At 40.6% G+C, this 288,358-nt stretch overlaps 2 protein-coding genes across 14 annotated transcripts; one reads left to right on the top strand and one right to left on the bottom strand.

The window, feature by feature from the left end:
• The first annotated feature begins 49,575 nt into the window (after positions 1-49,575).
• On the top strand, positions 49,576-261,278 carry CALD1 (caldesmon 1). Of its 12 annotated transcripts, XM_071551402.1 has the most exons (17): positions 49,576-49,860; positions 73,009-73,132; positions 92,678-92,762; positions 165,285-165,396; positions 226,849-226,995; positions 228,699-229,686; positions 230,332-230,415; positions 235,299-235,438; positions 239,357-239,612; positions 242,283-242,423; positions 249,611-249,654; positions 249,748-249,826; positions 252,085-252,222; positions 253,913-254,008; positions 256,571-256,651; positions 257,529-257,562; positions 259,622-261,278. In XM_071551402.1, exons 4-17 carry the CDS (start codon positions 165,326-165,328, stop codon positions 259,651-259,653), a joined length of 2,331 nt encoding a protein of 776 aa, XP_071407503.1. In that variant the 5' UTR covers positions 49,576-49,860; positions 73,009-73,132; positions 92,678-92,762; positions 165,285-165,325; the 3' UTR covers positions 259,654-261,278. The 12 variants fall into 12 exon arrangements, with proteins under 12 accessions (XP_071407503.1, XP_071407502.1, XP_071407505.1 ...); XM_071551401.1 differs by lacking the exon at positions 73,009-73,132; XM_071551404.1 differs by lacking the exon at positions 92,678-92,762.
• A 1,531-nt stretch (positions 261,279-262,809) lies between these two features.
• On the bottom strand, positions 262,810-271,561 carry LOC139670128 (aldo-keto reductase family 1 member B1-like). 2 transcript variants are annotated; one of them, XM_071551397.1, is made up of 10 exons: positions 271,363-271,561; positions 270,468-270,635; positions 269,364-269,480; positions 268,574-268,651; positions 267,995-268,117; positions 265,932-266,038; positions 265,657-265,738; positions 264,584-264,667; positions 263,692-263,774; positions 262,810-263,344 (listed from the first exon to the last, which is right to left on the bottom strand). In XM_071551397.1, exons 1-10 carry the CDS (start codon positions 271,429-271,431, stop codon positions 263,302-263,304), a joined length of 954 nt encoding a protein of 317 aa, XP_071407498.1. In that variant the 5' UTR covers positions 271,432-271,561; the 3' UTR covers positions 262,810-263,301. The 2 variants fall into 2 exon arrangements, with proteins under 2 accessions (XP_071407498.1, XP_071407499.1); XM_071551398.1 differs by lacking the exon at positions 271,363-271,561 and adding an exon at positions 270,751-271,021.
• Between the last annotated feature and the right edge of the window lie 16,797 nt (positions 271,562-288,358).

The raw sequence follows: 288,358 nt of genomic DNA, 5'->3' as shown, positions 1-288,358 counted from the left end.
TTCTGGAAAATACAGGAGCTGAGCCCCATGTAGCTGGAAAAACTGACTAGGGAAAGGAAAGTTGAAGACTGTATATAGCGCCAGGGGCATGGAGAATTGTTTAAATAATTGCAAGTGTTGTGAAATAGCAGAGCACTTTAAGAACCTAGAGACCTTACTCTTTTTGGGAGGAGTTACATTATTTGAGGATGCCCTTTCTAAACAAATCCTTGATTTAAGAACACTTTGCACGGGAAGACCAGCCCTACCTGGGGGAATTGCTAACTGTTCTGGGTGTGTCCTTCCCTTAGTCTAACTATAAAGATTTGTTAAGCTTCCTTGAAAAGTGTTCTTGTGTATTTTTTAGCATTCCCTTTCATTCATTTACCAGTCACTTAAAATGATGATAAGAGATGAGAAAACAAACTCAGATTTTATATAAGGCAGTGGCTAGGGAACTTGGATGTAATCACTGCTGCACAGCATCCTGTACAGTTTGGTGTACAGTGTGTGCACTATGGGGCACTTAGTGCATGGAGGGTTGGGGGGAAGGGAAAATGTTTCCTGCCTGCCTACAGAGCCGAGGGAGTGCTGAGAAAGAGATGTCTTCAGTCTGGAGGACAAAAGGCGAAAGACCCTTATTGTGAAATATATGAGGCTTTTATGAGGTCCTGGGGGGGTGGAGGTGCTAAAGCTGGGACTAGACTGGGTAAGAACTCCAGACGGAGATGTTTTGAGGAATAAAAACCCCTGTAATCCAGTGAGGTTATAGAGAGGTATGTTTATTCCAGGCCTGGGAGCATGGGGGAAGCTCCTTCAAAACATGCGCACCTGGTTGAGCTAACAAAGGGGTTTTATGCAAGTAAGTTATACATATTTATTTTTCTTTCATGCATAAACATTATTTTCTCAGAGAAGGCAGGGTTATTATAATGAGTCTCAGGAACTGATTTCCATTTTCTCCGCCCTGTGCTGCTCCTTGCGCTTGCGCTGTTCTGGGTAATTCAGGGCAAGGGTCTTTTGGTGGTCTTTGAGGATGAAGTAAGGCGTCTTCCTCCTGTGAACTTTTTACCTTTTGCTCAAAACTGGTTTAAACCAGTCTTGTTGGCAACTGTAGCTGGTCTAATTGGACTTATCTTGTTCTTTTGACATGTTTTCTGGTTCATCGTGGGGTATCCTGGCTGTTTTAATTGGTCCAAGAAGCTCTAGGCCTCTTGGTATGGCCCTTTCAAGGACACTGTGTGAGTTTTGCTGCATGTTATGCTACTAAGCAAATTCTATGATACATGTAAAAGCATAAGTAAAACAAGAAAATAAGCATTATCGTAAGTCCTAGGTAAATAAGCATAAACAAAATGAGCATAAGTAGAATAAACATAAAATAAGCATCATAAGCCCTAAGTAAAATAAACATAGGCCCCCCCTGTGAGAAAAATTCTCTATTTATTAAATTGTTACGATGATAACAGAGTTCGTGGAACAAAAAAATAGACAATCAGAAAGGTTTACTTACAAAACATGTTGTGGTGCCCTGGCTAAAATCCAATCCCCAAAGCACACCCCAAAATTCAATTTCCCCCCTCTTAAAGGCTACCAAATCCCACCCTGTCCACATCACCGAAAGGGTGTTCCCTCGCCTCTGATTGGTTATGTTATGTCAATAGGTGGGGTTTAGATTAAAATGGAAACTTCTATGGCTGCCACGTGGTGGGGGGGGTTTGCTTCATTTACATTTTTTTGCAATACCTTGTTCCCGTTCGCATGTTTCCCTGGTACCTGCCCCGACATGTACAGGAACCTTACAACTTCATGGTACGCTTACAGATTAGTAAATAAAAAGAGGAAAACCTTTAAAAATGCATGCATTTCCTTGTTTTTGTTAGTAACTTTTGATTAATTCTTCTGCTTGGAAAAAAACCTGTTTATTTATTTCTTACACCCCCTTCCCCTCTCCCCCATCAGAAAAATGTCTTAGGTGCTCAGCTAGCCAATAGGAAAACAGAAGTGCTAAAACCCAATAGATATCCATGGTCCGGACGGGGTGGTAGCCAATAGGCTTAGGACAGGGGCAGAAGGTGGCAGCAGCCATAGCCATGCCGCCTCGGTTCCACGAGGCAGAGGCAGAGGCATTCGAGCACAGAGCTCGGACTGGCAGGGGCTGCTCCAGTTTGTCCTGGAGCTGCGGGGTCGGCTTCCTGCAAATGCTGGTTGCTGCCACCACTCCACAAGTGCAGGGGGGTGGGCTGGGGGCTCTCCTCAGGCGGGGCTGCGGAGAAACAACAGCTGCCCCGGACCGGCGGAGGAAGCCCAGCCATGTTCTCGCAGCTCCTGCCGTGGCAGCGCAGGGGGGACGCTGGGACCATCCCAGTCCCAGGGGTCTCCTGAGGGAAGGCTCAACGATGCTGTGCTTAACGATCTCCTGGTGATCACTCACTTGGAGAGCAAAATTGTTATGGGTGATTCGACCAAATTATTGAGTTGAAGTCGTTTTTGAGTTAATTTTAAAACTGATTTATTAACAGGCAGCTTAAGCAAAAGGCAGCGCTGGGCACAGCCAAGAGAAACTACCCTTTTCTCTCCGACTGGCAAAGATTAACAGCTTACAGTCTCAAGTTATGGTCCTTTTACTTCCTCTTCCCAGCTGGGGTCTTTTTCCATAATCGATGATTTCTTCACAACATCTGCTTTGTGACTGGGGTCTTCTTTTCCTCTTCGGAAGATCGTATAGTGGTCTTATGATGGTTTTAGACACCAAAATTGAATGGAAAGCCTGGACTGCACATGGTTTTAGGACATGTGGGGTCCACGCTATTCACCCAACCCCGATAAATGTTGTTTTATATTTAAATCTTAAACTCTTTAAGGAAATCACAAGGTATATTACAAAATACATTTGAGGAAGTTCCTAAACAACCTACAATCTCATAATATACATGAAGCAAAAATACATTTCAATTCTATTTTTGCGATTAAGGCTTAGTTCCTCAAAATCAGCCAAGTGTTGTAGATTTTACTTTATTAGGTAGCCAGAAAGCCAGAAATCTTTATTATTATTCCTTTTAATTGGTTTCGATGAGCAAATTTACTTCAGGTGTTCATTACAAGAAGTGTCTGGGAAACACAGGGGAGAACAGGGGGTGGGTGGATACAATACAGGGTGGGAACTGGCAATCCAGTAGGAAAGTGATAATGACCAGGGAGAGAGGATACAGAAACTTTGTAACTAAATACCCAGTACAGGTGAAAACACATAATTTAAAAACTTCAACAAGTCTCTCATATGTATGCAGCTTGTCAGATTCAGGGTGCTTTTCCAGTGCTGTTCTCCTTGAGGGCCATTTTAGCACTTTCCTACAAGTGCACAAGATCTTATTTGAGCTTGTAAACCAAGACGGCCTGTTCATACAGGACAGCCTGGGAATCCAGATGCCATCAGTGCAAATTAAGGGTCTGTGGCTGAGCTCAAGGTATATGAGACCAAATGAACTTTAATCAGAAATTTTACTTGGCCCTGTTATCACTGATGACTTGGTAAGTAGGTTTTGTCTGCAGCCTTGTGTGTTTGCTCTGTGATTTGCAGGATAGCTCTCATGTACCAGAATTGTAACTTTTAGTGAGAAGTCTTGTGAGTTCCAGTTTTAGTTACTGTATATATGAGTTTTCATAGACATGTCTCTGACATCCTTCTTTTATTCTCTGCCATCTCAAAAAACTTTATGTAATCTCAGAGTTTTCTATAACTGGCCAGAGTTGCTGATCAGTGCTGCCCTCAGCCTGCTCTATATTTGGAAGTTGCGGACACTGCCATAGCACAAAACCAGGCTGCACAACTTCTGTGCAATGTCAGCTGCTCTGGAAGTATTGAGAGCTGTTGGCTATGTTGAAAACAGCTGCTGTATGAGTGCAATAAGCCTGTTGCACCTCAAAAGCCTTAGGCTCATCCCAAACCCACTTGTGGTAGGTCCAAGGTTTTTACAAGGCTGCATGTTCTTCCTGCCAAGTTAATGAGGACACAATTGGGGCATCTCGTGTGATGATGTGATCTGGAAAAATCTTTCCCAAGTCTTGCTGTTATCTGAGAGACCTGTACCACTTTCTCCTGATATAACTTTTCTCTGGCTTTCTGTCCTAGTCTCAGGTGAAGGGTGGGGAGACCCGAGAAGACTTTCTCCAAGACCTGTTTTAATTGGTGATAAGGGAAACAATGCAATAACCTATTAGAATATGACATCAGATCCAGTTTCAGTCTTTATGTTGCCACTCCTGTGTGTCCATAGTGGACTCTCTCACACATGACAAACTGAAAATTCCCAAAACCCCATCTGACTCTACTTCAACTAATCAAATAGTTTATCCAAACCTCCACTCACTTCGTCTGTGCTTCAGGTATTCATTATGCAAAAGGGTTTCTTTGGAGACTTTAGAAGAATATTGTGAGGTCTTGTGAGCCTTACTCATAGTATTTTTTCCTTGTACTCCATTTCTATGTACTTATTTTGTGGGGAATCCATGCTTATACTGAAGTGCTTTCTGTCATGCCACAGGAAGGACAAGGTTCTCCGGGACTTCTGGGAACAAGTCTTGCTGGAAACACTGCTTGGAAGTTGCATAGAAAATAATAAAACTTTCATGTGTTCTGGTCAAAATAGATTATTATTCAATAGTATATCTCGTTGGATATGGTGGAGATGTGTACGTATGTGTGCTCTGTTTGACTGTGCTCAGTGTGTATATTACTTAACACAGACTGTGTGCTTGGCAGTGTCTTCTTACTATTGAAGATGTTTCCTGCTTTGAGGAGTTTACAGCCTAGATGGACACTTCAGGAAAGAAGAAAATCCAACAGCAGCTCAAGATGAAATAGTTCATTTTAGGAAGTTTATTTCACAATGGTGCTGACATAATTTTTACTTGGAGGAGTAAGATTTATGCTGATGTACCTTCATCTTTTATGACAATCTTCTTATGTGTTACACTAGATCAGGCCTGCTGCAAAGGTTTGAAATCTCAGCTAGATTAAGGTATCTGGTCTCTGCTTCCCAAATATTCCACTGTGTTGTCAAGTGAAAGCAAAAAGCTCATGGAAGACACTGAAGTGTGCAAAATATCTGATGTATTTCACCAGGATTTGCTCTGACATCTGTATGTAGCTGGCTGATTTTTTTCTTTTTTATTCTTTTGACCCAAATAGCAATATAACTTCATAAGTTCAGCAGTCAGCAGCATACATTCTTTAATGCATCTAGGGAATTCAAATTATTGTTTTATAGGTGAAATGATAACCATTCAATTAGGATTTCTATCTGTGCAATCCTTTATTTTGGTATGTTGACAAACATGTAGCATGAAATATGCTTATTGCAGCTGTGGGATGAGAGCTAAGGGTGAACTGTTTGCAGTTTTGCTGTAGAATTTTACTTCTTTAGAAACTTTCAGATGTTGACAAAACTTCCATACAGCTGCTTCCTGAAGCTGTGCCTTGTCTTTAATCAAAACCAAATGATTAGTTGGTCCAGTAGTTCAGCAACTCCCTATTAGCATGAAAACCATGCTCCAGTTAACTCTGGATTTGTGGAGTCCTCTTACTGAAAAGCCCTTGCCAAGTCTTGTTGTAGTCCAGTCTTTTGCAGCATAGATCATAGATGTTTTCAAGCAAACCTGAGCCTTGTTTTGCATGAATTGAAGTTTAGTTTGGATACAGTTAAAGCCTCTATGCAGCTGTACATTTGGGCTGTAAGGGATATACAGTTTTGTATTTATTTGAGAAACTTGTACAAAATGTAGGGGTTTTTGACTGAATGCTGGTTTGCGGTCAGAAGCCATGTTGTGCTGTGTGTCTTCCATGTTGGAGATGTGTCATTACACAGTAAATAGATTCCATGTTCCAAAAGGCATTTCCTTTCTTACTCTATCTCCTTAACTTTGCATCTTGTACAGGCTGCAATAGTTTCCAAGCTCGCTGTTCAAGATCCCATGCATCTAGAGAGCTCATGATGATTATTGTTTTATTCTGCTGAGTGCTTTAAAAGTTGTAATGAGACTGCATGGTAAAGTTAATAGAGCCTCCTGGTTATTTTCACAGTACTTGTAAAAGATTGCTTAGTGTCATGACTTAATATCCAGATGACCATATAAAATTAAGAATACTCTTAAAGCTTGTTCTCCAAGATATATATTTTTTAATATATTGGTGCCATGAAAATGGCAATCATTTTATCAGGGACATAATCCAGAATGTTCAAAATGCTGATAAATAGCATGCCAAGTGTTTTCAATGTTCAGTAATAAAGTTCAAGGCATAACACACCGCACACATGGGAAAAGTTCCCTTTGGTTGCAGATGATTGATGCACCAAGCTTTCCTTCTGCTTCCGGCACACTTTGAGATGTGTATTTTTTTAAAGAAAAATGCTTCAGGTCTTTTAAAATTTTTTTTTACTTACACTATTTAGAATCTCAGTGTTTTATACATTAAGGTGAATGAAAATTAAGTTTTGTGTTGTTTCTTGCAGTATACCTTTTAGAGCCTTGTGGAATAAATCCTTCTGTTCATAAAATGCCACCTACCTAAACATTACCACCTTCTGGTCTGTAATAATTACAGTTGTATACAAGCAGCTTTCCATTGTATTTTTTATTAATCAAGTGAGGGAAGGAAATGAAATGCTAGCATGGTTTTCATCAAAAATAGGTCTTTGTTTTTACAGATGTTTACTGCTTATGGAAGTTAATACCATTATATCTACAGTCTTGCCAGCCCATTTCAGGTAACTTGTTAAGGTTAAAAACTGTGATGGGCAAGGCATTCACATTTCTTTGTGAACCACAGTGCTGGAGTGTGCACCCAGAGCAAATGATCCCTTTCTTTATAATCTCTCATACAAGGCCTCTCTAGCTCTTCCTTCCCCATCAGCCTTCATCCTTTTTTTCTGCCTGAGAAACAAAAAAGGAAAAAAGGTGTTGAATGACTTACTGTACTGAAATGATCATGCTGCAAAGGTCAGCCTTTACCTCCAGTTGGCTTAATATTTGCACAGTAAGGATAACATAGTCTGTCCTTAAAGAACAACTGAGATACCCTTCTGTGCCTACAGGGGAAGAGATGACTCTGGTGACTAATCTCTGGGAGGTCTGCATGTAACCCTTTAGATACATGGCTTCTCTGGAGCCTGACAATCATTTGTTGGGTACTGGGAAAACACTTCCTTTTTTACTATGTCACACATGAACTCCTTTGACAAATGAGAAGACTGATTCATTCTTGCAAGTGCGTGAGTGATGCTGGTGAGGCATGTGGCCCAAAATCCAGGTATCACATGTCTTAGAATGCTAAATGCAGTGCTTTGGCAATGTTTACTGGTGAGGGTTTGGGGTTGGGTACTTCGTGTAGGTAAGGTTCCCGGAAATGAGGGTGCTTTATCAGATAGACTTACTGGACCTGGTATTCTGTTTCCAATTCTATTGGTGGAATCAAAGCAAGTATAATACACAAAATTATACATGTGTGTATCATATGTAATCATAAGCAAGTATAGTCCATACTCTGAGTAATATGCTGCTCTAGTTTAGCTCAGTTGTAAGAGGCTACTGAAATTGATGGGATTTTTTTTGCAAATTTGGGGTTCTTCCCAGGGTGACTGTTGTTGTGGCATTACTAGAGGCCTCACAGAATGTTTGCCATCTTTAGAAATAATGTCCTTGTGTTTATTCTTCATGAAAGGTACATGTCTACAGACAATAGGTGCAACATGGGTTCCTTACCAACTGACAGATCCTTAGTCAGTGCCTGGTGAGAATTTGGTTGCCAGCATCATCAAATGCAGTCATAATGGGATTGTGTCCATCAACAGACTTACTAGGGGATGAATTTTGTCACATGCCAGTGAGTCAACCAGAGCATGCACAGCCATCTTTTGCCTGGACACTTAATAGATCACTAGTCAGCATGAGAACAACAGTTTATCTCTCACAAAGTAGAGAGACACTAATAACTATTAGTTCTGACTTGGGTTTACTGTGAACAGGAAAAACTAGTGAGGTTTATGGATGCAAATTCCTGTTCCTTAAGGATGCTTTATACTTGCTTGTGTCCCTTCATGGCTGGGTTGCCATACTGGCCAAGAGGAAACTGGTATGATCTTGGCTGTCTCTGGGCAGCATTAGCTGCTTCAGGGAGAGGTGGTACATGCTCTGGCCATAATAGCAGCACCTTGACTGTCTAGACTGTCTAGACTGTCTAGAGGGGCCTGGATGTTTTGGGCTTTTTTTATCCCTAGAGAAATAACTTTACAGTAAATGCGATAAGCCTGTTTCCACAATTTATTAATTTATTAATTGTTAAATGAATAAGATCTTAAGAAAAACCCCTAAATTTTTAGATGTTAGCAACATATGATCATGTAACTTAATGATAAATAGTTTTGCAAAAGGTCATAAGAGTGCCCTCTTAAAAGCTAGTAGTCATATTTCACTATAATCTTTGGTTGATATTAGTGGTGCTGATGCTGTAAAAGTCTGTAAAAAAGACTCTGAGCCAAATTTTTAGTAGGAGATAAGATAAAGGGTAGTTATTTTAATGAACACCTAGGCTTGCCCAGAAATACATTGATGTGCGCCTCCACAAGGTTTAATTTCCATAGCTTTTATAATATGATCCATCCAATCATCACTTTTCACATTTCCAGTTCCACCTCTGTCCCGCCCCAGTCCCATCCCCCTAGGAATTGGGTCTGGGGTCGATAAGACCCCCTCTTCATCAGCCTCCTCTTCTTCAGCACACAAAGGGCTCTTGGGGGGTTTCCAGTGTTCTGGATCACTCTGCCCCGTGTTTGCCTTCTTTCGATACCCTTCAATCTTGTACCTTGAAGCAGAATAAACATCTAAAGAATTTTAGCTCCCTGTTCTGGGACAGGGGGGTAGTTATAGAAAGACATTAAACTTAAGCTGCTAGAAATATTAACCCACCAAAAATCTACTTTGCTACATCTTCTGTGTTCCTAAAATCTATAAAATGTGAAAATCAAAAAAATCAAAAATCCTTCCTGCATCAGTGCCAAAGAATTACTGAGAAAAATAAATGTCTGAAAAAGAAAAGGCAAAGAATACAAATGGCTTCTATAAATGTCTATTTCTTCTTTATCAGAAAATCCAGACAGAGTACTCAATCAAATGTTCTTGTCTAATGTAGCTTCTGGCTCATCTTTCAGGCAAGGGAGAGAGCTGTTTTGTAGGTTAAAGTTTCCACTAATTGTTACTTTGGTAGCTGGTGATGATTATCAACAGCATGAGAAAAGTGGCAAGGTGCTATCTTCCACCTACACAACTGCCTAGACTCAAGAAGTATTCTGAAGCTGCTCTCTTAAAATACCTCCTTTTATTATTATTTTCAGTCTAAATTCACCCATCTAAGGTATGCTAGAGCTGCAGAGTCTTTTACTACTGATATGATGTGCCTGTGAGCTGTATTCTGTGCCAAATTAACCCAAGCCTACCATTTTGCCTTGGGGATTTAAGTCAGCTGATCGTAGTGTTGGAGGGAAAATGCATTCCATAACTGAGGCTGAGACCTGATGTCCCCCACAATATTTCAGTATTCAAAGTTTTGGGAGAAGTCCGCTTCTAATATTCACACTAATTTATCATTTTAACTCACATATTTGGATTCCAGGTTAAACAAAAAGAAAACAGGATATTAAATGATCCAATGGGTCCCATCCAAGTTTTGTGTGAGTCACTCTTTACTGGCTTCAATGGAATGTGGCCCACTCTGTAGAAATAGTTCTTGAATTCTTTTCATTGAGGAACACTCACAAAAATTAATATGTCCATAAAGTGGAACAACTTGGGAAACAAAAGAAAACTCAGCTCTTGGAATTGTCCAAGCCAGAGGAAGTGCAGAAGCTAAACAAATGCAATGAGAATATAAAAGAAGATTTATACTTTTGGTTTTAATACTAAAAGTATGAAGAAAAAAGTTCAGGTAACAGCCTACTAATTAGAATAGCACTGGAAACATATTCAGAATGGAAACTTTAAATCTTCAGAGCCTTACTGCAATTGAGACAGTGAATTTTTGAAAAAATATTTTGAGGATGGTGCTGCAATGGACTAGGTTGTATTTGGACCACAGTACTGGAGTGTGTCTGGTTGCAGCAGTTTGCCTCTAGAAGTTGGCTTTTTCAGGGCTGTGGAGAGTTCTGAGGGCGCGACCACGAGGAGCAGAAATAAGGCTTTTAAGGACGGAGTTCCAGCACAAAAATCTGGTGGGATATGCCTTCAGTGAGGTAGTCATCTTTAAATGCATGTAGCTATTCCTAAGGGACTTTTAGAGGCACCTCTTTAAATATGTTTGCTAGCTGGTTTGGTAACTTATCGCACTTCAACAAGAGTGCCACGTTCTAGAATGGACGACAAGTAAATTGTGGGTTTACTGAGGTGTATCTCTTATTGGCATAACAGCCCTGAATAAATTGAAGCGTGAAAAATTAAATATAAAGTTGTTTTTTGAAAGCTCAACACGTCCACCTTTTTTGGAAAGAATGTCTTCATGAACGACAATTTCCTTTGCTATTTTAATTTCTGTGAAATTGTTTCCTCTAGGAGAGTAGAAAGTGATGTGGTTTTTTTAAAGTGATGTTGCTTGCTTTGCAGTGTCATGCAAGTGGCAATTGTCAGGATATAAAAATGGGATCCTGGAAGTCATCCTGAAAAACATAATGAAAAATATTTTGTGTCTTTGCTTTTACTGCATTTATTCAATTGATGTTGAATTCCTGCTTGCGGGATGATTTTTTCCTCCTTCTTTATTGTCTTCATTTTAGAGTTGAAGTTATTCTTGATACAGTGCTATTGTAGGAAATCCCTGCTCTTGAAGGTGAGAGTAGTTTTGCTGCTGACTTAAATCGGGCCAGTCAGTTTAGCTTTAAATGCAATGGGCTTAATCCTGCAGGAGGGCAGTGCTCTGTGTGAAACAGGACATCAAAATTCCATTTTTCTATGGAAAAAAGTGCTGGTGAGCTATGAGGTAAGTATTGAAAGAAGTATAGAAAAAATGTATTTATCTATTTGGGGAGCAAAGCAGCTTCCAGAAACCTGGTCAGAATGCAACAATGGGCATTTACACAGACTTCTTTCTTTTTTGTGTGATGGGTGTTTTGTTTTTTTTTGGGGGGAGGGGGTGGGGGATGTGTGTTTCATTTGTTTTTTAACTTGAATTTTGGTGTCTGGTTTCTACTTTTCAGCAGAGAAGGCCTGAAAATGTGTTTGCTCTGAATTCTCTCCAGCTGTGATTTGCAGCATAAGGTGTAAAGTCCAGAACTTTACTTGGGACAGGTGGAGGCCCTATGTACACGCTTAACCCTGGTAACTAACAAGCAGCACTCAGACCTCACAGTACAACTGAAATTGTGCTGTAAATAGTTTCTGGACAAACACCAAAATCCTAAGGGTTTAAGTCAAGGAAAATCCCTCTTGCACTGCAAATTACTTGCAGGAATAAAAGTAAAATGAAGTCTTCATTAGATCATTCTTATTGCAATACACTGTGGTTAGGAAGAGGAGCATGTGATGTACTCCTTCACTGTATACATCCCAGAAAAATGTATTTGTTGAGTTTATTTATAAGCACTTCTGTAGAGCTCGCCATTGCAGTATCATGTCATTGCTCTCAAGGCATTCATGCCTTTAATGGAAAAGAACAAATGTTTTTCCTCATTAGAATTTTGCAAGTGAAGGCACATCAATTTGGGCCTGAGATGAATTTCATTGTTAGTCGAACTAAATAAGGTTTTATTCTAAAAATGCCACTGTTTTGAAGCAGTTCTGGCTAGTTTCTTAAGGGAAAGAAAATAATGAATGTACTCTTCATGTTTCTTTAAATGCATTGAGTATGAAATGTGAAATTAAATTGAAAAGATTCTGCTATGCACAGTTTTCCTGACTTGCAGTAGTGTTTGTTTACATAGACTTTTGTTTATTCTGATAAAGGGCACTCCAGTACAGCTGATTGGAAAATATTAGACCCCTGAGTGGCCTGCTTCTCTCTCAGTCCCTTAAATTCTGATGACAATGAAAAGAATATCACTCGTAAGAAGAACGTCGTATTGAAAGTTTAATTCAGGGGAAAAAAAACCCCAACAACTTAACCATAGTTTTTCCAAGTGAAATAATAAAAACCTTGTGTCAGGTAAAGTTCTCACTTAGATTTTGACTACTGCCCTCTGCCCTTACAGCCCCTCACAATCCCAGGGTGTAGTTCAGACTTTTTGTTAACTGGGTCACCTTGAAGGGCACTGTGAGAAGGCTGAGTCAGCTGAAAATACTGGCCTCAAAAGAGTGATGTTTTAAGGCATTTGTCCTAGAAATACTGAGAGGCTATGCCTTAGCATTTCTGAAGGTTTTTTTCAGGTCAGACTGTAAGTCTGTTTTGGTTTTGAGATTGTTTTGGTTCAAAAAGTTAGCATTTCTCAAAGGGAAACATGATTTTTATGGGGAGAATAAAGGTTTGGCTTAATACCTAGTATTTTATATCAGATTTTCTGACTGGAATTTTTAGTTATACCAAAAAGAAAATTACACAACCTGAAATCTTAATCTAGTTCTGCTACTGTTTTGAATGCTTAAATCAATTAATTGTCTTTTATTTTTAGATATCACTATTGAGCTACTGACTGGAGAAAAAAGTAGTGTAAAGATTTAATTCTCGATAGGCCTTTGAATATTTGAAACATTGTACATAATTTTTAATTTTCTCTGCTAATAATTTAGTCCAAGGTTGTCTTTGCAATATGATCCAAAATGAGAACAGAAAGATAATTTAGAAAAAAAGAACTGCAACTGTCAAGTCCTTCATCTACATAATTTGTACACCATGTGTGGTTTTTATGAAAACTAAAAGCAAGCTGAAAGCTTTGACTCTCATAATTCATATGTGTAATGAGTATATCTTCTGATATGTTTTTAAAGTTTTTGCCAGTCTTGAAAATGTTGAAACTTGCAAACGAGCTTGATGTTAGAAAGTGTGCTAATTAGAGAACAGAATGAAAATTCAGAGGAATAGAAGCAATCTAATCCTGGAGAGTTTTTTTATAATCCAGAAACCCAGAGGAGGAAGAGTGTATGACTACTAAAAGCCATAGTTGTTGGAAAAAAACTTTTCAAAGTGAAATTCTACTGAGCAAAAAAACCAGGAAGAGAACTGTTATAAGGGAGGAGAATGAATTTTTTGGTCCAAGTTATGAGGAACAAAGCTGGTTATGCTGAGATGTTGTGGGGACACTGTCTATGACCAAGGTAGTCAAAAATTTCAGGGGTAAGTTGTTCTCCAAGAGCAAAGGTGGGAGAAGAATGGATTGCCTTGTTGAATGGTAGCTGAGATGAAACTGCAAAGGATAAACTTTCTTTATAAGTTTGTTCTCTAAGCAGATGTTTTTCATATCCTTTTGTTGTTGTGTTTCCAGTTAAATCTTGATTTGTGAGAATTAACCTTGCATATCTTATCCTTCTGTTGCTATGAGAGATGTCAGGGGAACCTGGCTGGTCATGAGGACTCTCTTGTGGGCAGTCAGACTTTGGAGTCTTGAGAACCCAGAGAAAGGAAGTGTGAGGAAAAATCTTCCTTGACCCATGTGGGCATGTGCTCTTTTGGCTATCAGGATGCAGTGAGAAGATTGCTTGTGATGGTCAAGTAGTCCCTCACCATGGTTTGTCCCTATTGAAAATCTTCCTCCTCCTTGTGCTCTTTGTACCCTGTTGTTAGGTGTTTTAGTAACCAATTCCTTTATTTCGCTCTGTGTTGTACACATTTCAGTGGTGACTGATGCTATTCAGTCTGTCAAACACCTTGAAACTCACTACAGTGAGAGGTAATGTGTGATGCATGTTGTGTTTAGATGTGCTTATGTGTACTTCCAGTTCAACAGGTAACTTCTCCCTCATTGCAAAAACTTGGTCAGTTCAAACTCCTACTGTTCAGGTTTGACCAGCTGGTTTTGTTCTTTACCCGCAAAATGCCCATTACAGACATTAGAGTTCCATATCAGTGATTATTTCTTTTTGGAGTATTTGCAGTGACTTCAAAGAAGAAAGTCAACTGTAAGATGGACATGTGCCTAGGAGTTTCACCGAGACCGCCAACTCATTTTTCATAGGTCATGAAATGGCTTTCCAAGCATGTCCTGCCTTGGTTTTTGAACCATTGACTTAGAGTGGAAATATTTAATATCCATTACTAATGGTTTGAGCCAACTGGCCTTCCACCTCTGTGGCTATAATTTTTAATGAGAATCAATTAAGTACAGAAATTTATTTTTGTGCTATTTCACTTAGGCCTCCAGCATTCTGTGCTGTGTCAGGAAACCTTTATGAAGTCTGGGAAAATGTAAAATAATCAGGAGACTACAAAAGAGTTGCTTTTCTTTCTAAATGGTAACAAAAAAAATACACTTATCTAGCAAAAATGTCACATAACTGTCCTAGTTCAGCAGGTGGGACCAGTTTATCACTGTGTGTGTGTGACCAAAGCTGTGTATTCTACACCCTCTATTCATTTCCCATGAACTGTTAACAATGGACCATTTGCAGCAGCTGCCCAGAGCACACCCGACCCCTCAGGCTGTAAGCTGGGGGTTAAAGAAGCCTGTGAGATAAGAGCTGTTATAACTCGCCTCCAGGGAGTCATTGGCACCTCCACACCCAGCCTGAGGGGTCTTGTCTGCTAATGGGCCATCAATGATTCTGAATACCCCATGACTCACAGAGTCAGATCACCCATTGTGGAATTCCCCACCCTGGGGGGTCCCACCTTGACCTGTGCATATATAATCTTGGGATTTGGGGACTTGGGGACCGTTCATCGGATCCAGAGGAGGACCAGAACCTCAACAGAACTGCAAATACCACTCTTGATCAGACTGTGACTGTCATCTGCACTGACAGGTTTATCACTTCTTTTTACTTTGCACTAAGGGGGAACCACACGGGTCTCAGCACAGGGGCTAACAAACACGATTGTGTTTGTGCCCCAGGGTGCTGAGTTATACTTCTGAGGTTTGTGGGTTAAAACCAATTTCTCTTTGTATCACTGCATTTATTGTAATTTTTTTAAATTAAATTGTAAGTCTGACTTATAACCTCTTTTGTTTTGGGTTCGTTTCTCCTGCTGGTTTACCTTTAAACTAGCACAATAACATTGCATAATAATTACAACTTTCTCAGCACTGCTTGAATTCTGGTACTCCTCTCCAGACTAGCTGAGCTATTTCATTTCAAGGGGTTTCCTGGTTTTGTTTTTTAATTTCTGTCAAAGTATAGAAAGAATTCAACTCTGCAGCTGAGCGTTGTGTATAAAGCAAGATATTAGATCCCTTTGAATCTCATAGGGAGCTTTTTCATCTGATGAGTCAGAAGAGCAATAAGAACTTTCCAGAGGATGAGGATGTCTAATTATTTCAAAGTGTAGACCTCAGTAAGAGGTTGATAGTTGATGGCCGTTGACTGAGGGAAAAGTGAGAACAAAGAGATTTCCAGGACACTCTGCCTGCAAAGGCATCAAAAGCCCTTTATTAAAAGAAACTCAAATTTATAAAGGGTTCTGGGGAGAAGGTTCTGGAACTTGGACGGGATTGGTTAAAATCAGAGGTGAAGAGTACGTTACTAGGGAAACCAGATAGCCAGTGGAACAATGGTCACCAAAAGCCAATGGGAAAACAGAGTCTTGGGCAAAGGCAGGAAAGCTAACCAATGGTATTCTAGGGATCAGGGCAAAGGTGGAAAGAGGCTATAGGGGGAAGAAGACAATATGGAGGACAAACTGGAATAAGGCTGATGCCTAAGGATTTTAGTGTGTAGATTTTTAGAATCATTTAAGTTGCATAGATTCTTCTAGGTTGCTCACATCCTTAAGTCGGTTACTAAAGCTCTTCCTCACAAATTGTAAGCTTTCTCATGCCCTGCCAAGGCCATAGTGTTTGTGAGAAGCCACCTGTAGATAGCAAGAAGACAAAACAGAAGAAGAAGGGCTAGAGGTCTTGGAAGATCTCTGAGGGGCAGTTCTGAGGAGCCCTGTGGGTGGGCACAGAGGGAAATGAAGATCATGTTGGTTATAAATATCTCATATGTAAATTATTAGAGAATTTATAAAAATTGTAACATTCCTGGTCATGGGGTGCAGACCTTCTGGTGTGCGTCTTAGAAGCTTCTAATAAAGGTAACCTATGTATCTTTCTCTGTTAAAACTGTTTTTGAGTGTTTTCACAGGAATAGGCAACAAGGCCATGAGGGAAAAATGATGGGGCGGGGGGGGGACACCGAAGTTTTATAACTAAAAACCGTACAATAATAAACGTAATGAACTTGAACCAAACTTTGGTTGTAACAGTCTTAACAGTCTCTCAGGTTGTTTCATGTCCTCCAATTGTCATCTGATGTGCGTTCTCCCACAGATAGTCAGGGTATTCTTGAGGAAAATAAAATTGCTGAAGAATGATTTAATAATTGCAAATAAGATTCCTAGTGCTGACAATTGTTGCTATGTTCAGTAGTACAGCGTGTTGATAAAATTCTTCAGCCTGCAATGTTACACGTACTTGCAGAAATGCCAGTTGTCATTTAACTCTAGAAGATTATTTATTTGTGATAGTTGCCATCTTTCCAGAGACGAGCAGATCTGATAAACAATGTTTACATGTGTATCTTGAATCTCTCTGGCTGCTAATTCTGCATTTTATTCCCAACAAAAATTCTGAAACTGGCACTTCAAGTTACAGTATTTCAGGAAGCTACGTCCTTTAATGTGAAGGTAGAGAAGGAACTCCAAAAGTGCGCAGAACAAAATTATGAGAACTTGACATATGGTCCGGAAAATGTCTGAAAAGCTGTGGGTTTCCTTTTTACTCATACGCCTCTAAGCAGATTTGCTTTATTGTAATGCTAATATATTATTTGAGTCATTTATTAGAGGCCTTGTGATCCAGTCCCTCAGGCTAGTGGTTTTTTGGTTATTATGATAGAAATTTCCTTGTTTTTCTTCTGGTAGTTCTATGATGCAGCATGAGTAGCTTTTTTTTGTCTTAATTGCATGGACATCTCATGCCTTATCAATGCTATTTGTAACCTCTGCTGATTAGAGCACCCATAAGAGTTACCATCTGTAAAGAATGAGATGAATAGTCTCATTGCTGTGGTACATAAGTTAGGAAAGTTGGCAGCTTGTTTCCAGTTCTACTAAAAACTTCAGGAGTAGTCTTTAAGCTCTTTCATTATCTGAAGCAGTTTATTTGCAAAATGGTTGTAGAATCTTTACTTTCTAAAAAGTTTAGAAAACTTTTCAGCAGAGAGGTTAGGAAACCCTTCAAGAATGTTTGCTCTTGAGAGCATCTTTTGGAAATTACTCTATCATTGCAGAGTACAAGGTATTTTTCAAAACTGATATTTCTATATATTTGTTGTTTGACTGTATTTTTTGCCTTTTCCCCCCACTTGGTAATTTTTTTAGGATCAAGTGATAACAGTATCATCCCCAGGCCCAGTTTTGTTTGATAGTTCTGTTTAGTAACAGTTCAAAAACAATGTTTTCCTGCCACCATCCTTTAGTAGTGAATAAGTGGTAGTGGTGTTCTAATTGTTTCTTCCCCTCACCTTAGGCATCAGCTGTGCTCATATCTAAAACAGGATCTTTCACCATCAAACAAATGGCCTAACTTGTTAGGACAGATTTTATATTTCTATTCAAACTGCAGAGTCACCACTTCCTCCTCTGTCTTCACATACGCAGAGCCATGCATGTGGTTCTCATTTGTGTGTCTATATATGTCACATTAGTTTCTACTATATTGGTCATAATTGTTGTCTGAAAATAATGGGATAACCTGTTCTGGGATGCTGAGGAAAGAGGCACTTCATTAGCATTTTTGAATGAGAGAAAATGCATAAAAATCTTGTGACAATAAAAATATGCTAGAATTCCCTGTGGCTCTAGCTATGTCTAAATATTGCTTCAAAGCCTAAGCAAGATTTGTGGTGGCTAATTAAAGACAGTATAGTGGAAAGTGCTGAAAAAATGCTAGTCCTAAGGGAAAGAAAGTTATCTCAGAGCTTGCAGAGTTCTTTGGTGCTCCTGCTTATCCAGTAACTCTTAATTACTGCAATTAGAGAACTGGTTGAATTCTGAAGACTTACTTTTGGGCCTGACATCTCAGTGAAGTTTGTGTAAGTATATGGATTCTGCTACTTCATATGGCCTCCTAAAGTCCAAAGGCTTAGTGAAAACAGCGTAACTAGTTTGTTGCTAGTTCAACAGTTCTGTTAGTTGAGCAAATTCTGAAAAGCCATTGCTGTGCTACCCTGATGGAAAAGCTGTTTGGTATTCATTACTGCCTGTGGTGTAATGGTGAACATTCCGGACTCTGGATCACAAGATCGTGAGTTCGAGTCACAGTGGGGACCGTACCCGGCACTTAAATGCCTCCCTGCCATCCGATCCTGTCAGATCTCGGACGCTCAGCAGGGTCAGCCCCAGTTAGTACCGGGTGCTGTAGACACTTCACAGGACTTCACTGTCACTGTCCAAGCTTGCTTGGCCGTGGCAGATGGACCTCAGGACTGAAACGGTGGGGCCAGTTCTGCACACGCTGAGCCTCACCTTAAAAAATCCACTGCGCAGGCTTGAAGGGCACGTGGGGAGAGGCCTTCCCAAATCTTCGTTCGCAAAGTTTGGCCATACATACATACATACTGCCATACAGACTCTTCTTTTGTCTATTTTACCTTTTAGATGAGGTACAAATATGTTCTTTTCCTTTCAGTAAAGTCCTGTTGGGAATATTTTTCTTCTTTAAGTTTGTTTAATTCTCTTTGAGTTTTAGCTAAGCACAAGAGCAGCTGAAGTGTGATCACATCTCTGACTTGGTAAATTTGGGGTGTTGTAGTGCATCTGGGTTTGAAGAGAAGGGTGTGAATGCAGCTGTGATCCCACAGAGTCTGTTCCAAAGTGATGCGGACGAGGTTTTTGATTTTTCATTTTTATAGATTTTAGAAGTAATTGTAGCTGTAGCAAATGAAAATTTAATGTGCTAGTATTTTAGCAGCCTAAGTTTATTGTTTCTATCACTACCCCTGTCCCAGAACAGGGAGCTCAAATTCCTTTAGTTATTTAATCTTGTTTAGACTCTCTTAAAGGTAGAATGCTGATGTCTATCAAAAAGGCCTACAGAACGAAACATAAACACAAGTCAAAGTGACCCAGAAGCCAGAACTGGAAGAACTCCAGGAGCCCGAGGAAGAGGAGCCGATGAAGACAGAGGGTCTCACTGACCCCCAGACCCAGCTCCTGGGGGTGGAACCAGGGGCAGGACCAGGGCTGGACTGAGAAATGTGTAAAGTAATGATTGGAAGGATCATATTATAAAAGCCATGGAAACTAGAAGTGGAGAGCACATGCATGTCATCATGTATTCCTGTGGGCCATAGGCCTGATAGTAAAGGACTTTACTTTTTATCTTATCCTACACTAAAGTGGCTCAGAGTCCTGCTTTGTAGGGGTCACTCACGGCATCAAAAGCTCAGTGAAGACAAAGATTTTTAATTTCATCGGCTTCAGTTGAGATTGGTGAGAAAAAAATTAAACCAACCCTCTGTAAGAGCAAGCCTTCTTTTTGTAAAGACTGTATTTCTAAGTTTTTTCTGACTTTCATGGTCAAATGCAGTAAGACACCCTTAGGGTACTTGCTATTTTTTTCAATTTATTTTGGGTAACTACCAAAATACCTGAGGAGATAACCATTCTCCACTCAGGGCAATATGTAAATAAGAGAAAAAATTATGTAGGAAGGAGAGATGATATATCTATATACCGCACCCTTGGTCTCCACATTTCATTTCCATGGAAAAACCACAGTGTCTTCTACCCTTTGCACAGTTTCACCTTTTTCTCACATGCGATCAGAGTAAGACTGACTCCCTTCCAGCTCTCTCTGCTGCAAAAAGGCACTTGGAAAAACTCCAGCCTGGCTTTAAGAAAGCACACTGTAGATATTCAGTTGTCAGAAGCTTCCTTTCCTTTGATGTTCTACCCCCTCACTTATAAAACCCCTTTCCTGAATATGCGATAGTGTCTGTGCTCCCAAGAAAATGCAAATGTTGTCAGAATCCCTGGAAGGGAGATGCTGCCCTTATGGGCTTTTGGGATAAATGGAAGAAGTTCCTCTGAAGTCACTGAGGCTTTGCTGATTTACATGCAAATAATTAGTTGACATATTTTTATAGACTACTTCCATGTTGTGTCTTGAAATAAGAATGATTTATGTTTGTCTGGTAATTCCTGCTGCTACTTGTTGATTCTTCTCTTCTAGTTATGCTAATCTTTTCCCTGCTAAACCAAGCCATTGTAACAATTTCTCTTTCCTCTTCATTTTTCTGAGTTAAAATGATCACTCAAAATAAGGATTTTTTTTTTAGTCCTGACAAGTGTTTTATCCCTAGTGTTTTCTCTTTCTTCTGGAAGCTGCTGCTTTGTCCTTTCTCACCCTCTTCCCCTTTTGGTTTATGCCTGCAAAATCCCACTTTGCATCACTGCCATGGAACTGCAGAAGTTGTGCCTGTTCCTCCTTCAAAATCACCAGTGTCATCCTGTTTTATTGTATCTTCCAGAATACTTTAACAAAAAGTGGAACTTTTTTCATTGATGTTGATAGCATAGGGTCCATCACTTACTCTGACGTTCATCTTGCTCAATTTCACGGCCCACATAAGTACCTAGACTGACTTTCCTGTTCCAACATTCCTCTACAGTCAGTAATCTTTCTGGAGGAAGTCTTTATCACAAAGTAGGATTAATAATCCTCAGGAGACGTCTTAAAAGTAAAATCTAGGACACCTCTGATCCTCTGGGAGCAGGGAGAGAAGGACCCATGTCTGGGACTTCACAGGGTAGGAAAATCTGGTGAGAGCTGTTGCCATAAGAAGTGAGTGAAATGTCATAGAGTGGATCAGGATGCATGGACTTGTTTCTCAGCCACTTTCCAGTATCAAGGTACTAAGTTGAAGCACTTCATTGTTTTGGGAAAGGTGCTTTCCTTAAATATGGGATGTTTATATTGCTCTGTATGAAGGCTTCTATATAATAAAGATGTGTGTGTGTGTGTGTGTGGCTCGGTTTCCCGAAAGAAGATTTGGGAAGGGCTCTCCCCACGTGGGTGGACCCTTCCAGCCTGCGCAGTGGATTTTAGGTGAGGCTCAGCATGCACAGACAGAACTGGCCCCACCGTTTAAGTCCTGAGGTTCATCTGCCATGGCCGAGCAAGCTTGGACAGTGCCAGTGAAGTTCCTCAGGACTAGAACCTACAGCACCCGGCATTTCCCAGGAGGTCTCCCATCCAAGTACTAATCCGGGTCTGACCCTGCTTAGCTTCCGAGATCTGACGGGATCGGATGTCAGGGAGGCATTTAACTGCCCTTAATAAAGATAATGCAGGGAGAAATCACTGATCATATACTCTGGATTTATGGCATGCTGTGAGCGCTGAGCACTTGGGTGTCTTTGGTTTCTTCTGTGTGAGACAATGGCATTATTACCTCTCATAGCTAAAGGGTGCTACTGGGTTTGAGCAGAGCATGCAGTGTGAATAATAGTGGGAAATTAGGAACAAAGAGCATTTGAACTTCTGATAAGCAGTATAGCTATGCACTGAAATGTAAACATTTGGCAAAACTGTCTGGCACACGTTTCGTATTTCAAAAGTTGAGTTGAAAATTTCTAAAAGCTTAAGGGCTTTGATGTTCTCTGGTTGCTTCACAAAGAATTCCTCCTAAATGAATCTCTTCTACTTGTGAAATGTTTTGGAATTTTTACTTTTGTCTTTACAAAATGAAATGTGTGAAATGAAAAAAAGAGAAATATAGAGCCAGAATCCAGGTTAAGATTTACTAAAAGTTCTTGGCTGAAGATAGCTTCTATACAAACAAAAATAAATTAAAAATTAAAAAGAGAATATTAAGTCTCCAGAATCACTGTCCTTATTCAAGTAAAACCACATGTGGGCAACAATTTTGTTGAATAAGCTATATATGCATCAAGTCCTTGTTGTCCTACACTGAAGGAACTGGAGAAAGGTCTACCCAATGTTAATGAGAAAAAACAATCACAATAATACTTCATATCAGTTATTTTCTCCATGGAGAAGCACTTTAAGACTAAAACAGAACAAAAATGCCTGACTAGTGCTAAGCAATTTGGAAAGACCTTGTGTCAAGGAGAGATGTGGCATGTAGAAGTGCTGCTGGAAGCTTCTGCTCTGCAAGCACAAGAAATCTGCCATTTTCTATGGAAAAGTCAAACTCAGGAACTTCAGGCTTGGCTCCATTCTCTGCCTTTCAACTCGAACCTTAAGGTAGAGCCCTGAGAAGGAACTTGTCAGTATAGTCTGCTAGTGCTGATTCTTCCCTTCAATGGATTTCCAAATTATAAGGAAAATTACTTTGACCTTTGACCTTGGGCCTGAGATACTGACTGCTGAAATTTTAATATAGACAGAAAAGTCTATATGTGGACAGTACTTTCCTCATATCCTTTGGTGAGGGCAATGAAATTAAAGGAGACTCTATCAATATAATACAATAATAGGCAGCAAAAATACATTGCATCCTTATATTTTACCACCAATCTGCAGATAACATGCTATCAGACAAAAGCTCAGAGGGCTTCAGTATAGGCAAACTGATAGACTGAGCTGTAAAAGAATAGGCATGCTTGAAATTTGCATACCAGCTAAGATGTGAGTCTTGGCATAAACCACTAAGATCCTCTTGATTCTAGAGATTCTCTGCTACAGACTTTTTTACCTATTCTAGTGTTTTTAATCACTAGTTGTAAGTAAATAACTGACAAAAAACATTCAGGATATCTCTGTAGCTTGGAAATGATACTAGTTCTGTGTACAATGATAGTACACGGTTCAGGATTTCCATGGAGAGGAGCCACAAGAGAGTGAATGTACAGAATATTGTTGAGGACAGACCAGCAGAGATGCTCTCCCTTTTATCTTGAGAAATGTCAGAGGTCATTCAAACTTCACAAGGACACCAAACCAACATCATGTGGTGAGAATTGTGGTTCAGGATCAAAATAGCTTTTTAACTTGTACTGGTGCTGAAGTCTATGAAGAATCCTCCTGGAGTAAATGAGATAGGGAACAGAATATCCATAAATAATTCCAGGTGTTAAAAATTCTTTTTTCATAATAAGCATGGTTGGGGTTTTTTTGCCATAGGCTCTTTTATTTGTAGGGGAAACTCGGAAGAACAGTGAAGAGCTGCTCTTGTACAGCTTGTTATGTACAAAAATTAAAAAAAAAGAGATCCTGTCCTCTAATTTAAATGGCACTTTTGCATGGAAAGTAACTGTTTTTAAGCAGAACATCTAATATTTAGTCAGACTCAACTCATCAGCTCCATAGCAGTGTCCTCTGACTGCAACCCAGTCCTGCTTTGCAGGCCTGGCTACAGAAGCAGATTCCAGAAAATTAGTTTAGCATGTCAGTCCAGCATGCATCTTCAGGCTTTGTGGGGAGGAATGAATGGAGGCACAGTTCTTGTGCAGACCACATGGATTCAAGACTGCCTTCTAATTTACACACATGCTGAGCTCAGGGGAGCTGCACAGGTGTATGTAGAAGCAGAAACAGGCATGGTTTTATTTGTTTTTTTAAAAGCAATGCAGATCTATACCACTCAAGAACATAATTTATGTCCATCCAGTAGCTAACTTCATATCTGAGGCTAGAATGTTAGTTCAAAGTCACTTTGTACTGTTGCCAGCCAAGGAACCAGGCTCATTGTTTATTCTCCAAATCAAAAATAGGTTGTAAAAAATGACATAACACAGAATTAGGGTTCCATTAAACAGTCAGCAGAACCAAGATGAAAGATTTCTGCATCTGCATTAGCCCTAAGCCAGGCTATTTGTATTACTATTTTTCTAGCTAGACATGCAGCTTACTACCTGTGCTTGGTCTTGATGAACTCAGCAGTGACATTTTTGTGTCATGGGAGGCAAATGGAGCCTTGAAGTGGGCTGGTATGAAGTGGTGCCAACTTGTGACTGTAAACCTCACCAGTGCATCATCTGGTTTAGATTGTATCTTGATCTGACCTAAAACCATTTCACAGAATGAGTAGTGTCTTGCGATGATGTTTACTCTGTATGGCTGAACACAGAGGCCATGGATTGATTTCCTTAGGAAGATAATGCTTGTAATGTCTGACTGAGCCTAAAGCACGTGTGCAGGTCTGCTGGAAGCTGCAGAAACATTTCCCCCTGTTTAAATAGGTACAATCTTGAGATACTGAAACACATTAAGTATGACTCCTTGGTAACAACAGCTGCATCTTGATCCTACCCATCCTCTTGTTTTTATCAGCTAGATAGCTGAGCTGACTCTGGAAACAAGTTTGATTTGAGTCTAGCAAAAGCCAGGCTAGCTGGAAGCATTAAAAACTGACTGATCTGCTTGGTCATGCCCAAGGAAGATCAAAACTGAACTTCAGGGTCTTCAGTGAATTGAATTGCCCTTATATATGTTAACAAAACTTGTGACAGAGTTCTGAACTATTTCAGGTTTTTATCAGTGAATATATGGCTTTACCTAGGAGCTATTTAACATGCTTCTGGGACACGTATCCTGCAAATTGGTTTAAGAAGCATGATCCTCAGATCCTCAGATTGTAGATCTCTCTCACCAGCCCCAGTAAGCACTGGTTGATGCATGCAATCCTGTAGATTCATAGCTCTGTAGTTGCAGCTGAAATGGTCTTGAAAGCTGGTCAAGAAGAGTAAGAGCATATGCCTGCATCTGACAAACACAGCCAAAGGTTCCACACTATTATTTAAAGATCTTATTCCAGGTTCAATGGGTTTGACAAACTCATAATTTAAGACTCCTGATTAATAGTCCAAGAAATAAAGCTTGTGGTTTTTTCTCTTCCTGTTCTGTTCCATGCTGCTTAATTTTCATTTGGAGCAGGTCTTTTTCTCTTGAGAGTGGGAGAAAAAAAATCCCTGGAAGAGTGATGGCTGCTGAAGCTTGCACAGTAGCTCATGGGCAGGTACTGACGCTATAGGCTCTGATGTTGGCAATGTAAATCCCTTTAGAAAGCCAGTAGGCATGTGTTAGGCTGTGCTGCTGCCCAGAGCAGCCTATGATAGGAGAGAAGCAGCTTCAACATTGTGAAATCTCTGGAAATAAAATTTACTAAAAGATAGCAAATGAAGAGAATCCTTTTGATTCTCAGCCTGAGAAGATGGACCTTGAGGACAATTATTGGGGTAGAAGGTATTACTGTTAATCATAGATTAAACATATTAGTCTAAGAGCAGTAGACTTTCTGTACTGATTTCCTTCACTCATCTCTTTCACTGAGGCAATTGGAAGATAATGTGGTGTGTAGTCGGATTTTTGTTAGCACCAGACTGATAATCTACCTCTTGCTTACAAGACTTTGAGTGAACTAAATTGGACTGATTTCCCACGTGGATGGGAAAAGCCCTGATGTGGAGTCTGTCTTTCTATCAAATCTGAAACTGTGGTGCTCTGAAGCCTGAAATGTCTCTGTGAAAAACAGCTACAAGAACATTTTTCATGTGGTCCAACATTTTACTTCAATTTTTTTTTTACACCTGCAAAAACAACCCCAACCAAAAACCTCCTTCAAACTGTCATCAAGTACCATGACACAAGTACATAGCATGGAAACTTCTATTCATACATTTAATACTGAGCAAAGTTATAAGCTACTGCAAAAGGAGTGTCCTGTAATGGAAAATGTTATGCAGGATGAGCTGTTATGTAGAACTGTGAAGCTATACGTGATTTATTTTTCATCTGCCTTTCCACCTAAGTTGTACAAGCAGCATCTGCCACTCAGGTTATTTTTGCATTAAATTTCAAACTAAAAGTAGAATTTACAAGCTAGTGCTCAATAGGGTGTTTGGTTTTTTTAAATTATAAATATACATGCTTTCAAGTGGGATCTTTCAAATTTAATGCCAAGGGAATAATTCATACTCAGATTCTGAAAATGAATCTTTTTTTTTCTGAAACAGTATGCAAAATGTCACCTCTGATTCCTTGACTTTGCTTAATCACTGGAATTACTCTCAAAGGGTGGTCTTATCTTTTTTACCTCCAGAAAGATGATGAGAGAGAGATAGACTTTAATTCACTTGTTTTTCTAGGACAGTAGTCTGCAGTTTCAACCTCTTTATCTCTTTACTGTGAATCCAGAGTGATGCCTTGAGACACCACAGAAAACAGGACTCTGAGTCAACTTAGTGTGGGATAAGATAAAAAGGGAAAGTCCTTTAATTTCCAGGCCTAGGACCCACAGGAATACATATTGACGTGCACGCTCAAACCCTGATGTCCATGTTTTTTATGATAATGTCCATCCAATCCCCTGTTCACCCATCCTCTCAGTCCATCTCTGTCCTGCCCCCAGCACACCCCACCAGAAATTGAGTCTGAGGGAGAGTGGGATCCTCTCTTCATCATCCTTCTCTTCCTCATAGTACGTAGGGATCTTGGAGGCCTTCCAGTGTTCTGGGCTTCGACATCAGTGTGCCCATGTTTATGTTTCATGGCACAGGCCTTAAGATATTATTCAGACTTCTGCCTTGAAAACAAGACTGAATATATAATGGCTTGGTATGGGATAAGGGTTAGTATTCATAACACTGAACTTAAGCTGTTAGAAGTACTCACACACCAAAATCTACATTTTACTACAATTACTTCTAAAATCTACAAAAATTCAAAAAATCAAAAATCAAAAAACCCCTGAGACATCAAGAGAAACTAAACTGTCTAGGACTTAGCAACCCCTTCATCCTTTCTGTCTTTCCCTCAGCAGCTGTAAAATCTGTCTAGGGAGAAGGTGGTGGAGAAACAGTTGTTAAGGGAAAGGAAGTCCTGGGGTAAAGTGGAAGGGCTATTTTATTTGCCAGAGAATACAAACAGGCTCTCAATGGCCCTTCTCAGGTCTTTCTATCCCCTCTTCACCACAGAAGATGACATAATTTCTCTATGAAATGCCACAGTCGCCATTTTTCCATCATGGTTCCTTCTGGGAATTTTTAGACCTAGTCTGAAGACTTAGAAAGGTTCCATTACTCTTCTAATTAGAAAAATAAAAAAGGCTCATTATTTTATAAGAGGCAAAAAACTTAAGCCTTTTAAGCAATTATTTCCATGGTGAAGTACTGCCCATAATTGTGAAATGAAAACTGAAGCCAAAGAGATTAAAATCCCAGCAATTGGTTTGACATGAAATAGAAATGGGAAAAGACTGTAAGACTTATGACAGCCTCTTTTGTAATAGTCCTTCTTGCCAGAATGCAAAAATTCGCCTAAATCTGGAAGAATTAGGTTAGCAAGAGTGAATGCAAGAATTTAGGTGCACATGAAAGATTACAACAACAAGCAGAAGATGACTTATAGAAACAATGCGCAAAATCCTCTGTCAATATGAACTGGGAAGGAGAGGACTAAGGAAACAATGACCAGTTTTACCAAAACATTCAAATTTTAGGTGTTGAGGAGTACAGATATTGCTTAATATCCAAGCTTTCCCAGTTTATGTTTACCACTGCACTCTGTAAGTCTGGCTTTATTCTGCTGCATCTGAGCATAATGAGTTACTTGTGCAGAAATGCAATGACTCTTCCTCATTTGAAGGGCACAGGAAAATGTAAGAAGGGCTACAAAATCTGTAGGATGTCTCCAAGCCTATATGTAACTTGCCTCTTGATTGGTTTCCTGTAAAAAAAAAATTTGTACAACTTCTAGTTAAAATATGAACGGATTTAAAATTTGCATAATAAACTCATTCATCATTGATTCAGGAACCATTCTGCCTGGTTTACTGTGTGTAGTGGTTTGGATGACCACCGGGGATCTAGAACTCCAATGTCCTTCCTCTTTTATTTCCTCTGCCCTCTCCAATAATGAAGTGACAATACAAGGAAAGACAAGTAAAAATAACAATTTAAAAAAGCAAATAGCTGTAACTTCAGAGATACAGAGGAAAATGGTTTAAACCGACAAAGGAAAAAAAATGTTACCTGGTCCTCTCCACCCCTAGGACAATGACAAAATGACTCCCATCCTGCACTTTGTGTGCCATGCGATCTGCCTGGAGTCAAAGACAAAATGGTGGAGAAGCTTCCCACTCCTCCTTGGACCACTAGGTCAGGAAAAAACAAAATAAAACAAGGCAGCAAACATTTTCTGTGGGAGGGCAGCAAACTGTAGCAGACTTCAGGCTCTCTTTCTTTCTCTCTATGGGCGTGAGCAAGTGACAACAGTCTGCACAAAGCAGTTAGTGAAAAAAAAGAAAAACAAAAAAAAAACCCCAACCCTGGAGCAGCTTGCAGTGGGGTGGCCCCTTTTCTCTCCATAGATTCTCTCTTGGTGGGTGAGAGTGGTCACTACAGTAACAGCAGAAATAGCAGCTATCTCAAGGGTAGCAATGCCAGCATGGGATCTCCTGGCAGCAGCCGGCTTTCTTCCTCCAGAAATGGCAGTGGCGATGGGATTTGTGGAGCAGCTCCAACCTGCAGCAGGGTGGCTGTGACCTGTGGTGTGGCTTGCAAAGCAGTGACATGCTTTTTTGGGTTCAGGATGGTCCCCTTTTGGCTGGGACTTATGAAGTGACCCCAGCCTGCAGCGAAGAGGCTGTCCCTGCTCCTCCAGGGAGATGGTAATGGTGATGCTTCTGCTTCTGCCCTGTGGCTTTTAAAGGGGGGCCCCGTCCATTCTCTTCTGCAACTCAGGCAAGGACAGGCAGTTCTCCCTTCCATGCTTAAAGAGACAGTTCATAAAAAATTATGAAATGGGGTAGAATGCATAATTGGTTACAGCCAATTAATGCTAACCCTGCCTCTTTTTCCTAGATCTAGGACACTATGTAATAAAGATGAGTTCGGGGGTGAAAAAGGTTTTTCTGGTCAACCACTTCACAGTGCAAGCTGCACAATAAAAGCTGTACATCTACTGAAGAGAACATGGTCCAGTTGTACAGAGACTGCTGCCCACCAAAATCTGTAGCTCTTTCATTATGAAGACTCGCATTTGTCACTCTTGAGTTCAGCTGATCCTCTGAGTTCAGTAGAGCTCAAAATCGCTTTGGGCATTTCACATCCCTATTAGTATGACTCTGCTCTTTTAGATGGCTGTTCTTTTCAATACTGTATGTTCAATAGGTGATTCTGTTGTTCAGAGGATAAGTGTGAAAAGCTAACACTGGGTATTGAACAAAAGAAAAAACATACAATTTTATTAACATGAAATGTTTACAGTAATTAGAATTTGTCCAGACTCTGGAAGCTTTAGTGGAAGTTGTTCCATTTATCTCAAGGTATAAATACCTGCTCTTATCTCCTGTTTAAAGAGAGGCTTGCTGAGTCTAGACTATAAGGCCTGAATGATAGCCTGAAGAAATTTAAATTCATGGTGATGTCCTAACTCTGTGAGGGGTGACTCTAGTCCCCTCCATGCACAGTAGAGACTCCTGTTGGGGTCTGCACTGAAGATAAAAAGATTTGGACATGACAGAGAAGGAGCAAGTGCAGTGAAGGATGAGAAATGGTGGATAGGACACAATCAAGTTGAAGGTGTTTAGAGAGTTGATCTTTGCCTGGGCAGGATGCACCTTTTATTAAAAGCCAAATGAAGTTTTGGTGTGGCTAATGTCAGGATGGAAGATCACCTGAATAGTTCTATAAATGACAGCTCCTCATTAGGGTGAGTTTCAAAATATACCAGTGTGAGAGTCTGGATTTGCTGTTGATTTAACAGGAAAAGGACACTGTGTGTAGAGAATTAGAATCAGTATTCTCAGCATTTGTCATGTTTGTGTGGGTGTTTTATAAAAAGGGAGTTAAATCTGAAAATATTCACGGGAGACACTCAGGCACAGTTTGTAGGGGAAGATAAAAATTTAACTTTCAGTTTGCTTTGGAATATGCTACATCTTCAGGAGAGGGAATATAAGTTTCTTAAAACCACAACGAAAAGAGTTCAGCCAGTTTGTCAGAGTTTTAAAAAATCTTTCATCACTCACTACTGTCCCACTTGATTTACACTGCCCAAGGTGAGCCAGCCACACTTGAGCACTACAATAGCTAAATACATAATAATAAAAAGCTAAAATGTCTTAAAAGTTTTACACAGAGGATGTGACCAACATAAACAGGTCACAACATGTGTGTGCTGGTTTAAAGGTAAACTGGCAGAAGAAATAAACGCAACATGAAAGAGATCATAAATCAGAGTTACAATTTAATAAAAATACTACATTAAATACAACGATACAAAGAGAAATTGGTTTTAACCAACAAAACCCAGATATACAGCCCAGTACCCCAGGGTACAAACAGAATGAGGTTCGTTAGTCCCTGTGCTGAGACCCATGTGGTTTCCCTGAGCCCAAGGAAGGGAGAAAGCTTGTTGGTGCAGATGACGGTTGCAGTCTGGTTGAGAGTGGTGGTCGTAGTCTGGTCGAGAATGGTGGTCGCAGTTCTGTTGAGGTTCTGGTCCTCCTCTGGATCCAATGACTAGTACCAGAAGTCCCCAAACCCCAAGATTATATGCCCTCTGGTTCAGGTGGGAATGCCCAGTACCTCCCCCAGGGCGGGGAGTTCCACAATGGGTGATCTAACTCCGTGAATCATGGGATGTTTTTGGAATCATTGATGGCCCATTAGCAGACATGACCCCTCAGGCTGGGTGTGAAGGTGCTAACGACTCCCCAGAAGGGCGTTATCACAGCTTCTGTCTCACAGGCTTCTTTAACACCCAGCTTGCATCCTGGGGGATCAGGTGTGCCCTGGGCAGCTGCTGCAAATGGTCCATTATTAACAGTTCATGAGAAATGAGATAGAGGGTGTAGAATACACAGCTTTGGACACACCCACAAAGTTATAAACTGTTTCTGGCTGTTGAACTAGGACAATGTGTCTAATGAATAGCAAAGGTATCTGTGGAGCAAGAAAACAGCCATTGTTTAAAAATAAAAAGTCATACTAGACAGTCTAAATGCACAATAGTTCTGATCCTGGTGCCTTCCTCTGGTTATGTACTGGGATCTAGCAGCACAAAACAATTTTGTACCAAAATTTTGGAACATTTCCATTTTGGCAAAGTGCTGTTTGGAGGAGACAAAGTGGGTTGCTGAGGTACGAGGAAGTGGGAGAGACTGGTTCAACTCTCTGCTTTCTTCCTTCAGGCCCCAGATTTGCTTCCAAGATTTCTCCTAATTTAGGCAGGGAGACTGAACCCCACTTGTCCACACTGCAGGTAAGTTTAGTGGTTTAATTCTGCTATAGCACAGAGGAAAGTTAGGAACATTAATGGGAAATAAAAAATTAAGCTTCAATGAGTGAAGTGATAATTCATCTGAGAATTGCCCTTTTTTGCTCATTTCTACAGAAATTTATAACACTAGGAACCCTTCAGTCTTTCCCTTCAGCACCTCTTGTTGTAGATGAACTTACTGTTTGTATGTTTGGGGACCACAAAAGCTTTTATGGGGGAATGAAATTCACTCTCCAGTGTTATCTGTTTACTCATCTGTGCAAAGCCTGCTGGCTTGTAGGATCTGCTGTTGTTCTCTAGAGGATATTCACTTGGTAGACTTTGTTTTTAAGCAAGTTGACTTTGCTTAGGTGTGAAGTCTGGAGTACCTGACGCATCATTAAGGACTGCAGTGATCTCAGGCACAGTGTTTTCTGTGTGTTTTCATTACCTTGCTGTATATAGAATGTCCTTACTCTGGTCTGAGCTACAAAGATCTCTCAGATGTCTGTTGTGTCCAGCAAAGCCTGTGACACAGAAGAAGCACAGAAAACTTAGACCTGTGGACACATGGACACAGCTATAGTAATATAATAATAGCCCTATAATAACAGAAGAATCAATATAACAAGACAATAAAAATAATGATAATTAATAATTCAAAGATGGGTTGATGTCTGAACTATTCAAATACTCGGAGTAGCTAAGCAAATTATTTTCTGTATTTGCACATTCCTTATCTGATCTTTATACCTCGGATAAAAACAGGAAAAAACCTGGAGAGAGATCTTGTGAGGTTAGGATTGTTTTGGAGGGGTTTTTGAGACTTTCCATAGAATTGACATAAATTTGCTTATAGAAAATGTAAGGAAATCATGATTTTTGGTAAAAGTAGAGTCAATGCAAAAAATTTTTGAAAAGGTAGGAATTTAAAAAGTATCTGAGATTTTCAAAATGAAAATGTTTCTATATGAGTAAAGGCCTCTGATGTCATTGCCTTGTACTCAGTGAAGCATAACCATTGGGTTATTTTCATTTTGTTTGTCTGTCAAACTAGTCTCATGTGATACTTTCTGAAAGCTGCCAAATCCTCTCATATCTTGGGTGGCCTGGGTCTGAAACAAAAAGTGGTCCAGTTTCCCATACTTTTGCAGTATGTAGCCACCAATGTATTTTTATTCCTGATTGAAAAGGGATGGAGTTTATAAAAATACTCTCTTCCTTTGAAAAAAATTAATCAAAATACATTTTACTAATCCTTTTGAGCATATGAAGCCGATGTTCATAAGCTGGAATTTGCACTGCATTATTCTTTTAATCAGTTACAACCAATCTGGAAGATAAGCTGAAAAAGCAATAGGGAAATTGGTCACTGTATGAAAAAGATTAAGCTAAATGCTTTTCTGGATATTTACCTGTACTTTTTCACATATCCTTGATGGCTTCCAAAAGAGATCATAATAGTAAACCATGAAGGAATAATATTATTTCAGGAGCTAAAATTTCTTCTATTGGAGTCTTTATTTACAGATTTTCTGAATATATATCACTGGAATGTATTTCATTAGAGTTTTTTTATCCCTTTTTTGTTAAATATTATTGAAGGACTTTGGAGAGCAGTTGGTGCACATTATCTGAGCAACCATCTCTATTTCTGATACTTTATTATAAAGTTCAGTGGAGAGTTAGAAAGGACATTGCCAAGTGGAGGTATATATGAAACTTAATTGGAAGTATTTTTCTTCCTTCTAATTAAATAATGAACTCAAGGTTATATCTGAAATGTCAGAATTTCCCATAAGACAGGCATTTGGGAATTTGACCATACCAGTGAAGTGTTTGAATCGAATTTTGCCTGTTCATAACATTATGAAAATATTATTTAACACTCAGTGTGCCTTTGGCACAGGTAGAGGATGGAACAGTTCACATCCACTGCAAGGGAGAGGGTGGCTTCTTTGCATGATTTGGATTTCACAGCAGCTCTTCATGGCTTCAGGTGGATGCTGAGCCCGATGAGTGCCAGAGGGATTCTGCAACTGAGCACAGTGCCAACTGAGGAGTAATCTCCACTTATGTGGGCTGAGGAGAATGAGCAAATCCTCTCACTGTGATTTTAGGAGTTCCTGACATACACTGGAGGCAGGATGATGCTAGTTTGAAATGTAGAGCTATACATTCTGGTGTGTGTACTTACCCTACTGGCTAGTTGTGCAGTCAGAAGCTTAATGGTTTTCTAGTCTGGCTCAGCGTCTCTCAGAAATGGGTCTGATATCTCACGGAAGGATGGTGAATTTACTCATAATCTAATCAGAAACGGTAAGTGTTGCCAGGGACTTAGGCAAACTTTGTTTCTTTGACATTTGATTTGCACATATCTGTGCATGGAAACCCTTTATTATTTTGAAGAAGCATTCAATTGTAGATAACTGCTCAAAGCCACAATAAATAAGCCAAGTGTCAATCTTTTCAAACAGATATGGAATATTTGAGACTTGCTTTGTATACTAAAATTTGGCCACCAAATGCAGGAGCATGCTTCTGACCCATGATCTATTTAAAGCCTTTTTAAATACTAAGGCCACTTTTCAGAAAACCTATCATCTAAGAATTTTTTTTCTTTTGCTGTTATTTTGTGCTAGATTCTGGAAAAAGTCAAACATTATATTTCTTCTAATGAACCCAAACCATAGCTATTAGGAACTCAGCATGCATTCTGACACTCAAGGCATATGTATGTTTATCTTGATGGTTATATCACCATATGTGGTAGATGCTGGCAAGGCCATCCCTTTCCTTTATCCTAAAGCATTTAGCAGAGGTGAAAAGACTTTTATGAAAGCAGGCATAATTCTTTCCATATTTGTGCTTTTAGGAAGGGCCCAATTTTGTGTTTATAGATATTGTTTTTGTGGCTGAAAATATTAAAAATATTAAGCATGAGCCACTGGTTTACATCATCTTTACACCTAAACTTGCAGTACTGGGAATTGCTATTAATGACTTGTGAGACTGAGTACTAGAAATGAGATGAATGTGGTAATGGTGCTGCCTGAATAAAGGATAGCATATGATAATCTACAATGTTTTGTGCAAGAATAAGTTATTTTCTTTGTAGGAAAATATAATGAATCCTCAACCAAATGCTCTTAAAGATGTTATTTTCAATCTCGTAATAGGAAAACCTGCAACCTTTCAAAGATTTTTTTTTTTGGCTTTGTATCCTGAGACTCTTATCAAGCCAACTGCAAGATCTGTTTTGAGATGCATACTCTGAACATGTATCACAGACATCCCATGCTAATTTTTTGGTGGGAAAACATAAATCAGGAATACAACACCAATGATGGCAAAGAACATGCTTTGCACCCATAGAAAACTGTGATCTGCTTGCATTACTAGGTTCCCACTGATGTTGCTAAAGGAAATAAGCAGTGCTTCCTTTCAGCCATCATTCAAGGCATCTGGAAGCTTTAAATTTCACCTTCTGACTAAAGGGCAGGCCAAAGTAGATTTGATATAATGTACAGAATGTCACATTCTACACAAACCTCAATTTGCCATAAGCTGTGGCTATACCACTTGTACAGCAAAGCACAGGGATTTAATCTCTTGGAAGCAAAGTATTTGGAAGTGCAAAGGAACTGGAGGCTGGAACTGCGAGAAACATATGAGCTGTTACTCCTCTTTTTTGTTATACTTCTGTAGTTACCTCATCATGTGTTATGCCAGTGATGTAGCTTATATAAACAAATAGCATAGCTGTCTACTGTTCAAAATCTCAGCTGCCCCCTTGAGAAATCCTGTAATGCTACTTTGTCAATACAAATGATTGAGATGTTCTAGGAATATTGGAGGATAGGAAGCATAGAATGAAATGTAATTAAAAACATATAGCATGGAGGCTTCTGTACTGGTCCTATTTTTTTAATTAATACTTAATTTCTTTTATTTAGGTGAAGATACTGCAGGAAATTGTATGTCAGAGGACATAATCCAAAGCACTTCACAGAAAGCTGGATGTGTCTAGATTTGGAAAGCAGCATATGTCATGCTGAATAGTTAGCAAAAACCCACTATCCCCCTCTTTCCATATGAGAAGGGACAGGGAAAGTCATTCCGCTATGTCCACTATTGCACTAAAAGCTGCATCCTTTACAGAAAGTCCTTCTGGAGTTTGTACTTTCCTAGGATTGCTGGCATGGAGACCTGCCTGTACACAAAGGATTTGGTACATGGAGATCCCACCAGAGCAAGTGCCTTCCACATCTTGCTGCTGTGGTATGAGCAGAAGAACCATCTCATAGGAACTTGAATCTTGACTGAGACGACTAGGTGATGTTGCAATAGGAATAATTGTTACAACCTGCTTAGGTACAGAGAGGTGAATTGTGCCTCTAGCTGTAAAAGTGTGAAGGGATTTTAGGTTTGAATATATCTGAAAGTGAGATTAAGACACAAACGAGATCAAGTGGTGAGATCCAAAACAATACCTCAACTTTATTAACTGTAGGACAGCCAGAAAAGGAAAGAAGGAAAAATAGAGAAAAGTGAGAAAAACTAAGAATAATTATTAGAAGCACAGGAAAGTGTGTTACTACCACCATGAACGCTGGATCTCGTCCTGGGGGATGTGGGTGGAAATCATTGTCAGGTCGTTTTCCGGTCTTTTGTACGACCAGCATGAGTGGAGTCTCGTAGCGTGTATCAGTCCCGCAGCGTCTTGTGGGTCCGGCCGGGCTGGTCGCGGTGCTGCGCGGGCAGTGCTGGGACGCAGCTCGTGTGCGGGCAGCGGTGTGTGTGTGTGTGTGCCCGCGGCTTGTGCTGGGCAGTGTGTGTGAGTGAATGCGTGTGCCCCCAGGACGTGCCGACCGTGCGTGTGTGGGAAGGGTTTTGCGCCTTAGGTAGGGCGGCGCAGCCCCAGCTCGCCGGAATGTGGAGGAATCCCCGCAGTCTCTCTGCAGCTGTGCAGCTGCCTTGTACGTGTGGGGTCAGCATCTCCCTGCGGCTCGTGTAGGGAGGGGGCAGGGTTTCCGCCTTTGATCGTCCGCGCGGCTTGCCCGATCCCGCGGCATGTCTGCGATTTCTGCCCTCGGGCACGTCTTAGGCAGGTGGAAACAAGGTAGCAAGGACACGTTTAACGTGCCCTGCCTGCAGGTGCTGTTGTCACAGTCAAAACAGTTAACTTCTCGCAGTTCGAACAAAGACGAGCAGAAGGCAATGACGAAGCATGCTCTTGCTCTGCTTCTATCAGCTCTTCACAGGGACTTCTCAGCTTTGGGACAGCATACACTAATACTTGCTAGAAGAATGTTAGGGACTTGGCGCATTCCGATATCCAGTTCTCATATTTGGTCTGTGGTATTACAGAAGCCCTGTTGCTAATGTTTCTTCATTTGCTTCCTCTCCTGCTTCTAATTATTTAATTTCTTTTAAGGCAGATGTTGCAGTTCCCCATCCCTCCATTGAGCATTGTGCTCAGTTCTGGGTCCCTCAGTTCAGGAAAGATACTGAGGTACTGGAGTGGGTCCAGAGAAGAGCAACGAGGCTGGTGAAGGGACTTGAGCACAAGTCCTATGAGGAAAGGCTGAGGGCCCTGGGTTGTTTAGCCTGGAGAAGAGGAGGCTCAGGGGAGACCTTATCACTCTCTACAACTACCTGAAAGGACGTTGTAGCCAGGTGGGGGTTGGTCTCTTCTCTCAATCAACCAACAGTAGGACAGGAGGGCAAGTGCTTAAGCTCTGCCAGGGGAGGTTTAGGTGGATATCAGGAAGAAGTTCTTTACAGAGAGAGTGGTCAGGCATTGGAATGGCCTGCCCAGGGAGGTGGTGGATTCTCTGACCCTGGAAGGTTTTAAGGTGAGATTGGACGTGGCACTGAGTGCCATGATCTAGCAATCAAAGTGGGGTTGGATCAAGGGTTGGACTTGATGATCTCAGAGGTCTCTTCCAACCCAATGATTATATGATTCTATGGATAAACTCAAGGTCAGACAGAGGTTTTGGATTAGCAAAATGCCTGGGACTGGTATTAAGACTTTGTCTGCTGTGCCTGCTACTCTAAAAATTCCTTGTCAGTGGTGATGATGGAAATTGGGCATTTTCAAGGAAGTGGCAAAGGCTTGTTCTGTCCAGAGGAGACTGCATGGTGGGAAGATTAAGGGAGGGATGTACGCTGATGTGTTGCTGTTTTCACAGACCCACTGTGTGACTTTGGCACAGTCTGACAGGGTGTGATGCAGGGCCCTGCAGATCTCATTCTAGAAATTTTGTTCACTAGCACTAGTAGCACTTGCACAGCACATGTGTGCTCAGTTTGTGGCACAAAGCTGTAACTGGTTCATTTGTTCTGATTTAAAGAAAATCTAGATATTGATAGTAAAGCACAATTTTAATACGGCCTGGCCATGGCCAGGGTCACGCAGGGGGCCCATGCCTCCAAGTACGTGTCCACTGGGTATACAAAAAATCAGTCCTTTTATGCAGTTAGCTCTAAATATTAATCTATTACAGGCACTCTGTAGATTTATGTAATGGAATTATACATTCTGTTGTTTATGTCTTACATTGTTTACTATCCCCCTCCCATTCCCCTGTTCAGGTTCTGCTCCCCTCCCCCCTGCTGTGTTGGAAAGCAATTCTCATGTACTTCCAGCTGCTTCTCCATTCAAGCAAGTCCTCTTATCTTGGTTGGACATACTCAAATTCTCTAGTTCTCTTTTTATCTTGACTGCCCACTGCTTGGGCTGGCCCTACTTGGAAACAATTACATTACATTACATTTTGCAAAGTCTCAGCAAATTCAAAAGCTAGGAACAACACAGTCAGACCTCAAGCCATATTATTTTGTCTTTGTTTCATTTCCCAGCTAGGACAATGTAGCTCTGCCCTCTGTGTGTGACAGCAGTAGGACTGTGAAAGCAGAGCCTTTTCACTGTCCTGCTCTTCCTATTGGTGTCTTTGCTCAGGTATCTAACAAGTCTTCTTTTCCAGTCTTTTGCCATGGACTTTGCTGCCTACTTTCTCTGTCTCCTGCATTGTTGTAGCTTCTTCCTGCCTTGCCCTCTTTCAGCTCTCTAATCTGCTACAGTCTCTTGCAACGAATGAAGCTACATGCTGGTAGCCCACATGCTACATGCTGGTGTGAGCTGCTCAGCACAGCTGGTTAGCTGGTCCCTTCTTGATAGGGATCAGGCTAAAATGCAGAACTCTGGGTTCCTTTCTTGACTCTGTCAGATGCTGCCTGTGGGATGTTACACAAGTCACTGAAAGCCAGGACTACACGGGACAGAAATCTTAAATGATGGGAGCCTTAATAACAGTGTCAGTATGAGCTGAATGTCTGAATGCCTGTGTGGATCTACATGGATCATACCAGTACCTTGTTTTCATCTTTAAAAAGTGAGAAATACTTCTTGCTTTCTATCATTCTTGTTTTTTATTTGTGTGGCACTGAAACTCATTGCTGTACAGAAACAGAGTTTGGATTCTCTCTGTAGGAATGATGTGTGGCCCGAACTAGTTAGAAGTTCTTGAATTTGGAGGAGATGTAAGAAAATCTGTGACAATAAAATACAGCATGAACAGGCTGGAAAGTGGTGACTGCGTTCATGCTCTTCCCTTTATGCATGTGCTGCATGGATAAAACATGGATAGGAATAAATTCACTGCTTGAAGCTAATTCCAGAAGAATCAACTATTCTTGCCAGCAACCTACAAACTACCTCTACTTGATTTTGCTGAGTAAGCACAGACTGAGGTGCCTTTCTCTTTCCATTGCTTGCCATCCATAGGGATATGGCCATGGAGAAGACGTGGCAAGTGTTGAATTCTGTTACAGTAGACAAAGCTGTACAGGAGACCTAAATGAAGATCACAAATCTTGTTTGCAAACATGCGCATTAATGGGACTTCTTAAATGGGCTTACCCCATGAAACTTTTATTTTTCATTTGAGTCCAAGTTAATGACTGAGCTGTAACCTCTGTTCATTGCCTTAACCAAGCTCCTGAAGCTGAATAGTGCATTAGGATCACAGCACAAAGGGGTCTGGTTCTCACATTGCTGTAACAATAGGATATGTCAGAGAATATTGATATGATTAGGCTGATACTTGATTTAGCCTGGTCCAAGTGAGAGCAGAATCAAGGCCAGGAAATATGCCTCACCCTCAAAATGCTTGTACTAGCAGCTGTGTAATCTGTAACCCAGCTGCAAAAGTAGATGATGACACCATCTTTTCTGTCTGGAAAACAATGCTCAAAGCCAACTTCACAAAGGAGAAGTGCACACAGTGCAATTGTTTTGGGCAAATGTACTGATTTCTCTCAAAACAAGGTAAATTGAGAAAGTGTGCAAATTTCTGAGCACTGCTACTTTCATTGCATGTAAATTTTCATGACTGATGATGGAAAATGGAGATGTTTGGAAAACTATATACATCTGCTGTTCATAGTTTGCACTCTGTGTGAGAAGTGGGTATGCCTCTTAGGAAAAGGGATCCCTGAGAGCAGAGTTCCCTTTACATATGTTTGCCCGCAGAAAATGTGTAGAAAATTCTCACTTTCCAAAGCAATATGGAGGAGCTCTTTTTTTAACTTTCTACTAGTGAGTGAAGGTGCTATGAAATCTCTGTTCTTTGGGGGGCACTGTGTACTAATAGCTAGGCTCAGTTTTGTAGTGGAAAAGTGCAGGTGTTCTATTTTCTTTGGAATATGGGCCACTATATTGTTTGTTTTCCTTTCACTGTGTTCATTATTAGTTCTTTCTTGTTGTGTATGAAATATCTTTTTTCAGCAGGTTTTTGGATGCCATTTTAGTTTTGATTTTTCTTTTTAATATATAAATGTACTTTGCATATATTTAACTGTCTAAACCCAGAGAAATGAAATACTTCACCTAGCAGAAATGGGCAGATAAGTCATATCAAAACGGATGGCAACAAAGCATAATTATAAGCCTACTTTCTAATTTTTCTAATCCAAGGTGAGGGAGGGCTGCTCATGGAAACTCTTGACTAAACCCTACTATGTGCTAGGTAACTCTCTCTTCGTCATAGCACAGTGGGCTTTTCTTTCCCAATACCCAAGGTGAAAATTTCTGCCCGGAGTTACTTGCTTGGTTTTCATGGATTAATGCATGGCATGCTTTTTGATTCCTGCACCTTAAACAGGATCCATTGTTTTTTTATTTATTGCTTTGCTAGCACCCAGAAGAATCACAGTACCTTTCAGGTAGAAAGAAAACATAGTCCTTGCCATTCTTGGGGGATTTGGGGCACTTCAAGTGAGATGCTTGGTGCCCAGGGTGTAGCTCTTCTGGATGTGCTGAAAATTCATGATGTGAAAAGCTCTGTCTCTTCCATTGGATATACACGAGTCCTAGGGAGACTGAGGCAAGCCTCTGTGTTAAGAAAGATATGCATTCTTCTTGGTATTTACATTCTAGTCCTTGTCATTGTGTCTAAGCAGCACTCGTTTTTTGATTTTCAGCTGACTGACATTGTACTGCACACAGACTTGCATTTGAAGAGATGCTTGTATTTCTCTACTGTCCTTTGTGGTAGCTTTTACACTCCCTTTGAGTGCACTGGTCGTTTTGAAGTCCTATGGACTGTACTGTTTCAGGCCAAAAAGTATTGCCCGAAGCGGCATATGTAAAATTTTCCTAAAGAGATACCTCTACCTGTCTAACATACCTGGGCAGCTTTTCTGTGCCCAGGAGGTAATCATAAGGATGATCAAACCTCATAGTGCGTGGGCCTTAGAAGCAATCCCCCAGACAGACCTGCCAGCTGGGTGACTCAGGAATCTAAGCTTACTCACCTTCATGTCAGATGGCCACAGCTGTGGAGCACCACCATCTCTGTATATAAGATGAGGCTGATTTCAGATGAGCCTAGCCCCATAGCATTATTTAGAAATCATCTGCTGGGGTGGGGAAAACCCATACAGTGCTTTCTTTATGTTGTGAGGAGGTATAAGAAAATGTGCAGAGCCAAACCATGCTCTTCTGCTCGGGCTGGAGCAAGAAGAGAGGTACAAGCCAGTCCAGAGTGCACGGCACATTTCCTGCCCTCTGCACTGGGAAGAAAAATAAAGTTTTCTGGAAGGGTTGCCACTACCTGTGTTTGACAGAGAACAGGCAGCTTAAGTTGCACTGGTGTCCCATCTCCTCAACGGTTCCTAGTGCTAACTTTTCTCTGAGTATGCTTCTCATCCAACCCAGTTCTAGGGTAATTGTGTCCTTTTTGGGTTAGTGGAGGTTTACTCCTTCCTTCTGTCCAAGTCATCATGGCTATGCTTCGCGAACAAAGATCTGGGAAGGGCACTAACCACGCTTGCTGTAAGTGTGCTGGTGGCTAAAAAGGCCAATATGGGATAGGCAGGTCCGGTCACAAAAGGCACAGCAGAATGTCTCCCTAGATGATATTGGCAAGGAACGGTTCTTTCTGCGTTGTCTTTTCTCCTCAAGACTGCCTCTCCGTGCATTCTCAAAGGAAGCAGCAGTGTCATGAATGGTGTATCTCCATGAATCCCAATTGGAGACCAGAGTGGACCACTGATGGCAGTCAATATGGCCAAGGCTGAGGTGTTGTTTCAGAGAATCCTTGTATCTCTTCTTCGGGGCTCCTCTCTTGCGGCAGCCAGTGGCAAGTTCACCATAGAGCACAATCTTCGGGAGGTGGTCGGTGATCCTCCATCCTGGAGACGTGCCCTGCCCAGCGCAGCTGTGTTCTCATCAGCATGGCCTCGATACTGGTGACCCCTGCCTGTTCAAAAACAGATTCAGACCCATATAAAAGAGTAGACAGTACAATGGCTCTGTAGACACAGATCTTTGTACTTTTCTTCAGGTGTTTATTGAACCAGACTCTTTTATGGAGTTTTCGGAAGGCTCTGTATGCCTTTGCTAGCCTGTTGTCTATCTCTTTGTCGATCTTACCGTCTGAGGAAATGATACTTCCCAGAAAGGTGAACTGCTGGACTGGCTTAAGCTCCAAATTGCTTATTGTGATGTGGCGATGATGGAAGACTTCTTGAGGTGCAGGTTGGTAAAGAACTTCTGTCTTCTTCAAGCTGACTTCCAGCCCCAAAAGCTCAGCAGCCTCTGCAAAGCAGGATGTTAAGCACTGCAGAGCTGCTTCTGTGTGAGCAATGAGGGCGGCATCGTCAGCAAAAAGCAGCTCATGGACAAGGTGATTCAGGGTCTTGGTGTGGGCCTTCAGTTGCCTTAGGTTGAATAGGCTTCCATCGGTGTGATATTGGATGTAGATACTGTTTTCTTCATCGAGGTCTGCTGTGGCCCTTTGGAGCATCATGCTGAAGAAGACTGTGAATAGAGTTGGTGCAAGAACGCAACCTTGTTCCACACCATTGGTTATTGGAACGGACTCACAGAGTGCATTGCCATATCTGAATTGTCTGCACTGATCCTCATGTAGCAGGATGATCATTCTGAGGAACTTGGGGGGACATTCTAAACATTCCAAGATCTGCCACAGGCCTTTTCGGCTCACAGTGTCGAAAGCTTTGCTGAGGTCAATGAAGGTTACATAGAGCCCTTTGTTCTGTTCCCTACACTTCTCTTGCAGTTGTCTGAGAACAAACACCATGTCTGTGGTGTTCCTATTGGCTCTGAAACCACACTGGCTTTCAGGTAGAAGTTCTTCTGCAATAGTGGGTACTAAGCTGTTCAGAAGTATTCTTGCAAGGATTTTACCAGCAATGGAGAGCAAAGTAATACCTTGGTAGTTTGAGCATTGTGATTTTTCTCCTTTCTTCTTGTACAGCGTGATGATGACTGCATCACGGAGATCTGATGGTAGTTCGCCTTGTTCTCAGCAACGCACAACAAGCTCGTGGAATTTGGCATGAAGTGCTTGACCTCCATGCTTCCAGATTTCGGGTGGAATGCCATCAACCCCAGCTGCCTTGCCAGTTTTCACCTGTTGTATGGCCTTGAGTATCTCGCCCATAGTAGGGGCTGCATCCAATTAATTTTTCACTGGTTGTTGTGTAATGTGCTGAATTGCTGAGCCTTGGACTACACGACTGGCACTGAAGAGAGTCTGAAAATGCTCAGACCATCAGTTCAGGATGAAGGTTTTATCTGTGACAAGCATTTGACTATCTGCACTGAGTAGGGGGCTTTGAACCTGGTGAGTGGGTCCGTACACTGCTTTCAGGGCCTCATAGAATCCTCTTTGGTCACCCAAATCTGCGCATAGTTGAGTCTTTTCTGCTAGGTCGAGCCACCATTTGTTCTGAATGTCTCAAAGTTTCTGTTGGAGCCTACTGTATGCAAGATAAAAGGCAGCGTTTCTTACATGGCAAGATGGCTGAGCAAGGTGTGCTTGGTGAGCAGTTATCTTCTTCTTCAACAATTCCTGAATCTCTTGATTGTTTTCATCAAACCAGTCTTTGCTTTTCTTGGAGGAGAACCCCAAGGACTCTTCAGAGGACTGCAGGATGCAATTTTTAATATGTTGCCAAAGTGCTCCAGGAGAGGGATCTATGGGATTATCTTTAAGTTTAGTTTGAAGGTTTACCTGAAAGCTGTCTCTCACTGTAGCTGTTTGAAGATTGTTAACTTGGAGCCTCCTCCTTGGAATGCCGCCTCTCTTAGGTTTGGGCTTGAAGTGGAGGTTAAGTTTGCAATGCACAAGGCGATGGTCTGTTTGACATTCTGCACTTGGCATCACTTGGGTATGACAGACATCACAGACATTTCTCTGTTGCACTAAGATGCAACAATGAGGTGCCAGTGTTTGGATCGAGGATGAATCCAGGTTGTCTTCAGGCTGTCTTTCTCTTGTAAGATGATGTTGGTGATGGTGAGCTGCCGTTCTGCACAAAACTCTAGCAGGAGGCATCCGTTGTCGTTGCAGTTTCCAACGCCATGCTTGCCCAGGACTCCTTTCCAGGCTTCAGAATTCTTACCTACTCAGGCGTTGAAGTCACCAAGGATTATGATCTTACCATCTGCAGGAACATTTTGGGTGAGGCGGTGCAGGTCAGTGTAGAATGTGTCTTTTTCCGCTGGGTCAGCTTGGAGAGTTGGGGCATACACGCTAAGAAGAACATGTTGCTTATTGTGTAGTGGGAGGTGTAAGGACATAACGCAATCAGAATGACCTGTTGGCAAATTTTCAAGTTTGGAGGCAATGGAGTTTTTAATCATGAAGCCATCTCCTGAAAGGTGTCTTTCGGTTTTGGGTTTGCCTGACCAGTAAAGTGTGTAGCCAGCACCATGTTCTTTAAGGCTGCCTTCCTCGTGAAGACAAAATTCACCGAGAGCAGCAATGTCAATGTTGAGCCGTGACAGTTCATGGGCAATTAGAGCAGAATGACGCTCAGGGCGTCCACTATCCACAGTATCAAGCATGGTTCTGATGTTCCAACATACGAGTGTTAGTTTGAGCACACCTTTGCAGGCAGGTGTATGCCTTTGAAATCTCTTTGTTTTTGTTTGACTGCATGGGAGATGCCGTTTGGCCGCGGTTATCCAGCCGGGTGTGGAGATGAGCTTTGTTTAGGCCACCTTTTCCAGACCCCTCTCCATGTGGAGCAAGCAGTGCTCTCCTTAGAAAAGGCTGCTTGGTCATTCAGGATGCTGCCTCAAGAGACTGTCATCTCCGGGGTCAAGTCTCTAATGACCCATATCCTGAACCACCTGCATGCAGGGTTGGGTCTGCGGCTTCCAGCTGCTTCCTATCACCTGCCGTTTTCGACCCTCACCTGTCGCTACAGGGCTTTGCAATGTGGGTGAACCCTTCAAGCCTGCGCAATGGATTTTTTAGGTGAGGCACAGCGTGAGCAGAACTGGCCCCACCCTTTACTCCTAAGGTTCATCTGCCACGGCCTAGCGAGCTTGGACGGTGACAGCGAATACCTCAGGACGTAGGTTTGGTTAGAGTATCCTTCTCTTAGATGGATGGCCTTACAGGGCTAAGCGAGCTCCATCTGCCCAGGTTTGGGGTTGGAGTTGTCCTTCTCCTAGGATGGCTGCCAGATGGCTAGCGAGCCCATCCTACCTGTGGACACACTTTGTCTGACCCTTCAGGTGAGACCTGTCTGGCATGGGAGACCCTACCGGTGGCACAAACCACCGCCAGCATAGCTCTCAACCTCATGAGGGCACGCAAGCTTCTCCCCCGCGACAAGGGGGTGTCCCTGGAGAAGTCTGTCCAAGTATGCAACACATATATCACCTACCCTGGTATATTCAGCAGGACTTCCTGCAAGAACCAGTTAACCTGGACATCTTATGTAATCTCACAACAGTTCCACTTGGCATTTACACACTGGAGAGACTAAAAGTGAAGAATAATGCAGTTGTGCCTGGTATTTCAGAGGTGATTGGAGATATTCAACACTGTATTGAATACTTCAATATGCAGTGAGGAGCAGGAAAATTTTCACAGAATCATGGAATCGATTGGGTTGGAAAAGACCTCCAAGATCATCAAGTCCAGCCCTTGGTCCAACTCCAGTACATTTACTAGATCATGGCACTCAGTGCCACTTCCAATCTCAGTTTAAAAACTTCCAGGGATGGTGAACCATCACCTCTTTGGGCAGGCCATTCCAATGCCTGATTACTCTCTCTGGAAAGAATTTTTTTCTGATCTCCAACTTAAGTTTCCCCTGGCAGAGATTAAGCCCGTGCCCCCTCGTCCTATTGCTGAGTGCCTGGGAGAAGAGACTCACCCCCGTCTGGCTAGAACTTCCCTTCAGGTAGTTCTAGACAGTGTTGAGGTCACCTCTGAGCCTCCTCTTCTCCAGGCTAAACAGCCCCAGCTCCCTCAGTCTCTCCCCACAGCACTTGTGCTCCAGTCCCTTCCCCAGCCTTGTTGCTCTTCTCCGGAGCTGCTCCAGCCCCTCAATATCCTTCCTGAACTGAGGGGCCCAGAACTGAACACAATATTCAAGGTGTGGCCTCAGCAGTGCTGAGTACAGGGGAAGGATCACTGCCCTGGGCCTGCTGGCCACGCTATTTTTGCTACAGGCCAGGATCCCATTGGCCTTCTTGGCCACCTGGGCACACTGTTGGCTCATGTTGAGCTTCCTGTCAATCAGTCCCTCTGGGTCCCTTTCTGCCTGGCTGCTCTCCAGCCACTCTGTGCCCAGCCTGTAGCGCTTGCAGGAGGTTGTTGTGGCCAAAGTGCAGGACCCGGCACTTGGCCTTATTGAACTTCATCCCATTGGAATCAGCCCATCTCTCAGGTCTATCCAGATCCCTCTGCAGAGCCCTCCTGCCTTCCAGCAGATCGACACTTCCTCCCAACTTGGTGTCATCAGCAAATTTGCCTAATTTTTTTAATATTGCCAGGGAAGGGAGTCCTATCTCCCTTCTCAAGGTCTTTTGGTACCTCATTTAGCTCCCTACAGGGTTTACAGGGTAGGACCAAGGCTCTGCCCCCAGCCATGGGACCCTCCAGAGATATATTTTGTCATTAGAAGTGTTAAAATCCCTTCCATCCTTGTCCTGCTCAAAGACAAAGAATGGCAGACTTTCATTTAAAATACACTGTTGCACCGCATAGGTGTGAAGAGGCCTGTGAAGGGAATTCAAACCTGCTGGAAAGTGCTGCTGTGCTGGTTTAAAGGTAAACCAGCAGGAGAAACAAACTCACACAAAAGAGATTATAAGTCAGAGCTACAATTTAATAAAAAATTGTTGGGTTTTTTTTTGCATAATTTGGAAAATTGACTTGGAACACAGAGCTTGGGATGCTTTGACAAGGAAGTATCAAACTCATGGTAAGTGTTTTTAAAGAGAAAAAGGAAAAGTCAGAAAATCACAACAACCCCCAGTTGCTTTTGGCTTTAAATAGTGTATTCTTCCTAGCTCCCTGTTGCAGTAGACACTGAGACTGCAGGGGTTGATGTCCGTGCTGGAATTGAGAACACGAGGATACTTCTTACATTCAATTTTCTGTTCTAACAGTCTGCATCCTTTAATTGGCCTTTTTCCTTAGCCTGAATTCTTCAGTGTTTTACATCCTGAAAATCTACATGATGGTAAGATCCAGTAGAGATTTAGGAGATTTCTTCCTAAATTATGTCACTACCTTTTTTTATTTGGTCATGGATACATATAGGAGGATAATAATAATAATAATAATAACAATAACAATAATAATAATAATAATTTCTGTAGTTAGTGAAATTACCTAGAATAAGGATTTTTTCCCCCCTTGTTTAGTAAATCCTTGTCCTAGTTCAGCAGGTGGGACCAGTTATCACCGTGTAGGGGTGATCAAAGCTGTGTATTCTACCCCCTCTATTCATTTCCCAAGAACAATGGACCATTAGCAGCAGCTGCCCAGGGAGTCATTAGCACCTTCACACCCAGCCTAAGGAGGCGTGGCTGCTAATTGGCCATCAACAGTTCAGGGATACCCCATGACTCCAGAGTTAATCACCCATTGTGTGAGTCCCCGCCCTGGGGGAGGGACTGGGTGCCCCCGCAGGGTACCTCAGTGGTGGGTAAGAAGACCTTGGGAACCACTTGTTGGATCCAGAGGAGCAGCAGGACCTTGACAGGAGGAGACCACCACTCTTGACCAGACTACAGTCATCATCTGCACCAACAGGTTTCTCTACTTCCTTTTGCTTTGGACTTGGGGGGACCACACAGGTCTCAGCACAAGGGCTATCAAACCCCTTTGGGTTTGTGCCCCAGGACACTGGGTTATACTGCTGGGTTTTGTGAGTTGAAAGCACTTTCTCTTTGTGTCAGTGTACTTATGGTAATATCTTTCATCAAATTGTAACTCTGATTTATAATCTCTCTTGTAGGGGGTCCATTTCTCCTGCCGGTTTATCTTTAAACCAGCACAATCCTACAAAACAAAGTTACATATATATGCTGTAGGTATTACTTCTAATATTTTAAACCGTCATGGCCACATCATGGGAGCTGTCTGGTATTACAAGGACTTTCCACGGGTTGTTAAAATGAAGAAAAAAGTGCCTTCCAAATACAAACCCCACTTTAAACAAACCCACATCACCTAATAAAGCTGTGAAATTTAAAATGACACTAGAATAATTATGAATTCTTTCTGTAAATCTCCATAGATTCGTCTCTCATTTTTTTTCAGACTATAAAGATTAGTTTACTGTTTGTGGGCTGAATCCCTGCATTACTCATATGACTAAATCCATGGGGCCCAGTGGCCATAAAGACTCAGAAAGGTATTAAAATGCTTTAGCCCACTCAGCTTACACACACTTTGCCCCTAACTGGTTTTGTGTATGTTATTGTCAAATATGAATCTGCAGAATATCTTCTGGTCTGGAATCTTGCCCCCTTAGAGAGGTCAGCTGTTCTCCTGCAGCCTTGCTGACTGGCTAGTACATGCATGCATTAGGATCTGTGTACTGTGCTGTTTTCCTAGGCAATAATTTTCATATTTATTTTCACCTTTAATTTGTTTATGTACTTCATCTGTTTCCAGAATCAGTCTTCATCTGTTAATTCATTTTTTTTAAGCTAGCTACATAATTTCCAAAGTTATCAATAGTGTGCAATTACTAAAGGAAAACAAAGATCTAAGCTTACTGTATGAATAATATTTAAAGACAATTAAAAGTACTGGTCAGATTATGCAGGTGTAGGGTTATTTTCATAGTAAATGAACAAGTTTAAATGTCTAGATAAACAGTTGTATATCTATAAACTAAACCTATGTATCCAACCAGTCCAGCTTGCCAAGGATCACCATCGAAGTTTTTAATATCTTTAAAAGTTATAGTTCAGAACACAGCTATTCTATCTGTAACTTCTGTTGTACTATTAGAAGTGTAAAGGGGCTGGGAAGCCTGCCAACTCATCTTTCATGTGCCTTTCCCACTGGTGTTTCTTTCTGCAGAATCAAGCTTGCACAGCAGAATGTTTCTGTTCCCTTTAACATGTGGCCCTTGTTAAAAAAATGCAATGAAGTTTAGCTGTGATAAAATTATTTATTTGATTTTTTTAAAACTGGTGCTAAAAGTAAATTTGTTTACTGTGTCTCTTTCCATTCAGTGTATTTCCTTTTTTAAGCTCTGTTTGTGTTCAACAAGACAGCCTCTTTCTTCAAGATTAACATTTCTTATGATTGTTCCTGACAGAGGATTTACTTTCAGAGGCCCTGCTAAGGATAACCAAAAAAGGGCATGTAGCAAGACAGTTTTGGCAGCTTGCATGAATTTTCGAAGCTTTTTAGGTCTTGGTTTTCTGATGAGTGGCTTCCTGAGCATGCCTAGGGAATGACAGGCATCTCTGCAGGCAAGCTGAACCCACCTTGGCTTGTGCAGTCATTGGCTGCCTATTAGAATAAATTGAGGACAATGCATACCACTGCCTGCCAATTGTAAACATAAGGGATATGTATTCACTTAGCATTGACTTTTGGGAGGGGCCAAGGAAAAGCTGTACTTTTATTGAATAGGGCTGTGTGTGAGGCTGCTGGTGTGCCTTTCTTGCTGCGCTCCTGCCCAAACAGCCAGTTATTCATTTCCTTCCTGCTAGTTGAAAACTTTTCAGCCAGAGGTAAGGACTTAAAATATGTATTTATTTGAGAGTGATCCGGTCTGATGCATTTGCGTTACAGTTACAGATTAAGCAGCATGCGAAACCTAATGACCTGTGGAAATACTGCAAAAGTGTCGGAGACTGTTTTTGCACTCCTCCTCTCTTTGTGCCTCACCCCCACCCCCTTTCCAGATGTTCGTGGTGAACTGAAGGAGATTTCTGTGTGGGGCGGGTGGAGGAGATGCCTGCTTGCCCACCTCAGCAGACCTGAATGCGGAGGTGCAGGGCAGGATCTATGCTAGTCCCACCACTTCATTTTTGATTCTTCAATGGGCTTGTTAGTGGAGCAATAGCTTATCTATCCTATCTTGTTCCCAGTCCCCACTTTTTAAAAAAGGAATTGCAATAACAATTTTTAGTGCTTTAAAGTCTGCTGAATTGCTTTTAATTTTGCATCCTAATACCTGGGCTTTCAGAGCAGCCTGACTGTAAGGGCAGACTCCAGGCATAAGTGGTACAGATACAATAAAACTCCGGTTAATGTAAGTGATCTGATACTTGCTGAAGCAGATGTCCCTCGTGGCAGCCTTTTACAGACGTATTGTTGACAATAGATGGCATTTGTTTTTGTTTTCAGGCTTCAACATGTGCAACAGCACGTTGCCAGAATGTTTTTTGTGAAGTTGTCTTTCCTGTTAAAAGGGGGAGAAAAAACGCACTTGGGTGCGACTGAAGCTCTTATAACTCTGGGTCTGTATTTGTGTCACAGCAGTCCTGGGGAGAGTCAGTGAGCAGGCTCCCCTTCCCAGCTCCTTTTACATGCTCAGACAGTTGGAAAGCATTGTGCAAGGTTGTCTGCTGATAGCGTGACATTTTGCATAGCAGGAAATTTCTCAAAGAAAGAGCTGAGAAAAGGAAGGGAGGGAGGAAGTTAGCTGCAGATGAATACTTGGTAGCAGCAGACAACCAAACTGGTAATCTCTGGCCAGAACTGCTGTAATAGAATAGATTTTTCTCATATGTTATATGGAGTTTGGAAGAATGAAAACATAACTCTCTTAAAATGGATTTTTAGCAGTATTGGTTTTTAAAGGAGTATTTTTTTTTCAGAATATGCAACATTTGTGCAATTTTACCTGAGAAGGCTTCTCTTGCTATAAGGTGGGCAGGAGAATAATTTGGGAAAATAACACATTTTCTCTTTGGCAGCAGCTCAGAGAAAATAAGCAGGCAGAGTATTGTTGGTTTGCTTTATTTGTTTGGTTGGTTTTGTTTGTTTATTTTTCGTGTTTGTTTGTTTTATTTTAGTAGGGTTTTTTTGGTGACAACTCTGTGTTTATTATAATTTGTCTATTTTAGATACCATACTGTAGAAAATTGTGCTTGTGTGATTTGCCATCAAAGAATCCTGGGACCTTGCCTCCATTCTTTCTCTGTCTCATTAAATGTAGCAGTAGTTTCTCAGTAAGCATATACATCTGCAGCATGTCTTGTATCTTGTTCTTCTGCCATTGAGACAGAACAGGATCCTAAAATGACACACACCAAAACCAATGAAATGGGCTCTTTTAACATAAATTACAAATGGAAAGAAACTTCAGGTAGTTCATTTACTTAATTAAATTGCCTTTAAGGTAAGGCAGGGCTGAACTTTTCTTAGTATATTTGAAGAAAGTATAGGTCTGCCTTTTTTAGGGAAACCTTTTTGATAAGTGAGTCAAAACCCCCTGCATATGTTAATGTAGTATCTAAATCATAATGGCAGGGAAGAAATATCAGGTAAGATGTCTGTAAACAAAGACTCAATTGAAATAATTTGTATTTTCTGAAAACTCTTCTTTATTACCACTTGCAATGACAAGAGAATCAATTCCAAATGCTTCATTCACAAAGTTAGTCCTGGTGAAATCAATACCGTCATTAATGGATTCAGGGTCTGATGCAAGAGGAGTTCTGTGTACTCTGAGTATACTTTGACAGTGAGTGGTGTAAGTAATGAATTAAGAGAAAAAGGGATTTTCCACAATTGCTACTTCATATGCTCACAGCTTTATTCTGACATGGAGCAGCCTGAGAAAGGGGTAATTTCCCTTGTGCTTTTATTTCTTGTCCAACATTGATACATGATGCAATAGTGACATTGATAGCTACGTGATTTGAAATGAAAGGGGGGCATGTAAATTTCTCTGGCTGGCAATAAAGGGAAAATTGAAGTTCATTAAGATGTGAAGGTTTCTTATTCTTCAGCCTCATTCATGGACCCTCATGTGGTATGGAAATGCCCATCAGCATCTCAGTCCCATACAGGTTTATGATGCAGTGCTACTTGTATTAGATGGTGACATTGTCTTGGGTTGAGCTGGCAAACTGCCAACTGCCCAAGACAGATATCAGAGCTTCTCTCCTCTCGCCGAGGAAAGGGAGAAGGAAAAAACCTAGAAACTTGTTTAAACTTCAAACCAGTTTATGCTTAAGCTAACTATATGTATTTATACAGAAAAGAGAAAAATTAAACTGCCACACACACTTACAAAGTTAGAAATAACAAGAAACAACTTCCCACTCCCCATTGAAAAGAGATTCTGTCACCCTAGACCTATAAGCACCCTAAAAGATACCCAGCAAGAAACAGAAAGTATAACAACAAAATGTTTCTACTTTCCTGAATTCAAACAAAATGCAAGTAGCAGCAACAGGAGCAGGACCCAGCACAACAGAACAGCTGGAGCACGTCCTGTCTCTACTTCAGCCATGATGGAACTGAGTGAACACCTCCTACCTCCCTACTCATATCTCAGGTTTGCGTCATCTGGTATGAAGTATTTCTTTGGTTACTTAAGTCAGGTGATACCTGTCTCTCCTAATGTACGTAGATTCTCTAAGCCTGCTAATTTGAGGCCTAGCTAAAACTAAAGCCCAAACTACCACAGACTAGAAAGACAGGACAAGGCCTGTGTGATGTCCTTCCTGCAGGACAAATAGATCTTGAATGTCCTGGATCTGTTTAAAATGCTCTGATTTCACAGTACTTGCTTATGTGAGACATATTCTGTGGACTGCCTGAATTTTAATTTGTATTAAAAATCCATGAAGTTGTTAACCCCTCTCTGCCAAGGGTACAACTTCAAACATTTCATCACTGTGTGTGAATAAAGAGGGACAGGAAACCATGTATGTCTGAGAGGGCCAAGAGAGCAGCATTAACTGTTCATCTGCAGGGCTTCTCTGGACTCTCCTGGGTAAAAGGAAAGCACCAAAAAAGGCAACAGGGCAGAATGGGAAGTGCAGTTCTGTGAACCTTTCGTTGCCTTTGAGAGGAGCTTCTTTGGGAGTTTGCAGGATTGGGTTCCAGGTGTACAAAGCCTGAGGCAGGCAGGCCTGTGACTTGCAAAGAATGAGAGTCTGCCTTCAAAGCAAGATTTCAGTTTTTTAAGATTGCCTCCTCATAGTAACTACTGCCTGGCAGCTTCTAACAAGAAAGCTGCTGACTTACTAGAGCCTTCAGAAATATGCATGTGCTGGTTTTATTTATAGCTCCTGAGTGGTTAAGTGGATGAAAACAGATTTGAGGGCCAACTGTACTGGAACCAAGACATCTACCTATGTGTAGGCACGTCCTCTTGGAGTACTGACTTTTTTTTGGAAGACATAGGTGTTCCATGCTTCCAAACTGCTTGTCAAGGATTTAGCTGAGGCTGAAATTTGACTTAGAGACATTTGAAGATCAGATTAGATCTGACCTTTCTGGATGAAACATTGAGGTTGCAGGACAGGTGAACTGTGTAACTTTCTTCCCCCCCTTTCCCCAGGTGGCTTTGTACATTTGCACTAGTCCAGCAGGGAAGGATGCTCAGCACTCTGTAATTTGGGATCCCTCCCAGTTCTGGGGGAGCTTGCTCCTACCTTTCTTGAAACCAATTTTATCAACCAAAAAGGTTAGAGAACGAAACACTGTCATATAGCTGCTAGCCCTGCTGTGTTGGTGTATGTTTTACATCCTGCATTAAGAAAGTGCTGTTTTTCATATGTTTTCCTTTAGAACTGTGCTTAGTGCTTACAAATGGTGTGCGGTTCACAGACAGACTGCTCAGCAGGTACCAGCATTAGTAGTGTGGTCCCTACTCTGTCCCTCTCTCTGAGCATCTTTAGTTGCCCTTGCAAGGAATGCTGCCTTCCAGTCTTGCTCACTTGCAAACATCTTGGCTATTGCTTTGTCTTGCAGAAACTGTTGAGCATCCAGTGACAGTAGTGCCCAGGCTTGCTGGGCTCCCTGGCAGTGAGACAGGTAGGCTCTGAGCTGGGTCACCCACCTGTGATCTGGAACCACCACTGCAAATTTATGCCTTTATTTCCCTTCCTGCCCCTTGTGTCTGTCCATTAAGATGGAAAAACTCTGTCCCTGACCCCTGATTAGAAAATCTTGTCTATGTTTATGGGTTGAAGCCAGGAAGAAGTTCTTGTAGACACTGCCCTGTTGGCTTGCAGTGAGAGCAGGACCAAACAACAGAGGAAGCAGGAGAAAGAGAGAAAGGGAAAAAGCAGCTGTATCTTAAGGCACTAGAGTAATTTTTCCTTTGATTTTTTTTCTGTGGTCATAAATACCTGGTGAGTCACTTCATCTCCAATTGTCTATATTCAACTAAAGGATAATCTGTACCTTTCTGTATTTAGCCCATTGGGCAGTTGGGGCCTAGTTCACTAGTGTTTATAAAGAATTTTTAATACCAAAATGCTTAGTTTAAGCACTGGCTAAAACCTTATTTTTGACTGATTTCCCAGAAAGAACTTAGCCTTTTTTTTTCGGGGCGGGGGGGGGGGGAGGGGGGAGGTAGGGGGAAGGGGGGGGTTGGGGGTATTGTTCACACAGGTATATATTCTACTAGAAAGTAACTTCTAGATTAAGGATATAAAACTGCTGAAGCCCAGTGAATAAGATGGAAGATGTGGACCAGACTGAGCAGTGACAGTGTGCTGATGTGTGTGGAGGAAATTTCTTGGATGACGGCAGACTGAACTGTGCTTGCTGCATCTGTAACAATCTTACTGTGAAGTCGTTATGCATATTCCAAAACTGTGTAAAGGCTGTAAGCTTTTGCTTACAGATCCACCACTGAGTCCACCATAGAGTCATAAGCTTGGAAGTGAAACTATTAAGCAAGCTGTTAGGTTTCATGTCTGTTGAAAGTATTTAAAATTGTAAGCCCTCGGGCCAGGCCAGGCTGCAGTGGGGAAAAATACTAGGGAAAGATTTCAGGGAATGGAAACAACATTACATGTTTCCACACCCTCTTGTATACAGAATACAAATAAAGAGCATTTCCCTTGAGACTTGCTGCGGAGGGTGTGAAACAAAGTGGAACCCAACAGCTTGTACACTTTCTGGTTTATATCCTTAAATGGCAAAAAAAATCTTTGGAATTTAGCTCACAGAGGGTTATAAATACATTTGTAGAGATAAAGTTTTGCTGTAAATGCATTGGTTTGGGATGTATTCAGAAGGCCAACTCTGTAGGCCAACAAATATGAAAGGGTGTGTGTGTTCTGCCAAATGCAGGAAGACAATGTCATTACACATGGATGTGCATGTGACCTTTCCAATCTTCCTTCAAGCTTGTGAAAATCTAAGAATCATGGAAATCACTGTGTTACTTCTAAAAGTAAAATAACTAGGAGTGAGGGAGAACTAGCATTCATGATTCATTAAATAGCTAAGGGAGCCTGGACCTATGACAACTATGTTGTCATAGTTGTCCAGAGATAAAGGTCCAGAGATTTTGGCAGCTTTTTTTATGTCATTGCCTGAATAACTGATTTTAGCTAGAAGTGGCACAGGGCTGGATGAACCCTCATCAAGTGAGTGCAGGAGCAACAGTTCCTGTGCTCCTTCAGAAGTCAAGATTCGAGGATCATGCCCCTCGGATTCCAGTCATTTTCAAAGGGATCTCTGCCCAAGTGAAGGAGTCAGTGATCAGGCCATTGTTTGTTTCTTATTTGCCTGTCTTTGATATGCCATGCTGTCTTTCTGATTGCCACAGGGCATGTTACTACCCTTTTCCAACTTCACTCTTTTCTTTGACAGTGAGATCTCTAATGGTGAAATGGAACTCTTAGATTTTTTTTTCCCTAGCCACAGGGTTCACTCTGGTAAAATCATTCATCCTAGAAGTAAAGGTATGACCTTTTATAATTCCTCACCATTTAAGAGGACCTAGCAGTGCTAGTTTGATAGCCCAGATTATCGCTAACACAAGCTGTTGTACTGAGAACAATTTCTGCTCAGTCTTCTGGGATCAGTAGACAGATAGAGTAGGCTAAGGACTTTGTGCCTCCATCTTCCTAATGACTGCAAGATAACCAGCTTTCTCAGCAATTTCAAAAGTCATTGAGCCAGAGAGAATTTGGCTTTGCTCCGGCCTAGTTAAAAATCATGGGTTCGGAAAAGAAATTCTTAGATCTTGACTACAAGGTGTGGAAATTGGGAGTGGCTTGGGTTCCCTCTGAGATCTGGAGAAGCATTTGGTCAGCTCTCATTTACCTGCATAGCTTAACCTTCTGGTGCTGTAGGTTGCCTCTAGTCAGCATCATTCATGAGCAGCTTTGGGGTGCTGCACCCCTGAGTAGGTAGAGAGGACAGAGTTTGCTGCTTTGGCTTTGGGAACAGCATATCCCCACGTGCAGAGCTACACCCCTGCTATGAAAATGAGGAGTTTCATTTGGATGTCTGATAAACCGCAGCTGCTGCTTTGCCACTTCAAAGAGAACTTGGATTATAAAGACTGAAGTGCAGCATTTTAATTGCTGTAAATATGAGCAAGAGAGTTTAGGCAATCCAGATACTATGAAGCCAAACATTTATGTGGCTAGTGTATATTACCCTGGCAAAAGCAGGCCAGCTGAGAATTTCCCTACCACTATCCCAGTAATTTAAATCACTAATTGTCTCTTTTCTGGTACAGTGGTGAAAATGAGAGAGAAGATTGGACCTGGGCATCAGTTGGCCTGAATTTGAACTTGATTTCAGTAGCAGTACAGTGATGTAAATGGGTTTTATTTGATATAGATGGATCTAATCTCAGTTACCTCAGTGTAAATCTGTTTGATTTCCTTCTGTTACTCCAAATTCGTTGTAAGCTGCTTGCTATCAAGAGGCTGGCTCTCTTTGTTTGGCTTTCTACACATGCCCTAAAGGACAATGACAGCAGGAAATTGGGTCAAAATCCCAGCAGCAAACATTCACTGGAAAATAGTATTTCATACAAGAGAGGGCACTGCAAACCCAGAGAGCCAGTAAAATTCCACTGCTCATTTGCTCCCTGGTGATTAAAAGGCCCTGCCATATATGGGAAAGGTCTGAGCTTCATTCACTCCAAAGACAATAGTAAATGGCTCACTCACTGAACACAGTATTCAATTAAGGAGCAATGCATTGTAACAGTAAAAGACAATGCATTTTTGCAGTTTTCTCTGCTGTCTGTTATTACAAGCTCTGTGACTAGTTTCTTTCTTATTCCTTTATTTAGATCTCCATAAACTACAGCCAGTTTGGTTTGCCACTACTCCTTAAAACCAGACATACCACCCTGTTTCCTTCCCCCATCAACCCAAACAAGTGAAAAAAGTTTCTCTACCGGTATCATAAATTTAGTTCCTTGGTCTTCAGTGCATCTAGTGTGCATTTATATGACTGAAGGTTGGGATTAGTGGACAAAACCTTATTCTCACTAGTTACAAAGCACTAACTTTAACAAAAGTAATGACTAAATGCTAATGTTTCAGAGTCAGGGATGGAACTATAGGAGTGAAGCAAGGAAGCAGCATGTTTGTATAAATAGGGATGGGTTTGGGGGGAAGGAAGGGAACAGTGTGCCTTGGATGGGACTTGCAGAAGGGATCGCCAGTGCTCCATGCAGTTCTCAGATTTTCTCTCTACCGCATCAGTGAAACCCTATAGAGATGACACAGGGACACAAAGTCATTGAAGCACAGTTGTGTTTATGTTTTTGCTTTTCAGTATATTTTGTTTAGGGATCAGTACTCTCTCTACCATCAAAGTGTGGGAATAAAGTACTTGGTCTAGTTGCATTTTATCTCACAAGGAGAGAGACAGTTAAGTGCAATAATGGAGTTACATAAGGTTCTCTGGTTTCTGGAGATTTTCTGGAGTTTTTATTGTTTGCGTTACATTAAATACCTTAGAAATATGATGATTGTGTCACATTGGTAAATTTAGAGATTGTCTGGGATCCCCTACGTAATTTTGTCGAAACCCCACATCTTTGTGGCCACAAGGGCTGACTGATCAGTTGGATCTCCCAGACTGCATGCCTCATTCTACACTATGCTCATGTTTTGAGGCCACGTTTAAAATGGGTATTATAGTCAGCCACAGGACAGGTTGGCTGGATGTGAACTGAGTCTTTTGCTCCTCCAAATACTTCTCATCTCTAGCTGGCAGTACTTCTGAGGCGATGTCATTTGACCATTATCATGAAGTCATGCTACAACATGCCCACTGAGGAACCCTAATGTGGCCAAAAGAAGCGCTGTCAGCTTGTGACTCTTGGGTCATGCAACAGTAACACGTTTGATTCCATTTTCCACCCCTTAGAAGAATCAGGGATATCCAATTTGGAGACAAAAATAACTACTTATCTAATCTTACTCATGTTTTTTCATTCAGGATTTGGATTGTGAGAAATTCTGTGTTGTATCAGCTTTTAAATGGCATCTTGAGTCCCTGAAAAAAGTTCTTGAATGATAAGCACCTTGAATGCAATATGCATTATTGCATGTTCAAAAATGCCTTTTATTTCTTCTGTTTTTACTATCTTCATGAGTCCAAATGGAAGATAGTAGACTGTTGTGTTTTTCTTTTACCTCTTAAAAGATGAAAGTGTGAATGATACATGTTATGGGGTAATTTTTCCTCTGCATTTTGCCTCCTCTGAGCGATTTGTGACCAAGCTCAGTGTTTGTGCAATCTTGTTTTGGCTACTTGTGGAGAAGCTTTGCAGGAGTTTGTTGTGTTCAGCTCTGCTGCTCTGCACTGTCCTCAGGTGGGAGTTCTCCTTCCCTTTGTTGGGGTCCTTCAGTAAAGGCTGTCAAAGTCATCAACCCCCTTCCCTATTGTGCTTGGGAACTGCCTTAAAGCTTCCAGTCCATTGTCCAAGAAAGGACTTCCATGGTCACTAAAGATGTTTATTGCTTCATCTGTCAAACCAAAAAACTAGTTTGTCACTCTTGGGCCGTCTATTGTAACAACCCAACTGGTTTTCCAAAACAGGCAGTTTGTCGTTTTGGTTTTTTTGTTTGTTTGTTTTGTTTTATTTTGTTTTTTTTTTTTTCCTGTTCACTACTGTCTCTAAATAGATGTGACCTGCTTTCTTGGATTTAATATATAGTAGACTTAGCAAGAGGGAAGAAAGTAATGATGTGTTTGCCTTCTGTGTCAGAGTATCTGATAAAGATCAGCTCATCTCAGTCAAAAATGAAAGGAATTTACTGTACATGTAGGAAATACGTTTCATTATAAATGAATGGATTGAAGCAGTGACAGACTACGAATTTGACTTGTATGACAAACTAGAGTTATACAGTTCTGAGGGCCTGGATCCTGGTGTGATGAACTGGAAATAACCTTATAATCTGAGAATATTATTTCTATCTCTCCTGTGACTCTTCCAGGCAATAGAGAGTCACACGTGGAAAGGCTGTTGACATTAGCCGGCAAAGAACTCTTTTCAATGCCTACAGATCACCAAGGCTGAATTTAAGTATTTACATTCAAGATTTTTGCCCAATTTAGAATTAAGTACCAGGAACTGTAGGCATAAAAAACCCCCATACCTAACACTAACCTCCCCTGACAAAACCAAAAATTAAAACCTGGGAAGATGTATTTAAATCATCTTGTCTTTATCCTCTAGGCAGTAGAGTGTGGCAGAGGACCTACAGAATCAAAGATGGAAAAAATCTTGTAAGAAATGGGCTTGTGAATATTATAAAGATGCAAGCCCAAATGCCCTAAAACCAGAAGTTTTTATGGTTGTGTAAAAATGTGTTACAAAATGGATTCTCTGTCCCTATTGCCCTGAGTCACTGCTCTTCTTCCCAAAATCCTTTTAGGAACCCTTTCCCCATCAACTGGGACAGCCCAGGCTGACCTCGAAATGTTTGTATAAGTTTTTCTTATTGGTCCCTGTTTCACCCTCACCTATTTGTTGTAATCCCCGGTTCCTTATTGTTTTATAAAAGTTGTAACTTGAATCCCCCCAAAACCTTTAAATACCTTTACCCACTGTAATAAAGCACCCTCCCTCGTTCCTCCCTGGTGGTCTCTGTTCAGTGCTGTGCAGTGTCTCAGGGGCCACATGGGGGACGACAAAGGGGGAGCACATCCCCTCCAGGAAATGGGTTTATCCCCAGGACCTGTGTGTCCTCAACTATCACAGATTCCCAAAAGTGTATTCACAAATATTTTGTCCATAAACAACTCTGTTTATTAAGAAAATACAACAGACTCTAGTTTTACAGTGCGGATTGAGACTGCACTTTCTAGTTTTTAGCAAGGGAAAAAATAGCTATTATTCTAAAATGTAATTCTTGGCCCATGGATATTGCTCATGTGAATTCAAATGAAGAACAGCCTTAATGAATGGAAGCTTGTAGAAGGGTTAACAGTATCTGGTTTTATGATGGACCATGGCTCTGACATAATCTCACACAAATTTAAGACAATTTTACCTCGCTGTCTTCCGTGGACCTGCAAGGGAGTAAATTGAAGGGGAGGCTAAAATCAGGCAGAGACCTGGGGAGACTCTTTGGGAGAGGGTTTTAGTCTGGGAAACGTGCTTTACATAATATAAAATATAACATACTACAAATTGCAGTAACTCTGTCAGACCACCTGAGTGAAAGGGCCAAATTCTGCTTTGAGTAGCACCCTGTGTAAATCCAAAATGAACTGTAGGGATAATGTGCCAGGGAGGACCAAAGAAATACCTAATTTTCTTTCTGAGTGCAAGAGTGAATTCTTTCTTATTGGATTTCTCATGTGTCCTTGATGGTTAGGAAATATGGCAAAATAGGACTGTTGTGCAGGGAGCTTCATGTTTTTTGTTCCGTAATTTCAACCATATCAAAAGAGAAGTTATGGTGATTATTTTAAAGCCAGTTTAGACAGAAGCACCACAAGTGCAGTTATTCTGCCTTGAAATTATCAAAAGAAGTAGTGAAATAAGAACTGTGTATTTCTCAGGTCAAACCTCTCAGAATTGTGTAAAATTACCTCTTCCATTAAGCTCAACCTTCAGCTCAGCTAAATCTTGCAAAGTTGGAGGAAGGTGGCTGTGCTCTATTGAAAGTGTAGCTTTGGTCTCAGAAAGGCAGAGGAGCTTTAAAACTTCTTGAAGAAGTTTCAGTACAAGTTTTAGTTAAGGATTTTTGGGTAGTACAACAGCCTGCAGCTGTGACGTGGGTTTTGCTGTTTTTCTGGATATGAGGAAATGCAGTTGAAGATATGACATGTACTGATTAAGAGTACATAAAGACCATAGAGAGAGGGTTTTGTTGTCTTAGTTTTTTGATCCTTACATTTTATAGTCCTGCTTGCTGCTCTCCTGTTCAGCAGCACCTGAGGTACAGGCACATTTGGAAATGGAGCCTGCAGCCTCTTAAGTGTGAGCTTTGAAATGTTGTGTTTTAGACTTAGAGTTTAGCACAGTTCCCTTGACTTTAGCAGGCATTCCTACCAGTGGAACCACTGTTTTCAGGTGCTTTTTGCTTTAATCAGTCTTAGAAACAGTGATGTTTACAGGTGTGTTGTGTAAAGTTTCATTGTACTGTGGTTTGCAGCATGATGCTGTGCACTCCCAGTGGTGGAGGGAAACTGTCTGAAGACTGTGGAGTTCTGTAGTGTTAACTGTAGTTTTTATTTTCCTTGAGGACTTGGAGGAAAGCAGAATGATGGTAATTAAGCTTGATCTGTGGGCCAAAATTGAGAGGGAGAAGGTAATAAATTATGGGGAATGTTTTAAATGGCCCTATCTCCTTATTTAAAGTGAGCTCTTAGAGAGTGGGGTTACAAGTCTCTTCTCAGCCTATTACAGGTTTCTCACTGTTCACTGTCTGAGACTAAGCTACTTATATTGTCCACAGAAAAAAGCAAAGCAGAAGCTAATGTCTCTGTAGGTCACAGAGCTTCTAATTATTCCCAATGGTGTTGCAGAAATGCGTTCTTACATAACTGGTCTGAGATCACCAACTTGTTTGACGTAGCGTATTGTTCTGCTGTCACATAGAAATGACTTCTGTCAGCTGCAATGCTTTGCCAGATTCCCAGTGGTGAGCATGAGGTACAGAGTTGGACTCAAGGATCCTTGTGGGTCCCTTCCAATTCAGAATAGTCTGTGATTCTGTGATTCTAAGTCTGTTGCTCAGAAGATTTGAGATGAGATTTTTAGTCCTCTCTGGATCTTCCTCCTAAGGAAATGAAATGCTGCCAAGAGAGAGAAACTCCAGTGGGAGAGCTTTTGTTTGAATACACAACAGAAAAGTTATACTTCTGCTTGCTTCCAGCATGCTTCGTGTCCTAAAAGACACCCCACATTTCTATCTTAGTACTGTCTTCAGCTGAACAGTGCTTGCCAATTCAACCTGACTTGTATATGCTAAATAACATTGTGCATGTTATAGGTCACTTTACTGAGACAAAAATGGCCAAGTTCATGTGGAAAATAAGTGGGAGAGGCAGGAACAGAGATCGGGACTTCTGTCTTCTACAGCAAGACACACAGGTCTAAACTATGCCGTCATTCCAGGGCGTAATAGTCAAAGGCCTACTATTTGCTTACTTTTCTTTCACATAACTCTGGGACTACTATATAAAACACAAAGGAAGAGATAAATAAGAGGGGCAACTTTTGCCTGTGAAGGATTGAAATTTTAGAGCAGTTTAAATGTATTTAGAGGTGTTAGAGGAAAAAAAAACAACCCAAGATACTGATTGCAGGGTTATCAGATGAGTAGTCTAAGTGAAAAAGACCTAAATAAATGTTGTCTAGTGACTTGGATGTCATGAGATCTGATGCCTTTTTAATATATGCTGAATATCCCCTTTGCTATTTAGTTAAGTGTAAGGCTGTTTTGGGATGTTATGGTATTCTGTCCAAAGTACCTGGCCACCCATGAGTAGCTTTATTTTTTATCAGTAAAAGTATAGGGTAAGTGATGCTGATCCAGCTATCTGCTGCTGGACACTTTCTGCTGCTGTACATCCATGTATTGTGCTGCTTTTAAGAAACTTTCTTCATAATTTACTGAAGGTATTCTCAGCAAATGGGCAATAGATCTTCCAGGCAATGCATCTGTCAGGGTGGTTTCAGAAAGTAGAGTTGACACAAAGTTCTTCTGTGCTAGACCTAGTGCTCCCTCAGCAAATCTGCAGGTGACACCAAGCTGAGTGGTGTGTCTGACACACCTGAAGGAGGGGATGTCATCCAGAAGGGACCTGGACAAGCTCGAGAAGTGGGCCCATGGGAACCTCACAAGGTTTAACAAGACTAAGTGCAAGGTGCTGCAGCTGGTTTGGAAGAATCGCCACTATCAATATTGGCTGGGTAATGAACAGATTGTGAGCAGCCCTGCTGAGGACTTGGGGGTACTGGTGGATGAGAACCTGGACGTGAGCTGACACTGTGCACTTGCCGCCCAGAAAGTCAATTGTATCCTGGGCTATATCCAAAGCAGTGTGGGCAGCAGGACAAGGGAGGGGATTCTATGCCTCTGCTCTGGTGAGACCCTACCTGGAGCTTTGCATTTGTCTCTGAGGTCCCCAGCATATGAAGGACATTATCCTGTTGGTGAGGCCACACCTTGAGTACTGTGTTCAGTTCTGAGCCCCTCAGTTCAGAAAGGATATTGAGGGGCTGGAGCAAGTCCAGAGAAGAGCAACAAGGCTGGGGAAGAGACTGGAGCACAAGTCCTATGGGGAGAGGCTGAGGGAGCTGGGGTTGTTTAGCCTGGAGAAGAGGAGGCTCAGAGGTGACCTCATCACTGTCTAGAACTACCTGAAGGGAAGTTCTAGCCAGGTGGGGGTTGGTCTCTTCTCCCAGGCACTCAGCAATAGGACAAGGGGGCACGGGCTTAAGCTCTGCCAGGGGAAATTTAAGTTGGAAATCAGAAAAAAATTCTTTCCAGAGAGAGTAATCAGGCATTGGAATGGGCTGCCCAGAGAGGGGGTGGATTCGCCATCCCTGGAGATTTTTAAATGCAGATTGGACGTGGTGCTGGGTGCCATGATCTGGTAAATGGACTGGAGTTGGAACAAGGGTTGGACTCGATGATCTCGGAGGTCTTTTCCAACCCAATTGATTCTATGATTCTATTCTATGATTCTATGATTCTGTCCCAGGGGAAACCACCAAGATGATTAGAAGGATGGAGCATCTCTCCTCTGATGAATGGATGAGAACTGAGTTTGTTCAGTCTGGAGAAGAGAAGGCTTTGGAATGACCCGGACTTCAGTGCAGGAATGAAAACTGCAGGATGGAGATATCGGACAGACTGCATTGCATCCATTTTTGCTATGCCAAAAGTGATACATTAGTTGAAACAAGTGTGTCAGAAATTAACAACTACGATTTTATGCTGGAACATGCCTATGACAGAAGGACAGAAGGGATCATGGAAACAGCTGCTTCAGATACAACTTTCATATCTCCTGCTACACAAGTAGCATCCAAGTCTATCTCTGAAATACCTGAAAGAAAAGCTTTATGTACTGTATGTGACTTTGCATTTATACAGGTGCAACTTGCTTCAACTGAAAGGCCATTTTGATGAGAGGTTGAATGTCTCATTTGTATTTTAGATATAAATTACATTTTGACACTTACAAGACTGATAGAAAACAAACACACTACACTTGTGTTGGCATTCTTATTGTGTGCCTAAAAGATGACCTGTCCTCATTACCTATATGCATTTTCTGTATGGACATAATGTTCCTATTCAGTATATTTGACTGATAAAGGCTGTTGCAGAATTCGACCCAGCTGAAATCAGTGATTTTTGAAAATAGAAATTGCTTATACACTTTTTTCTTCATTAAAAAGAAGTGGTATACAATACTATATGGTTAACACCAGCTAAACCTTGTTTCAGTCCATTGCATGCTATTTTAATGCAACCCAGACTATGCATTATGAAAAAATCTGACTGGGATGCCCAATGTTAAGTGCAAATTCGCAATGTCAAGCTTTGTCAAGAAGCTTTGTTGAGCTTAATTAAGCTCCTTAAGTGATACCAGAAATTATTTTAATTTTTGTGGCTTTTTTTTTCCAAGGGATAGGGATGGAGGAGGCTGAAGAGGAGTAAGCTAATATGCTGTGACTTTAAGGGATTACATCTTGAATTAGACTGTTGTAATATATCTAAAGAATTAAATCAATTCACTGCCCAAGTTTTGTCTGTTCAATTCAGTGATCCCTAGAAACTCGGTGACCAATCTGTGCTCTTAGCAAATTTTTACCTATCAAGACAAGGGTGTCAGTTCAAAGCTTTTGGGTGTTCTAGCAACACGAAGAGTACATAAAGTGTCAAACATGCTGGTTTGTATGAAACCAAGTCACACTGCTGTCCCAGATTGCTTACTCTTTTATCTGATTTCTTCTTTTTGTCTGTCTTTTGCTTCACTTCAGCTTTATTGATCGGATACTACTTCAGGTTTAATACCACAGCAATATAAAGCTTTTGACAATTTATTTAAGTAGCTTTTAGGCACTTATATTGTAGCATTATACTGCTTGTTGCATTTGAAACCTGACGATCTCTGTAGGTTTACCTCTAGTGAAGTTCATTTAATTTCTATTCACTTATTCTACAGAATATATCAGCAATTGTTTCCCCTCTCTCTCAAGACTGAAACAAGCTTCTGTGTTCTCTAGAGTACTAAATAAAGAGTTTTGGAGAAAAATGCATGTTCTGAAAATCCACAGCACATTATTCAGGGATGACCCGTACAGACAGGGAAATACCTTCTTGGAGGTGTTGCACTACACAAGTTGTAGGTATTCTCCTATTTATATGCTGAAGCGTGGTATTTCCAACAGATTTTGAAAGTAATCATTCTGATTTTAGTCAGTCTCTTGTCACATGCACAATAAAATTTGGATTGCCACAAAACAGTACTTTTAGAAACTTTTAATTATCATAATTTTGATTGGAAGTTACTCCCATAAAAGAGCAATTTTTTGGCTCTGGTGGAAATTTTCATCAATCCCAGTTCAATACTATTGCAGCATTTCTTTTGCTACTAATAGCTGATGCAGACTGCCCAAGAAACCTGTGCCTGCCTTTAGCTTTTACCCATCTGAATCTGTTCAGTGGCTTTACATTTCCTAGTTTGTAGTTGTGCTCACCATTGGTAACTGAGGGGAACAGGACCTGAAATTTCATTTTGAATGCTATTTTGCCAGAAGTACCAGATTTTGTTGGGAACATCAGCTGTTTATATCAACCTCAGAATGACATCATAGTTTGAGCATAAAATTTTGTGAGAAAAGCTTAATTTGAAGGAGACCAAAGATTTAGACCTTTAGGTAATTGCTGTCCAATTATCATAGCCTTGATAATGTGACAAGGAATAAGAGAAAAGAATATACTTTGAGCTAGCAGATAAGAAATATAGATCCTGTAGTACATGCTAGCTAGAATATTTCAGTTTTTAAAATGTGTGAATGGTTAGCAGCTTTAGGATGTTGTCTTTGATTAAAACAGTGCCTAACTTCAGGTGCAAAATTGAAAATTTTCTAGTACATCAGTAAGCGAAACCTCAGCACATGTAATCTGTAAAAGTAAATATAAGTACTTTAGCAAATGTGCCACAGATGGCCAGGTTTAACAGTAAGGTGCCTGTTTCTTATAGCTGATTAGTGTCAGAAGACAGAGGTGATAGTTTGAGATGTGCTTTGTAGAAAGAATGGAAGAGAAACATTATGGTCTTGCATTCTCCTGTGTGTGAATCAGACTGAGTTGCAGATCTGACCTCTGACACTTCTTCCCACTATTTTCTTCTGTTTAAAGCATCTTGGTGAGAGTAGAAATTTTTAATTTCAAAATCTCTGGTAAAATTGTATCTAAGTGGTCTGTTTCAAAATTGAACGCTTGATAAAATCTTAGAGAACACCTCAGGCAACTGACATTGCCAATGATCTCTTTCAAGGCTAGAGCAGGAGATGGGACTCCTGTTGCACTCCATTTCTGGTGCTGCTTTGTTTTTGCTTTAGCAGACTTTTTGGCCTTGTCTTGTTTAGTTATCTATAAAACACATCTCAGATTTCTGTAGTAGCACAGAGGCAAAGGCTTGAGATTGCAGCAAAGCACTTCAGCTTTGATTGATGATTGCCACAGTGAAAATGATATGTTCCTGAAATGCTATAGAAGATCTCTCTCTGGTCAGACCACTTTCACAAAGCAATGCTTGCATTGGTGTAGGTATTTTCATTATTTTCCACACTTGGGGGTCATTTCCTTTTGTGGATAGGACCTTATTAATTTGCCACAAAAGTAGACTTATTTCCTGATCTTTTGGAAATTTCAACAGCTAGAAACCCAGTTTTTCTCAGATATGTTGTGTCTTGAGACTTAATTAGGGTCTACAAAGTGTTTAGAGGTCCTTCTATGAAAGGTGCCCTGGAAGTGGTAAGTGCATTGTGGTGTTATTAACTGAAGTGATACCTACCAAGAACTAGTGGCTGGATAAGGTTATCATCAACTGCTAAGCTTTTTGTGTTCCTGCTCTTTGATCTTGCAGGTTTCCAATTCCTTCTTTTCAGCATTACTAAATTCCCTTTTACAAAAAATGCATGTTGTTGAATGCACCAGCTGATTTTTGGCTCACCAATCCAAACAATTGGAGCAAATTACCAGGTTTACAATTACAGTCTCAGTTTAGAGCACTGGAGTTTTTAGAATTGCTCTCTGTGAAGTTTAAAAACATTTAGAAATAACTGCCAGTGTATGTTACAAGACAAGACTACTAATAAAATAATGAAATTAATCTGTTGATCAATTAAATTGCTTTCCCCGTTTTTCCCTAGAAAAACAAAGTCATATATAAAATAGTCAAGCATCTTGGTGTTACAGCCAGGTCCAGTTGAGGTGTGACAGCTAGACAAAGACAATGCTCAGAGGGACTTTCCATCTGCTTCAGATCACTGAAAGAAGGAGCTGTAATCTTAGTGCTTGTACTCCTGTGGACAGATGTGTCATTGTTCCTCAACATTAGCCTGGGAGGGAGAAGCATCACGACTGGTGTGTGGTCCATATCGAGGTATGGATGCAAGCAATTGCAGCCAGTTAATCTTCTACCCCTACAGTAATTCTGTTCCCTGAGGGGGTTTTTGTGGCAGTAACATAGGCAATACCAGTCCTTAGGGGTCCTCTATCTCTAATTCAGAGGTGCATAAGTTGCTAACTCTCTTTTTTTGCTCCAGTCTTGGCCCTAGGACCAGGATGAACTTGGCCTCTGGTGCATTCAAGGTGTATGTGGCTAATCCCTCTTTGGGCTATTCTGTGGAGAGTTAAAGAGAGTACACATGAGACCTTGCTGAGAGGTGACTTCATTCTTGTTCTCACATATTCCAGTCTTTCCATTAGTTGTTTTTCTCTTATGAGATGTTATTGGTAGTGTTTTGTGGCATTAGTTAACAACTCCATCATGATCTTAACTACTCTGGCTCTCATGCAGTATCTGGAAAGAAAAGCTGCAGTAAAAGCCTAGACCTAGTGGATTTTTTTGTTTTGCTTTGGGTTGCCTTTTTTTCTTTACAAAGCAAAGTTGTAGTTTCTTAGTGACCTGTACACATTACAGGGGCAAAATTCCTGCTTTGAATGGTTCACAGAATACTCTGCATTGTTTATGTCCTCTAACATGAAGCAACTTCTAGCTGACATCTGTTTTGTTTGCTTGCGTAAGAAAATTAATATATCATGATGGGCACTGCACGGCACATAGGTCAAACTACTCAAACAGCTGAAGGTTTTTGTGTTCTTAGGTTTTTTGAAAACCTTAAGGAATTTTGGCTTTCATAAATTATAGAGTTAAGTCAATAAAAGGCCCAGTAGAGACTGTATGTCCCCAAACATATTTTATCTTGACAAGCTATATACTGTTGAGAGCTATGGCCATGACTTGAAGCCAAGTTAGGAAGAGAACACTTCTGTTACAGGCTGCATTTGGTGGGGATCTGAGGAGGGGAAGGGAGACAATAGTGTGTGCTCTGAGAATGCCAAATGCAGAAAGCTTCACTAAGCTGAACTCTTGGGTTGTATAAATCGTTGTAACTCTGCTAGCATCAGTAGGTGATTTACATCTCTTGGGAATCTGGTTTGCTTTTTATTTTATGCAAACCTACTTGCTCTGGATGCATGAAAGCATGGGTTTTACTAGAAGTTGTATTGATAAGCAGTAGTTTGGAGTCTATGTATTAAAGTGTGTGATTGGTATCCCTTACCTTAGGCAAAGAAGATAATCAAATGGGCAAATGGGGTGATGTTTAGCCTCCATGCCCTTAATCATAGAATCATACAATCGATTGGGTTGGAAAAGACCTCTGAGATCAAGTCCAACCCTTGGTCCAACTCCAGTCCATTTACTAGATCATGGCACTCAGTGCCATGTCCAACCTCAGTTTAAAAATCTCCAGGGATGGGAAATCCACCCCCTCTCTGGGCAGCCCATTCCAATGCCTGATTACTCTCTCTGGAAAGAATTTTTTTCTGATTTCCAACTTAAATTTCCCCTGGCAGAGCTTAAGCACGTGCCCCCTTGTCCTATTGCTGAGTGCCTGGGAGAAGAGACCAGCACCCACCTGGCTAGAACTTCCCTTCAGGTAGTTCTAGACAGTGATGAGGTCACCTCTGGGCCTCCTCTTCTCCAGACTAAACACCCCCAGCTCCCTCAGCCTCTCCCCATAGGGCTTGTGCTCCAGTCCCTTCCTCAGCCTTGTTGCTCTTCTCTGGACCTGCTCCAGCCCCTCAATATCCTTTCTGAACTGAGGGGCCCAGAACTGAACATAACACTCAAGGTGTGGCCTCACCACAAATCCATGCACCTTTTTTCACTGCAATGATATGACTCTATTGAAGCTTGCTCATGAAGAGCTGCTTTTACACTAGTGAATGACTGGAAGGAGTAGGTTTTCTGGGTAGGAGCCTGGGAATTATATGACATTAGAACAGATACTTCAGTGTCCTTTGGGTCCTCCCATTTGAAAGGAACATGAGAAATACATTCTAATAGCAGGGAGGAAAAGGTCTGGCTCTCAGTGATAGCTATTGAATGAAGCTCAGTGCATCTAGTCACATTTTTGCATGATTGTAACTCTCTGGACGTATGGAGACAGAAAGGCGGTGTCTGCATAGCAGCAAACCGTCTAATCTCTGTTTTAGTTAGCCTGCAAATTAGTAATGTGGAAGCCTGCTCTTTTATCCCAATGAGAGACAATGCAAAGGTTGTAGATGTAGCAGGGTTGTGTATCTCTTAATGGGAAGGTGTTTCTTTATCTCTTTAAGAAGGTAAAATTCACTTTGCCAGTATTATAGGAAACTTACATGGAAGCAGTAAAGAATGGATATTGGCTACAATAGCTGCTGTCAAGGGTAGGGAAAAGTAACTTTGAAGTGAGTTTGGATACGATTTAGTATGAAAGTAGTGAAAGAATTGCAGAGGATTTAAATTCACTTCTTGGTCATCCTACATGAACATTGGCAAAGACTTTTAAAAATGAGAGTTTTAAAAGTCTAATTTTGAGAGACTGTTCTCCTGAAACCTTTGCTTTTGGGAATCTTTAGTATTATGTAGATCTTATAAAAGACACAATGGACCTTTGGTTGTTAGTGACTTCTTTTGCCTGTTTGCTCAGAAGCCTGACTTCTAAAAGACCCCGAGCACTCTCTCAACGTAAGGAGGAGCTACAATAGGAATATCTGTAAAGCTGAGGGTCTTAAAAATGACTGTAAGTCACAGTATGCACTGCCTAATAGAGTTACATGCAAAAGTTTATGTTAAGAAGTTAAACAAATTATATTTAGACTTGTAGGCTGAATCATTTGTCCTTCATAGAAATACCTTGAGAAGATGTGTTTTTGTGTTGCTGCTATTAAAATAGATATTTTGGACTGTTATACTTCAATTGATTAAAAAAAAAAATTAGAGGTATATTTATTTTTATCTCCTTTTATGTTCTGTCCTTGAGGAAATGAAGTGGCTTAAAGCTAAGGAATGCAGTTCAAAATGCAGCTCTTGACTGCAGAGTGAAGGTAAGTGTTGAAAATAAAAAAAAATCTTAGAGGACCAACAATTCAGCTGGCTTAAAATAGCAATAGATTTTGGTGGATTTGCAATGTAAGTGCAACATTCGGTATTTCCCCGTATCCCTGTATTTGTACTTTCACATTTTCACTTTAAGTTATGCTGTGATTTATTTAATTGGTGTGACTTGGTCTCTTTGGAAGTGTGCTGGGGAGAAGGCACTTCTAACTTATGGCCTTTCTTTGTCTGTTAACCTGAAGAATTGCTAATGTGTTGCATGTTTTGTGGGTTTTTTCTCCCACTCCCTTCCCCACCATGGCTATGTGTGATGGGCTGATAGGTTTCATCTGTCCATGGAAGTCTTCCTTTATCCACCTAGGTACTGTCAGATAAATTATATTGGGGAGTATGGGGTGGTGTAGTTTGCACATAAAGTGAGATTGACCACTGTGAAATTATTCGTTCCTTACATAAGAGGAGACAGTAACTCATAAGATAAATGTATCTGAATTAAATAGGGCATATATCTGTTCATTACTACAGAGGCAGAGGGCATTGAAAGCTACTGGTGAAATGACTTCCAGGGAGATTTTAACAAGATACCAAGGGTAACTTTCTCTACCCTCACAAAACTCAGCTAGTGCTGCATGGCACAGTGCACTCTGTGCCATGAGAGATGTATCAGACAACCTCTTCTTTTTCCTTTCAGTCTTTATGCAGTGGGGGCAAAAGTGGACTACGTCAGAGCAATTGCACAAGGGCTGGGGCATTTGTCTTGTACTGTGCTGTACTGACTTCAGCTAATGCAGGATCAAATCCTTAAGGTCCAGCATTAGCATTTTTGAAGTGTAGCAAGTTCAGTAAAGTCCAAGCTCTATATTTTTTTGTCGCCATAGAGGGGTCCTGCATTTGGATCAAGATCTTTCACTAGCCAAAGACTTTAAAACTGTATTGAATCTTTTTTTTTCTGTTCCTTCTGATGACTAATGGTCTTGAAAAATATTTATTTGACTTGGAGAACTAAAAAGTATTAAAACATAGCAGGACCTTGTAATTAGATACTTTTTTTTAAATTACATTACTCACCTCTACTTGATGACTCATTTTTAGAGAGACATCTGCTAAATGAGACTATATTACCTGACATTCTGGGAACTAAATGGCACAGTGAGGCAGAATTGTGAGGTGAGATCCAGCTGAAGTCAGAGAAATTAGCAGAAGTTGTTGCTACACAGATGCACAGTGATTTAGGGCACGCAAAGCAATATATTCTAGCAATGTTCAGTAAGCGCACTTCAGTTCAGTTCTTAAGACACATTCTTCCACCTGTATATTAGTAATTCTAATCATTAGTAGATTATAGCTCAGGATTTAGTTTTGTCTTTAGGGAAGTATAATGAAATTTGCATTGCTTAGCCTCTGCCATAACTTTATAGAGATCTTCACATTCAGCCCTGTCTATCCTGTATCTTTCATCAGCAATGAATTCACTCAGTTTGTCATGCTGCAGTAACTTCTGAAACATGCATGTTCAGTGAGGGTATTTTCAACACTGTGGTAAAAGAGTGAAACCTGTAGTGCTATGAAACAGTGACATAAACTGAGACAGGTCCTCCAGAGAGAAAAAGAATTCATTATAATGTATGTACTTCAACCGACATGACTATGGTTGCATAGGCCAGGACTGCCTTCTTTACTTTAGAAGCAACGTACTGGTTTTTTGTTTTCACAGTGACATTTGAACTAATTTCTCTAAATGATGAACCTTTCATTGTTGGACAGATTTTGCACTCAGTTAAAATGTACAAATATTATCTGAGGCTTTCATTTCTTCCAATATTTCTTCTCCCTAGGTGTTGAGAAGTTGCACAATGGTGACTAGCAGGGTAAAGAAAATCTAAAGCAAGAAGTCTGCAGTGAATGATTGACTGGTACAGATTTTTAAATGTGAAAATCATCACTATAAGCCAAATGAAGGTAATACTGTTACTCCTGAAAGTACCACTAAAAGAATGAACCAGTTTAAGTGACGTGGTATTTTGGCAGCTGTCACGTGAAAGGGAGAAGGGCAGAAATGCAAAGATTTCTAGTCCCACCTGTATTAATCTAAAGTTAATAGCTATAAGTGTCCTTGGAACAATCAAAGCTTTGTGAACCCAGCACTGCCTGTTGAACTATGGACAAAATACAGGCTGGAAAGATTTTTTGACCTTCCTATGAGGACCACACTTAAGCCAGGAAGAACTTAATAGCTATAAGCGTCTCCAGAAAGTCAGATCTTTGTGATCCCAACATTGCCTGTCAAACTATGGACAGAACACAGGTTGGAAGGGTTTCTGACCTCTGCTATGAGACCACACTTAATAGCAAGAAAAGAATTTTCTCCACAACAGCTCCCGAAATAACATTTATTAATACAAGTATGTGATAGTTATTGTGGGGTTTGCATTGCCGGTTGTCCTAGTTCAGCAGGTGGGACCAGTTATCACTGTGTGGGAGTGATCAAAGCTGTGTATTCTACCCCCTCTATTCATTTCCCAAGGACAATGGACCATTAGCAGCAGCTGCCCAGGGAGTCATTAGCACCTTCATACCCAGCCTGAGGGGGCGTGGCTGCTAATGGGCCATCAACAGTTCAAAAATACCCCATGGCTCCCAGAGTTAATCACCCATTGTGTGAGTTCCTGCCCTGGGAGAGGGACTGGGTGCTCCCTGAGGGTATGTAAGTGGTGGGTAAGAAGACCTTGGGAAGCACTTGTTGGATCCAGAGGAGCAGCAGGACCTCGACAGGAGGAGACCACCACTCTCGACCAGACTACAGCCATCACCTGCACCAATAGGTTTCTTCACTTCCTTTTGCTTTGGACTTGGGGGAACCACGCAGGTCTCAGCACAAGAGCTAACAAACCCCTTTGGGTTTGTGCCCCAGGACACTGGGTTATACTGCTGGGTTTTGTGAGTTGAAAGCACTTTCTCTTTGTGTCAGTGTATTTATTGTAATATCTTTCATTAAATTGTAATTCTGACTTATAATCTCTCTTGTGATGGGTCCATTTCTCCTGCTGGTTTACCTTTAAACCAGCACACCGGTGATAATGTTTAGCTGCAGGATTGTATTTAATTTATGACAAAAGACCCCAAAAGAAACTAGCACAAAACACATTCTACAGAGACAAGCATACCAAACTTAAGTGTCAATACAGCAGTGTCTCCCACTCCCAGGACAGACAGAAACTAACAACAGAAAACTACCAACCAGAAACACAACCACCCAAAACACAAATCTAGACCCCCCCCTCAGTAACACAGGGCAACAAAATGGCTTGCACACCGCCTTCTCTGTAACACAAAGCAAAAGAAAAGAAAAGAGCTGCTTCTCATCAACACGTGTTCAAAGGCAACTGCACACTGCAAACTGGTAGGAGAAATGAACTCAACACAAAAGATTGTAAGTCAAGAGTTACAGTTTAATAGAAAATAATACAATAAATACAATGACACAAAGAGAAATTGCTTTTAACCCACAAACCCCAGAAGTGTAACCCAGTGCCCTGGGGCACAAACACAAAAGGGGTTTTTATAGCCTCTGTGCTGGGCCAAAGCAAAATGAGGTAAAAAACCTGTTGGTTCAAATAATGCTTGCAGTCTGGTGAAGAGTGGTGTTCACAGTCTGATTGAGAGTGGTGACCTTCTCCTGTCAAGGTTCTGATCCTCCTTTTGGTCTGATGAGTGGTTCCCCAAGGTCTCCAAACCCCCAGGATTATGTACTCTCCGGCCCAGGTGGGAGCACCCAGTCCCTCCCCCCCGTCAGAGAGTTACACAATGGGTGATCTGACTCTGTGAAGCAGGGGGTATTTTGGAATCGTTGATGGCCCACTAGCAGACACACCCCCTCAGTCTGGGTGTGAAGGTGCTAACGACTCCGTGGAGGGGAGTTATCACAACTCTTATCTCACAGGCTTCTTTAACACCCAGCTCACAACCCGAGGAGTCGTGTGTGCCCTGGGCAGCTGCTGCAAGTGGTCCATTGTTAACAGCTCTTGGGAAATGAACAGAGGGTGTGGAATACATAGCTTTGATCATCCACACAGTGATAAACTGGTTCCACCTGCTAAACTAGGACAGACTTAAACAAAAAGCCAAACCCCACTCCTTTTACATTATTTATGTAATAACTTTTCTGTGGAAATCAAGGTGGACACATTTGGTGTGTTTTTTTCATGTGTGATATGGTCAGAAAACCACCGTGAGTGATAAGAAAGGCATTTATGTGGCATTTATGATCCCAAGTAATTGGGAAGGTCACAAAGAAAAGTAGATATTACAAAGAATCAGCAAAGCCTGTAGGTTTGGGGTTTTTTTGTTTGGTTTTTTCGTAAATTTTTTTCAAGTTTGCATTCATACTCCTAAGGAGGAGTAAGAGAAAAGAATTGTGAGAAATGGCAGTGGACTATAGCAAGAGACTGTTAAATTTGGGTGGAAATGTGAGGGAAAGAAATTAAGATAGCATTGGATTTGAAAATTTGAGATGAGAGAGCGGAGGGAGATTTCAGAAGTGATAGAGAAGACAGGCAAAAACAAAGATGAGTTCAGTTTTTCAAGAACCAGTCTGAAATAATACTGTGAAAAAGAAGGTATGAAGAAGTGAATATAAGATGAGCAGGTGATTGGAATGATAGTCATGGAACTGAGATCAAAAATATCAACTCTGGGTACTACTGGAGGTGACAAATTGTTTAACATAGATTTTGACATTTGTTGTATTTCCATTTGGGTGTGATGTTGTTTAATATGTGGTAGACTAGTAGTCTATTGTTAACTTCAGTTTTTTTAACTGCAGTAATTAAAAGCAATTTTGTTAATTTTGGCACTGCTTCATCTGGTGGAAAACAAATTTTTCCTGTTTAGCATGGACATTTCACATATCTGATGGTAAAAATCGACTGAGTGGAAAATCCCACCCAGTTTATTTTAATGGACCAAAAGCAAGTAATTACACTTTTCAGACCTGGGAAGAAAAAGTAGTGCAAGGTACTTATATGTTACATGTGTATTTTTATATACATTCCCTGCTTTTCAAAAATTTTTGATGATTATACACAGTATCTTCCTGCTCATCAGTCTTTTGGTAATGCAGGTTCATGTCTTGTACTTTCCTGTAAACTCCAGTCGATGGACAGCTTGCAGGCTTTGGCAGGAGTGGGGGCTCTTGCATTTTGTTAAGACTGGGATAGCCCTTGCCCAGTGCACCAAGCTGTCCTTTGAAAGTCAGAATTTCCTTTGGCTTATTTTATCTGGTTATAACTTGAGCATGGCACCGTGGGCTTGCATTGTGGTATCATCTCCACTTCATGGTAGCTTGCTGTGCACAAGCAGTTGGAACAGGTATGTTTTCAAAGAGAGAAGCTGGATACCATCAGTGTTGTCCTTATATGTCCTTAACATAACAGAGCTGATCCTTGTGTTCAGTGTTATCTGTTATTGAATGGTTGGTTTATGTAGGAAGCATTAAGACTTGATGTCTTCTGTGACTGGTCTGGTTGTAGTTCCAGTGTTTGTCTAAGCTCAGGAAAAAATTATTCATAGCACTTTTCATGAAATTTGAGGAGCTTGCTGCTTTTCTTTCTTTCCTTGAAAAGCATTAAAATATGTACAGGGCAAAATGTTTAATCTGCTTATATGAATCTGGTCCCAGGTCAGTGTTCCACTGAGTTGATGTCCTGGGTGGAACATATCATGACAGAGTACCAGTCTTCCACTCTGATCACGATTAACTGACTAAGTGTGAAATTTGTGCAAAGTAACAGTAGGTGGATCTGCCATCACATGAGCTTTTAGAACTGTTTTCCTCTGAATGGGTTTGGGTTAGCTTGAGACACAGACCCAAGTTTGATGTAGAATTTGTCATTTTCTTTTTATATCCAGTACTTTTTCTGCCATTTTCTCTGCCCATGAATTTGATGAGGCTTGACTTCTTGATAGGACACCATGGCACATTTTTAAATTGTTCTTTTGTGACTTGAATTTATATTTTCAAGTAAGTGCTCGTATAGGATTCTCTGTTGCATCTTTCATCGCCTTTTCTAGATGTCTCCCTGTAAATGCCAAGCAATTCATCAATTCTACGACTTCACACACCTTCAGGTGCAGCTAGTGATCTGGGCTATTCTACAAGTCTGAGTGTCAACACCAGCCATCCTTTGGACTGGGCCTAGTCCCAAATAGTGTAGATAGGTGGCTGTGAGTGGTTGGAACAGAGCCTTTGTTCTGTGCCATCCCTCTGCCTAAACTTGCCGTGTTTGCTTTGCCTGCTTTTGGACCTGACAGTGTCATTGTCCTGGGAATAAGGACAAGGGGAATATTTTCTTCCTGACTGTTAGTCGAAGAGTATGTTCCTAAAGGTGTTTCTGGCTGCATTAATTGCATCATTGCAAGACCTGTCACTCTTGCATTTACAGTGCATTGAGGTTTCTGTTTTGTCATCTTGCTGTAAACTCTGTTCATGAGGATTTTAATCAAGATGATTCATTTAAAGTTGACTGTGTGTCATCTGTGTGGTTTCAGTAGGCCATTGTCCTATGATTGATAAGACTACATGAGTGATAACAGTGTGATAGGATCCATCTGATCAGCATGACTCCAGGTTTGCATGGTCACTCTCAGCACTTCACGGAAACCTTTGATGTGTGTGCACTCTTTTTGAATCTTAGGAATCTGCATGGCTTTTTACTCAGTTGTATTCTGTCAAATTCTTCCTGTTCTCTTCATGTTTTGCCAAGTAATACATGCAATTTTATTGCCATCTTCCAGTTTATGTAGTATGTCAGGGCCCATGTATATGACAAATATATGTGCACCTTTCCAAGCTTTGTAGTCTGGCCAAAACAGTATTGCAAATATGGATTAGTTGGTGGCTTGTTGGATATAGTGAACAGAGATTGACCGTGTGAGACAATGCTCTCCTCCTGTAGATTGTCAGTCAGCTTTGTCAGTGTTGTCTCAAGTTGAAGTAGCAGGCAAATACTTGTTGGGCTTGGAGTGACTGACACAGTGCTATCTCCTATTTTAATGAATGTTTAATTATTAGGGGTGAAATGAAGACAGTAAGTTTAAAGGATATGTTTTCCCTCTCCTGTGGTGGTTTGTAGTTCACATAGGAACTATAGCTGATCCTGACTGGAATTAAATCTGTATTAAAATTTGGACACTAGCTATGCAGTGTTGGGGGGAAGGAAAAATGGTTCCCGTCCGCCTCCAGAGCCGAGGGAGCGCTGAGAAAGAAATGTTTGCAGTTTGGTGGATGAGAGGTGAAAGACCTTTACTGTGAAATACACGAGGCTTTTATGAGGTCCCGGGGAGGGGAGGGGGGGAGGTAGGTGCTAGAGCTGGGACTGGATTGGGTAAGAACTCCGGACAGGGAAGTGACTTAGGTGCTTAGCTAGTCAATAAGAAAACAGAGGTACTAACACCCAGTAGATATCCATGGTTTGGGGACAGACGGGATTGGTCGCCAATAGGATTTAGGACAGGGGCAGAAGGTGGCAGCAGCCATAGCTTTGCCGCCTCAGCTCCACGAGGCAGAGGCATTCGGACACGGAGCTGCCCCTTCTCGGTCTGGCGGGGGCTGCTCCGGTTTGTCCTGGGGCTGCCGGGGTGGGTCCCTGCAAGTTCTGGTTGCTGCCGCCACTCTGGCAGTGCAGGGGATGAGGGGGAGGCACCTTTCCCCCTCCCCGGGCAGCACATGCCCGCAGCGAAGACAATGCCGGCACTTAAGGAGTACGACGAGTCACCGGTGGCAGTGCGAGAGGGGAAAATAGGGGATGGGTGGGTACAATACAGGGCGGGGGCTGGCAACCCAGCAGGAAAATGATAATGGACAGGGAGAGGGGATACAGAAACTTTGTAACTAAAAACCCAGTACCGGTAAAACCGCGGAATTTTAAAACCTCAACTACATGTCTCTTATATGTATGCAGGTTCAGGGTGCTTTTCCAGTGCTGTCCTCGAGGTCACAATCAAAGCTTGTTCTTTCCACGCTTCATAGTCTCATGTGTTTCTCTCAACTAACCGCAGTCCACGTGCATTGAAAAAATAGAGAAATAAATTCTTTCATGAGAGCAAATATTTGCAGAAATGCCTTTTGTTTGAAGTACTACATGAATATTGCAAAGTTAATGTACCTCTGCAGTTTATTTTAAGAGATCTGAATTTATTTGGTGTAGATTTATTTCAATTATCTAATCAGAAGCAGACACATAACTTCTTAAGCTGTCAAAGATATTCAGTAACATATGACAAGTTTCAAAGGAATGCATTAGATCTTGCTATACATATTGCTATACATTTTTGTAGAGAAGAGTTAATGAAATTACCCTTTCTGCCCAGAAATTACTTTTAGGCTACATTAAATATGTGGGGTTGTAAGGCTTTTGAGCATTCTCTTTCTGCTTCAGCCTTGTGACTGATTAAACAGCCGGATGCTTATTTGTATCAAAGAAGTAATAAGCAAAGGGGCATCCTTAGGCCAGTTACCAGCTGAAAACAATTTTAACTGTCAGGTATCCAATTTTCAAAGCATATAGCCTACCAAATGAATTAAGCAGTGAGGGCTATGTATAATATTCTTTACTTGCAAAGAAGAAGCTTCCAGGGGGAAAGAAGTGCAGTTTCCTAGAGAATATTTCTGCAGGCATGGGTTTGCTGGGGGCCAAAACGACTGTACCACCCTTGCAAGTCCTGCTTGATGTGGCATGGGGTCCCAGCCAGATGACACACGAGTTACCTTTTTAGAATATAGCCTTCTTCAGTACCTCCATATTGCGAATACAGCTTGTTTTTGGGTTAACTCCTGTGGAGGCTTTATCTGTGTTCAATCACTGGGAGCAAAGCGAAAAAAATAAGCACTAATTATATGAATATACAGCATTCAAGTATTTTTGCAGGGACAATATATCAAGTTATTAGTCTTTGTAGTTTAGATAAGAACATGTGCTTTCCTAGGCAAGACAAGGCACAGTGTCTGTACTGCATTAATACCTGACACAGTGTAACGCTCTGTGATAAAGTACCTTAATAGAGCAACAAGGGGTGAATTAGAAATGCCTGGGAAGATATATGATGCCATTAGTAAAACATGGAGATTTATGTATGACATTAACATCTCTAAGGCAGCAGAAACAGAACTGTACTAGTAAAGCTGCATAAATGTTTTTTTTTCCTTCCCATCAGATGCAGTAACTGAGAGATCTCAGAAATAGGGTCATTTAATGAGTAGAGTACTGCCTACAACTCGACAGACCTTCCATTCACTTAAAATTTTCATGTGTATCCTTTGGTGACCAGCATTCAAATTTTTGCAATCTATGGCTGATGGCCATTTTGGGGGTGCTTGAACACAAGAGCTGGGTTGCCTTTCCTTGATGCTCAGGTGTCTTACTACCTGCTGGGAATGCTTATGACATCATGGGTAAGAGTTAAGCAGAAAGAATGGCACTAGAGGAGCAGGACTGGCCAACAGTAACCAACAAGCATAGAGCTCTTCTGAAACCTACTTGTTGAGCTCTTTCACACCAGTGCCAGGAAACAGATGAATGTTAACTCTGCTGAATCAGCTTTTTGTGACACTCTTCATCTACGATAGCTGCAGACCAGGAATATGAGATAATAGCTTAATTCTCTCTGGCTGAGTGAGCCCTTTGCCATTTTATATTGACTATTACTGCTGTGAATTACTGTGGTAGTTTTAGCTAGGCTTCAAATGAGCAGGCTCAGAGAATCTACATAAATTGAGAGACAAGTATCACCTGACTTAAGCAACCAAAGAAATATTTCATACCAGATGACACAAAACTGAGATACAGATACAGGAGCAGGAAGTGTTTTCTCAGTTGTCATGATGGCTGCAGTAGAGCAGAACGTGCTGCTGCTGTCCTGCTGTGCTGGGTCTTGCTGCAGCCGCCGCTACTTTGCATTTTATTTGAGTTCAGGGAAGAAGAAACATTTTGTTGTTATTCTTTCTGTTCTTCACTGAGTGTCTTTTGGGATGCTTTATGAATGTAGAGTAATGAAATCTGGTTTTGGTGAAAGGTAGAAAATTGTTGTATCTAACTTGTGTAAGTGTGTTATATTGTAGTTTCTTTTTATCTTTTCTGTATAAATACATCTAATTAGTTTGGGTTTAAAACTGTTCTGCGTTTCCAGGTTTTTTTTCCTTTCTTCCATTTCTCAGTGGGAGGGGAGGGAGACTGATTCTGTATTGGGCAGTTGGCATTTTGCCAGCTCAACCTGAGACAATTACTTGTGCTGTTTTTTCATGCCCAGTCATGCTCTGTTTTGAATGCACATAAAGCTGGGGCAGCAGTGATGCATCCTCCTTCAGCCATGGGGCAGTCCTGTACCTCCTGCCACAGGCAAGATTTCATTGTCCCAGATTCATTATAATACAGAGAGATGAAGCCACAATTATAACCCCTTTCACAGCCCTCGAATTTGAAAGTGTTCTATTGCCTGTTGGGAATTTTTGCTGTAAAAAGTTAATTCATTTCAGCAACAACACATTTTTCCAAAGATGCCTTTAAAACAATATGGGAAGTTATCAGTTGTTGAAAGCCAGTGTAAAAGACAGCAGTCCATCTGTATTGTCTTAAAAGCAGAGAGGAAAGAAAAACTGTCATTGTATGTTGTGTATGGGAAACTCAAGAAGAGCAGAACATCAGGGTGTAATAAACTAAGGCATAATTATCTACTGAAATCAGGTTTTCTTCCTCCTTGAATGGACTGTTAGCACTTATATAGAAATAGTTCTGCTGGTTTTGTGCTAAGGCAGCTTGATACAAGGTATTGCTCTTTTAGGTAAAGTCTTTTGATGCTATGGTAGTTGTGCGATGTAATGAAGAAGAATTTTTTTCAACAGTTAGTAAATGCCCCTAGAAATCTGGGGATCAGAAATTAAATCTGACCATATCCTTTCAAGGAGATGGTTAGTTTGCTGAAGGAAAAAAAAAAGCTGCTTATAAGTAAGAGCAATCTGGCAGTCAAATATGGAGTCCTTTTACATTTGATGAAATATCATTTATTATATTATATTATATTGCATTGTATTACATGTAAAACACTTTTCATCCAGAAGATCTCCAAGATCATTTCAAAAGTGCCAAAGCTCATTGGAAGTATCATTCAGACTGCAGAGACTGAGGCACAGTGAGCCTGAAGGTTTTGTCTTAATTTACACTTGAAATGGGACAGGGAAAATTAGAAACCTGATTCAGGACTAGTAGGCTAATTAGCTGACAGTCTTTTAGGGTGTCTTTCTGTCAGCTGGGAAATAACTCTAATATATGCAACTTCTGCATACAGAAGGAGTACAGAGAAGTTGACGATGCTGACTTTGCACTTTTGGATGATTTTTTTTTCATTTTTTTATGAGGAAAGTGGACCAGAAACAGCTCCATAATGTAAACTCTTTATTGTTTAGGGACTTGTAAGTTCCATTTTATTGTCCATGGCATAATTTTTTTTAATCTTGTGTTTTAAAATGAAAAACCCCCTAACTTTTATGATGTGTAAGCATATATATTACACTGATTTTCATACCTTCCATTGGAAAGAAGTCCTCCAAGGATCTGTAGTCAGGTTAGTAGAGTGAGGCTCCACAGAACAGGGAAGTCCTTTAGCTCTGTTCCATAAAATGGAAGGTTCTGGCTACTTTACAGAAACAAAGATGAAAGGGTGTAATTTGGCAGCACTTGTTTCCAGTAGTTACATGATGAAGGGCCTGATGGAAAGTCTTCAGTGAGTATTGGAGCAGATTGTGATACAGTTTGCCTATGAAATGCTACAGAATTTAGATTTTAAGAATAGATTTTATTGGAGAACAGACTCTTTATAAATATAAAAAGACTTAAAAATACAATTGGAATGAGTGGTTGGGATTGCTTTAAAATCAAGAAATGAGACTATTCTAGTGATTTCTAAGAAAGTGAAAGCATGTAAGAAACAGAATGCTGAGTTTTTGGCCCTGTCAAAACTGATGATGAAACTTCTCTTCTATGCAGTTGTAGTCTGTCCTTGCATTTGACAGATTCACTCATTTTTTGGCTGTTAACTGTTCTTAGCAATAATCTCTGGCCATAATACACCAGCTTTCTGTATGTCCAGTACCCTAGGCAGTTACTAGATATCTGTGAATCCTGTATGAACTTTTAGTGCATAAATGTGGAACGTTTTCATTCCACATCCCAGTGTGCCTGATGTTTCAGTATGATTCAAACTGAATGCTGTGTAAGTCAGTGCAGTAGAAAGTAATTGTACTAGAGAAACATTTCAGGCCTACTTATTTTGACTTTTCATTGTTGGCAGATTGGAGAAGTTGTAGTGGTTTCATCAAAACTCATTTTCTGGAGTAAAATGGACCAGTTAACGAAAGATCTTGACCTCATCAGAATGAGTGTGCAAGCATAATATGAAGTTTTCAAGTAGTCTTGTTATATTCATGTTTTATACTGTCACACAGTCTTGGGATGTAAAACAATAGTCTGGCTCTTGCAATGGATCAAAGTTCTGTTTGCTCCTTCATATTTCTCCTTAATTTGGCAAGTGGACACTCTTTCTGTTAAAGAGAAGAGGCCAAAACAAAGGGCAAGGTTTCTTCCAAGTTAATTTTGAAATGCCTTGATTCTTGAATGTCTGATTAGGATATTTTATTGCTGGCTGTCATTACCTGGAAATCAAATGTTGTTAGAGCAGCTTAACACAGGTAGCCAAAATCATTAAAAGCTTTTGAAAAATTTAATAAATTTTGTTCAGCTTCAGAAAACAGAAAGGCACTAATTGTAAACTTAGCAGAGGATTTATATCTTCTGTCTTACATATCAGTTTTTAACCAAAATTAAGTATTTCCTTTGAAGAACTAAAGAGAGGGTCTACCATATTCTCCTTTCTGTTGTCACACACATCCATGTTTTTCTGTATTGAAAACTTGTTTGTCTTGGGTTGCTTCTTTTTTATGTGTATGTAGTAAACCAAATAATGATGATCTGTGTGCTATGCTTACCTGATATTCACATAAGATGGGAATTAAATTCTGTGGAAAGCTGAGCTGCAGAATCCAAGCTGGGCTGGTGCTTTCCCCATCACCCAGGTGTGAGGAGAAGTTCCACTGGGTGGAAACGCCTTCTTTGGGCTAAATCTTACCAGCATTGCCAGGAGCCTAATGAAAGAAGTTTCTGTGAGCTCAGATCTGGCTGATGCTTGTGACATCGATCATGGGGAGACCCATGAGTAACATCATTGTATTCAAAGATTTTCAACAGTTTATTTGTTTCTTTTCTTTTATACTGGTTCTCAAATGTCAGCCTGGCTTGTCACAGATTTTGCAACGTACTCCTGTCTTGCATGTTAAAACAAAGGTGGTTAATTGAATATGTTGTTCCACAAACATTTTTTGACTTAGTATTTCTGCAGAGTTTTGCTTGCTTTATTGGCCTTTGGCATAAAAACATGAAACTCAGTAGCTGTAGTGAGAATTATTTATTGGAGAACTGACAAAGCAACAATTTATTTGAGATACTGTATCAAGCTCTATTTTGGCGACAATGTTGTTACAGTGAATATCCTGGAATTTAGAAAACTTCCTATATGCTAATGCCACTTGACATGGCTTTGGACTCCCATCAACTTCCCAGACTCAGACTATCTACCTGCAGAAAATAAATGATTATTTAGAATAACTTTTAATCCTTTGTAGCTGCAAGGTATTAAAGTAGCTTTCTTATTACTTAGCTTTAAAGATATCTTTAAAAGATACCTTCCTTCTACAGTGTAAAATGGCATTACGATCAAGCTATCAAGCACTGCTGTTTCGGTGTTAATCTCAAAGATCTTTAAAAAGTAGTTTGGCATTCTATTCCCTTTGACACTGACAAACTGAAGCACAAAAAAGAAAATGCTGAGACAGCATGAAATTGGAGGTGATGCCAGCCAATCGCTTTGTCCACTGTGTCACATTGTGCTTTGAAGAGCTCTATCTCACAGTCCAGCTAGCATCAAACATCTTACTAAAACTATTGAAAATATTATTCATCAGGGAGATGTATGGGATATGAAAACAGGAAAAATACTTTTAGAAATGATCGATGGCATCATAGAGCCACAGCAAATGACAAATTTTTTGAAAAATCCAGCCAAGGGTAGAATTAGATTAACTTCTTAAAAGAGATTTGAGTAATAGCATAACTTATGCTCTGTCAGTAAATCTGCTCAAAGGGCCCAATGTCCATATCTTGTGTGGTACTATCATTAAATCTCTTTTTTTTGCTATTGCCTGGAATTTCAGTATGAACCATTAGCAATGCCGTACTAAACCTATGGAATCTTCAACATGTCTTAAAATCTGTGAAATAAACTAGATTCCTAACAAATGAAAAAGACGCAGTGTTTTCTGTTCCTACTGCATTTTTTCAATTGACTCATTACAATTCTTTCGCCCAAACATGTTTCAACTAATATATCTCAAAATAAACTCACTTCAGTAGATGTGTTTTACAGTAAATGTTGTTTCTCCTTTCTTCCCTCTCCTGGTTCCTGGACACAATTTGCTGGTTCCTTTAAATACAAAATATATGTCATATGCTACCTTTTTTTTCATGAAGAGTGTTTAAATTGCTACTGGTTGCTGTAGGAACCTGTCTTTAGATTTTTCATCGAACTGTGGGATACTGTGACAGAATCTCTCTCTATTCTGAGGTCTCCCAATTATTCATTAATAAGCTATGTGAACTATACCAGTCTGAAACAGAGTGAAATTTCCATCTTAGAGAATCTCTTGGTTTAGTAAAGGAGGGTATGACTCTTGCGGTAGCAACTGGCAGAAAAGAAAGTAACTTTAAACTCTGACAATGTATCTTTAGTTACATGAGTGGTCATTGTGGACTTCTGTGAAAGGTTTAGCTACCACAGAATCATGCTTCTCTCAGAAGTAGGAGTGAACATTGAAAGGTGTGCTTTAAAAGCAGCCAAACAAAATAGACCTGCCTGCTTCTCATCTTTAGTCTGCCAAAGGCATGTGCATATGTTTCTCTGGATGTGCTACAGAAGCTCTTCTGTTGGAGTTGATATTTAGCATGGAAACAGTGCTGACTAGAGGTTGAAAAGCAGGATGGGGGATAACTAGCAGGATGCCAGCATGCTCAGGGAGTTTCAAAGTCCTGATAACTAGGGGCAGACACTGCCCTTACACACCTTCCTTACACTGTGCAAGAATGTGACAAAGAAAGAATCATTGGCATGGGAATGTGCTGTGCATGTTTATGGTTTTGCTTGGCTGCTGGGATTCATCAGGACCTATGCTTAGGAAAACTAATTCACTGCTAGCTCCATTGCTGCAGGTTGTGGGAATGAACTGAGGCCAGAGGGCACTCAGCTAGATGAAATATCCGTTGATGCTCTGTCTTCAGTGCACACACAGTCATATCTACCTGTCTAGCTGTCTTCCTTGCTCTGGAACAACAAAGTTTGTCCATCAGTTTGCTGCAATATCTTGGATTTTAAATATGTGCCTTTGATGGCTTTGTGACAGTGTTGTGCCTTCCAACTGGATCCTCACAAGTCTATGGGACCAGATGGGATCCATCCCAGGGTGATGAGGGAGCTGGCAGAAGAGCTTGCCGAGCTGCTCTCCATCACCTTCCAACAGTCCTGGCTCTCTGGGGAGGTCCCAGATGATTGGAGGTTGGCGAATGTCACCCCAATCCACAAAAAGGGCTGCAAGCAGGACCCTGGCAACTACAGGCCTGTCAGCCTGACCTCTGTGCCTGGCAGGGTTATGGAGCAGTTCATCCTGAGTGCAATCACACAGCACCTTCAGGGTGGATAAGGGATTAGACCCAGCCAACATGGGTTTAGGAGGGGCAGGTCCTGTCTGACCAACCTGATCTCTTTTTACAATCAGGTGACCCACCTGGTGGATGAGGGGAAGGCTGTGGATGTGGTCTATCTGGACTTCAGCAAGGCTTTTGACACTATTTCCCATAAAATACTCCTGGAAAAGCTGGTAGCCCAAGGCTTGGACAAGTGTACTCTCTGCTGGGTTAGGAGCTGGCTGGAGGGTCGGACCCAGAGAGTGCTGGTGAACGGAGCTGCATCCAGCTGGCAGCCGGTCACTAGTGGTGTTCCCCAGGGGTCTGTGTTGGGTCCAGTCCTGTTTAACATCTTTATTGATGACTTAGATGAGGGGATTGAGACCATCATCAGCAAATTTCTTGATGAGACCAAGTTGGGAGGGAGTGTCAATCTGCTGGAAGGCAGGAGAGCTCTGCAGAGGGATCTGGATAGACTTGAGAGATGGGCTGATTCCAATGGGATGAAGTTCAATAAGGCCAAGTGCCAGGTCCTGCACTTTGGCCACAACAACCCCCTGCAGCGCTACAGGCTGGGCACAGAGTGGCTGGAGAGCAGCCAGGCAGAAAGGGACCTTGGAGTACTAATTGACAGGAAGCTCAACATGAGCCAACAGTGTGCCCAGGTGGCCAAGAAGGCCAATGGGATCCTGTCTTGTATCAAAAATAGCGTGGCCAGCAGGACCAGGGAAGTGATCCTTCCCCTGTACTCTGCATTGGTGAGGCCACACCTTGAGTGTTGTGTTCAGTTCTGGGCCCCTCAGTTCAGGAAAGATATTGAGGTGCTGGAGCGGGTCCAGAGAAGAGCTACAAGGCTGGTGAAGGGACTGGAGCACAAGTCCTATGGGGAGAGGCTGAGGGAGCTGGGGTTGTTTAGTCTGGAGAAGAGGAGGCTCAGAGGTGACCTCATCACTGTCTAGAACTACCTGAAGGGAAGTTCTGGCCAGGTGGGTGTTGGTCTCTTCTCCCAGGCACTCAGCAATAGGACAAGGGGGCACGGACTCAAGCTCCGCCAGGGGAAATTTAAGTTGGAGATCAGAAAAAAATTCTTTCCAGAGAGAGTAATCAGGCATTGGAATGGGCTGCCCAGAGAGGTGGTGGATTCACCATCCCTAGAGATTTTTAAACTGAGATTGGACGTGGCACTGAGTGCTATGATCTGGTAAAGGAACTGGAGTTAGACCAAGGGTTGGACTTGATGATCTTGGAGGTCTTTTCCAACCCAATCGATTCCATGATTCTGATTCCTGTTGCTGACACAACCTTCAGTCCCATCCAACTCATACTCTTCTCACAAAGCTATGCTGCATGTGGAGTGTCAACAAAACATTTGTTACAATTAAGTGATTATCAATGCATTCCCCACTTGTAGAACTGTAATTGTCCTCCTGATGTCTACCAGAGGGCCTTTACTTCAAAAACCTTTCTTTTTTTTGAACAAAGGGTAAATTTCGGCTGTGTTGCAAAGTCTTTGACTGGGTAAAATGTTGTTTGGCTTGCATTTTATTCCCTACGTCAACACACATTTAAACTCCAGAGAATTAAGTTAGGAAAATGAGTCGTGAAGTAAAAAATATGTTTTTAATAATATAGGCTACAAATTATCAGTTTAAATGTTCAGGGAACACTCATTAGCTCTGTTAGTGTGTAGCAAAGTTGGAGTAACCTCATGGAAAGGAGCTGAGTGTAGGTGAAGTGTTCAGCATAATGTGACTGGGTACTAGAGATCCTTCAAAGCAGATCATGCTTTAAATTCCACTCTTCCTTTGTAAGCCTGATGACAAACTTGTCAAGAATAGTTTAGCAGATTTAAACAAGAAAACCAAACAAAACCTTCCTGTCACAAATGTCAGTCTCCTCAGAGTTTTCTTTGAGTTCTAAATTCACTGCTGATATTGGCTTGGAAACAGCCTGGCTGCTCAAAAAACTGTACAGATTCTCTATCTTTCAGTCTCCTATAAAGAAAAACATGGAACAAAAGTGTCAGGGGAAAAGATTAAGTAAAATAGGACATGGCCTTCTTTAGAGTAAATATATGAAGGAATTAGAGGTTCTTCAAAAAGCCATTCTTTTCTAAAATTCTAATGTTTATATTGATGATTGAATAGAAGCAGTATCAATAATCAATAGAGGCAGTAGGACAGATGGGTGAATGGTGGGAGTATTAACCAAAAATGTCTAATCTGAGATTTTGAAACAGGATTCTGTCTGCACATGCAACATTCACACAGACCTTGTGTTTTTGCATATACTGACAAGGAAACAACAGACAACTTGCCTTATTTTTTTTCCTGTTATATAATGGAATATCACACATTGAGTTGTCATCAAATTGTTGTTAACACAAATTGCCAGAAATTCAGCTTCATGTTGGAGTTATGAAAGGGACTTTGAGCAAGGCTTATGGCTAGCTCTGCTTTTTCTCATCAGTAGTGAAAAATACTGTGAATAAACTGTGCTGCTCTAGTTCAAGTAACAGACAAAACTGCTTTACGTCTCTGCTATTAGAGGAGAAATTAAAAAATTTACTTTAATAGATAAAAGTGTAAAAGAAGTTACCTTGCTATAACAGGCAAAATTATTGCTTTGCCATTTTAATATGTCCTGACATCTTCAGGGAGATTTTCAAAAGCACATGAGAAGTCTGTAAGCTGCGACCTATTACAACTTTCTGTCAAATTGTAGTCTTCAGCCTGGTCAGCTGTAATGATTGGGAATTTACATTTGAGGGTGGCTACCTCATTGAGCAACTGACGTACGGTTTTCTGTATGTGTGGTTTGGCACTCTGGGTTGCTTGTTATTAGGGCATCAAGGAGGTACTGCTGTGACAGGTGGTGGTTTGCATGTTGTCTCTTCAAGTGATCATAAACAGAAGATGATATTTCTGTGTGTGCTGAAAGATAATTTTTGCCATTTGTCTCCTTTAAAATGTCTGCAGCCCAGATCCACTTGGATTGTGTTGTCTTTTGATCCTAGGAGCTGAATAAAACCAGGCCAAGTAATCACTGGGAACTTCTGCAAGCAGAATTTCTGGGAAGCTGGGTAACCCAGCACATCTAGTCCTTTCCTCTGCATCAGCACCATACCTGAAATGGTTTCAATGAGGTTTTTGGCTGCTATTTATGCCCCTGCCCTGAGTCAGGGGTCCAAAGATGTTCAGAAATCCAGGTTTGATCTCTGTAGGTACTTAAATTTTTGTGCCATAGTGGGAAGAGTTGTCCACATCATTTTGGTCCCCCAAAGGCTATGGCCCTTCATGGGTGTTGCAATGAAGTAAGGCATTTTGTTTCCTTGTCTAGGTTATAGAAAAGAGAATCATGCTCTTTCCAGGAGAATGGAAATAGGTAGTCCTCATTATTTTTGTTTGTTAATGCAGGCTCTACCATCTAAGTGTTTCAACATTTGATGCCATGGAACAGATCCACCAGGGTTGCCCTGATGTTGGAGACTACACTGCCTCAACCCAATTTCTAATCTGTGTGTAGTATCCTGGCACTATTACTTACTGATGTAGGATGGCACCTGTTGCCTTCAACTTAGTTAAATGGGATATGTGTGAAGCCATGCAACTTATATTCCTGAGTTCAGGCCTGATCCTGTGTTCATATCACCTGGGTTGATCTGATATCAAATAATCAGCAGTGTAACAGTGAATGACATCTCATGTTCAATCACTCATGTCAATGAAATGGCCTAAACCGTTATGAAGCTGTGCTCTAAAATGATCTGGATAACTTATAGGCACTCCATCTTTTAAGGACTAGCTCAGAAAACTTACAGATTTTTATTTGTTGTTTGTAGTGTGCCACGAATTTTTATTTTGAGAAAAGGGAGAGAGATAAACAACATGGACTTGGTTGTTTTGCTTGAAGTCCAAAGACTATCATGCTATACCAGGTTTACACAAAGCTGGTTTCAGTACACAAAGGTAAACGTCAGATCCCAGCTCACTTATTATAGTAACCAAGTTAAATTGAAAGGAAAGAATGTTTCAGAAATTTATTAGACTAATACCTTGTGTTCTAAGTTGTCATGCCTTTATTTTCTAGTAATGACAATTTCCCCCTTCCTACAGAGAACAGAATTTCACGTTGTAAAAGAGTAATGGAAAAACATGATTTAGTTTGCTTAGAATAATGTTAAATGGTCTGCTTCTCTGTTTAGAAGTAGCTATTTCTAGTTATTATAAAGTTATGAAAGACAGTGCTGACTACTTGAAGAGGAAGTTCATGTTTCTACAGGTGTTTTTGTTTGGTACCCAAATCTCAATTTCCCCTACCTGGCTGATCAGTATGTAAGTAAATATAATGATGAGATGATCTATAGGAAAGATTAAAAAAGAAGTAATAAGGTAAATTCATTTGTGTTGCACTTTGGCCTCCTTTAGGAAAGAAGTGTAACAAGCACAACTTTTCTTTAAGTATGTCTCCCAGAGACTGCCTGAGTATGAGCCAAATAGATTAGCTGTATTTGAGGTTATTAGTTGTTGGTGTCTCTTGACTTTGATATTTTGCAGGCTATGTGGTATAAAAAAGTATAAAAGTATATCAACAAGCTAATAAAATACTCCCCAACTCAAATCCTGTCTAGTTAGTATTCACTTCGTCTTCCATTTCATAGATCATAGAATCACAAAATGGTTTGGATTGGAAGGGATCTTAGAGATCATCTAGTTTCAGCTCCTCTGACATGTGCAGAGATGCCATTCCCTAGGTCAAGTTGCTCAGGACCCCATCCAACCTGGCCTTGAACACTTCCACAACTTACATAGGCAACCTGTTTCAGTTTCCAGGGCTCCACTACTCTCTGAGTAAAGAATGTCTTCTTAACAGACAACTTGAACATGTTGTGTTTCAGTATAAAACCCTTGCCTCTTGTCCTGTCACTATCTGCCTGTAATTGGACAGGCACAATTTACTCTTAGCAAAGCCATGCAGGCTGCCTTGGGTCACCTCTTTATCTTTTATGTGCCTTAGCATATCTTGTGGGAGGATAAGTGCTGTGATCCTCCCAGGCACAGGGAAGTGAGATTCACTGTTCTGTAGTTCCACAGATCTTCCTTTCTCACCTTTTTATAAATAGGATCAGTTTCCCTTTTTCCAGTCACCAGTGATTGATTTTGCTTGACCACTCTGACTTTTCAAATATGATGGAGAGTGACTTAGAAGCAATGTCAGCCAGTTTTCTCAGGACTCTGGAATGATTGTCATCAGGTCCGTAGACAAGTTTCATTACTGTTTACCTTTTAGGAGATAATTCAGTTTTTGATAGCTTTGAGGGCACAAAGTTTATGCATCAAAAATGTCATTGTAAATAGGAAATAGTGTGAAATATATTTGTAGATTTTGTTTCAGTGAGGAATTTCCCTGCAAGTGAAAGCCACTCTTTTCCCATATGAGACTTCAGATGCATGGAGAAATCTGCCCTTTCTTGCTCAGGAGTTGTCTCAGAAAAGTCACTGGAAAAAATAAAAGGATCGCAAGTCAGTTAAGTCAGTGGTGCCATAGTATCTCAAAACTGCAGCAGGGATCATGATCTTGCCTGCTTTCTAGATCATCCTAACTGTAAAGTTTTTCTGCCTTTGGTGCCCTCTTCATTACCACCCAGTAAACACTTCTATCTTTCCAGTGCCTGTGATAACCATTTGGTTACTCAAAGAATCCACTGGGAGCTGAAGAGGCAGCATCTTCCAAGCTCAGGAGCATTTCATCTGGTGAGATATGCTATTAATGCTTATATTCTAATTTTGTTTTCTGAAGCTATTCTCTGTTCACTTGAGACAATTAGAATAATGAGCTGCACTTTCATGTTAGCTTAGTTTCCTAAAGAAACTAAGAGGTCATTCTGGGTTAGTGATCAGCCTGATTTGGAAGATACGTTATAGTAGTCCTTGATTAAACTGACTGTCAGAAATTACTTGTGTATTTGGGAATTTTTCACCTTGATCTTTCTTTTTATTAGTGTTTTGTGTGCTAAGGATTATAAGTAAGTATGTACATGGTAGTCTAGCTCTGAAACACTGGAGAAATTCTTTCATGTTGTGGCTCCTCTGGTCCCTGCACATTACTTGAATGAAAAGGGAGCATTTTTGTCAGGAAGAAGGCCTAACTCTCATGTGTCTTTTTCATTAAACCCTATATCTTTGCACACACATCAGTTGTAGACTCAGGGTACAGACTGAGGTAATCAGGTCAGCTGAACAGCCAGTCTAGTCTTTCTCCTTGTGAAAGGTTATAAATATGGAGACTATTATACGTTATTAGGATAATAATGTTGATGAATACATTTGCAAAGTCAATGACTGTATTTCCTAGGTGTTCTGGTTTTAGTTTGATAGGGACATGAAAAACAATTCTGCTTGCCAGGTGGGAGGAAATTTGTCTTTCAAAAGATTGTTGCTTTAGCACTTGATAGGAGTTTTGCTAAGCAGTGATGATAATAAAAGTTCCCAGGCTGCACTTGTTTTATAATTGCTGTTTAGCACAAATTGCTCCAAGTGGAAGAATGAGGAAACTCCATCACTCTGACTACACAGGTTGAGGTTATGATGTCATGCATAGCAAATTCACTGATCCAAAAGGGTGGAATGTTTACATAAAGTGGTAATACAATAGTGTTATTGTGGTGAAGACTAAGGAAAATAATTAAAAAGGATTTAAAATTGAAGTGAAGAATCTAACCTTGATGAGGAGGTGAGGAAAGGACTTGCATTGAATGGTTACCCTGCTTGTTGAACACCTCTCTAAAATGACTGGCCACTGTCAAAGGCTGCATCCTGGATGAGGGATATCACATATCTGATCTTGGCTTTTCCTGTAAGGGTGATGTTTTGTAAACGTCCTAAGACGTCATGGTCATACACATGGCAGAGCTGATAGCTATAGTGTCTGTATTTGTTTTTAGTGAGTGAATGGCAGATAAAGGCGCGCCTCTGAATCATGTTGCTTATCTTGTGCTGTTTTTCTAGTTCAGCTTTTATGATGGCTGGTGTTCATCAGGCAAATTTAAATGTCCCAAGCACAGCATAGTCCTGAGCACATACTGAGTTCATGTGGTCAGCCTTAGCTTACCTGCTCTTCTGGCCTCTGCGTGTCCCAGATTGTGTCAGAAGATGAGGGAAAGAAGAGGCAGGGTGAGCTGGGCTGAAGCCAGGAAAATAGAAATATCAAAGTTATTTTATTGAACAGTATTGGCTCCCAAACAATTTTTTTTTATTTCCACATAGAAATGTAAAGGCTCTAGTTTCTGTCCTTGGGAAATCATTAAGCAGTGAAAAACCATGCAATATTCAATTACTGAGCTGTCCTGACAAAGACATGTCAAAGTAATTTTTTTTTTTTGAGACTGTTAACTATGCTGACAGAGGGTTGGTTAATTCTTTAAGAATAATGTTTTGGGCAAATTCCTAGCCTCCAAATGCCTGCAGGCAGACTTGTCCATTTTTGTGGTGTATTTGAGGTCTAGTGTTCCTCCTTTGGGCCATATATATTTTAAGAGGGAATTTTAATGAAAGGAAACATTGCTGCAGAGCAACAGCCTTCTCTGAAATACTTTCCAAAGAAATGCTAATGCCAAAGTTCTTGTTTATTCAGGGTGAAAGATGTGGATCCTCTAATATTTACTCAGTTATAAATAGCAATGAGCAAGGCTCTAAGGATGGATTCCCAGTAGATTGTATCAGCGTAGTTATTCCCCAAATGAAGGGAAGGCAATGGTTGTTTTTTAATTATTGCATCCTCTTTGGTATAGAGAACAACATTATTGTTAAACAGATACCAAATAATTATAATAACTATATGAGATTTTCATTCCTCTGCTAAGGTGCTTCTTATTTCTCTCCGGTCCAAACAAGAACAAAAATTTGTCTTATTTCTAGTAAGAGATAGTAGTTTAATGCCAGAGAAATGTTCGTTCTAAGTGTTTTGGTTCTCCAGCCATAGCATCAATGACATGCAGATGGTAGGAGAAAAGTGCAGCTCTGTGGGGGAAAGCCGTTAACTGGGAGGCGAGAGGTGTTGCTCTTGAATGATCAGTTGATCTTGAGCAGGTGACTGCATTTCATTTATCCATGCTTCTCTTCCCCCTTCAGTAAACAGAAGGGAAGATTATAACTTTTCTTTGAAAGATTCTGTTTGAAAATGTTTTGTTACTTTCAACTGAAAACAAATTATGCTAATATAATTGCTAAGAAATAGGTGAAAGTTATCTAAATTGCAGTAACAGGTTAGTTTGCCTCCCACAGTTAAATTCAGTCTCTCACAATCCAGCTATTATAAAGCTCAGCATGCAATTTATGCATCACCAAGGAGTTAACATGAAATGCAAAAGATAAAAAAGCCTTGCTAAAGATCCGGAAGGCCAGGACTTTCATAAAGGTTGTGACACTTTGAAACAGAATTACAGCATTTGAGGTGTTTATAGACTCATGAGTCTGCTGAACCACTGGTGCATGTCACGCATTCCCAGGAAAATTATGCCTAGATGTAAAATTCTAAAAAATAAGAAAATGCACAGCATTGATTCTTGGAAAAGGAGTGCAGTTTCTCCTGTGCTTTCTAATTTTTCATGTCAAGAGTAAATGAACTGACTGGAAAAATGTGTTTGGTAGTAAATACATGATCTGAGGCCTCAAATAACAAGTATTTTTTCAAGCACAGATATGGCTTTGTGTAGATATATGTTTTTCCATTAGTATTTATCAGAGAAGAAAAAGCAAAACTGACTTCTAATAGTTATTAGGCCTCATTCCAAATGGTTCAGCCTAGCACTTTTTATTTCTGCTGAAGTAAGACAGGTATTTAACGCTGTAAAAAGTTGTAACTAAACTCTGTAGGATACTTGAAAGTCTAGGGAACCCATGAAATATCTCATTGAAATTTATTGTGTGCTGTCCACACCCTGACAAAGAAAGGGTCATGAGCATCAAATGAGAGAATTGCTGCTTTTTTTAGTGGTTGTCGTTGGTACTATCATATATGCTTTAGCATTCCAACCAAGGACATGTGGCTGCAAAGGAATTTGATGTACAATCAGTTTTAGGGAACAGCCTGTGCCTTGTTAATATAATCCATAGAAGGCCTTCAGACTTCCTGACACTAGTTCCTTCTGTTTCCAAGTCTGTATATGATCTCATAGGAAGTGATCTGGGAGAGGCCAACTAACCCTTTTGCATAACTGAGGTAGCATTGCTCTTTTAAGGCCTAAAGTGAGTAGTTTTCCTGATATAAACTCAATAATCCACTTTGCCTCTGCCACCAAATCCCTGTTATCAGAGTTCTCAATGATTTTGGTGCCCTTAGATAAAAGAATAAGTGAGAAGGCTGAAGTGCAACTTGAAGACTGACCTTAATAATGTAATTCCTTTTGCTTTGTCACCCTCTTTTGTCCTAACTGTTTCAAATATCCTAAACCACTTGCTGCCAGGCAAGATTTGGAAGACAGAAGTGCAAACATACAACAGAGCTGGGCAAGATTTATTTTGCAGTGGGCTCAGAGGCAAGTAAGCAAACTGTACCTTGGCAAGTTTCAGAAGTGGCAGCAGTAGCAAGACAGTGAGGAAAATACCTGCCCTATGAAAATAGACTTGATATTGTAAAATATCTCATATGTACATTAGCAGTAGGATAAGAAAGTGTGTTCTTGTATTGGAGCCCTTGAAAACCTTGCTGTTTACACAAATGCAATGGGCCTCATACGGTGCATGTTCCTTTATATCCTCAGGATACCCAGGATTTCCTTAATATATCTAGCCCAGGAAGGGAAACACTCCAATGAGTAGCTACCTCTGAAAGGCTTGTATGACAGCAAGCATTAATTTTCATTGGCAGGGGAGAGAGAATAATAGGGTCTTGGTTTTGTAACTGTGCAGAAGTACAATTATGGTTTAATTCATGTGAACAGGCAGTAACTGCACCAAGCTGAAATTACAGCGAGTCTAAGCAGAGGGCTCTGTGGCACTCTGCTTACTGCAGAGCAATTAAGTTTGGCACTCTGCTCTGGGCTCCAGTCAAACATTTTCAAACATTTTCTTAACCATATTAGGAAACATGGAAATTGGCCAGCCAGCAATAGGCCTTTGATGTATTTATTGTTTGTGCCCATATTTTATGGAGTAGACAGCCACTGCTTTTCTTAAAAAATACCAGATTTAACAAAATACTACAAACACCTTAAAAATTGTCATTAAAGTTTGATAGAAAAAAAGCATTGCCCAAGAGAAAGGACATTGTTATAACAAAGTTTGTGGTTCCCTTGTGCTTTTCATCCATAGACGTTGATCCCTTTGTACATCCGATCCCAGTCAAAGCCCAGTGGTTATATATTGTGCTGTTATTCAGGTGAAAAAGCAGAGTGAAGTGAACCTGACTGGCTAAGACATGAGTATACCCATTCTCTTTGGTGGCTTATCCAAGGCATGGTAGACCCCAGTAGAGAGGCAGGGAGAAAGACTGGATTTGTGACTTTCCAAGTTTGCTTGAGTTTGAGCCTTTTGTGTCCTGACAGACTGTCAGCAAGGTTCACTTATGTACCTGTCCTGTTTCCTGGACAAAACAGAGGAGGAATATAAAATACTAAATAATGAGTTGTTTAGTTTCCTCCTCGTTACAAATTATTCCAAAGTCAATTGGAACAAGATGTGGCATTTATTTTCATGATTATTTTTCAGGATGGTTAGATGAGAGATGAGAGCCTTTGATAAATGGCCCTTTGAAATATTGTTCGTGAACATGCAGGCTGGGTCCACTTATGTGAGGGAGTTCCTAGTACGTGGTGTAGCTCATACCTGGAGTAGTGCAAAAGCAGTGGGCCTGACATCTGTGTTGCTTCAGAGTTAAGGACAGTTGAAATTTCCTTAATGAGGAATAAAATATTCTATTGAAGAAATTCTAAAGTAGAATATTTTCAGGATTTAGCTGAAAATTGTTATGCTCTTAAGGCATGAAAAGTTGAGAAGCAGTAGTGTTGGTTAAGCATGTTATCAGGTCTATCCTATGCTCTGGTAAGATTTTGCTATTAAAATTACTTTTTTGATCAGTAAATGTTTTCATAATTTTTAACTTACTACTGTTCCCTGTAGCTGTAAACTTGTTTCAGTAAAATGATTCTTTGCCCTTGCTAATGTTCTTCTAGTACTTGCAGACAGTTGTCCAGTCCCCTACTTAGAACTTAGTTGGTGCATCCATAGCTCTTTTTAATCTCTCTGTGTAAGTCAGTCCCTTTGTGCTTGCTTAACACTTTTATGTCTTTCTTGTGATCTTTCTCTGGGTTGTTACTGTAATTCAGGAAATGAGTTCTCCAGAGCTGAGCAAAGTATTCCTGATGTGCTCATCACAGAACTGTGTTAGGGATATTACCTTTCTGCTCTGTGACATTGCTTTTGTATGTCATTTAATATTGCATGGACTCTCTCTGCTACCACATCGTGCATTGTTTGACATGTACTGGTAAAAACCAACATTAAACAAGGCCAAGTTTAAGCCTTTCAATTAAAAATGTTGGTAGCATTTTTCAAAGATGCAAAAGTGTTTGAGTCCATGCCAATGGTTTGTAGCTAAAGACAGCACTCTGCTGCCAGGAGGGCTGGAATCATATCAGTTCTGACCCTTCACCTTTTTGCTGATGGTGTGTAAGACCTTATACAAGTCGTTTGGTTACTTGAGCCTCGCGCCTCTGTGTGTTAGAGGATGTAGTAGCTGCATTTGTTAAGATTTTGAAGGTTGGTTCAAGTTTGTACATGATCTGGAAAATATAAAGAAATGGAAATGGAAAATATTTGAGCAAATGGCTGCAGAAAACCACATTACATGACCTGTAAGCTTATGTTATCCAGGCTTATGGAATTTGAGGAGAGCCGTCATTAAAAATTATGTATAATAATTTGTTATTTGTTTGCTAAAATGAGAGGGAAACTAAATCAAATGCAAAGGATTAACTTTATATTGAATGTAACCTCTGCAAAGTTCACTAGAGACCCATTGAGAATATGGTTTTAACATGTCCAAATTTGTTTTGTTGTTTTATCCAGGTGTTGATTTTTATTTTGAGAGAGCTGCACAAGCAAGGATACATTTGGTTGACAGTCTTGGAAAAGGAAGTGAGCATGTATTTTGATTAAGTGTGTTTATATCAGCACAAAATCAATGCAATATCATGAAAAGTGTAGCAGATCTAGGAGTGGAACATGGAGAGAATATGATATTATTTTTACATGCACTCTGAACTCATATAAATTGACACATCACCAGTGATTCTTGTAAATGTAGGCTGGTAATTCACTTGCTGACAGAGCATTGGATTTACTGAGTTAAAGAAAACTGCATCGTACCCTGCTGCATGAAGCAGATGCTGCTGAAGTCAGACTTTTCCAACTCTCCTCTACCCATCATCTTTGCGATACAAAGCTGGTGAACTTTTCATTGCAGAAACATTCAGCTGACATTAATTTGTGAGGAACTGGGGTTTATTGTTGGTATATATCTGTTGAAGGGCTCTGAATATTATAACATATCTTAAAGCCAGACTGACTCATGGACGGTCTTTTTAACCATTCCAGTACTGCTTATATGACCTGAGAAATTTGTAGTAATGGTCTCTGTGGTTTACAAATCCATCCATGATTTATAGTTTTAGTAAGTTAAGTTTATATTTTTGGAAATGAATGCTCTGAGTTGAAAAAAAGCTTTCTTAGTTGTAGTTGAATTTATCCCAGAACATAATCTGCTTATAGAATTTGGTGTTTGAAAGGTTGCAAAACTACTTGTGTGAAAGTTACTGCCTGGGTGGAGGCTTTTCCCACAATCTGGGACCGGGGATAAGGACTGAAAGGTGTGTGAGAGGTTTAAAAAGTGTAAGGAGCATGTGCTAAGGTGCATGAGCTGTTAGGGTAAGAGAAGGGATATTTTAGGTGGCCGTTTTGCATGCCCACATCAGACTAAAACAAAACAAATTGAAATGCAGCCTCAATACCGAATCCATTAATGGAAATGGGGAGAGAATAATAGGAAGGGAAAACACTTCTTTTTGTTCCCATTTTAGATCCAGTACAGAAAGGAGCTCTGCTGTAAGGCTATAGTTCAATGCAAGAAGCATTTGTATGGAATTTTGGCATTCAGTAGACTTCCCAAGAACAGCTACTGTCCTGAAGATATTCCAGCTAAAATCTTCTGAGTGCAGTTTGGAAATGTTGGCACTATTTCATCTGAACTTAGATCCAACTAACTATGAGAGAAGCATGGGAGGTTCTGATTTGGATCTAAATGCCTGATCTCTGCACTGTTAAACTTGCACATAAAATGTGCAAATGGAAGAATGCCCCAACAAAGCAACCCCCCCAAACGACCACTTAAAAAGAATATGAAAGTAAAAAAGTTCTACAGAATTTATATTTGACTAGTCTAAGGCATATAAGGACAGATAGTTACGAGCAGAGGACAGCATCTCCTCAGTAGTGAGAGGGGAGATTGTGGCAGGGTAACATGGCACAGAAAGCAAGGTGACCTACACAGCACTTGGGGAAAGGATAGCCTGTGTTTTCGATGGCTTTGAACAGCCATAGCAGAAATCCTTCCTGACACAGTATTGTTGTTGTTAGCACCACAACTAAGTCAGTAACTGGTATCTGCATGTGGACCTTTCCCTGGCTTAATCCTAAATGACCAGTGGTTTGAGCTGTGTGAGCAGATACAGGAATTCATCAAGATTCCTTATACCTCTGTTTCCATTTGGAATAGCCTGACATAGCAGAGCCAGGTCAGATTTTGTTGTGTTTTAAGGCCAGATGACTTTGCTAGAAGACACCCGTATGAAATGAATATGGCCATGATTGCTGGAAGGCTGAAGTGGCTGGGCTCACAGAGAATCCAAACTCACAGAGAGTCCAAGCCCAAGCATGAGTCTGGATAAGCTGGCTACAGCTTGGACTCAAACTTTTAAGTCTTCAGTGAAATTCCAAATAGCCTAGCAGGAGATTTTTGGGTTTGATTTGTTTTTCTTGATATTAGCCAGCAATATGAAGCTGAAATCCAATTGTGTTGTATCCAACCTCCCGTTGTATGTGTATAAAATTGTGCGGGTTTAAAGGTAAACCGGCAGGAGAAATGAACCCAACACAAAAGAAATTATAACTCAGAGTCACAATTCAGTAACAATATTGCAATAAATGCAATGGCACAAAGATAAATTGGTTTTAACCCACAAACCCAAGAAGTATGACCCAGCACCCTGGGGCACAAGCACAAAGGGGTTTGTTAATCCCTATGCTGAACCCCACGTAGTTCCTCCAAGTCTAAAGTAAAAGGAAGTGAAAAACCTGTTGGTGCAGCTGACGGTTGCAGTCTGGTTGAAAGTGGTGGTCTCCTCCTGTCGAGGATCTGGTCCTCCTCTGGATTTGATGAGTGGTTTTTTTTCAAGTCCCCCGACCCCCAAGATTATATCCCCTCAGGTCCAGGGGGGACTGCCCAGTACCTCCCTCAGGGCAGGGAGTTACACAATGAATAATCTCACTCTGTGAGTCAAAGGGTATTTGGAATCATTGATGGCCTATTAGCAGACATGACCCATCAGGCTGGGTGTGGAGGTGCTAATGACTTCCTGGAAGGGAGTTATCACAGCTCTTATCTCACAGGTGTCTTTCACACCCAGCTCACATGCTGAGGGGTCAGGTGTGCCCTGGGCAGCTGCTGCAAATGGTCCATTGTTAACAGTTCATGGGAAATGAATAGAGAGTGTAGAATACACAGCTTTGGTCACACCCACACAGTGATAAACTGGTCCCACCTGCTGAACTAGGACAAAAAGTCAGCTATTTTGAAGCACTGATTGATTATGGTCCACTTGTGTTTCTATTAGGACAGAATAATTGTGCTGCTTTTGATTTTTTTTTTCTATATGCCTCCTTCCCTATGCCTGTGCCATGTAGCAGAGTGAGCTTGAGTAAGTATGTTTACTTGTGTTATGGGGAGAAAAGTCTCCCTATTTCTATTTTTCCCCTCCAACTCATATCTGTTCCAGAATTTAAATCACCTTGCCTAGAATTTGATCACGTAGCTTGGATATGATTACGTAGCTTGGATATAAAAGAAGATTTTGATTTATGACTCTTAATAATATATGTAGATGTGCATATGAAGTTAAAAGTAAGTAAATCTCCTGCTCCAGAAGGTAAGCTGAATGCTAAGGGATTCAGGAAAAGAATTCTCCTGTCTTATCCTGCTTGTTATTTCATGACTTGATAGTAAATTGTGGATTTGTTTCATTTTCTTACAAATATCATAGCCAGTGTTGGAGACAGAATGCTGATGCTGGCAGAATAGAAACTACAGCTACAGTGATATCACTGATGTTATGCTTTTGATCCAAACAAAAGTAACAGATCAGTAGCAGATCAGAGCCCTATAATTTTATAAGCAAATAAATATGTGGGAGATTCAAGTGAAAACAGTTGTGGTTAAGGGAGGAGTTTCTACGATGTGAAATAAGTACTTGATTGAAGTATTTTAAGTATCTCTTTATGAATTTCTTCAAATTTTGGGGTTCAAATTGTTTTGCCTTAAGGAAAAGAAATTGAATTAATGGGCTTTAAAACTGTATGTTTGGCAAAAAAAAAAATGTCTGCATCTTGAGTTCATTATACTTGAACATCTATCCCAGTCTGGCTTTAGACTGAGTTTTTGTATGTTGGTTTGATTGTTATCTATGTTAACAGAATGCCCATGGTCAAAGTATCTTGGATTCTGGTTTTGTTACATCTGTCATTGATGTTTGATACCTTTTGGCTATGTGGATATGCCACCATGCCAGTTGAATCCTTAGGAATCTTTGTCTGAACATGCTTCTGTGGAGAAGATAATGACTGTGCTCTTCCATTTCCTTTCTGTGGTATTTTGATGAGCTTCAGCTTAGTGCTGTTCTTGCTGAAGACACACACTTCTCTTAGGCTGAACTGACAGGTAATAATAAAAAATACAGAAGATAAGCTAGAAAAAATGTTGGCAAATAATCCAGTTCATTCTATTGGCCCAAACCAGAAGTTACTATTTAAAATAATTTTTGAGTGGTGTATTGTGTTCTGGAAGTGTCCCATTCAGAGCTTTGCAGTTTGCCTCACTTGACCTGTAACAGTGCTTAACTATCCTTCCCTTCACAGAGTTTTCCCAAGGGTCTTAATTGGTGGGGAAACTGCTAGTGTCAAGGGAGAAAATCAGTCTCCATTGCTCCATCTTAAGTGCATTATGTCTAGTCCTGACCTCAGTGGATGTAAAGAGTTTATCAGTCTCTAATATATGTGTGAGAATTACTGGGTTTTAGGCTCAGCAAGCCTGAGTCTCTGTAGAGACTGTGTTTCCTAGATCTCTGAAAACCTTAGTTGCCCTCTTCCAATACCCCCAGTAGGGGTATTTCTTGAAGTGATGTATACCTACAGATGTGCTCAGAACTCCAGCCAGGAACTGACCAGTACTCAAGAGGAAGGGAGTGCTGTTTGTAACTGCTATGTTTGCAACCATATGAGATTGTTCCTACAGTATATTTTGCTATCAGCCCTGGCTTTTGGGTGTTTCCTCATTTTATTTTTATGATCTATCAATTACTGCCTCACTTAGTAAAATGTTATCTAGTGTTTATGAAAGCAATTACCAAACCACTGTCATAATCTTTGGAGAGATTAAGCCCACAAATTGAGAATGCTCAAAGCTGTAAATTGCCTGGTTTTGCATGTTCTGATACTAGTTACTCATGCCTCTACTTGCAATTCCTAACTTTAATTATTTTTTTAAGCTATTAATAAAATATGTGTCAATGAAGAATTATGACCTTTTTGATCAATGGCTTGGTCTGTCTCATACGTTCAGCCACATTGAGACCAAGTGGCTTCACAGGATAGGTCAGGCTGAAAACCAAAATAGGGAGGTAAGCCCTAGCACAATGAGGGAAATGAAAATGCATGCGTGAAATACTTCAGTGAGGTTTTGCAAATGGTTAGAACAGCAATTAGAGAAACATTTTAGGAGAGCAGGACGGACCTGGAGCCAAGTTTGTTCAACACCTATGAGTGAGCTTCATGTAAATTTTTAGTATCTGGTTTTAGCAATGTTGAGAAAGAGGAGATAATGCTATGACAGAAGAACAAATATATTTTGTTGAAAGTGGAGTGAGTCTTATGAAAGATGTCATGTTATTGGAATGAAAGCCACTTCCTTTCATATAAGATGATCAGCTTAAGGCAAGTTGCTTGCTCCTCTAATCCTCCTTGCTACCCCATGACTGAAAGACTTTGGAGTGTTTGAAGCAAATTTACCATAGCTGTGGGAGAATTGCCCCAGTCTCTTCCAGCCTGGCCTTCATGGAGATTTCCCAGATGCTGAGATGATGGTTAATGAAGAAGACGGGTCTTTTTTCATACACCCCCCAAAGAAGTAAATTGAGAATGTCTGCATTGATAGCAAAGAAGTTGGTTCCTAACATCTATTTGCCGTGATTCGAGTATGCTGAATTTAGAATAGTGGCTTTACAGGAAAAGGTCCATGAGTGTTCTTCAATGCTGCAGAACCATTCATTCCATTCAAGCCAGCTTTTTCTACTTTGTAAGGAAAGCAGTAATGAAAAAGAGTGTCTATCAGTGTAAATATGCACTAGAGAAAACAGCCTCAGAAATACAAGGTTAAGGGAATATAAAATTATACTTGTTAGTGTAATGAAGCTTCATAGTAAGAAGTCAAAATAGATCTGTTACCATGATCAAGCAGAGAAAAGGCTCTAATCCTTTGAATACAAGGGTTTTTTACGTTAATTGTCCAGGTGTGGGTGTGATGGATGGGGTCAGATGTCTGTGGTGCAACTCTGTGGGCTTTGTGTGAGTCAAACTGAATCTGGCCAATATCCTCAGAAGACTTACTGAAGGGATAAGCTTTATTGTGTTGGTGACAACATAGCTACAGCATTCACTTAAGAAACATCAAAACTTATCTCTTAGGTGATAACCGATACAGTGTGGATTTTCTCTGTGCTAGGAAAAGGAAATACCTGCTGTTTCAAACTTTCTCATGCACTGAATGGGGAAGGACATAGGTTTTTATGCTCACCACCCTGTTTTCCATTTGAAGCTGTGCTGAAAGTTTTCTGTCTGAACCTAGAAATATCTTGCACATGGTACTGTGGTGAATATATAGAGCTTAGCTTACAGCATTGTTAATCTGTTTTTGTAATATGTACATTTACAAAATTTTAATTGAATCAAATGGAAACAGGAAATATGCTTTGAAGTATATTTTGAGCTAGGATCTGAATTAGAATAAGCATATTAGAATAAGCAGTTGCACAAAGTTAGATATGTATTTTCCTTTTCACAGTGAAATGGTGTAAACACAGAGCGTTTAGTTAGTAAGGTAATATTTGAGTAGATTTATAAAAAAACCCCAACAACAGCAATAACAAAAATCAAGTGGTTTTCCTCTCCACCCTTTCCATTGGGGCCTTATTAAAGTTTGTCTGATCCACAGAGATCTGATCCAAACCTAGGGCACTGAAAAACACTTTTTTCCACTGGCTGAAAAAAAAAAAAATTGGTTTTGGTCATTTCCCCAAGGTTCAGGCTTTTAGTGATGTCACTTTTCTTTCCTCAGAGCCTTTAAGAGTTTGTCTCTGTTACAAAAGCCATAATGGATATTCAAGAAACATTTCAATAAAATTGTGGCAACTGAAGTCCCTATTTAATCAGTCATTCATGATTCTATAATAAATTGTGCATTAGGGCTCATAGTAATCGATTAGAAGCCTTGTAGTTAGATATTGTAATGCAACTGTGATACAAATTATCATTGCTGATTCCTGTTACTGGCAAGTAAACTGACAGGTTAACTTCCTATTGGCAGGATTTTTTGTGGATTATGTGTTGCCCTTGCTAGCAAAGCAGTCACATAGCTGGTGCAAAGGTGTAGTACAGATGTCAACACCACAAGCTAATAGGACAAAAATGTGATCACAGATGTTCAGATTTGCATGCTTTGGTGGTATGTTTGTGCACAAACCTACTGATTATGAAACCTCAGTCTAGGTGTAATTGGTCAGTTAGTTATGAATTCAAAATGACATTTGTTATCCTTAAAATTACGTGTGAACTAGTGCTCTTTCAAGCAAAAGGCTGTGAGTGAAAGAAATTAACTGCTCACAGTTACCATGTTGCATGAAGGCCACTTCTATTTCTGCCCTTGAACTGTCGTAAACATCCATTGAAGTCTTGTTTATGGCATTTGTTGTGTATTTCTCATGTTATTTTTCATTATATTACATATATCTACTCTCAGAATTTGTTTTAGATAACTGAAATACACATGTAAAAATGGAAAAAGGGAGAATAATTTTAGATACCTTATGCTTGGTAATGAGACCTCAGAGATTAATGTCCCTGTATTGTTACTTAGGAACTTGAAGTTTCTAGGTGTATCTGAAAGATCAGAACCTCACAGTGTTAACATAAGTGTTTCTTTTCATTGTCTTGGTTTAGTCCCAGCCTCCAGCTCAAGCCACCCCGCACTTTCCTGTCCTTCTCCCCCTGCTCCCTGAAGCAGGGAAAAGGAAAGGGAAAAAAAAAACTTGAAAGAAGCTGAGCCAAGTCAGGATATATATATATTTTTTTTCCCCTAAATACCTACAATTATATGTATACAATTTGCACCCACAATAGGGAAAAGGGAAAGGGGAGGTGAAAAAGGAAGGGGAAAACCAGGGATGACAAGAAGACACAGAAAAAAAATCAATGGGTACAGAAGAACACCCCTGCCCACCCACTGAGTAAACCAGTACAGTACAATCCCACCACCACTCTTAGAAGAAAACTAGCTTTTCCCTCACACGTGGAGGGGGGTCTCACTCACACTATTTCCCCAATCTCCTGCGTGGCTCTGATAAGGGCCTAAGCAGCAGCAGCAGTGAACCTTCTGCCTTCTTTCTTCACTGGAACCCGAAGGGAGAACAAACCCTTTATCTCCCCATTTCTTATCCCATGGGAGGGCAAAAGAAATGGGTGAGGAATACCTAGGAGACAAGCTCCTCCCTAGTTACATCTGGCTACCAAGCAAGGCTTGGGCCAAACCATTACATTCATCCTGCTGGAAGTGGTATCAGTGTTCCACTGTAGTAATGGTGGTATGGAAAATATGAGTTGTTTAATGATATTTAGCTAAGGTTGACATTGAATGTCATGTCTCCTGTAGATGTGCCTTGGCCACAGGATTTTCCTGTCTCTAAATACACATAAAGTGAAATCAGCTAAAACACATGGCCAGTTAGGAAATCATGATGGCAAACAGCTTGGCAAATAGAGAGCTGGATTGCATCTCTGAGGACCAAAATTATCCTCTCACTGTTCTGGATATTTTCACCCCTCTCATGGGGGAGTTAGAGACTGTGTGAATTCCCTGGGATTTGATCCCATAATATGTTTCAGTGAGAAGCAGAATGAAGCAGGTTTCAGCAAGTCATACTACTGAGCTCTTCATTTTAGGTGGATTGCATAGTGCTGGTATGATTCATTCTGAAGTTTGTCTCAGTCAGGCATCCTTTTGGTTAGTATGTTTGATTGTGCATATTTCAGTGTTGATTTAGCTGGGTTTACAGAGCTTTCTGTAAACCATAGTAAACTCTAAAGAGAAATTTATGGGTTTGAAAAGGTAACCAGTTTCATAGATCAAATGGCAGTGTCTCTGATTACTGTAAGAAAAGAAGTCTGTGTTTACCAATAATTAAAAATAAAAATTAATATTTGCAAAGGTGAAAGCTATGATTTATTTATATTTTTTTTCTGTTTCCATAATGAAATTTCCTTCAGGTTTAAGTACAGTCATTTGGAGGAAGAAGTAGAGGTCTGTGGCTTATTAGTTTCTGGTGGTTGTCAGAAGCCATTGAACAATTGCCCCTTTTACCAACCTAGATTCTAATTCAGCAAAGAATTTAGGCACATGCTTAACTATAAGCATGTGTTTTGAAGCACTTCACTAAATCAGGTCTTTAAGGTGATTCAAGCTTGCTCTATTTTTTTCCAAGTCTAAGACTAACCTGATATGACAGCAATCACTAATGTATCAGCTAAGGTGCCATGTTCCTCCCTCATGTGTCTTTCTAAAAAGTCATATGCAAGGGGGAAAAAATGGGTCAATTTTTCTCTCATCCTTTTAAAATCCTACCTCAAATGGAATCTACTGTACTGAGTAGTAAGACATCTGAAATAGCAGCAAGTCAACAGCAAGGGAAGTGAAATGTGGGGAAGGCAGTTTCCACTTGTTTGTTTTGTTCCCTCTGATCTCTGTTTTTGCTAAAGCCCACTTGATTATGAGGAGGAAAGAGAAAGGCAGCAGAGCTATGTTTTGATACAGCCAGATGAATCCTGGTATGCAGGATCTGATAAATCTAAGTAAGGTATGCATGCATCTTAATCTACAGAGGACTTATAAGGGAAAGTGGAATTTTATTCTACCAATGACTTGTATTCTTGTGAAAATTACAGTGCGACTTTCAGCAGTGATGAAAGGTCAAGATTAAGGTTATGTTCTCAGTTCCCAAACTTGTCGACTTTGGTGCAAAAATTATGCAGTCCAAACACAGCTATCCTGCAGAGAAATTCCCTGGCAGAAGCAGCACCCCAGCTGGCACAATGCCAGTGTAACTGACACCCAAGTCCACCCTCCCCATTTTTACTCCAGTAAGAGAATCAAAGAGACCTGATGGGTTTTTCTTTTTGTTTATACTATGATTCATAATTTAGTAGTGATAATTGAGAGCTGTCAGAAATTCTAGCAGTTACTAGACATTTTTATTGTAAGCAGGAAGTTAGATATCTTGAGAGTTAAGATAACTAGTCTTATAATCCCTCCAGGATTTGTTTGGCATAGAAGAGTATAGCCTTTAGGCAACTTCTCCCTGTTCCGTGGAAGCCAAAGCTCCCCAGCTGTGCTAGCCACATATTCCTCAAACACCTGATTTATTACAGACTTTGCAGTATGGATGGTGCCTGTTGAATCATCAGCACTACTTTTTGGTAAATAAAAGTTTCCTTTGGATTTTTTTTTTCTCAAAGGCTGTTGTTGTCACTTAAGCTTGTTTTACATGTGAAATCTGACATCATTTCAGCCTGAGGTTGTATGTGGGCAGGAAAATTACTTCACTGATTCATATTTTCATTTTCTTCTCTTTCTGTATTTGACAACAGCAAGAGCACATAAACCTTTGCTATGTACATTACAGAGTTGGAGATGAGAACTGAGCTTTGGCTTTCAGACTGAAACAAAACATACATTTCTCATAATAGACCTTGACTCTGCAGCATGCAGGAAATAGATTAGTGTGGAAAATTTTGTGTGCTTCTTTTGACTTTCAGTATTTTCTCTGTCCCAGAGAAAAGAAACCAAAACACTTTATTTTTTGTGTTAATAGTTTTATATGACACTTAGGGGGAGCTTAAGAACTGTTTGTGTTGAAGAGCATTCTGAGGTCTCAAAGACTTAAAATCTGATCAGATGAGAATCAAAGAGCAGCAGGGTAAGAAGCAGCACTGACTGTCCTCGGTCTCACCCCAAAGTCGTGTGATAGAGTTAGGTAGATAAGTCTCATCTTGAATCTTTTGCTGGTAGAAGGATGTCTTTCGAAGGCTTGGACGGTTTTCCCTAGCTTGACTGATAATCATGGTTTTCTCCCTAGCATGCGTTTTTATGGGATCCTAAATAGAATTGTCACCCTTACCAGCTGTTGAATCTTTTAGATACAGATTGTTTTGCCATTCTAGCATGAGTTACTGAGGCAGTTAAAAGCAGAGACTTTGTGGTGGTTCAAAACCACCACCCCCACCCCATCACCCCCTTCAATTTGGAACATGCTCCTTTAAATTATTTTAGTTTTAGAAAGTTAACACAACACTTGTGGAAGTTTTAAGATAGCTCTTAGTTTTCCTTCATGCTTTGATCATGTAGTTGCTTAGAATTCTTTGTTGTCTTTTGCTTTTATAATGTGCAAGAGGTTTAGGGGGTCTTCATATCTTGTTCTTCTGTGATTTGCTGAGCACTGTGTGTTTGGGTATCACAGATTCATCAGGAGCAAAAGCTGTGGGCTCTGTGCAAAACTGTCCTCAGAGATGAAGAGCAATTATAGGTGGCCCTGGAAAGTATGAATCCTTAGCCATCTATAGAAGACACTTGGTAACTGCAGAAATTTGATCCAAAATAATTAATAAAATGCCTGTATTTTTTTGCCAGGCCATGAAGTTTAATAAAGAAAAAGAAAGAAAAGGGTAATGATGGACAGGGAACAAAGGGAGAAATGGTGGGATATGTGTGATTAATACAGTTTAACTTTGCTGTCTGTGGTGACAAAATGCAGTGACGAAGTGAATGTATTCTGTGATTTATTTTCTTCTACTTTAAAGTAGTGGAACTCTAAAAATGACTAATGAACTTCCTTTCAAGGTTCATATCTCTGATCTAATTCATATGTGCAGGAATCTTTTCTTCCTCTTAACGGCTACAGAAAGTTGAGGGTTCTTCATCTAAAGAGCAGTAGAGGCCAAAGCAGAGACTCTGGACAAGATCCAGCACAAATAGCTTCATTCTAGTGAAAACAGGAATCAGATGTACAGTGCACATGATGGTCCAATTGGAACATGCTATTTGCCATATATTAATTGCAAGTTGTATTGTATGTTATGATGTTGATTAAGGCAGTAATTAGAGCAGTTTCATGTAAGATGATGAGTTTTTAAAAATGATTCTTCCAATAGATGAATGTTTATCACAGTACAATTGAAGATTATTCTTTAGAACAAAACTTTATTTATGTATGTTGTTCGTAACTTCAGTGGACTAGTTTCTACAGAGAAGTTATTACCTTATCAACTGTCCTGTTTCAGACTATGGAAGATAGTATGGCTTTTATGTTTCCACACTATTTTTGTATTGGTGTATAGTCATCATAAGACTGTTGTAAAAACAGAGTCACAGAACAACTGAGGTTGTAAGGGACATCTGGAGATTTTGTAGTCCATCTTCTCTGCTCAAAGGAGGGTCAGCTAGAGTAGGTGTGCCATGTTTGTGTCCATTTGGGTTTTGAATGTTTCTAAGGATGACGGATCCATGACCTCTCTTTGTTAAACTTTATAAGATCATTTTTGGATCTTTACCTTGTTGAGGTCCTTCTCAACACAGCAGGTGTATCAGCTGCTCGTTCCAGTTTTATGTACCTGCAACCTTGCTAAGGATGGTCTTTTCCATTATCCAGGTCATTAATGAAGATGTTAAAAAGTATTGGTTACAGTGTTAAACTTGGTATACACCACTAGTGACTGGCATCCTGCTTGGTTTTGTAACACTGACCTCAACTCCCTGGGCCTGGCAGTTTTTCCAGTTTTCAATCTATTTCTCTGTGTGGATGTTTTATGTTATGACACGAGTATTAAAAGCCTTACGAAAGTTCAGATAAACAAAATTCACTGCTCTCCTGATCTCAAAATAATATATAAAAGATCCCTAAAGTAATCTGTCCATGCTTGGAGTATTATGTCATCTTTAAATATAAATGAGTGTAACTGGGAGTAAAAATAAGGTAATTTAAACCTGATTCTTTTCAGTGGTCGAAGACAATAAACTTTTTTCAGATATAAAATGTACATCAATCCTATTAAAACTTACAAGACTTGGGTGCTTAACTATTATTTATGCCTTTAAGAATTCTCTATTTTGTGTCTCCCTAGACACTTTATGTTGGCCAAGCCAAGTACTTGTCTGTTGGAACTAATTTTTGAGCTTGAGACCAAGAGAAGCATGGGCTGCAATCTTAAAGAACCTCTTCTAGGGTTTTGTGATCAAACTTCTTGTCCTAGTTCAGCAGGAGGGACCAGCTAACCCTGTGTGGGGGTGATCAAAGCTGTGTATTCTACCCCCTCTATTCATTCCCCAAGGACAATGGGCCATTAGCAGCAGCTGCCCAGGGAGCCATTATCACCTTCACACCCAGCCTGAGGGGGGCGGAGCTGCTAATGGGCCATCAACAGCTCAACACCCCCTGGCTCCCAGAGTCAATCACCCATTGTGTGAGTCCCCGCCCAGGGGGAGGGACTGAGTGCTCCCTGAGGGTACATAAGTGGTGGGTAAGAAGACCTCGGGTACTTCTCGTCGGATCCAGAGCAGCAGCAGGACCTCGACAGCAGGAGATCACCGCTCTCGCCCAGACCACAGCCCTTGCCTGCACCAACAGGTTTTTCTTTTCCTTTTGCTCTGGACTTGGGGGAGCCACAGGGGTCTCAGCACAAGGGCAAACAAACCCCCTTGGGTTTGTGCCCCAGGACACTGGGTTATACTGCTGGGGTATTGTGAGTTGAAAGCAATTTCCCTTGTGTGTCAGTGTTGTTATAATAATATTATTATTAAATTTTAGCTCTGACTTATAATCTCTCTCGTGGTGAGTTCATTTTCCCTTGCTGGTTCACCTTCAAACCAGCACACTTCTCCTTTAAGATCACTTTAGTACTTTATTTCCAAGTTCTTTTATAAAGGGCTGGTAAGTGATCACAAGAAGGTACAGTAAAGTTGCTGATACGAATGACGTATCTTACAGATATCAGCTGACAACAGCATTGCTTGTTAGTCATGGTAGTTAAAAACCCATGAACATGCTGGTTTCTGTTGAAGTATATACTCTATCCCATTGTAAACTGTTTATGACTAGAAACCTGATAATTTTTAGTAGCTTATTTATTAATGTTAAATATTAGTGCTACCTCTGTGTTGCTTTCTATTACATTACCCTGCATCCGGAATTAAACTCTTGACGTTGGGAGTATTTTTGTATATACTCTGGTGATGTAGGTTGGATCTTTTCCAAACTAAATGGATCTATGATTCTATGAATGGTTACTTTAGTTTCAGTCTCCTTTAAAATGTCTAACTACTTGATGCAGCCATCTGTAGGCATAAATAGGGGTTGTTCTCTTAGTTATTAGAAGTGAAAATCATCATACATAGAGCACCATATCCCCAGTGGAGATGTTAGTATATGAATGGAGCTCAGCTTATGGCTTGTAGACACATTTCACTTATATTCTGGAGGCTGGAAATCAGTCTTTGGACTGTGCAAAGCATGTGACAAGCTTATTATGTTGCATTGTTTATGTGGTGTTTGGTATTTCATAGTAGAGGAAAGAGTGCGGGAAAACTTTTGCAAAAACAAGATCCATCCTTCAGTCCTTTACACCAATTAAGCAGGCATAAGCTCTCTCTAGCAGTTCTTCTCTTGTATAGAGTGATCTCAGGATTATTACTTCTGGGAGATCAGCTGCAGCCATGGTAGTCTGTATTGTTAAGGCCAAGCAGTCTTCAGCCGTAGCTCTCTGCTCAGGTAACTGAAATGACTTCTGTTCAGGTAGCTGAGCTGCCTACATTCACATGGCATATCTAAAGACATCCCAAAGGAAACAAAGCTAATCATCGTGGTTTCACTAAGGAGCATGGTGTGGAGGTAGCAGGAAGTGCAGATGCAGAAATCTCCTATGAATTTTTCTTTAGCCTATAGTCTTATTCTCAAAATCATACTGAAAGTCCCACTATTGGCACATGCTTGTGGGTACAAAAGTACTTGTCATGTGTCACCACACTTCCCTATTATCATAGTGCTGAGGTTTCCCTTTGCATTTAAATTGGAAAGAAACTGACTTTCTATCTATGTTCTACAGTTTAAATACTCACCTAGCACCATGTTTTTGTAACAAGCTTTTAAGGTGTACCAGCAGATATGAGGAAAAAATCTTATTTTTCTCTCCTTAAAAAAAGCTGTTGATGCAATGTAGTGAACAGTGTGCATTGTTTTGAGAGACTGATTTGTATCCTTCTTCTCCTTCTTCTCAAAGTGAAGGGAACTCCAAGTGGAGGAAATCACCATGTTGAAGGAGAGGCTACTTTGATTTATGTCATCTTCAAAACGTTCAGACTTCCAGTCGCACTCTAAGCTCTCAAACTGAAATAACTATGTCTGCCCAGAGATTTGTAAGGGCTTAGCTGCATCTGTTCAGGATTGTACCTCTCATCGAAGTAGGGCAGAGCTTTTTCTCACTAGAAGAGGCCGTTTGCATATCAGCCAGAGGCTGCAGTTGTAAAGGCAAGATTGAACTGGTGAAATTGTATGTCTGTGGGTTTTTTCTAGATTTTTTCTGTTTATTTCTTGTTTCTTTCTTTTTTTTTTTTCCATTTCTGCTCTAGCACTAAAGTTTACATAAATGAGGTGATCCATTATTGCTTGGCTGTGAACACGTTAGCAGGGAGATGGTGTGCAGGGCACCAGAACAGAGTACACAAAGGGATGACTGCTATGTACCACCAGGCAGTCTATGTATAAGGCAGGTATTTGAAAATGATGACAGATCAATCCATAGAGAAGTCAACACTTCTGACAATGGAGTAGTTGTTACGAGATTTGTACTAAAATTAGAAGAGCTTGGTTTGCAGTTGGTTGGTCAGCTCATTAATCTTATGCTGCAAACACCTCACAGAAGTGCAAACAGTACAAGAAGACTTGAGATTCCCTGTCAGAGTATAGATGTACATCCCACATACCAATTCTGAATGTACTCAGGGAATATCTTCCTCTTTAAATGAATGAAGAAAGTAGATAAGTGGATACTTTTTAAGCTTTGCATCCTGATTTCAAGATCTCCCACGACTGCGGCACATAAGTAGAAATTTGTGATTATGGATGGTTGGCTTTGTCATGAATGTCTGTCTGAAATTCTATTAGATCTGTATTGAAGAAATGTAAGAATATTGTACTGTTTGGGGCTGATAAATCACAAAGAGTATACATTAACTACATAGATGTTTTCCATAGATGATCTTTACAGATGTTTGGTCAATTACCAAACACAGGTGATCCTACTTGCAGTTCAAGGAGAGCACTAAAGATATTGCTGCTGTTTTGTATGCTTAGGACATGACAGTACTTGGGACTTGTCTGAAGCTTCCTCTTTTTTCTACATCCTCCTCATCCTCCCATTATTTTTTATGATTTAGATGTCATTTATGGGCATATGAAAAGGCCCTTCATTCTGTGTAAAGCATGTGCTTTGATTCTGGTTGAAGCAAAGAAGCTGACAGCAATGAAATCGCTATTTCTAGAAAAGACAGCAGTTTCTTCTGTAACATTTGTCACTACTCTCTCTCCCTTTTCAGAGCATACCACTGAAAGAATTTGATAGAAACCAGTTTTGTATTTCTAGGAAGTGAATAATTTGTTTATTTCAGAGAACATGGCCCTTTTTTCCCCCTGTAAAGAAATAAATAATAATTATCAAACAAGCCGATTCCACCATTTGGCACAATGGGATGCCTCCATCTAAGGTCTTCATTCACAGAACATGTCTGCAACTTCAAGTTATTTATTTTCCCTTTTTTGCTTTCAGCCTGTTGTAAAATGAGAATGGAAATGGCTCTTTTCTTCACAGGTTTGTTCTGAGATCTAAAACTTTGAATCACCCAGTATTGCAGTGAAAATCGTATGCATACGATAGACAGAAACAAAAACTTTACTGTGGTTGAATGTTGACTGAAAGGGAGTAATTTGTGCTTGTGTAGTGCAAGAAACCATAGAGACTTACCCAGGCTAAGAGATTATATATTATCTCAAGCCTTCTCTGTGTGGAGTTTCAACCATGTTTTTCTCATGTTGAAATGAAGTTCTTTTGATTTTCCACAGATATGCAGAAGGCAAAGCTGTGAGTGGCATTGGTGATTTTTCAGTAGAGGGATCACTGAAACTACTGTCCAATTCTGGCACCCTGGATGGAAAAAAAAAAGTAGCCTAATGTTTACTGGAAGTCATTCTGTGCCTATGTAGCTGACATAGTTGCCACTGCCATCACCAGTACTCTGTCAGCTTTGTAGATCAGGGAAGGACTTCATTCTTTGAGACTGACAAACCAGCATCACTTAGAAAACCTTGTAATTACTTATTTTGTTGCTCCTTTCCCTTTCAAATTCATCTTAGAAACAAGTTATTGTGCATATACAGAAGTGAGAGCATACTGTTAGTTCTCTCAGTCTTGATGCCTACTGATTGATTCTGAAATTGCTGTGCAGATGCCCAATTTTTGCAGCATGGAGCAGGCATTTCAGGCATTGCACTACAATAGTGAGGTCTGTGGGAAAAAATCAAGGAGCCCTGTCTGGAGGAATTATGTAGGCCAGTCCAAATTCCATCTGAGGAATCCCTAGATAATAATTATTTAGAGGGTTTCTGTTCTCTAGCAGGCAGAAGTCAAAATTAGAAAAATATCTGAGATGATGAATGGCTTGGAGGAGAACAATCTAATTGTTTTGACAAAAGCTGTTTTGTGGATTAAACTCAGAGTTGCAACACTAGCCATCTAACTTCTCAAATCATCATTCTTCTCTTTTCCCCCTCGACCCCCAGTTTTTGATCAGCTATTTTTAATCTCTTGTTTTTGGACACACAAGTTGAATGAGCCCTATTGCATGAAGTATTTTTTATTGTAAGGCTTTTTGTGTACTTCTCCTATCTGACAGTTAATCAATGCATATTCTTTCTCCACTATCTCTCTACTAGATATACATTCAAGCAGTGCAGATCATACGTCTTTTTGGTGCTTGTATAGGGTACAAGCACCACTAGGGATACTATAAATCTAAAAGAATAATGTCATAATGTCTTGAATGTGACACCATGCAGCTGCAAAAACTGGAGGAAATGTAAGAGTTGCTTTGGACCTCTAGTGTAATGCATCTATTCAAGTGAATTGCTAAACCTGTACCTACTAACCAGTTTACAGGTTGGTCTCATTCCCTCTGTGCCAATCATTCTGTCCATCTTTTTCATCTTCTTTGATGCTTTTCTTCCTTAATTTTGGTATCATCTTTCCCATCACTTTAATTTGCAATGTCCTTTTTCTTCCCTGTGTTGAGTGTTCTGGGCATGCTTTTGTCTAAAGCATAGGGCAGATTTGTTTCTATATCTACTCCTTCTTGTCAGATTCTTTCACTAAACTACAAGTGGTAATGTTGTCTACATAAAGTATATGCAAGCTGTAATGGGTAGAGTGGACTAATAAATTTTAAAGCATTGGCCTGTAGAAACCAGAGATCCTCATTCTGACTTACATGAAACTGAAGTGGTGCTAGATTGATGTCATTGTCATGATGTGACAATTCTGATGGTATAGGGCTCTGCTATTCCAGATAAAATTGTCTCAGCTGGGAGATGTGTTAACTTGACATCCAGGGGGAAATGTTAACTTGGCATCCATTGAGTGAATGAATATAGGCATCATTTCACACATGAAGTACTTAATTCACAGGTTTTCAACAGGACCAGGAAAGGAAGATGGAGCATATCCAAATAGCAATGTCCTTCGAACTGTGTTTTTGTATATTATGTGACAGGAGAAATTAGTGTAGTGCAAGACCATTGTTTAACTTTGTATATTTCTACAACTTAAAGATCAAAGAACTCCTGAGGCTGACAAGAGGGTTCTGTTTTAAAATAAGAAATACCTAAAATTTGTTAGTCTTCTTGAATTCTACTTAGTGAATGAATCCTGGTGTCTATATGATACTCTGCTCTTTATTAGTCTAATGTAGTCCTTATAAAAGGTTTTCTTTCCCAAATGACATCAAGACATAAAATTAACAAACTCTCCATGAGTGTTGTTAACAATGAAAGCTGACAATAGACAACATCAACTAGTTTCCCATGAGAAACAAAGAAATATCAAAGGGCTGTAAATAGCATTGCATTTTCTGTTTGCTGAATGAAGATGGGACATGTGGATAGTCTTAAATGTTTTGCCCTTTTTGGAATACGCTTACTTTTTCAGTGGCCTATCTTTTTGGTCTGAGATTTAAAAGACAAAATAGTGCTATTATACAATGACAAAAGCCCAGCCTTGTAAAACAGCAGAATCACTGAGTTATTCTTGCTAATATGACAGCTCTTCTGCATAAAAAGACTGATTGCATTCAAAGTTACTTTATTACAACTTCCTCTAGACAGGATCTCTTATCTTCCATTTGTATTTTTGGTCTTATTTTGGTTTCCCTGTCCTGCTCAGTAGTTCTCATGGTATCTACCTCCCTGCCATTATGGAGGCAGTGGGACAACCTTCCAAAGCTTTTTCTTCATTTTGGCTTTTAGACTGAGCCGTTACAGATCTTGAAGAAAAGCAAAAATACTGTGGGAAGGATAGTAGGATCCTTTTCAGTAGTCAGAATAAGGAAATTACTATTTTGATAGTCAAATAGTCACCCTACTTATAAAAGAAAGAGTTTAATTGATAAGCCTCTGTGACTTCTCTATTTTCATGAAACCCTTAGAGTCTAGCAGCAAGTGATAAAAAACCCATCCCTTCAGTCCTGTTTAATTCAACTAAAATCTATTCTTGCAGGGAAATTGGTATAAAACTCAAGTAGACTAAAGCATAGCATGCTTAGAGTCTGACAATGCTAATCTACTCCTCTCACTGCCTTTCACTTATTCTCTAATGCTGAGTCCAATTTTGTGTTGCCACAAAACAGAGTTAGTGTTCATAGCAAGTTTCAGCTTTGATGCTTAATTACACAGAAAAGTCATTCTGTTCTGTACTGTTGGTCACTAAACTGTTGAATTATTTACATTTCATTGGGATGAGGAATAACATTTGAGTTCCAAAGTCTTGTAGGTTTTTTGTTTGTTTTGTGGTGTTTTGTTTTGTTTGCTTTTCTTATAGTTCGGGTAATAATGACTTGAACTCTCACTAGTTGCAGTAACATTTATTTGTGAGCCTATGTCCTTGAGACAAAACAAATACATTGCTGTGCCTAATGTGGTTTTCTTTCCTATTCCAAAAAGTGTGCAAAGCATAAAGAAAAATGTTTTGCAACCCAGTACCCTCTTTTCCCTGTGCTTGCTGTTGCATGGCAAATAATATGCACGATGATATTCAGTTAGTTAAGCTTATGTTCTGTGGTCAACCACAAACTTTCTGTGGAGTCAATGGAAGATTCAGGTACTAGAGGAATCTGGATGTGAGTTAGCACATACTGACCACAGCTGGGTGAAAAATTATTTCTGTCTTTAAATTTTCACAAATTCAGTATCTTTCTGAAAATGCAATAGGATGCATAGGAAGATCTTCTTAAATAGAAAAGCAGACAGAGACAAAACTTCAACCTAATGATTATATTCCTTTTGCCAATGAACATTCTTTTAATGGAAACAGGGGTGATTCCAGATAGTCCAGGTAGCAAACAAATCCTACTCCAAAACACCCCTTAGGCCAGTGACTTGCTTCTGCTGAGGCTTATCTGAGATGCAGGAGGTACATGCAAGTATTTTTACTTCCCCTGTATTCTCTTTTCTCACGACTCAGCTTAATGTCTAATCGTTAATAGATCTTTCTTTGATTCAACTAGAGCTGATACCTTTGCTTAGATGAAGGTAAATGATTGTACAGAAAATGTCCATGTCACTGACCTGTTTTGGGGAGGTTTGCCTCATCAACTCGTATGTGTTTATCAGAACAATTGCAACTGCCTCTGGATATGCATTTCATGTTAATTATAGCCTAAAACATCTTCAATAAAATGTAAATAACTAGCAAAGCAGATGAGGAGAGAGAAAGTAGAAACTGGTTATGCAAGATAACGTTTTGACATGTGATGTGGAAGCAATGTAGAGAAGGCCTCAGTAGCTGAACAATTCTCTGAGATCAGGCATAATAAAAGCATACAAGAAATGTGTAAGAGAAATTAATGAAAAACATAATGGAGAGAGGCTAATGATGTACTCAGCCTTTAAAAATATTTAACCTTTGAGTCCTTGGAGTGTATAAAAAGCCTGAATTGAGTCTCTGGATTCTTTGTTTTTTTCTCTGCTAGTGCCTTCACACTCCTGTTTATGAAGTGAGGACTGCAGAGAAAGAGTGTAAGACCTTTAGTGGTCTTGGACCATATTTTCATAAAAACTAGGAAAAAACCTCCTCCTAGGTACGAATAAAAGCTGCATTAGTGTTTGATTGAAGAGAAGTAAGGTTGAACTTGGAAGGATTAACATAGGTCTGCTGAAATCTTCATTAAAAGGGCTGTCCAGAGAGGACCTTTATCATTTACACATATGCAGTGCAATGACACATACTCACATAGCTAGTAAGGAGATATGCAGTAGAAGAAAAAATAATTAATAAAATTACAATGATAGTCTCACTATTTTTAATAAAGGAGGAATTCATGTGAGAGAAAAGGAATGCCTTAAAAATAGGTGGTTCTTTGTAAGTCTGCAGATGAACTAAATTTTATGAACGTGTTCTTCTTTGCAAAATCTATAAATACTGTTTTTGGGGGAAAGGAGGGAGCAGAGAAGGGAGGGAGGTTAGGGGGGGAATAAGAATGAAGTAAAGCAAAATTCAAAATTCCTTTTTTTTTTTTAATGGAATGCTAACCAATCCCTTGGCAACAAAAGCTGTGTTTATTTTTAATTAAAAAACAGCATAGCTGGGTTGACTTCAGTTTTCCCAGCTGCTATTCTTCCATCACAACTGCTCTCTGGCCTCTTTTCCCTTGCTGATTTCTTTCATCATTTGCACTTAGCTTGTATGTGTTACATGGATTTTATGTAATATTTCCTACCACTGAAAGCAAGACTAACAGTCTAAAGAAGTAGCTGGGGCTCAGTCATCTAGATTCTCACTTACAGTACCTGAACATGTTCTTCCTCTTGGAAAAGTAGTAGGTGTGACAGGATAACTCTTTTTTTTTTTATGTGGACATGCCTTGCTGTTTATATTCCTTGCCAAGTGAGGAGAGGTTTAAAACTGCATATTGAAGTTATGAGTTGTAGTTAATTAAAATAAATGGAGTGGGTTTGGCAAAGCTTAGGTATCACTGAGCCCACAGGTAGTATTTGAAGGCTGACCAGTAGCCTTGGTGGGTTTTGCTTTCAATGATTGATTGCAAACTGCTAGGTTTCATGTTTATATATTAGGTGAAAAATCAATAAATAGATGTGCTTTCCATGCCTTCTTCAGCAACTTCATTTCCTCCATCCATGGGGCAGAACAGGAAGAAGTCCAGGAGATGATCCATTTTTCTGCATGCAGTCACAAAGCTGATTATTTACTAGTGGAGACTACAGTGTCCATCTGTAACAATCAGTCTGGTTTCCTGAACGGACTAAAATTTAATTATTTATGTAGACATCTAGAAGCCCTTCAGTATTTAGGAGTATCTGGTACTTTCTGCAGGCATTTTTTAGCTAATTAAAGTTGAGGTAGTAATGCTGTAGACTTAAACGTTCACATACTAGTACTAAACATGGCTGGTAGCGGCGGGAGCTGAACACGTTAAAGCCACAGCTATTCCCAGACAGAAATGCAGTGACTAGAATAAAACAGTGGTTTGTTGTGTCACTGAAAACAGACCATGGAAGAAGATCTATGTATTAATCACCAGGAATGTTGCTACTAAGGCAGTTTTTGTCACACATGATTTGCAGGGTTTCAGTATATAGCCACTTCAAAATGGTTTTTGCATTGGCTATTCCTGAATAAGTGGCAGCATTCTGGTGTACTATGGTACTTTTTCTCTCTGTGGAAGTTTAGTTCTGACCGTCTTGCCTCAGTCAGAAACCAGTAAGGCAAGCACAAATGCATGAGAACAATTATAATATGAAGAAATAATGTTATTCAAGCATTTTTAAGGCACAAAAAGGATTTGACAGAGTTGGAGTTTTATGGAAAAAACTTCTACAATGATTGTTGTTTTATCTGGACTTGTTTTCTCTACCCTTATAGTACACTTCTTGAGAAATGCATGAATAGGTGAAGTGGATGAGGGGAAGGCTGTGGGTGTGTCTATCTGGACTTCAGCAAGGCCTTTGACACTGTCTCTCATAATATACTCCTGGAAAAGCTGGTAGCCCATGGCTTGGACAGGTGTCCCCTCTGCTGGGTCAGGAGCTGGCCCAGAGAGTGCTGGTGAATGGGGCTGTGTTCAGTTGGTCACCAGTGGTGTTCCCCAGGGGTCTGTGTTGGGTCCAGTCCTGTTTAACATCTTTATTGATGATTTAGATGAGGGGATTGAGACCACCATCATCAGCAGATTTGCTGATGACACCAAGTTGGGAGGGAGTGTCGACCTGCTGGAAGGCAGGAGGGCTCTGCAGAGGGATCTGGATAGACTTGAGAGATGGGCTGATTCCAATGGGATGAAGTTCAACAAGGCCAAGTGCCGGGTCCTGCCCTTTGGCCACCCCAACCCCCTGCAGCGCTTCAGGCTGGGCACAGAGTGGTTGGAGAGCAGCCAGGCAGAAAGAGATTTGGGGGGACTGAGTGACAGGAAGCTCAACATGAGCCAACAGTGTGCCCAGGTGGCCAAGAAGGCCAATGGGATCCTGTCCTGTATCAAAAATAGCGTGGCCAGCAGGACCAGGGAAGTGACCTTTCCCCTGGCCTCTGCATTGGGGAGGCCACACCTTGAGTACTGTGTTCAGTTCTGGGCCCCTCAGTTCAGGAAGGACACTGAGGGGCTGGAGCGGGTCCAGAGAAGAGCAACGAGGCTGGAGAAGGGACTGGAGCACAAGTGCTGTGGGGAGAGGCTGAGGGAGCTGGGGGTGTTTAGCCTGGAGAAGAGGAGGCTCAGAGGTGACCTCATCACTGTCTAGAACTACCTGAAGGGAAGTTTTAGCCAGGTCAGGGCTGGTCTCTTCTCCCAGGCACTCAGCAATAGGACAAGGGGGCACGGGCTCAAGCTCTGCCAGGGGAAATTTAAGTTGGAGATCAGAAAAAAATTCTTTCCGGAGAGAGTGCTCAGGCATTGGAATGGGCTGCCCAGAGAGGGGGTGGATTCCCCATCCCTGGAGATTTTTAAACTGAGATTGGCCGTGGCACTGAGTGCCATGATCTGGTAAAGGGACTGGAGTTGGACCAAGGGTTGGACTTGATGATCTCGGAGGTCTTTTCCAACCCAATCGATTCTACAATTCTATGATATGTAAGATATTATATGCCAGTCTGCGCTAGGGTATGGGTATCACCATACATGGAATGGTTGACATCTATTGTGATGCTACTATGAGCCTTATGTTGTTTGCTCTGGGAGTTCTTAAGAAATGATTCCAGACTTCTCACTAATTTCTGATTTCTGCCTCATAGTATTTGCAAATTGTTTCCCCGGTTCAAAATTACAATGGTAGGACTGAATACATATGTAACTCAGTAAAAGGTGCTTGCCATTTTAACCTTTCATAGATCATACAGTTCACTGTTGTCACGTGAAAGGGAGAGGGGCAGAAATGCAAAGATTTCTAGTCCCACCTCTATTAATATAAACTTAATAGCTATAAGCATCTCCAGAAATTCAGAGCCTTTGGACCCAACACTGCCTATACACAGGTTGGAAGGGTTTCTGACCTCTGCTATGAGACCACGCTTAAGCAAGAAGAGAAGTTTCTCCACAACAGCTCCCAAAATAACATTTATTAATACAAGTAGGTGACAATTATTGTGGGTTTTGCATTGCCGGTGATAAAGTTTAGCTGCAGGATTGTATTTAATTGATGACACAAGACCCCAAAAGAAACTAGCACAAGACACATTCTAAAGAGACAAGCATACCAAACTTAAGTGTCAGTACAGCAGTGTATCCCACTCCCAGGACAGACAGAAACTAACAACAGAAATCTACCAACCAGAAACACAACCACCCAAAACACAAATCTCTTATAGAGTAAGAATCAAAGTTGTAAAGTAGAAGTAGAAACATAAGATATAAGATAGAACGTATAAGATAAAAAGCTTTGTAAGAGAGTAAAGTATAAGATATAAAATATGAAGTACAGAGAGCGTATGGTTTCTCACCCCTATATTGTCTGAAGAGGTGGGAGGAGATAGGGCAGATGCTCTCAGCTACCCCCACAGGGACAATGATGATTTCTCCCCAATTTTTGCTCATGCCCAGTTTCTTTTTATACCTTTTTTCCCTTTATGTAGGTTGAGTGATTATAGTCAGTATTTTGGGGGTGATAGACAGATGCCTGAGGGGTGGCTCCTTGGGTCTCTGCAGGGTGCCGCAGGGTGCAGAAAAGAAAGGCCATGTCACTTCCAGAACACTCCATTACTTGGTAACCCCATCAATAAGCACTTTCAGGGAGCTGATCGTTCCTGCAAGCATCCCTCCAGAGGATCAAGGAGTTTCCCTCAACTCATGTCAGGGCTATCACCCCACAGCTGTCATGATGAATCGTAGAATCATAGAATCGATTAGGTTGGAAAAGACCTCCAAGATCATCGAGTCCAACCCTTGTTCCAACTCTAGTCCATTTACTAGGTCATGGCACCCAGTGCCACGTCCAATCTGTGTTTAAAAATCTCCAGGGATGGTGAATCCACCACCTCTCTGGGCAGCCCATTCCAATGCCTGATTACTCTCTCTGGAAAGAATTTTTTTCTGATCTCCAACTTAAATTTCCCCTGGCAGAGCTTAAGCCCGTGCCCCCTTGTCCTATTGCTGAGTGCCTGGGAGAAGAGACCAGCCCCGACCTGGCTAAAACTTCCCTTCAGGTAGTTCTAGACAGTGATGAGGTCACCTCTGAGCCTCCTCTTCTCCAGGCTAAACAACCCCAGCTCCCTCAGCCTCTCCCCATAGGACTTGTGCTCCAGTCCCTTCACCAGGCTTGTTGCTCTTCTCTGGACTCACTCCAGCACCTCAATATCCTTTCTGAACTGAGGGGCCCAGAACTGAACACAACACTCAAGGTGTGGCCTCACCAATGCAGAGTACAGGGGAAGAATCACTTCCCTGGTCCTGCTGGCCACGCTATTTTTGATACAGGACAGGATCCCATTGGCCTTCTTGGCCACCTGGACACACTGTTGACTCATGTTGAGCTTCCTGTCAATTAGTACCCCAAGGTCCCTTTCTGCCTGGCTGCTCTCCAGCCACTCTGTGCCCAGCCTGTAGCGCTGCAGGGGGTTGTTGTGGCCAAAGGGCAGGACCCGGCACTTGGCCTTGTTGAACTTCATCCCATTGGAATCAGCCCATCTCTCCAGTCTATCCAGATCCCTCTGCAGAGCCCTCCTGCCTTCCAGCAGGTCGACACTCCCTCCCAACTTGGTGTCATCAGCAAATTTGCTGATGGTGGTCTCAATCCCCTCATCTAAATCATCAATAAAGATGTTAAACAGGACTGGACCCAATACAGACCCCTGGGGAACACCACTGGTGACTGATAGTAGAAAGAGATCAGGTTGGTCAGACAGGACCTGCCCCTCCTAAACCCATGCTGGCTGGGTCTAATCCCTTGTCCACCCTGAAGGTGCTGTGTGATTGCACTCAGGATGAACTGCTCCACAACCCTGCCAGGCACGGAGGTCTAGCTGACAGGCCTGTAGTTGCCAGGGTCCTGCTTGCAGCCCTTTTTGTGGATTGGGGTGACATTTGCCAACTTCCAATCATCTGGTACCTCCCCAGAGAGCCAGGACTGTTGGAAGATGATGGAGAATGGTTTGGCAAGCTCTTCTGCCAGCTCCTTCATCACCCTGGGATGGATCCCATCTGGTTCCATAGACTTGTTAGGATCCAGCTGGCTCAGTAAGTCAGTAACTATATCCTCCTGGAATACAGGAGGGCTATTCAGCTCCCTCTCCCTGTCCACCAGCTCCAGAGGCCAGTTGTCTTGAGGGCCACCTGTCTTACTGGTGAAAACTGAGGCAAAGTAGGTGTTAAGTACCTCAGCCTTCTCCTCATCTTCCTTAACTATATTTCCCTCCAAGTCCAACAGAGAATGGAGGTTTTCCTTGCCCCTCCTTTTGTTATTAATGTATTTATTAAAGGACTTTTTCTTATCCCTAACTGAAATAGCCAAATTTACTTCAAATTCCACTTTTCTTTCCCTAATATTTTTCCTACATGACCTAGCTCTATCTGTAAATTCTTCGTAAGTAGCCAGCCCTTTTTTCCATAGTCTGTAAACTTTCTTTTTATCCCTGATTTCTTGCATAATCTCCCTATTTAACCAAGCTGGCCGTCTTCCCCTCTGGCTGGCCTTTCGGCACACTGGGACAGCCTGTTGCTGTGCATTCAAAATCTCCCTCTTAAAACATGTCCATCCCTCCTGGACCCCCTTGCCTTTAAGGGTTGTTTCCCAGGGTATGCTCTGAATCAGTTCTTTGAATAGGCCAAAATCTGCTCTCCGGAAGTCCAAGGTAGAGGTTTTAATGGTGGCTCTCCTTACATCCCTGAGGACTGAAAATTCTATTATTTCATGGTCACTATGCCCCAGGCGGCCTCCAACCACTGCATAATCTACCAGCCCCTCTCTGTTTGGAAACAGTAGGTCTAGCAGGGCCTTCCCCCTGGTAGGCTCATTTACCAGTTGATGAAGGAAATTGTCCTCTATACGCTCCAGGAACCTCCTTGACTGCCTCTTCTCTGCAGTATGAAGCTCCCAGCAGATATCTGGCAGGTTAAAGTCACCCACAAGAACAAGGGCTGGAGATTTTGAGACATCCGCCAGCTGCTTGTAGAATAATTCATCTCCTTCATCATCCTGGTTGGGCGGTCTGTGACAGACTCCCACAAGGGTGTCAGCCTTGTTGGCCTTCCCCCTGATTCTGGCCCACAGGCACTCAACCTTGTCACTGCTGACCTCAACTTCAACAGAGTCAAGAGACTCTCTAACATATAAACCCACCCCTCCACCTCTCCTTCCCTGCCTGTCCTTTCTGAAGAGCTTGTAGGCCCCCATAGCAGCACTCCAGTCATGTGAGTCATACCACCACGTTTCTGTAACAGCAACTATGTCATAGTTTTCCTGCTGCACTATGGCTTCCAGCTCCTCTTGTTTGTTTCCCATACTGCGTGCATTGGTGTACATGCACTTCAGCTGAGACATTGATTTCATTCTCAACTCGGGCTCTATGCCCTTAGGCCTATCTCTGGAGAGCCCAGTTGCCGTCCCTTCCCCCTTCAAACCTAGTTTAAAGCCCTCCTAACTAACCCTGCCAACTTATGGGCTACAGTTCTTTTGCCCTTCCTAGATAAATGAAGCCCATCTGCTTTGACGAGACTGGGCAACACAGAGTTTGCGCCATGATCAAAAAACCCAAAATTTTGACGATAGCACCATCTCCTAAGCCACCTATTGGTAAGCTGGGCTTTCCAAAACCTCTCCTCATTCATCCCAGCTAGCACAGGAACTGAGGCAATTACTACCTGTGCTCCTGTCCCCTGAAGAGATCGGGTCAGTGCCTTGAAATCTTTTTTAGTTACTCTGGTACTCCTTTTATTGATGTCATCACTTCCAACCTGGACAACCAACAGTGGGTAATAGTCTGAGGGTTGGATAAGTTTAGGAAGTCTTTTGGTAATATCCCTCACCCTGGCCCCAGGAAGGCAGCAAACTTCCCTGTGGGACGGGTCTGACCGACATATAGGGCCCTCAGTTCCCCTCAGAAGGGAGTCACCGATTACAACAACCCTTCTCTTTTTCCTCTTACCTGTAGTCGTAACCCGTCCGGTAGGCTGGGGGTAACCAGAAGATCTTGTAGATAGATCCTCCTCCTGACTGTCCTCCAACAGACTGTCCGAGTCCAGGGCTATATACCTGTTTTTTAAGGGCACCCTGGCAGGTGAAAGGGGTCAAGAGGGGGTGTTTTTGCCTCTACGACCAGGCTCCTGTTTCCATTCATCCCCATCCCTATGGTTTGTTCCATCTGCCTGATGGCAGGAGGGGCTGGGCTTCACCACCTCCTGCTGGGCTTCCTTAGAAGTGGAAAGGGTGTGACTCCACCAGTCAATTTCCCTTTCACTCTCCCTTATGTTTCTGAGCCTATCGACCTCTTCCTTTAGCTCTGCCACCAGACCCAGCAAATTGTTCACCTGCTCACATCGTACGCAGACGCTTCTCATACTGTCCTCTGGTAACAGGTCCAGGCTCAAACAGTCTATGCAGCCAGAGACCTGAGTGGCTGCATCCTTTTTAGAGGGTTCTGTCTGTATTGACACCCCTCTACTGCTAGCAGGAGCAACAGCTTTCATTTTTTTGGGAGGCAGGACTGCCTTAAGCTGTGGGGAAAGTTAGAAAGAGACAAAGAAACAAACGAACAGAGGAGAAAAAAAAAAAAAAAAGGCTGCAGAAATACCTAGGCTTCTGCCCTGCCTGTTCGCCCTGCCTGTGCGAACTGCCGTGCAAACTGCCGTGCCACACCCTCACTGACGTGTCACGCCCCTGTTTGCCCGCTCCTGTTCACGTGCTCCAGGTTGCTTGTGCTCCCTAGAGATGTTTTTAAAGCCTTCTCACTCTCCTGCTAACGAGCAAGCCCCGCCTCCAACGAGCAGGCCCCGTCTCCAACTCCCCTCTGAGTCACCTGCTGATAGCTGAAGGAGCAGCAAACAAAGCCTGCCAGGGAATGATAGGATCAGAGGTAGTAGGTGTCTGGAGGCTAGTAACAGAGAGTAGGGGGAAGCAGGGCAATAGCATCTGGACCAAGACGTTGGTTAAAGTCTGATGTAGCAAGAATGAGAGCAGGAGTGAGCAGTTAAGAAGCTGGAGAACAGTAGAGTGGGGGAGGCATAAGGTATACGGAGGCAGGAGAAGAGCGGGAGAAAAATGGGGCAAAAAGTGTAAAGATGTGATGCAAATAAGGTGCCTAACATTTCTTGGAAAAAAAACCTGGATCTGAATTACTTGGTTATCCTGTTTGAGCAAGGTGATAGAGCAAGATGGAATAAGTGGAATCACATTTTTTTCTTATTTTCTTCCATTTCACAGCTTCTGGGAGATGGTGTAGCAAACTGGTGGGTGTTTCCTGTGTGAACTGGGATGTTGTGTCTTTCCCTTGTTTTTGCAATGGAGCAGCATTGGCTTATTTCCAGTTTCATGTTTGGGCATGTAATGCATTACCCCTTCTAAAAGATGGTTTATTTGAGATAGTACTTAAATATTTGGCAATAATGAGGTAAAATGCAATGCTTGTTGTCAATTTAGTAATTTGTCTCAAGTCTTTATAGGAGATTAGAGCAGTGAAATCTTGTTTTAAGCTGAGTGTCACTAGAAAATACTAGATCAATATCTTAGTAGGAAGGTGGTATGAATTTTAAAGCTAAAAGAAAAAGTTAGTCTGAACTAAAAGCCTAAATAAATCCCAAAGAAAAGAAAGTGGAACCAAATGTTTCTCTCCGTGAAGTTTGGGAACATTGGGTTTCATTTTGGCTCATTATAGAAACCTTCCCTAAGGAGTAACTTAGAAAACTTGAATCAAACCTTCTGCTCCAAGGGGAGGGTGTGCTTCAGGGATTTTCTGCTGTCCCAGCTCCTCAGAAAAACCCATGTAAACGAAAGCCACAGAAGAGGTTCACATGAACCTTCCCTGCTGAGGGAACGCCTTTGTTTGCACAAAGCTCTTTCTGAACTGCTTTACTTTTATGGGAGCTATGAGCTCCAGGATCCACAAATAGTAACTTTTAGTGCTGGCACTAACTCTGTCAATCAGAATTCTCAGAATCACCATAATTAAATTTCCCTGAAAAGGATAACAGCTCACAGAGTTTTCCCTGCAGTCCCCTCTCTCCTGACACCCATCTCACTGGCATGTTTGCATGCAATAACTGAACATGACACTAAAGAGGAGAAAATCAGAGCTTTCACAAGAGACCTTTTTGTTGTTTCAGATTTTTAGCTGCTTTACTTTGTTGCTTTTGATCAAATTCTTTTATTTATCATGTTCAGTGGTGCTAGCAGCTGTCAAAATATGCTTTAAAGCATCCAGTTTCCATTTACTGTGATGCAAGAGACTAGTTTCTGAATTATGATGCAGTATTTCTTATGGATTTTTAATAATTTGGATTAGAGCTCTAGGCTTTCTGTAACTTTTTCTGCAAGGGACAGTGAATTTACAAGGAATTTGGAACTTCTTATTAGCAGTAAATTGTTTTCCTTAGAAGCATGTTTTGTAGTAGGCATGCCTATAGCATCTGTCAGTAATGTAAGGGAGCTTATGTTCAATTTCCAGATGATGAAAAAAGGAATATAGCAGGCTTTGTCTTTTAAATTCTAAAATGTTTGTTCTTCCAGACACACAATTTGAAAGGGGAATACCCTCCTTCAGTTGTCTTCCTCTCTGTGTATGTTGCTCCTCTGTTGGGAAGATATGTTTACATGATGACAAATGGCTGTTCTCAAACAGGCTCGGCCTGTTCTTGCTGTCACTGATGTCTGTGTGAGAACAGCAGATCCGGCATGGAGCAACTGAACACCACAACCCTCTGTTTATTCTTGTGGTCAGTAACTGCTGATCAAAGCAGGAAGAGACGAGTCTGGTTTTCTGCTAATATGAATGCCACTGCTGTGTGGTTAGCAAATGGTTTCTGTTTAGTTGCACAAATGTGGCCAAAGAAGGAAGCAAGTGCTATATTTGCATGGCTGAGGATGATGTTCCAGCCCACATCTGCTAAGATACGCACATACTTTGCTTATTTGCTAGCCTCTACTTTTAAGAATGCAAAAATCTTGCCATTTACTTTCACTTGGTATGAGCTGCATCTCGTCCTACTTTAGTTGTATTTAACCTCAGGAAGCAGTTTGCTTTCTTTTGTGTTTCATGTCAAGACATGCAGAATGAAAGCCTGTATGTAGGGCAGTGTCCTAGTTCAGCTGGAGGGACCAGCTAACCCTGTGTGGTGGTGATCAAACCTGTGTATTCCACCCCCTCTATTCATTCCCCAAGGACAATGGGCCATTAGCAGCAGCTGCCCAGGGAGCCATTATCACTTCACACCCAGCCTGAGGGAGGCGGAGCTGCTAATGGGCCATCAACAGCTCAACACCCCCTGGCTCCCAGAGTTAATCACCCATTGTGTGAGTCCCCGCCCAGGGGGAGGGACTGAGAGCTCCCTGAGGGTACATAAGGGGTGGGTAAGAAGACCTCGGGAACCTTCTCGTCGGATCCAGAGCAGCAGCAGGACCTCGACAGCAGGAGATCACCGCTCTCGCCCAGACCACAGCCCTCGCTTGCACCAACAGGTTTTTCTTTTTCCTTTTGCTCTGGACTTGGGGGAACCACAGGGGTCTCAGCACAGGGGCAAACAAACCCCCTTGGGTTTGTGCCCCAGGACACTGGGTTATATTGCTGGGGTATTGTGAGTTGAAAGCAATTTCCCTTGTGTGTCAGTGTTGTTATTGTAATATTATTATTAAATTTTAGCTCTGACTTATAATCTCTCTCGTGGTGAGTTCATTTCCCCTGCTGGTTCACCTTCAAACCAGCACAGGCAGTCATCGCATCCAAAAGATGTTTGCTTCTGTTGAGAGAGTATCATAGTGAGTGTCAGAGAAATGATTGTTCTCCAAAGTATTGGGTGCTGAAATCAGCAGAAGGATAACTGGCATTTTAAGATGGTGGAGAAGAAACAAGCCATTTTCTGAAACTTTATAGGTCAGATGAGTTTCTGTTTAAAAGGATACCAGCAGCTTGGCTGAAGGGAAGATCTTTCTCCTATTGTGTATGGCTGGCATTATTTTAAAGATCCAAAAGTCAAATTTGTAAATAAGTAAATTCATGGAGCAGCTTGTTACATGAGATGGGGTCTGCTCAGGGTGCCCCTGAGTCCTTCTCCGGGAAGTCATTTTATGTGCTGCTTCACCCATGGCATTGGGTACAGTCCATGGGCCGCCCAAGAAGTTGAACTGCAAAGGATGGGTGGGTGTTAGAAAAGGCTTTCTTTCCTCCCTGCTTTTCAGATTTCCAATATATTCTGCAGCTGGGCTGAAGGAGGAACTGCTGATGGCATGCTTTTCCTCTCCCCAACTCTTTACCTCCAGATCCTGAACATGTGTGAACACTATGATCAGATGTTATCCAATCTGTGTGGCTCAGCCAGAAAAAATGATGGGATGGGAAACTATTTCCTAAAGCTCACATTATCCTTTTGAATCCTATGAATTGCTACTTTCCAGCGTTTGTGACACTCTTCAGATGAGACCAAAGATGAAGTTGTACAGGTCTGAGTTCATCATATTATTTGAAAACTAACAATGTACATGTATCTGTGTGTTTGAAAAATGAAAGTATTTCCTTGAAAATCTGTGGGCTATGCCTTAACAGTCAGCTGATACTAGGTGACACTTCAATTCTAAACCCTTTCTTTAATAATATATTGATATATTAGCTCTTCTCAATGGCGCCAAGTGAAAGAACAGGAAGAAAAGAAAAGCTGAAAAACAAACAAACAAAAAAGCCCAAACAAACAAAAAACCCCATTCAATTTAAAATTAGGGAAATACTTTATTACTGTAAGTGATGAACACTAGAACAGATTTCCCAGGGAGACTGTGAAGTCTCTATCCTTGGACATAGTTGAATCCCAACTGCACATGATCCTGGGCAGCCTGCTCTGGGCAGGGAATTGGACTAGATGATTTCCAGAAGTGTTATCTCTCGAGAACCGAGAGGGGGACGGCTCTCAAGCAATTCTCACACACATACAGGAACTGAGAATGCTCAGAAGCCTTTATTTCTGGTTGTGGTGGTGGTTTAAGGGTTCAGTTAGGGTGGGATTTGGAGAGGATTGGACAGTACATCTGAGGGCAGGGTTAAGCTCGAGGGCAGGTATGGGAAAGGCTTAGGGTCTGGGAGGAACCACTCAGGGACATCCAGGCGGCAGAAGGAACCATGGGGCTGCGAAGAGGGGACAGGTGGGCACCCAGGGCTTCAGGAACATCTGCCACTCTGTGCCGACTTAGGAGTAGTGGGGTCTGCTCCAGCAGGGCAGGGGAGGGGTGAAGGACTCAGGGAAACCATCAAGGTACCTTTGTGGCATGGGAAAACCTCAGGGAAAAAAACACAGAGAGGGGGAAGGAACATGGGGGGGTGTGAGCCTTGGGGATTGACCCTGACAGTTGTCTAATCTGAACTGTCCTGTGATTCTGTGAAATATTTGCTATTTCTAAAGATTGGAGGAAGAATCTTTTATCTAATAGATTGCTAACTTGGAACCCAGTAGGTAGACTGGGTTACATCCTTCATCCAAAACTGTCAAGTGCAATCTCCAACTACACTTCATTGTGCTTCCACTCTGTCCTATTGATGTCATTTCACTTTCCTAAATGATTACCTGTAATTGAGACTGAAACCCAGGTGTGCTACTTCTAAATCAGCTTTTTAAACACCTTGCTGGCAGTTAATTCAGGATTGTTCCATTATATGTGCTGCAATGATGAATGATTTCTATGAGCATACTGCAGCTGTGCATTAGGTGAGTAAGCTTTTATTTGGGAAGTGACACAGATGAGTTCTAGTGTCAGTCTAAAGGCTGATTGCTTGTCTAATGTTAGCTATATCTTCACACAGCACATAATTAAGTTTTGTGACTCTCTGTTATGTAATTTTGTTGAGTGTTGCCAGCTACTGAAAATAATATTGCAAAAAAGTTGCCAAGGCAATCTGTAAATATATAGATTCCACCTTTGGTTCAGACACTCTGGAATTCACACGCTGCTGTAGAGTATTTGCGGGAAGCACCATTACATACTTTCCCTGTCCTTTTTTCTACTCTAAACACCTGATATTAGTCACCACTGGAGACAGGATATGGAGCCAGTCAGACTTCTAACCTGGTGTGTTAGAGTTCCCCCTACACACTTAGCACCAGCACTGTCAGGAAAGGACATGGAAGAAGAGCTAGAATGTCCTTTGGAAGATGTAAGCTAAAATCCCTGGAAGAAGAGATGAGGTCTGAACCCTGTCACAGCTGTAACTGTTGAGCTATTGGATAAAACTGAATACCTGCAATACATAATTTTGGTATCTGGGGTCTGTAACTTTATTTCCATTCAAAGCTACCATGTGTAATAGAACTAAATTCATTAAGAGAGTAGAGAAGAGTGAAACCATGCTTTTCTTTATGTGTGCATGCATATATTTTTAATAAATGTACACTACCACCACCCCCCACCAAACCAATCTCCACATTTAAATGTCACAGGTCAGTTTATGCGTGACCTTGGACATGATTTGATTTTCCTGGGTTTCATACTCAAGAGAGTAGCAACTCCTGAACTTCTTCACCCACAGAGTGCTTCCTATCAAGCATTTTCAAGAACTTCCAATAAAAGTATTTCTGTAACTAAAATTACATTTAATGGATACTGACCTATAATAGCTGAGAATGTACTATCCACATTAGCTGGAATTTGAGTTCCACAGTGTGCCTGAACGTGCAGTGCTGGGTATATGCCTAGGTCTTCAATGCTGTTAATGCCATCATGTGAATTAGAGCAGAACATAAACTCAAAATTTATGGTCAGGGGAATTTGAAGAACTGAAGAATCACTAAAAATTGTACCAAATTTATCACTGAAGTTTACAATCCCAAATGGGTCCAAATCCTAGCAATATTGCTTGAATTTAGATTTATGACATCTGTTTTTCAACCTGGACCTAAAACTCTTTATGCATAAGTTGTATGGAAATTTCCGGTTTGTTAAATGGTTGGTAGCTCTTCATAGTCAGCTCACAATGAAACTGTGGTATGATAGAATTTCTTTTGGGTAGCAAACACTGAGAGTCATTTTATTGATATTACAAATGATACAATATTACTTGATTCAGAAAAATGTTGGTTTAGGACAAAGCAAATGCAAGAAGAAAGCAGAAAAGGTCTTCATGACCTTTGGGAAAGAAAATGAAGGTATTTCGGGATTTGTCTCCATTTTAAAAGTAATCTTGAACAGATTGAAAGACAAGAAATGGTCTGAAGCAGAGAAGGACTTTTGGACCCAGGACCTTACAAATTCATGATCTGAAATGTCATGAAGTTATGCCTGCTGAGCGTCAAGTGGGGCACACTGTACAATAGAAATGGGCAAAGTAAGCCTGTCTTTGGGTAAAAAAATACCCCAGTTCAATGAAGCTCATTCTGACTGCATTTCCTGGTGTCCATTATGAGTTTCTACTAGATCATCCACAAATCAGGGCAGTCAATCAGGTGAGGAGGGGTGGTGCTGGGAGCGATTGTGGGATTTTTAAATGCTGGTGAGACTTGAACAAACCCTCTGTTGGTGAGGCAGCACCAGAAGTGAATGAAAAAGAGTTCTAGGGTGAGTTTGGGCTGTGCAGGGATTCCCGTGACCACAAACACCCAAGTGGCAGCCTTGTAAGGACCCTGGGGCCCTCGGCAGACAACCAAGGGAGGAGGGGACTGTGCAGGGGGTGATTGTGGGACTTTTAATTGATTCCAGGAAATGGGAGCAACCTGGAGCGCTGTATACAGGAATGTGCAAATGGGTGTGGCATGGTAGTTTACGCAGGCAGTGTGAGCAGGACCAGCTCCTCTCTGGCCATCTGGGAGTACCCAATAGAGTCAGTAGCTGGCAAGAAAGAGCACTAAGAGATTGTTTCAGACAAGTCTTATTAGTTTAGTTTAAACTTGCTCAGTTATGGTGTTGATGTGCCATAAGGCTCAATCCCCTGTGGGTGCTGGAGTCACTGTAACACCCATGTAAACAGACAGACCTGCTGTTGGTTGACACAGCTCTCCAGGTCACTCCAGGAGTGCCTCATGCCTCTACTCAAGGCTGGGGATGTCAAAGAGCTATTTTGCAGAAGATGTGCTGCACTTGGAGAGTGTGTTGTCAGGTGAAGGAGTTACAAGAAGGGAACAGGCTACATAGTGTTTTAGCAAATGAACAAGAGAGAGATGCTACAGCCACTAGAGTCAGGAGTCTTGAACCTCCATTGTAGTAGAGAAGCACTACAGGTGGACTCAGAACCCTACAAGGTAATTAGCCAAAGATGTTAGTCGAGAGTCAGGTAAAGATGAAGGCGGGAAGCTGATCACTGCACATACAAGATGAAGCTTCCTTCTCGAAATTGTTGACAGGAGGAAAAGCTCTAAGAAAATCTCAACTCTGTACCTGAGTGAAGTAAACTTCAGGTTGCTCGGGGATTTATTAAGCAAGGTCCCATCCCCTGGGAAAATATTTTTTCAGGTGCTGGGATCCATCAGTGCTGGTCACTTTTTAAACATCAACTCCTAAGGGCACAGGAGCAACAATTCCGAAATGTTGTAATTCAAGCAGGCAAGGGAGAAGGCCAACTTGGCTGAGCAGGAGTCTTCTCTTGGAAATAAGGCAAAATGGAAAGGTGTATACCCAGTGGAAGCAAAGTCAAGTACATGGAAAGAATACATAGATTCTATTTGCTGCTGTAGGGAGAAAATTCATGTGGCCAAAGCTCAACTAGAGTTGAAGATGCCAGAAGTGTGGGGGACAATAAAAAGAGCTTTTTCAAATACATAAATGACAACAGGCAGTATAGAAATATTATTGGCCCATTACAGGATGAGGATGGTCACCTCACAAACAGGGACAGAGGCAACGCAGAGGTGTTTAATGCTTTCTTTGCTTCTGTCTTCAATGAGAATGACAAACCAAGGGAGCTGGAAGACCACGACTGTGAGAATGATCAACTCCCAGCCAACCCTGAAACTGTGTGGGATCTGTTGCTCCAGCTGGAGCCCTACAAATCAATGAGGCCTGATGAGATTCATCCAAGAACCTTCAAAGAGCTGCTGATGTCATTGAAAAACCTCTCTCAATGATTTTTGAGTTGTCTTGGGAATCCAGAATGGTCCCAGCTGCCTGGAAGCTGGTGAATATTGTCCTGATTTTCAAGAAGGGCAAGAAGGAGGACCCTGGAAACTATAGGCCTGTCAGTCTCACTTCAGTGCCTGGGAAATTTATGAAGAAGATTATTCTGGAAGATATTGAAAAATGCTTAAAAGACAACTCAGTCACTGGTCACAGCCAGTACGGCTTCATGAGAGGGCAGTTGTGCTTGTCAAACCTGATTTCTTTCTATGACAAGATAATTGATCATGGGAAGCCAGTTGATATAATCTTCTTGGCTTTCAGCAAAAGTTTCGATACTGTCTCTCACAGTATCCTTCTGGACAAAATGTCCAGCTCACAGCTGGATAAATACATCACACAGAGTGTGAAGAACTGGCTCATGGGTCAAGCACAGATGGTAATGAATGCAGTAATATCAGACTGGCCACCTGTCACTAGTGGGGTTCCACAAGGCTCCATCTTAGGCCCTGTGCTCTTCAACATCTTCTTAAATGACTTGGACACAGGACTGGAAGGAATACTAAGTAGGTTTTCAGATGACACAAAACTCAGAGGAGCTGTTTATTCCCTTGAAGGCAAGAAGACCTCCAGAAATCACAAGGCTGGACAATTATCAACCATATGAAGTGCCACAAGGGAAAGTGCTGGATTCTTCATGTGGGATGGGGCAACCCTGGCTGTTTGTACAGACTGGGGAATGAGATGCAGGAAAACAGAGCCATGGAAAGGGATCTGGGGGTTCTGGTCAATGGCAAGTTGAATATGAGTCAACAGTGCCCTGGCGGCCAGGAGGGCCCACCAAGTCCTGGAGGGCATTAGGTAAAGCATTACCAGATGTGATTGTCCTGCTCTGCTCTGCACTGGGATGGCCTCACTTTGGATATTGTGTGCAGTTTTGATCACTACAATATAAGAAAGACATTAAGCAATTGGAGAGTGTCCCCAGGAGGGCAATGAAGATGGTGAAGGGCCTTGTGAGGAAGCTGTATGAGGAGTGGCTGAGGTAATTTGATCTGCTCAGCCTGGAGAAGAGGAGACTGAGGGGAGACCTCATTGCAGTTACAACTTCCTTGTGAGAGGAAGAGGAGGGGCAGGCATTGATCTCTTCTCTGTGGTGACTAGTGACAGAACCTGAGGGAACAGCCTGAAGTTGTGTCACAGTAGGTTTAGGTTGGATATTAGAAAAAGGTTCTTCACCCAGAGGGTGGTTGAGTACTGGAACAGGCTCCTCAGGGAAGTGGTCACAACAGTAAGCCTGACAGAGTTCAAGAAGCATTTGGATGATACTTTTAAGCTCATGGTGATGAAACTATTCTCCATGATATTTTTTAATGTTCCTTGAATCACAGTTCTTGTACAACAACAAACAGATTTAATTCTTAAAAACCACTCAGGACCTTGCCTCACTCTTCTCTTTTTCATTATCTAGATGGCCTCCTAGATGAGAACTGTGGCCATAGCTCTGATCATTATAGGTGTCCTTTCCTGGGAAACGTGTCTCTTCTCTAAAAAGGACAACCAAAACTTCATGCAGATATACTCTATATTTATAATGTGTGTCCTATATAGAACCTGTATGTTTTGTAATGATTCTTACCTTGCCTCACCTACCTCAGACAACTGCTGATTACTCATAGAATAATCAAGATTGGAAAAGACCTCCAAGATCATCAAGTCCAACCTCTGACCAAACACCACCATATCAACTAAAACATAGCATTAAGTGACACATCAACGTTGTTTCTTGAACAGTTTTGGGATGGTGACTCTGCCCCTTCCCTGGCCAGCCCTTTTAGTGAGTCAGCTAATACTTTCAGATAGCTCTTCCTCAGACTCCAAGATGTCTTTGCTAAGTTTATTGGCTCATTTAGAGTTGATTGCTGTGTGTATAGAGATATGAGGGTTTTTTTTTCCTCTTGTATCTTTATTTATGAACACTGAATTCTGCTTGCCCATAGAAATTCATTTCTATGAACTCTTTCCCCAGTTCTTATAGTGACTTTAGGTTTTATTATAATAAGTAGTTTTGTATCAACTACAGGCTTTGTCATCTTACTGTTTGTTTGCCTGTGCAGAGTACTTTTGCGAACATGTTTTATACTTCAGGTCTCTGTATATACTCTTAGGAAGATAGGCTGGAAACCTTGCTCTGCTGTGAAAAGTCACTGCTGGTTTTTTCATCATCTAAAGTAAGAGCCTGTATCAGCTTCACTTCTTAAAGATGTTTTAGTGAGTGACTTGGTTGAGAGATTTTGAGAAATCAGTCTGCTTTGTCAAACTCTAATTTATAGAGCTGTTGACAATGTGTTTTTTGGTCTCTTGTAAATTTTTCAGTTTTATTCCATAGTTAAAAACAAAACTTCCCAGGAGTGTTGTTAAAGATGACTTTGCCAAAAAAAAAAAAAAAAAAGAAAGAAATATGCACAATAATTATGCCTTTGCTAAACAAGGTCCTTTATTTTCTATTTTTATGTAGACATCACCTTGCTGGTGATCACTCACCATTTTGGTACATCAACCAGCTGGTTTGTTACTGAAAAGTTCAAAATACTTCCTCTGATTTCCTTCTTGTGAATATGAGCAAAGAAGTTATCTCAAACTTCTTTTCCTGTGGTATTCAGAAGGTGGTCTTGTTTTTTGGTTTTTGTTGTTTGTTTGAGGTTTTCTTGTGTATGTGTGTATGGGTTTGGTTCTTGTTTGATTTGGGTTTTTTTGTTTGGTTTTATGGTTTTATTGTTGTTGTCATTGTTTTTTGAGACTTTTCTGATGGGCTTGTTTACTTCTTTCGAGGCTGATCCAAATTCCTCTGAAAATCAGTAGATAGCCCTGCAGCCAGACCCTTGACTCCTGTTCCTCTGGGACAATTGACACCAGAGATTACTTTGTTCAGAACTGATAGTACATTTCAAGGATTTTATCTGGAATTTTATCTTCAAATCAAAATCTTTGTGTTTTACAGTAAGCACTTTGTGGGTGTGTGACCATTCTTTTAAAAGCTCTATTTCTCCACTGGACTGCAGCAAGTTTTTTTGCTTGCAATGGAAGTCTTAAATCTTAATACTTACTTGTATTAAGACCATATGCTGGTGTGTTACTGTCCTGTTGAGTCTTCTTTTCTTTTTAGAGTGAGCAGGCTCTTAGAAGTGTGTGAGAGTCCAAGTAACTGTGTTTACTGATTATTTGCAATGTGAAAGACTTAGAAATTTTTTACAAATCTTGTGTTTTCACTGACAGAACAAATAAGGGCTCGCAAACCATTTAAATGAAGTGTTTATAATGTGTGTAAACTTTAGCCCCTCAATATACAGAAATTCCAGGCTGGAGACAGACTGGGGACTGGCTCTAAGTTTAAGCAGTATCTGTGACAGTAGACTAATAGGATCAGAAATATTGCATGAGTTGTAAAGTCAGCTTCCTTAAATGCCATCATATTCAGTCAGTTCAAGCTACACTGAAATACTTACCACTGATGAGTGACCATATTCTCTGTGTACCTGGACCTCTACTCAATTGCCCCTCTTTTTGGCAAGAACAGTGTGAAGGAGGAGAGTCACATGTAGGCAGGCTAAACATTGGTTACATTGCCTTTCAAGTCCAACAGCCTTCCCTCCCCATCAGCAATGCTGAGTCTGGGCCCATTTCATCTGGTTTTGTCATCATCCCTGGGAAAGAGAATTTAACTTTTTCTACACTTCTGAGAAGGTTTGTGCAAGTGCTCAGTGGGCTGACAATTGTTGCAGGCTGTTCTCTGCCCTGGTTGCCATTTTGGAGTTCTGCATTACATTTAAGCCTTTGGGTGGGAGGAATATTTAAAACTGAAGCAGATGGAATCTCTTATTTCCAGTTGTAGGAAATGCTGATATTTCAAAATTAGGATTTTTTTTTCATTCAGAATCAACCTAAGTGTTCTAAAATTCCCCACAAAACATGCCTTCCAGTGATATGACAGAATTTAAGTTCCCCTGTGCTTCCACAAGTAGTGCATTTCTGAGGTATTTAAATTCCTTAAAAATCTGAACCCAGACAAAGACCATACTGTCCAAAAGCAAATGAGACCAAAATCTAAGTCCTCTTCCGCTGTGCTTAGTCTAGGATATTCAAAGAGTGCAGTGACTGCCCTCCAGAGTTTTTCTGATACCTCAGCAGCAGTAGTTGTATTTGTAGACATGTCTGAACATACAGGCTGTGCTGTTGAAATAAGGCACTTCAGTCCTGGAAAACTGTTCAGTGTATTTCTGAACTAGAGCTGGTTCCTTATTTTGATGCATAAATTGCATCAGAAAATCTGTCCTCCTGGGACTCATTGATCTACTCCAAGTTTAGGATGCAGAGTGAGTGTCACCTGTCTCACGCTGAAATCCTTGTGATGCTTGCACAGCACTTGCCAAAGTGGTGAAAGAATTCTGTCACAACAAAGAAAAGGCAGAATCTGATAATAATTTCCACACTTAACATCCTCTTCTTAGAACTGGCCAAAACATGGCTGAAGAGGTATTATAGACAACTGTTTCGAGTTGTGTTTAAGACCAGGAATCAAGCTTGGGAAGTAGTAGTATCCTAATTGATGCAGTTCATAGTCCCAAGAACATGTCATGCGTGCTGAGCCCAATTGGTGAGCATTATTTAGTGTACAAGCCTTATTGCTTCTAAGAAATTTGATAGTAATAGGCAACTAAAATAAAGCCAGAACATCATATATGTATACAAGGTTATTCTTCATTTAGGGGTGAACCCAAAGAAGTAAACCTGCTGTGACTCATCCAAACTTTTGGATGAAGAACATTTTTTACTTTTCAGAAATTACACCACCTAGGAATTAGAAAACTGATTCACTGTGGTAGTTGAAGAGGAATCTGTTTCTAATAAACCATGGCTTATCAGACAGAGGTTTAAGAACCTCTAAAGAAAAATTTTAAAAAATCTGAACAAGCAGAAGAATCATATGTAGGGGCAGAGTCACTACTGCACTTGGAGTGAAGGGACTGGAGTTGATTATCTTCCCAGCAGGCTGAGAGCAGATACAGCTCACTGGAGAGGATGTGGCAGGAACGTGCTCTGCTTTGGCTGTTTGCTGGCTAGGAGTTCATCAGAGAGCAGTGCCAACCACAGCTTAGGCACAGCAGAAGCTTCTGTCTTCTGTGCAATATTACCCTTCTAAGGCAGAAATTGAGTGTGCTGAGGCAAAGAGAGGTTGGGAACTGGGATTCTTCAGTCTTCATTGAGAACTGCTCTTTTCAGCTTCATCACAATAAGCTCTCCTGTGGCTTTAAAACTGCATTACTGATACGTCTCAGGGACATTATTTACTTGGTGTACGTAACTTTGCCGAGACCAATCTCTTTCTGGTAAATGGGGCCAATTATTCGGAGCCCTGATATTTATACTGTGCAGCATTAAAAAAAGACTTTCCTTGCCTACATTTTGATGATGCTTTCAAATTGTGGGATGAAAGAGCCTGGGTCAAATACTTCCAGATATTTTGGAATTAAGAAGTAGCTGAAATGTCTAAAGGATATTGTGTCTCCTGCTAAACTTGTAGACTCAGGTGCTGTGGTGGGGGTAGCCTCAGAAGCACTTAAGCACTGCTAGATGCTTGAAATCCCAACCTCTGAAAGTTCCCCCAAGAAGAGCCTGATTTTTGCAACTCTTTCTCACATGAGAGCTGTGCATTTGGAACTCTTAAGTGTTTGGTCTGACTCTCACTTTAATTTGAGTCCCTTCAAACAGGTAAGGCATTCTGCTATAGGGATCTTAAAATGAAAGTAGATGACATTTAATAGCTTAAATGAGAAACAGGTCCCTTAAAAAGAAAGTGAAATTTGTCTTCCCTAGCTTGTTGTATGCTTACCTTGGAAAAGCCTTTACAGTCTCTGCAGGCATACTGAATTTTCTTTGCATGAACACATACCTCAAACTGCAAGAGATTACCTGAGGTGAGTTTTGGTTTTTCTGTCTTTGCTTTTAAAGAGAAAATTCTTTTTCACTACTCTTGGTATCCATGTCTGTCTGAAAGCACTATTTATTTGTCCCAGAACTTCAGAACTGCTGCTGTAATTTTCTCACCCTTCTTTAGGGTTTTTTCATTTACTAGTTTTAAACATTTATAAATCAACATACATTTTGATTATGTGAAGCACACTAAAGATTAAATTCGTATTTTGAATATTGGGAGTTTTTTATGTTGGAGGCAATGTTTAAATATGTTTTGAGAAGGGGGGAGGCAAGACAAGCTGTCATCCATCAACTGACATGAAGTCCAACTTTGAAAGTTTGATACAAACTGAATCTGACTGTTAGTGCAGACATGATACGAATTAGCTGTGACTTTGTGATACCAGCTGTTTCTCTGACAGGGTAAAAGGGCACATAATTAGAATAGCATCTTTTGTTGAAAGCAGTGTTTCCCTTTGTTAAATGTGGGAGCCTCAGGCAAAAAATCTTAGTCCATAGTTATGTGACATGTGCAGTCTGCAACAAGTTCGTGGAGCTTGGGGGGCTTTTTACTGATTTTTTTTTCAAAGACAAGGTTATCATAAGTGTTCTATTTTTTGCTAGTTTTATCACTGAAAGACAAATCTCTGTCATGTTTTTGCATTGCATTAAAAGTGAGGTTAATCTAAGTGCTATTTTCCTTACGAATTTAAAGAAAACACTGAGCAGCAAAACCTGATGAAGGCCTACAAATCTCAATGTAAAAATAAATTAGTTACTTGCATTGATTCTCTTTAGTTATTTCTTTTTCTTACTGGAATTTGTAGGGCTTTTTATTCCATTAAAAAGTCTACATAGTCCCTAAAAAACTAAAAATCAGCTCTGAGTATAGTTTGTTGAGGCAGCAGATTAGTCCTGGTATTGATGCAGAGACATCAGAGCCAGCTCTCTGCAGTCACACGTCGGGTCTTGACCCATTTCTGGTGCTAGGTGTGCAGCAGCTTCCCTATCGCATCCAGCACCTGAGTGAGGAGGGTACTGTGAGCCTAGGGGGTGGAATGCAGAGATGATGCACCTGAGGAGCTTTGTGTGGAAGCAGCTGGTGAGTTCCCTTGCTACCAGGGCTCATAAAGCCTACTCATAAACCAACATGGCTCTCAGCAAAAGCATTTGAGTGACTTTATGCCACTGTACATCTGCATCCCTGCTGTGTATCTCTATGACCTTAACATATCCCCTGGCTACTTCAGGCAACATGAAGTTCATTGTAGCATGTAAATAAAGTGAAACAATGTGATTCATTAAGCAATCAAATTAATCATAGTTCTGCTACTTGACTAAGGTTTCAAAATGTGTTACTACAGGTAACAGACATAATCCATTTGAATCAATCAGGAAAGGGGCAATATTAAGAATGGAGTTATGTTATTAGTATGGTAATGTTTAATTGGGAATATTATGAGGAACAATACTGAGGCTAGAACTACTAAGAGAAGCAAAATTTAGGTTATTTTATACACTTTCTTAGATCAGTGGTTATCAGTGCTGTTGACAAACTAAAAAAGAAAGAGTATCAAAAGAGGTTTTATTTTTTTTATGGGGCCATGCAGAAACTTCAGACTATGAGCAGTGTGAAGAGCATTGCTCCTTCCAAAATTTTCAGTGGTACTACACAAGGGAAGGAGACCACTGCTAAGGTGAAAGTGAGAAACTTTTCTGCAGAGCATAATAACCTCCATTTCAGACATGGGGTAATTAGAACAACTCGATATTCTGGCCATGACAGAAATATTACATGAGTCCTGCTTATCTTTCTACATAAAGTAGAGAAGCCATTGTGGGGGATGGTAGAGCAAAAAATCCAACTTGTACTGAAGATGCAGAAAATAGAAAATATGTGGACATAGAATTGTAGCAGGCATATGAGTGAAAAGGGTTAAGAGTGTTAAAAAATGCTAACTTCTACTTATAAAATTCTTGGAGTAAATTTTAAAGATAAACACATTGCAAAGGAAAAGTTTAGGATGTAGTAGCTGTTGAGTTTTCATGCATTGCTGGAGATAATGAAGCACAAAATAGAAATTTCTAAGTACTAAAAAATGGGAGTTAGCCATTTCTGTTGCTAACATGCAGTTTTACTGTCTACATTATGTATTGACTTTTTGTTTACGTAAAAGTCCCCTTGGTCTGTTTTCTCCTTATGTTTATATTCCTGCAAACCTGGAGTATCTTCAAAGAGAGCTTACTGTGTCCCTTCCATCCATGCAAGCAGACTGAATATGAAAGCACAGGGCTGGCTATAGATGCCATCAAAGTAAAAATGTATGTAAGATGCTGGAAAATGTGATAATTGCAAATGTGTAGTAACAATCAAGAGTGAAAATGACATGGAAAACTTAAACTGGTAGGATTGTAGAAAGCAAATTATGTGCTGTCATGGCACAAATGATGTGCTATCATGGCAGAAGCCATCACTCCAGTTGAATTTTACAGCCATGATGTCAGAACCCTCATAGCCTATTGCAATATCATATTCAGAATATCTCATAATAACTTCATTAAGAGGAGGGATGCTAACTCTCAAATTTCAGAATTTAAATAAATCTTTTTATTATCTGAAAATTCATTCCTTGTAATGAAAATCACTTTTCTCCTCATTTTGTATTCTAAACTATTGAGTGGTATTCTGAACTTTAATCAAGTTGTCGTATTTGTCTTCAAGATGCTGGCATTCAGTGGTGAAATTATATTGGCTCTTTGGGGTGTTTAGGAGAGGGCAGACAATGTTTTGTACACAGATGTGCCAGCTGCCTCACGTCCTCTAGGGCAAGAGGAATTTGTGCAGTGACTGAGTTACAGTCAAAGAGTTGGGTTCCATTTCAACCACTCACAGAGGCCTGGGACCACTAGAGAGCTCTCTTCATCCACATGGCAGATAGGTGATTCTTATGTTGAGTTACTCCCGGTTTTTTGTGTTATAATAAGGAAAATCCCTTTATTTCAAGTGTGTCTTGGTTTGAGGGAAAAACCAAACGGTTTACCAAAAAACAGAGGAGAGGATTCCTCCACAATAATCACTCTTTATTAAATTTAAGAAATGGAACTTTAATTAGAAAATGGATATAAGAAGAATAACTGTTCTTAACTACTATATGTATACTTATAACTGTAAACTGTAAACAGACTAAAGCAAACTATTCTTCCAGCACCAAAAGTAAAAAAAAAACAAACAAAAGAGAACAACCCTCCAAACAGTAGGTTCCTGTGGGAATATTTATGTACAGTGTCGGTGTCACACCTTGGCTAGCTGTGGGGTGAATCCTCAGTCTTTTTCCCAGCAAGGCAGAGACGAACGATGCTCTCTTTGTCCTTTGTCCCAAACGAAAAAGGAAGAGACTAAGAGTGAAGGGATGATGATAGTTCCCAGGAAAGCAGATGTGACTCCTCTCCTTCTTTCTCTCTCTCTCTCTCCGGGTCGCTGCCGCGGGAGGGCGAGGGGGGGACAGGCGGCTGAAACTGGGGCGGTGACCGGGGCCCCAAATGCTGAAACCAGGAGCAACAGCAGTGGCAGGAAAAAAACTGGCTTACTCCACAGTGGCAGCAAGGAGCAGGAGAAACGGCTTCTCTCCCGCAGCAGTGCACACAGCCAGAGCCCTGTGTAGTCCCCAAGAACAAAAGAGACAGTGCAAGCCCGTTTCCCACCACTCTTTCCCCAGTCTGCCCCCACCCAAACGGTAAGCAATTGGCAGCAGTTAACTACTTCTTTTGTGAACTAATGGCATGGGGAGTTAGTGGCAGGGAGAGAATTTACATCATTCAAAACTACTCCGTGTTTCATCCTGTTACCCCTTGGGCTGGTGCACTGCTACCCTCATGTTCCTTTGTGTCTCAACATAATTAACTTTATAAGGGATAACAACTTCTTGTTTGTTATGGTTATTTAGTACCACACTCTGACTTGGCTCTTTGGAAGACTCTACCTGTAAAACATCTATTCTGTATGCCTAACATGAGAAAAGATTGACCTTGGAAGTGAGTAAAAATAAAGGACTTGCTTCTGCCAGTCACAATATAATGTTAGTTCTTATATAGCTGTGTTGATAATAAAGGTTCTTTTGTCCTTCCTTCCTTCCTTCCTTCCTTCCTTCCTTCCTTCCTTCCTTCCTTCCTTCCTTCCTTCCTTCCTTCCTTCCTTCCTTCCTTCCTTCCTTCCTTCCTTCCTTCCTTCCTTCCTTCCTTCCTTCCTTCCTTCCTTCCTTCCTTCCTTCCTTCCTTCCTTCCTTCCTTCCTTCCTTCCTTCCTTCCTTCCTTCCTTCCTTCCTTCCTTCCTTCCTTCCTTCCTTCCTTCCTTCCTTCCTTCCTTCCTTCCTTCCTTCCTTCCTTCCTTCCTTCCTTCCTTCCTTCCTTCCTTCCTTCCTTCCTTCCTTCCTTCCTTCCTTCCTTCCTTCCTTCCTTCCTTCCTTCCTTCCTTCCTTCCTTCCTTCCTTCCTTCCTTCCTTCCTTCCTTCCTTCCTTCCTTCCTTCCTTCCTTCCTTCCTTCCTTCCTTCCTTCCTTCCTCCCTTCCTCCCCTTCCTCCCCTTCCTCCCCTTCCTCCCCTTCCTCCCCTTCCTCCCCTTCCTCCCCTTCCTCCCCTTCCTCCCCTTCCTCCCCTTCCTCCCCTTCCTCCCCTTCCTCCCCTTCCTCCCCTTCCTCCCCTTCCTCCCCTTCCTCCCCTTCCTCCCCTTCCTCCCCTTCCTCCCCTTCCTCCCCTTCCTCCCCTTCCTCCCCTTCCTCCCCTTCCTCCCCTTCCTCCCCTTCCTCCCCTTCCTCCCCTTCCTCCCCTTCCTCCCCTTCCTCCCCTTCCTCCCCTTCCTCCCCTTCCTCCCCTTCCTCCCCTTCCTCCCCTTCCTCCCCTTCCTCCCCTTCCTCCCCTTCCTCCCCTTCCTCCCCTTCCTCCCCTTCCTCCCCTTCCTCCCCTTCCTCCCCTTCCTCCCCTTCCTCCCCTTCCTCCCCTTCCTCCCCTTCCTCCCCTTCCTCCCCTTCCTCCCCTTCCTCCCCTTCCTCCCCTTCCTCCCCTCCCCTCCCTCCCCTCCCTCCCCTCCCTCCCCTCCCTCCCCTCCCTCCCCTCCCTCCCCTCCCTCCCCTCCCTCCCTTCCCTCCCTTCCCTCCCTTCCTTCCTCCCTCCCTCCCTCCCTTCCTCTCTCTCTCTCTCCCTCCCTCCTTCCTTCCCATTTACTTTCATATTTTAATTTTTTCCACCCAGCCCAAAGCAAAAATCCATAAGCAATAGTCTTGTTCAAGGTAGGGAAGCTGGCTCCAAAACCAACAAGATCTGACCTTGCTTCAGTTTAAAACCTTGCTTGAGGGAGCCAGCATCTCTTTACTTAAATGATTTAATTTTCAAGCAGTATGAATCATGCAGCAACTGCACAAGTTCTGGCTAGAATATATTCTACATGTGTTTGTTCTTTAGGCAGTAAAAAGAGAATACAGAACTGGAGGTCATTTGAGTTACAACTGCTTTGGGGGATTTTTTTAAACATTCCTTCTAACAAATGCAGTTTAAATGGGTTTGTTTATATGGTGTGGAACTGGAAAGGCCCAGACTAACCAGGCTTTACACAATGTGGCCTTCTTCCAAATTAATCTAAAATATTTTAATCCCTCTGGAGTTTCTTTATCCTCTGCATCTGTGCTATGGTTGAGACACATTTTTAACATTTCTTTGAGGAAAATTACCTTTCTTTCCCTCCAACTGTACTCAACAAGGTCAACAGAGCACTCTTATATGCTATTTAAACATCTGAGATTCATCACATTTCTGCACAACAAAAAGAATCATCATAAAAAGTCTAATGAACCCCAGCTGCTAGCCAAGTAAGGGAGTCCCCTGACAGATACTGGGGATTAGAAACAAAGAATGCATGCAAAATACAGGTTTTTACACTTCAGCCTTTCCAATTAAGAACTAAACTACCCCTTAAGAAGGGAGAAGGGAACAATTCTGGCAAATCACAATCTGTTTGAGCCAAATTCTGATGTTATTGCATGGGCCAAGATGGTCCCAGGGTCTGCCTGGGAGCAAGGGGTCTGCTCACCTTTGGGACCAGACTGGGCCTGAGAGGGAGCCTGCAGGGACTGCCTGCTTCTTGGAAAGGAGGAATTCCAGAGCGGGCTATCTCAGCCTCTGTCTGTTTGCCTATACTTACTTTTAAGGCTTTTTTGTTTTCTAGTTCAGTAGCAAGTTTATGAGACTGAACTCATTTTCCTACCCAGGATTTGAAATACTGGGGAAGGCCTAAAAATTTTGATTTTTGTAAAATTGTTTTCCAGGCATTTCAAAAGCCACTGCTGCTCCTTCAGTTGCCTGTAATTTCAGTCAGCCTGAAATGGCCATAGGGAGCAGATATATCTCAGATATTTTGGGAGGTTTTATTTGGAAAACTTTTATAGGGGCATTTTGTCTGAAATACTGTTGTATAACTTGCTTTATTGACTACACCATGGCAAGTTTAATACTAGCATTTATTCTAGACTCATTTATCCTTTGAATATTGCTAGATCACGAAGTTCAGATACATTTAAGAAAGTTCAAATGCTTATTTGAAACTCTGAAGATAATTCTTGTGTGAAGGCACAGGGCTTTACCACAGTTGTTTTTTAATTCTTGTCACTGAATTCCTGTAGACTGAAGACTGTAGAGAAATGAGCTGCTCTACCAATCTGCTCCATATTGGTGTTGGCCTTGCCCTTTTAATGCTGGTGCCTTTCCCAACTATGACATGCAAGGAACACTGCTGGTCTCCAGCACAAGGGGATGAAGGATATTGTTTATGAGATAGCAAGCTGGGATAACGATTGTCTGAGTGAAATCATCCACTATGAGCAATCAACCCAGACTGTTCCTGCTTTTGAATGAAGAGTCATATCTACCTCAAGCACACTTTCCCCATCTTTTCATGTAGTCAGTTATTTTGGGACCCCTGCAAGCCATACAGTAATGGAATGAATTCCAATTGCAGCAGGAGACCACATTGAAGGAAAACTCCTTAAGTGCTAAGAGTATTTTTTTTTACTTTTTTTTTTACTGGTACTGGAAAATATTTTCTAAATAATATTTCTGGATGTAGAGGCAAAGAGAGGGAAAATATTTAAAACAATCCTTTAAATTCAGTAGGAGCCTACTTTAATGGCTTGTTTAATCTGCCAGCTGGCACAGCAGTCATTGACTTCTTTCTACACATATTTTAAGAAGACCTACGTGGTTCTTGGAAGTGAGTTTATATTAAGTTGTAGAAACTTAAATATAAATAAATTGGCAAGACTTCTTTTTGGTACTTAATAGAAATCAAGAAACTGCTTAGTCATCTCCAAGGGTATTTCTGCCTTGTTTTACATGTAAATACCAAAATAATATGGACTTAAAGCAGTAGCTGAGATAGTAAAAATGCAGATCTGTTCCTGATATATGTCCTTTCTGAAGTATGTGTACATCCTTCAGACTTTGGAATCACATGTGTTTCCTATACAACATTTTGCTTTAGGCAGAGTTTTTATGATGTTATTTATGATACGATTTTGTTGTAGGGAGGTACATTATGAGTTTGTGTCTTCTCCGGCACTCCTTGGCCAAGAAAACTGCTCCTGTCTTTATGTGGATGTTTATTTGGGGTGTCTTGTAAGCAGTATCACTTAATAGGTACTCTAGGGTATATTTCACATATATTTTATATGACTGTAAATGTTCAGGTTTTTGGTTTTAACTATATTTGTGTGAAGGTAGATGGGTGTAACTGAGTGCAAATTTGATATACAGTGTCAGGTATATAACTAATGCTTATACTTTCTGTTACTGAAAAGTTAGGCTACATCAATAAGCATGTCTTCTGTTTTCAATTACTTTCAGCATTGGAAAAGCAAGGGAGAAAAGATTTAACTATAGACCAACTTTTTTTTTTATGTTTAGGGAATTGTTTTATAGTATCTAAAGTGACACTTGTATATATTTACAAGTTGTAAAAGTTTTATTTGGTTCAGGTAAGTGTTGGGCTCAGCCTTCTAGGCTTGTATCCTCCATGCTCCTTCCCCCTCTCTGTGTGTTTTTTCCCTGAGGTTTGTCTACACCCCATCCCTGCCCTACTCCTCTGCCATCCCTGTCTTCCTAGCCCTGCCCCCAAATGTGCTGTTCCATCCCCTCCAAACCCTGCCCCTATCGTGGCCCTTATAACCAGACCCCAGCTGGAAATAAAGTGCTTTCGATATGTCCCCCCAAACTGTGTGTGTGAGTTTATCTCGGGATCGGCCCCCAGCCCGGTCCTGAGAGGTAAGCACTGAAAAATCTGGCTAGTTTACTCATGTTTATTTATGGTTTTTGGATCTGCCTTTTATTTTCTTTGTTCATAAGGGTGCAAGCTATTTTCAGGGTTTTTATTTGGGGTATGGATTGTAAAAGTCCTCCAAGTTTGCAAGCACTGTCATCCTTCTCTGTACATTTTTTCCACAGTCTATTTCTTCTTTCAGACTTCTTTACCCATTCTTGCCTCTGTTTCATTGCTTTCTGTCTTGCAGGAAACTCAACTGCCTAATTTGTGGTAGTGGGAGACTGCATTCGTACTCTCCCCTCATAGGCACACACTGGGATCATCTTATCTCCTTCTCATGGGTCACTATACCCACACTAGGGTCTCTAGTTCTTTCTCAGGGGTCTTCATCCCCACACTGAGGTCTCCATCCCCTTCGCGCGGGTCACTATCCCCACACTGGGGTCACCATCCTCTTCTCAGGGGTCTCCAACCCCACACTGGGCTCACTATCCTGTCTTCAGGGGTTTTTACAATAGCAAACACATGTTTCACAATCGTGGATAACCTTAGAAATAGTGGCTGTGTTTAAATCTACCCCTCAGCCTCGTGCCCACCTAAAGGTGGCCTATGGCATCTTGGGCCCATCGAGCCAGGAGCAACTCTCCTTTATGCTAGTCCAGGTGTGATGTTCCTCATTAGCTCAGCCTTTTGGGCACATGAGCATCCACATGACAAATCTCCACAGATTCTAGTCAAGTGGCAGTGTCCTGCAACACATCAACAGCCCACATGGGCCTCTCCATGCTTCTAATTAGTATTCTTCCATCGGTCTAGCCACTCTCACAGAGCACTGGCTATCATCCACAAGTCAGTGTAGAGGTGAAGCCTTGGCCACCCCTCCGTTTCAGAAATATCCAATAGACTCGTTTGTCCTTCTCCTCCTGGCTGGAGGTAGGGCAGCCTTATTGCTGTTCTTGGCTCTTTTCTGAGATCGCTGCTTAAATGATGTGGACAGTTTTTTACCAGCTTTCTTCTGTTTTGATTTCCATACCTGGGCTTCAAGCACAGAAGCAGATTCATTATCCCACCTCCTCATGTCTTTCCCCTGGTGACACGGGAATGACCACAGTTCACCACGTGACCCACACTTGGGGTTTTCTCTTCCTTGAGGTGAGGCAGGAGAGAAAGACATATCTCTTGGGCTATAAGGCCTCTCCCTGGAGTGGCTACATTCACAGCAGATACGATTTGAAGCTGTTTGAACTCACAAAGACAGTCAGTAAAAGTGTTAAAACAAGCACCCAGCAGCAAGAAAACATTGTTTATGTTTTTTGTTTTAGATGTACCAAAACAATGGAAATAGCAAGGTATGTTTCTATAACAGTGCTCCTGGGAAGCCTGCCAAGCTCCTGGGACACCTGCTAAAGTCCTTGGTCATTGTCTGCATTCTCCACCAATTATCTGTCTTGGATTGAGCTGGCAAATGCCAACTGCCCAATACAGAGTCAAAGCCTCCCTCCCTCTCTTGCCGAGAAAAGGGAGGAAAGGAAAAAACCCTCTCAAAATGAGTTAAACTTAAACTAGCTATATATATTTATACAGAAAAGAGAAAATTAAAAGAAATGACAATATAACACACAATTACACAAGTTAGATATAACAACAATAACTCCCCATTGAACACAAATCCCACTATTCTAACTACAAATCACTCTAGAGAACTCAATTCCCCAGAGACAGACCCAAGCAGAGAGGAAGACTAAGAACAAATATTTTACTACCCTAAGATAACATGGTAGTAAGTCGGTGCTCTGGGCCTGGGCCTCCTGTCCCTCCTGGGACAGTACAGTGCCTCCTTCTGGGGCCACGGCCACAAAGGAACTGACCAAGCCACTCCCACACTGGCTCCTACACTTTGAGATGATGTCAAAATATAGTATGGAATACTATTGGCCAGTAGTCAACTGTCAGCTAGCCCAGCCCAGCCCAGCTCAAGTCAGCTGGTAGTCTCAGGCCTAGTCTGAAAACTAAAGCCTAAATTTAGGCCTACCTAGCTAAACCCGTAACACTTCCTTAGTGTTTTTTCCCATATATTTAATAGGATATCCTTGTAGAGATTGTGTCTCTAGTTGTACTCCACTCCTGCAGAGCCATCAGATCTGTTACATTGTGAGGAGTCCACCACCAGGATGCCGCACATGCCAGTCATAAATGTAATTATTTCTGCTTTCTTCATTTTGGAAAAGGAGTGAAAATTAAAGGGTGAGTTCAACAGCTGTTTTTTATAGGTAGGCCATAACTAAAGATAAGGGGATTGATTTTTGAAAACCAATTTGCTTAGTAAACATAGCCTGCTTTCCTAATTGAGCGCCTTTGCAAAAGATTTGAAGCTGTCCTCCCTCCCCTCCCTTTCTACCTTTGCATTTCTGGTTTGGCCAACAGTTTGCACACGTACAACTGTGCTCTCTGGGTTGACTATGAAAAAGGTACTTTGTGAGCCTTTGGTGCCTAGAACATACATTGTAACCAGTCAGTCATGTATGCTCTGTGTTTCAGTCTCAGCTGGGTGAAACTTACCTGCTGAAAAAGGAGACTGCAGAAGACTCTATATTGATTTTGGATCCTTAGAGAAGAGGTCTTAGAGAAAGGTAGTAGATACTGTGCAGCACAGATATTATTTTTTTCCACTTACTTTTTGTTGGAAAATTATACTTGTTTTGTTTTGTTTTGTTTTCTGGTCCACACAGATATTGTCTGGGGCACTGTTGTAGAAAAATTAAACAACTTCAAAATTTATTGGCTTGATATAGTCCTATAGTGTAACTTCCTTTTGTCACATTAATACAAAGCATTTATGAATGTCTGTGTGCTCTCAGTATTAAGTACACAGGATACTGTTAGGTCTTACCTGTCTTGTATAATAGGCTCTGAGTCAGGCTCTGTTGAAAGTTTTGATGATGCTGTTCTCCAGCAGGGTGAAGTTGTGCAGTCATATGCAATGATGTACGTATGCAGTGCTGTTGTGGTATTTGCTGTCAGTAAGTGTGCCTGAATATCTAGATCTAGTAGTCAGATTATTTTTAAGATTATTTACGAGCTTTCCTGTGTGACTCCTGTGAGGGGAGCTGGCAATATTGTAGTCTTGCTGCCTCAGGTTTTATACTGACTCACAAAGAGCATACAAGTATGTAATTTTGCCCATCTTTTTTTTTTTTTTCCATTGTAACAAAGCCTCACTGTTGCTGTTTCCCTGTTTTCAGCTAAACACAGCATAAAGTGGGGATGTGTGATGCAGACTTCAAATATGGCAAATGGTGTGAGGGACATCTATTTTGTTGGGGCGGTCCTCTGGTGTAATGGATGGCACTCTGGGCTCTGAATCCCAAGGTCCTGAGTTCGAGTCTCAGTGGGGACCGTTCCCTGCCAGTTAAAAGCCTCCCTGCCATCCAGTCCCGTCAGATCTTGGATGCTCAGTAGGGTCAGCCCCCAGTTAGTACCGGGTGCTGTGACAGTCCCGAGGACTTCCCTGTCACTGTCCAAGCTCACTTGGCCATGGCAAATGGACCCTTAGGACTTAAACGGTGGGGCCAGTTCTGTGCACGCTGTGCCTCACCTAAGAAATCCACTGCGCAGGCTTGAAGGGCTCACCCACGTGGGGAGAGACTTTCTCAAATCTTCATTAGTGAAGTCTGGCCATACATACATTTTGTTGTACATTGAATTGTTGTGTTGAAAGGCTTTGCACTTTTGCTGCCCTGCTTTACCTTCTTAAAGCTAGCGCTGACCTCATGCTTCAGTATTCAACCAAAATGACACTGAATTCCTGCCTATTAAAGATAAATTGATATAGCTACTTGGCAGGAAACAATTTTGGGTTTCTCTTTAAAGATGACTGAAAGTGTGAGCTGGAATAGCCCAGTAGAAATTTATGCAGTTGGATCCATTCCAGATGGAATTCCATAGATTTTCACGATGCTCTGCTGTTGAATAACTGGACTTTCAGCTGTAATGTATTTATCACTGTGACATGCATTGTGTTTGTGTCACTGTACAGGTATTGGGAGGGAAGATAAGTTAAAGCACAACAGGCAAGACCTTGAAAATCTATCATTCATTTCTTCTGAGGAACTGGTTGGATTCAAAATGCTTACTGTCCCTTAGAGCACAACTAGTAATATCAGCAAACTGAAGAACTTTTTTTCTTTAAAAATGACTAAAACATGGTATTGTTGCCTACTGCTGGCTCAAGCGGGACCCCCTCAATTCTTATTGAGTTTATGATCCTCAGCACTAGGATTCCTAGAGCTGCATGTTTTAACAGGAAAAGAAAAAGAGTTGAAAATGCAAAACTGAAGCCTCAGTCAGCTGACTGCATTGCATCTTTATATAATTTTTATTACTTTTTATGACTGACTATGTAGCTTAATATATCAGGATTTTGTGTTTTGAAATGTGGAGTTTGAAGCCTGGCTGAGTGAATGTTGCTGTTGGAATCTTACCTTAAGATTTGCTCAAACATTTTATTATTTTTAATGGCATTACCTTAGCTTTTTAATTCAAGACCTGAGAGATACAGAGAAAGTGTGTGAACAGTGTGCTAAAACATTCCTAAAACCTACTTAGAAAGAAATTCAGAAAACCTATTGTTGAAACACTGCAAGTGAGCATGAAGGTCTACAGAGGTGGTGCAAGTGCAGGACAAGGGGGAGGCATCAAATGAGAGGGATAGCAGAGTAGCAGAAGTCAGAGTGGCAGATACTTCCCATTTTTCATCAGCTCCTTGCCTGGACAGGGAAACCCTTCTCAAGTGGAAAGTTAAATGTGGAAAGCTGTGCTGCTACTGCTGGCTTCTTTGCTAGCTCTGGTGCAGAATTGCTTCTGCACTTAAACTGGGCACTCCATTCCCTGGCTGATGTCTGCCCTGCTCCCAGTTCAGCCTCTCTGCCTGTTGCCAGAGCTGTGACGACTGTATGAGCCTCTGCTTGTCACAATGAGAACCAGACTGCTCTGTCTTGTGTCACTTCTGCTGCACCACTAGGCAAGAGCCCCCGCATGCTTTCTCCTTCCATGGCTTGTTCTGCTTCACATCTCTGTGGTGGTACCTTGCTGTATGGGTTCATTGTGCCTTTGCACATCCAGAAGGGACTAGCAGTATCACAGTACTCAGGGTATGGTTATCAGCTCCTGCAGACATTTCTGTTTCCTTTTTTAAAGCTGCCTTTAAAGCGATACAAGCTAGCAGTTTTTTGTTGGCCAGAAATTGAAGACTGGCATTCCACAGCTGTGCAGCTTCTTCTGCCTGTGCAATATTCTTTTTCATGATCTGGCTTTTTTTTTCTAATAGAAATCAGTGAGAGAATTGGCATTGCCATTTAACAGGGCAAGAAGTGCATTCTCCTCTTTAATATGTTTTGGTCATCTAAGCTAGTTGTTCTTTCCTATCTGTCCTGGGTTGAGCTGGCAAAATGCCAGCTGTCCAGGACAGAGTGAAAAGGGTTCCTCCTCCCCCCAACCAGCTAAGGGAAGAGAAGAAGGAGAGGGAAAAAAAAAGAAACTTCAAAACCAGGTTTATGCTGAAACTAACTACATGTATTTATACAGAAAAGAGAAAACTAAGGAGAACTACAATATAACACACACTTACACAAGTTACATATATATAACAAGGCATAACTTCCCACTCCCCAATTAATACAAAGCAAAGTCTATTACACTAGATCTGTAAGTACTCTGAGAGACACATAGCAAGAAACAGAAAGAGTAACAACAAAAATGTTTCTACTTCCCTGAATGCAAACAAAATGCAAGCAGAGGCAACAGACGCAGGGCCTAGCATAGTAGAGGAGCTGCTAGATGTCTTCCTCTTAGTGCAGCCATGATGGAACTAACTAAGCCACTCCCACACACCGGATTTTACACCCTTTGAGATGATGCAATATGGTGTGGAATACAATATTATTGGCTAGAAGAAGTCAGCTGTTAGCTAGCTCAGCCCAGCTCAAGTCAGCTGACAATTTCAGGCCTAATCTGAACTTTAAAGCCTAATTCTTTGGCCTACTTGGCTAAACCCACAACACTATTTTTAAGAGCAAAGGGCTCCTAACTGGAAGTTGTTGGTATGGGCACTTGTTTCCTGTTCTTGGAGTTTCAGTGAGAGATGAAATTGGCCAACAGCAGGGACATTGCCACAAGTTTCAACTGTCAGGCCAGAGATTTGTGGCAAAGCATGCAGGAGGACTAAATGCATGTTGTGGGCATTCTTGTGATTAGATTACAAAATGAAGATGAAGGTCTTTGTGGTAGAAGCAGATAAAAGGCAGGGGGAACTAGTGAATGATATCCCATGAGACTGTTGCCCAGTGTTTGATTGCAGAGAAAAAGTGAATGCAAGTCAGAACTCATTTTGAGACTAAGCACTTTTACAAATCATTTTGTGGACTATAAACCCCCATCAATTTCTGTGTATTTTGTCCTTCAGAATGGGGGACTCATTGTCATTCCTGGTATATTGTCACTTATGATTAAAGAGTAGTAAAAGGCAATGCAGCTTTTCTGCCCTTTATATATACAACAAAGGCTAAGAATTTCCTCAGTGATAATGCATGACTAAAATAATTTGTTTCCCACAAGCATTGCAAGAGTAAAAGAAATTCTGCCTTTGCATGTGTGTGCACAAAGGTATGAGAGGATGAAGTAGCCTATATTGGCAAAATCTAAGATCACACCACTTTTTGACATGCAGGGTAAGCTGAAAAGCTTTCTTAGTATATATTAGATGAATTTATCCTGCAAGGGTGGAATCCAGTCCTGATTGAAGTCTCTGGGAAGTGTGCCAGGGATTCCAATAGGACCAGGATTTCAACTCTAGTTTGTATACGAATAATATTTCAGTATCTTCTGATCTTTGGGGACAACATATTTGAAATACTTCAGCGGAGACTTGAAGGGGAGAGTCAAGGGTCGATCCTTGTACCATGAGAACCAGCGGCTGTGCAGCTTCCAGCAATGTTCTGTTTCTTCCTCTGTTTGCTAATGGGAAATGATAGACAAATGTCACAGAGATCAGGGGTAGGACCAGTATATACAAATCCAAATGTCAACAGAAAGCTCTACTGGGCCCTTATGTGCAGTAGGAGAAAGGAGAGGAAGAAAGTAGGAGTGGAAATGGTATACCTGCACTCAATCTGCCCAAGGGAGTAAGGACAAATGAGGACTTCCCATGGCAACTGACTGGCTCTGAGATGAGAACTACTACTGCTGCATGCTTAGAAGTGTATTTTGGTGTAGTTAGCAGCACACTAGATGTTTGCTAACACCTCTGAGACAACACAGCTCTGTAGTGCTGAATTAGATCCTGGATATGAGAGATGGATCAGCCATGGGTCTTTTAGTTGCAGACCTGAGTTAACTCTGGCAGTGACAAAGTACTATATAAAGCACTTTGTCAGCACTTTTGTGTTCACCCTGCAGCAGGAGCTGACACAGGGCCTGGCACCTTCAAGGACATTTGTGATGTACAATTTGGTAACCTGTGCTGAAGGGAAGGGTGGGTGAAACCTGTTCAGCACCAATTTCAGTTGAGGGCCTGGACCATGGCATGGTCCTGTGGGCCATCAGTAGTCTGCAGGACACCAACTAAGAATCACTATTCTATGTAATCACTACATAGTATTCTTAGGATGCCACAGAGATGTTAACTAATATGTTCATCAGGTTTACAAATGCCTCACTAATGTACATGAGCTTTTTTCCCTCTTGTGAAAGACAAGGCATCAAATGTACCTTATACCAAAAGCAGAGATTTTAATAGATGGCCTTTTCGACTTCCTTGTTGAAATTCTAGGAAATTCTCTGCCGCCTTCTCATGAAGTCAAGTGCTTTGGACATATACATGTAGCTGGAAGTGAAATGTCCTAAGAACTGAAACTGAGACCTTGAGAAACCTCCAAAATTTGATGCACTTGGTTGGTTTTCCATTGATGAATTCCCTGTGATAGTCCTAACAAGTGTGGTCAGATGAAAAAAGGCACGGGCTAGACTGGAATAAAACTTTGTGTTCATATGACCTGGTATGTTTGTGTTGCCTAAGTTCCAAATGAGCTATTCTGTTTGTGAAGAAATAAAGCTGCTTAATAGTAGTTTGTGTGTGTGTGTGTGTGTGTGTGTGTATGTATATGTGCAAGAGTACATTTTCTGCAGTCAATATGAATACGTGGCCAAGTTTACAGAAATAATTGGAGATGTGGTTTTGCATGAAAGGAACATTGGTTTATGGAGGAAAGAAGAACCTCTTTAATTGTTAGCTTTATTGTTGGTAATGTATGATTCCAGTGATATCCAACATCTCTGTTTAAAGAAAGAACATGCATGAGGTACGACAAGGGACAAATCAATCCTTTGAACTTCACCATTTGACTTCAATGAAGTTGTGCTTGTTTCCAAAAGATCTAAGTGGCACTGAATGCTTCTAATACAGAATTAATAGGGAAACAATGAAAATAATTTCCAAGTGTTTTTGACAGATTTTAATAAAACCCACATTTATTTGTTTTGACTGAAAATAGATTAAGGAACTCTAATTCTCCCAGATATTGCAGTAGAATGCTTGTCATACCTGCATATCATGGGTGCCAGATTAAACAAGTCACTTTTAGACAATGAGTGTTGCTTGCTGAGCTGCTTTCAGCTGTAAAGGGGGCAATGAAGGGGTTCTGTTTTCACTTCTGAGGTGGAGGAGGTAGAAAGAAAGGGAAATGTCCTCACAATACCATAGATGTCATGGCTTGTAGCGAGCTGAAATAAAATTTCTTCATGCTTCTCACTGACCAGTCCTTTACTGACATTTCAAAAGTCCACATTTCCATACCAGGGCTTTGGGACAACTGAAGTGAAGGCAAATGAGAAAATGTGACATGTGGGTTAATGGAGTACAACTCATGAAGCTGCTTGCTTTGAGACATTTGATACTTTTGGTGATAGTATTTAGAAAAAAAAAAGGAGGGCAATGACAGGGCAATAACTTAGGCCTTGTGTTACCACCTGATCCTGCAGTGAGGGCAGGTCAGAGGACAATCAAATGTCCACTTTCAAGCATGTAGAAAACCTTTGTGTAGCTGGAGCTGGAAGGGTCCTAAAATTTCTATCAGCTCCCACAAAACTGAGATTCTGTGTTAGTGCAGGATGAGTCGGTACTGGTGCCCTACTTCATTTACCAGCATGAGAGGCTTGTTGGGCTAAGGCATGAAGAGAACATACCTGGTACATAGTGCATGCATATGCCTTTAGATAAGCTAGGAAATTTAGCAGCAGATTACTCCAGTTACAAAGAAACCTAAAACCAAATTCCCTTCCTTCCTTTCAGATAAATGACGCCATGTTGTACCCTCATGCTTTAATGTAGAATGCACCAAACTACTGCCGGGGGTCTGGCAAAAGCTCTGATCCATGTCGTCTTGCATGGGCAGTCATCACAGTTTGCAGTCAGCCTAGCAATTGTTAGAGTGAGGCTCACCCTGGGCATTCACAACACTGGAGCAGCAAATGATCCCAGCGAGTGATCCCACATTAAGGAAACAGGCATGACTTACAGGCTTTTTCGGCCTGAAGGTAATAAAGAGGAAATTTGTAATTTTTTCATTGTAGTGTGAGGGAAGCAAGATGACATGTGCTTGTACAGTGCTGTCACCAGACGTGACTGGTGTAGAGCCATGTACACCACGCAGCTGTGCTATATTAGGGCACATGCTTTGACTTGAAATATTTTGGCTGGACTAGGTTGAAGCGGGTGCAGAGGTTCTGTGTAAACACTGCAGTCTGGGGGTGTAATAGGAAGGTGACTGGTAGGACTTGAAAGGAAGGCATTTCTGTTTGTCAAAGACCTGAGTAGCAGATTGCATTTTTGCTTTTTACCAGTATAGCTCATCTGTTTTTTTAAGTTCCCCTGGATGCTGTGTTGTCTCTGAAACCAGTGCTGGGACTAAGGTGAGGACAGTAGTAAATGTGAGCCAGAGCAGTAGGTTATTTTACTCTCTACATTGGAATTACACAGTTATGATGTTTGTATGTGTTTCTACTTGGCCAATTTATTGTTCATATTCCCATAAATGGCTATTAAAATATTTATTTGCATATTTACAATTGTATATTACTGTGCCTCTGATTTTATACCCTGATGAAAGCTTGAAGAAAGAAGATTCAAAAAATTCTGAACTCTCCTATGGGATAAAAGATAAAAAGAGGGTGTGGGATTTGCATGTGTGTGCTTTTTTCTAGGAGGGATTAAATGTCCTTTCTTGAAGGAAGACTTTTTAGCAAAACAATGAAGAGCAACAAATTTTAGCAACAAACCACAGTCAACTGAAGATCAAAGGTGTTATGCAAATTGCAAAGAGGGAGGGATAGATTGGTATAACTTTCGAAATGAAGAGTGTTTTTTGCAGAGATATGGTATTTGCAGGGCACAAACTTTGTTGTGATCTTGATTCAAGTAACATGGCAACGTGGGTAAATGTTGTAGATAAGTTACTTTGCTTATTTGTCATCTCTTTGTCTTAGTGTATCTTCAGAAAGACCACAGAGTTCATCAAGCATCCCATGATCTGAAGGTTCAGTCTCAGAATCAAAAGACACAGAGACTCCGAGAAGACCTTCATATATGAGGCTGTGTAAAACCTGAGGTCCTGAGAAAGAATTAGCTTCAGTATATTCTGGGAGTGGGGATTTTTTGTTTGTTTTGGTTATTAGTCATTTTTTTGTTTGGTTGATTGTGTGCTTTTAAAGGCAGGGTCAAAGATTTCAAAATACTTCTGCAGATCCCTTTTCTGAGTCTGGTGGTGGAAAACTCTCAAACGTCCACTTCAGATTCTTTCAGTATTATTTCAGTGGTGTAAAGATTGAAAATATGCCAGAGTCTGGTTTTGAGGTAGAAGCAACAAACTGATAAATTTTGTCATCCACCTTTTCACAGTGTAAGAGTAGCCCATATTCCAGTGATTTGCATGAATGTGTGGATGTCAGGGGAATAGCACTGGTCAAATAGTTTTAGACATCTACATCTATTTGCTAAATACCTATATCTATATATGGGTGTGTGTGTTTCTGCTTCTTTCAATTTATTGATGACTTCTGCTTGAATTAGGTGAAAAACATATCTGGAAATAAATTGGAGAAAAAATGGAGACATCAAAATATTTTTCATCATACTTTTAAAATCAAAATTTTTACATTTAAAATAAAGCTAAAGAGCTTCTGGGGGTTTGGAGTCTGAATTGCTTTTGACTTGAAATGGGTTTTTGAGGGACAGTTTTTTTCTTTTCAGAAAAATTAAATGTTTTTGGTCTGACAGCAAGTTATTATACCGTGTAACAGAAAAAAAAACACAATCAAAGAATAATTAAAAAAAAGTTTCCTTGCACACATGAGAAGGTCACAGAGAGAGATATTTTCACATGTGGTTCTGAAGGCAGGCTCTGGAGTAGAGCTGGGTGGAGTTTTACATTTTGTCCCAGGATGTTTTCACTCATGAACAATTTTCATTTTTAAAAAAGGAGTATTAAAATGGGCATGCTCCCAAAAATAGTTGATAGAAAATGCTACAAATAATTGGGACCTTCATGTATAATTTTTGAGTCTTCTGAGAGGTAAGAACTGTCTGAGAATCTTAAATTTTATACACTATATATAAAATATGTATTGTATCTCATATATTTTTGTGGACACAGGAAACATTTGAGAAAAACTGATGTTAGTGTCCAGTGGTTCTCAGAGGCTGAATGACGATTTATCATTTTGGGGAAGACAATGAATAGCTCACTTCTTCAAGTGAACCTCCTGGCTGATGACTCCTTTTCTTGCACTGATATAGCTTTCCTAAGTTAAGGTTGTACTGTTGACTTGATATCTATTTCCCAAGTGACTTCCTAATTTTTGAAAAAGGAGATTTGGATTGCAAGTCTTCTGAATATCATGCAGTGGCGGGACCTCAGTCCTTTGGGAGAGGCACTATAATAAACTCCCAGGACAGCTATCCGTCTGATGTCCACTGCACAACAGAAAAACACTCTGAGGATGGAGAAAAATTGCTGCATCAGGGAACTTCTTATCACTGCTGTGCAATCTCCCCAATGCTACTTGAAAGAAAGAGTGGAGAATGAAGAGAAATAATTCTGGGTTATTGTTATCATCCTCCTCAGACTTCCTCAGGAGGAAGAAACTGTGAGCTTTTGGAGATGAGAGATAGTGCTGAGGACCATGTAGAAAGGTAAGGGGTGGATGAGGGAAAGGTGGGTGCACAGAACCTGGAGCTGTGCAGAAGGAAAGTGAAGGTGCAAATAAATCAGATGTCAAAGTGTGTCTCCTCTGGGGAGGTAGAGCAGGAAAAAACTTGGGGATTTTCACTTCTAACACATGAGTTGTCATCCTAACAGTCAAACAGTTAAATCCCTGATGGTGACTGTACTCCACAGACTAAATGCTGCTGTCTAGTACAGTCTCAATTTCTGTGGACACTGTCTGCCCTATGTGTAGAGAAACACAGCATGAACTTGCTTTGTAGTGTACCATTCCTCCTTTGCTTCTCATCTCTCAGCCAGGGGGAACCACATGAGTCCTGAACTCACAGGCTCTCTAGCAAAGGAACTGAGTCTGGATTTAGTGGCACATGTAGGCAGGGGTGGAAACATTTCTTGAGAGAAAACAGCATATGTGCTGTTCTGTGTTCTTCAAGGGGTATAAGTAAGCAAACACAAGACTGAAAAAAAATCTTGTCACAACGTGCTTTTTAGATATATGGTCTGTGAGTTTAAAAAAAAAACAAAACCAGCAAGCAGCAGCAATTGTAGTGTCTCTATGAGATTTGCAAAATTAACATTCCCTTTGAACCTCCACGAAAGAACTCCAGCCAGACAAATGCAAGGAAAACCACATCAACAACAACAGAATTTAAAATCCCTCAATCCAGGAACAAATCCAAAACAAAACCACCCTTAGAAAAACTAAACTAGTAAGATAACCTTCACAAAACCCCTGCCCTCAGCAGTGTTTTAGTCCAAAAAGGGGGGGGTAAAAAAACCCCATGAGTTCCCTTAAGTCATGCAAGACTTTGCTAGTGCCACTGATTTTATGTGGAGACCACTTGGATTCTGCACTGGCGGGCAGAAATATAAAGCTGCTAGACAGATCCACATCTGCAAACAGAGTGCTTCAAATAACTTACAAATGCACCCTGGCTTTGTTTCCCTTAAACTGCAAGCATCTCATAAGCCACTTTTGAAAAGTTTTAGTCTGCATCTGCACAGTGGCTTTCTCTGCAGCATAAATGGACCAACGGGCTGGGAAATGTGGTTTTGGGGAGGACTGTGGGGGGTGGAAATCCTTAGAGTGCAGCACAGAGTTTAGGATTGCAGAGGAAGCTGAGGCCTCCAGCCCTGCACAGGAAGCAATCTTAGAGCAGGCCTTAAATGCCAGATTCCAGGCAGAGTTTAACTAACCACTGACAGCTCTGTAAACAAAGCAGGGACAAAAAGAGAGCAGCTTTCCCTTTTCTGGTAGTCATTTTTGGTTTGGGGGCTGCAGGGAAATTTTGTAATACTCGGCTTGATGGGATATAAACCAAGGCTGGAAAGGCTTTGCACATGAAGAACTGGAAAGGGGAAAATACTTCATGGACTAAATCTTAAAGAAGAAGGTAGGGCATGGGGAGAACGCATGGATTAAACTACAAAAAAAAATTGCCAGCTTTTGTTCTTTGAGCAGGATTTATACATAGTTTGGCTTCTCTTGGACGGTATTTAAAAGTGGTGGCTTTTTTTTCTTCTTCTTCTGTTTTTTTTTAATTACCTCCCCACCCCACCCTTTTCTCTTTTCCTTTCTTTCCTCTTTTTTTTCCCTAATTTTCTCCTCTTTCCACTTTCTTTTCTTTTCTTTTTTTTTTTTTGAAGGGGCAGTGGGAACAGACAGACAAGGACTAACTTTTGCAAAACTTTTATTTGTGCAACTAAGGAAAGTAAGAACTCTCTTGTGCAGTGTTTTTACTGCTTCCTGTGAAAATTTGGAAGCTTAAAATCCTGCTGAATTGTTGCTTTTGTTTGTGGAAAAGAGCTGGGATGTTACACATAGCTAGTCTCCGGCCAGCATATGTGTACAGTCCTTACTTAAAGCAGGTTGACTGCTTTTTAACTAGGAAAATAAATGCAGGCACAGGCTATGTTTATCCTACAAGCTATTTTGTTTATCTTGTTTATCTCAACAATGCTGAGGAAGTTAAATTTTTTGATGGAAAAACAAAATAGTTACAGCAAAGTTAAGACAGTAAAACAAAACTAAATGGACTCAATTAAATGCATCCAGTGTGTTTTCTCTCTCATCTAAGTGACCGCCTCCCTTTTAGATTTGGATCTTTCCAGAGCTTGGAACACTTAAACGCCCACCATGGATGACTTTGAACGCCGCAGAGAACTCAGGAGGCAAAAGCGTGAGGAAATGCGCCTTGAAGCAGAGAGGTGAGGTGCTACATATGGAAAATGCTGCTGGCGAGTTGGGTTGCCTTTGATTAGCAGTGGCTTTGAGAATTACTGTCTCAAATTCCAAAGTATGCTATAGCTAACCAAAGAGTCCTTGTGCTAACAATACGTGCCATAAAATAGCTTTAGTTAATATTGTGGGAGAGATGAGGGGTGTCTATGTCTAGTGTTTAATTCTCTTAGGCTGTTGTAAGCGTCCTGGCTTCCAGTTATTTTGTTATATAGATAATGTAAACAGCAATGGTGGAATATGGGTGTGTGAAATCATTGATAGGAAAGCTCATGCCCGATGCTATGTGAGTGCTGTGCAGAAGGGATTGTGTTTTTCAGATATTTATATATGTCTGGTGATATGTATATTAGAGATAAAGTTATAAGATATAATTGAAAGCTGAAGTACATTTGGTATGTGCAGTATTGCATACCTGTGAATTGTCTGCCATTACTGTGAATTGGTGTTGTATTTGTACTGCCTGTCACTTTTTATTATTTATAGTCATTTTATGTGGGCATTATCAAGGGCAGCATTTGCTACCAGTTATTATAGATTTACTGTGGTAACAATGAGAGTAGAAATTGATGTGGGTATGATGATGTCAATTTATGAAAGAAACACCATGAAAATACTGGGAATGACATTTCATTACCTAACCCATTTTACACTTGTGTAGTTCTCTTTGCTTTAGTGGAGTTTCCCATGATTTGCACTGGTGTAAGCAGGGAGAAGGTCAGGCTCCATTTATTTTTGTAATGTCTTCAGTGATATAAAGATTTTATTTAGGTTATTAACACTACAATGATTTAAAGAAACAAAAGCTAGGTTTAAGCATATTTTGTTTCCAGTTTTGTGTTTAATTCTGAAGATAGACTTCATTTTCATTTCTATCCTTTCCCATGATCTGACAAAACCCTAGTATTTTGGATTCTGAATGCTATAGAAAGAAAAAAATCAGTGCAGTTTTAAATGGAAGCCAGCAGAATGCAGTATATTTTGTATGCCTGCTTTTAGCTTTTTAATAAGGTCCTGCTACATCAGCAACTGCCTGATGGAAAATTGATGATACTTGGGAGGCAGGGGGGAACCCAGGCAGACAAGATGCAATAGCTACCGTTCTTCAAGAAGGAAGTGTTGCCACAAAAAACTGTGTATGTGAGCTCTTGTCAAGCTATATGCTGAACTCATGATCTCTGGAAAGCAGCAGCATTGCTGACAGATAAATAAACTGATGTGAAGTGTAGTGGCCAAAGAGAAATCAGGCAGCAGCCTCCCTTTGAACAACACAGCTAGTGCCATGCCCAAGAGGCAGCAGAGCAAATGTGCCATGCACTAAGCTGCCTTCTTGTCCCAGAAAATTCCCCCTGGACCTAGGGCTGTATGTGTGTGCTGGGCAGCATGGGAGGGACTGCAGAGCACACACTAGTGTATAGTATAGCACATGGTGTTTATATACTTCTAGTGCACTTCTGCTTTAAAAAAAATTGTTTAAGGAAAGGCTCAAACCATAAGGGTTTTTCTGTGAATAGAGGGGCCCTGGGTGGACTTGGAAGGATGCTGGAGGTAGTTTGGAGAGTGTTTTCTACAGACAGTGTTACTTTGAAAACCTCCAAGCTCTTATGTGAATGTGCAGAGGCTGTCGGGTGGCCTGGGCATCAGCCATGTCTGGTTTGTGGAGGTAGCAGGGAATTGGGTGTAAGGAGTTCTGCCTTTGCCACTATTGAAGCTTAAATCCAGGGCTTCGGGTATATGTCCCTGCCCTTGCTTTTGGGAAGTATTTCAGCCGTGTCTCAGTGGCTTTGTTGCAATTTACTGTGGTGGTAGCCTTCATAGAGGAGGGGAGCTGGGTGGCAGCCCAGCCAGAGGAGAAGGGCTTGGGCCTGTGTCCCTATTTTCTCCCAGATTGCTGCAGATGTGCTCCATGGCCTTTCCCACACATCTGAAGCCTTTTAACAATAAATTGCTGTACTCTAAATTTTGCCATAGTCCCTTCATTGCTGCCAACTTCAAGCATTCAAGTACCATGAGTTAGACTTCTTTAAAGTCACAAGACTGCTTTAAAAATCTTCAGATCTTAAAAATAATATAGTCTGGCTTTTTTATTTTTTGTTTACCTTAACAATAATAAAGCCTTGTTCTCCAATTCGGATGTGACTTTAGGAGCAAGGACCTCCTGAAACGTGGCCCCTACAGGGGCAACATGGAGAAGGAGCTGAGCTCAGCATCTGCCCCCATTGTGTTGCACTGCCCACATCTAGTGAAAGGCAGTGGCATTGGGGCAGTTATTAACAAGTAAATATGTGATGATGGATTGGTTTTGATGAATTCAGATTTTTAGGGACTTTGAATGATCTTTACCTTTAAAAATATGACTTCAACATGTTTGTGTGCATGTCATAAGCTACAGCAGACTTCCCTCTCAACAATTCCAAGCATTTTATGAAGTGAATTGTGCAGTCCTAAGTGCACCATGGAGGCTGAAAATGCTTTGTCAGCTCTGAGCACTGACACCTGCTGCATTTCCCTGCATGCTCTATTAGTGGGCTGTAGCTTGACTATGGGGAAACTGCCACTGGCTGTAAGCATTTCCATTGCAAGATGGATAGATGGATGACTACGTAGGCTGTAACATGCTTGATAGGTCACCCAGACACTGTTTAGACTTCTTGGAGTAGAACAGTAAACCCAGAAATGCAAGCAGCCATATCAAACAGTATTTGTAACAAAGCCAGTTGCAGTGACGCATTTTGCCATTTCGTGGGATGAAAGTACATGGAATGCATGTCTTTCTAGCCTGATGCCTGTGCCCAGGAAAGACTGAGGGGTGAAAATGTGTTGTAGCAGCATCGACTCAGGCACCCCATGCCCCAGAGGAAGTGACTTGGTGTTACTGTGCCTTCTCCAGACGTCAGAAATGATGTGAGGACTGGTCAGGGTAAATGTGCATTCAGATTCCCAAGTGTCTGTGATGCTGGAGCCACCGATGTCCACCTATTTAAGTCTAATCCTTGGAGAAGCTTATTGTAAGTTCAGTCCTGGAGGTCTGGTGTTAGGCTTTGTGTTTTGGTTTTTTTTTCATTAGAAATCAGTTGGAAATGATGCTTTGTTGTGCTGTGTAGCCCTGGCATTGTGGGTTCATATGCTTAGGAAGGGAAGCCTGAGAAGAGGCCAGTTCTGTCTTTTGAAGATCAACACTGCATTTCACCCTCGGTATGTGCCGAGGTTAGTAGTTCATTCTGTGGCAACTCAGATACAAATTGACACTAACTCAGAAAGTAAGTTACGTTTTTTAGGTATCCCACATGTTCTGGATTCCACACATAGGCTCACTGCAACCACCCAGAAATTTTGTCCAGCCAGACTGGACAAATACTATTTGTATTTGTCTGAATCTCTGGAGGCCTATCAACATGTTTGGAGCAGCACTGCAGACCTGTCTAGGGGGCATGTGTCCAACCAGAGACATATGGGACTTTGTCCAGTTTCCCCCTAGGCTTTCAGATTTATTGCACATAGTGAGATTGGCAGGGACCCAGCAGCTTTTACCTCATGGGAAGATGAGGCTTTTCATGCATAGTCTGGGAAACCCAGGACGAAGTATGACAGTGTTAACTGTGCCAGTCTGCTGGTATTTTGCATCTGGTTTGTATTGATCAAGTGTGAGGTCAGCAGAAAAAGGACCCTACGAGCTATTGGGTGATGGCATGTGCTACGTCTTTAACTGCTCCATGGCAAATCCAAGTCTTTGCCCTGCTTCCCGGAGGCAAAGGGAGTCATGTGTCTGGGATGACAGTTATATAAAGCTCCAAGGTACCAGTTCAGAGCTGGCTGAGATCAGTATGAGGCTTTCCACCAACTTCAGTGGGCTTTGGATTAAGCCCTGCCTGAGTTATTTCAGCCAGATGATTTATGAGGCAATCTCAGTGGCAGCCTTGAAGGAGATGGATGAATGCTTTGTCTTCCCAGACACAAGATCCATATAGTTTTGGAGTGTCAGGGTTGTCACAGAAATGGGTTGCACTTAAGTGACAGGAAAAATCCTGTATGTAATTGAAGCACAAAGGATTGACTTTCAACAAGGGAAAAGCAAATACCACCTGTTGCAGTAAAGGATGTTCTCTTGAACAAAACTGTTGGGTTTTGTCATTTTGATGATGTAACTGACACAGGAAAAATTTAGCTTGGAGCTGGTTAGAGTGTGTGTGTGTCTGGAGCAGTGATGCTTTCTAAGTATCTTGCTGATGCACTTTGATCTACCACAGCTGCGTGCAGCTGCAGTGAAAACTTGAGGTGAAATACTTCTTGAAGTGACAATAGACCTATTTCCTTGATCTCATCATAACTGAGGGAAAAAACTTTGGCCTTTTCAACTTGCTAAAGTATAGTTCTCAGCTCAATCTCTTTACCACTACAGCCTCAATTTTACAACTGCCTGACTTGCCATTGTACCAGCAATGTATTTTCACCTCTCCTTGGTGTTGGTTTTTTTTTTTATTTTTTTGGGGGGTTTTTTGTTTTGTTAGGGTTTTTTGGGTTGTTTTTGTTTTAATTATACTAGGAAGCTGATCCAATTTGCTTCATTGCCATGGCATCATGACTGAAGACTTCAGGAAGGTCTTAGAGTCATTGTCAGACTGGTCTCCATTTAGCTGAGGCTTAACTTTCAATCTGAACCACAGCTTTGCCCTGTGTAATGTTCTTCCCTAAAAGGCTGCAGATCATTTCACAGGGAAGGAGAGGTGTAGGTCATTCTGTTGCAAAAATAGGGCAAAGAGAAGTAGCTATGTAGCATCAAATCACAAGTCACTGAAAAGACTCACTAAAACCATCCTGTAGAATGTCCTGATGGGGGCCAGAGTTGTCCTGAGTAAGGGGCTCATCTTTTTGCAAACCAATTAGATATTACTAAATATACCCTAAAAAGGGTATGTTTGTAGGATATACAGAAAAACACTGCCATTAAAGCTGTATGGTTCCTGATAGCATTAATTATTAAAGGCAGTAGTTAAAAACATTCAGTGTTCAGAGACTATGCTTCAGTTCAGGCTTTTGTACAGGCAAAGAAGAATGCGATCTTAATACAAGTTTTCAACAAGTTCATGTTTAAATATATGTTTAGTACATGGCTGTGTGTGTGTACCATGTCATTTCCCAATGCTCATGTTTTATTTTAGAACTATATTTCCCCAAAAGTTCAGTCTCTCTCCTCTTGAGGGCTGTGTCCTTTTCTATGCCGAGTCTCTTGCTGCTAGAACAGAAATTATCTCTCCACAAATTTCATATATCCTGAAGTTGCAAATACTTTGAGGGTTGCTGTTTGTCTTTCCATAAAATACTTATCTTCTGGTAGAGCTGAGACATGACATCTTCTGCCCAGGAGTTAAATATTAAGACAATGAATAAATAGGATTAGAAATGTGTGAGAGTTGAGAACAAATTGAAGCACAGTGCTCCAGCTGTTAACCTGTCTCCACAGCTGCCTTGAATTCCAGAACTGACAGGACATACTTGGATTGTTTAGGTGGGTTTGGCCTTTCACATTGCATTGCTGTTGTGCAGTTCTTGGAGCTCATTCTTAACCCAGACAGAAAAGCATGACCCAGTGGCTCATTAAAGCATGCTCTACTGCAATTCACTCTCAATTGAGAGCGGATACTACACAAGTCTTTGCTATTGTAGCTTTTCAAATGCCCTGGAGGAAATAACTAAACATATGCAAAGCTCAGTAGAATTTACTGCTTAATTTTACAGGTATTGTGTATTTTTTCAGGTTATATTTTCTTTAACATAGTTATGAAGAAATGTTTTATAAAAGCAGCTTAGCTCTTCCAAATAAGGCATACAGAATATGAATTTTACTGAACTAAACCCACTGCAATTCCTAAGCAGAGAACACAATCAGGTCCTTAGTATTTCATATAATAATTCATACATATGTCAAGATCATCCTGTAATCTGAGTACTACATCTACTATACCAGCCAAGCTTGTAGGAGGACAGCCCAGATCTGGCACCCAGACAGCTAGAAAAATGCTCCATCTTTAATCCCATTCAGCAGAGTGGTACGTCAGCTTTGGAAACACCAAGGAATTCTGGTAATTCTTGGGTGAAAAGAGAAAGCCAACCCTATAACCAGGTAACCTACATGGAAGTCCACCCTTTGTTTCCTACTGTATTTTTATTAGCTTTAACTGAAGTCCTTCATAAATTGGATATTATTTAAATGCCTAATAAAAACGAGCATGGAGACATGATGCTCGTTATTGACAATTTTAGCATGACTATTTAAAACAGCACCATGTGAGGAGTAATACAACATGCTATTTTATCATGATTTTCAGAATTAGTTAGACCTAAACATAGGCATTGCACTAAGAAAATCATGAGGCTGAGGGAATGTAGCTGACACAGTACAAATAAGTGTCAGTGGCTTTCCTGCCATGTTTATGTTGAAAAATAACATCTCTTTAGCGTGTTATATGCAAATTGGCAGTATACTGTCTAGTAAGCTAGAGCAGCCTGAAACTCTCTTGCAGCACTGTGCATCTGTCATTGCACTTCAAATAGTGTGAATCGTATCTCTCACATGAATTTGCTCATACAAAAGACTTCAGATACTTGAAAATGCAAAAAAGCTGCCTTAACTGAACATTGGCCTAAGGTTGTGAAGGTAGATAGCCTTCAAACTTCCTGTATAAGCCACAGTGGAGCAGTGTGATGTCTGTGATTGTAGCTATGTATGCCCCTTGGAGGCAGACACGGCACCTCAGATTCCCCAGCAGCATTTTCTGTTCCCTGGCAAGGAGTATATCAGCCCTTCATGTAGGTTACTTTCAGTTAACTCTGTATAGCAGAGACCAAAGACACTGTTCTAAACTGGCCCAGAATAAAAGAGGTTGAGTTCTTAGTCCCTGATCTACTTTTGTCAAAGTTTTTCTTAGACAGGGCAATCCTCCATCTTCATTGATCTGGACAGCCAGCATCAGTTGTCAGTAAAACCTCCCTAAACTATTTCTAAGTCTTATTAGACACCTAATCCAGTTTCTTTTCATAAACAAACCTGGTTGATCTGTATTTCTCCCTAGACAGTAAGTATATAATTGAGCTCCAAGCTGCTTAGTCATTTCCCACATGCCTGATATCCAGCTAGCACAAGAGGCAGGGTTAATTTAATTTATTGTACAAAGCATTCTCAGGCCATAGGATTGTGTCTGCTGCATCACACAAATCCCTATGCTTACAAATGAGTTTACTGAAAATTCTACATAAGCCCTTCCTTTGATTAATAGTGATGCTTTGCAATGAATTTAGTTAAAAGAAAGCAAAATGAATACTGTGATGGTTGAATACCTCTGCCTTAAAAAATTTTTAAAAATAGTTTTGAGACAAGTACATTTGATATACTTATCTGTAATAATATATTCTGTAGGCTGCATATGCGTGTTGCAAGTGGCTGATGACATATATCCTGATTGTTCAGCCTCCCTACTGAGATAGGCCATACAGGATCTTGATGCTTTTTTGGGCACAAAGCCATCAAGGGCTGATCAGGCATCTGGTTACTCTCACAGCCCCTGCCATGCAGGTTGACTGCTAGTCCAGCCCTCCTTGCTGTTGCCTAAGAGGAACGGTGGGAGCAAAGTGATCAGGGCTGCCCCGCACTGCCCTCTTGCCACAGCACCCACACCCTGGCTCCAGAGACTGACCAGTTGTTATGAGTAGAGTATTTTGGTATGGACTTGGGCTGGTGGTCCTGAGCCCAGCGAGCTGCTCTGCACATATGGTGACACAACATTGTGTCTGAGGGAGTTACTGAGATAAGAGCTGCTCTGAAGAAGAACGCTGTTGGTGTTTAATTTGCTCTTTTGCTCTGAACAGAAAATAGTAACTAGAAACAGCATCTAAACCCACAAATTTCCACATGGATATGATCTCTTAGTTGTTGCCTTCTTCTTAGTGAGCAATAACATTGTTGAACTTGTTGCTTTATTGTGTAACTATTCTTCAGGGCATTCTGGACTCAGAGTGGTAGAAGCTATTTGGCATGATAGAGACTTGCAGTCATTGCCCAGCTGTAAGACTCTCTAAGGAGTGATATGAAAATAAATTAGTCAGTGTGTTCCTAGGAACATCTGCTTCTCAGTGTGAGCTTGCATTTTATTAATGTCTTTATGATCTTATATCTGAAATTAAACCAGATAATCAGAAGATTAGATTTCCCTTTAAAAAGCCTTGGCCAATTGGTTTGCAGGGATAATAGATTAAATGAAATCAAACACTAACAAGTTTTACACATGAATAAGCATAGTATGTAAACTCTATCAAATTGCTGACAGCCTGGGCAAAGTCATTTTTCCACACCTCAGTTGAAAGAACTGTAGTGGAAAAATGAGATTTGCAAATGAAACTCCAAACTGATTTCAACTCGCAGAAGCATCTCATTTGGTTGATTAGCTTTTGCATTTTGGGCTTTGTGCCTTTAAACAAGTTTTTAATTACTGAATATAATGGTTTATCAGGAGCTTTATTTCTCTCACCATAACCTACTTATTAGCTCATACTAAAAAAGGAAAATCCCTCTTGCCAGCAGGTTGTCCTTATGTGATCAAGATCTTTCATAGAATCAAGTTTTCAGGTTACTGTAGTTCTTGGGCAAATTAATGCATCAGCACACAGCTCAAGAAATATTCCTGGCCAGAAATAAGGTCAGTGCGTAACTACTCCTTAGAAAAGGAGTCTAATGACAGCAGAGACCCTGGGAACGCTGGCCTGCAGCCTACCCAGAAGGTCAGGTTAACAGAACTGATACAGGTTCAGATTAGAAGGAGCAGTAGTTGTGTCAGTGTTGCAGCTGAACCCTTCTCTTCCTGAGGAGCAGTAGCAAGGGTGATGGGAAGTAGTAAAGTAAGCAGAATGCTTTTCTTTTTGCTTATTGGAAAGTATAAACCAGTGGGTAGTGTATGTGACAGTTAAAGGCTAGCTTCATCTTGGTTGACAATAAAGAAATATAAAAACACGGGTTTTTCTCCTCTTTATGTGAACCCTGTTGATTGGTCTAAATAAACTTGCTTATTAATAGTCTTTACTGGATAGTCTGTTGAGTAAAAGGCCAGCAACTTTGTCATGCTGACACAGAAAATCAAGGGAACGCTGCAACTCAACAGCAAGTTATGACTGTCTTTTGAGTTGGGCTGTTTTTTCTCTGTCATTTGCTGAAAACATGCCTCAGTTTCCTTTAAGGTAGCTCATGACCCATTTTCAATGCAGACATTATTTAAGTCAACAACAAGGACTGCTCTAGTAAGGGTTATCCTCTAGATGGACTCTTCCCTTATGCTGAGACCATAAGGAAGATGCTGAAAATTAGTACTCAAAAGAAGGACTTCTTCAAAGGTTTGGATAAATTACTTCTCCATGCTGCTACTTTGCTTTTTTGCCAGCTTGAGATAACATTTTGGTGTATAAACTGATTCAGTTGAGCAAGTGCTCCATTCTGTGTCACCCCTTTTTGTACGATTTAAACCTGACATATATCATGGTAAATTTTTTTGTCAATTAAATACACACAGTGGAAAGTAACCAAATTACCATGACTCCATTTACTGCTTGTCAGCAGAGACTCTTGATGAAACAACATGGGAGTGTAAGCCTGTCACATTGGAAGTTGGACTAGATGATCTCCAGGGGTCTCATTCAGCCTTAACTTTTCTGTGCTTTGGACTGGGAGGTTTGCATTGATTTACTGCACTTGGTTTCAAACCAGATTTGAGGTAAACTTTTGCTACTTCTGTACAGAGACAAGGACTCGGTAACTGTGATGAGGTTCGTTGGTGATGGACTCGCTGATGAGTAATCTCTATTGATCTTCCCTTTCCACACAAATCCTGCTTCTTCCTATAGCTGCTTCTGTTTCTGCTGTTAACTTGGCTCTGTGGAGGGATGTGAGGCACAGGTGATAATAGACAGGAAAGCTTACACATTTATCTACATCCAATGTCTTAATGTTACATGTTGTATGAGGTCGGGTACAGGTCAGGGAAAGGCTGTCATTAGATAGGTGAAATCAGATGTCATGCACATCCTCCAACTGCTATTGAACACATGTCAAGAAACAGAGAGCTCAAGGATCTGCTGCAAGCCACTGCAGAGTCAGCCAATGGCCACAGCTATTCCTGTTCCTAGCAGCTGAATTCCTTGGAGTATTACATTTGAAAGGAGTATTCTGCAAAAGTGAATAGAGAGAGGCTAGAAAGAAAAATCTAAGCAACATAACTCTTAATATGAGAATAGCACTGAAGAAATGACTGAAAACATATACACTTACTTGTTCACAAGACATACAGCTTCTTACCACAAGACAGGTTCCCATGTAATACAGCTTAACTCTCAGAAATATGTTTTTTGGGGTTGGGTGAGGGGAGAATGTTCTTGTTGAGCAAAATTCCAACAAGTAGACAGTGCTAATAGGAGCAAGTTGGTTTCATACTGATAGGGAGAAAATCAGATACTCTGTGTATCAATCCTGGGAATTTCAGAAAGGCAGTACTATAACACAGTGGTGAGAAACATATAGGGCTGAAGTTGACCCCAGAGCAGAATGCTTACTTAATATAAAGAATAAAACTTCTTCCAACTGTGTCATTTGGCAGAGAAAAAAATATAGATAGTATAAATGGCTTTTAGTGAAATGGATCTTTTGGAAAGGGTAAGAAGAAAACCAGCCAACAAACTGCATAAATTTATTTTTAACCTTCTGAATTCAAAAACTTTTAATCAAAATGTAGCAATCAGATTCTCATAGAAATGATTACAGCTGAAAAGTCAGCCACCACAAAAGGCTGCCTCCACTCCTCACACTTAGTGATTATCATCTTGTAAGAGAACCAGAGCACAGTAGAGACTGGAGAAGAAAGCCCTTTTCGTGAACCATATGCAGATGATTTTTTGTCCCTGTGCACTTTCATGACATGATTATACCATTGTGTTGGTATGTCATATCATGCCATCCCTTGAGATGAAGTCCTCAATGTTCAATCTGTTTTCTCCCTTTTTCCCATGTAGAAAATGTTTATGACTGATTAGAAAGGAAAAAAAAAGTGTATTTCCAGAGGAACATCATAACTATAGTTTTTTTTTAGAATAGATTTCTTTTACTAGCCTATAATCACGAAACTAAACAGTCCTCACAGCTTTTTCAAGTTCATTTTCAGCCCATACAAAATGACAAGCTTTTTCTGGGCACTGCTGCTCGGATCATTCCCGAGATTCTTCAGCAGCTATTACTTCAGTGTCTTAATAAGGCAGCACCATAGCTGGGAAAGTCAAGAGGAGGCTTTTCTAAACACTGGCAACACATGGATTCCTTTTATGGTCCAACTTGCACAGTGGGTTATTCCTCTGAAGGTCAGCGACACGGATAACAGAGTGCTTCCCACTGCAGCTTCCTTTTGGAGTGCAGGCAGCATGTGTTTGGTGCCACAAGTTCAGGCTGCTCTGAAAAGGAGAAAGAAATAGTTGGGTAGGGAAGTATAGAAAGGGGGCAGGGGGGACAGCCAAGCCTGAAGTGCCGTGTATTCCATATTGATGCTATTGCTGTGCTCACTGGGACTGCAGGATGTATTTGTGACTATCACATAGAGAATGTGTGTGCATGTGCTGGGCTGATACTTCATAAACAAGACCCCTAAGAAATGCCTCTGCAGGGTTTCAGAGTTCAGATCATCCCATAGCAATACCATGGGCAAATTTTCATGTCATGGCTATGAATTTGGCTTTTCATTATCCCAACAAAATGGGATAGACTGCTAATGACCTTTTCAAGCCAGTAAATTAGGATAGCTGGAGGGTTTGTCTGTGCTGGAATGCCACAAGATGAATTTGTTTAAGGAAAGGATTAATTCTGCCTGCCTCTCCCTTCTCTCTTGTACAAGCTAGGGAGTCTTTTCTCTCATTAGCATGTAATCATCTTGGGCTGGAGGGTTGCATAAGTTTCTTCAGGGCTATAGTCTTGTTTCTCACCAAACTTTTTCACGGTATGGGAGAGTCATTTCAATATTCTAACAGGAAGGAATATATTGGTGATTAAATTAACATGAGAAAACCTCCTAGTACGTAATGAAAACATTGTCATGTTTTGTCAGGTCTGAATATACGTACAGGATATGCATAAATTGAATGAAGAAAATATATCTTCAAAGTAAACCAGAAATGTTTAGGCAAATTCAATGGACCCGTAATCTAGTATTTTGCTTACTGTAATCTAATTTTTCATTTTACAGTTAGGAATGACTTTTCTGTTACCAACCCATCTTCATTTACTTATTGGTTGTCCTTCCCTCAACTTGGGGTGTACCCTGTCATCAGTTTCTAAGCCAAATTCTAAATATTAATACAGTACCTATTAAACTATGAAGATAATGAAAGACTTCAACTGTGTCACCAACTCTGACATTTAGAGAAAAGTTAAGTGCTTGAAGGTGTTGTTTTGGTGACTCACATCTTAAAAGTTAACTTTATTCATCTATTTCCCTGTTGCTTTGCTGTGTCCATGCTGATTTCACCCATCATGCTCACATCATACTTACAAAGAGATCCTGATGTAGTGACTTTGATATCATTATAGATCTTGCATGCTTGTGGTTATGCTGACCCAAAGTGTCTTCTCAGCCTCTTGGCTGCATGGTTTTGCTGGATATAATATCTTGTTTTGAGAAGATAAAGGCATGAATACACAGAAGTGGAACAAAACTCACAAAACATGGAGTTTAGTTGATGAAAGTTTTTAAACTCCTGCTTGCAGATAATAGAAGAATTCTGAAATTCAAGCCATTATTAATGAATATATTTTAAAACAGGATAGATCTAGGAGGAAAGGGTTGGCCACCTATTAAACTCAGGGGACCCATTTAACAGGCTATGTCCTACCTTCGTAGCTATTCCATGTTAAGTTACATTCAGTGTTTTAAGGCTTGTTTCCACTCATTTCAGTCTGAATTCTGTTTTCAGAGGTTGTGTGCATTTAGTAATTACTCTGCATTTAAGGGATTGGTATAACTGAGGGCAGAGATCATCATTATACTACTGGAAGAAAATACTGGTAAGATGTCTTGCTGACCAGAAATGCCTTTTCCATCATCGACCCATCTTCATTTATTTTTTGGTTGAGTTTTGCCCTAACTTGGCCTGTATGTACGCTGTCATCAGGTTTTAGCCAAATTCTTTGTAAACATCAAGAGGGAGTGCTGTGTAAAGAGAAATGACATAATGTTGCCCTACCTACAGGGAAGACACACATTTTCCTAATTACCAAGCACTGAATTTACAGCATATGTTCATTTTCTATTGACATCCAGCAGCCACCTCACATACTGTAAATTGGACCATTTGTATTTAAGACAATTGTTTTTAATAAAAAAATTCTGAATGTTGTCTTTATTTGGATTGCATATAGTAAATGTTGAGATCTTCAGTGCTCAGAGTTAAAGAACCTGCCATTTTAGTGGGCAAAATGGGATGTTTGTAGAATAAAATGTTTCCTTGTCCCACTGAAGTACATGATTGTGTAGGCTATCACTTTTTACACAAGCAGTAACTGCATTTTGCTGGAGATACGTGTCTAGAGTTTGTAGAACATGTTTGATGTAAAAGATGCTTCTGCAAATGTGAGCTATTATCATGTGAACAGTCAGCTTTTACAGGAAATGGGTTTCTGTGTTCATGGCCTACTTCCGTGGTGTCTTCAAGTTGTTCTGCAGCATAGGATAAACAGAGTTGCAGAAAGGGTTTTAAATTAACACTTTTTTAATAGGACAACCTCTTTGCTTGTTAGAATTTAGACTCTTCAAACCTTAAATACTTCATTAGATGAAGTAAGGATGTAAGCATAAACATAAAGAAATCTGTCCAGAATAGACTGCTTGAAAGGCAGCTGAAAGTGATTCCTTTTGCTGGGAATAGTAATGCCATTTTTACTGCTTTCACTGCTTCCTTTAGCACTGTAGAGCCTCTCTACAGTTGCTTTGTACATTCTCATACTCAAAGCATTGGAGATCTTGTCAATTATGTACTTGTCAGTTATTCACTCAATGTAAATCTCTGCATCATCCTTGTAACATGGCAGTGCTGTTACTCTAGCTTTGCCAATAGGGTGTGATGAAGAATTCAGTGGCATAGCCAAAAACCTGTCAGTGGGTATGTACGAATGCTTTTTGTTTGCTTATTTTTTAATAGATCTTCTCCAAGCTGCAGGGGCAGAATTTGAAGAAAGGTGTAGAAATCACCCAGGCTCAATGTATAGGTCATTTTTAGAAAGAGAAGCCATGAAAAGCAGCTATAGTCGTAGACTTTGTGAGTCCTTCTCCATAAGTTTTAAGGTCCTTGGAGGTTTGCCCACCTCACTTACATTTAATAAGAACTCTATATATTTTATTGCAGGGAAAATTGTATGCAGAGCCATTGCTTATCTCTGCCACTCACTGTTGACTCTTGGATGTTGATAGGAGGATACTACAGTTCATGTCCTGATGATTTCCCTGGCAAGAGAGGATATAATTATGTTGACAGACTGATAATGCTGGACTTGCTGGCTGTTGGGTGGCTAACGATGAAGATGGCATGAGCTGATTTGCATCAAATAGTGGGTTTTTATGGAACAGCTCTGTACTTAATTCAATAAATGCTTTCAGAAGCTGGAAAGAAGTAACAGCATTTTGTTGTAGCCCTTTTCTACTGGATTTTGTGGCATTTCACCTGGCATAGCTTTTGTTTAAGAACAGACTGGATAGTCTTTCAAATGCTTGTGCAAGCCTTAGAGTCACATCTTGAAAGGCCAGTGGATAGGGTATTTCAATATGTTATGAAGCATCTGTGTGAGAGAAGGATGTGGAAGATCTGTGTGAGAAAAGGATGTGGAAGACATCTGGAGACTTGTTCTGGCCAAAATGAACAAACATAAGGCTTATATTTTGGGAAAGAAATCTGAAAACAGGGCAGGAGCAATACCAGACCCCTTGATTGAAAGTACTCTTCTGCCCTTTGTGAACAGGATTCATCACCTGGGATAGCAGCTATGGCCATTCAGATTAATATTTTCCCCCTGTTTTTGTTTTCCTCCACGTTTTTTTTTTCTTCCCTTAAACTGGAACTACATCCCTGTTTCATGTAATTGTGCCTTTTGTCATCATGTGTTTAGGCTGTCATAACATATTTTACTTCAAGCTCCATCTTTAATCACTTAGTGGCAGACCTGGGAATAGAAGCCATGTCTCAGGCACAGAACCACATCATCTCTCTAAGACAAAGAACAGCTGTGAGCTTTCTTACAGAACAGCCTGCTCTGCAGTTCGCTTGCAAGCTGCAATTAGAGCATTTCATAAACTAGGACAAATGCAACTTCACATTGAGTCTCAAAAGACACGGAACTGCCTGTAATCTCGTTTAGGCAGAAGAAGGGAATGTCGCAGTTGAGCCTGTACATTGAGTGAATGTTGGGAACAGATAATAAATTAAGATTTCTAGGGGGGAAAACAAAGTTTGCTTATGTAACTCAACCCTACTTGCTAGACTTCCTCCTCCCTAGCCTCATTCCCCATTATTTATCAATTAAATATATTGGGAGCAGTGGGCTGCTGACCACAGAACTGGGGAAAGGGTGGGATAACAGTTGTTATCCTGTTCCAAAACCCATAAAATTGAATACCAGAAAGAATGAGAGTCAGATGTAGATGATGCTGTTGAGTTGCTATTGGTGGAACAGAATGTACTGTACTATCCAGCTATGATTGTTCCTGTGTCTAAAAGCATATACTCTGAATGAAATATGGATGTCAGTCTGTAGCACTTGTGTGGTTTATAGACTCCTCATTACGTCGCTAAACTGTGGGCAATGTATTAGACTACCATTAAAATTCTATGTCTCAAACCAGCTTATTTTGCTACACAAACTCTGTTTCCACTGAGAGTTGCATGCAAATGAAATCTTATCATTCAGGCACTCAAAGGTGCCTGTTTGCTATTCCTTCTGTCAGCAAAATTTTTATTGATTTCATCATTAGAAAAGCTGGGTGAAATGGTTGTGTGCTTGTTTTTCATGAAAACCTGTATGGGTAGAAGCTTTTGGTCATGGGAAGCTAAAAAAGTGTGCTGAAACCTGGGAAAGTTTATCCCAAATGCTTTTTCACAAATGAAATTTAGAGGGAGAGGGGGGAAAGTTGTATATTTCCTGCAAGGTGACAATGACTGGCTCTGGCTTTCTCCAGATGGAGAACACTCTCTGAAGTGGTAGATTGCTCCATTAAGAAATTGGGAGACTTTGCATCCCAGTACTGGTGCTGTGAACCGGGTGTACTGTGAACAGGACCGTGACACAGGGCAAAATGATGTTTCTGCTGGAGGGCATAGGGGTCTGATGTTATCACTATGAAACATGCACTGTTACAGTGTGAATTTCTTTGTTGCTTATCTCCTCTCCTCTGCATCAACTAAATCATGCTTTGCAACTCCTCTTTTGCTGCTAGGTGTATTAAACTTCAAATCAGTGGGTTTTTTTCAGTATTATTTGGAGTCAAATTGGAAAACAGGACCAAATATTTAAATTAAATGTGAACTTGAAACTAGTTTAAGCTGTTATTCATTTAATGAACTGCAACTCAGTCCAAATAATTACTTTTAGAGGTCTTTTTTAAATTCAAATCTGCACTTTAATTAAAGGAGCCAAACTGAAACCAAACCAAAGCTGAGCTGAAAAATACACATTAGTTGAACTTTATGATCAGAGTCGTGCTGCAAAGTCTGTGTTGCTCTGAAATTCTTGCTGTCTTCATTAACACAGGATGCGCACAACTGATTGACAGTGAAATGGCAGAGCATGTAGTCAGGCAACTACAGATAATACAAACTGTGGTCACAACTCATCAGTTAAATGTGGATGGAGTCATCAGTAAATGTGACCCAGACACAGTGATTGCACTGAAAGACTCCTCCTTTACAGGAGAGCTGTAAAGGGGCACACCAGGATCTCTCTTACCTACCTTTATACTCCAAGATGTAACCTGAGACTAGGAGATACAAAGAAAGGATACAGTTCCTGGCAGGGTTTAAGGTGGGCTGTTGGTCACCCTGTTAGGCCCATGGTAGTGGGGTCCCTTATCCCTACTCATCTACCCTGCCCTACCAAAGCATACCAGCAGTACCTGCAATCTGGTATCATGAGTTATCTCCCATGGATTTCAAAAGGGGTTTTTTTGTTGTTTTGGGTTTTGTTTGTTTGTTTGCCTAGCTCAAAGCTGAAGACAACCAAACAATAAGAATATTTTGTTGGCAAGTACCGGGATTGATCAGAACAACAGGGCTGATCTAGTGAAAAGATTTAAAAATGGAAGAACAGACTAGGAAGAAGAATAAGTTTTTAAAGCATCTCCTCTGAGTTGAGTTGCTGGCCCATGACTCTGTCCCAGGTGGTTTCCCAGTGGTGCAGGATTTTGCCCATGTTGCAGGGGTCCTAACATGATCCCTCCCTGGATTATTCCAGAAAATCCTGGCTCAAGGCTCTTGCTGTGTGAGAACTCCTGGGCAACCAAGGAGGAGCTGAGAAAATTCCATGCTCCTTCTTTCAGCTCAACACTTCGCCTTGCAGATGCTTAGGTGTTGGTCTTTAGGACCACAGGTATTTAGCCTGTGATAAATGTACCAGTATCCAGGAAAGCCATGTTTAGACTGAGTTAGAAACTAGGTACCAATAAGGCTAGCTGATGCTGGAGCGTTTATTTTCAATTTTAATCGTTCTTTAAACAGGTCCTGCATTTGTATATAGCTCCTTTGTTGGAATAAAAATCTTTCTTGGAGGCTACCAGACAGCTATAAATAGCTGTCATGAGTATTTATGATGAGGATTATCTCAGGAGAAGGTATTTTTAACTTTGCATATTGTTTAGAGTAGGAAATTCTTTTAATGCCCTCTTTTTCCATTCCCAGTGCCATTAGCTTTTTCCCACTCCTCCTTATGATATGTGCCTTGTTCGCTCTTTCTCATTTCCTTTAAGGTTCAAGGTCACAGCCAATCTGCTCCAGAGGCAGACTTCAGTTTATTTCTCTTTTTAAAGGAAAATACTAACTTTGGCCTTTTGTGACTGTGTGGGAATTCAGTTCATTTCATGAGGCTATCAGAATGTAAATGAGATATCTCACTATGCTGTCACTGTGAACTGGGTAATGAATGAACACTTTATTTCTCTTGCACATGGAACTAATGCACTTGTTAGAAAAACAAGCCAATCTATTTTATAATCCCACAGAAAGTATTCCATTCTTTCTTGGCAAGTCTGTGAGAGTTGCTGCTTGTACCAATAATGAAGTTAATGCTGGACCCCCCTAAAAAAATTATTATGGTGAATTATACTTGTAACTTAAAAATATGCTTCCCAGCAAAATCTGTTCTCACACAAGTCAATAAATAACTGCAATCTACAAAATTGTCACATGTTAACTTGAGAGAAATTGATGTGTAGACTGTGGGCGAGATTAAAAGCAGGTAGAAATTGACAAAATTGGAAGTGCAGCCTTTGAGAGAAGTTGACCTGTCAACAATAACGCAGTTTAGTGAGGCCTTTTTAAATTTTCCAAGATTGTTTTTTAATCTTGAGAAACTGACACGTGCAAACCTAAGAGTTAATGGGAATTAGGTAGCTTCTAGACAGGAGAAGTCTGGGCTGTCAGTATGAAGTTTTAGCAGATTATTTGACAGCTAAAATTAGGTGAGATGGGTCCTGTCTAGCAAGTCAGATTTTAAAAGGCATTTCAATACCTTGTGAGATTGTCTCTGAAATTACTAATTGCTCATGGGACTCAGCAGAAGATAATCTGTGGGTTCTTGAAAATGTCACCTAAGTTCCCTGCTACTGCCAGCTGCCCCAGAGCATCCTTTTAGACCATATGAGGAGATGTTTTGGGGTTTTTTGAAGATGAAAGATGGATATTTCAAGCCTCTCTTTCTCTGTGCATAGATAAAGATAGGATTTGTGGCCTGGAACTCACCCACCCTTGTTTGTAAAATGGTTAAATCGTTAAAGAAAATAAACTGGCAAGTTTAGTGGGTTCACCTTGGCCGGATGCCAGGTGTCCACCAAGCTGCTCTATCAATCCCCTTCCCAGCCAGACAGGGGAGGGAGAGAAAATAAGATGAAAAACGACTCAGACAGACCCAATACAGGAGGACAGGAAAATTTTACCTTTGTGACTGTGTGAATGTTAGGGAAACATGCTTGCTGCTTGGTGACTGGACAGAGGCTGAGTGCTCAGATACACCATGCTAGAGGAACTGTGGTATATTTCAAGTAGCCGAAAGGCTGGGACCTTCTGCCTAAAGGCAGATGATGCCCTCCCCCCCTTCCCCCCCCCAGGCAGATTTTTGTAGTCTTGGAAAGCCTTTGCTGAAAACCATCAACAATCCACCTGGACGAGAGCTCTGGGGAGTACAATAGGGAGTATGTAGGAGGCTGAGCTACCTTGGAGGAACTCCTGCGCTGTGCCAGCAAAATCCAGGGGAAATATCAGCAAGCAGATGGAAGGAGTACTTGGTTTTGTGCCTTACTCCAGGGTTAGTACTGGTCATGTTATTCCAGCAGGGATGCCAAAAGCCACTGGAGGTCAGAAAGAAAAAAGGTAATGGATTGCGGGCATGCTGGTCTTGACTGCCAAGCCAAAGATGGCAGGGTGTGTCCTGAATGGAAGTTTTCTGCATATGCCATAGCCTTGAATAAGAGGCAGCTTAGCTGAGTTAGCTTGCAAGGATGCCAGGTCTAATGAGTCCACTGAAACCTGGTTGCAAACCACAGTTTCTTACATTCTCAGTTTATGGGCTGTAGTCAAATGATTTCTTTCACAGTTACCTTGCCTTACTTATCTGATGACATTGTAGCTCTATTCAGTTGATTTTTTTCTCCTTTCTCTGTTGACTAGAATGTGACTAGATCAAATTTCCCCCTTTTGTCATGACCGTTAGAAGCTTAATTTTTTTTTTACATTAAGATTTTTCAAAAATAAAATCTCTCCCAGGCAATAGTTACACAATATTCAAGGTCACAGTAATTGTAACAGACTCTGCCTCACTTAGAAGGACTGTGCTCATGGAAATGAAAATGCCCCAGCAGTACTTTTTGCAGGATTTTGCTGCTGCATACATAATTCATGAGACTTGATCCATGGAAGATTATGTCATCATTGCATTTAGCTGTTTAGTATCTTAAATTTTTTAGTTGTGAGGCAGAAGTAAAAATCGTTTGGGCCTGTTCTCTCAGAACATAAGGAAAAACATTGTAATTGCAGAAGTTTTTGATATTGCTGTTCGTAAGTGGCTTTGAATCCAAAGTGACATATAATTAAAAATTAGCATGTATATAGGTGTACAGAGTCCTCCCAGAGATGTTTTGTGTTACCATTCCTTGTGTTTCCTCCGTTTCCTCCCTGCTGTCTTCTCAGCACCACAGTCCCTCATTTCTAGTTTACAATCATTCTCACAGGTATTATTCATGTCAGAGGAAAACCTTTAATGTGGTTTCACTGTGGGTGAAGGAACGGCAATCTAGGGGAAAGCTGACCAGCTGTAAAATTCATGGCATTTTCTTCATTCATATTTTTCTATTTCTGATATTCTTTATCTTCCATTCAGGATGGCTTGAAATGTATTTTGTCATTGAAAATTGTGAGGCCGTATGTGACAATTTTCAGAGAATATCAGGCCAACAAATTTGTTGCAAATTTCACTGAAAGAAGAACTTATTGCCAAAGGGATCTTGTATTCAAGTGTCTTCTGACATGAAAATACAACTTAATCCTTAGTATTGAAAAATATTTGGTAAACAAAGAGCTGTGTCCACTCACTTTCTGCTTATGGGCTCCCATCCATGAAGTAAATACAGAATGTGATTGCCTGGGCACAGTCTCATCAGTGAAGCTGCATGAAGATTGAATTTGACTTGATCTTTTTCAGAAGTCTTGCATAGCTCCTTGCCATAGCTACTGCTAAAATATAGCCACAGCTTGATCAAACCTTTTGTTTAAAGGGTTTGAGAGCAATTAGGACTGGTAACACTTGTGTGGTAAGAATCTGTGCTATATATATTCTTCTGTGCCCAATCTATATGGGGAACAGCAAGGAGAACAACTTCCCTTGGTTCGTGTTATCTCGTTAGGATGAGTTGTAATACCTTGAGTGGTTATCTCTGAAATCCTTTGTGTTCCCACAGCTAACAAGGCAGTGGTCCTTTTAGAACACTCTAGAAGTCTTCCAAAAGTCTTCCACTGCTGTTGCTAATTCAGATTAAGGCTTTTACTCTTGTAGAAATACCAGCACTTTAATTATAGAAGTAGGTGTGTGCCTCTTTGGATTGCAGTGGGTCATGAAAAGTCAATATCATTGCCATGTTTTGCCTGAGTAAGGATGCCTTCAGAATTTATGTGGTGGCTTCTAATCCATCTGTGTGGGCTAAAACACTTGGAAATTTACACACTTATTGTTGTCAGCAGAATTTAAGGCAGTTTTGAAGAGCTTTGCTCTGTCGGGGCCTGACTGGTTTTGAAGTGCCCCTTTTGCATTTCTGCAGAAAATCTGCACAAGATTAAAGTTTTAGTTTGTTCAGCTTGTTTTCATCAAAACAGGCACTATTTAATTTCATCAATGAAGGTACAGAGGGTATATAAATTCTAGTACTGCACAGGTGTACTATAGGACACCCTAAGTTCCCCATGATACAGCAAGGTGACAGCATACTATGTAGTGGATGAAAATTGCTAGTAAGTAAAAACACTGGCAAACCAAGAGAATTTTTGCCGACTGATCTGTCTTGAAGTGATGCCTGGCTGCACCATCCTAGGGCTGTGGTGAAACACTGCAAATTCAGGGTTAAACTTTGAAAATATGATACTGGTGACTACATTTGTTTATAATGTTCTGAGTAATTTGATGATAATTTAAAGCTATTTTGAACATGTTTGACACCAGTAAAAATATTCAAATCTTAACTTCAAAATAAATACAGGATTTTGTAAATATGAATAATGGTGAAGGCACCATAAGGTGCCAGTCTGTCACTGTAACAGACTCAAGATTGTGCCAAAAGTGATAATTTTAAAGGAAGCATTTATTTCCTTTTCCTGTTTTTCAATAACTTTTATGTGTAGGGAGAAATGCCTCTGCTGTATAAACATGTTTTAAAATAATGGCATGAATAAGAACCTAAATCCAAATGTTCTGCTTGTATTTTTGCTAGTATGGCTGAAGCTAAGATCAGTATAAGGCAGATGTGGGCAAAAACCAATTATGAAATAATATCTGCCTGTCCGTCACAACCTGCTCTGTTTACCTGCCTAATACTTTAACCAAAAAAAGACCCAAAGCAGAAAGAGAAAGGATGATTTTCTTTCTTCTGCAGATACAAGAAATCAGATTCCAGGATTATGTACACTTCTTAGCATATTTACTTCGGCAACATTTGCCATCCCGCTTCAAGAACAATAGAGACACCAGGTGATGTTTGTTTCTGAGAATATCACGTGGAGGTAGTAATCACATGCACTAGGCATGTGGACTGCATCTGGTTTCCTGGATAAATAGCAGAACACCTTTTGTCTAATGAGGGGCTAAAATAGACCCACACATAGGAGCTGGAGCACCTCATAACTTCAAGGTGATTTGACATCACTTGCTGTGGAATATAGATGCAGATGAAACTGGAGTAACTGTCTTTACTGTTGCTCTTAACCATCAATAACATCTTCTGGAAACAGACTGAGAGAAATTGATGCATTTGGTGGGGTAAAGGGAAGTTACAGAAAAAATAAAATCCTTTTTCCATGCAGTGTTCCTAGATTCCTTACCCAAATTTTAATTATATTGCTAGAACAGATTTGATAGGCTTTCCCCATTTGGTTTCTAGATTTCCTTCTGCCACTGTTTAAAGTGCATTATTTTCTGATCACGGGGTAGTCCAAAAGTCGAAAGGAAAAAAAGTTACTGCTTTGAGGTAACAGTAAAGAACTGCGTGCCCTAAATGACACTGCCATAGAAAGACAAGGGACAGAGGAACTATGTATGCATTTGATTCTTCTGTATTACTGATTTTTCCAATGTATATGTTGCATACATCTGGGTTCATCAAGTAGCAAAGGACTGTAATGCTGTCTTAGTTTAGGAGAGAACTATGTCTATATGGACCGTGAAAGGGGTCTTCTTCTCAAAAACCACCACAACCTTTGAAATTAAGAGGCTTTAATCAGAAAATGTATAGAAAAGGATAACAGTTCTTATTTAGATATATAACCAAAACTAGAACAGAACAAACAGCAAAATTTTGCAAACCAATGAAGTCCTCTCTCTCCCTCTTTCGGTGCAGTAATATTTAAGACAGCGGGGGTGATGCAGCACCTTGGGAGGCCACGGCCATGGAAGTCACCTCTGAGTTTTGGCGAAACCAGTTCTGAAAAGGCTAACGTGGAAAATGGCAGTCACGGGGGATGGGATGAAACCTTTCCTGTGGGCAGTGTAGAGACTCTGTCTTTTGTTGGAAAGTGCTGGGATGGGGGCAGAGGGGCCAGCAACCCCTCTGCCTATGACTTCGGTCTCCCAGGAAGTCTGCAGCAAAATCCGGGCCACTCTTGGAAACAGCCCAGGGCATGCAGAGATGGAGGGCTGAGCCAAGGAAGCTCCCTCTAAATGCCTGTACCAGTCCAGCAAAATCGTGGCTCCCACTCATAGCAGCTGTGGAAACAAAGTGTGGCAAAAAACCTGAAAAAAACCCCTCTCTCCATCCCCAGCGCCGCTCCACCTCCCCAGTGATCAATCTGGAATTTGGAGCCATTAGCCATCCTTTGTTAGCTGGCTCCAAGGGTGGGTGGTGAGGGACAGGGCCCTAGCTCCCGAATCTCCCCCTTGGTGAGGGAGAGAAAAAGTTTCATGAAAGATTTCAAAACTATAACAAATGCATAGGGCCAGGCCTGCAGAATTAGGGATGCTCTGGCAATCTGATTTTGGCATGTTGAAGTTATATTCTTACCATAACAAGTGTTTCTCCTTTGCTCTGGCCTTGATTGTTGTAGGCAGTCATGTACAATGATATATGCCAGAATGCCACAAAATAACATGGATTGTATGTACAGAGGCTACTCTTATGCGTGTGGATCTTGTGCATATATACATGAAAAGAGCTTGTTATATCTATAGCCAGCCACATTGTACAATTATTTCTGCACTGTCTGGTAGTTGCATATACAAATTGCACTTGAGTTTTGTGTTCTTCACCTCTGGATGAAAGCTACCCTTCTTTATTTGGTATTTGCAGGCTTGAAATTACTAGCTTGTGCTTAGTTTGGTTTGGGTTGTTTTGTTGGGCAGGAACGGAAAACTTTTTATAACTTTCAGAATCTTTGTAGTAGTTTTTGGACAGAAAACATTTTTGCACTCCTACTTTTGAAAGTGTTTCACTTTTAAGTAAGTGCTTTTGGAGAATTTCTCATAAGTAATAATTCTGTTATATATTAAAGATAGTAGAACAGAAAGCTGAGAGTAACTTGTTGGAAATAGTGTAGGTAGAGCACATTGAAGTAAACCACAGTGCTCTCTTTAGGCTTTAGCTGTTGTTGACCTTTTTCAGTAATGTTTGCTCTTCCTTTCTTTGTGATATTTTGGCACATCACATGGATGGGAACCACAATAATTACTACTTTATGTAGCAGGTGCAGTTTATAAACTGTAACTTACAAAGTGATGAGGTAGAAAAAGTAGTCCTTTGGCCCTCTCCCCACTAAAGGAATTTCTGAGAATAATGGAAGAGACTCTCACCTATTTGATGTTGAACATATGGCTGAGATGCCTTTATAGAAACCATGCAAGACTGGGGAAGGCTCCGAACACCCACTCCTTTAGTTGTGTTTTTAAGGGAGGATCGTGAAGCATCTGGCCCTCAAAATGTAGGAAATGCCTTTGCTTGTAGCATTTGCCAACTGTGGTTTCTGGTATGTTGGTGGGTGGATCCTGAATTTGACCATCTTGATACGAAAAGGCCTAAATCTAGACCCTGTACATCAAAGGATCATTTTCTTCATCTCTTGTTTCAATTAAGTATAGATTTTCTTAAAACAAAAATGCACTGTGCACCTCTCAGAACCACTTTAACCTCTTAAGCTTTGTCATGTGCATAAGGAGTAGTCAGGTCACAGTTAAGGATCAGGCTTGTCTTCCCAATTGAATCAACATCCTTTGACTTTCTCCAGAGAATTCTGTATTCCCTGAAATTTTGTATTTCATACCTTATTGTAGATGAGAGAGTTTTTTTCTGGAAAGATTTTAGAGGCAAAAAATAACAAAAAAGTTTATAATGTTTAAAAAAGTGTCCCTATTTAGATTTTATAAATTATAAAAATGTAAATAAAAAAATAGTCTCCTAAGGAAGAAGAAAGAAAATATCTCATAATTTGATTGGGTTAGTTGAGAGATATATTGTCTAGGTTTTGTGGGTTTGAGAAGGACACTTTTAAAAAATGTATTTGGGATTCAAATAGAAGGCTGTGGACAAAGCTGGGTTTTGGAAAGAGATTGCATTCAAGAAGAATGCATGTTTGAATAATACTGATAGGAATAAAAGGTCAGTGAAGGATCACAGTACACTTCTTTACTTTCTGTAGTTTCTTACACTCCCCAAAAGTCTGTTATCTGCTATTCTTTGGGTTCAGAACTGGTCCAGAACAATTGTTTTTGTATAAGATCCCAGATGTTGCAGATATTGATTTAAGTCCCATGAAGTGATGTAGGAGTCCATGATGGCATTCACAGAGGCAGGACCTGTTATTGGTCCCTTCCCCATTGTTGAGGGGTGGCATCTCCACTGGGAATTGCTCAAAGCCCCTGGAGCCACAGTTAAGGATGAAGCCCACTCAACCACAAGTGTTTCTCCCAGCTGTGTATTTCCAATCTGCCTCAGATAAATAACTACACAAGCTACTGTGTGGGGTCAAGGTGCTGTTTTCCTGCCCCACAGACTGCACACACTGCTGCCAGGTCCTGCTTGCACGTGAGGACAGGTGGCGGGACATGTGGGTGATGATGAAGGGAGCAGAATGTCCTGTGGGTAGCATCCCTTTGGGATCATTCCCTCAGTTACACTGCTGTCGACAGGCTGCCCAGCCTGACTGTGAGGAAGGAGCCTATTCACCTATTACAAATACTATGCTGTCAACAACACTGGAAGTGAACTCATTAAGTACTCACCTAAGATCTTTGGTTTTGATTACACAGTGTATTATGTGTATCAGTGTCCTTATCGGTTTTAAAGAGCATATCAGAAGTATGCATCTTGCCTTCCTTTCCTCTTTCTAAATATAATGGGAAAGTCCAAAGATCCTTGACGGATTACAGAGCTCTTTGGAGACTTTAGAAGCCCTCACTGAGCCTTATCATAGCCTGAAAGCCAGAGCCTTTTCAAGATTTCCAACACTAAAAATGAGTTAAATTCTATCACAGGACATCTCAATAGTTGTTAGCTTACTTGTTAGCAGACTGCAACAAATTTGAATTAAATGAATGGTTTAGTGCTTCCATTCTGCTTTTAGATTCTACCCTGGCATTTGGAGCTGATGGGATTATTCTACTTTCTTTCAATCCTGAGATCTTCTTAGTTTTAAGCTCAAAATTTCACAGCAGTTTCAGTGTAAATGAATGAATTCTGAGGAAAAAGCTGCAAACTTTTCTTGAAAGAAAAAAAAGGTTCTCAAGTATTAGAAGTGCTTGAAACTCTGCCAAGTTTCTGAAAATGCTTCTGTTTTATTTCATACTTTTCTGAAATGATTATTGGAAACACAGTTTTCATATTTTTGAAGAGTTTTAGTAAATTATAATTTCTAGGGCCTTTTTATTGAGACAATTCTAACTATTACCATGAAAAAATTGAAATGTCAGTCAGAAGCTCTCTAAGTGCAAAGATGGTCCCCTAAGAATGGATTTGTCTCCAATTACCTGTGCTTTGGAATGACAGAAAATGCCTTCTTTCTGAATGTATATTGTTTAGACTGGAAGAGTAATTTCCTGTTATAATGACTTACTTTAGGAGGAAGGTTGTAATACTGCATATGCATTAATCTCCATAAGAGCCTGTGGAGGAGGAGCTCCTGGAATCCCAGCCTATGAAATTTATTACAAAACGTGATGTTCTGAAGCCTTCTCTCAGGGCACAAAACATCAACAGGGCATGATAGTACGCTCACAGCTCTGGAGCTCAGGCTGCAGCTTTTGGAAAATCTTGAAGGGGAGGTTTGCCATTTGAAAATGAATATTTTTCTTTGAAGTCAATGGTTGATAAATCTCTATGAAAGCTGTACTGCTGCTGACCCTTCTGATAGCTACTTTATTTGAATCTCCTTGAAGACAAGTCTGTCAGCTATTTTATAGAAAGTTCCATTTCTCTTAAGCCACTTATTGACAATTTTTCCATCTTTATATGAGGAACTGAGTGGAAAAGGGAGACTACCAGTTGGCAGCAAATTGCAGGGAATGTCAGCCCATCCCAGCTAGTAAGACCTGATAACCCTGAGATTAGCTCAGTTGGTTAAAACTTGGTGGTAATAATGCCAAGGTCATGGGTTCAATCCCTATATAGGCCATTGACTTAAGAGTTGGACTTGATGGTCCTTGTGGGTCCCTTCTAACTCAGAATAGTCTGTAAGGACTTCTTTTATGTTTAGTAGTGGCAAGGGGATTCTCCTGTTCTTTATATACCTAAAGAACAGCTGAGGTTCAGGCTCTTTCTTCACCATTTTGTAACATGACAAAAAACTTTACTGCCTAGGGCAGGTTTAGCAAAAGTGTATTTTTGTACACAAACCAAATCCCAAAGGACACTTTTCAGTGACATGGGAGATAGAGGAGAAGTGTATAGGGATGGTGATCTTTGCTAGAGTAGTCAAGTTATCGTTTTTTTTTAAATTTGTGGGAAGGAAGTAATTTAGTATTTATCAGTTTCCTTTAAACACGTGAACACTTACATTTGTTTTTTGTACTGTCGGATCTATGAGACTTCTCACTCTGTTTACCAGCTGACTTACAGATTTCTTGAATGCTTACCTAAGAAGCTTCTCTGCAGACACCTCCTTGTTGCGGGGGAGAAGCTTGCATGCCCTCATGAGGTTGAGAGCTATGCTGGCGGTGGTTTGTGCCTCCAGTAGGGTCTCCCATGCCAGACAGGTCTCACCTGAAGGGTCAGACAAAGTGTGTCCACGGGCAGGATGGGCTCGCTAGCCGTCTGGCAACCATCCTAGGAGAAAGACAACTCTAACTCCAAAACCCGGGCAGATGGAGCTCGCTTAGCCCTGTAAGGCCATCCAAGAGAAGGATACTCTAACCAAACCTACATCCTGAGGTATTTGCTGTCACCGTCCAAGCTCTCTAGGCCGTGGCAGATGAACCTTAGGAGTAAAGGGTGGGGCCATTTCTGCACACGCTGTGCCTCACCTAAAAAATCCATTGCGCAGGATCGAAGGGTTCACCCACATTGCAAAGCCCTGTAGTGACAGACAAGGGTTGTAACAGCAGATGATAGGAAGCAGCTGGAAGCCGCAGACCCAACCCTGCATGCAGGTGGTTCAGGACACTGGTTGCTTGAGACTGACCCTGGAAATGACAGTCTGGTTGGTTTGGCAGCATCCTGAATGACCAAGCAACCTTTTCTAAGGAGAGCACTGCTTGCTCCACACAGAGAGGGGCCTAGAAAAGGTAGCCTAACCAAAGCTCATCTCCTTACCTGGTTGGCTAACTGCAGCCAATGGACATCTTCTGGTGTGGCCAAAGACAAAGAGTCAAAGGCATACACCTGCCTCCAAAGGTGTGCTGAAATTGACACTCACATGTTGGAACATCAGAACCATGCTTGATACTGGGGAGAGTGGATGTCCTGAGCATTGTTCTGCTCTGTATGTGTATGGCCAAACTTCGTGAATAAGATTTGGGAAGGGCTCTCCCCACGTGGGTGTGCCCTTCCAGCCTGCACAGTGGATTTTTTAGGTGAGGCACAGCGTGCACAGAACTGGCCCCACCGTTTAAGTCCCAAGGTCCATCTGCCACGGCCAAGCGAGCTTGGACAGTGACAGTGAAGTCCTCAGGACTGTCTACAGCACGCGGTACTAACTGGGGCTGACCCTGCTTAGCATCTGAGATCTGATGGGATCAGGTGGCAGGGAGGCTTTAACTGCCAGGGGATGGTCTCCACTGAGACTCGAACTCATGACCTTGGGATTCAGAGTTCGAAGTGCTCTCCATTACACCACGGGACTGCCCCGTTCTGCTCTAATTGCCCACGAACTGTCACAGCCCAACATCGACATTGCTGCTGTCAGTGAAATTCGTCTTCACGAGGAAGGCAGCCTTAAAGAATATGCTGCCAGCTACACACTCTACTGGTCAGGCAAACTCAAAATCGAAAGTCACCTTTCAGGAGTTGGCTTCTTGATTAAAAACTCCATTGCCTCCAAACCTGAAAATTTTTTGACAGGTCATTCTGATCGCATTATCTCCTCATGCCTCCCACAACACAACAAGCAACATGTTCTTTTTACCCCCAACTCTCCAAGCTGACCTTGCGGAAAAAGACAAATTCTACACCCACCTGTGCTGCCTCACCCAAAAGGCTCCTGCAGATGATAAGATCATAATCCTTGGTGACTTCAACATCAGAGTAAGAAAGAACTCTGAAACCTGGAAAGGAGTCCTGGGCAAGCATGATGTTGGAAACTGCAATGACAATGGATGCCTCCTGCTAGAGTTTTATGCAGAACAGAAGTTCACCATTGCCAACACTATCTTACAAGAGAAAGACAGCCTGAAGACAACCTGGATGCATCCTCGATCCAAGCACTAGCACTTCATCTGTCTTAGTGCAACAGAGAAATGTTTGTGATGTCTGTCATACCCGAGTGATGCCTAGCACAGAATGTCAAACAGACCACCGCCTTGTGCGTTGCAAACTTAACCTCCACTTCAAGCCCAAACCTAAGAGAGGCAGCATTCCGGGGAGGAGGCTCCAAGTTAACAATCTTCAAACAGCTACAGTGAGAGACAGCTTTCAAGGAAACCTTCAAACTAGACTTAAAAATAATGCCATAGATCCCTCTCCTGGAGCACTTTGGCAACATATTAAAAATAGCATCCGACAGTCTCTGAAGAATCCTTAGGGTTCTCCTCCAAGAAAAACAAAGACTGGTTTGATGAAAACAATCAAGAGATTCAGAAATTGTTGAAGAAGAAGATAACTGCTCACCAAACACACCTTGCTCAGCCATCTTGCCATTAAGAAAAGCTTCCTTTTGTCTTGCATACAGTAGGCTCCAACAGAAACTTCGAGACATCCAGAACAAATGGTGGCTCAACCTAACAGAAAAGACTCAACTATGCGCAGATTTGGGTGACCAAAGAGGATTCTATGAGGCCCTGAAAGCAGTGTACGGACCCACTCACCAGGTTCAAAGCCCCCTAGTTAGTGCAGATAGTCAAATGCTTCTCACAGTTAAAACCTCCATCCTGAACCTATGGTCTGAACATTTTCAGACTCTCTTCATTGCCAAATGTGTAGTCCAAGGCTCAGCAGTTCAGCACATTACACAACAACCAGTGAAAAATGAATTGGATGCAATCCCTAATACGGGAGAGACATTTAAGGCCATACAGCAGGTGAAAACTGGCAAGGCTGCTGGGGTTGATGGAATTCCACCTGAAATCTGGAAGCATGGAGGTCAAGCACTCCATGCCAAATTTCATGAGCTTGTTGTGCATTGCTGGGAACAAGGTGAATTACCACCAGATCTCCGTGATGCACTCATTATCACCCTGTACAAGAAGAAAGGAGAAAAATCAGACTGCTCAAGTTACTGAGGTATTACTTTGCTCTCCATTTCTAGTAAAATCCTTGCAAGAATACTTTTGAACAGATTAGTACCTGCTATTGCAGAAGAACTTCTACCTGAAAGCCAGTGTCATTTCAGAGCCAATAGGAGCACCACAGACATGGTATTTGTTCTCAGACCACTGCAAGAGAAGTGTAGGGAACAGAACAAAGGACTCTATGTAACTTTTGTTGATCTCACCAAAACTTTTGACACTGTGATCAAAAAGGCCTGTTGCAGTTCTTGGAATGTATAGGATGTCCCCCCAAGTTCCTCAGAATGATCATTCTGCTACATGAAGATCAGCGTGGACAAGTCAGATATGGCGATGCACTCTCTGAGCCCTTTCCAATAACCAATGGTGTGAAACAAGGTTGCGTTCTTGCACCAACTCTATTCACAGTCTTCTTCAGCATGATGCTCCAAAGAGCCACAGCAGACCTCGATGAAGAAAACAGCATCTACCTCCAACATCGCACCAGTGGAAGCCTATTCAACCTAAGGCGACTGAAGGCCCACACCAAGACCCTGAATCAACTTGTCCATGAACTGCTTTTTGCTGATGATGCCGCCCTCATTGCTCACACAGAAGCAGCTCTGCAGTGCTTAACATCCTGCTTTGCAGAGGCTGCTGAGCTTTTTGAGCTGGAAGTCAGCTTGAATAAGACAGAAGTTTTCTACCAAGCTGCACCTCAGGAAGTCTTGCAGCATCCCCACATCACCACAGGCCAATCAGAGCTTAAGTCAGTCCAGCAGTTCACCTATCTGGGAAGCATAATTTCCTCGGATGGTAAGATCGACAAAGAGATAGAAAACAGGCTAGCAAAGGCATACAGAGCCTTTGGAAAACTCCATAAAAGAGTCTGGTCCAATAAACACCTGAAGAAAAGTACAAAGATCAGTGTCTACAGAGCTACTGTACTGTCTACTCTTTTATATGGGTCTGAATCATGGGCCATCTACTGCCACCACCTGCAGCTCCTCGAACGCTTTCATCAGTGCTGCCTCTGTTCAATCCTAAACATCCACTCGACTGTTTACCTGGCTAATCTGTCTTTTCTTGAACAGACAGGGGTCACCAGAACTGAGGTCATGCAGCTAAGAATGCAGCTCCGCTGGGCAGGGCACGTCTCCAGGATGGAGGATCACCCACTGCCTCCCAAAGATTGTGCTCTATGGTGAACTTGCCACCAGCTGCCACAAGAGAGGAGCTCCGAAGAAGAGATACAAGGACGCCCTGAAACAACACCTCAGCCTTGGCCATATTGACTGCCACCAGTGGTCCTCTCTGGCTTCCCATTGGGATTCATGGAGACACACCATTCATAACACTGCTGCTTCCTCTGAGAACACATGCAGAGTCAGTCTTGAGGAGAAAAACAACACAGAAAGAATCGTTCCTCTCCAGTATTGCCTAAGGAGACTTTCTGCTGTCCCTTTTGTGACCAGACTTGCCTATCCCACATCAGCCATTTTAGCCACCAGCACACTTGCAGCAAGCATGGGTAGTGGCCTTCTCAAATCTTCGTTTGTGAAGCCTAGCCATGATGATGACCTAAGCAGATGGTTAAAGTCCTCATGCAAGCTCCTGTGTTAGATTCACAGAAAAGATGAGGTATGGAAGGCATACCATCGATCCCTACTCAGGTGTCCCTAAGATTACACTCAGTGTATGACCCATCTCTCCAATCAATGTGAAGAAATCTTTAGGATGTTATGATGATGGGTAGATTTTGAAGGAGGAACAAGACCCTGCTGTGACAGGGAAGCATGAGGGATTTGTAGTCTTGTTTGTTTACAAATGTATTTCCCCATCAATACCTTAATGTATAAGATGTTTAAAAATTAAAACTGGAACAGATCTAAAAAAATAACAAAACAAGCTGTCTACAGTCTAAGGATTTGCAGCTGCCCCTCTTCCTCCTTCCCATGGGGTCTGCCTCCTGAGCAGCTCACGGTTTCATGCTGTCAGGGAGGACCCAATGTGCTGCGTAGGTTCTGGGGGCGTGGGTGTGCTCAGCAGATATCACAGCTGAGAGGATCTCTTCACACTCTGGTTGGTTGGCCTGTCTGGTTAGCAGTTGTGATGCTGAAGCAGTCAGACCTATTGTCCAAGGCTTCCCATCCATAGTGCCTGCTGATGGTCATGCTGGGCCATGCTCAGGAGGCACTGGTCCGGAGTGCTCATTTGGTGTTGGCACCTGCGTCCACTCAGGGCATCAGGGTAGTCTGGATGAGGTCTGGAGCCTTCAGCAGATGGGATTATCCTTTTGCACAGAGGTCAGGCACCTTAACATGGTTTTGAGGGTGTACAGTATAGATGGGAAGATATCATGGTCTTAAGAGTTTGCTTGGACCTTAGCCTATACTGATACTGTGTGACCAAAGCCATTTTCCAGAAGCTAGAAGTAGATATGGAGTGCCTTAAAGAGTTGTTCCCATGGTGTTGTTACTAAATTGCTGTAGCTTTCAGGTACTTCAATATCGACATAAATATTATCATGTGGGTATGCAGAGAAATAACAAAGAAAAAATATAGTTGGATCTTTTATTACACTGCAGTAATTTAAGTCCTCAGATCATTATGTCTTGATACATTTTCTGTAATACAAAGGCTGGACATTTATCAGAGAATCACAGAATCAATTAGGGTGGAAAAGACCTCTGAGATCAAGTCCAATCTATGACTAAACACTAACATGTCAGCTAGACTGTGGCACCAAGTACCACATCTTTCCTTAAACACCTCAGGAATGGTGACTCCACGACCTCCCAGGATAGTCTGTTTCAGTGTCTCATTACCTTTTTTGTGAAGAAATTCTTCCTAATGTCCAATCTAAAACTCCCTGGTGCAGCCTAAGGCCACACCTCGTGCTATGGTGATTTCATTTACTACCATGCAATAAATTACTTTTTTTTTCTTTAATGACCTTTCAGTGCAGAAAGCAACACTTGTATGCGGCAGAGCCTCAGCTGTCTGTGTGCAGGGGGCAGAGATGAATTCTACCGTGCAGGTAGAGCTTTGCCCAGTGGGCCAGGTGCAGTAGGGTTTGTCTTTTCCCGTTGCTTTCCTCTAAAACATTAGGCATGAACCATGGCTTGAGGCAAGAATCTAGCCTTGATGGAGTGCCTTCCTGATCTGATATGACAGGCCTTGAGAAAGTGTTCTGCCTTGATCCTTTGTTGATTTCAAGAGGGAAACTTTATTAGATAACAACTGTACAGATGAGACTGGAAGATTTTATATTTAGATATACCTAAGACATGAAGAACGTAGAGAAAGAAACCTTTTCTTGGGTGTGGTTTTGTTTTGGTCTCCTTCAAGAAAGGAGAACTGTTGGAAAAAACACGTTAGATGTATCCTGTTTCTTGAATAGTCCACAAAATACTACATTTCTAACATGGTTTAATTTCCTATTTGGTTCCTCCCTGGAAGAAGCTGGCAAGGCTTGCTGCAAGAGGGAGAGTAAGTTTGATGTGTTGCTACATCATCTTGGAAATTGAAAATGAATTGGGACAGGAGTGCTAAAGAGATTTTTCAGACAGTAGGAGTTGTGAGTCTAAAAGTTAGGATAGATTAGCATGTTAGAGAAACCTCTGTTGTGAACCATAGAAGCGAAGGGGTAATGGAAGCAGTTCAGATGTACTCCTTGCCAGTTTGCTAAATTGGATTTGAATGAAATTGAATGTATAACTAGCCCCTCATTTCCAAAGCATTTTTGTGTGGGTTTAGCAATCTAATTCCTGTCAAACCCAATGACTGTCATACTGACGCAAATACCAGGCAATATTTAGAAAATTTGGGAAAGGTATTTTGCCAAGCAAGAAAAAAAAATCCTTCTCTTTTAACATGCATTCCTATAGAAATCAGAAATACTGAAGAAACGGAAAAAGTATACTGATGTGTTGACCATCTAACAAAAATCATCTTGTACTGGTCTTTTTTTTTGGAATGTTTTGTTAAGTTTTCCACTGGTTGAAGGCTTTTGAAGGAAAGAAAAGACTCATCTCCTGTCTTGAATTAGCTTAGTTAATGATTAACAGACCAGTGCAGTATGTGTGGTGCATTTTAATTAAATAAGTATAGCCATGATTTGAACAACATTTTAGTTTCACTTTGGAAGTCATTGAATAAATTGACACTGCTTGCTCTCTGAAAGTTCCTGGGAGCATCTGGTTAGTTGGTAGTCCCTGTGCATCTAGTGAAACAAAAGCTGCTTCCGAAACACCTAAGGGCCATTAGCAGATATGAAGAATTATTAGTCCAGTCCGACAGGGGTATAACCAATCCTAAATTGCACAAGGCAGAGCCCTGGTTTGAGAATTCAAAAGCTAAGTTCATGGTTAAGAAAGATGCAAATTGAGTATTTCCAGCCAAGATTTGAGTACCTCCGAGCTGTTCAATTGGCATAAGCTGTTGAACAGTCACTGCCTTTGGTCGAATTCAGATGGCTTTTGCTAGCTGAATTTATTGGGTTGTTTGTGAAGTGAGATCCTGGCTGGGGGGTTTGATGTTGTTACCAGTAAAATTCATAGGAGCTTTTGGTATAGGAAGATCTTCATAAATTAGCCCAGCAGGAAATGGTCTTTTCCTTCGAGGGCTTTCTGAGTGGGTGCCTGTACACAAATTTATATGAACTCAAGGAAAGATCAAACGTGAAGCCTGGGCTTGGATCACAGCTTCAGACTGAAGCGAGACAGTGGATGCTCTTGCTGTTGCCTGGTGGCACACAAGGGTGAATAGATCCCACACTTCACACTTCATGAGTCTACCGTTTTTTAGTGGGCTGTCTGTTAAGGAGCTTTGGCTTAGGCTTCCACCTATGCCAGCAGAGCAGTAAAATCAAGGCATAACCTGTTTTGGCTAAAGGTGTATCTATTGTTTATGTTTGTATCACATCTACCACTGTGTGGCTCTTTTTGGCTTTTGTGGCTAAGTCTGAAATGAATAGTAATGTTTGGAGCATGCCTGCTAATATATTAAAAATAGCATTAATAATTTAATATAAAACCTGTTATTGAAATTAACCATTGCCAGAAACAGGTCAGGCAAAGAGAAGTTACATCTACATTATTGGCAGCTTACACAGCTTTCTATGTTGTGGCCTCTGTGAGTATTATCCTACATGGCTGTGAGCAGAATTCCTACAAGTCTGGGAGAAGGATTATATAAATGTGTCTATTGAACATTATCCTTCACACTGATCAAGCTGAAATTTACTAATGGCAGTTATAACAAGCTACAGTTCAGATATAAATGAGAGACAGCAAATTTTAAAATTTGTGAGCCAAAATAATAGTTTGCTTTTTATTGCTGTGAGAATTGGTATGTATTCCTGCAAAGAATAAATCACAAAAAATGGGTGCATAAGTGTGTGGGGTAATGGTATCCTTTCCGTCTGCTGCTCCTGCTCAGAGCAGGAGGGGACCAGAATCTGTCCCTCACTAGTGACAGTGCCAGGGCATAGGGAGACATGGCAAAGACAGTCTTTGTGAATGCTTCCTACATTTCAGTTCAAATTACCAGAAGGCAGCTATATCTTGGCGCTTATATTCTTTGAATCTTAGTTTTAATTTGAAAGCAGTGAAAACGTGACATAAACCAAAAACTGTGCTTTGGTGGAAATGGTCTATCACACACATGAAATATTACACTTCTCTATTTCTGGATTGTGCATTTCCCCGTGAGTAACCCATAGAGAATGCTAACACCAGCAAATATGCTTTTCTAATCAAGTTTTGATTTGCAGTGTAAGTTCTCCTTGGAATATGATTTTAACACTTGTCTTGGAGTTTGTTTTGTTTACTGCTACAGCCATATATGCAGTCAGTAGTCCTTCCATGTGAAAAGCAGGATAATATTACCTCAGGAACTGAGGACAGTCAGAGAAAATTAAAATCTCTTCCCTGTAGAAGGCTGACTCCTGCCTATACTATCCAAGGCCATCCTGTCCCAGCAAAGCAGGTATCAGATAGGAATGAGTGCTTCACGGGCTCCATATGAGCTTTATCTGGAACTACATTTATTCCAAGTGTTTATAATTTCAGACTTCAGGCTTTTGCATTTTGATGTACAGGCTTGTGTTCCCAATACCGCAGAACTTGCCTAGGCGAATGGTTCTATTGTCTGCTAAGGCATTTCCTACATGATAATGTGTCAATGTGAGCATGCAAATTCTGTTTGTGTGTGACTCCATGATTTGCACATGCATATACCCAAGCCTACATATTTCAATTTGAGTATGTATTTTAGTACATATACCCACATACACAGCTGGGTATATATTATTCACAGGTTCCATTGAACATGTTAAAATTTTTGAAACTGCTGCTGTTTATAGGCATCCAGGTAGTTGTAACTATAGGTTACACTTAAAGAATAAAGGGAGGAATAGATATCATAACCATAGGATGTGTTCTTAGTATTGAACCTTGTAAGCGTGTGGAAAGATTTACCACTGTGAAATGGCAAAGTCTCCATTACTTGAGATATTTACAACTAGACTTGAAAAATCAGTACTCAAGGGATTTTCTTCAAGACTCTTATGCACGAGTTGCCAGACTTTACCTACTCCATATGATTTAATACACAGTGTTGTTCCTCTGTGAAATGAATTCCCTGCTCACATACCCGCGTCCTACAGTGAAATCTCATACAATGGTGAATGAAATGCTTTTTGCCCTGTGAGATGCATCCACTGAGTTCCCTGCGGTGACCTGTATTGGGACATTTCAGAACAGACCTTAAAAAACCCAAGTTTGTCTACTCTGTGAGAACATGAAAGAGACTGTGTTATCTTTCATTTTTTCCAGGGACAGAACAGTTAAAAATATTGTTCAAACAAGGAGCAGATGTTAATGTCATTATAATGGATTTTCATAAAAAAAACAGAGTTCTGTTTCTCTTGCAGAATTCCAGTAGCTTTGAAAAGTTCTCTAGAAGTCTGTGTACTTATTTCAGATTAATGGCACAGAGGAGAGGTGCTGCAGTATGGTCTCTGAAACCAATCACATGTATTTCTGTAAGTTTTAAGACTGCCTCAACAAAGAGCAGATTTGGACTAACAAAGAACTAAAGAAACATGCAAGTATTTCAATAACAGGAGTACACTGAGCAGCATAGCAAATTCTCTGTTGACAAACAGGTACAGAAAAGATTAGGATTTCCATGGAAAGGCATGGTCTGGATGGTGCATATGCCTTGGCCAGGTTCTAAATGTAACTATCATCTCAAAAGAGAAAGGATTCATGGGCTATTTTGATCAGCTCACTAAAAACTCTGCCTTGTCTGCAGGAATGGTCAAAGTAAAAATAACAAATGAAATGTTAAGTGGCTCTCTGGATGACCTCTGGACATTCCTACTGCTTATATGAGCAGGCATTGTAACCTTTCACTACTTTTAGAAAGCTCTCACATCTCTTTCCTCCTTCTCATTTTGCTGCTTTTAATGTTAAGAAGCTAGGACTGGCCCCTGTAGTTCCCTTCATTGCTGCAATAGATGACTCCACACTAGAGCCATTTGACTTGACTTCATTAGTATGAATGACACTTCTCAAATGCTCTAGTTTAGTTACTGTTTGTTTACTCTAGTTTTTTTCTCTTTCTAGTGTCTTCCTTAGGGGTTTTGCTGTCCTAGATCTCTGAAGCATCAGAACATACAAGGAAAGCAGGTTTAAACTGCAGCCCCATTGGTTTTCCATGCTTTACATGCCCATGTGAATTTTTGAAATTATCTAGAAGGTGCTTCCTGCTCCATATGTAAGATCTTCACCTCAGGACCACAGTATACTGGAAGTATCTGACTCAGTTAAGTTACTGAAGTAAACAGCAAACATTTGGCTTCCAAATAATAAAGGGATTAAGTGCAAGGATTTATAACTCACTCAGATTGTCCTCACACTTCTTTTTAAAGGAGTTGTAAGCATGGTAAAATCTTGTCTGTGTCAGCTTCTTTCACGGCAACCAGTTTTGCATTGCTGTAAACTTAGGGAGCTGCTGGAACTGCACCCAACTGAATGTGAATGCTTGGCATTGCATGGGTTGGCCTTGGCTGAGCCCTCCTTCGTGTTGCAAACTGAATCATCAAATGTCCATGTAGCTCTTGTTAAAACAGTGATTTGTCTTGGCTGAATGGGTTTTTTTTTTTACTTAAATGATGGACATAGCTCAAAGGACAGCTGACTGTGATGCCTCCTGGGCACTCACCAGAGCACCCACTATGCTGCTCATGTGGGTTAGCTCTGGTCCAGTTGGCAGCATGCTCGTTGCCTGTATGCAGTGGATTAACGTCCATGTGTCCAGAGTGCCTCTCTGATCTTGCAGCTTTGCAAGTGATAAATCATGGTTGTCTGTATGGGAAAAAAATTGATAATCAAGACTAGTGTTGACAAATTGAAAATTAATTTTTAGGAAATCAACTTACAAAGCATTTTGAACAGGTGTTGACAAGAATGCCTGTCCCATATGACACTACAGTCAGCTGGACAGAGGAGGCTGATATTGTTTTGAAGTGGAGTTTTCTCATTTAATTATCTTCAGTTTCATTTGCAGGCAAAAATGGCAAAGTCTTGAGGATAGATTTGCATGGCCAGTGTTGCTTCTTGGTCAATTACTAGGCAAATGGAATCTATTCTCAGTAGTGCTGTAGAGGGCAAGAAGATGCAATTTGTTGTTAGAAGTCTTGAAATAAAAACAGGCTGACCATGTGAATTGTTTCATCTGGAGTGAAGTTCTTCTCCAGACTATTATAATTCAAAACATTATTTTGAAAAGTGAAGAGGGAGAAATTTGGATTCTTGTGATTGTCGTAAGTGGGATATTTTTAAATGATTCTGGAGTTTACTACAAGTGCAAGAGACTTCTCCTGTTCCCAATGACCCAACAAATAGGTCAGATTTGCCATCTAGAGGCAAGCATGACAGTGGGGGCAGATTTTCTAAAAATCTGGAACTGTTCTTTGAACATGTAGAGTGTAATGTTTTAGAAGATAGTCAATTTGCTTTTATTTTTATTCTGAGTGGAAACAGCTTTGTTGGTGAGCACTGTGGTACCCTAACTATTCCAGGATATATTGAAAAGAGTGTAGAACTCAATCAACTGGGAAAAAAAGTTTCCATGACAGAGACCTGTATTTGAAATCTGTAGGGCTGCCTTGGAACCCACCTCATAGTTTCTTAAACATTAAGTCTTACATCTGGCATCTGATCAAAATGTATGTTTTGGAAGAGCAGTGACGTGATCTCTGTTTAACTAATGCTCTTCTGGAGGGAAAATTCTGACTCTGTAATTCTCCAGTAGTAGAAATATTTTTTTCCAGGAAGAGTAAATGTGACTCCCTTCTCATCAGCATTTTTAAGACTATGCAATTACACTGCCTTACATGTTCACTTTCCTTTGAGGTCGGAGTGAAAAAAACAGAGATGACCTAGCTACTGCATCCTCATCTCATTTGCAGATCTCTCTGCAATTACAGAAGTGGAATTCATGTTTTCCTTCCTTTGCAAGCAGCACTATTGGTCTTTCTTTCCTCCAGACCAGAATTCCAGTGTATTTTATACACTAAAAGATGAGAGTTTTAATGTACTTTAGAACAAAGAGCTGAGTTCGCAGAAGGTACACATGAAGAAATAGCAGCTTCTTGAGGTACTGCAGACCTGTTTCTTTGAGCAAAATAACCCCAAACCCGAGCTTGTACATGCTTTCATGGGTATCATTCATGGGTATCTATAAAGCACAGAATTGTTACCTTTTCACAAAAATCTATCTCTATCTCCCTGAAACTGTAGAGAGAGATTTTAGGAAGAAAAAAATGTAGTTATTGACTATAGGATTTAAGCAGAACGTAAATTAATATGAGTGTCCTGAAAAAAGTGCAGCCGTTTATTTCTTGAAAGCTCTGAGAAATAAAAGGCAAGGCTGATACAGCCTCCATGACTTAGTGCAGAGGATTGCCTGGGTGCTCACTCCAAGGTAAGAGTGCCACCTACTGAACCTACACGTTCCTCCCCACAGACGAGCAAGCTTGCTTAGAGATTTCCCTTCGGAGTACTAATCCATCCACACCCACTCTTATAATTTATGAGGTTTAATAAGATCAGAGCCTGGGGTGGAATGGCTGCAGGACTTCACAGTAAGTGGTTTCAGTTTGCTCACATTTGTGGACTTAAAGAGATATGGAACTCAAGCGTGTGAAATCCTGGTAACTGATGGTGCCTCCTTTTGAATCACTGTTAGCGTTTCTATTTCCTGCTTCATTCACAGGATTAGATGGAAGAACATTGAGGACAGTCTGTTAGGTGGGATTTAACTCCAGCCCTGTTTTTAATCCTTTTGTTAAACACAAGATGGTCTTACTTTGACTGCGGCTGATTTGCAGGTACTTCCTGCCTCCTTGGATTTGTCCTGATTTGGCAATCCCCTTCAGTCTTTGAACTATCTGACCCAGCTTGACCTTTCACAAGTTAGATTGGATGCAAAATGCTTAGACAATGATTTACCATCAAAAGGGAGGATTGTTCCTTGGACCGTTATTTTATATCTGGGTCCTCTCATCTCTTGGCAGTTTGTAATGTAACTTTTCCTTGAAGCAAATACTTGCAAAGGTACCTCTGTGCAATGCTGAGGCTGCTTGGTGCTTAGACAAGCTGGCTAACAGAAGCACTTTTTGTGAAAGCTAAACAGGGAACAAGCGTTTGTCAGTCAACTTGAGCAGCTGAGAAATCTGCAGGAATTTCTGTATCTGGGGGCCCAGGCTTAGAAAAGAGGATCTATTAGAGAGAATACAGTAAAACAAGTAATAATCATATGACCACAGAACAAAGGGGGGTGAAGGGAGGGGAGGAGGATACAAGATGGATAATGAGCTTGACAATAGGCAAATACAGAGTGTCATCACAGGAGCTACAGGACCAACCAAATGGTTAACCTGTGGGGTGGAAAGAGCATCCAGTGAGTCTCACATGCCTGAAAGGATAATGGCATTTTTATTATCTCATTCCACGCCCTGATCATCGTCCATTTGCTCCCTGGAGCTGCCAGGAATTTGCACTGATTCATACGCTGCAGACATGATCAGCAGATCGTACTGCAGGCAGAACTTGTCAAGCCTTTCCAAGTGAGTTGTCAATTAATTATGATATTTAGCCTTTTGGTGTTGTATAGGAAGTGCTGAGGGGTGGCAATGGATAAGGGAAACAGAATGGTGTAACATTTGGGAAGCTGGTTGAATTGGAGAATAAGCATTGGATGCAGACTGGGGTCTTTTGCTTCTTTTTTTTGCCACATTGTGCTCTATCATCTAAAGGAAAATTATTTGCTTTTATGCATTTCTCTTACCTGAATTGCAGCATTTAAATTGCTTTTTTTAGTGGTAGAAGAATATGGTGGAAGCACTGGTTGCTAAGTGGAGTTCTCTTAGCTGGAAGTTTGCAGAAGTTTCATGGTTTGTGTGAAAGCTTTGCATAACTCAGATTGCTTAAGTCACTGAGTAAATAAAGTCCTCATAGCACATTCATCCCTGAATGTGGGAGGGAAGCCAGAGAAGAAAATCAATTAGTCTATGTAATATTGCTAACAAAATAATCTGCTTTATTTGTTTCCTGTATTGTTTTTTTTTTGCCTGCTTTAGATGTTGAAGGGTGGGAAACAGGACACTACTATGCAGCAGTGTCTAAAATGCAGTGATTTATATCAAGGTTTGATTTGAAGGTTGGGAGAATTTTTGAAAAACAGCTGGGTTTTCTGGGTGCCTGGCTTTTAGAGTTTCCACCATGAAATCCTGTGCTCTTGTAGGGAAAGGGAGCTCGTGGATTTTCTAAACTCAGCCCTTCCAAGGAGCCCCTTCCAGAAATCTGAAAGGTGATTTCAGAAGTTGGGAAATAAATAATAATTTAACTCAGAGTGTGTCAAGTAGATTTTGTGTGTGTCTGTGTGTCTGTGTGTGTGTGTTGCTCTGAAGTGAAATACAGCCACAATAGCCAGCCCTCCCTTACTGATGCGTGGGAATGGGGAGTAGCTGTGGTGGAGAACTAATGTCTCTGCAACGAGCGCAAGAGGAAAGCAAGGGAGGGAAAGGTCGAAGTGGGTGAGATTTGGACACTGTAGTGATGATATAAGTGGTGAAAACCTTGACTCTTGATAACTACTGCAGGGAGTACAGTGATCCAAGCTGAAGCCTCTGAGGTAGCCTTTGGACTCTTTCTCTGGTCTGCATTGGGGCTGGTTTACTTAGATGTCAGGGTCTGGTTATTTTGCTTCAAATACTAGAGACCACGAGATATCCTTGCTGACAGTTCTTCTCCTCCATTCTCTTTTGGGCAAGTGAGGGAATTAGCAGTGTGCTAGCTTTAAATCTGACGTATCTCTGATGCATTGGGTTAGTACTCGGAGAAATGCTCTAGCTCGTGTGCGTTGTAATACCCACAACTATGTTATATGAAGTGAGTTCACTGAAATCAGTGAAATTATATCTGAGTGAAAACAATCCTTTTCTATTGAAATGTAATTAGCTACTGTTGTTTTCCTGTATCTTGGGAGATTTGGGTCCTATAGCAGCTTTGAACAAGAGCAGACTCACCTTGACAATGAGACATGGGTTTTCTTTTGTCAAGACTCACAGCAGCATGCTTGGGGAAGAAAAGCAAAGCTCTTTTTGGCAAGGACTCTAAAGAGAAATCAAATGTGTGGCCAAAACTTGGTAACTGATTTATTCTCTTTTAACAAACATCTCTGTGACCTCAGGCCAAAAGAGGGAAGACACCTTTAGCATTACCCCCAAAGGCTTCTTCAAAGCATTGCTCAGAGAAATACATGATGAAATACTGCCCTTCCCAGGATGAAGCATAACGTAATCATTCCAAGTGCTTCTGTCATCTCAGGAGACTGCAGTGGAAAAGAAAAGAAGTACTTAAAATCCTTATAAGTTAACTCTCTGGAGTCTCTCCAGGGGAAAGGATGAGGCTGCTTTTGCATTATTTTGAATTTGGTACAGTGTAATGGTTAACCTCTTGCAAATGTCCTCTAATGGCCCCTTTCTATGATCATTTGAACTGCATTGTTTAATGATATTTTCTATGTTTTCAATGTACTTGTAGCATTTGTAGAAAATTTTGTAATTGCTAAATTACTGAATATAATCCTGTTAGAATTTGATACACTAGAAATTAAAAGCAGAAGCTCTCCTCATAGTCAGAAATCATTCTGGTTGGCCTAAAAATATAAAATCTGTTTAATAAATGCATAGGAATTGACTTGGCTAGCTTTGCTGGACAATAAAGTGTTTACTGTGCAAGTTCATAGGGAAAGCAGAAGCCATCTTTGCCAACAGGTAAGATGTCTTCTTCCACCAAATTATAACTTATGTTTAAACTTCACAGTTTGGTTGTTGGAAGCTCACTTTTTCACAGCATTTTCTTCATATTGTAGCTTATTTTTTCTGTTTCATGGCTGGATTTTCAAGACTGATAATCAGCTAGTTTTGTGAGGCGAAGAGAGGGGTTTAAGGAGGACACTTCTCCACAGGCAGCAGTAATGTTAGTGACACTATGTTACCTGGTTAATTCTGCTCCAAAAATTGGAGCCATTAATTTTCACTTGAGGCCATCTCTTTCCTTCTTTCTGGCCTTCTCTGTTGGCCATGCTCTTCATTTCTGTTCACCAGTGGGCAATGGCTTGAATCCTTAGCTTCTGAAAGCCTTTTTACATTACTGAGGTAAAATAGGAGGGACATAATGTAACTGAAGACCAGATGCTCTTGGATGTTAGCTTGTAGTGAGGCTAATTGTCTCTGTTCTAAAACCTAAGAATCCCAGTCAGTTTCTGAAAGTGGCTCTTCCCCAGTAGTGACAAGTCTACCATGGTGAAAGAAATAGGCACTTATTTTACAATATTCTGTTTGTGAGCTTCAGTGTTTGTATCCAACGGTTGGAATGGTCCTTTTGATGAAAATATGCTTATGTGTGCCTGGCCTGACATATTTATTTGAACCACTGTAGTAGCAACACTCTATCTGCATAAACATTTCACCACCTGAATGAAATACATATTGCTAGGTTTAGGAACTTTCCTCACAATGGATCAGAAGAAATTTACTGGAAGAACTGAAACATTTTTGAGTATCTTTGGTGGAAGAAACATTAGGCAGAGACAGGACAAGTATATAAGGAAACATCTGATGTTTTGCAGGCTTCTTGCCTCAGTGAAAGATGATTTTCTTTTTTCAGCATCAGCCAAGCATTGGGTCAGGAGCACAAAGCTGGAGTAATCTGTGTAGAGTTTGGGGCACCCACCTGAGCCTTAAGTCATGACTGTGAGAAGCACACATCTAAGGTTTTGTCAGAGAATAAGTGACTGGGGAGTTTCATGAAAACTCTGAGTTCAATTTTCCACCCTGTTCAAGCCTTGATTCAAGCCAGGAACTTGAAGCTCTATGAATTCAATTGGTAAATTGAGTAAAACCAAGAAAATTTAGGGAAGTTTTGGGCAGAACTGTTTCAAAGTAGTTTGGAACAGAACTGGTTATGAGTTCATGTCAGGTTTCTGAAATTAGTTTTGTCTGAATGAAAACAACAGGAAATATTTTTCTAATTAATTTTTGTTTACACATTCTAAATAAGAAATTATGGAGCTGCACCTTTGCAATATTTTTTTAACTAAAACATTCTGACCTTTTTTGAATCTTTTGATTCAAATTGACCTATCTTTTAAAGAAAAAAATAAAAGAAAAAACCTACATGAAGGATTTGCTTTGTATTTTTCAAGCTGAATTAAAATAAAACAGCCCTGAACATTTTTCATAGCACTTCATTCTGTCAAGGGTTTTTGCTTCTGCTTCAACAAATCTATAAAATTCATTGTTAGAGCAAATCTTAAATCCAGATAGCTCCTCCACATCCTCACTGTTGACATAGGTGTTCAACTTGTGCCAGATAGGGGTGGTAGAACTTCATCCTGCCTTTTCTTGCCTAACCTTCACCCTGTTCCCAATCCAGCGTAAAACAAGAAGAGTAAAAAAAATCAGGGAAATTCTCTGGTGATTATTTTTTGCCATCTTTGTTCTTCTGTTCAAACATAAAGCTGATAGTAAACTAGACAATCAAATGTTTAGAAATCCAACCAAGAAAAACACTTTCCTCTGTTGTGGAAATAATTGGAACATGGAGACTCAAGTCACTGTAAATTTTGTCTCCTTCTGTATTTCATTTTTAAAAAGAAGACATTAAAAAAACTCCAACTTTCTTTGCATTATTTTCATATACTGACATTTGATTTATATTTTGTGATGTGTAAGCTCTTAAGTGTAGTAAAAAAGTCCCCTTGACTTCAGTAAGGCAGCTTACATTTGGAAGTAGTTTCAGGGACAAGTTTGTAATTACATATCTGTGTAATGTTAGCCTTCATATATTTATCCATTCCAATTTTAATTCTCCATTGCATAAAATCTATGATCAAATTTTGGAGGCCAAACTAAGCTGATGTTGTCCTTTTTAACTTAGGACTCAGCCCTTTTATTCTGCTTCTATCCTTTCCTTTTAGTAGTTCCTTTCTTTTTGTGCTGATGTGCAGCACATATTGTTAAAGCCCCTTATTAAAGCCAAAATTTCACAGCATGAAGACTGTCCTAATATGGGAAAAAAACCCTAGCCTTCTTTTGGTGAGGCAAAAGAATCAGTCAGCAGATAATTTTTTTGCTGATTGAGAAGGATAAGGTGTGGTTTGGCAGGTATCACATTGGTTTGGCATTTGCTGATGTTTCCTCTTTTCTGCAGTTCAAAGCCTTTGTAGAGTTGACTGTCAGGGAAGGCTTCCCCCACACCCCTCTATGTCTTTCCCTGCCCTTTTGCTTCACTTTTTCACAAATGTTCAGCACTGCTGTGAAATCTCACTGTAACACTCAAACTGAATGTGGTAATGAGCATTTTTGCAAGTCTAATAGTGCCATACTGTAGTCACCTTTTTGGGGAACAGCAACCACATGGAAATACAGTTTTCCATGTGGGTTGTTCTACATCTAAAGTATTTAAACAGTCTGTGAAGTTGTGAGAAAAATCGCGCTTTAGTCCAAGGTGTTACAATTTCTCTCTTCTCAAAAACCCATTATCGAAGCAAAATTCTAGGTACAAGGTTTAGTTGATGCTTTAAATTGCTCATCTGATTTTCTTTCCAATTATTTTGAATGCACATATTACATTCCAGAGATGAGAAGCACATCCCAGGCTTAAGCTCAGGCTTCAGATCTGAAGTCAGTGTAGTTTCATGGCTTTTAAAATGAGTTATGATGAACAAAGTTTCTAGTGAGGGCAGAAGCTGGTATTTCAGGTTTATTTTTTCTCAATCACTGTTCCTTGGTAACTGCAATACAAAGCCAAGTATTGGCTCTGCATAAATTCACATTGTGCTGCACCAGGAAACCAAAAGTGATGTGAAGTCACTGTCCCCTTTCCACTCAGTGTTCTGGTGTAGTTCTTTGTAGGAGGAATAGTGGTTAACCTAGTCACTAAATACCCAGTTTTCTCTGTTGCTTGATTATTTTCTTCTGAGTATTGTAAGTTTGCTTGCGTCACTTGTGAAGCAATTTTTCCTCTTCCTGCTCTTGCTGCTGCTCCTTCTTGGTCACAAGCACCCCCAAGATTTCCAGAACTTATAGGATCTTGTACTCCAACTGACAATGTGCAACAGTGAAATGGGGCCTGGTGCTGAGCTGCATCAGGTCTCAGCCCAGGATGGTTGAGATGTCATAGACATCATCGGCATCAGCTGGAACAGGCTCTTTTCCAGAGCCCTCTTTGGGCTACAATCTATATTCTCCATTCCAGAGGGTTCAAACCCGTGGTACTCAGGATTACCAGCAGGTTTTATGACTTCAGGCCAGGGCAGACTATTTCAAGGCAGAGGCATGTCCCCCTCCCTCTCTTCCTTCCAGCTGTAACCAGTAAAGAAAACTCCCTGAGTTACCACACTGACAGATCCCACTGACTCTGCCCTGCCTTTACTGAAGTCCCAAGGCACCATCAATCCCTCCCAGGCTGAGAAAACTGACTGGGGCTCAAAGTGAGCTCCACCTCTCAGCCCACTGTATTCCTAATTCCAGGGAAAATCCTCCCGTTTATATTTTCCTAGCAAAATACCCCAAAGATACCCAAAAAGAGCTTCCCTTTGTATCCCACCCTTCATTGTTAGGAGCTGGCTTCTCAAAGGTCACTGGGGGAATTCTCGAACATATGCCAGCAGTAGAATTCCTGCAGGATGAAGCTTCTTGCTTCGGAGTCCTAGGTGTTCCAGGGTGCTGGATTTTGAGTTTCCATCTTTCGGTGCCAAAACTCTTGCCTTAAGTGAGACTGCAGCAAACAGGACTCCAGCTAACTTTGTGTATGATAAGATAAAAAGGTTCCTTTAATTTGCTGGCCTAGGACCTTCAGGAATACATGTTGACGATTGTGTGTGCCTGAACTCTGGCTTCATGGCTTTCATAATAATGTCCATGTGGTAGTTTTATCTAGGCCTCAGATTGGCAGGCTTGGAGAATCTATGTGGATTGGGAGAGACAGCTATCGCCTGACTGGGTAACCAAAGAAATATTTCATACCAGATGACGCAAACCTGAGATATGAATACAGGAGTGGGAAGTATTCACTCAGTTCCATCATGGCCGAAGTAAAGGCAGGACAGGCTGCAGCTGTCCTGCTGAAGTGAGCCTTGCTGTGCCTGCCACTACTTGCATTTTGTTTGAATTCAGGGAAGTAGAAACATTTTGTTGTTGCAATTTCTATTCCTTGCTGAGTGTCTTTTAAGGTGCTTATAGATCTAAAGTGATAGAATCTGTTTTCAGTGGTGAGTGGGGAGTTATATGGCTGGTAAAAAGCTGTCCACATGTTGAAGCAAAGAGCCCAGAACAGAGCCAAGAACAGCAGGGAAGCTGCCCTGTCTCCAGCCAGGAGGAGGAGGAGAACAACTGAGTCTACTGGACATTGCTGAACCAGAGGGGTGGCCAAGGCCTTACCTCTACACTGACTTGTGGATGACACCCCATGCCCTCTGAAGGTGGCTGGACCAATAGAAAAAGACTAATTAGAAGCATGGAGAGGCCCATGTGGGCTGTTGATGTGTTGCAGGACACTACCACTTGAGTAGAATCTGTGGAGATTCATCATGTGGATGCTCATGTGTCCAAAGGCTGAGCTAATGAGGAACATCACACCTGAACTAGCATAAGGGAGAGTCATTCCTGGCTCGATGGGCCCAAGATGCCATGGGCCAGGCCGAGGAGTGGATTTAACCATGGACGCTATTTCTAAGGTTATCCACAATTGTGAAACATGTGCTTGCTGTTGTGAAAACCCCTGAGAAGGGGATGGAGACCCCAGTGTGGGGATAGTGACCCCTGAGAAGGTGATAGTAATTCCTGAAAAGGGGATAGTGACCCCAGTGTGGGGATAGTGACCCTAATGAGGGTATGGTGACCCCTGAGAAGGGGATGGGATAATCCCAATGTGTGCCTCAAGGACATTTATTCTTAAAAAGACAAAGTAACTTGCTTTCTAAGTTCTGTATTGCAAGACATGAACCATCAGATGAAGAAGACCTGAGATAAACTAGTGTTAGTGTTCAATGATGAATGATGAATAATCCGTCATAATGGACTATTGCCTACAACATGGAAGGGTAGAAGACAGCTCTGAAAAGAACAAAGACTGTTTAAGCGCAGGAATACGTAGATTCAAGATATGAGCGACGTAATATGGTATGGAATAAGGGGTAGAATGTTATGAGTTTAGCTAGGTAGGCCTAAATTTAGGCTTTACATAACAGACTAGGCCTGAGACTGTCAGCTGACTTGAACTAGGCTGAGCTAGCTGACAGCTAACTTCTAACCAATAGTATTACATTCCATACCACATTACGACATCATCTTAAAAAGAGTAAAAGCTGGTGTGGGGATAGTTTGGTCAGTTCCTTCATAGCTGTTGTCCCAGCAGGACACACCGTGCCATCCCAGGAGGGACAGGAAGCCCTGGCCCAGAGCACTGGTTTACCATCATGTTATCTTAGGGAAGTAAAATGTTTGTTCTATGTATTCTTTCTGCTTAAGTCTGTCTTTCTGGGGATTGAGTTCTGTAGAGTGATTTATGGTTAGACTAGTGGGATTTGTGTTTACTGGGGAGTAGGAAGTTATTTCTTGTTATTTCTAACTTGTGTGTGTTACATTGTAGTTACTCTTAATTTTCTCTTTTCTATATAAATATATATAGTTAGTTTAAGCATAAACCTAGTTTGAAGTTTTTTTTTTCCTTTCTCCCTTTTCTCAGCCAGAGGGGGAGAAGCTGACTCTATATTGGGTAGTTGGCATTTTGCCAGCTCAACCCAAGACAGTCCATCATTCATGTTCACCCATCGCTCAGTCTTGCCCCATCCCATCTCTGGCACACTCCATCAGGAATTGAGTCTGGGGGAGTTTTGGGACCTACTCTTCATCACTCTTTATTTTCCTCATAGCATGCAGGGGTATTTAGAAGCCTTCCAGCGTTCTGGGTTTTGAGGTCACTTTGTCCATGTGGTGCAGGCCTTTAGATGTTATTCAGCCTCCTGCCTTGAAATGAAGTCTAAATAGCTAAATGAATTTTGAGGGATTGATATGGGGTAGGGTTAGTATGCATAAATATTAGACTTAAGCTAGTAGGAATACTAATACACTAAAATCTACATTTCACTACAATTACTATTACTTCTAAAATCTATAAAAATTAAAAAATCAAAACCCCCTGAGTCATCACATCCACAAATTATGTGTACCATCATCACACACTGACATGGTCATGGAGGAATCTTTCTAGTCTCTTCGTTCATTTTCAGGTTGTTCCTGGTCCAGCTCCTGTGAGCTACAGCGGCATTTTCCATTGCTATGTGTTGTCTTTTATTTTTCCTTTTCAGCTCTCTCTTGGTACCATTTTACATGATTATTTTGCAAAGTCCAGGTGAAATGTTCCAACCGTCCTGTATTCTCTCGCATACCAATTTCTTTAAAAGCAGCACCTCGTTTTTGAACTACTTTGTGTATTTTGTGTAACATTTGTCTTTCCTCTGAGAAGCATGAGATTTTTAGGATTGTGCCTCTCCCACAAGAGAGAAATCACTGGCACACACTCTGGATGTGTAAGATGGTGTTGTGCATCATGGCCTGGAGCAGGAGTGGTCACAGACATCATGTCAGCAGTTTTCTTCTATAGGATTTCAAGAAGCCTCAAAGCCTAATTAGCAGAGGCTACATCTGTTTCCAAAACCAGCTAACCTTTACTTTAGTAAGAAAGATTAAGTCTGAGGACTAATTTTCTGCTAGTTCCACTGTTAAATTTGCCATAAAGGGTATAACAAAGCAGTTTTGTAGTTCTCTGCAAATGTAGCTTTTACTCAAGTTAAAAAAACTCTCATGTTGCTGTAGCAATTCTTTCTTGGGATTCCCACCACTCCTTACCTTATATGGCTGTGAAAGCTTCCCACTGACTGCCTGCACATTACTGATAATTTGCAGCCCATCCACTTGAGAACAAATATTCCTGTCTTGTGCATATCTGAGAGCTTCATTTAGTCCTTTGTCATTTTGAGATAACCTTGGGGTTAATTCCTCTACTTGATTTCCTGGATTCTACTCTCTCTTTCAAACTCACTCAACATCCTGTGAAGTGATTAGGTAGGAACAGTGTTGCCCATCGGGTCCTATGTTTATTGCCCCTGAACTTAGGAAGGGAAATGCTCTAAACATAGGAAAAGATGTTTGTTTCCACTACATTCTGTAGGTCCTCTTTGTTTCTCGTAGTGTTCTGCCCTGGCAATCATACCAGTGTGGGTTTTTTCCCTCTAAAGGACATAGTTATTGTTTTCACAAGATTATAGAAAGCAGAGATTTTGCTGTTTAGGGCCTTGTCCCTCATTTTTGGTCCCTTCTAGCACTTTCCAAGATGCATGATATCATTTCACTGAGAACTTGAGTCCTGAAAAAGCTGATAGTATTGCAAGGGTAGGCAGTAGGGAGAACTTAAGGCACAGGGCTCACAGGTGTGGAGGAAGAATATAAAGATACCCATTAAAATGCCATTTGGTGAAGAGTGGCAGGGACTTCCTGGAACGTGAGAAGAAATTGGAGAAGGAACTGAAAAAAGTTCAGGGGAGCTGAAATAAAGGAGTTTAAAAGTTTCCTCTGTAATGTCATAAAGCAGGTTGTGGAACCTTACCTGAAACTTCCCCAATCTTTGTTAAATTTGTAGGAGTAAGCAAACTTGAGACAAATGTCTGGAAAAACTGTTTGTATATGTTTATAGCTATGCACTAACACTGACAGTCTGTCTCATACTCATCTTGAGCTAGCAGAAGCACACGTAAGTAGATCCAAGAGTGACTCATTGGCAGAGGATTGCCAGTGTTTGAGTTATGCCTGTGTTTGCATTAGACCAATTGGTCTTATAATACCTTATTTATATAGGTAATGTTTATTGTGCTGGCCACTGGATCACACAAATGCATGATAGTTTTCACTGAACATTCCTGTGTGTTTGTCAGATGAGAACTGGAGCACAAGGAAGTTTAAGCATCTCATAAACCTGTAGCAGAAGAGGGGCTAAGTGAAGTCTTCAAAGTCCCACATTTATCAACTTAACTGTCAGCATGTCAGCTTAAGTTAAAAGTAGTTTTAACTTATTTTTCCAATTTAGAGTATTGCTGATCCTTAGACCCTTTTATTACCTCATGGCTGCTAAAGCTATCTTCTTCAGGGAGTTGATTACCATATTTTTGCTTACTCAGTAATCTCAGTCAATTGAATTGTGGTAACTCATTGGACCGTGCTCTTTGTGAGTGGGAATTTGGACTGAATTATGCTTAGCCTAATTCTTTATTGTGCCAAATATTATTCAAATTATTATTGTGCCAAATCCTTGCTTTCCAAACATTGTATTTTCACATAAGTATATTAGATGTAGATTTGCTATCCCATGCTTGGTTTTTGGTCCCTTCCAGTACCTTTCAGAATGCATAACATAAACCCAGAGAGAACTTTCATAAAAGGATATATTGAATTGTATCTCCCTTGCAATGGTCTTAGTGAGCGTATATGAATAGTTAGTGTGGATTGCTGGGAAGAGGATACTTGGATGAACAGTGGCATGTTTGGATCAAGTCTAAGATCTGTACTCGGGTTTTGTTTGCTGTGCTGTTACAATGGCTGTATTTCAAACTTCCAGCTGTTTAATTTGCACAGTGCTATTAAATGATGTCTGCAAATCATCATAACATTAGTGTGCTCTTCAAAGTGCTGTACATGACCTTGCATATCTGTATGGACCTGTTTTATGGAGAAGCTTTTACCTTTCATGAAGGTGAAAGACACATCGTGATTAGCTTTTGGAGGAATGCATGGAGTGTATCTGTCCCTAATCTTGTTAGGAAATGACAGGAACTGAATTCATAATTCCTCTGCTGTTTCACTGAAAACATCCCTAATCACCTTGGCTGTTGACGGCAGGTTTCTTAAATACCTGAGAAAGAGACAGATGCTTGTCCATGTTAAAAATGAACAGCCGTGAATTTCCTTTGAAACAAATCTGCGTCTGCACCTGCACATATTTAATCTCTGTAGTATGTTAAGGCTATGTCCTCCTAGTGTGCATTTTGTGCTGAGAAGAGGGGATAAAAAAAGATCATTCCATGATTAGCTGGTAAAATTATTTTTTAATATTTTGCACAGACTCCCTGTGTGCAAATACATCCCTTGTGTTTTGTTCATCAGCACAGTTTTTGCTGTTATTTCTGAAAGCTTCAACAGACCTTTCTGGCTCTTAGCAATAGTCATTGAGTTACAGTCCCTAATCCCCTGGAAAAGACAGAGAAGTTTTGATGCTTCACAGACCTTATGCTAATACCCATACCTTCAATGAATCAAGCAGTAAAGATAGCAGGATCTGACTGTTTGTGGGTGATTTAGATCACAGAACACTTCAGAAAAGCTGAAGTTACTGAGTGGTGTGTAAATCTGAATAATCATGACCTTCTATCTTACATTTCCCATGCTGTCAGTCATGGTGGAGTTTGGTTTTTCAGGCCCTGGACAGCCAAGTGAACCTGCCTGGATACTGACGGCAGAGCCACTTGCCCAGTCCTGGTACTCTTCCTGTCCTTGCTATTCCCTGATGGATCTCTGGTATTTCTCCAGCAACTTTTTGCCATTCTCCATCTCGTGCTGTGCAAGGATGTAGGCTCTTCATCCAGTGCTGCTGTCTGTCTCTCCTCTCTCCCCACCCATAGCCCAGATGTCTTGTTTCAGATTGCTTCCTACAGCCCCAGTCTGTGTTTCAATCTTGCTTCCACATTCCTTCGTCCTGTCCCACTGTTTCTCTCACCCACTCTTGTTCAAATCCATAGTGAATTTCAGTGTCAGTCCTAAATCAGAGACTGATGTTTTGATTATGGAGACATACTCATAGTCCACACACTGATCTTCCCTAGGCATGGCAGCATTTTAGCGACAGGTGAAATAACTCCTTTTAAGATGGGTTCAGCACTGTTGGTGGGTGTTGTCCTTGAGCGTTCACCCACTGTGGAATTCTGGGCCTTGGTTCCTCATTACACTCTCCAAAGCCTGACAGGCAAGTGAAGAAAGTGCAGGAGTGCAAAAGGGGATTCTGCTCAGAAATTCATAATCTTTGAAAACCAAAGTCATGTTTCACCTCAAATTTTATAAATTTCTTATTTTGTCAGGGTGGATGGTGAATGGTGGAAGACGATCGTGAGTAGATTTGGCATGGTGATTAGGGTGTGTGACTGAGATTGGCTTGGATGTTAAAATTCATTCCTCAAGTCAGTGATTCTCCAAGTGTTTTAGTGCTTGTCCTTATATTATATTCAGTGAAACAAGTACAGGTTGAAAGTAATGAAGGTTTCTGTGTATGAGACCTACCCTCATGGTCTTGCACTTCTTTTAAAATACAGTGCTCTTAAAATGCAGCAATCCAATCTTTGTGGAGAGAATGAAATGCAAGCACTGGTTTGTTAAAGGGCTCTCTATTTCCTAGAGTGCTGCATTAAAGAAACTTTCCAAGTGGGTAACCAGTGTGAAAGTAGATAAACAGATGAATTTGAAGGCTCTGTTTCCTGGTTGGGTTTCCAGGTTAGCAATACATACATGATTTATCATAACTCAGTTTGTGCTTTCCTGAATTCTTCAATTTGTTCTTATTTGCTAATTTGTGAGGATGCAGCATACTGATTTAGAATAAAAAACCCACCAGAAATAGAATTTTTTTTAAAGAAAAAGGTTAAGACTATATTTTTTCAAAAAACATTACCTGCTGCAATTACTGGGCTAAACTGCACATTGAACAGAGAAAAGTGAGAAGTCAGTTCTCCTCCCATTCAGTCTCCTTGCTTTTATCTCTGTAGGGAAGCCTTGATAAAATATCCATTGTTTCTCTCACTGCTGTAATTACACAAGGGTAGAGGTGGTCTATACTCTGAGCACACGTTTTGTAAGGCTGACTTTAGCTCACCTAGCTGAGGTGGTGCACTCACTTCCTAATGACAACACAATTTCCCCTGCAGCCTGGGCAGCTATTGCAAATGGTCCATTGTTAACAGGTCAGGGGAAATGAATAGAGGGTGTAGAATACATAGCTTTGGTTACACCCACACAGTGATAAACTGGTCCCACCTGCTGAAATAGGACAAAATCTCACTATTCCGGCTACAAAATCACCCAAAAGAACTCAACCTCCTCCAGGGACACACCTAAGTAAAAAGAAAACTAAGAACAAACCTTTTACTTTCCTAAGATACCATAGTAGCAAGCAGCGGTGCTGCGGCCTAACTAGGAGAGGAACAGCAGCATCCTGTCTTCACTCCAGCCATGATCAGAAAGAAGAAACTCCTCCTACTCTACTGTATTTATACTTGAGGTGATGTCAGAATATGGTATAGAATACCATTTGCCATTACAAGTAAACTTTCAGCTGGCCTAACCCAGGTCAAGTGATCTGATAATCTAAGGCCTACTCTGAAAACTAAAGCCTAAATTTAGGTCTAGCTAAACCCATAACATATCGTAGATGATGACATGAACTTTTTATGAGTTAAAATAATAATTGGAGGAAATAGGGACATTTGGAGCTTAAACATGACACATTGGAGACATCAGTTTGCCTAAAAGTGCCTGTAAATAAATTTAGGTTTAATCCCTCAGATCTTTTGCATATTTTCTAGGAAGACCACAATTCTCAATATGAAGGGGAAATTTTTTACATTAAATGTCTGTCTCTACTTTTAATTCTGTCTTGAGTAAATCTCTCAGTCCTATCAGTTGGAGTTTTATTTGCAATGAAATATAAAACTTTGTATACATTCAGTGAGCTAGCAATTTGAGGTATTAAAGTGCCTTGAAAGCCATATTGAATACTGCAACGTAAAACCACAAGAAAGAAAAAATTTTATTTGACTTTGTAGAAATGGTAGATTATATATTCTGAGACAAATCCTGCAAGGCCTTAGTTGTGCCTCAGCTGGGCAAAATGGCCATTATTCTCCAGTCACATGCCTGAAATATTACTGGGTGAGGCTGTAGCATAAATTATTTTGGATTTTATATGCAATCAAGCACTAGAGACTGAAGGTGGTTGCAGCAACCAGTTTTCTGTGGAGTCAACAAATACCACATGAACCACAATGGTATGCACACTGGTTGGTTTTTGCTCCCAATTCTTTTGCATTTGAAAAAGCAAGCTTGTTTTGTATGCTTTTTTGCCTGTTTGCCATCTACCAAGGAGACACAGTTCCAGGTGAATTCCACCATGCTTCAAGGAAAGCAGTAAAAAAAATACTAGCTATCAGTTAGAAGGCACTTGGCCAATTATTGTTTTCTGCTCAGTTGCTGTTTTTGTGTGTGCGAAACTTCTACATTAAAATAAGCTAAATATACTGCTCTGCTCGCTGACAGGTCAGTGTCATGTCTATTGTGGATGAAGTAAAACTGCAGAACATTACAGACTTCACATATTGAGAGAATTATGTGCTTTTCCCTGGTATGTTTCCAACAAGTGCTTTAGTCTAAATATAATATATGTTGGATGCAAGTTAGACATTTTTTCAGTAGCTGAAGGCTTCTACCCTACATGTTAGAAGCCCTGTGAGCAATTATGCTGAAGTACTAAGAGGTGATTTACCAGAGTTATTTGAATGTGGTTGGAGAATCTGCTTGCATTTGATATTATGAAACAGGTCATCAGTTTTCAGCCATGAGGAGAGTTAAAAAATAGCCTTGTGCATTAATCATTCTGTATTTGTGTAGAATGATGCCATGGGGTTACAGACTGGCTCTAACTTTGAAGCCCAGGTTTTAGGGCTTGAATCTAAACCCAAACGAAATGTGTTGTTATAAGCAGAAAACTGGGGGGCCTTTGGAGGACAGGGAACAAAAAGGGGCAAGGCATTGGAAATCTTGGACATCCACAAAACTGTAATTTACATTTTCAACAGAAACCAGTAATTTAGGAAGGCAGAATCTGGTCCAGAGATTCAGTACCATCCCCAGCAATGAAATAAAATCCCTGGATGCTTTCCACATTAATTACTTGGTAGTCACCAAAGATTTTTGTTGTCAGTATGGAGTCTTTTTTCCTTGTGGTTAATAGCTTGCAAGGCGGTTAAATGCCTCCCTGACATCCAATCCCGTCAGATCTCAGAAGCCAAGCAGGGTCAGCCCCAGTTAGTGCTTGTATGGGAGACCTCCTGGGAATACCGGGTGCTGTAGCTTCTAGTTAAGAGAACTTCACTGTCACCGTCCAAGCTCGCTTGACAGTGGCAGATGAACCTTAGGAGTTAAAGGGTGGGGCCAGTTTCGCACATGCTGTGCATGCACTGCACAGGCTCAAAGGACACACCCACGTGGGTAGAGCCTTCCCAAAACTTTGTTCGCAAAGCCCAGCCATACATACATACATACAATAGCTTGCCTGTCACTTTTTATACTTTATTCTTCAAGGTGGATTGTTTGCACCTTAGTTCTTTAGAATCACACTGTTAAAGGGATGAGTGTACCTACTCTTTCCTTACCTGTGAAAAAACCCCTAAATATCTAAAGCATCAAAAAGAAACCATAAAAGAGAATGTACACTAGATGGACATTTCAGAAGACCTTTTCTTTCCCATGCTGAACTGTTTTATGATGTCTCCCAGCCAAATCCTTACCCAAAGTTAATAATCTAAAGGTCTTCTTCAGCTGAAACAAAGAAAAACCAAAACCAACCAACCAACCAAACCCCCTCAAAACCAAAAAAAAAGTTGGTAAAATGCACATTTTTTTCCTTTTTTTTTTTTTAATATCTAAGTTTAAGTTAGAATAAAGGGTTCTAAAGTTATGGTAGGAAATTAAGAATGCCATGTCTGACAGAAAAATGTCCTTCTAATCTTTTGAAAAAGTGGTCACCCATCAGAAAAAATAGTAATCCTTGAGCTCTTTGGACCTAAGATAAAGTATGTTAGCAACACATGGTATGAATATGAGGTGAATGAGAACACCGTGAAAGGTGAGTCAGTCTCATGTCTTAGAGAGTTTTTATTTTTTCTGATTTTCTAATTTTTATAGATTTTAGAAGTAATTTTAATTGTAGTGAAAATGCAGACTTTAATGTGTTAGTATTAAGTTCAATGTTTATGTATTCTAACCCCTATCCTATATCAATGGCTAAAATTCCATTAGTTATTTAGACTTCTTTTCAAGGTAGAAGGCTGAATAATATCAGAAGGCCTGCGAAACATAAACATAAGCCAACAACCTTGGGGTCTAAGAACTCTGGAAAAGCTCCAAGGGCCGTAGGTGTGCTGAGGGGGACAAAAAATGAGGAACAGAGGGTCTCAAATCTCCCCCAGACTCAAATCTTGATGGGGTGTGCCGGGGGTGGGACAGGACTGGACCAAGAAGATGTGTAAAACAGGGATTGAGTGGACAGTATTATAAAAACCATGGAAATCAGAGTTTGAGCGCATGTGTCGATATGTATTCCTGTAGGCCCTAGGCCTGACATTAAAGGTCTTTCACTTTTTATCTTATCCCACACTAACTTGGCTTGGAGTCCTGCTTTCTGGGGTCTGTCAAGGCATCAGTTGCTTTGTTTTGATCAGACTATTATGTGGATATGTGGGTAATTGTTCCACTCAGGAGTACAGGCTGTGCGGCTCTGCAGAATGTGTGGATCAAAAGACTAAAAATATTTGTGAGACAGAGATAAATTGTGAGCAAAGTGAGAAGCATATACCTTTGGGTAAATGGAAGGCTGTAGTGTTTAAGTCCAGCCAGTGCCACTGTATAATCTACTCTAATTTTCCATACGTAAGTATTAACGGAATTTCACCAAGTTATCTATAATGAGTCAAAAAATTGGTATTTTTTTGGTAGCATAACTTCCAAAAAGGCATTCATCTTAATGTGGATAGGGAAGAGATGGATGTTACATCATTTCTGCTATATATAATTATCCTCACATGTGCTTAATTTCCAGTTTTAATTTGTCTGGGTTTAATTTCCAACCGTTGGTTACTTTTATCCACTTGTGTCTCCTACAGTCAATGTGAAAAAAATGATGCATGTCAAATTGAGAAAGATGTGAGAAATATGGATGTTACCATCAGCATTCATACACAACATTGGGCTGAGAACTCTGGTGGCATGTTTGCAATATCTCCAGCATAATTCTCCTTTTTCACTCACTGCATCTTTTTGAAACATGAGCATTTTGGAGTGAGATCCTGCTTGTTCCCTCTTAAAATTGAATCTTCTTGAGCAGGTCTGAGCAGAAGGCTGTCAGCTCTCCGTGAATTGTGGAGGAATGATTAGAGAAAACAGTTTTCTCAAAAACTGCCCACCACCATTCACCATATTTTTAGATAAGACTTGAATGAAACACAACTGATACTGACAGCTGACACGTGGTCTGTCTGTGGTCAGTTTGCTAATGCAGTTTTATTCCAGAGAGTCTCTTTATTCTGCAAATTAAAGACCCCATTTTTTTTATTGTATTAGCGTGCTTTCTGTTCTAGACCTAAATGAAAGATTGATCCTCCTTTAAATTGTTTACAAATGGCAGCAAGTGTTTTTCTTTACCTTCTGTGTATCACCTCTAGTGCTTTTAATTTGTCTGCTTCCTTTCTTCCTTGTCCCCACACTGTGATCCTTCATGGCCATGCTGCCTGTGGTTTTTCCTCTTTTTGAGAGTTGCTTCTGTGAAGAAAAGGTTGCAAGCTCTTGAAGCAGATCATGAAAGTAGCAAATCAAATTCTTCAGTGCAATGAGGATGAAAATGCTTTCCTAGGTCTGGCAAGTGCTTCAGCCCTGTTTTACGTTTTAAAATCTTAAGGCAAAATTTGAGTAATTGAATCCCTACTGAACCTATACTTCCACCCTACCTTCAACAAAGGAGAAAAATAGTATCAGAATAAGGTTAGAGGAGGCTTGGGCCCAAAGCATCTGATAGATAGCTAAATGAAAATGTTTTAATTGCTTTTAATGTTAAAATATTCCTTGTAGTTCTTGGTTTTACCCAGTGTAGAACTCAATTTTTATTCTGTGTGCATGGCTGTATAGTTAAGTTGAATGTGTTACTGTGTAAGGAAGGGTGACTTCTTAGCCATGATGCATCAAACTACTGCTAAAAGCAAAGTAAATGAATATCCTGACTGGGTCTGGCACATGTTAGCTTCCTATTTCACTTTCCCTGCATAAAAAGGCAATAGGAATGCAGGCTTCTCTCTTTATCTCACACAGTAATAATGCAATTCAGCAAAGATTTGAATGGACCACAGAATTACTAGGATTGTAATGTCTTGTTTTCCTTTTCAAGTAGAATGAAACTAAACTAAATCTGCTGAGTTAGATGAATACAATGAATTCTCAGCTGTAGACTTTCCTTATAGCAGCAATCTTATATGACTTGGCCCAGCAGGGCTCTGGGTTCACAAAACTTTTGTGAGTATCAGATGTTTGGCACTCAGAACTGACCACTGAGAGCTTGTGTCTCCCTGATTTCTAGTCTTTCTAGTCTTTGAAATTTAGAATTTCACCACTTTTAGCATGTGATGTTTGAAGGAGGCTAATGAAAAGCTGCTTGGCTAAGTCCAGTTTCAGTTATGTGAGTCTGAATGGTAGTCTACTCAAATGGTGCTGAGTGCTCCAGCAGAATCATGGTGCAAGCTTTCAGGATGTTTGCTCAGTTACAGAACTGGAGTTTTATGATCTTGGTGTTTCCTAGGAACAAACCAACAGTGTGGTGTGGCTGCTGCCTTCACTATGATTATTATGTCAAGTTCACTTCCAAAAAAAAAAAAAAAGAAAACCAACCTTTGAAATTATACATCTCAAACTTCACAACATACTTTCTAAGCAGTGTATGGAGCAGCCACTGTAGCCATGATTACTGCGCTCTGGAAAACTTCTTGTAATTTTTCTGAATCCTATCTACTATAGCAACTTTGTTTCCCTATCCCTAATGGTCTGTTGCAGGCTGTCCTACCAGAGAAATGATGACGATGATGAAGAAGCTGCCAGAGAACGTCGCCGACGGGCTCGACAGGAGCGGCTGCGGCAAAAAGAAGAAGGAGATCTATCAGGAGAAGTAATGGAGAAGTCAGAAGTTAATACCCAAAACAGGTAAATGGCAGTTACTGTTGTTTACTGACAACTCAGTGGTAATTTTTATTCAGTGTACAGAAGTATTTTGAAAAGGTCTGCTTTGGTACTTAAAATTTAAGTACCTGATTTGGCCATCCTTACTCTGAAGAGGCATCTAATATTGTGAGGATTGCCCTGGCTGCATCTACACAGTAGGGTGGGAGCATCACTGACTCTGGCCTTGAGGCCGTGCTTACAACCCATATCCAGCGTGTCCTCAAGGCTGTCTATGGAGTGATTCACCTGGGGCTCATAGAGACTGCCAAATTCTCTCAGGCATGACTGCATCTGGCCTCATAAATCACCACATCTTTTGTCCTGCTAATAGAAGTCATGGCATTTTGGGGCCAGGGCACATGGGATTGTTGGGCACCCAGGCCTCAAGCAGCAGCTGAAACATGCTACAAGGTGCTAGGTGTGAGCTCTAGACCACAGCATTCATCTGGCATTGTCAGTGTCATAGAGCTACAAACAGCAGAAAAGCTTATGGAATGAGGTGACACTTTAAATCATTGAATCATCAAGGTTGGAAGAGACCTTTAAGATCATCAAGTCCAACTGTCAACTCAGCACTACCACTGTAACTCCTAAACCACTAAACCAAGTATCACCACCTACTGGTCACAAGCTGAGTGGCCAGGGCTGGCCTTCCATTCTGTCCATCACTTTTTTAGTTTCACATAGTTTCAAGTAATATACCCAGATTTCCAGTGTCCATAACAAAACTCATAGAAGAGACCAGAGATAAACATTGTGATATCAAGCTAATAGATATTGGGAACAATTAACATTCTCTTAAAGACAAGGAGAATGAATATAGATAGGAAAGCAGCAACATTTGTGACTGTAGATTATAATCTTTTTCCACAACAGAGGAAAGGAAAGAAGAGAAAACTAGAAAGAGAATAAACCTGCAGATGAATATTAAACAGCTGAATGTTAAAGGAGTCAAGAAAACCACCAGGGACTGAGAGTGAAGTCTATTCCTGATACTTATAGCTGTTGAATAGCATATCTTAAATTAGGTGCTGTGCTCACTCTGGTTTCTAGCAGTGTATTGTTCCTGTGCAAACAATCACAACCTCACTGCACATTAATTACTGGGCTATCCCATTATGGACTGTGTCTGTGAATGCTGTTGTGGAACAAGAATAGCCTCTTTTTGCTAGAGAAGCTCACTGAAGTCAGAAAGTATCTTTCTTGTGTAGGATCTTCAAAAATTTTGCCTAAGCCAAAGACTGTGCATAAGACACACATAACTCAGGCCAACCTGAAGGGAACCCCTAAAGCAAGCTAAAGGCTTCCAAGTATTCTGCTGGATGAAGCAGAGGGGGAGGATGAACTTTTCAGGGCAGTTCATATTGCAGCTCTTCAAGTGTCAGGGACCATTCCAGTGCCTACCAAAGTCAGCAAGATTCCTTAGGACTTCAGCAGCTCTTGGAGCTGTCTTGGAAGGGTACCATTCCAGGCTCTGACATTGTGCAATGTCACATTCCTATACATGTAGAAATGCCAAAATTAATCCCTGGAACTATTTTGCTAAATTTTGAAGAATGTATCTTGTTGTGTTTTCAAATCTTGGAATGATGTTATAGCAGCTTTTTTGCCTAGAAACAGTGAAATGCATATATTGTTAGAAAGATTTTTTTCCCTTTTAATGCAAATCTGTCACTTTTATGTAGTGTGGCAGAAGAGGGAACCAAGCGTTCTACAGATGATGAAGCTGCATTGTTGGAGAGACTGGCAAGACGAGAGGAGAGACGCCAAAAACGTCTACAGGAAGCCCTGGAACGGCAAAAGGAATTTGACCCCACAATCACAGATGGGAGCTTGTCGCTGCCTAGCAGGAGAGAAGTAAACAATATGGAAGAAAATGAGACTGCAGGGAAAGAGGAAAAGGCTGAAACACGCCGAGGACACTATGAGATTGAGGAAACAGAAGCAGTTACCAAATCATACCAAACAAACAACTGGAGGCAAGATGGGGAAGAGCAAAAGAAAGAAGAAAAAGACAAGGAGGAGGTACAGGAGGAGAAAAAAAAGGAGGTCCCTGTAGAGGAAAATCAGGTAGATATGATAGTAGAAAAATCCACAGATAAAGAAGATGGAGTAGAAACAAAAAATCTAGCTATAAATGCAGAGGAACACAAAGCAGAGAATGATACAAATGTGCCAGAAGGGACGCCAAGTACCACCACTGTAGATAAAGAGAAGCTTAGGAATGAGGAAGAGGCTGAGGAAGAAAGGAAGGAAGCACAAGAAAGGGAGAGGTTAAAAGCAGAGGAAGAAAAGAGGGCAGCTGAGGAAAAACAGAAAGCAGAGGAAGAAAAGAGGGCAGCTGAGGAAAAACAGAAAGCAGAGGAAGAAAAGAGGGCAGCTGAGGAAAAACAGAAAGCAGAGGAAGAAAAGAGGGCAGCTGAGGAGAGAGCTAAGGCAGCAGAGGAGAAGAGGGCAGCTGAGGAGAGAGAGAAGGCTAAAGCAGAAGAGGAGAAGAGGGCAGCTGAGGAAAAACAGAAAGCAGAGGAGGAAGAGAGGGCAGCTGAGGAAAGGGCTAAATTAGAAGCAGAGAAATTAAAGGAAAAACAAAAAGTGGAAGAACAGAGAATAGAAGATAAACAGGTAAAAGAGAAGAAAGTGCAAGAAGAAAAACTTCAAGCGGTTAGAAAACAGGTACAGTAAACATTTTGCACCAAAATAAGACCCCTGTTGTTTGTAAGAAATGTAATGCAAAAAAAAAAAAAAGAATGATTTGGAATCTCCTCACAGATCTATTCCTGCATTGAAATAACTAATACTCATGCTCTCACTCACTCTTTTTGAAAATAAATCTCTTTCTGCACAACATGCGTGACCTCACTCCATGGCTCCAAGAAAACCTTGCATGTTCTGATGTCTGCATGGTTTTTTGCTACCTTTTTTTCTAAGCTGCTATAAACCAGCCTAATGCTGGTGGAGGCAGACACAGCTTGGCACAAAATACTATGAGCACCTGGTAAACCGTGTGAAGAATGTTGTGTGTTAAATGCAATCACAGAAGAGGGCACTGTGCTGGGACATATGAGCATGATGCCATGCAAAGGAGAAAGGCCCAGATGGGGGTGGGAATGGGAGAGGGTGGAGGGAAAGGGTTGAGAAGGTGGAAAATTTTGAGAGGGTGGAGATGCACATTGGCACATGGCTATGTGGGCACAGAAGCATATGATGGAGCTGTGGCTGCACACAGGACTGGTACATGAACACAGTGGAGAAACAAAATTGGAAAAAGGTGTTTTGTTTTTACATTAAAAAAATGTTATTGAAAACCCAAAAACAAAGGAGGAAGAAAAGGAGGTTAGAGTGGAAGCTAAAAAGGAAAAGTTACCCGAGGAGAAGCTCCAACCTACCTCCAGAAAAGATCAGGTAACTCAAAAACCATTGGTTTAAATGTGGTAGGGAAACTCAGGATAAGAAAACAAGTAGGACACCTATAACTGAAAGTTGCTTCTTCAGCAAAGCACTTAAGCATGTGCGTCACTTCAAGAATGTGGGTAAACCTGCTGAAATAGTGACAAAACTACTTAAGTGCTTAAAATTAAGTAAATGCTTAAGGATTTTGTTCTTTTGGGGCTTTAGAACCAATTCCTGTTTTTCTTAAAACAAGTATTTTGGGAAACTCAGTTTGGTCGATAATACAAGGATGGTTTGTACCCTAGGGATGAATTTTTCAGGACAGTATCAACTAATCATCCTTCCCTGGTTTCCTCTCACTTTACTGTGGCCTTTTACCCTGTAAATGAAACCTACTCTTACAATAATATAATAATAATTATCTAGGCCTTTGGCCACTTGTCTTAACTAATAATTTCCTCCAAAACTGCAATACCCTGTTATATAAACTGTGCATACCCAAGGTTATTCTTTTTGTTTTAAAGAGAATAGCTACAAAATTTACTGCATTGCATTTCTGCTGTAAACACAGGAGCTGGTGCCATGATGTTTTACTGTATGGTAAGTAAATAAGATTTGGGGACTATTCAGGTTACAGCTGGACACAGGGAGCCATGTTCACTGCTTTTGGTTCAATGCAGCAGGTCTCAAAATACCCCTCAGTTCTAATTAGACATTAAGACTGGTCGAAGCCTTAGAGGCTTGGATCCACTTGGGTTCAGCCGGATTTGTGTGGTTTAAAGGGAGCTCCATCACAAAGATCTAGTAACAAGCAGTTTACTGTTCACCCAGCTGCTTGGGAGCACTGAAGTTGAAGAGGGTCCACTCCAGACTCCTTAGATGGTGGATCAGTTCTGAACATACTGGAGATGCTTAGCTCACACTCAGTGATGAAGGCAAATCATGTTACAAGATGTTATGTCCAGTTGCCTGGCTTGATTATACAAAGTATATTTTGACTAAGTTTCAGATGAGATGGAAAAGGCAAATGAAGTGAGGAAGATGGTTAGAAGAAATGATTCTAATGAACCAGGAGAGAGATTGGCAGTAGTAGAATAAATTAGTAAGAGGTAGTGTTAAATGAGACCTAATGGAGATGCTTCAGAATAGTGCACTAGAAAAAGTAAACACTCACTTTAACCCAATTTAGAGATAAGAACTGCTCAAAAAAATAAGAAATGGATTACATTACGAGTTCAAAAGACAGAATTATCTTCCAATATTCACTTACATCTTCAAATGTTACAAGAAAGTGTACAAAGGAGTCCATGACTGAACACAAACCTTGATTTTGGAGGGGGGGAAACTTGAAACACAGTTGTCCTGCTTGTGCTGATGTGGAGTTCAGTCAACTCTCACTAGAGCTTTCACCATGCTTTTAAACCCTACTCACTGGGCTAGATTATTTCAGGAATTTGGTAGGACTTATAAAAATTACTTGTGATTTTAAATGTTCCATTTTTGGATGCTCAAACTGAGACATCTTGATAGAATCCAACTTTTAGTGCTATGCCGAATACCCATCCAGTGAAAGGCAGACCTTTTGCATGGATATCTATCAAGCTGAGCATTCAAAGTGTTTTGTAAATCTTGGTTGTTGCTTCTTGGCTTGTGAAGAAAAATTGACAAACTTGGACTCTAAACCAAGGCAAGATCAGACTCCCATCCCCACTCCTTTCAAGGACATACAAATTCAGTGAGGTCTATCTCTGAACACACATGCAGCTAAGAGGACAGCAGTGTTCCATGAACAAGATTCTGAAGCAATACAGTCTATCTACCTAATCAGATTTTGCTTTTACAGTCATGCAGCTCAAGCACATGTGCTTTCTTAATGTGATCAAAACCTGGTCCTCAAAATTCAGGTTTTGATCAAATTGGCAAGCAAAATTTGTCTCATTTTCTGAACTGCTGCACAGTTTTTGCTTCTTAAAAGTGATCTGAAAAGTTCATAAGAACAAGCTTTCTCATGATGTGAGACTCCTGGTATTTCCTGCTTCCAGTTTGGCTAGACATGCCACAACAGTTGTTTTTTCATGCTTTGGGTATGGAAGCCTTAGACCCACATGCCCACAACTTTTAACTCACCAAGTAATTGAGCTCAAATAAGGAATCAAATTTGGCAGATGGCCCCAATCTCAGTAACAGATTCACTTCGGTCTGAAGGTGTCCAAACTGAAGATTTATAAATCTCAGGTCTCAAATAGTAGCATAAAACTCTATCAGAAAAAAAGCAGTGTAGAGAAGGATTAAAATATAACTACATAAAGCTGGAAATTTGCTAAACATGCCTTTGGTCATATTCTATATTGATATCAAGATTTGTGAGAGCCTGTGAACTGTTTCAGTTCAGGTAATACGACATGTCTGCTCCAAGTGGAGTCAGTGTAGTCATTTTTACTGAACTCAGCAGAATCTGAATTAGTCTGTAATTTAGGGAAGTAGTCAGACAAGAGAAAGAACTTCTGTTGCCTGCCTTTGGAATGGGATGCAACGGTTTCTGCCTCTGTGCTAATCAATCTCCATTAAAATTAGTAGAAGGATTGGGCCCAAAAGCTGTGAAATGTTTCTTTAATATCCTATTTTACCATCCTTTTGAATAAAAAGGCTAAGCTGTGTTGATGATTTTCTCAAATGCAGACACATTATCATAAATCTTACTGGCTTCTGAAATGCTAACCTATTAATTTTAAAACTATATTGTTTTAATATTAGTTTTCTTGGTGATTTCAATTAAGATGTAAGAGATATGACCCTCCCCAGTGGACCTGAATGCAGTCAGCCAGCTGGAAGTGTTGACTTTTTAATAAGACTTAGAAAGGTCTTGATGAAAATCTCAGCAAAGGAAATCCTATGCTCTCAAAATCCCAACACAGACATCCCGACGTGAGAAATTTTGCAACAATCAACACAGTTGGATTCAGTATCACCCCGATTGGGACTGAAGGGTTAGGAGATTGCTAACAAGCAGCAGATATCCTTTTTTTTTTTTTGGCAGGGGAACACAATCGCTAGCTACAGTCATACCCAGACTTGGGAACACCCAAAAGATGTTACTGTCTGATGGCATTCATTAAGATCAATGAATAGCCCTGGTTGTCTCAGCCCAGCTCTCAGAAAACAGAAAACCTCATTCCTTGAGGCTGCTAGTAATAAAGGTTTTGCTTGTAGCAGTTACAACATCATGGCCAAGGAATGCATGGTCATGGAAGCTGAACTTTCCTCCTGTCTGTCAGGGTGTTTCTGCCAGGTTGTGACAAAAGCCTGTTAGCAGGACAGGGTGGGAAAAGTCTGCACTGCTGCTGCCTTCTCCCAGGACAGAACACATGACTCTGTGGGTTGTGTTCAACCTCCCCCACCAGTGGCCAATTTGCCTGAGTAGTTTAACCATCCCATACTCACTTACAGTGTGTGCCAGAATGGTATTGTCTGGCATATCAGTTTCTGTGAGTAAGCAAACTGGCCTCAGGTAAAGTCAGAGACTGACTTTGGGGCTTCACTCAGCAGCAGCTCAGTTCAATGCCTTAGGAGCATCTTTGAAGACTGAGCTCATCCTTTGTTGATAAAGATATTCCACCTCCAGAAGTTTTTCTTCAATGCAAAAGGATAGAAATTTCATTTGATTTGGGGATGAGGGTGTATATTAGTTTTTTATTTCAAGATGCAGCTTATGACACCATAAAAGCAGTCGTGTTGCAGATAGGGCTGTTACGGAAATTTTTTCTTTCTAGTTAGGAAGTGGGATAGCAACAGGCCAGGCTCCCAGGGGACAAAAGTATTTATTTTCTGAAGGTCTTCATTTGAATTCTTCACAGAAGGTATTTCTTGCTTGCCAGCTAGAATGTTCTTCCAGCATGCTAAAGCTGGGGAAAGCAAATAAATGTTTTGGAGGTAAATGCTTCATCTACTGCTGTTGAATGTTTATTTTGGTTGGTAGTCTTAACTAACTGAGTGAGAATATTTCTACCTCAGGATAAAGAACTTAAATCAGTCCACTTTCTCCTATTATAAGCATCTAGCTATGACTCAGTATGCTGGTATCAGGTCATCTGTGGTATTGATAAATAACTTCAAGCTCGTAACTCTGAAGGAATATTGGAGAATGAAATCCATGCACTAATGGATTACTTGATTACTATTAAGAATCCTAGGAGAAAGCTTTGGAAGGATAGAGGGAATTTTTACTCTACTATTTTTTGTAACATTTTCTTCTTCATAGGATTAAATATTCATGTCTGATAACACTACCCATGGTAGGATTCCTGGCAGGATTGTGCTATTTGTCAGAGTAAGTTTTACTCTGATACCAAGCTAATTTTGTGTTTTGGCCATTATTCTTGCAATACTGAAGCATCTATCTGCTATGACACTGAAAAGAGTGTGAACTTTGTCAAGCAACCTGGAAAATCAATAGAGGTTTTGTCTTATTTTTATTGGACCAACACCCTGAACCTCGTACTAAGAATGTATCAACAACCTTAGTCCCAAAGAGCTTGCAGCCCAGAAACTTAAGAGGCAACAGGTGAATGATGCTGCAGTGGGAGGGAAAAGGTTTGGGATGCAGATGCAGAATCAAGCGGTGTGGTAGCATAGTCCAATGGCCACAACAAACTTTCACAGAAGATAATGTTATTCAAGGTGCTTTGATCTCTCAGCAGAGTGATGGTTGATCACAGTTTAGAGCTTTACAGAATACTTCTGCCTTAAAGCACAGAAACATTTTGAAGACAGTTCCCATTAATACTAAGGAGTCTGTGTTTCTCTACTGTTAATTAGAATGCCTCATTGTGTCTTCTTTTTTGTTGTTTGTTTGTTTCTTGTGTTTTGTTCTGTGATTTATGGTATCTCCTGAGCAGGTAAAAGATGACAAAGATAAAGGAAAAGCACCCAAAGAAGAAATGAAAAGTGTCTGGGGTAGTAAGAAGGGTGTTCCTGAACAAAATGGAGAACGTGAGCTCACTGCCCCAAAACTTAAATCTAATGAGAATGCTGTTGGGTAAGTTCCAAGAAAGAACTGAACCTCCTTGTGTTACAGCAGAGCAGGGCTCTGCTCAATAGCCTTGTAGCAGCTGAGTAGAGGAATTGGGCTGGCAACATTAGCAGAGGCTCAGGTGTTCATTGGGTTTAGGTACGTGGTTTCTAGCTCTCATATTGTTGCAGTGACAAAATGAAGTACAGAAAGGTGATGTAAATAGCCAGCTCCCTCAGTAGAGACAAGTGACTTACTTTCACTTTGCTGTAGCTTTCCTTCTTCATTTATCTCTAATATCTGCCCAGAGGCAAATAATGACAACCCAGATTTTGTGTTCTCTAATATTGTTAGTCATATCTCACATTTACTGTAGTAACATTTCTATTTCCCACCGTTTTTTACTTAGACACTATATAGCAGAATGAAGCACAATCCTGTTGGTAACTCCTGGAAGAGGCAAACCTTGAAATTAATGGTTTCTCTAGCAAAGTAGGGCTTTTTCAGTTAGGTGAAAATGTTTTTGTGATTTGGGGGTTTTTTCCTTTTTTTTTTTTTGTCTTTTTTAAGAGATGAGAAGGTTAGAAATTTAAATTTTTCTCCTTCTGTATCTCTCTTCCTCTTTTACATTGACACAGGCAGTGAAAAGGTTAAGCTCTTCAGGCACTTTGAGGAATCTGTTCATGGCAGATGGGATTTGCTGTTGTATCTCAGCATTCCTCTTGTGATTCTTCTGGGAAAAACAAAATTTCTTAAAATAAAATGCAGTTCAAAAGACCCTGTGGACACCCTGACCTAAAGCCAAAGGGCAGAGATGGAGATGGAATAGCACAAAATTGTTCTTGCTCAAAACTGTCCTGCCTCACAGATTGGGTCACATCATCAATATCATGAGCATGGTCTTCTAAAAATATATTTGTTGTATTCTCATTTCCTTTACTTTCTGTGGGAGACGGGCATTAGTGACAACATGTAGATTTGAGTTTCTACTCCTTTTTTTTCATTTCTGCTTTTCTTCTACTGTTTCATAAAAGTGGGAAAAGCCCATTTAGTAACCTTTTATCAGCTGAGAAGACTTGGGTTGTCAACATCAGCAGAGGCTCCAGTGTTTGTTGGGTTGTTAGGTATGAATTAGGGCTCTTGGCCTATTTTCTAATGAACTGCCTCCACAAAGTGGGACTTTGGAACTGTCCTCTGTTCTTTTTTTTTTCCACATGAACATACTTGGCTAACTCTCAGTGCTGAGGTTTGAGAACAAAATAGGGTAGCAGAAGCTTAAGAAAAACTTTATCTCTGTCTTTTTGTCTACATTAGTCAGTAAGAGAAATACAGAATAAACCCTCATCTCATGGCTTCCTCTTTCCATCTCCCCTCCCACCTGCCTCTTCTCCCTATTCTCATACAAGACTGCAAAAATTCTAAATATGATGTAACATGTTTTTTCACATTCTTCTGATATTTTTGGCTCCCACAAACCACTTCTTTTCTTTTCCTCCCTGTCTCTCCTTCCTTCATTTTTTAGCACCAAAGAAACTCTTATGAAACTGTTCCTCCACTCAGCATCTCAATGCTAATTTAGCAATGTTGACAGCACACAACAAAGATTCCCAGAATCCACTGAAAACAGAGAAGCTGGAAGTGGAGGAAAATAAGGAGAATTACTGCCAGTTTATTGTTTGCTGTTTTGGACTATGCAGAATCAGTAGGGAAAATCCTGTAAGTAGCATGAGAATAAAATAAGCTAGAAATTTAAATGTCCTCCTTTGTAAGGAGGCCAAAATAATCACCTGAAGTCTCCAAACAAAAAATATTAAAGACCAGATTCTGCAGTTGGCTTCTATCAGTTGAAAGCTGAGAGTAGCTGTTCATTTCATTGAAGCTATCTGCACCAAAGTTACTGAGGACTTCTGTGCTCATGTAGAACAGAATTGGCTCTTTGTTAAGGGAATCTTGGCAAGTGTTAAATTCTACATTCTCTTAATTCTAAAGGTCAAGTATTTGCCCTTGCCAGGGAGATCATTATGTCTATCAGAAGTGACCTCTTGCATATTTTTGGGCCCAAAGCTTGCAGAGGCAAGAGGCAAAGAAAAAAAAGATGAAGTTCTGTGTTTGTTTGCTATAAGCCCTACAAACTTACAATGAAGCATGAAAGTCTTAAGATAGCCAGGGATTTCTCATGTCCTGTGCAGCTTTAGCTACATTGGTTCCTTAGAAATACTTAGTGCCTTGTAGAGGCAAAGACTTTATAAAACCAAGTAGATACATTGCAAAATAAATGCCAGGCTTTAGTGCTGAACTTGAACAGATGAGTTTTGCTATTTTACCATATTTTTTAAGTGATAAAATTCCTAAATCATGCATGCCTTGCTAGAATAAAATTTCATCCAATTTGGTAAGATAGTGTTGGGGTAGAGAACCATATGTTAGTAGATTCTATTATGTTATTGAAACCATAGATAATCCAGCTCTGGTCCTACAGACTGTTTTATATGGTTAACTCCATCTGGATGAGGCATCTGTCTGAACAAAAAGCACCTTTCCAGGACTGAGTGTGATTCACTGGATTGCAAACTTATATGATATATATTCTTCATGTTGTCATCTCTAACAGTTGTTGAAATGTTTGATTTATTCTGTCTTATGGTATTGCACTCTGCAGCACTCTAGTTGCATTAATGAGGTCATTAACATCCAGCTTTTTGGATGCCAACAGTAGAAAATACTTTATTAAAAAATTAATTCATTAAGTACCTTCCCTTTCTATCTTTCTGTCTCCTGCACGCGGGTGCATAGGTACTCCCAGGTACCAATCTCCTTGTCAACAGTAACATTAAACACACTCAGGGAGCAGACATTTGTCTACACAGTTGTGGTAGTTACTCAACAAGGCAATGTTACTTGGCTCTGTTGAAAGTATGCACTTCACCTATGCACATTCTTTAGGTCTGGGGTTTGGGGTTTTTTTGCTATTCTTTCTTTCTGTCTCATATATTATAGATGGTTGGAAAACTTCTACTTTTCTCCTGTAGAAAGATAGCATTTATAAATAATTTCCAGTTCCTTAGTAAAAAGCCATACTTTCCCTAGAAAACATCAGCAAAAAATCTGATGAACCCTTCTGTTCATAAGTGCTGGGAGAGTTAAAATAATAGGTGTTGTAGATGAGATAGAAAACTTTTTAGCTTTTTCTAAATAGTATTGAAGCAGTAAGATTCCCTCCCCTCTCTTATTTCTTCTGTTTTCCCTGAGTCAAGTAATTCGTTCTGTCCCCAAAGATGTTTGTCTTTTTCTAGATGGTTTATAAAATTTATTTGCCTTTGAAAAGAAAGGATTAGTGCATCTTTTATTACACAGAACATAGCATAATATTTTGGCTGTGAGATTTTTTATATGTAAATTTCTCTAATTTAAAGACAGCAATTATCTAAATTAAAGACAAGAATTAGTTGTGGCTTTCCTTTGTTCTGTTTTATGTATGAAGTGCAATATTCTTTTGAAAATGTTTCCTCTGTACACAAACTGCAGAACAGAAGTGTGGAACTGTAAGCTTGCTGTCTACCATAGAGTTGCCGATGCGATATGATACCTCTCACTGTAGTTACAAGAGATGTTAAGTACTTCAACCTCAGTTACTGAATTCTTTTAAAAATGAAGGTGGCACAAGTTCTCAGGCAGAGTGGTGAAGCTCCTGGGTACACAAGCATATGAGAGATTCCTTCCTCACTGGCAGCAGATGGGAGAGGTTCTCCTTGTAGTAGCCCAACCTACTAACTCTGGCTGAAAATGTCTTGGACCTGTTGTAGTTTTCAAGGAGCACAAGGTCTTATTAGGAAATATGTTTGAGTGCCAGGCTCTCCTGTTGCTGGTGAGCACATGGTAGCAGGTGGCTTTGGCCAGGAGGGGAAAACACATGGTGCATCAGCTTCCCTTTCATTTCTTTCCCAGACGGTCCAATTTGAAAGGGACTGCAAATGCGGAGGAAGTGAAGCCAGGGGTTGAGGCTCTAAAGCGGCTAGAAGATCAGCGCCGTCGTCGAGGTGAGAATGAGAATGAGGAGCTAGAGAAGTTGAAGGAGAAGCAGCAGGAGGCAGCAGCAGAGCTGGATGAACTGAAAAAAAGGAGGGAGGAGCGCCGAAAAATCCTGGAGGAAGAAGAGCAGAAGAAGAAGCAGGAGGAGGCTGAAAGAAAAGTCAGAGAGGAGGTAAGTGTGAAGTATGAAACATTAGACTTGGGTTTTATTCCCGTGGTACTACCGTACTTCCACTGTTCTTGCATTAGTTGATAACTCTTTTTGGCATTGTCTACAAAGACACTTTTAGGCAAAAGAATTTGCTGGGGCTGAAGGTTGATGGGTCTGTATTTAATGAAAGGGCAGAATGAGGCCACAGGAAGTTGGCTTATAGGTGAGGAAGGAGCATGTAACAAGGAAGGCAGGACTGAACCCAAACATACAGGTGCTTCTCATTCTTCAATCTGCTTTTGCTGCTGTGGCTTTGCTTTAAATTGTAGCCTTTACCTGGGTCCTCTGGATTGTGGGCTTTGCTGTTTCCTAGTGCCTGTCAGGATATGGTCTTTTGCAAGAGACCTTGATTTCAAATACAATTAAAATCACCCCATTTTCTAACCTTCAGGTTTAACTGCAACTATGCAAGTATTTGATATCAAGTCACCATATCATATTGGTGTTCTAGGGAAGACTGGAGGTAAAACATGCAGTCATCCAAGGTAGAAAAAAATGTTACTCTTCTAGCTGCAGGAAAGGCAGGTTCTAAAATACGTTTTCATGAGTCAGGATTTCATCTGCAATAGTTACAAATTTCTTAGCTTCTGGGGCATGCAAAATGTTGGAGGAAGTGTTATAGCCACAGAATTCTTAATTTATTCAGGGTATCTATTTGGAATGACACAAATTGAATTACAAAGCATATGTCAAAACTCATCTGTTTTAGATGAACTGGAATGCTAATGTTATATATAGTTACAATGGGTTAGATTTCATTAGGGAAATACTCCTGTCTATTTAAATATTGAGTATCCAACACATCTGTTTTCTTGTACTTCCTCTGCCAAGGGACTCTAAAAATAGGATTTCCAAATATCTGGTGTATCATTTAGGAATCCTAGTTGTTTGGAAAACAAATGGTAAATTAATAATAATAATTGTATCTGGCAGCTGAATGCCAATTCCTTTAATGTACTAAGCTCTTTACAACAGAACTTAATAGATGCCAAGACCCCCAAGCCAGCACTCACAATGATGATGTTTGAGGGCTTCTGGTTTGACTTGCAGCTTGTGAAGTCAAACTCATCTCTTTGAAGTAGTCTACCTGGACTTCAGCAAAGCCTTTGACACTGTCTCCCATAATATGCTCCTGGAAAAGCTGGCAGCCCACGGCTTGGACAGGTGCACTCTGTGCTGGGTTAAGAACTGGCTGGATGGCCAAGCCCAGAGTGCTGGTGAGTGGTGCTGCATCCAGTTGGCGGCCAGTCACCAGTGCTATCCCCCAGGGATCAGTGTTGGGCCCAGTTCTATTTAATAACTTTACTGATGATCTGAATGAGGGGATTGAGTCCACCATTAGCAAATTCGCAGATGACACCAAGGTGAGGGGGTGGAGGGTAGAAGGGGTCTGCAGAAGGACCTGGAAAGGCTGGATAGATGGGCCAAATGCAATGGAATGATGTTTAATAAGGCCAAGTGCTGAGTCCTGCACTTTGGCCACAATAACCTCCTGCAGCATTACAGGCTGGGAACAGAGTGGCTGGAGAGCAGAAAGGCAGAAAGGGACCTGGGGGTTCTGACTGATAGGAAGCTGAACATGAGCCAGCAGTGTGCCCAGGTGGCAAGAAGGCCAATGGAATCCTGGCCTGGATCAGGAACAGTGTGGCCAGCAGGACCAGGGAAGTGATCCTTCCCCTGTATTCAACAGTGGTTAGGCTGCACTTCAAGTACTGTGTCCAGTTCTCGGCACCTCAGTTTAGGAAGGACACTGAGGTGCTGGAGCATGCCCAAAGAAGGGCAATGAAGGTGGTCTGAAGCACAAGTCCTTTAAGGAGTGGCTGAGGGAGCTGGAGTTATTTGGCCTGGAGAAGAGGAGTCTCAGAGAAAATCATATTGCTCTCTACAACTTTCTCACAGGAGGTTGTAGCCGGGTGGAGGTCATTCATTTCTCCCAGGAAACCAGCAGTGGGACAAGAGAGCACGGTCTTAAGCTGCACCAGGAGAGATTTATGTTAGACATTAGAAAGAATTTCTTTACAGAAAGAGTGACTGGGCATTGGAATGGGCTGCCCAGGGAGGCCATTGAATCCATCTCTGGAGGTATTTACCAAGAGACTGGATGTGGCACTTACTGCCATGGTCTGGTTACAAGGTGGTGTTAGGTCAAAGGTTGGACTTGATGATCTCAGGGGTCTTTTCCAGCCTAGATGATTCTGTGATTCTGTGAAGGGAAAACTGTAAGCATTTGATCTTCATTTTTTGGGGCACCTATTGATTTTTCCTTGTGATGTATTAACCTTGTGCAGTAAGTGTCAGAGTAGATGGACAGAAGAACAGTAACAATACATGAGAATACAGAGAAACTGAATTTGAGTCTTTTTATAAGTGTACTTTTTTCTCTCTTTAAGTGACACTATACGACAATAATTCTGGTGACTAAAGCAGCACAGAGTAGCTGTCTTCCTGGCACACTCAATACGGAGATGAATTAGCATTAATGCATTGGTAGATTTCAGACAGGTCACTGAACTTTTTTGACTGGCATAATAATCTTTTCTTAGAAAATTGGGTACATGTTTGCAGGACTCAACAGCCCTGTAATGGTGATGTAGTTTCTGAATAAATAAGTTACCACTCATATTCTTTAAGGAGGAAAAGAGGAGGATGAAGGAAGAAATTGAAAGAAGAAGGGCTGAAGCTGCTGAGAAACGTCAAAAGATACCAGAAGATGGTGTATCTGAAGACAAGAAGCCGTTTAAATGTTTTAGTCCTAAAGGTTCATCTCTCAAGGTAACCTCCTCACTAACATCTATATAGGACATAAAAAATAATGGGGGTTGTAGTCCAAACCAACAGCCAAACATCAGAGCAGTGTAGAAATACTTGTAATCAGACCTGGGAAAATGCTTTGATAGACTTCAGCCTGAAACCTTTAGCTGAAAGACTTCCTTCATTGGGATGATTGAAAATTTGAGATCCTTTGTAAAAATAGAGTCTAGATTGTTTCTGCTGATGAAAAACATCCAAAAAGGATCTTCACCTTCAAGAGAAAATTATTTTGGAAACTTAGAGCTATATTAATGCTTTTCAGTGTTTATTTATTATAGGACTGCCTTGTGAACTGCAGTAGAATTATAAAATCATTTAAGTTGGAAAAAAACTCTAAGATCATCCAGTCACAAAATGTTCTCACTCCTTCCACATCCACAGTAATTTTCTTCCTTGCCAGATTACTTTGTCTTTAAGCATATTCAGCCTAATCATTGTTAATTTAATCTGACCCATAGGGGAGTTCTAGTTTATGTCTAATTCCTCTAAAAGTAACATTTAGAAATACTGGCCTGGATTTCATTTTCTTGCATAACAAGAAAAAAACCCCATTGTTCCATTGCTGTAGAATTTCTAAATGCTTTTTTGTGGCCTATGTTATATTGTGATAAATCAATTAAATGGCCTTTCAGCATGGAAGAGGAATTCTAACCCCACTGAAATTATTGTGAGTTTTGCTTTAGTATTCAGTCCAGTTGCTTTCTCAGCTCAAGCTCAAACTGCAGATCTATTTATTATTTTCAACTTACCTTTCCCTTTTCTCATTTTGTGTCATTAGTCATTTAAGAATCCAAAATGTTTGTCAAAAAAGACTGCTTAGTGGAAACTAGGAGAGAAAAGAACCAGGCAGGAGGTTATCAGGTAGGAGTTCATTGAACCATGAAGTGGATCTCCATGAGACTAAGAACTGTATTCGTTGAGTGAAAAACTGCATTTGATCAAAATTACTTTTCTGCTCACAGAGACCTACACTTTGATCTACTAAGGGGATTAAGGTCTCTACTGTTTTCAGTCCAGCTCTAGCAAATACAGTGTCCAAATAATGTTGAACAGACTTGCCTTTGACTTCTAAGACACATTTGAACCTGAAATACTAGGACAGAATACACAGAGCTGCGAGCAAAGATTTCCAGCCTTCATGATTTGCTCGTGTTAGATAAACGTAGTGTTGCCATTTTGGTTGCTAAAGATGATGTCAATAACAAATACTATAAACATACAGCTTCTTCTTAACTCTCCTGGGAGGGTTTCCTTTTCTTCTTTCCATTTGTTGAGATTTCCTTTATGATCTACCTTTAGGGTTTTAATTCACAGAAGGCTCAGAATAGAGAAAATTATACTAGAAAACACAAAATAGAAACATACAGATTTTGGAGAAACTGGGAAAAAACACTGGGTTTGGCAGGAGGTTAAGGGTTTTCAGGTTTTTTTTGTTATGATAACTGATGCTGGTTTTTACATCTTGTTAAGTAGTAGTTGTTTGTCATGAAACCTGATATATGCAACTCAACACGTTTGTTCTCTCTCTGTTTCACTCTCAGAGAAATCGGTGATACTGTACATATTCTAGTCCAGTGTCTGTGGGTGGCAAGTGTAGATACATAATGCTGTAGAAGTTCACACTCTAAACTGTTTCTTGGCCTTCTGTGGTCAATAGCTGAAGAGACAATAATCTCAGTTTAATAACCTGATGTGAAATTTGATGTTAAAATCCAGTTATTAGAAGACAGCATGTTTTGTTACCTTTAATTTGGACAGACTTCTCAGGCTGGTCTAACCTGGTTGGTACACAGCTTTCTCATGGCTTGCTATGCACTGCCCAAGTTATCTTTGATTTGTAAAGCATCTGGCATATGTTTTCTCCCTTGATGAATGTATCATCTTGTTAGACATGTGAGAACCCCAAATGCACCACTGTGGGTGAGTGGTTGGAATTAATGAGAAAAGGGAGGCTCAGTATAAAAATACATGTGCACATTCTGACTTCTGGATAACAATCTGCCAAAGCCCATTTTCACCTTCCCCGTCCCTTGTAATGTGATACATTTTTGGAAAGAAAAAGGAAGATCCTGGGAGTGGCTTATATGAGGAAAGTAGGGCATGCTGATTACCAAGGGAACTATAAGAACAAAGGAAGCAGTGTGGTATATTGCCATGTTATGGATGCTGCATCTACCCATCAGGCAGGGCATGAACTAGCATGATATGCAGACTCAGAATTGACAGACAAAGTGTACAACTCATCTCCATGTATTACATGGCTCATGGATGCACATATATAAATGTATGTATACAAACATGGACATAATATACAAACATGCTTACATTTAGAAAGACCTTCTGGGATTATCTTGTCTGGCCTCTAGTAAATAACAACCTACACAGTGTTGACAACTCCTGCTGTTTTCACTGTTAAATACAATATTTCCCTTAAACTTGAGACACTACTTCAGCAGAACCACTACAGCATAGAGTCCTCTCAATGATAGCATGAGAGCTTGTCCTTTCCAAGGAGACAGTGAAGAGAAAGCATGCAATGTTAATGCAGGCTAAGATCATCATTAGCTTAGGGACAGAAGCAGTTTGGATTTCTCAGGGCTGTGTGGAGTCCCCCTGTGGGCAGCAGCAGTACCAAATGTCTGCTCAACTTTTGCCCTGTACCTTGTTATTTTTTAAAGTAAGGACAAAGACTGGAACAACCTCCACTGTTCCCCCATCCAGTTCTAGCTCACTCTTTCCCTAGTTTAGTTCATCCAAAGGATGCTGCACTCAAAGAATAAGATTTCATGAATAAACTTGGCTCATTTTTGTTTTTAGACAAGTTAATTCTTCATGTTTTCTTTAGAAAGGAGGGTTATTGACTTCTTGTATAACTATTCTGTAGGTTAATCAGGAGAGCACAAGGTATTTCAATATTAAGTTTCCTCCTGGGGGTGGAGTCCGCCACTACAGACATGCAAAAGCAGTTAGGCACTGAGGGGAGGAAGCAATGACAGGAGACTGGGATATCTCCTTTCTCCTGAGAAACACAGGCTGATGTGGGAGCCAACATGCTCTGCAAGGCAATGCTGACACCTAAGCCAGTAGATAGAATTTTCAGAGACTTTTTTTCTTTAAAGACCTGTCTTGTCCTATCTCATTGTTGCTCTCAATACCTGACAACTGGAGCAGTGGCTGGAAAGAATTAGGCTCCACACAATCTATTCTTCCTAGATAAGCTACTCCTGCAGCAGAGGAAAAATAGTGTGGTAAGAATAGCATTTGTGACATTTGGTTTTCCCTGATCTTTGGTGCTGATGTCAGCGTTCTAGTCTGGTAGGTAAACTGGACTAAATTGGTACACTCTGCACAAATGCTGCTGACAGCAGGGAAAAGCCTGACTGCTTTATGAAGCAAAAGAGAACATGAGCTACTCAGGGAGGGGAAGGAGAACCGACTGTACTCCCAGCGACTACGTTCCACTACCTTCCTCCATATGTTGGATTTGAGGCAAAATTATAATTCAGGGATTTCTGGTTTATGTGTGTATTTTTAGTCCTCTTCCTCCTTGACCCATTTTTGGAGAAGAGTTTCTATATCTATATATCTATTTACAAGTTTCTGTTGCATAATATCCAATACACAGTTTAAAATTCCCAAGAATCATTTAACACATTTGTATGAAACAAGTTTTACGGTGTGTTAACTCATTCTTCGTTCTGTTTCTGTTCTTGGAGCAGGTACAGATGAAAGACAGAGCACTCTGACTGCACTTCAACTGCACTTTCAATTGTTAAGATATGTCTTGCCCAATCAGCAAACAAAATATGTCTATATATTGAATGTGGATAAATGCGCACATGTTTCTCTGTATAACATCTTGCTTAATTTGTTCTTTGCCACCTGTATGTGCTGACCCCTTTGAGTAAGGCCCTAATCAGGAGTAAGAATCCACATTGTTTTGACTTTTGTCCATTTGTTTTATTTCATCTGACTTTACCAGCACAAGGGTAGGTGTCCATCTAGGCATTTTGTTATCCAGCTTGAGTTTCTTTGGTAGTTAATAGAGTGAAAGACACCCCAGGTGGACAAACAATACCAAGGCTGAGGTGAGCTCCTCTGTCTCTCCGTTGACTATAGAGAGAAACAAAACATTTAATTTTGACTAAATGCTTAACTTTCAAGCAGTTGAGGTTAGGTGGGAGAGATGCAGCCTGTGTTCTTTCTCTCTGGTCATAAATTAATTAGGGGCCGGCAGGTTGACTTTTTTCAGTACATGTGTGTTCTGTGTGTTCTGAAAGTATTCCTTAGTGATAAAACACAGTCCAAGTTATTTAACAAGATCATTTTTAAATGAATGTAGAAAAAAAAAAGATCTTTAGTTCCTGGTCTCAGATTGAGAAAATACCTTGCATTTTATGCTAACCGCTTTGCTTTGCCTGTTGCTGTTATAGATCTATTTTGTAATACTGTTTACTGTATGTAACAAACATTTTAAATACTTTGCATAAAGTTTGTGTCTTGTGCAGTGGATAAATGACCTTCAGATGTTGCTGTGCAGTCTAAATGTATTTGACGTGTGTGTTGAATACACAAGTGTTTAGTGGTTTGTTTGCTCCAGGTGTATTCAATGTCTGCTTCTGAGTCAAGCATGCTATGTTTTCAGGAAGATGCTGCTAGAACAAATTCTCATATAAAGGTGCAGAAAAATGGTTTATCCCTCCACACAAGGCAGCTGCTTCCTCTGCCAGAGGATCTTCCTGAGCTGTGAGGGTTGCTTCTTAACTCTGCTTTCCCATTCATTTTCTGTTTTGCTTCCTCTCTCTCCTCTTCCGAACAATCTCTGACTTACTTCTGTTACCCCACAGCAGGTGCTCTGAGAACCACTGTTTCCAGTGGGTAAAGAATGACCCTACTCCTGTGTCTTTTTACTACAACCCCAACTTCCCTCCCACCTATTCCACTCTTCCACCAGTGCCTGCTGAAGCCTGGTTTTCCTGCTGAGCAGAAGCATCTCTTCTACCTGCACATAAAAGACTGTGAAGATCCTGTAAATTGATTATTGGGTGGTTACTTTAAGTCCTAGTTCCTTGAGATAGTCCATATTATTTTTTCTTGCTGCCCACTAGGGTTTCACTGGTGCAGTTGTCAACAGACTAGGGAGAAACTAGAGGGTCTTGGTATAACTCATCATTTTGATGCATTGCTGGTTATGACCCATAAATCAGCATTGGGGGAAACTTCTACACTGTAGTAGAAGAGAGGAGACATGCTTTAAGTTACCATCCTTGGTCTGTTTAGTCACTTTCAATCAAATAATTTACTTGCTCATTTTGTAGCAGTGACTCTGGATGAAACTAAGCTGTAACCTGTTCTGGTAGGCAGAGACAGTGTCCCTGCTCCAAACCCTGGTGAAATGCGAGGCTTCTGCTCCTGCCTGGTCTCTTGCTGCCACCTTGTGACATCAGTTCACTGAAACACTTGGGATCTATCCTAGCAAAGCCCATCTTTCCATTCAGGACTGCTTTTAGATCCCATATTGGCAACTAAAGCTGTTAACATAAATCACTCTGTATATTTTAGATATATATAGATATATAGATATAGATATATATTTATGTTATTTTAGCACTTCACAGATGCCTTTGAGCTGGATGGATGCTAGCTGGAGTTCCTTCAGTGAGCTTGTTTGGCAAATTCTGCACTGAAGTGAACTGCCTGATTTTGGCTTGTGTGGGTTTGAGAAATAAAGCCTTCATTCCCTTTGATGGGATCATTGTGGGATTTAGTATTCGGGTACAGCCTGGATAGGCAGTCAAATGCCACCCTGACACCTGAGCCCGTCAGATCTTGGAAGCTAAGCAGGGTCAGGCCTGGTTTAGTACTTGGATGGGAGATCTCCTGGGAATACTGGGTGCTGTAAGTTTTAATCACGAGGACTTCACTGCCACCATCCAAGCTTGCTCAGCGTGACAGATGAACTTTAGGAGTTAAAGGGTTGGGTCAGTTTTACACACACTGTGCCTGACTTAAAAAATCCATTGCACAGGCACGAAGGACTCACCCACATGGGTAGAGCCCTTCCCAAATCTTCGTTCGCAAAGCCTCACCTTCATCATCACAGCCTGGATACTAAAGGCACAGAGTAGAACCACTTAAAGAAATGGCTGCCATTACCTTATTTTAAAGGTATGAATGCCATAGAAGTCACTGATAAAGTAAATTGAAAATAGAGAACACTTACTGAGACTGGAGAATCCCCAGGAATCTAGCCAGTGTGATTATTAGTCATTTCAATCCCCTGGAGCTGCTTGCATATATTTTATTTGAAGTTAAACTGTAGAACCCAGGATGAGAAGTGGAACAATGCAATGTGGAAGAGATTTGAGGAAGTTTGATGAAAATATTTTTTGATTCAGAAGGCAAATAGACACACACCCTCATCCACCCATCACGAGATCTTCTAAAATTTTACTCAGGGATGTAGTCTGTTTTCAAAGTATGGAGAGATTTTACAAAAATCATATGAGACCTTTGTGATTCTTCTTCCTTGGAAACATCGCAATATTTTCTGTACACAGAGTAGAAAATAAGGATGAAATGTAAGGTATCAGTATAATAACAGTGGTAAATATTGACTCATCAGTGATCCTGCTTGAACAAGAGCAGAGTTTAGTCTGATTGGTTTTTTGGAATTCAAATTAAATTGTTAGTGTCCTCCAAAAACATGCATGAGAGAGGGTATGTGGCTGACATCCAAACCTGGCCTACTCTGATGTCTCAACTCAGTAAAACTTAATTAAATTGCTATATTTCTCAAGAGATACATACTTGCTCTTATGTGGGAGGCATGAGGAAATTTGACATAGATTTGGTGAGCATCAAACCCTTTCACAAGATAAACTTCTTCCCTTTTCTCCTTTCTATGTTGGTAATTTATTTTTTGTTATCAATGAGGCACTGAAGAAAAGTGTGGAGTGCAAATATTCATCTAAAAATATATCCAGCTTTAGGAATCAGTAGCATAGTAAGCTCCTAGCTATAAAATCTCTGTGTGTGCCTGTGATGATTTCTTTTGGAATGTGTCTTTTTTACTTTTAAAATGACATTTTAGCCTGGTCTTGCACAGGCTGCTTTTTTATTAACTTAAAGCTCTTCTCTCTTTGTAGATAGAGGAGCGAACAGAATTTTTGAACAAATGTGCTCAGAAGAGGTAAAGCAATGAAACAGTAAGTTCAGTTCAAATAGCAATGTTTAGTTGGAGATAATAATTTCTTTCTCTTTTTTGTTTTTCTACTTCCTCCAGTGGTATGAAGCCCGCACAGACAACAGCAGTTGTCTCAAAGATTGACAGTAGACTTGAACAATACACTAGTGCAATTGAGGTAAGTTAATTCCAGGTCACAATGGATGTAGTTACTAATGACTTTGGGGGCTTTAATAAGCATGTTTTATGGTTTAAGAGTTGCAGGGATTTTTTGGTCACAAACTCTTCTTTACAGAATCACAGAATATTTTGAGTTAGAAGGGACCCACAAGGATCATCGAGTCCAGCTCTTAAGTGAATGACCCATACAGGAATTGAACCCACAACCTTGGCATTATTAGCACCAGACTCTAACCAACTGTGATTTCAAGAGCAAAATGCTTCAGGCACACCTGTAACCAACATCTAGATATATAGCTAAACAAAACCTCTTCCGACTCATGCTAAATTTATTCTGTTTTGTAAGCTTGGAGCAGCTCTTAAAGGACACAGTCAGGATCTTGAGTGCAAATTGCATCCTCTTCTTGCCCGATGAGAGAATTTTAAGTACAGAGCTGATTGTCATCCTGAGCAAAGCTGACTTAGCAGCTTATTTAGTAGAAGAAGGAACTGGGTCTGTATTGCTGGCTGCCACTTCAGAGTGAAATTCCTTGGCAAAGACATATACTGTATTGAGCTAGGGAGTTAAGAAGTGACAAAGGAAAAACAGAATTGTATTAAAATGCACAATTTCACACCAGGTGATTTTGAAAACTAGTGTTTAATAATGGGTCTAGGAACCTGATTTGAGGACTTTTCATAGTTCAAGGAAAAATAGGAATTTGATTTTTGTTGTTGTTTTGAGGTTTCTTGGTTGTTTTTATAAATCGGTAAGTACAGGCAATGTGAAAGCTACTAGTTAATAAACCAGGCCTACTGGAGTGCATTGTTAAGTGTCATGGGAATAGAACAGTATACAATGATATGGTATTGATAGCTGTGACAAAGGTATAGCACTTCTCCCTTTCCTGATGGATTTTTTTTCTCCTCTCATTTGCATATAGAGTGTAAACATGGTATTCCCCTAAGGTGTTAATTGGTTGGGCTTTATTACCATTTAACATAAAGGAAAGTTTAGTCATTAAATATCAATTAATAAAGTGGGGGTTTTGCTGTGATTGCTGCCTGTTTAACCTTTCTGCTAGAAAGCCTATCAGCTGGAAAGTTTTATACTGCATGTCAGTTCCCAATAAAAAAAAGCACATAGATGACAGGGTGAAGGCTTGGGCTTGCCCTCTAGCACTTAAGTCAAGTTGAAGGTAGCTCAAACCCCTCCATTAGAGGCAAATGCCAACATGGCACCCAGTAGTCCCTGTGTCATCAAAATAGGGACCTAGAACATCTGTCATCATGCTTCACTCTGCACCTTTTCTGAATTATGTTAGATTCTCCAGTACTTTCAGTAGGGCTGTACTCCATTTAGATATTGAAAAGCATAGCTCTATGGCCAGAGGAGGGCAATGTGGCTTTACAGCTATATATAGCTCCCATCTGACTTGAAATATATTTCCTTTGCTAAGTTTTTAATTTTTCCAAAATCTGCCAAATCTGTCTTGCTTTGAAACTAGAGGCAAAGCCTCAGCTTGTACAGCTTCTTATTCTCATCAAATCAGTGCTACGTAAAACGTACAAGAATTTTGAAAAGAAGAAAGAGGAAGAATTTAGTCCAGTATTTTTAGTAACCATGCAAAAGGCACATTGGCAAAAAAACAAAAACAAAAACAAAAACAACAAAACAAAGGCAAACAAACAAACAAAACCCACAGAAATCCCCCACAAATAACAAAACAACAAAAATCCCCATCACACTCCAATTGTCCACTCTTTAAAAGAATACCTTAGTCCAAATATACTGTAATTGCTGAAATTTACCCCTAAAATCCTATGTTGTGAGGTTATGTTGTGTGCGATAGATGGAGCAGAGTCTGATGCTGAATGATGGAGCAGGCTTTCCCCCCTGCTTCTGCATAAGGATTTCCTTAGCTGTATCCCTAAAAGGGCCAGGCTTACAGGATTCAGGTACTGGTATTTGAAAGAGAACTAATGAAAGCCTTGGAGAAGTTGGATGCAGACCTACAGTTTGTCATGAGTTCTAGAAATGAATGAAAAAATCTCAGTGATTGCAGTTTTCTCAGTTGTGCCAAGTGTGCAACTGTAAATCAAAAAGAGAAAACAGTCTCAGTGGTGCTTTTTGAGCTGAGTTCTCCATTTCATCTTTGCTTGATCAATGCTAGAACCACTTGCAGCTGCTGCATTCTCCAGCAATGCCCAGAGTCAAGCCACCCTGTATCTCCAGCTCTTAATGCCAAACACCAACTGGACTTAATTCTTCTCCAGGGCACAAAGGCTTCAAGACCAGCTAAGCCAGCAGCTTCTGACCTCCATGTTCCAGCTGAGGGTGTCCGTAATATCAAGAGCATGTGGGAGAAAGGGAATGTGTTTTCATCACCCTCTGGGACAGGAATACCAAATAAGGTTTGTGTTTAATTTAACATAATGATTATAAAGAATGGACCTGACCTGATTATAAATTATGGACCTGACCTTGCCATAGATGTTCCTGTGAGTAAGCATGACTGCTCCTGTTGGCATCACTGATGAAGAATATCGCAAAGGGTCATGAGGGCCTCAAAAATCCACAAAATTTGTGGCTGCAATATTGAATATAATGGAAGAATTTAGTAACTTACTGAGCTAAGTTATGAGGAATTCCAGGGCCACATCAGATATCCTAGACAAATATATTTGGGTAGTTCAAGTGGAGTACAAAGAAATCCTTTTTGTTGGGAAAAATTACTCTGGGGAGCAGAGGAGTGTTAAATACACAAAATAGTGATGACGTTTTATAGATAATGCATAGAAGTACTTGTGAACCTTTATCTTTTCTATGTAAAACCTTAAGGCAAAATTTTCATTCCATAAATTTATGTGAGTGGACTGAAGGGGGTTATTACAGACAGTCATTAAATTTTAGTAATTTGTCTAACCTTTTGAAGATTGATTTTAATATTTTAAATTTTAAGCCACTTAGCTCCTCTATTGTGTGCTTTGTTGGAAAAAAAATGAGTGTAACAAAATGAAAATGTAGACTTATACTAGTGTCTCTTCTTTTATTAAGCTAAAGATTCTTTCTCTTTGGGGTTTGGCTTTATGACAGAAAGAGCATGTTTATTCCTGGGTAAGCAGTAGTGATTTTGTCATCCTACATTTGTCATCATCGAAAACTACAAGGCAGTAGTACTGTGTACTTCTTTCGGACAGTACCTTCAGAGAACACGAGATGGCTCTGAGCTAGTAATGGGTGTGCTGGTTTAAAGGTAAACCGGCAGGAGAAATGAATGCAACACTAAAGAGATTATAAGTCAGAGTTACAATTTAATAACAATATTACAGTAAATGCAATGGCACAAAGGGAAAATTGGTTTTAACCCACAAAACCCCAGAAGTATAACCCAGCACCCTGGGGCACGAGCACAAAGGGGTTTGTTAGCCCCTGTGCTGAACCCCATGTGGTTCTCCCAAATCCAAAGTAAAAGTGCAAAGTGGAAAACCTGTTGGTGCAGCTGACACTTGCAGTCTGGTGGAGAGTGGTGGTCACAGTCTGGTTGAAAGTGGTGGTCTCCTGACGAGGTTTTGGTCCTCCTCTGGATCTGAAGAGTGACCCCTGAGGTCTTCTTACCCCAAGGTATGTACCCCCAGGTCCAGGTGGGAGCACCCACTCCCTCCCCCAGGACAGGGAGTCACACAATGGCTGATCTGACTCTGTGAGTCATGGGGTATTTTGGAACTGTTGATGGCCCATTAGCAGACATGCCCCCTCAGGCTCCGTGTGAAGGTCCTAATGACTCCTTGGAGAGGAGTTATCACAGCTCTTGTCTCACAGATGTCTTTCACACCTGGCTCACAACCTGAGGGGTCAGGTGTGCCCTGGACAGCTGCTGCAAATGGTCCATTGTTCTTGGGAAACGAAAAGAGGGAGTAGAATACACAGCTTTGGTCACCCCCACACACTGATAAACTGGTCCCACCTGCTGAACTAGGACAATAGGCTCAGTGAGAACCTCCATGTTAAACTCAGGCTTGACTTTGCTTTTAAATCTAAACCATGAAAAACAGAGCAAAACCTATTCTTATAGTCTTCTCATTAGATTTGATTATTTTGCAGGAAACTGCCGGACTGAAGGTGGGTGTCTCCAGTCGAATCAATGAGTGGTTAACCAAGACCCCAGAGAGCAACAAATCACCTGCTCCAAAACCTTCTGTAAGTAAACTTGAAACAACTGTTTCTTCAGTATGTGGGTTCTTTCCTTGGGCAGAGGTGGTGACAGTGCTTTCTCGACCAGCTGGTGGCCCTTGGAGCAATCTTGCTTAATGTCCTCTTGGAAGCTCACAGAGGCACTCTGGCTGCTGATTCCTGGGTAGTCAGAAAAGGGGAAGATGAAAGAGGGCAGTTCTTACCTTAAAAGCTCATGGATGCTCTAAAAATGCAGTGCTCAGAAAAGCACTTCTGCACTTCTCTGGTAGAGAAGGACATTAATTTACTACCTGTGAAAGGCTTACCATTAATTTAGAAATTACCAGCCATAGACCCTTGATGAAACACTTGGGCTTTGACCCTTGCCCTTAAAAATCTTCTAAGTATATTTAAAAACTGACATAATTCAATTCTTTGTGAGCCTAAATATAATTTCTAATGAAGGGCCTTTAGCATGCCTATTACTTAAGCAAGAATCAGAGCACAAAATGCTCTCCAAGTAATAAGTTGGAGTGTGGGAAGCAACAGTGTGTATGTGGAAAGGAGCAGAAATAGGTAACTGTGGGATGGGGAAGGGTAAGGATGAGGAACTGGAGCTGTAAATATTCATAATGGAGAATGGCAGGGTATCACTCGTGGTATTAATGATTAAACTGTGGGATTCTATTAGAGAACTTGTTTCTTCTCACATTCTTGTGTAGTGTTTTTCTGCAAGTCCACTTGTCCCTTAAAACAGAGGCAGCCTGAAAAATGCTTTCTAAATTCACGCTCCTATTTGTCCCAAAGAGGAGCTTGAAATTTGCAGTGTTGTCCCTAATGTCGGTATTTACTGGTAGCTATATGGAGTTTGTGTCCTTATGGACATGAATATAAAACCAAAAGAAGTCATTATGGTCACTGTATTTAATCAAACCTGCTTAAAATCAGTACAGAATCTGCCTCCAGATTTTTTCTCTTTCTTTTTAGTTGCATCTTTTAGATAATGTAAAACTAACCTCTTGTTTTTCCTTCAACCAACTGTTTCTAGCTATGTCTTAATTTCCCTCTTTCTCAATAGATTGTTCTTTCTTCTTTCAATATCTCTGCTTGAAGGAACCCACCCTCCTCCTATTCTTCTTTGAGGGTCTGTTTGCTAAGTTGGTCAGGTAAACCTATTTATAATAGACTATGAAGAATGATACACATCCATAATATGATTTTTACTTTTAATTTTTTAGCCAGGATAACTTTTTACCCCCATCACAATCCACCAAAAAAAAGGTTTGAAGTTTTTGTGACCATCAGGATTATTCAGGGTTTTGGAACAATATTGAATTCAAAGCAGAGGAAGAAAAAAAATCTCAATTAATGTTTTGGTGAACCTAAATCACAGATCCTAAATGATTTCAGGATTATGGAAATGGTGTTGTCATAATCTCCACTGTAAGTGGTTTTCTGATAAGGTCATTTGCAATTTTGTTGGTTTTTTCCTTCCTGTTACTGCTGAACTAGCTTTTTGAAGTACATAATTGGCTTCAAGTCTTAAACATCAGCCACCCTCTGGGGCTGCAGATTATCATGCATTCTGGAATATCTCTTTTGAGTGCAAATACCTCTTGCAGAAATCACATTTCCATTCATCACTGAGCATTTTAGAGTTAGAAATTCTTATGTGCAGAAAACTAACCTACATATAGATGGCAAGAACAAGATCCTGAAAACTGTACAGGACTTGAAAACTTTCTGAAAAGGAGAGTACTTATGTCCAAAATTGTTTGAGTCTCTTGTTTGCCATCCACAGAGATAGATATCAATTCATCTGTTGTTAAGTAGTTGCATTGCCACTAGCCTAGCATATATCATTTTGATTTGTAGTCTTGTTTCTCAAGAAGCTGCTTGACATTTTTATGGAGTTTTGCTTAAAGTCTCCATTTATTCTTTAATGACTTTCCCTTATCTGCTGTGGTGGTTTGGTTTTATTTTTTTTGTTTGGGGTTTTGGTTTTTTGTTGGCTTTTTTTTTTTTGTCAGGCTAGTGATTGGTACATCCTAAGATTACAAAGGATGCATGAAAATTCAAATGGATATGAAGAACTACAGTGATAAATCCTGAAACCTATATTTACGAATGCAGAGTAGGATCTGCTTTTCTGTCGTATTAAAAGTCCTACCCTATTTTTTACAGATTTTTTAAAACAATATTTATATCTAAAATAACTGAAACAAGCTACTTTCAAATTCCTCCCTAAGAGAAATACTATCCCTGAAAAAATGTGATTTTTTTCTGAAAAAATTGGAATTATCTTTTATAAAAACCTGATAGTGCAGTAACTCTTCACTGCACTCCCTTGGTTGAACATGGTAAATTATGACCAGTCTGTGCTATATGAAACAGATGTAGCAGGATTGTTTTTTCTCTTACAGTATGTATATGTATAGAGTCCTTATCTGATGCAGTATTCTGAATTGCGTTATAATTGATAGTGTTCCTTAGCTTTTCTTATGAGGATTGCATTCTAATTTTTTCTTTAACAACTTAAAATAAACATGAACTAATTTTGGTTTCTGTTCTTTGATATTAAACATACAGGATTTGAAACCAGGAGATGTATCCAGCAAACGTAATCTCTGGGAGAAGCAGTCAGTTGAGAAGCCAGCTTCTTCATCTAAGGTAACACTTCTGTGCATTGTTAAGAGGATAATGTCTCTGTTGAAGGCTTTCTAGAGGGAAGGTGTTGTTCACTTTCATACAGTCGGTTGGAATGAGGCCTCTACTAACCTGCCTCTTTATCTATATGATGCCGTGAGTGACCCCCACAAAAAAAACCAGGACTTTGAGCCACGTTAGTGTAGGGTAAGATAAAAAGTAAAGGTCCTTTAATATCACAGGCCTACAGCCCACAGGAATACATGATGACATGCATGTGTTCTCCAGTTCTAGTTTCCATGACTTTTATAATAAGATCCCTCCACTCAATGCTTTACACATTTCTCAGTCCAGCCCCAGTCCCACCCCTGTTCCACCTCCTGGAATTGGGTCTGGGGTCATCAAGACCCTCTGTCTTCATCAGCTCCTCTTCCTTGAACACACAAAGGTCCCTTGGAGTTCATCCAGTTCTGACTTCTGGGTCACTGTGACCTGTGTTTATGTTTCGTTCTGTAGGCCTTTCTGATATCCTTCAGCTCTACCTTGGAAAGGAGTCTAAACAAGATTAATTAACTAAAGGAATTTGAGCTCCCTGTTCTGGGACAGGGGTAGTGATAGAAAGGCATTAAACTTAAACTGTTAGAAATATTAACCCTCTAAAAATCTACAACTACTGTGTTCCTAAAATCTACAAAATGTGAAAATCAGAACAAAAACCCCTTAAGCTACGATAGAAGAAAATACAATGAGGTGCAGAAATCAGTGTGTAACTTTTATATACCTATTTGGTATGTGCTGTGTGGAATCTGTCCTTTGCATGGAGTTGATTTTTTTCTCCTGTTATAAATAGCAATGTTCTCCTCTATTGAATTTTAATAATGGTTATTACTTTTTCAAACAGGTATCAGCTATGGGGAAAAAATCAGAGGCTAATGGTAAGTAATACCATAATGCATACATTGCACCTGTTTCTTTCTTGTAATACACATTATTACGTATATAACAATATTACATATATAATTTTATATAAATTATACACATATTTAATAATATTGTACACATGTAATTTAATAACATTATACATATAATTGGCACTTTTTGCACATGTATAACAGCATTAAAATTCTACAGCTATTAATGCTGATGCCAATTAAGCTCTTTTTGACTTTGCATTTCAAAAGCTCCACTGCAATATCACCAAAACATGAATGTTTTAGAAATAAACCCAGATCATCTTTCTAGGAGGACCGAGTACTAGCAGTGTTTCCAAAATACTAGCCATGTTTCCAAGGCTTGTTCAAGAGACATTTGTAATATGTTTGATGTAGCTGGGGAATATCATTAAAGTGTGTGTGTGTGTGGCTCGGCTTCACGAACGAAGATTTGGGAAGGTCTCTCCCCACGTGGGTGTGCCCTTCCAGCCTGCGCAGTGGATTTTTAAGGTGAGGCTCAGCGTGTGCAGAACTGGCCCCACCGTTTAAGTCCTGAGGTCCATCTGCCACAGCTGAGCGAGCTTGGATAGTGACAGTGAAGTCCTCAGGACTAGTACCTACAGCACCCGGCATTTCCCAGGAGGTCTCCCATCCAAGTACTAATCCGGGGCTGACCCTGCTTAGCTTCCGAGATCTGACGGGATCAGATGTCAAGTGTGTGAGGGCTGAAGAATGGGATGGTCATTTAACTCATTACAGCAAATGCAAAGTGCCTGGGAAAGGCTCTTTTAAAGGCTACAGTGGGAATGGATATGCCTTTATAGACCAGAGATGGGGAGCTCAAACAGCAGGAATGTTGCAGCAACACTATTTGAGCAGAGAAGGAAGATTTGAGTACTTCTGAAAACAAGCCCTGCAACTGATTTTAAACATGGCCACTGGCTAGCGGTGAAACCAGAATAAAATTCAGCAGTGTTGGTTTTTAGAAATAATTCATCTGGCTGATTGCAATTCTCATGTACTCCTACATACCTAGACTAGACTAGAGTTCAGACACCTTCAGCAACATGAATGCTTTAGCTGGAGCTGTGCATTGGTGTCTTTTCAAGGCAAAAATAGTCTTAATACTATCATTTTGAAACCACTAGCGAAATCACACTCCTAGTTTTTTATTTTTATTTTAACCTAAACCATTCCAAATAAAACCAATTAAACCAATTATGTGTCTGAGGACCAGTGTGGCAGAATGGAAATTCACTGACCAGTTTAATAGCTTTAAGGATGCCTCACAATATTCCTTGACTCTTCTCTAAGAACAAAATGGTTGAATATAGAAAAACTTTTGGGTTTGTACACTTTAATATGGACACACATTTTTCTTCACACTCGTATGTGAACCTAGAGGTATGGTATGCCCGTGAACTTTTCTTATTGATTTAGAATCATGCAAACCAGAATTGTTTTCTTCCTCTTCCCCTTTCTTAAACCAAGATGTTACAAGAGGGGTATTCTGGCTCACTCAGTGTTAGTGCAGCTCTGCTCCCATGAAGGGTGTTGGCAGTCACCCTACACATGGCTGGGGAGAGTAGTGGGTTCAGAAGCACCCCTGCATTTCTGTGTGGGTACTCCTGAACTGTCCTGAGGACTTCACTGTCACCGTCCAAGCTTGCTCAGCCATGGCAGATCAACCCTAGCAGTTAAAGGGTGGGGTCAGTTCTGTGCACGCTGTGCCTCGCCTAAAAAAAAATTCCACTGCGCAGGCTCGAAGTACACACTGACGTGGGGTGAGCCCTTCCCAAATCTTCGTTCACGAAGCATGGCCATACATACATACATACTGCTGAGCTCTACCTGAACTGCTTCCTGGGTCTGTTGGAGGCAAGCAAGGTGAAATCCTGCTTGCCTCTTGGACACCAGCTCTGAGCAACTCCACTGCATGAGCCCAGCAGCACCCAGCTTCTGTCCTGCCGTCTGACATGCTGTTAGTCTAGCGCTGTGCCTTTTCTATTTCAAACATGTATTTGGGTTGTTTCAAGCCATCTTTAATTTTTCTCTTTCTCAGCAGGTTTGAGACAATTTGAGAAAGAACCATAGAAGGCCACTAAAGATGCTGGACCAATCAGTTTGGGGGGAAGAAAAAGGAAAAAGTGCTAAATTGTTCTTTTTATATTTATGTTTATTTACCAAAATGTCTTTTGCATTATCCCAGTTAAAACCATGTATATTAGCACTGTATTTAATAATCAGTGTAGACATTCATCATAATAGTACTGCCTTTGCACAAGAGCCTTTATTCCTAAAGAAACCCATGCTGTGAAATACATAGACTCTCCTACTGACACTCATAACCATGTATCTGAACAGTGATTTCAACTGGCATAAGAGGTCAACCCAAAATGCATGTGAAGTAAAGTTGCTTAAGAAAAGGTGTGCAGTAAACCTATAAAAACAATGGTTACTTTTGTAATACAGATTCTTTCTTTCTGCACTTTAGACTAAGGCATGGAAGAAATATCTTTAGTTGACAATGTAATATTTTCTGTAAGATGCCCATGTCATGAGAAATACTGCATTAATAACATGTTTTTGTTGTTTTATACTTTTTTTTAAGTATCAATTTTCCCATTCTCATTTAAGTTAATACCTAAATTTGGATGATTATGTTAGCTGACAGTGGTACTGATATTTCTTTTTGTTGTTAGTGACTAGTAATTGAATGCAATTTAGAATATACACACACATAGCTTTATAAAGTTTAGCCTAAAGGCACTACTAATGGTAGAATGCTTTAATATGTGCTAGAGTATTATATTTAGTAATAAACATACATAATTAGCCAATATCACAGCTTAAAAAAATAAAGACAACATCACACACTTTCCATAGTAAGATTTCATAATGATATTAGAGGTATGGTGAGATAAGTATTAAAAAATTTTAAATGTCAATTGCCTGGTAATGGGTAATTAAAAAGTAAGTATAGTTTTTAAAAGAAGAAAAGGTAAGGGTATAGAGTGTCAAAAATAGGTCACTTGTATAATACATTGTAGTTTAATTTATATAAAACTACCATAATTAAAGAGAAAAAATCTAAAGAGTTGGAGCTTTTTTCAAATGACTATATATCTTGCCATCCATCAGTGCTGTACACCAAGTCCACCAAAAATAAAGTAAATCTATCTTTATAGTGCTTCTTTTTACCTGTCTCTCCTGAATATCTTTTTTACAGATGTTTTCATTTGTATATAGTTAGCACACGGCTACAGGATGTCAGCTTGGTTTGAACATACGTGCCATACAGTTTAGCATTTACATCCTACAGTGTATGGGTGGCATAAACTGAGCAACTCAAGTAGCCCCTGAGCACATTGTTAACAGCTTTTTTTGTGCATTGGAACCCCCAGGGTCTCCTTTTTCACCACTTCCATCTCTTATAACATCTCCCTTCTTCTTAAAGAAGTATAATGTTATATTTCAAGCCAAAGATGAGTCGCCCTGCTTTGATGAAACAACTTGTTTACATATAGAGATGCATGTAGTTATTTGTAGGGGGTGAAACTGTGTCTGGCATTGTATGGGAGTTGTCATGTTTTGTTTGGGTGTTCTGTAAAAGCTCCTCTGAGTCTTTCAAATACATCTGACAGCTGCAATAAAAATGATTTGTTCATACAATGTATTCTCAAACTGCATCCACAATAAATGGTATATTTCCATCAACAGCCCCCTGTTTGTTAATGTGTAGGAATAGACCAGTTGTAACTGGGATAGGAATTGTACTAAGTCCGTGTAAGATAAGGTATTGCAAAGAATGCCGAAGGACAGATAGGAGACAGACAAATTGCAAAATCGGCAGCTTTAACACACATAGTCTTAAGGTGCAGGGTAATAATCTTAATTGTCATTGCTATCAGTGCAGGACAGGAGCTGTGCATCATCAGGGAGGCAATGTGCTCAGAAAAGTATATTCTGATCTAGCAGTACAGCCATCTACTTCCCTGTTTGAAATACATTTTCTGTGTGAGACCCCTCATGTTTCTTCTGTGTACCTTGGTGGGATGTGCTTCCACATGTGGATGATCACAGGGACCAGACCTAGGGAGCTGCAGGCTCTGTCATCATCCTGTGTCCCATCACTTTTGCTCTAATGGCAGTACAACATGGACCAGGTCATAGTCATCCAAAAGAGGTCCCCCCTGGCTGCTGCCAGCTCCATGGGAAACAACTGGAAGGTTGCAGCAAGCACAGCTTTCTGCACTACTAGGGGAGAAAAAACTGGGTGCAGCCTAACTGAACCTGAAAAGAGCCTGTATGCTTGAAAGTGTGCCTTTTCTCCAGCTTCTCACGCCCTGACCATGTTGCTACAAGTTACCACAAGCTTTGCTGGTTACATTTTTCCTTGCTGTTGGGGTTTCTTTTGCTCGTCCTTACTGTCTTTTCTGAGAGCATGGAAGTGTGCTGTGCACAATCAAGTTTATTTTTAGGAAATGCTGCAAAATGATGTGGCTGTGGTTTGTTCCTAGCAGCTGGCACCACCTCCTGGCAGAATTCACTAAAGACAAATCCTGGGGGCTGACTCAGCAATGCTGTCATTTTTTTTAGTATTTCAATACCCTTTTTAAGTGAAGCTTTTTCAGGCAGAACCGAACTGTGGTTTGCTTTCCTGCAGCTGAACTGCATTCTAGACAGTTTCTCTTATCAGCATGCAGAATGCCACAAAACAACTTGGCTTTGGCCCAGCAATATCTACCTGAAAATATTTTAGAGCAATTAATTGGAAGTCTGCGTCAGGGTTTGCTTTAGGGTTCGCTTTAGGGTTCTTCAAGAACTTTTTCTATGATTTCCTTAGGTAAAACCAGCCTGTATCAGAATATATTGTTCTGGATAGTGCCAGCAGAGTTGCAAAAATTTAATTTTATGTTTGAGACTTGCAGTGCAAGTCAGAGTGATTTTGGAGGTAGCCCTTACATTCAGCTGGGTAGATTTTAATGTGTCTTATCACTGAATATGATGCTGCCTTCAACGTTCGTCACTAATCACACAAGAATTCAATTTCTAGATAGTCAGAGGAAGGGGTGCATGAGGCAATAGGTACAACTTTGTTCTTTAGGTCCTAACTAGAGCACAATCCTGTTTGATGCTTAAGCCATCAAGTGGTCTGTATGTACTGTCTTTGTTGTACAGGAATTATAATAATGTATTTCTATCTGTATTGGAATTTTTAAAACATCAGGTTCAGAAAAACACACCTAATTGTAGGAAACAATTTCCCCATTACACTGATGAACTTTTATTGTTAATAAACTTTATTCATATAAAATTTTAAAGCATTAGAGATACACTCTATAAAAATCACAACTATATAAAAAGCAAAGTAATGAGAGCATTCCTTTACAGTGACTCATGAGCCAGTATGACTGACCACAACAAAAATATAAAAAAAAGTGTAAGTAACCCGAGGTCTTTTTGTTAAACACGTCTCTAATTGAGGAAGACAAGGAAAAAATTAAATGGAGAGACATTGTCTTTCTACTCATAATCAAGAACAGATTTCTGCTAACCATCTTTACAAAAGCCCCAGCTCTACTGATGCACTTACATCAGCTAGTGATCTCCTCCTAAAAAAAGAAGGAAAACTGCTCATAATGATTGTCAATTACAGAAGAAGAAATCAAGATTAAGCTACAGCGTGCATCTTCTAATCTGGAAGTACTTTAATGGAGGTCTCGCAGAAACCACTTGCATTTAATACTCTGCTTTGAAGGGGTAGTCCTTGTGATTGACAGCTCTGAAAAGAGAAAGAACTCATTATTTAAGTACTGTAGAAAGTAGCTTGGCAGCATTTCCCCACTGCAGTCTCCCCACTCCTGCCACTTCCAGTGTACTCAAGTTTTGCAGCTGTCATTAAATTGAACATAGGCTTGTGAGAAAGCACATGTAACACCAATATGCTGAAGGGAAATGCTCCAAAGGAATCTCCTACCTGATGTCAGTTCCAGGATATGCCTCATTTTCTGGGGTCCAGGGTTTAAAGTACAAAGTCTCCCTGGTTTTGGTCATGCATGTTTTCAAGGCATGGGGGGATGAAAATACAGACAGAAATAGGTCTAATGCATAGTAAGGGTAATAACGTACTGGAGCACTGGAACTGCCCTCCAGTTCCGGTTAAAGCTGAGGATGACATCCATGTCCTTTTTAGACAGTTCAAAGTCAAACACCTACCAGGGAAAGAAAAAAAAAAGAGCCCTTTTTACTTAGGTTCATGAGTAGTTAGCTTGAGGTAGGAACATATTAAGTGTAGTTAAGAAATACTTATTTTTCAGCCAAATAACAATTTACTCTTGAAGTAATAAAGATAGTCCTTCTCTCTCTGAGATGCTGTTTATAGAAATGTCTGGCTAAACACCAACACCACTGCAGTTTGTATTGTAATGCACAGGTAGAAGATTTAAGGTGCTCAGGATGGATTACTTACTTGATGGGTCACAAGTACTAGAACTAGAGGTAAATTTTCTGCTACAACAGAGAACTACTGGGTACAACTGCAAGTAGTTGGCTCAAGCTAATCAATCGCCTAGGAATTCTTGGTGGTGGTTCATAGGAGAAATAGCTCCAAACCTAAGCAGCATGAATTAAAAGTAACACACAGATATCATTTAAGATGTCAGGTCTTATAAGCAGCCTCAGGTTGAGACATAAACTGCAACAGGTCTGGTGTTCACAGCCTGTTCCTTTACACCCCAAAGTGTTTTCCAGAGGTGAAGTCCAAAAATGGTGTTGCCTTTTTTCCAGGACAGCAGAGCTCAGACAACTCTGGTGTAACCCATTTCTCTCCTAGCCAGAGCAAAATGCTTTTTGCCAGAGCAAAAGCAGAGATGGGTAGGTAGTGCTGAGACCCAGTCTTCACATCTCTGCATTCCCCTTCCAATGCCTCTTTGGTGCCACTTGGACACATGGGGGAGGCAACAGCTGTGGGTGGCTATCCTGCATAAAGAAAAGGTAGCAGCAGTCACAATAGAAACTTCACCTTCATGTTCTCCTGAACACGCTGTGGTTTGTCAGACTTGGGAATGACAACGATGCCTCTTTGGATAAGAAACCGGATTAGAACCTAGGAAAGAACAAGGAGGAGCATGAACACAGGAGTACCAAGAAATCTAATCAAGTGAATTTTATGTTCCTACTTTTTTTAAAATGCACAAACCACTTTACTTTCATACAGCCACACTCACTCTTTCTAAGACCACCAGTTTGCACACAGGAATTTGATATGCTACAATTTGCTTGCATATTTGCCAGTCTACTGACAAACTGTAATTGTTTCTGGTCTATGTTGTTTCTACAAGGATTTTTTCAAGGATTTGTTTTGATTTTGTTAAGGATAGTAGCAAGGGGAGAAAAATTATGTTTCTGGCTTGCATTACATGGATGATCAGACCAAATAAGCATAATGATACTGCAGATTATTTTGAGCTCACAGGTAATTTGAAGTCCATAAAAGAAAAGCGTATTTCTAGAATTTAAAAGTGTGTATGTCATCCATTCCCATATAAAAAAGAGAACTGTTGCATACAATCTTTTGTCCTGCTCTGCCTGTTTGTAAAATATGATTGTCATGGATTGCTTGTGAACATGTGGGTTTGTTTGAAGTGCAATTTAAGCATAGCTTAGATAAGAACTCATTTGTGTGAATAGCAACTAACAGAGAAAAATTTAATCCTAAATAATCAAGCACCTTTCAATAATTCTTTGTGCATAGAAGCAGACAGGGAGCAATTCAGTGAGTCTTCAAATTACAGGACTTATCTGAAGAATAACTTAGCTAACTAGATGGAGAAAGGAATAAAAGGTTTAGGAAGATGAACACCCAAGCATGTACCACTTCTGATCAGTCCACTCCAAAACTCAGTACTCAAGACCTCTTAGAAAATAACTGATAATTTTTATGAATGTTGTTAAGAACCTGGGCAGAATGAAGAGTCAAATCCAGTTCAGCCTCATTATACTGTATCTCTAGAGAAGGCAGCATATGCTGAGACTGGCTATCAGCCTGAAAACATCTGAGGAGAAGAAATAGCTTGCGCTGACAACCCCACTTACCTGGGCAGGGCTTTTATGATGTCTAATAGCAATCTCTTTAATCTTGGGATCCTCCAGCAGCATAGGTTCCCCTGGCTTAGCCCTATTAAAAATAGGAATACTGATGGTAGAAAGATAATAGCTCCCCTGCAGGAAGCCCTATGTTGTGTAACATAATCTGCAACAAATCAACAGTACTTTTCTCATTTTACCTGAATTATATACATAATTTGCCTCAAAGATTCGAGGTGCAACTGCACTGTTTTGTGTACAGAAAAGCTGCAATGCTTTCTTACCACGGGCGGTTAGGAGAGCCAAGGGGGCTGTATGCAGTCACAGCAATCCCTTTGGACTGGCAGTACTTGACCAACTTTTCCTGGGTTAGATACGGATGGCATTCGACCTGCAAGCCCAAGAAACATGGTTGATAAAGAAGTAGACTACACTGAGCTGCAAATCATAACATTTTAATTGCTCTTGAGTCACAGAAAATGTGAAGACTTGACTTTCAGTATCATTGATTCAGATCTTACCTTATGAAAAGGTTTATAATGTCACAGCAATATCTAGAGGCCTAGCACAGAGAATAGAGATTCCTCATGCTACACATTACACACAGACAGTGAAAAATACATTAGAAGACTGAAAGTGCTATCTGTGTCAGGAATCCAGGAAATCAGTCTTCCTGGACTATTGCATCTTCAGAAGGGCAGCTCAGAATACCTGAAATTTATTTTCTGCTCAGAGTCACCCAATCTCTCCTTGCCTCAAGTAGTCTCCCTGATGCCTGAAGAAGCCTGGGAAAATGATCTGAGCTAAGGAATCAAGCTCCTGTTGCAATTAGCCATTTGGGAAAGATGTCCTTTAACTGCAAAGGACAGGAGCTACACAGGGATGCTGCTCAGCTTGCCACAAGCCACAGTATGGCCACAGGGCTTTGTCTATGCTTTTTTACATGGCACTGTGCACACTACCAGCTGTTTCTAAACATTGTAACTTAGTTACCAGGCATGGTGACATGAAATACATGTACAGTGGTTTATTTAGACCTGAGCTAGATCAGGCAACTACTGTAACAACGGCATGTGGCACAGGCCATGGAGAAGCAAACTGGAGGCAAAGCCTGAACTATTCAACTGCTCAAGTTGCTACAGCTTCTAATGGGGGCAAGGAGGGGAAGAGAGGAAGTAGTTGCATCCACCACCACACGCTCAGTAAAATTGCTCCAAGCCTCCAAGCTCCTAGCCAGTGCACATTCTACACCAAAGCCCACCATCACAGCACTATGCCTACACCAGATTTAGTGTGGGGATTTCCCTGGATATTCCCCATCTGGCAGAGATGGGCATTCAGCACCCTCAGCTGAGTGCAAAGAATTTGCATATGGAAGAACGTCAGAAGGTTCCTATGCTGCTGCTGTCCTGTGATTCCATTCATAAGGTATATGGTCAGAATTTATTATGTAATTGTATAATTCAACCCTCCTTTCCATAACAAAGTTGAGTGAAATGGTTTATTTTATGATGAAAAATAAGTAAGTCCAGTGCATCCCTGTACATTCTCATGCTGGTGCAGAAGCTCGCAGCAGGGATTTTATCCCAGGGCTGGAAAAAATGGACCCAAGGCAACTTGGGCTGTGACACCCAAGTCCCAGAGATACTTAAGAATGCCAAAGTGGATATGTAGCAGGAAAGCACAATGTTCTATACAAGGTAATGGGTGTTTTCACTGTTTTCCACTGTCTAAAACTGAAATATTCTCATCTGTTTCATATTACTGTGATATGCATAATCCATACTGGTTTTTGTGATACTGCTCTCTAATCTTCACAGCACTATATACATACAAGTCTACAAAAAATTTTCTGTTGAGATCCCTGTTAGTTAAACACCATCAAGACTGACACTGTAGTGAAACCTTGCATATCACAGGTAGCACTGACTTGAAATATCTTTCAGACAACCAGAGATACCTAGGGCTTTCTGAGATCTTTCCATGGTACCAAAACTATTTAAATGTCATAGCAGAAGCCAGTTTTAGAGCTAAAGTGTAGCATGAATATATAATAAAAACACATTATATGAATTCTATATTAGATGACTCTAAAATATATTTTACATATATGAAATGTATATTTTTATATATATATATAAATTGGGAATTTAGGAATACTCTAAATATCTATCTGTACACACACACACATATGCTCGTAACATATTTAGGAATACTGCTAAGCGGAAGGCTCTCTGCCCTTGGCAGGAGGGTTGGAACTCCATGATCCTTTAGGTACCTTCCATTCCTAACCATTCTATGATTCTATATTACAAAGTTAGCTGACAAATGGAAATAAAAATCTCACCTGGTTCATTACGGGTTTGTACTTCAGTCCTGGCTTGTTCAAAATTCTTTCGATCTGCTCATGGTTAAAGTTGGAGACACCAATGGCTTTTACCAGACCACAGTCCACCAGTTCTTCCATGGCCTAATGAGTAAGGACAACCAATATGTGTGCATGAGGCGGTGGTATTACAGACAAAGTACATTATTTTATTTCCCTCAAACTAGCACCAAATGAACAAACAACATACACTAGATTAGATAACAGTATCTCAATCAGTAAAAAAAGAAAAAAAATCCTATCTGTATAAAACACAGCCACACCTGGATTAATCTATGAGTTCATTCTACTACTGTATGTATTCAAATATTATTTTAGTGACAGCACCTACAGTGCTGATAGCTCCCTTCTCGTTAGCCTTAATAAATACATGCCCTTCTTGTTCCCCAAATCAAGAGACAGCAGCAGCTATTGGGTCAAAATACAATTTTGTGTGACTTTTCTCCATACCCAAACATATCCCTTAATTTCATTGTGCACACAGATCTCTGCTCTATCTTTAGTGCTGACACTTGCTCTGAAGAGCAAATATTAACTTACCTCCCATGTGTCCAGAAAATCTGTATCACTGGGAATACTCATACCCTTGTCATCCAGAGGCTGCAGCTCTTCACCAGCCTGGTATTTCAAGACAGATAATACACAGACTTTTTAAGAGCTGAATTTCCTACTGTGAACTGGCACTTTGGACTGCATCTACAGGTAACAAGTTAGCAGGTTATTTAAACATATAGCATAACTAAAAATTATGCACATTCATTAATATTCTCTTTTGGATGAGGGCCATAATTTTTCAAATCAGTCCCTGCATGCAAGGAGTGTGGGGATTAGTAGCAATGATGTAGCTTAGGCAGATCTAGAGAGAAAGAAATAGACACCCACACACACCTCTACTCTAGTTTTTTATTTACTTTACACAGATGTAGACTACTGGGGAAAAGATGCACATTCTTTCTTGTGCTATGCTTCATTTTTCACTGTTGGTTACTCCAGACCACGGCAACATCTCCAAAACTTGAGATGTTCATGCTGTTCCAAGCACAGCAGAAGGCCATGGTCCCAACCTGCATCATTCCATGTTGATTACAGTTTCCCTGAAGACTCAGTGGGCACATTAGCAGTGCTCATACCTGTGATTATCTTGTTCCAACAAGCATGAAAAGCCATGTGCCAAAACATATCAGTACTTAGTGATCAAATACTTGCTACCACCAGATTCAGGGTAGAGCGAAACGAACCACAGCATATACCAGTTGCATAATAAAGATAGTGAGAGAATGCACCATGTTTCTAGGCAGGCAAGAAGAAAAGGGATGTAGAGTAAGACTACCTTGAATCCCATAGGGAAGTGCATCAGGTAGAGGTCAAGGTAGTCCAGTTGCAGTGCAGTGAGGCTCTTTCTGCATGCTACTTTAACCAAGGACTTCTCATGAAATGTGTTCCACAACTGTGGGAAGAAACCAAGCCTGACTGTGACTTTACAGCTCCCAAAGTCCAAGACAGAAGCTTCTCCTTTGGTGGTCTGGGAGAAAAACTCCCTCCCCAGTGCAAGGATGTCAGCATTTTACTTTTAAGGTAGGACAAACATACACAAAGCCAACAACAATTGTGAAGGTGGAGTCAGTATTCCCACTTATGGAAAGAGATTCTCAGAAATAAATGTAACACTCTGGCAAGTGTATCTGACACCACAAGGCTGTGTTAGAATTATTCTTTTCAGCCTAGATTTTCAGTATTGAGCAGCTCATTCCTTCCGTCCCTTCTGACTGTTCACAGTGAGAACAGTTGTCAATTTTACTTTATTTTTCAAATCAAAATTCAAGCTCTTTAAATAGAAAAACTTGCAAGTATTATTAAATTAAACCATGTTCTTTAAAAACAACAAAGCTTACTATGGCAAAGCTTAGCTATACTCAAGTTTTCTGGCTTTGATGATGAAAACCCCAAGTCACAAGTTTATTAGTTGAAGTGTTCTTTTTGTTAATGAGCATTTCTGAGACAAGTGGGTGAGATACAAGAACAAAGAAAATACATATGAAATGCTTCAGATTGAAGTCCCATACATTGATTTCTATTCCTTTTCAGGCTTATGATTTGTATATGACACAGTTTTCGAATATTTTGCATAGCACAGATGAATCCAGACAACTGCCTTGCCTTTTTTTTCCTGATCTTTCCTGGGTGTGTACAAATGAACCTCCTGTATAATGAATGCAAAGAAATTATTAGATTAATAGCCATGCTATCTATCCTAAGCTGTCAATGGCTCCTGATAAAGCTGAGTCCAAACTGCAAATAATTGTAACACATAGCAAGACAACCATGAAGACAATGTCAGAGAAGGGAATAGGTCCCTATGTTATTTTACAGGTAGAAAACAAGGGAGGCTTTTTCAAGAAAATTTAAATGCCCCAATAATCTTGCATCCTTGTACCTTAGTGACAATGAAGAGGTCTTCTCGTTTCACTGCCCCCTCCTTGATCTTCTGCTGGACTGCATTCCCTATTTCATTTTCATTCTGGTAGAAATAGGCACAGTCAAAGTGACGGTAGCCAGCATCGATAGCAAACTTCACCACCTCTTCCACCTTTCCTGGAGGAGCCTGAAATCAAACGGAAGCCAAAGATGAGCTCCTCCATGTCCTCCAGCCAGTGCTCACTGCTGTGACAGCTCCACAAAGTTCCCCTTTCCAGCTGCTCCTGGAGCTTTCTCATCACCTGCATTTAACTAAGTTCCAACTGAGTTTCCTGGCAAACATTTTTGCAGAGAACCAGTACCCAAAGAGATTTGTTTCTGCAAGACCTTTTGGCTCTGCCATTACCAGCAGCGCAATAACCAGTATCATTTCCCCTTGTTTGCTCTCAGTGTTGCCCAAAGAGTTTCTTCACCCTCCCCAAATCTTCTCCACGCGGGCGGTTCCCTGACCAGGGACCCGCTCGGTCCGTGACCCCATCCGAGGGCTGCGAGTCGTTCTGTCGGTTTCTTTTGCTTCCCCTCTTTTTTTGGTGCCTCCTTCCACCTTCTTCAGCCCCTATTTCCCTCCCCCCCCCCCCCTTTTCTTTGCTTTCCGCTCCCCGCGCCGTCTCCCTCCCGCCCCCGCGGCCCCCCCGCTCCTGGCAGCCCGCCCGGTTACACAAGCGGCCGAGATCGGGCGCTTCAAGCGGGCGGCGATACAGACCCCACGGCCCCCACGACGGCACATGGATCCCGCGGGAGCCCCCGTCGCACCGCGGAAGCCCCGCTTTTAGTCGCTGTTCTTCTTTATAATTTACTCCTCAGCTTCGTAGCGTCCGCCGGACCACCGTCCTTCCTCCCGCCCGCCACGGTACCTGCCAAGTGCCCAGTCCCAGAGCGGGCATCTTCATCTTGTTGCTCAGCTCCACGCAGGGAATCGCCATGCTGACCGCGGGCGTCTGTCGGTCCGTCTATCGGTACGTGCCCAAGGCTCCCGAGGGCGCTGTAAGAAGCGGAGATGCCCCAGCCCCGCCTCGACCCACTGTCGCTGGGACCGGCCCTCTCTCCCCGCCCTCGTATGCGAGACACTAGATGACCGTGGGTGTGGCGTTGTGGTTGGCTGGAGGAGTCTGATGCTGATTTAGCCGTTTGTTTTAAAATGAACGAACTAAGGGCAAATGCCTTAGCGATGAACAGGGACTTCACATGTGTTCTCCTTTGCCCAGGGCTCTGGTGGAATCACCATGCCTGGAAGTGTTCAAAAAATATGTAGATGTGGTACTTGGGGATATGAGTTAGCAGTGAAAATGGTAGTGCTGGGTACCGATTGGACACAATGATCTAAGAGTAATTTCAAACCATAATCATTCTATGGTTCCACAGCAGTAAGAGCCTGATAGATGCCAGAAGAATTTCTGCAGGAGGCAATGGGTGTCCAGACCATTGGAGGATTTTCTCACTTTCGGGTGGTGACAAATGGAGTGAATTTTTCATATTTTCCCTAGTAAATATTAGGCTCACCTGCTGTTGGAAGAGGAATTCATTAAAATGGAACATGGTCTTATGTTTTAGCTAAATGCTGTGTGCCTTGGCTTTGCAGAGGGGTGGGCTTCCCACAGGACCATTGCCCTAACCCTAACCCTAATCTGTTCCCTGGGCTCCCATTAAAATGTTAGCTGGCATCAGTAGGGTGTCAGAGGCAGGAAAAGGGATCTATGGTCACAGCTAGTAGTGTGTTAGTTCAAATAAACCTCCTGATTTTTTACATGAAATGAAAAGGCATTCATTTGTACAAATGCAGTGCCTCAGAAATCAAGACACAGGGGTCTGGAGGCTCTGGGTTGCTTAGCTGGCAGCTGTCTTGAAGAAAAGGTGCTTCACATTAGGAAGCTGATGTAATTTCAACACCTTGCCTTAGGCTCCTCACATATCACAGAGCCTCAATTTTGTGTTTGATAATAAGAGTAGGATTTTTTTACTTCTGGAGTCTACTTTTTTCTTTTGCTTATATGACTATAAACTCCTTCTTGCTCATTGCTGACTCCTGAGTACCAGTTTACATGTTGTGTGAGTTTCACTGGTGTTGTTAAATCAAATATTTTATGCTTGGACTTATAATGTTTGCCTATCAAAATGTAGAGACAACTGTGGATTACTGAGCCATTAATCATGATGTTTGATGTGTTTTGTTACAATCTTTGTGCATTTGCATTACTTAAGCTGCTTTTATAGGACAGAATTTTCAGTTGGTTGGCAAATTCATGTTCTGGGTTTATATTTGAACAAAATCTCTTCCTGCTTTTCTTGGCTTAGTTTCTAAGCCACTGGCTTAACCAAGCTTTATTGTAATCTTTCTCCTACCTTGGATGTCATCACACTTTGCAGAATGGAAAAGATACCAAATTTATGTGAAGGACAGAGAGAAAAGCAGGGAATCAAATTTTTCGAAGTGACATGACAACTCCAGTATGGTCAAACTAGATGAGTGAGAGGAGGTCTCTTCTGTTGAAAACAAATAGGAAATAACACATACATCAAACCAGACCCCCCCAAAACAGAAAAGACAAGACTACTGCAAGGGATGTGAGGAATTTGACAGGAAAGAAAGATCTATCAAAAAAAATAAAAAAAGCCTGTAGAGATTTTATAAATTCAGTAATGGTGTGTTGTTTTCAAGACCACAAAGGATCCCAATACCCTTCTGCACTTACCTCTGATTAGATTGACAAGCTTTTACATTGATCCTATGTCATATACATTTTACTTAATTTATTATTAAAGGTGCTTGGGTGTTACAGCAATAGGAGCTGATCAAAATTATGTAGAGAACAGACTAGAAAATGTTGAGATTGAGCTATTAAACTTAGAAGTCTTGGTCTGAGAGGTGTGCAACTCAACCATAACTGGCTTCTTTTTTTAACCATGTGTCTAAGCAGAGTCTTCAAGACTTTTCCTTCTCCTAAACCTTTATTCTAAGATATTATTCTAAGACTTTATTCTAAAATGTTAACATTTTTGGAGTGAACTTCCTGCTGGCCAGGGAGGAGCAGGGAGAGATTTTGGCAGCTCAGCCATAGCATGGGCTGGAAGGACACAGTTATGTGGACAGGCTTTTCTGTTCAAGCATTTGTGTTCTGTTTTATCTGATTGCTTTATCTTCATGGACAAAGATAACTATCATAATTTAAAGCCATATAAAACCTGACTTTATAAGAGTTTAAAAGCATTCCATCATTATTATTATTATTATTATTATTATTATTATTATTATTATTATTATTATTATTATTATTATTATTATTATTATTATTATTATTATTTGCTGAATGCTGTGTGGATGAGGCCCATCCACCTCAACATTTTCGCTGAGTCACAGTGATTTAGCTCCCTGCGAAGTCTGGCAGCATCCTGGAGCACCCTGCCATGGTGTTTCATGAATCAGAGTGTGCAGATACAGGCAGTGACTTGCACATAAGCTTGTTAGTCCTGGTCATGGATTTTGCTATCATCTGACTGGATGTTTACTAGTGTCTGATTTTGAGTTGTCCTTCCTTTAGAGTGACTCATCTAGAAAGTAATGGTGCTCCTTCTTGATAAGCCTTTGCTGAAATGCAAAAACCAAACCACTCCTGTGGCCAGTTAAATGCTGTTGAGAATGATTTTGTCCAGATAGAATCATAGAACCATTAAGGTTGGAAAAGATCAAGTCCAACCTTCAAAGATGAAAGTACTTAGAAAGCCCCAACATGAGGCAGCCTTGATGTTAGTGTTCCTTGGGGAAACAATGTGTGTTATTTTCCTGAACTAATGCTAGGGAGCCTGTCACAAATATCTCTTCCTGTGGAGCTAGCAAATGAGTATCTACATGCAATAAGGGAATGACATGGGAAATGTGTTCAGGATGTGTGTGGATTTTGTGCTGTTTCTTTTTTGAAGAAAGATGTGGGGAGTCATTTGTGTCAGAGAGTATTGTGGCACAGCATTGCAATGTATTCATTGCAGCCAATAATGAAATTACAAATGTGATTCCATGAATTGTAGGAAGGTAAGTATTGTTACTTACATTTTAGTAAAACTTGGGGATTTTTTTTCCTCCTGTAAGGCTAAAACGATACTGGACACCTTTTCAGAGTGTGCACTGGGTGAAGATTGAGGCATAGCACAGAATCACAGAATGGTGACATTGGAAGGGAGCTATAGAAATCATGTTGTTCATGTATCCTGCTCAAACAGAACCACAGATTGCTCAGAACTGTGCCCAGATGGTTTTTGAATATCTCTAAGGAGGGACACACCATAACCTCTTTGGGCAAACTGTGCTGAGTCACCTTCACAGTAAAAATGTGTTTTGTAATGGTGAGAGGGACCTTCCTCTGTTTCAGTTTGTGCCTGTTACCTTTCCTCCTGTCACTGGGTACCACTGAATGGTGCATGGCTCTGTCCTCTTTGTACCTTCCCTTCAGGTATTTATATACAAAACAAGATCCCCCTTGAACCTTCTCTTCTCCAGACTAAAGAGCCTCAGCTCTCTCATGTTCTGCTAACAGGAGAGACTTTTGAGTCCCTGAATGCTCACTTCCATTTGACCCTGTGCTTTGGCTGAGTCACCTCCCTGCCACACCCTGGGCAGCCTGGCAGCCCTCCTGGGGTGCCCAGCCCTGTGCACTCCCAAACTGCAGCCTGTGGGTGTGGACCACATAAGTGTGGCAGTGGTGTTCAAAGTGGAGCTGGCACTATGCTGGAGGTGACTATTTTGCAGGTGGCCTTTTCATAGGATGGCTGTTGGAGTCTGTGCATCCAAATTTTTGCCCTCTAATGCTGTACTCTGAAACAATCTTCAGTGTCCTTCTGAATTTTGTATAGCCTTTTGTGGGGAGTGACAGTGTGTGTGTGTATCTCCTAATGTCTGAGGTGACTGATGAATGTATCCTTAAGGACCAGAGAACCACCTGTAGAATGTGGAATACCTTCTAACCAGTGGAATCTTTCCATGTATGTTAGATGAGTTAACTAACAAATAGTGTGCCGTCATGTTATATATAGGAGTAGATAAAAGTGAAGCTGTTACTAAAAATAAAGTCCTTTGTCTTCGGTGTAGCCTTCTGATCAAACTGCTGCCTGAGTTGTCTCTGCCTCCTCTGACTGCCACAATCTACTCTTACCCTGATAAATGGAGACCCCAATAGCCTTTTTTTAAAAGCAGAAGTAAACAAACACCAATAACTTAGAACAGAAAATGTCTACTCCAACTGAGACCTACTTTCATCAGGTCTTATTTGCACTATGTCATGTTCACAGTTCTGAAAATGTCAGGATGGCATACATCAGCAGTGAAGAAAGTTGTGTATGTGAGACAAATATCTAAAACGCTTTAGTTGATTCTTGCCTCCTTGATTGCAATGGACAGTACAAAAATTTTCACTACTTACTGAATCATTTCCCTGCAGCAGTGGCCTTTGCAGTGATTGAAAGACACCAATTTTGCCAACACTGAAGTGAAACTTTTCACCAAAACTCAAAGACCAGGGCTAGAAATTCACTGGATCAGAATAACCAGACCTCCACTGAATCCCAAACCAAGTTGGGTCCTATTTCTCTAGTGTGGTGATGTGGTTGCTCCCATCTCAGGGGGGTCACTCTGTGATCTTAGGAATTCCTGTTAGATTCTAAGTGAGGCCCTTTGAGGTCTTCTGGACCACAGTGGGCTGTGCCAGCACCTCCCTCTGAGTGGAATGCCTCTCAGAATTTATGAGCCCTCAAATCTGCAATTCTTGGAAGACTGTTGCTAAGAGCTGATGATGGTGCCTGTGTTAATATCCGCTCTCCTCGAGGTACAACCCTTCATCCATTGAGAGATACATAAGCATCCAGCAGGAGTATTTCACTGAACTCAAAGGGAATTTTTTCACAGGTACTTTTATACACATAAGATATAGATATCCCTGTGTCTGGGTGCATGCTTGTCAATTGATTTGAATATCCTCTCAAGTAAAGTATGAGTGTTGCTATCTTCAATCTACGATTAGATCACTGTAGTAATTCAAATCAATCCTATTTAATCACTTCATAAATATTAAATTAGTCAATGATTAAGTGCTGCTAAGCCCTTTTGCACTCTTACCCTTTTGCATCATTACCCTTTGCACCCTTGCTCTTTTTGCATCCGTGATCTCCCTGTAAACCATTCTAAATCAATTCTAATCTGATTTCCCTTTGTATGCTTCATCTGTGTAGTAATTAATAGAGTAAGTCTTGTCATTCTGTTAAGTTACATCTGTACAAATTTACATTAAAACCTGCTTTTGCTAATACCTTTGCCAGTGACTAAGCAGCCTAACCTATTCATTCACCATGTACATTAACACTGTTCAGAAGAGCCTCGAGTTGAATCCTATGGAGGCTTTCTCAGGTTCAGCAGTTATGCGATGATTGCTGCATATTCCTTGCTTTTACTGCACTTCCTTTCTGTTTTTCCTCCTTTAAATTTTGAAGCTCTTCCACTGCAGTTCACCTTCAAAAAGATCTGAGACATCATCTTTGATCCAGTCCCTTGACAGCTTTGATCGCTTAGGCAAAGCAATACAAAGGGAATGGTGGTGACTGGTCATGGAGGAGAGTGTAGGAAAGTTGCAATTGGTGAGAAAATGTGTCTGGCAGCAATCCAGTTCTTTGCAATCTGAAGTGTTGATGCACCTGGCAGCTGTAAATATGCTATTACAATTAATTTAGATTTTTCTTTTTTGCATTAGTCTACAGACTTTTTTCTTACAGTAGAATCTTTGATATGATTGGTGTATAAGGGTAAAACGAAAGGGTTCTGTGACTCTCTGCAGATCAGTTTCTGAATAGAATTTTACAACCTTGTTCGGCAAGAGAAGCAACTACGTGCTGAAGTCAACTCAGAACAGGTATAATGACAATTTTATTTTCTTTTATTTGACAAATCAAATTATGAACAAAACTTGACTATATTAACAATTCCATTACACAGAATCTGCCTTTTAAATAATTTCAGGAAAAACAGCCAACTTAACTATGCTTTAAGTAAAGAGAAGAAAAATTGGGATTTTTTTTATAAGAAAAATATTTTACTTAATCATTTTAAATGGCTTTATGCTTCTTTTCTATGTTAGAAGTATAAAAATGCTTGAAAAAGTCTCTGATGTTATAAAGGAATCACAGATCCTACCTTTCCCTAGATTGCTTCCAGGAGATGCTGTCATTCTTCCTTCAATTTTGGCATAATTTTTTCTTGATCTTAAAGCTATTTCTTTAGCTGGAGATATTTTCAGACCTTCTTAATGTATTTATCTGGCCCCTAGCATATTAACAACTCTGAATTTTTAATAAGAAAGTATTACACTTCGAGACCTTTGACTGTGAAAATTTAATTGCAATGTTTACACCTTGTCCATATTATCTTTTAAGTTTTCTGAATCCTTTCTTAGCCTGGTAACAGTGGTTTAAGAGAATTTTATTGTTGATCTTTAGTAAATTGTAAGGAAGGTGGAGTTGTAACTGGAATGAAAACCAGGGGAAAATTTAGGAATGGCTTCTGTGTAGGAGATGCAGAGTAAGAGATTAAACATGTGAAATGAAAGATGCAGATAGAAAGAAAGGCAGGGAGAGCAGGGAAGTCATACTCTTGAATGTAAATGTGTTTTTCATCTGAGGCCCACTGAAAGCAACAAAGTACTTTAAAAATAAATAACCAAAAGCACAGTTGCTCCTAAAGCTAATCTTTTTTATCATGGATCTTTTGCTAACATTGTTATCTTATTGACGTCAATGGAGGTTTCAAAATCAGTTGAAAGCAGCTGTCTGTTTTAAATACACATTGAAGTCATCAGGAAAAGTAGTATACAATGTTTCCCTGGGATACACTTGATACTAGTCAAATATGTCTTTTCATCACAAATTTTAATCATCTATAGCTGGCTTTGTTTATATTTGGTGCAGTGTAACAGGTAATAGACCAGCTGTATGAGATAATATAGACACAGTAATACAGAATTGGTTTTACCAAATCCATTGAACTTACTTTCATCTTAAATACAATATTATTAATTTTACTTTTTTTTTCTCAGCTGTTTTCAAGATTTTGATCTTTAACTGTTTTAGAGAATTAGTTTCTTTTAAGGAAATAAAGTTCAAAGCAAATTGATTTAATTTTTTATATCTATTTATATAGGAGTTTTTGCTATGTATTAGGTTAAATGATTTTTATGCAGTGAGCTTTCATTGCATGATTAAATTGATATATATTAACTTTAAAAGTAGACCCAAATTTAAATTTTTTTTTTAATACAGAATATCATTTTGTTGAATCCTTTTTAAGTGACACTGGAAAAAGGTGTGCTTTACTTGAAATTATCTTATCTCTACAAGAAATTGTATGATTTCTTTCAGTGTTGCTGTGTATGGTCAAAAGAGTCTCATGTAGAAAACTAGAAATAATATGAACTAGTGTATGAAGAAGAAGGACTATCTAATTTAATATATAGTAGATCACAAAGGGGATCACCTTTGGATGAGGCTGTATGTGTTGTTGGCTTTGGTCATTTAAAACCCCTTTCTTCTAATATTTGCTAGTAGTGTGGAAAAAACCATTGTCTACAGAAGACTTGTGGTCACTGCAAATGCCCTGAACCCAGCAAGAACGGTGGTCCTCTGTACTAAGTCAAAACTTAAACAGAAAAATAAATACCATGTATGTCTTCGTTTGTGAAGGAGAAGACTCAGAAACATCTGAAAGGGCAAAAACGGCCATTGCCACATAAATGGAGCACTTATAAGACATTTTGTATTTTATTACAGCTTGGGTATATTTGTAGATTCTTTGTATCTTCCTGGACCTGCTGAGGGTGCAACGTCTTCACATAGCTTAGAAGATGCTGAATTATTTCATTCGCCTTGTATATTTTGCTTCTCTGGTAACTTGTAAGAGCACTTCACCAGCAGCAAGATCCCCACTAGAAACTTAATGGGAACAAAAATGGAGGTAAAAGCATTTATTGTTCCAAATAGGGCTGTTGCTGTTTAATTTGCAGAAGTCTTATTCTTTGATGACTAAGCCTAGTGCCTCAGACATTCTCTCTAGCCTAGTACTATTTAGTCCCTTGTCATCTCATCTCTTTCCCTAATAATCTGATTTCCTCTTCATCATCTCTGTTTTCCTTCTTTCTCTTCAGCCTTTGATTTTAATCTCTATTTCTTCTAGCTAATTGTTTCTCTTGGAATTCTTTCTTCCGGCTCTAAGCTGTTTCACATCACGAACACAGAGGAGGTAAATGACAACTTACATGGCTTTTGTAACAGATTTTATTTTCATATGATTTCAACAGTACATAGAATAGCAGAATAAAATATCTGAGTCATTCTTATGTTTACACTTCGTTGATTTTCACTGATGTAACAGAGGTATTCAGTGTTAAAATGTGAAGCCAATGATCAAGGGAAAGACTGCTTTTAAAGTGTAGATGTTTCCGGGATGTAGCTTTTCTGCTTTCCAAAAAAGCCATTCTGTTCTGCAAATCAAAACACATGCTTAACTACCACTCAATTAGAGCAGTATTATTAGGGAAAAAACCCTCAAATTTAAAATATCTGGAAAGGCAGGGGCAGGAAAGTTTTTAGGTCATGGTAGTAAAACTTGTCTGACTTGTCTAACTTTCCATTTTTCATAACAAGGATTGGGTGGGAGTTTTGTTTTGTTGTTGTTGTGGTTTTGGTTTTTTTTTGCTATTTGTTTATTTATGATTGTTTGTTGTTGCTTTTTTCTTACTTTATAGTTGGCTCCATTCTGGCTGTGGAACAACTGGGTTACAATATTGTTGTATATATAGCAGCCTTCCAGGCTTTTGTAGGATTTATGTGTTGAGACTTTGTGTAGGAATCAGTGGGCATTTAAATTTGGGTCTCTGTATTTGTCCAAGGAGAGATTTCTGAGGAGATCTTGTTATGAAATCCTGTTAGTTTTCTGTCTGTAACAAAGACTTGTTTAACAATGATCTGCTTATATGTCCTATTGGGGTTGATGGAAAAAAGTCAGTCTGGATATTAAGAGACAAAATTGTTCTTATTCTAAGGCCCAGCACAGATCCTCATGTTCAGTGTGTCTGTGGATGATGGTGATACCAGCAAAAATAGAAAGAGCTCCTTGAGACTCATTCTGATTCCTCTCAAAACCAAGAGAAGCTGAGCTGTTGCAGTTAGGGATAGAGCTGCCCAAACTGATTTTAGTAGCAACATGTTGGGAGTGGGGGTCAGATATTTTGAGTAATTTATAAAATACATTCAGTTGACAGTTGTCTGATATCTCCCTCTTATGCCTCTGGAGAGCAGTTAAGAGGTGTTTTAGAGCTTCACTGAATCAGGATGAATATGTACTTGATGGTGCATTTTAGCTCTTGTTTTAAGGATTGAAAAATAATTTTTTATGTACAAAGGAGATCTATCTGAGACCTAACAAAATTGTTACTTATGAAATCATTAGTTGAGGTGAGAATAGCAAACTAGCAGGAAAATTTCATCTTGCCTCTGATACTTTCCCAGTGCAAATCTTTTAGTCAGAAGTTTCAAAAGCAGTTGCTTATGTAGCATAATTTGTATTTGAAGTTTTTTAATAACTTTAAGTGTGAATATGCAGTTTTCTAAGATGGAAATGAATAATTGTAAATAAGTTTTTTGATTTAAATATATTATAAGGATAACATTGTAATAGCTGTACTGACGTCATAATGATAATCTTGTGTTCTCTGAGTCCAAGAACCACAAGATTTAGATCTACTAGGAAGAACACAGCCTTGTGATACAATTTATTAGGGAAGATATGATGGATTGACAGACCTCTGATTGATGGATAGAAATCAGTTTATTGTTAACGATCCAGGGTTTTTATACTAATCACTTTCAGCTGGGAGTGGTTAAACAAACCAAGGCAGAACACAGCTGCAGCCACACAGACATCCCACAAAGACATGCCAGCCAGCATACACACTATTCATACGCACCCATACGCATAGCTGAGAGCCCAGCTCTATCCCTGTACAGTAAATCAAAGACTTTGGGTGCAACAATACAAAGTCATTTTGACAATTCCCAGGCCTCCTTGATTTTCTTCTTTCTTGTTCTTATGGTGGCTCACTACAGGAAGAGGAGTGCTACTCTTCACAAATGAAAGATTAAGGGCTTGGGGCCCATTATGTACCAATCTGCAGCTTTCTTATAAACCAGTGTTATTTCTGTTTTAGTAATTTAGAGAGAGATGTGCGAGGGGCTGCCTACCCTTTGCACGGCATGGTTGCCTCTTCCTAGGAACAGAAAGCTGGGTGCTTCCTGTTGTAATAGTGTGCAGTTCCTCACAGGGCATGCAATGCAAGGCGATGTCACGGAGGAAACACTAATGACACAGTTTATTGCAATCCTTAGCACATTAGGTAATAGAGGCCTTAGAATCAGGGAATTATTTTGCAGGTTTCCTTTTTCATTACTCATAGATATAAGGGAGTACATTGACAGCCTACGACACAGCTACACATGACAAAGAATGAAACAGTGCCTTTAGATTTATTTCCATGCTAGGATGAGGGTGTGGGACAATCACCTTCTTGAGCAGCAAAGTGTTTTGTTTGGTTTGTTCCCCAAATGTGGGTGACAGGTATGGCTGGTGGGAAGGGAGTGGTGCCACGCAGAGGTCTGGCATGGATCCACTAACTGCAATGCTTGAGGTGATGGAATGCTGATGATACATGAGCTGGATACACCCCCAGGGCATTATTTTAAGGACAGCCTGGCCTGAGTGGAAAAGCTGAATATGCGATTATTTCAACAGTGTAGTAACTAATATTTTATATAGCTCAGAGTGGTAAGACTGAAGCCACAGGGATTATCTTCACCCTTGGGTAGGACAATTCATTGTTTCCAACTATTATCATATTTCTGGTACTTCAAGTGGTGTTCCTGCAATGAATTTACCATTTGAAAATACAGGCCATGTTTCATGTATATTTTTGATTATGAAGGGCAATATCTGGGGAAGGGCCCTGCAATAACAACCCTATGGGAAGACAGGTGCTGCAGCCACTGGAGCCCTGGTGTTCTAATTGCAGCTATCAGTATAGAACTATAGCAGTATGTATTGTTAAACTCATTTTTTTAAAAACCCATTAACTAAAATGAGAGTATAATGGGGCTCCTTAGGTACAAGATATTTAATGGAATTCTTGCCTTCATAGTTTATAATTATGCAGAAAAGCACCTAAGCTGTGAAGTACATTTCCAGAACTGGATCTGGGCACAAACTCTTTTGGATGCACTGGAGTACCTCTGAGAGTTTGGTAGGTGTGAAGCACAAGACCTGCACAGGGTTTTAAAAACCACATCTAACTGGCAATGTTAGGAACTTTTTAGCTTTTATGTCTTCCTTCCTCCATAAGCTGCTCAGCACTGCATATGGCTGTTTTGCATATAGAGATGTCAATTCTTCAAAGGCAGTATGAATTTAACTTTCTTCTTTCAAATGCCATTAGATTCTCACCTAATTTCTATTAGCAAATAGTACACCATTGGAATCTTAAAGAGTAGGATGCAGTTGTCTGCCATATGGTCATTTGTTTTGGCTACTCTTCATTTTCCTGTAGTGATTTATTACCTATTAGGACAAAAGTCATTATACTGGCAAAGAAGTTGTGATGTGTTTTGAAGATTTGGTGCATGCACAGTTTCTGCATTAGAGACCTTAATAGGGGATCATCATTTCCAGGCTTTGTCTGGAGGGCAGGCACACACAGTGGTGAGCTTTGTCTTGTGAGGCAGAAAGGTTCATCGAAATAGGTCTGCTTCTCTCCATCACAACTCAGAGTTTTGATACAGTCCAAGTCTAACTAAAAGGAGTAAATGCAAAGGTGTGTTTAGGAATCTCCATTTTCCCACTATGGGTCTGGAGCTTCCTTCTGCCTGTCTAGTTTTGCCACACTGCTTTCACAACAGAAAAGGAGATCAACTGATGTATTTTAAAGGTGAAGAAGCCTAGTTAAAAGCAGGATTGTCTATTCTCTGTGGTGAAACTGCTGTGATTAAATTGTAGCTTATAAATTGTTCTAATATGTCACCATGTTTCTAGGAGCCTTCAGTCTCATTACCTTTTAATATTAAAGAAATAGAAGTCTGCTACATCCCTCCTTTTTTTTTTTTGTTTTGTTTTGGTCAACAGCTTTTATTACTTGTGAAAGAAACTTTATCGAAGGTCTAGGAACCTGAAATGCTTTAACCAGCTTCAGATTAGATACATCAAGTCATCCTCAGTGTGAACTTCCATTTAAATCTAGGATAAGATTACTTCAATGACCTGACTAAGCAGAGGTAAGTGTCTGGAAATTCAACACAGCATAAAATAAAACTTCTTTGGAGGAACATTTTTTGCTGTTTTGTGACAATCGTTCAAGGATTATCTTTTTGCAGTCCTTTGCAAATACAGATGAGAGCTTTAGTCAAATTGTCATTCATGAAGGCATCACCTTAAACGGAAATATATTGATTCTTTCTGCAGAAAGTAACTGAGTACAGAAAAGAACCAAATTCCTGACTTATACCTGAAGACAGATAGGGAGAGAGAGAAAGGAAAAGTTTGTCTTTTCTAAATGCAGAACATTACTCTGCTGTGTTTTTGAGTGAACTAGTAACTCCTTATGAAGAGAAGCAGAAATCCTTGTAAGGTGTGACACACATCTTCACCAAATAAAAGAATGAATTAAAGGGGTTTCTCGTCAGAGCTACAATAATATTTTTCAAAACTTTAGTTTTTATTTAACTTTAGAACCCAGATATTTTCTGAAGTACTTACTGAAAAACAGCTTCACAGATGTCTGAAGCTGAAATACAACAGCTCCTCAACACCTGCACTGCATTTGTTACAAGGCTTATCTGAGGCTGAGTTTTAGTTTTCCCTGGGCCTGATTGAAACACTGTGTAAATGAGGGCAAATGTTTCCACTGCATTGAGTGCTCTTTGGGTCAGGCCCAGAAATTTCACTCACTTGTTGACTGTCGCATCAAATCCCAGTCCTGTGGCAGTCTGGTCCTTTAAGATTCTCTCTCCACTTACACTTCTTAATGCACCAAAATACCTTGTTGCTGACTTACATCACAACACTTGTGTTGATGTCCATAATGCGCCAACCCCCTGGTTCAATTTGACCTTCCCCTAGGGAAACTTTGGAGGGAATGAATACTCTCAAAACTAAAAATTAGACTAGGCTTCAGTACCTTTTCCCTAAATGTAAAAGCTTCAAAGAAGAATTTTAAGCATCACTGTCTCAAGTCTCTGCTAATCTGGAAACCTCTTGATAGACTTCTGCTACATGTCTATGCTCACTGATACATTTTGGCTTGAAATAAAAGTTGTGATGTGTTGGGTGAGGTATTTTTGTTAAGGTTTGAGGGGTTATTAGGACCATTAAAATGTGCAGCAAGTCCTTATTTGAAACATAACATAGTTAGTCAACCACGTTTAGAGAGGTGGAGTCCAAGTGGAATCAAGCTGGAGTAGATATGGGGAAGCATGGCTTGTATTACCAAAGGAGATTACAAGAGCCTATCTTTTTGAAAAAAAACCAAAGAGAGACAAGTAAAATTGAGCAACATGCCAGAGAGGGAGTAAGAGCTACTAATTTAAGGTTGGTATGACAACATCTTTCAAACAAAGTAAATTTGTGGGGTTTTTTTTCAACAGCTAGTTCAAAAAGGGATTGGCCCAGAAGTGGGTAGGTGTCAGTTCAGTTGCCATGATTAAATAGCTGAAACTAAAACATCTACTGAAATGAACCAAACATTCACTGTTTGGCAGGTTGCTTGGTCACTTCATGTGCAGCTCAAGGGGAAAAACCCCAAAACATAAGGAATAAGCAGAGTATATCTACCGCAAATTATCTGAATGTTTAGATCTGCTCAGTGTCTTGCTGTTCTTCATGATGCTCAGGAGATTGACCTGAATGGGAGATCTCAGGTGCATGTTCTGGCATGGCTGAGAAGAACCTGTCTCTACTGAGATGGTTCTATAGGTTGGCATTACCAAACTCTCTGATGTTTTTTCTTGTATCATCTTGCCTTGCTAGTGAAGACAGAAACTTCATGAACAGTAACATCCTTGTCAAACTTGCCTCCTCACTATCAACTTCTGAAATTCTAATGACTTTTTAAAATGTTGCTGTTTCATACTGTGGCAGGCTCAAAAACATTTATACTACTCACGTTTTATCAGAATGTGATAAATGCTATTTTTCTGACTTCTTGGGAAGAAGCTTGTCTGTGTTTTTCATCAATAATTAGTGTTCTTAAACACTGAATGTAGTTTTATTAAAGCTTTATTTTGCACTGGTTGGGTTTCATGTGTGGAATTCAATTTTTCCATGCTGCTTATTTGCAAACAAAACAGATTGCTAATTTGACACATAGGAGATGATTGGAAACTGAACAGAGATAAAGTAATTGACTGCTTCCAAGTGTTTTGTTGTACATGCAGGAAAACCTCTGTGCAGTAAGGGATGTTAATCACAGACTGGCATGTCATTTTGGAAATTAAATCCCTTTTAAGGTGATTCTGAAGTACTGACATATCTTCACAACTGTGCTCATTAATCTGCTGTTGTGCTTACCTATACATTATTACAGTTGCCATTTCACTGACTTTCATAGCCTGGTTAGCTGACTCATAGTCACACAAATATATATAAAGGAAAGTTTTTGGGTTTTAATTTATGGAAAGTTTTTGAAATTGCTATTCTTCTCTTCCTTTCCTATCATTCTGGTGGATCTAGTGTTTTTAAATCCTTGTCATATCACTTCAAATCACAAATCTTCTCTCTTGGCTAACTCATATTTCTTAGACCCAACAGCATAAAATAATTTTGTAATATTTATTTAGTCTTCTTTACAATGGTTAACTTCACAATGCTTTCTTTAATGCGAACATCTCTCCCTTGAAAATCATGTCAGGTTTCTCTACCACTCCTGAAAGTGCTCTCAATATATGCCAGCATGTGATTATTAGTATTTTTTACTCTTGTCCAGATCTTTACAGGCTGCAGTCAGACCCAGGGAAAGTAGGAAAAAAAAGTGCATTTTCATTTCTGATGATGGCCACCTTTTTTTGCTACCCCACATAGTTATCAGCTATTTGCAGAGGTCATGACTATTGGTTTGGCAGGTATATAAGGAAAATGAAGGAGAAAATGATTCTTGACTAGCTGAAGTCAGTAAGAGTCTTTCTTTACCTCTAGATCAGTGGTACTACAGGTCAGCCTACAGTTTCCTCCATTTTCCTCTTACACAGGAGAGTCCCCATCAAACCTATTCAAATTTAATTTCTGGGAAGAGTTGACTGTAAATGATCTTTGGGATCAGGATCTTTCCTAGATATTCTGCTAGGAACACAAACCTCTTGCTTGCCACTTAAAATAGGCATCATTCACTCTGGTTTTTAGCATATTTTCCTATTGATTCTTGCTTAATGCTCTTAATTACATAGCGTTGGAAAGATTACACAGTAAAGTAAACAGAATGATCTGTTATCAGCGCTTTCTATTAAGTAATAGCACTCTGTGGGAGGTGCAGCCTGTAATTGCTCTGAGGAAACTCTACAAAGCACTGAATGAAGTATTAGTCTAATCCGCTAATGACTAGGCACAGAATGTTTCCTTTGTCTTGGTCTCTTCATAGTTTCATATTTAATACCAGACTACAATCCATTGACCCTTGGGAAGGATACTATCTGTAAACAGTGGCTGACCCCACAGATGTATGTGGCTCTTTCTGTTGTTTTATATCCTGTGAGATGCTTGGCTTCGGTGCTGGGAGAAGCCTTTTGAAAGCTATCACCTCTAAAACTGAAAAATGAGGTCTTCCAGCCAAAGGACCTTCCTATGCAGAGGATTTCACAGTGGGGCATGTCCAAACCAGACATGAAATCAGAAGGATTAGATACCTTTAGAATTAGACTTTCTCTTGCCTGCACTTGCAGTCAGTTCCCATTAACCCTATTGCTTTCCTACCAGAGCAGCCCTTTGCTATACATCCTCTGGGTTGCTGTCCACCTCCTCTCACTTTTCTTCTCCTGCTTGTTGTACTCCTTTCCTCTCCAGTACTATTTACTTCACTGTTAGTACTCTGGACGCGCTGCTTCTTTTAGCTTCATAGAGAAACAGTTAAAAGAAAGTATATGTTTTGTGCTATCAAACAGATGCTTTGATCATGGAGTCAGTCTTCTGTTTCTACACAATGGAAATTTGTATAACAATTTTCCACTGATTTAATTAAAAACAGCAATGCCAGAACTGCATACCCTGCAGTTTGGAGGTTTTTGTGTTTGTTTATTTTCTGTTACTATTGTTTTGTTCTTCCCCATTTTAAACTCTTAAAGGCAGGGATTCTGGCAAACATAAATTTGAAAAAAAAATAACAGCAGGGAGATAGTCATGTTATGAGCCTGGCTGTGAGAGATTCATTCTTGGAGGACTCAGTTCTTGGGGAGTCTAAGCCTTGTCTTACCTTCCTGCTCAAAACAGCCAGTGACTTCATGTCTTTTCTGGCACAATCTTATTCTCCTTCTGTCCTTGGACTTCTGCCACCACCTGAGAAATTAGTCACTTTCTAGATCAAATTTACTTGAAATGCTGAATGTTTCTTAATCACTGGCTCAAGTCTCCACTGGGCATCATTTTCCTTTCATTTGGTTGCTGTGGCTCTGAACATCCCAATTATGTCAGCATGTGCATCATTTGCAGTCCCGTTGCTGTGGGTCACCAGAGATATAAAAGTGACTTAACTTGTATCATGGGTGCTTTTGCATGCAGCACAAGTGAAAATGAGACACTAA

Source organism: Pithys albifrons, chromosome 3 (assembly GCF_047495875.1).
Source record: "Pithys albifrons albifrons isolate INPA30051 chromosome 3, PitAlb_v1, whole genome shotgun sequence".
Taxonomy (NCBI): Eukaryota; Metazoa; Chordata; class Aves; order Passeriformes; family Thamnophilidae; genus Pithys; species Pithys albifrons.
Note: the sequence above shows the minus strand (reverse complement) of the source record. Positions and strands in the feature narration are given on the sequence as shown.

Bases quoted from the DNA above. Each gene is read 5' to 3' on its own strand.
- LOC139670128 (XM_071551397.1), bottom strand. From the start codon at position 271,431: ATGGCGATTCCCTGCGTGGAGCTGAGCAACAAGATGAAGATGCCCGCT. The intron at 269,481-270,467 runs GTACAAGGATGC...TTCTTCCCACAG, and splicing joins ACCTCTTCATTGTCACTAAG to TTGTGGAACACATTTCATGA. The intron at 264,668-265,656 runs GTAAGTGGGGTT...GTTCTTTCCTAG, and splicing joins ATCATAAAAGCCCTGCCCAG to GTTCTAATCCGGTTTCTTAT.
- CALD1 (XM_071551403.1), top strand. From the start codon at position 165,326: ATGGATGACTTTGAACGCCGCAGAGAACTCAGGAGGCAAAAGCGTGAG. The intron at 230,416-235,298 runs GTAACTCAAAAA...TCTCCTGAGCAG, and splicing joins CTACCTCCAGAAAAGATCAG to GTAAAAGATGACAAAGATAA. The intron at 252,223-253,912 runs GTTTGTGTTTAA...ATTATTTTGCAG, and splicing joins GGACAGGAATACCAAATAAG to GAAACTGCCGGACTGAAGGT.